Genomic DNA, 250183 nt, shown 5'->3' with positions numbered 1-250183 from the left:
TATAGCAATTGCAGTAATTTTCAAATGTGCCGAAAAAAGAGAAAAAATTGGAGCACACACCTGTTTGACTTGCTTGAAGTGGTTTATTTCAGTAGATTCTGATCCGACATCCCGACACCCCTAGACCAAACAGAGCTGGAGCGGCAGGAGCTATTCACCTGGACGACCGCACAGTTTCACGCTGACGGGCGTTTCTTCAGGTCCACGGTCTTGACTCATGATTTTTTGGTTGAGAGTTTGGGGTTGGTTTGATTGTGGTGTGGAATGAGCGTTCTGCTCCTCACTGCACCTGGCTCCGACGTCATGGAAGGGGGCAGGCGGGGGAGAATATTGATGAGGCAGGGGAACTGTGCGAGTTGGCTCCCCGCTTTCAATGAGCTCTGGGGCGCAATGACAAAGAGCTTCTAACTATATAACCCAATATATTGGGTTAAGTGTGGGTGAAATAGCTGTCAGATTCTCTTTAACCCATACTAGGGCTGCAGGCAGTTTCACATATAATATACTTTGATACACTGTCCTAAAGTCAGTATCATACATAATGGACTGCAGGCAGTATCACACATATTATGCTTAGATACACAGCTGAGAGTTGTGCAGTCATGCTCCCTGTGTAGAGGAAAAGTGGTGCAGTTGCCCATAGCAACCAACCAGATCACTTTTTTCACAGGCCTCTTTAAAAAGAAAAGAAGCAATCTGATTGGTTGCTATGGGCAACTGCACCATTCTTCCTCTACACAGGTTCTGATCAATCTTCCACATTATGCTTTAGATACACAGCTGAAAGCTGTGCATTCGTGCTTCCTACGCTGCTTCGTATCAAAGCAGGTTATAAAATCAGGTGCATGTATATGGTCAAGTCCATAACTTTTCCCCCAAAAATGAACATAAAGCTTAAAGGTATTATCCACCATAAAGTGATTTTAGTACGTACCTGGCAGACAGTAATGGACATGCTTAGGAAGGATCTGCACTTGTCTTGGGGCTAAATGTCATGAGATTACCATAACATTGTGGCTAGCTTTTTGTGAACTTGTATTTCCTGTTTGACTTTTCTTTTTTTGACTACAAATCCCAAAATTCCATTTTACTCCCTCCCACACCTCAGCCACCTCACCCATTGAAACAAAAGACCTGTGGTTTTCAATCAGGGTACCTACAGCTGTTGCATTAGTTCCAGTTTGATCCCTCCACCCATTGAAGCAGACAGGCTCCCTGTCATCAGCTGACTATTGAGTCAGGTCTCGGCCACATTGCAAGCTGGGAAAAATCTGAGACAACAGTCATTTTGTATGCTGGTAAAACTAAATATTGGAGTGAAAATCACAGAAGAATTGTGAGAAAACCGTCACACACAGGTACAGACACTATATTATGTACTACATTAACTTTACAGCCCCTGTAGCATAGTCAAATAAAAAAATTCCTGGAATACCCCTTTAATCCAATTTTTTTTTATTTTTTTTTGGCGCTTCGATTTAATCAGACCATTTAAAGCAGTCCTGTCAAGTGTACTACCAGATGTATGCATCTCTATGCCTTTACTAGAGATGAGCGAACTTACAGTAAATTGGATTCGTCACGAACTTCTCGGCTCGGCGGTTGATGACTTTTCCTGCATAAATTAGTTCAGCTTTCAGGCGCTCCTGTGGGCTGGAAAAGGTGGATACAGTCCTAGGAGACTCTTTCCTAGGACTGTATCCACCTTTTCCAGCCCACCGGAGCACCTGAAGGCTGAACTAATTTACGCAGGATAATTCATCAACTGCCGAGCCGAGAAGTTCGTGACAAATCGAATTTACTGTAAGTTCGCTCATCTCTATGCCTTTACAATTACATAGGTCTGTCATAGTCTTTTTTTTTTTTTGCATGTAGTTGTATTTAAAAAAATTCAGTCTATTCAATACAGTTTGGGCTGATGTATCCCGGCTGAAACATTTATATGTTGGTATATATTTCTAACATATATGGTTAACATTAAATTAGCAAAATAACTATTTTTTTTTTAAGTAACTAAAACATCTGGACATTGGTCATCTAACTCAATGGTATAAAGCAGTGGGTTTAAACTTTGGCCCTTCAGATGTTGCAAAACTTCAACTCCCAGCCGTTGGCTGTCCGGGCATGCTGGGAGTTGAAGTTTTGCAGCATCTGGAGGGCCACAGTTTGAGGACCACTGATATAAAGTCTTTGGCCTCAATAGTAATTGCCTTGTACATTCTATACTGTTGCCTATTTACTAGAAACATTTACTAAACTACTAGAAAAACACAACGACTTAAGACATGAGCATATCCTTTTATTGTTTAGAAGCGCCATCTCACAAAAATCATTACAAAGCTTTTTGTCCTATATACATGTAAAAAAATAATGTTTGATCACTGCATTTTTCCTTTTTTTGCTGCAGCCATCATTATTCTATGTCTTTACATTCAACCTCCACAATGGTTCACAATGTTCCACACATCCAGAGCTTAAACACATTGATTTTCTACTTTCATCCCGCTGTTTTCACTCTGTTTCCAGCAGCGTTTCCACTTTCCGCTTTTTCTTATTTTTATTTTTTTTCCTTTTCTCCCATAGCCTAGCAGTGTACTGTCCAGGAAAGAAATGACTTGTAAGTGGAGTCACTGCCGTATAGTTCATAGCAAACCAAATGTTAGCTGCCAATGGTTTCCTTGTAGATGCCTTATTTACCAATGACGTATATACATACAGATAGGATTTGTGGTTTCTTATAGTGCAGGTTATTATGTTACAAAGCAATAAATAAGGAATTGAAGGATTAAGTTAATAAATTACAAAGAAGACATGCAGCTCTACATCACTTGCTCCTTGGCCTCGTGATTCACGTAATTCCCCTTTCCTCCCTTCACCAAAATCCTTGGATTTTGTATATATTACAAAGACGTACTGTGGACATTCTGCCCTTCTATTAGTAGTAGAAAATATACAGTGAATTGCATATCCCTCTGGCTAGAAGTACAATCTGGTAACTTTAAAGGAGATCTCTGGCAAAAATTTATTCATCCCCTATCCTCTGACCGCTGGGGCCCCCCGCGATCACTGGAACCGGGCGCTCAGTGAGGAGCGTGTGCTGCAGCCGGTACGCACTCCATTCATTTCTATGGGAGTGCCAAAAAGACCCGAGTACAGTTCTAATGGAGCACGTGTGGTCTACCAGTAGACGACACGTGCACCTCACTAAAAGCACTAGGGTCCAGTCCTGGAAATCGTGGGGGCCCCAGCGGTTGGACCCCCCCGCGATCAGCTACTTATCCCCTATCCTGTGGATAGGGAATAAGTAAATTTTCGTCTGAGTACTTCTTTAATGTACTGTCATAACATTCCCCCCCCACCATCATCTACATTCAGAAATTCTGTGCAGTCAGTGACTCCCTACGGTTGCCCCAGTCTACAAACAACATTGTGCTTTTCTTTATCAAAAGGCTACAAAGATATAAGTATGTGAAAAGAAGCCGTAATAAAGCTTTATCTTACACTGTATATTAGTATTCGATTTGTTTATAAAAATGTATGGGAGAGGAAGGGTTAAAGGTGTGCTCTGATTTTAGATTATAGCATATTGCCTATAACATGATTGTGTTGGTCCAACCTCTATGAATAAAGGGACCATGGTCCCTTTAAGGGAACCAATAATTAGATTTTACCATATATAGCATTTGGCAATGCATTATATATGGTAAAATCATTATCGTCACCATCCCTGGAAGACATTTTTGCCCCAGGGATGGTGAAGATATGAAGTTATAAAGTCACCCCTGGCCGCCCCACAAGGGGGGCACTGCCGAAGCGATGGGTGCTGGTAAGTATAAGGACTACTTAAGGGAAGGACTTTGTAACTTCATATCTTCACCATCTTTGGGGGCAAAAATGTCCCCCGGGGATGTTAAAGATACAGATTTTACCATATATAACATGTTGCCAAACATTATATATGGTCAAATCTGATGAATGGTTCCCTTTCAACTTTTCCCCCACATAGTAGTTTACTCCCATTGCAAAATGACAACGATAATATGACCATTGTTAGTAAATGTAGCTATTCACACAGCCATGTGTGCACATCTCCAATATGAAGCATGTTTTATGTGTATCTTCCGAAGATGCAGCACCTTTATATCTGTATTTATATCCATACTTGATTTTTATTCCTAGCTTGAATATGGAGAAACAAAATGTGAGAAAAACTTTGTGACATGATACAGCATAATCAATCAATGTAGGCGGCATGTAGGGGTGTTACTAGGTGCTCGGCGGCCAGACTGTTATCTCACCGCCCCGTGCTGCCTCCGGCACGGGCGGCACTGCCTCCTCCTCACCTGTGTTGCCCTGCAGTCCCCAGCCCGGGGGACACGCTCCCTGACGTTTTCCACACTCCCCTGTCCTCTCTCCATGCCGGCGCGCGCGTGCCGGCTCTCTGAGATTTAGAGGGTTAGAGCACCAACAATTGGGCGCTGACCCTATAAGTAATTCTTGACCCCTGCCGGATCTTTGTTGTCTAAGAGAAAGTGTTATTCCTGTGTCTTGCCTCACCATGTACCTGACCCTTGCTACATATTCTGACCTTGCTCCTGTGCCGCCTGCCTTCTGACCTTCTCACTACGTGACCAGACCTTGCTTCTTGCCGCCTGCCCTGACCTCCTGCCAGTCCTGACTACGTCTGTGCCTCTACCTTCCTGTGCTATGTTATTCCTTGGCTGCTTGTGTGGACGAGTCGTACCTGGGGTAGCAACCTGGGTGCCGCCTGCCGCCACAAGACCATCCCGCTTTGTGCCAGGCTCTGGTGAAAACCAGCGGCACCTTAGACTCCATTCCCTGGTACGGCCCACTCCATCATCTCCACAGGTCAGTGGATCCACCTAACCACAGTCGTTACAAGGGGTACATATAAATGAGCAATCCATGCTCTGGGGGGAACTTATCATTGTCTATGTTAATCAAGTTCTACCTGTTTGCTTGAGCAAACGTCAGGTGTACTCTTCCCAAATTTTTCACATTTATTAAGTTACTTTGCTAAGTGTGGTCGGGGCTGGTGTGGACAATTTTGCACCAATTTAAAAAAGTTGAAGCTGATAAATCACCAACTTCTGCAGAAAGCTAACCGTGCCACGCTACATTTAGGTTATGTACTTGAAGTAGTCTAAATAAATTGTGCAAAAGACTTATGGCTTTGCAAAAATTTTCCAGCAAAACGTTGGCAAAAAAAAAAAACATGGAAAAGCCAACGATGAATTCCTGAACTCTGAGCCTTTATTTATCTCCAGGTCCAATACATTCATAGCACCAGTGATAGATTATTAACCTAATTATTGCTGGTAGAAATATGATCTCACTGTTACATGTTCGTGGCAGTTAACTGTTGGTCGGTGACCGATGTTGCTCTCCAGATCTGCTCTTGTTTGCCATGACAATCACTTCATAATGAAAGACATTTATTACTTGTTTTCTGCAGGAGATAGATCGGGTCATGCTTTTTTTGGTGTCCAGCACTGTCACGCCTATACAAGATAAGTGTGGGTAGTGTGCACTGATACACTTCCAGTCCCTGCCACAAGCATAAGAATAATGGGTGACTGGGGCACAGAATGTGTAACAAAAATATAAAAAAAAGAGACTATGGGAAATTAGCCCTGATTTACTAAGGATTTTGGGTTTTTATTAGTGTGAAATGTTTTTTCAGATTCCACTCTAGTTACTATGGGAATTCACAGGTCAGGAAACTTATGACCAGATTTTTCTTGGTGAAAATATTAGCCATTTATTTACAGGGTTTTCTGTGAATTTCGTGAATAGGTTGGGTTGTGAGAACACATCCCTTTTACGACTGACTAGGCCCCATTTTTCAGTCGGTCATGCCACATTTTGGTGCACAACCTGACAATAGTAAACCAGGGCCATGATGTTTTGTCAGATCCAACAGAGCGAGGTATAAGCTTTTTTAAGCTTTTTAATATCCTGACTAGTGCAGATGCAATCCTTTCTATATGCTGTAAGTTATAAGGCACTGTCCAAATAATAATAAAATAATCTAACACAAGGTTTAGCTCTGATACATAAATACATAAAGGCATGGACATTACGATGGCACATTCAATGAATGAACAGATTAATTTCTCTATTTCTTTTCATCCCATTGTTTGTTTCACATAATCCTGTCTACACACTCCATGTGGTTTATTTTTGGTATATTTCAATAGGTATAATTCAGTAGCTGCAAATGTACAGTATGTGTATTCAAAGTCAGACTCAGCAGATTACTGATCCCCTAATGGACATTGCATTTGCCTCCACACACATTTGTTATTGTTAGAACAGTGTAATACTGATAATTATACATTTAATAAATACGTTTTAGGGCTACTTGTGATGTAAAATGCTGTAGAAACGTATTTCCAAGAAGAAAGCCAGGGTACTCAGGTTACTGTTATGCACATGTAGCTGTCATTCTACTTTAAATTCTTTCAATAGCATCTTCTGTAACCAGCATTGTCAGCTACAAGCTGAATAAAAATAAAATTGAAAGCTATTTGAGGCAATTTTATATAACATTATTTGTGCACAACAAACACAATAAAATGATAAAATGTCTCAGTCTGCAATCTTCAAGTGCTTTTACAATATTGTATTTGATGGATTCTACATCCCTCATAGAGGGCTTATGTTATAAAATACCATTCTGTTACTCCATTATATGTTAATAGATGTCATTGAAGCTGAACATTACATACATTTCTAGTGCGGCTTGATAACGTTTATACTGATGGACATGCAATAGTTTGCCATGATGGAGGAATCATAGTAAAATAACAAAAGAATCCCCCCCCCCCCCATATCTGTCCCTGACTCTTCCTGACTCTAATCCTACTTTTTTTTTTCTAAAACCCCTTTACCTGCCTTAATCAGTCTCTTCTTTCTTGCTGCTCAGTTCCCTGCCGTCTGTGAGAAAGGAAGTGGGAGTAGCCTGGCAGGTGTAACTAATTGAAGCCTGCATGGGCTCGCTTCCGCCCTTCCTCTGCAGGCCAGCTTGTAATCGGGGGGAGGGGGGTCGTCGATTGCTGAGGATGGCTTGTAAGCAGAGCGGAGGGGGGGATGTTTTGTCATTTGTCTTATAATCATGGAGGTGGGGGAGTGGCAGAGTTTTTATGGCTAATTGTAGACCTCGATCAGCATTACTGGAAAGCAGACCTGATCCACTCTTCATGCAGGGCAGCGCTGCACTGAGATTTGGCCAGTGTGCTTCGGCTCTCTAGCTCAGGGGGGCGGAGCCTGATGATCTGGCCGGCCATGTCAGGAGCGTGCCAGACTGTGCTGCGAGCACAGTGCTCACTCCCGCCTGTCTGACTGACAGGCAGGAAGCAGCGCTGAGCTCATCAAGTGTGCCGGCTGCAGTCTCAGATTTCGGACTAGGCCAGTATGATTCCAAAATCTTGCAGAGACTAGCAGCCGGCTTATGTAGAGAGACCTCTAGTGGTGGTTTCTCTAAACATAAATTATACATAAAAGTATGCATTTATTTTTTATAAGATATATTTAGAGACTTGTAAAAAAGGCTTAATGAACATCATATTAAAAGTTTTTTTTGTGACAGGTACAAGTAAGTCAGTGGTCTCCCTCCTTGACATTGCTCCTCCCTCTTAGTTTCACCTGCTATTGCTCCTCTCTCCAACATCTGCCCTATCTGCTGACCCTGTGCACATTTCAGCACTGCTCCTTCTCCCATCAGCAATCGCCCTGTCTCTAGAGGATGTGTGCCTCGGCACTGTCCCCCCATTCACCCCCATCATCTGACCTCTGCTTCTGAAAACAACAATTCACGTTAAGGAGCAACTTTGCACTCCTGTGGCCCTGTTATGGGCCTTAAGGAAAGGGGGAGGAAACAATGACTGTGGAGTCACATGACCTGCAAATGCAAAGAAGGAGAATTGTGCCACTATTGCCATTGACACTTTGACAATTGGCAAAAGCATGACTAGTGGTCGTATCCACTAACCATCGATGATTACATAAAAATGATGGAGCAGCACGTCATGAGTACATGGAGAGTATTGAGTAGACCCTATATGGGGTTCATTTTCTACTATATGGCACGGTTTTAAAATTTCACATATTAAAGTCACAAGCTCAATTTGTAGACCTCAACAATGGGTGCAGGTTTCTAAACTTGTTACAAAAGAACAGGAACAAAGAGTTGTAAAACATAATGGAATGCGATAAACCATGTTAAAGAGAGAACCAAAACAGAGCCCCACCTGTCCATGGGCTGTGTCTAGTATTGCGGCTCAGGCCCATTCACTGTTTCTAATCCTGGACAACACCTCTAATTTTACACACATTTATGTCTGACCTATCGTCATGTAACACTGCGTTTATAAAGTCATGCCATCTAGTATTTGGCACACTGTATGGATTCACACAAACTGTATGTTAATTTGGTTAATGATAATTGTAACTTAGGTGTATACTTGAACTTTGATTTTGGTGTTGCACCAATTTTGCACCAGATCACAATAAATGAGTATTACTATTGTAACACTACCAGCAATAGTTTATAGGTTGTTTGTTAAAGGGGTACTCCCGTGGAAAACTTTTTTTTTTTTTTTAAATCAACTGGTGCCAGAAAGTTAAGCAGATTTGTAAATCACTTCTATTAAAAAATCTTAATCCTTCCAGTACTTTTTAGTGGCTGTATCCTAAAGAGAAATCCGAAAAAGAAATTCATTTCCTCTGATGTCATGACCACAGTGCTCTCTGCTGACCTCTGCTGTCCATTTTAGGAACTGTCCAGAGCAGCATATGTTTGCTATGGGGATTTTCTCCTGCTCTGGACAGTTCCTAAAATGGACAGCAGAGGTCAGCCGAGAGCACTGTGGTCATGACATCAGAGGAAATGCATTTCTTTTTCGGATTTCTCTTTAGGATACAGCCCCTAAAAAGTACTGGAAGGATTAAGATTTTTTAATAGAAGTGATTTACAAATTTGTTTAACTTTCTGGCGCCAGTTGATTTAAATAAAAAAAAAAAGTTTTCCACGGGAGTACCCCTTTAAGTATATCACTGTACTGGGGAGGTAGAAATAAAATGTAGATCATAGAGCTGTAGAAGTAAAGTGCAGTTACCGCATACATTAATTGGAGAAAGGCAATCTTGTAGTATTATCTCATATTTCTAACCATTGGGCTACTTCACTTGCTGAGCTCCCATTGGCAGGGGAAGAGCACTTTGATGTTTAAAGCAAACAGTAATAAAAAATATATATTATTTTACAATAACTTGTACAATAACCACCTGTTTTATATTGTTAGGGGCTTCTATGGTGACAGGTAGAGATGAGCGAACTTACAGTAAATTCGATTCGTCACGAACTTCTCGGCTCGGCACTGCGTAAATTAGTTCAGCCTTCAGGTGCTCCCGTGGGCTGGAAAAGGTGGATACATTCCTAGGAAAGAGTCTCTTAGGACTGTATCCACCTTTTCCAGCCCACGGGAGCACCGGAAAGCTGAACTAATTTATGCAGGATAAGTCATCAACTGCCGAGCCGAGAAGTTCGTGACGAATCGAATTTACTGTAAGTTCGCTCGTCTCTAGTGACAGGTTTGTAGTACAATTCCTATTTTGGAGGATAAATATTACGGTATTCAGAACATTCCATTTCAACTATTACATTATACCGGCGGTCTTCAAACTGTGGCCCTCCAGATGTTTCAAAACTACAACTCCCAGCATGCCCGGACAGCCAACGGCTGTCCGGGCATGCTGGGAATTGTAGTTTTGCAACATCTGGAGGGTCACAGTTTGAAGACCACTGCATTATACCCTTAGTATTCCGTGACATAACAATCCAGTGAACTATAGTACATGGTAACAAAATATACATAAAGTTAGATCTGGCCATTCCAAATTTTTTAAGAATTAAAGCAGCAAATAGTGTTTGGGGGTTGCAAATAATGGCTAGTGCTATAGAAATAAATACAGTGCAATGTGACCTGAAGTGAACAGAACCAGCAAAGACATCAGTACGTGGAACAGTGTTTGCTGCTCTGTCCCATCACTACTAAGATAGATGTATAGGCATTGACTGCTATGTAGTAAGGGTTGAATATATACAGTTTATGTAGACTTTAACCTTTTTGTGCAAATTTCGCTTCTTGCTCCCTCTTTGTGGAATGTGATAGGCTGAGGCAACATTTATTTTTCCCCTTAGAGAGCCTTTTCGAAGACAAGGTCTTACAGTCAGATGAAACAAGATGCAGTAGTTTCATAGAAATAAGGCTTGCTTGGTTGTGGTGACATCTACCAGTGCTTGAACAGTGACGCCCACTTTCACCAGGCCCTTTTCTTCTAGAATGTGATGGGGTAAACATAGTTTCTCCTGCAAAAAGGTAAAAAACAGAATAAACATAAGTAACCACACCAAGATGTCATCATTTCCCCTTAAATACATAACATATTGATAATGTGATCTTATTTGTGAGGTCCAGATAATTTAGTAACACTTTTTACAGCAGTTTTACAGTTCCATTGTACAAGCTTTCAGCAATGCTTACCTGTTATCTTCAGCATTGCCTGATGATTTACAGGGAGCAGCCATAATCTGCTGCTGATCTGTCCTATCTCTGTGCTTTACACTGCAGCTCTGTCTGTTGTAACGGGGCTGGGCGGTATACCGGTTCATACCGAATAGCAACATTTTTGTCCTGCACGATATGAATTTTTCCCCATACCGCAATACCGGCTTGGCCCCTCCCCCTCAGGAATGAAGGAATTAACAGCCCAGCGCTGCGCTGTCCCCACATCGGGGAACTAATCATATGTGACCTGCAGGCACTGTTCTGCCCCCCCCCCCCCCCACCACCACAATTAATTATCAGCCCAACGCTGCGCTGTCCCCATCGGGGTCAATACTCACATGTCACCCACAAGTGTTGCCCTCCTTTTCCTCCTGTTTGTTGCCGGCCGTGATACTCTATACTATACGCTGTATCCCTATGCCCGGGCTGCAAGAGATAAACAAAATAAACGTTCACTCACCTTCCTCGTCGGTCCGGACTTGCTTCCTGGGGAAGGGAACGTCAGACAGCCATCAGCCTATCACCGGCCACAGCGATGTTCCACCTCGACCAGCGATAGGCTGAGCCCACTGTCATGTAAGAAGCTGGCTTCTTACATGACAGTGGATTCAGCCTATCACCGGCTGAGGCGGAAAATCGCTGCGGCCAGTGATAGGCTGACGGCTTTCTCCGACGTTCCCGTCCCCAGGAAGAGCGTAAGGCCGACGTAGGAACGTGCGTTAAAGTTCATTTTGTTTACCTTTTGCAGCCCGGGCATAGGGATACAGCGTATAGTATAGAGTGTCAGCGCCGGTGGCCCGCAACAAACAGGAGGACGAGGAGGGCAGCGCTTGCGGGTTACATGTGAGTAGTACCCCGATGGGGACAGCGCAGCGCTGGGCTGATAATTAATTTGGGGGGGATACCGTGGAACCGCCATAAGTTCCAAAAATACTGTGGTACATATATTTGGTCATACCGCCCAGCCCTAATGGCTACTAAGTAAACCAAACAGATACTAAGAGCAGACAACTGATTTCCGCTACATAGTGGAATCTGAGGTGGATGTCTAACATCATTTCTGACATCTTGATGTTACTTAAATATTATTTGTCGTAGTGGTCTAAATAGTCCCTGTTGTTTTAACAAAATGAACAAGATAATGTTTTAACAAATGAACAAATTAAAACATTTTTCCCTATCCGAAAAAAAAGCCCTTTTCTCTGCCCCCTTTCCTACTCCTCTCTTGAATTCTTTATTCAATCTAAAAATATTCATTGGAAAAAAAATCCATCTCCAAATGGATCAGCTCACTAAAGTTTCGGTTTACAGCTGTGCTTTAAAGTCTATGAAGGAAGAGGGGAGGGGGAGAAGGAGTAATGTCTTCAGAGAGACAGATGGAGATACAGACAGACAATTTCTCACCCTGGTGCTACATTTACAACTTGCCTAGCTCTATAATGTCTTCTTTGCTGCTTGTGCAGGGGTGATATAGAGACACAGGTGAGCAGGATTCCCTCTTTTGTTTTCGTGCAGTTTATGGGAGACATCATAGAGAATAGGCTCCACCTACCAGCTTAGGCAAACAAAAATTTGTGCTCATGGTGCCCAGTCCTGCTGCTTTGTGCTTTCTGGTCTCGGTCTCAGTGGATGATCAGCCAACCACTGGCTGAGGCGAGTCACTGCAGTGATCAGTTATTGGTTGATCAGGCACTTCCTAGTATTGAGACTGGGACCAGGAAGTCCTGAGCAGCGGAAAGCTGGGCACAGTCAAAATTGTGACAGCAATGCATGTGTGTATCTATACCTACAAATTTTTTCATTTTTGTTATAAGTAGTATGATAAAAGACATTACTGGTTATACTGATATTTTCTCTACATTTGTCCTTTTTTCTTTTAATGGCTCAACTTATTTCAGCCAAATATTTCAGATTAATCTACAGTAAGTTGGCATAAAGGGTCCTGAAAGAGGAGAAAAGGAATAGAGCACGATAGGGGTACTGTGTTCAAATTGCCACAGTATTCTATTCCAATAAGGGGTTTAAGTGTTTTGACATAAATACTCTGTAATCTGCAGCACTACTGTTGCCGACCTGTCATACCTGTCAAAGTTCTATTACAGCTGTTGCCCTGCTCCCTGGCACTCCACTTATACCTTCCGTGACAAGAGGAGGCAGGTACCATGTTGCGATCATCATGTTCAGGCAAAACCAAGCCACCATGCCATGTCCAATAGCTGTCCAATATTGACATAACATCAGCAACACCATGCACCACTGCACATGGCGTGTGGGTGTGCTTTTACCTGCACATAATGATTGAGACTTGATACCCACCCCCTTATCTGAAAAGGTATATTTCTGAGACACTGTGGGAAGCAGAAGGTGTAATACCTTCTCCGCTCCCCAGATAACATCTTTAAGAAAGAAATCACAATAGCAGTATATAGTGTTTCAGTTGGATTCTTGTTCTCTTCAAATAAAAGATGAAAAGTTTGTTCTCCTTTTATCTATACATAAATGGTTTCAGAGCTCAGGGAAGTATTTTGAGAGGTGATAATCACCATCTGTACATGGTAAATTGATGTGCTGCACCTTATTGATGACCACCATGAAGGAAGAATGTACGAGAGAGATAAGATTAGTACACAATAAGACAAGCCAGAAACACAGATAGTTATTAGTAATTTTATGAAGTGATATTTCCAGACTTATATTTATATTATGGTAAGTTGCATTAGCAGATATTTTTTTTAGGAATACAGTATAAAATTGCACTAAGGCTTCTTTCACACTGCCGTTAATACACGGTAGTGTGACGGCCGCCGTAAGAGATGAGCAGAATACCGGGAGAAAAATTAAAGGGGTACTCCGGTGAAAACCTTTTTTCTTTTAAATCCACTGGCACCGGAAAGTTAAACAGATTTGTAAATTACTTCTATTAAAAAATCTTAATCCTTGCTGTACTTATTAGCTGCTGAATACTACAGAGGAAATTCTTTTCTTTTTGGAATGCTCTCTGATGACATCACGAGCACAGTGCTCTCTGCTGATGTTATAATAATAACAAGTCTTTATTTATTTATTGTTGTCCTTAGTGGGATTTGAACCTAAGGCCCCAGCACTGCAAGGCAGCAGTGCTAACCACTAAGCCACCATGCTGCCCTTAGCATACATCTGCTATGCACGGTTGCTAAAATGGACAGAGATGTCAGCAGAGAGCACTGTGCTCGTGATGTCATCAGTGTTCCAAAAAGAAAGGAATTTACTCTGTAGCATTCAGCAGCTAATAAGTACTGGAAGTAATTTACAAATATAACAGTCTATCAGAGGGTACTCGGCACCACTTAAGTTAACAGGTTGATGTCCGGATATTAATAGTGTACGGCCCCTTTAACTGCTGTATGAACTCTATGTGCGGTGCTGTCTCGCTGAAGATTAAGAAGATAACACTTTCAACACTGGAGATGAAGAAAAAATGCGGAGCACTCACCAAGCTTCAACTGCAGCTGTAGTTTATTGCAAAACTTACATCATAGGGGTGTATGGACCAGGGAGTTGTGCGGAGGACGCGGGGGTATAATCTCGGTGACGGACCGTTGTGCGCTTCTGCGCTTCGTCAGACCGGGAGTGTCGGGTTCACAGGAAGAGGTGTGCTTAAAACAGGTAAGTGTAGTGATGCTGCAGGTGAATCTGTGCGTCATTGGCTACACCACCGTTACATATAACTCTTAAAAAATCATACAAGTGCAAGTTGAAAGCAAACTCCTTATCTAATGAGACAATTGTATTCAATATGCCAACTTATAACAAAGCACTATACTCTTGTTTGTCATTTAAGCCCATCGGGCCAGTGGCTTCCAGCCGGATAATCCACCTGGCTTCATTTTTCAACAATTGTTGGAATTGTTGCGCTATATTCACTATTTGCTCAATAGCAGCAAAACGCAATCCTTCCGGATTGCTATAGTGGACGTCTCTCATGTGGGTTATGAATCGTGGGGCACCTATACCTGTAACGAGTGATCTCAGGTGTTCTCTGATTCTGTGATATAGTGGGCGAATCGTTTTACCCACCAAAAGGCTGGAACACAAAATAAGCTCACTAGCTGAACATGAGACCCGTCTCTTTTGGAAGATTGAATCACTGCAAGCATATGCAGACAACAACAGAACCCCGAGGGGTCTGAGAGTGTACAAATCACCTTCCCAATTCCTACAAGATGAAAACTTCATTAGAATGTGGAATGAACAACATTTGCAACATTCATTAAAATTGCAACAACTGGTATTGGAGAAAAATAAAAATGAGTATGATTTGGTCACTGAGCAACTTTGCAAAATGAAATGTGAACTCCATACTAGAATTTCGGCAGATGCATATAAGAAATTTATCGTTAACTTGGATCAGAAAATGCCAGCCCTCCAATCTTCTATTAAAGAAATTAAAAGAGACAAATTCCTGAGGGATAAATCTGATTTCGATTCCCATCAGGAATTTACCTGGAATAAGGGGAAACCCAATACCAAGTTCCAACAGGATAAAAAACCTTACAATCGCAAGAGAGAAAATTTCTACCAGCAAAAGAAAAAATTGCCGAAAAAAAGCGATTATTTAACCATAGAATCGGACTCGAGCATATCTGATGAACCTACAACATCTAAGAAAGGAGGCGAAAAGGCATCTAATATCTCCCCTTTAGATCTCGTATCCGAAGGGGGGGCAGAAGGAGGCGGAGGAGGAAGCAAAGCTGTGAAAAGAAAGATAGTAACCTGGAGATAACAACTGAGAACATTGTAGTTAACCTGACTGATGTACCCCTGGATGAGGACTGCCTAAAATTACTAAATAAAGGACTGAATTTTGGTTTGCATGAACACTTCGATTACTGCTCATTTGAGGAGGATATGGCGAAAGCCATAGTCGTTAACTAAACATTTCGCTATTATGAATAAAAGTGGCAAAATCCCTGATACCAAACCACCCAAAGAGGGGGAAACCAGGTGTAAAATTGGCCCCCTAGGGTGATCTCTGGTAATACTGTCCAAGATGAGGAGAATGTGAGATTATTAGCCAGTCTAACAGAGACAGAGGAGGAATTTTTAAGCAGAGAAATTTTGGTGGACGCCCCCTTTCGGGGAGGCAACCCTTTTCGCTTTAACCCCCCAGTTCCTCCAGGCAGCTCTGTGGATTTATTCCACAGAGCTGTCTGTCAGGACGTTAAGGCTTTAATCTATCCCCATGTGGATGGAAATATCACACATGCAGAGGAGAAGACCTCAAATGGTTGTCTGAAAGGGACGATTTAATATTGTCCTGAGCAGACAAAGGAGGGGCTATTGTATTATGGTATAAAAAGGATTACGAAAATGAAACATTAAAACAACTTAACACAGTGGTATACGAAAAATTAAAACAAGATCCAACAAGAAAAATTATTGATAACCTCCGTACCCTTCTATGTAAACATGTTAATGCCAATATCATTACTGAAAAAACAGCCGAGCAGTTACTACCAGACAAGCCATCAAAACCGAAGTGGTACATACTCCCAAAAATCCATAAAGCCATCACTCCAACACCAGGACGCCCCATTATTGCGGGAATTGGTTCACCCACTTCATCCCTATCAAGCTATGTTGATTGGCTGATATCCCCTATGCTCCCACATATCCCCTCATATGTGAGGGATACAGGAGACTTGATATCAGCACTTGATGGGTTTGAAAGGCAAGAAGGTTACGCACTGGCATCAATTGACGTCGAGAGTTTGTATACCTGCATCCCCCAGGATGCGGGGGTGCAGGCTCTCTGTCAATTCTTGACCAGCATTAATTGACTTTATCATAGAAGCAACTTCTTTCATCCTGTCAAATAATTGTTTCCAGTACAATGAGCAGTGGTACAGGCAGTGCCTTGGCACTGCCATGGGCACTCCTGTATCTTGCTCATTTGCAAACATTTATTTAGCAATTTTTGAGTAGAGGTACCCATTCATTCACAACATTAAACTCCTCCTCCGATTCGTCGACGACGTATGGAGACAAGGATAGTTTTGATCAGTTTACACAATATTTAAACAATGTGAATAACATGAATATGAACTTTACATCTGTATTTGGGAAAAATGTTTTGGAATTCCTAGATGTACAAATAGAAATAAAAGATAACAAAATCATTACATCAGGGTTCAGAAAATCTACCTCACGTAACTCCATCTTACACTACAATTAATCCCATCCCACCCACATTAAAAACGGAATTCCTAAAAGCCAACTAATTAGATTGAAAAGGATAAACAACAATGAGATCAAATACAACGAGCAAGCCGATGAGCTGGAAAAAAGGTTATTAAAACGAGTATACCCCCCTGAAATACTCCAGGCAGCACGATCTAAAGTAGATAAAATTCCCAGAGCAGCACTTCTTTCCAATAAAAGGAAACAGGACAACAACCATAGGTTCACATTCACATTTAAAAATACTGCCATGAATGAAGTAATAAGAAAATCCATTAATAAAAACTGGTTTATGATCCAGCAGGATAGTGACTTAGAGAAAATTAATAACAGGTCACCGATAGTAACATACAGAAAAAATATTACAATCCAGGATAAATACAATAAAAATAAAATACAAAAAAAACATACTACTAACTGGTTGAGGGACTCTAAACCAATAGGTAATTTCGCCTGTGGTAATTGCAAGCAATGCAAATACAATGGGAAGTATAAATATTTGCAATTAGGTGGTTACAACATCAAAATAAAACAGTTTTTAAACTGTAAGTCAACCCACGTAGTTTACTGCATAGTCTGCACATGTGGATATTTTTACGTGGGTATAATAATTCGCCCACTATATCACAGAATCAGAGAACACCTGAGATCACTCGTTACAGGTATAGGTGCCCCACGATTCATAACCCATATGAGAGACGTCCACTATAGCAATCCGGAAGGATTGCGTTTTGCTGCTATTGAGCAAATAGTGAATATAGCGCAAGGTCTGAATAAACGCCAACAATTGTTGAAAAATGAAGCCAGGTGGATCATCCGGCTGGATGCCACCGGCCCGATGGGCTTAAATGACAAACAAGAGTATAGTGCTTTGTTATAAGTTGGCATATTGAATACAATTGTCTCATTAGATAAGTGCTGTTAACTTGCACTTGTATAATTTTTAAGAGTTATATGTAACGGTGATGTAGCCAATGACGCACAGATTCACCTGCAGCGTCACTACACTTACCTGTTTTAAGCACACCTCTTCCTGTGAACCCGACACTCCCGGTCTGACGAAGCGCAGAAGCGCACAACGGTCCGTCACCGAGATTATACCCCCGCGTCCCCCGCACAACTCCCTGGTCCGTGCACCCCTATGATGTAAGTTTTGCAATAAACTACAGCTGCAGTTAAAGCTTGGTGAGTGCTCTGCATTTTTTCTTCATCTCCAGTGTTGAAAGTAATTTACAACTATGTTTAACTTTCTGGCACCAGTTGATTTAAAAGAAAAAAGGTTTTCACCGGAGTACCCCTTTAATGCATGTGCCGTCTTTTTCTCCCGCTATTCATAACGGCGCCAAGCGGCCCAAAATAATAGTAAATGAGAGCCACTGGGACCCATTGTTTTCCATTGCTCCCCGTCATGAGAACGGCCGTTAAAGTAAGGAAAAAAAAAAGAAAAAAGAGGCTTTGCTGGCCGTTCTCGACGAGGAGCAAAGGCAGTGTGTAAGGGGCCTAAATATGATAAAATAAAAGAGAGGTCTCCACCTAAATATGTAGTTATAAAAAGCTAATTAATGGGAGGGAGAGAAATATAAAGAGAAAGACTGTCTAGCCAAATTTTGGCTTCTTAAAATATTTAAACAATTAAAAGGTAAATTCTTTTTTCTTTTTTTTTTTTGCAGAAACATATCCAACTTTTCTAATGGCATGGCTTGATATTGCAGCTCATGTCCATTGAAGTGAATGGTGTTGACCTGACCTCATGGGCAAGAGTGGCTTTGTTTCAAAAGAAAAGAAAACTTTAAAAACACAGCAGACCCTTGTTGTCTAATCCCAGATAAGCCCATAAGTGTATCCTTAGCCACTAGTCTCTAACATATTTAAGGCTTTATTGGCACAGAAGATATGGGGAGCAGACGCCTCGCAACACGGTTCTATACCGCACTGCAATCCAGGTACTGTAAAACAGACACCAAAAACTCAATAGGAAATGTCTTACCACATGGTGTTTTTTCAGGTGAAAAAAATTTGTGGCCAGATGGTAGCTGGGAGACAATAGCCAAATATGGTTTTATTTTTATTTTATTTATTTTTTTGGCTCAGTGGCATGTATTTTGCTTGCTAAAATGTTCTCTAAAGTGGTACACCGAAAAAGTACAGAACCAAAATGCTGCGATGGGCTTTAGTCTCAAGATGATTTAAAGAAAAACGGTCATCCTGTTCACCCACACTAAACCCAATACACTGGATTATAGTGTGGGTGAACAGGAGTCCAAGGAGGGGTCCTTTACTTAAATATGTCCAGTAGGTGCTGAGATATGTCCCCCCAGAAGATCCTCTGCTAAATTCAGTGAATTGCAAACAAGTAATGGGGCTTCGCCCACTCAATTAACATATTAATTGTCTGTGACTCCACATCCTAGTGAAGTGGAGTCACAGAAAATGAATATGTAAATTGAGTAGGCGGAGCCCCTTCTATATCCTAGTGAAGCAGAGTCACAGACAATACATATGTACATTGAGTGGGCGGAGCCCCACCCCCTGTGCGCGATTCACTGAATTTAGCAGAGGATCTACTGGGGGACATATCTCAGCACCTACTGGACATATGTAAGTGACCCCTCATTGGACTACTGTTCACCCATACTATAATCCCATGTGCTGGGTTTAGTGTGGGTGAACAATCTATATGATGTGTAGATTGGGATACTACTGTAAAGGAAAGCGCAACAATGTACACCAGCTTGTTGGGTGCCAAAAGAACACTCTTTTGCCATTTGTTGAACCCATTGAGTTTGGACCAATATAGACACTAGCAGCTGAAGGGACTGCCTCCTGTGAATACTTACCCGGGTTCTGGCAGCTTTTTTCAACTATAATTTCTAATAAATGCCCATGCGTTTCAGAGTTCATTCTAGTGTTTTGGGTCTGTGCTTCCTGTACCTGTTTTATGCTGCTGTTGGTTTGGGCAGCATAACACAGGTGACACATTCACGTTAACAAGCAAAACCGCATCAGACCTTGAAGCGTAACCACGAATGGTAGGCTTTCAAATAAATGGTTGTCCATGTAATGGATAAGTGGGACAGGTCTGCCCGACAGGGAGTCCGAGCAGCAGTAAATTCTGTCGATTGTGACTGAAAGATCACAGTTCCAAAAAGGGATACCCCCACTTTTTTTTTTTTTTTTATAAATATGCCATAAAAGAACAGATGTCAGGGGTTGTTTTAAGGAATCAATTTCTTTAGCATATTAACCAATAACAAATAAAAATATCAATAATTATTGTTCATTTATTTGCTGTTTCATATAAAATATAGAGAAAACGACTTTCTTTACTGCCACTGGCACAAGACAGATCTATTTATAGTGTAACATGGTCTCCACCAATTAATAACAGACTGTCACTTATCTCCTGCAGGGAAGAGACTGAAATGTTTAAGTGTCCATGCTAGATGTTCTCTTGGAAATGCCGTATCAGATCTGTGCTGGAAATGTCTCCAATTAATTACATTTCTGTCAGTCTGGAGTGTGGTGAACGCTGTCCGTGTGGTCTGCAGAATTCATTTAAGGGATACATCGCCTTCAAGACATCTGGAGAACAGATCCTTCACAGATGGGGTTATTTTAACTGGATTTTGACATCCCATTCAAACTAGAAAATATATTTGGGAATGTACTGAAAAGTTTAGTGTTTTTTTTTCTAACAATCAAAACAAACAATCCTGACATAAATTTGAGTACACTTAGTGAAACTTTTTGCACTGATCTGCACTATGGTACAAATAAAGGGGTAAAGTTGTCTTTGAGGAAGTGCCAAATTATGTACTAGTCTACTGTGGGAATTATAAGTTTGGTTTCTCAAAGCTTTAGAGAAATTTAGCACTTTTATAATCCTTTTATACAGTGCCGGTGAGATTTGGTTCACAATTCCATTGGCTGCTTCCTTCACTAATGTTTGTAATCTGTATCGACTCTGTATTGCCCTGTATTCAATTCAATGAGACATTTATCATATTCAAAAACTATGTGGTTTAAAATATAACTTTTAATGTACTACAGACTAAAATTAGAAGATGACAATTGAACTAAGGTATGTGCTACTTGTACTAAATAGTGCTAGGGACCCCGGGGGTGTGCAGACCCAAATCTTGAGGATAGATAAGTGAACCACGCCTATAGTAGATATAGATGGATAATCTAAGATAGGAGCGACTAAGTTCCTGTATTAGAAAATGTAAATGTATGATTATTCAACAATGAAATAATTCAAGGATTAGAGAGATGGAGGGATATGTGCCCACTATGATAAATAAACCCATCCCTCTTTCCCTGCCTTTTGAGGGACCCACCTCCTTAACAGGGTGGCCTCAACCACGGTGACGTTCCCTGCTCTCACTAAGTGAGGGGAAAAAAACAACAAAATGAGACAATAGATAGAAGGGGATAGGGCTGCACAACTCAAGGCTCCAAAAACAAAGTGTGTGTGATAACCACAATAGTGCAAAAACAATCAAAAAATAACCCAACTCCAACGCGTTTCACCTGTCAAATTTAAACAGGATCATCAGGGAGAAACGTGGCACCAAACATAAACATTAGTGATAGTGATAGCACCAATTTAAAAGAAGGGCACTTATGATGACCAAGTATTCCCTAAGAGAGCAGCGAACCAGACCCAGATAGTAGCTAAATCCTCCAAATTTGCCCTCCTAGTGTGGGATGTACACTAGGTGCATGAGGTATGCCACATATAATAAATTGTGCCCTATGCAAAGTAGAGGCTATTAATAGCCATGATGTTTACTCATTACAGACATGTACACAAACAACAAAAAAATATAGTTTTTCTTTGCATAATTTGCTAGCATAGATATAGATGCAAAAATATGCATATACCTAAGTACTCTGGATTATTACAGTAGATACAAGTGGTGACGTAATAGACAATATCACCATTAACCATTACCAGAAAATATGCATAGGTACCATGAAGTAGTTGTGATTGGTCAGAGATAAGTCAGGGGGTGACTTAGTGTTAGTGCATTAGTAGATGGGTGCACTACACACAATGATAGCAACGCGATAGGAGCTACCACTAAATAAACATACATACATGAACTGCCTAGCCTGGCAGGTATATTGAGTATAGCCAATAAATCACAGACTGGGACAAAAATGTTGGATGGCTGGCATAGATATTCAAGATATTCAAAGATATAGAGAAAGGCTAGTGGAGTGTAATGGCACCCCAGCAGCAGGTATACTTAGCACCCCCAGACGATGGTACACTTAGGGCATCCGGTCTTACTGGGCTGGCGACATGCTCAGATGTGTTAAACAGAGTGTACCAGCTGATTTTAAATAGTGCGCATCTTACCTGGCGACCAGTCAGAGCCAGTGGCGCATAATGTGACGTCAGACGCCGGGCGCAAGCAGCGCGTCACTGATCTGTAAATGTCAGTGAAGCGGTCACATGCGTTTACGAGGATGCGGCACTATGGCGCATGCGCGGTATAGCCGCGCCTCCAGACAGGAACTGAATACAATCCAGAGACGCATCACGTGACCTACTTAGGTCACGTGAGCGTTCCAAATGCCGGAAATGGGTTCCGGAAGGTATGTGACATGTAAATAAAGCAAATATTAATTCCATAGCCACCCAAATTATGCAATCCTATATTTGGAGCTAATGTTTTGCATAGAGATGGAAAATTGGTGTTGTTATGTGAATGATCGCTGCTATATATGATGTACTTAAAGTACAACAAAAGTTAATAAAAGATAGACTGACCAGACAATGATGTCAGTCAGTAAGTCCCTATTTTTTAGTATGATAGTAGGATAAAAAAAAGGGGGACAATTCTAGATAAGCTGTCAATAATAGTTAATTCTGATGAAATATCAATCTTAAAAATGATAATCCAAGAGGGAGGTCTAGCTATCAGCATATAGTAAATACGTATATATGTATTAATTGATGACCAAAAATAACTAAAGGAATGGGGGATTACTCCCCAATATGAGAAAGAAGGGGGGGCAAATTTTAACCAGATAAAGGGATTGCCATCTGTTCGGGTGTATTATCAAATAAAGGAGGTAAATGACAAATGTTCATTCAGCCCCCCAGGGGATACAGTCCCCAATCTGTAAATCCACTAAGTTTCTTTTTGCAGGAGGCGACGATCAATGTCGCCACCCCTTACATTAGCGTGTACTACCTCCAACACTTGGAAAGAGATAGCACAAGGTGTAGACGCATGTACAGATCTCATATGATTAGAGATGGGTTTGTCTCTCTGATGATTAATGTCTCCTATATGCTCTAATATGCGACGGCGTAGTTCTCTCTTAGTTTTTCCCACGTATACAAGGGGACAGGGGCATAGGCATGCATAGATCACATTAGAGGTTTTGCAATTAGCAAAATCCTGACTAATGAATCTTTGTCCATTATGTGGGCTCTGTAGATATTTTGTCACCTTAATGTACTCGCAGCCTTTGCATTTACCACATCTATACGTTCCTACCACTTTCCGATCAAGCCAGGTCCCTTTGGCTGATGGTGGTGTAAAGTGACTATGTATTAATCTGTCACCTAGGTTTCTACCACGTCGATAGGTGATCTGTGGGCGTTCACCCACCAGACCAGATATCAACGGGTCTGATGTCAAGATAGGCCAAAACTGAGTGATAATGTTACGTATAGATGTGGCTGCTGTATCATACGTCCCAATTATTCGGAGACAATTGTTCTCTTTTTTAGGGCGAGGGATAAGTAACGAACTTCGATTACATTTCCTTACTTCATTATATGCTTTAGTAAGAATACTATTGGGATATCCCCTCTCTCTAAACCTTCGTCTCAACTTATTGGATTCTGTTCTAAAGGATGTATCATTTGAGCAATTTCTCTTCATGCGTAAATATTGAGCCTTAGGGATACCACGTTTTAGAGGCACTGGGTGATGACTGTCCCATTTTAGAAAGTTGTTACCCGCCGTTGGTTTTCTATAAACACATGTATCTATTCTTCCCGAGGGGTTCCTGCTCAACACTACATCAAGAAAACACAGACTGTCTTTGTGTATTTCATAAGTGAAATGGAGGCCTATCTGATTTACATTAAGTTCGTGTACAAAAGAGATAAAATCCTCTCTCTGTCCTGACCAGATGATAATAATATCGTCAATATACCTTCCCCAGAAGGATATTGACGGCTGATATTTTTCAAGGGTGTCACCAAATACAATAAGACTCTCCCACCAACCCAGATAGATGTTAGCATAGGTGGGCGCTGCTGCACTGCCCATGGCAGTCCCTCTGAGTTGGTGGTAGATCTTGGTGTTGAAAGTAAAGAAATTTCTGGTCAGGACAAAGTTGAGGAGTTGTAGAACGAATTCATTATGTTCTTTTAGATGAATACTTCTACTGGACAGGAATGATCTAACAGCCTCAATACCACAGTTATGTGGTATGGAGCTATAAAGGGCCTCCACATCGATGGAGCAGAGCCAGGAATCATTATCCAGTGAGACGTCTTCCAGTTTTAGTAACAAGTCGGTGGTGTCCCTAATATAGGAAGGGAGCGATAATACAAAAGGACATAGTATTTGATCAAGGTAGACCCCCGCATTTTGCGTGAGGTTATTAATGCCTGATACAATTGGGCGGCATTTCAGGGGTGAAAGCCCCTTGTGTATTTTGGGCAATCCGTAGAACGTTGCCATAGTGGGATACATAGGGTAAATGAAATCATATTCTTTTTTATCAATGAGATTGGAGAGTAGAGCTTTGTCGACAATGGCCTTAAGTTCTTTCTGAAAAATCATGGTAGGATCCCTATCCAGAATCCGATAGCCTGTTCTGTCTTTGAGTGCGTTTAGGCACATAGTGACATAGTCCCCTTGATCCATAATGACCAGGTTTCCTCCTTTGTCGGAGGATTTAATCACTATGGTTTTATCCTCCTCCAGGATTTTTAGGGACTGTAGTTCATCCTTTGTTAGATTGGTGACCTGGTGATGATCATTTCTCACCGTGTCCTCTATGGCTCGGATGACTACTCTTAGGAATGTATTAATACTATCCTCTTCATTAATTGGAGGCATTCTAGTGCTACGGAGATGGCATGAAGAGAATGGACCCTTCCCTGGGTCTCTTTCGCTATCATCCAAGAGAGACACCAGCAATTGTGCATCGGTGAATTCATCAGGAGATAGGCCATGTTCCATACCAAGTCTCAAATCACGCATTTTGAAGAATTTTTTCCAACGTAAGGATCTGGCAAAAAGATGGAGATCACGTACCCATCCAAAAGAGTCAGGTCGATTTGTGGGTATAAATGATACGCCTTTATTAAGAAGAGAGATTTCAGATTCAGAAAAAATTCTTTTAGATAGGTTTATAATTCGTTTATTGTCTGATGAGGGGGAAAACAGCGGGTCATTTGATATCGATGCTAGCCCTAACTCTGGGTCAGCATCGGACCCTACTCCAAAAAAGATGATGTGGGGGCGGAATGTATTGGCACATTGGCCTGTGACGAGGAAGAGGCAGAGGACAATCCATATTGTGGAGGTCCATATGATTGATTTCTGTTTCTGCCTCTTCCCTTGCCTCTGCCTCTGGGGGCGTAGTTGTTGTACCGCTTCACTGACATTTACAGATCAGTGACGCGCTGCTTGCGCCCGGCGTCTGACGTCACATTATGCGCCACTGGCTCTGACTGGTCGCCAGGTAAGATGCACACTATTTAAAATCAGCTGGTACACTCTGTTTAACACATCTGAGCATGTCGCCAGCCCAGTAAGACCGGATGCCCTAAGTGTACCATCGTCTGGGGGTGCTAAGTATACCTGCTGCTGGGGTGCCATTACACTCCACTAGCCTTTCTCTATATCTTTGAATATCTTGAATATCTATGCCAGCCATCCAACATTTTTGTCCCAGTCTGTGATTTATTGGCTATACTCAATATACCTGCCAGGCTAGGCAGTTCATGTATGTATGTTTATTTAGTGGTAGCTCCTATCGCGTTGCTATCATTGTGTGTAGTGCACCCATCTACTAATGCACTAACACTAAGTCACCCCCTGACTTATCTCTGACCAATCACAACTACTTCATGGTACCTATGCATATTTTCTGGTAATGGTTAATGGTGATATTGTCTATTACGTCACCACTTGTATCTACTGTAATAATCCAGAGTACTTAGGTATATGCATATTTTTGCATCTATATCTATGCTAGCAAATTATGCAAAGAAAAACTATATTTTTTTGTTGTTTGTGTACATGTCTGTAATGAGTAAACATCATGGCTATTAATAGCCTCTACTTTGCATAGGGCACAATTTATTATATGTGGCATACCTCATGCACCTAGTGTACATCCCACACTAGGAGGGCAAATTTGGAGGAATTAGCTACTATCTGGGTCTGGTTCGCTGCGCTCTTAGGGAATACTTGGTCATCATAAGTGCCCTTCTTTTAAATTGGTGCTATCACTATCACTAATGTTTATGTTTGGTGCCACGTTTCTCCCTGATGATCCTGTTTAAATTTGACAGGTGAAACGCGTTGGAGTTGGGTTATTTTTTGATTGTTTTTGCACTATTGTGGTTATCACACACACTTTGTTTTTGGAGCCTTGAGTTGTGCAGCCCTATCCCCTTCTATCTATTGTCTCATTTTGTTGTTTTTTTCCCCTCAGTGAGAGCAGGGAACGTCACCGTGGTTGAGGCCACCCTGTTAAGGAGGTGGGTCCCTCAAAAGGCAGGGAAAGAGGGATGGGTTTATTTATCATAGTGGGCACATATCCCTCCATCTCTCTAATCCTTGAATTATTTCATTGTTGAATAATCATACATTTACATTTTCTAATACAGGAACTTAGTCGCTCCTATCTTAGATTATCCATCTATATCTACTATAGGCGTGGTTCACTTATCTATCCTCAAGATTTGGGTCTGCACACCCCCGGGGTCCCTAGCACTATTTAGTACAAGTAGCACATACCTTAGTTCAATTGTCATCTTCTAATTTTAGTCTGTAGTACATTAAAAGTTATATTTTAAACCACATAGTTTTTGAATATGATAAATGTCTCATTGAATTGAATACAGGGCAATACAGAGTCGATACAGATTACAAACATTAGTGAAGGAAGCAGCCAATGGAATTGTGAACCAAATCTCACCGGCACTGTATAAAAGGATTATAAAAGTGCTAAATTTCTCTAAAGCTTTGAGAAACCAAACTTATAATTCCCACAGTAGACTAGTACATAATTTGGCACTTCCTCAAAGACAACTTTACCCCTTTATTTGTACCATAGTGCAGATCAGTGCAAAAAGTTTCACTAAGTGTACTCAAATTTATGTCAGGATAACTTAGTCGCTCCTATCTTAGATTATCCATCTATATCTACTATAGGCGTGGTTCACTTATCTATCCTCAAGATTTGGGTCTGCACACCCCCGGGGTCCCTAGCACTATTTAGTACAAGTAGCACTTACCTTAGTTCAATTGTCATCTTCTAATTTTAGTCTGTAGTACATTAAAAGTTATATTTTAAACAATATTTTGTATTGATCATGAGGACGACTACTCGGTGACTTTTCTTGCTTAGATCCTCTTGACATCTATCATTACGATAACATAGGATCACATAACTATGTAAGTGATTTCCTAGTCGGTGATAATCAAAAACTATGTGAAACTAAATTGACACACATTTTGTGTCCCAAAGGTAAAAAGCTTATAGCTCCTTACCTTATGACATTTCCTTCTTCCTACTTTTCCTTATTTGGCCATTTGGTTCCAACCTCTTTAAAGGGGTAATCCAGTGGTGAAAAACTGCTGGGGCTCTCTGTACTGGGCCCAGGCTCTCCGGCCAGATAGCGGGTGTCGACCTCCGCACGAAGCAGCGGCCGACACGACCCCTCAATACAACTCTATGGCAGAGCCGGAGATTGCCGAAGGCAGCGCTTCGGCTCTGCCATAGAGTTGTATTGAGGGGGCGTATCAGCTGCCGCTTCACGCAGTGGTCAACACGCCCACTTCCCGTGGGCTGTCGGGGCCCCGTACAGGAGATCGTGGGGGACCACAGCGGTCAGACCCCCCGCGATCTGAAACTTATCCCCTATCCTTAGGATAGGGGATACGTTTTTCACCACTGGACTACTCTTTTAAGGAACTACCAGCACTAAATCCTACAATGACTGGGATAAAAAATGCAAAGTACTTTAACTACTATCTTAGAAAATGTGCTGTAATTATATTATAGTTATTTTATTTAACGTGTTCCTGTCCCTGACCTATAAATAAATACGGGTAGTAGATGCAAGCTACTAAATGGGCTCCATTGACTTGAGCTGAAGCTATCTAGTGCAGCTATTCAGTGATCATGGCCAGCCAAAGATGAAGAAAGCCACTGCATTCTTCACCTGGTGATATCAAGAGATAGGTCTGGGTGAACACCCTAACAAAAGTTTTGTTAAATGACAGGAGACACTTTAATAACATAAGAAACAAATGCATGAATTAAAAGCTATGGACACCTTTAAAAAGTATTTTCTTAAATTCTTGGTTAGTTTTTGTCTTACTTGTCTCAATTTGTCTTCTTTAACCTCTACAGTTTGCTGTAGGAGCTCTGCTTTTTCTCTACACTTGTACACAGCCCATGTGAATCTCCTTTGTAACTACCTTGTATCTGCATTCCTTTCTATGTACAGCCGGTGTACAATGTCCTCCATGGATACTCTCCCCACTGTCCACAATGTCAGCTGGTGTGTAACCCCCCACCCCAGCTGTTATCTGTAACACTGAGAGACTATTTAGAAAGTTGTTTAAATTTGCATTTAGGAAACAAATTAACAAAAAAAAAAAAAAGTGCAATAGTGCAAAACTTTGATAAGGGTATTCTCATGATCCATTCCCCTTTCTAAAATAGAAGCCCACCCAGCGTTCACCGGAACACCACCAGTCCATGTTCATAAGCTGTGTCTGGACAAATGAATTGCATATCATTTAATATATCGATGGCTGGGTGCATCATAGTGAAAAGTAATCTGACTGCACTTTTTCACAAGAGATTACAAACTCTGTTGAAAATGGGAAACTTTAGTTCTCCCACAGAAACATAAATGTATATACACAAATAGAGGTTTTTGTGATCTGAAAATATGAAAAGTACTAGTTTACTCCTATCTCATAATTGTTACAACATGCATTTTAGGTTGTTGTTTATAACATTATTCATTAAAGGGGTATTCCAGGAAAAAACTTTTTTTTTTTTTTTTAATATCAACTGGCTCCAGAAAGTTAAACAGATTTTTAAATTACTTCTATTAAAAAATCTTAATCTTTTCAGTACTTATGAGCTGTTGAAGTTGAGTTGTTCTTTTCTGTCTAAGTGCTCTCTGATGACATCTGACTCGGGAACTTTGCTCTTTCTGAGTGTTGCTGTGTAAGAGGGGGCGTGAAAGAGGAGTTTCAAAAACTGTGATTATCTGTTGTGCGGAGTGAATCTGTGGAGTGGGTGCGACTGCCTATGGCCCACATTCATATTTTGGGTAAGTTTTTCTCTTTTGCACATAGTGGGATAACTGTTAGAGTTTAAACACCCTTTTTTTTTTTTTCTCTGTTCCACCTCTAGGGGGAGGAGGAGTAGATTGGGCACAGGTGTATAAATCTTAGCTTGGGACTCTTATTGAGAGCTTGCTCTTTCTGAGTGTTGTTGTGTAAGAGGGGGCGTGAAAGAGGAGTTTCAAAAACTGGAGTTTGAAAGCAGGAGGTTGAGATCGCTGTGAGTGTTAATTTCTGAACGCACAAGGTCTACAAAAAATTTTTAAGTGTAATTTTGACTGTCTGTTTTTTCCTATACATTTGTGAAATCCCCATTACTAGATGGCCTCCATGTTGGAAAATGCAGTCCAATGTACATCCTGTTCAATGTATGCAATCCTTGAACAACAGTTTGAGGGTGTATATTGTTGTGCGAGATGTGTGCTAGTTGTCCGTTTGGAAGCCCAGATCCTGCATCTAGAGGGGCGACTGGCAACAATGAGAAGCATAAACAACATGGAGAGGAGTCTCCTGCTCACTGAGCAGGCACTCTCGGGAGTAGAGGTGGGGGAGGACAGTGGGACGGAGTTGCAGGACAGTCAGGCAGTTAGCTGGGTTACAGTGAGAAAGAGGGGTAGGGGAAAAGTGTCAGGGAGGCTAGTCCTGAACTGGCACACCCCAACAAGTTTGCCCGCTTGGCAGATGAGGGGGATGCCATTACAGAGCTAGGAGAACTGCAGCAGGATACCACCTCTGACCGCCAGGGGGGTGTCTGCTCCAGTAAGGAGGGAGGGAGGAGTACAGGGCAGGCCAGACAGGTGCTAGTGGTGGGGGACTCAATTATTAGGGGGACAGACAGGGCAATCTGTCACAAAGACCGGGATCGCCGAACAGTGTGTTGTCTGCCTGGCGCACGAGTTCGGCACATCGCGGATCGGGTTGACAGGTTGTTGGGCGGGGCTGGAGAGGACCCAGCAGTCATGGTACATATTGGCACCAATGACAAAGTAAGAGGTAGGTGGAGTGTCCTTAAAAATGATTTCAGGGACTTAGGCCGCAAGCTTAAGGCAAGGACCTCCAAGGTAGTCTTTTCTGAAATACTACCAGTACCACGAGCCGCACCAGAGAGGCAGCGGGAGATCAGGGAGGTAAACAAGTGGCTCAGAAGCTGGTGTAGGAAGGAAGGGTTTGGGTTCATGGAGAACTGGGCTGACTTCGCTGTCGGTTACCGGCTCTACCGTAGGGACGGGCTGCACCTCAATGGGGAGGGTGCAGCTTTGCTTGGGGAGAAGATGGCTAGAAGGGTGGAGGAGTGTTTAAACTAGGGACTTGGGGGGAGGGAACCTACAGCAAAGAGGGGGAAGATAGTGTAGATAGAGAGGTGGGAATTATAAATGTACCTGGGGGTGGAGCGGAGGGAGGGGTTAGAATAGTTAATAGGAATAAGCTTCATAGGAAAATAAAACTTACACCCTTGAATCCCATTAACCCCAATAACATAAAGGATGGAAATGTAAAGTGTATGTTCACAAATGCCAGAAGCCTAGCAAATAAACTGGGGGAGCTTGAGGCCTTGATACTGGAGGAACATATTGATATAGTTGGGGTCACTGAGACATGGCTGGACTCCTCGCATGACTGGGCTGTCAATCTGCAGGGGTTTACATTGTTTCGCAAGGATAGAATGAACAGAAAAGGTGGTGGAGTCTGTCTGTATGTAAGAAGTGGTATGAAAGTCAGTGTGAACGATGCCATAGTGTGTGATGATTCTGAGGATGTGGAATCATTGTGGGTAGAATTACAAAAGGAGGGAAATACTGAAAAAATTGTATTTGGTGTAATCTACAGACCCCCTAATATGACTGAAGAGATAGAAGTTCAGCTTCATAAACAAATAGAGAGGGCCGCCCGGGCAGGTACAGTGGTAATAATGGGAGATTTTAACTATCCAGATATAGATTGGGGTCCGGGGTTGGCTAAAACTACAAAGGGGCGACAATTCCTAAATTTATTGCAGGATAATTTTATGGGCCAGTTTGTGGAGGACCCAACAAGAAGTGATGCCTTGTTGGATCTGATCATTTCCAACAACGCAGAGCTGGTTGGGAATGTAACTGTGCGGGAAAACCTTGGGAATAGCGACCACAATATAGTTACTTTTGACTTAAAATGTAGAAAACAAAGACAGGCGGGGAAGGCAAAAACATATAACTTTAAAAAGGCAAATTTCCCTGGGCTGAGATCTGCACTACAGGACATAGACTGGGGGGAGGTGTTCTCAAATACTGATACAGAAGGTAAATGGGACATCTTTAAATCAACTCTAAATAACTATACAGCTAAATATATACCAAAGGGGAACAAATATAAACGATTAAAACTAAATCCTACATGGCTGACACATGATGTTAAAAGAGCAATAAACAACAAAAAAATAGCCTTCAAAAAATACAAATCTGATGGGTCAGCTATAACATTTAAACAGTACAAGGAGCTTAATAAAATCTGTAAAAATGTAATAAAAACAGCAAAAATTCAAAATGAGAGACAGGTGGCCAAAGAAAGCAAAACTAATCCTAAATATTTTTTTAGACATATAAATGCAAAAAAACCAAGGACAGAGCATGTAGGACCCCTTAATAATGATAATGGGGAGGTTGTCACAGGCGATCAAGAGAAGGCGGAGCTACTGAATGGGTTCTTTAGTTCTGTATACACTATGGAAGAAGGAGCTGACATTGGCCAGGTCGGTGCTGGTAACACATCATGTAATGTACTGAACTGGCTTAATGTAGAGATGGTACAAGGTAAGTTAAGTGATATAAATGTAAGCAAATCCCCAGGACCGGATGGACTACACCCAAGAGTTCTTAGAGAGGCAAGTTCAGTAATATCTGTACCCCTGTTCATGATATTTAGAGATTCTCTGGTGTCTGGTATTGTGCCAAGGGACTGGCGCAAGGCGAATGTGGTGCCAATCTTCAAAAAGGGCTCTAGGTCTTCCCCAGGAAACTATAGACCGGTAAGTTTAACGTGCATTGTGGGTAAATTGTTTGAAGGACTTATAAGGGATTACACACAGGAATACATAGGGGATAATTGTATTATAAGTGATAGCCAGCATGGGTTTACTAAGGATAGAAGTTGTCAAACCAATCTAATTTGCTTTTATGAAGAGGTGAGTAGAAGCCTTGACAGAGGAATGGCTGTGGATATAGTGTTTCTGGATTTTGCTAAAGCATTTGATACTGTCCCTCATAGACGTCTGACAGGTAAGTTAAGGTCTTTGGGTTTGGAAATTTTAGTTTGCAACTGGATTGAACACTGGCTCATGGATCGTACCCAGAGAGTGGTGGTCAATGATTCGTACTCTGATTGGTCCCCGGTTATTAGTGGTGTACCCCAAGGTTCAGTACTGGGCCCGCTGTTGTTTAATTTATTTATTAATGATATAGAGGATGGTATTAACAGCTCTGTTTCTATCTTTGCAGATGACACCAAGCTTTGTAGCACAGTACAGTCTATAGAGGATGTGCATAGGTTACAAGATGACTTGGATAGACTAAGTGTCTGGGCATCCACTTGGCAAATGAGGTTCAATGTGGATAAATGTAAAGTTATGCATCTGGGTACTAATAACCTGCATGCATCGTATGTCTTAGGGGGGATTAAACTGGCAGAGTCACTGGTAGAGAAGGATCTGGGTGTACTTGTAGATCACAGACTACAAAATAGCATGCAATGTCAGGCTGCTGCTTCCAAAGCCGGCAGGATATTGTCATGTATCAAAAGAGGCATGGACTCAAGGGACAGGGACATAATACTCCCCCTTTATAAATCATTGGTACGGCCTTACCTGGAATATGCTGTTCAGTTTTGGGCACCTGTCCATAAAAGGGACACTGCGGAGTTGGAAAGGGTGCAGAGACGCGCGACTAAACTAATATGGGGAATGGAACATCTTAGCTATGAGGAGCGATTAAAGGAGTTACAATTGTTTAGTCTTGAGAAGAGACGTTTAAGGGGGGATATGATAAACGTATATAAGTATATTAATGGCCCATACAAAAAATATGGAGAAAAACTGTTCCAGGTTAAACCCCCCCAAAGGATGAGGGGGCACTCCCTCCGTCTGGAGAGGAAAAAGTTTAGTCTCAAGGGGCGACACGCCTTCTTTACCATGAGAACTGTGAACTTATGGAACAGTCTACCTCAGGAACTGGTCACAGCAGGAACAATTAACAGCTTTAAAACAGGATTAGATACATTCCTGGAACAAAATAAGATTAATGCTTATGAAGAAATATAAAATCTCATCCCTTCCCCAATATCGCGCCACACCCCTACCCCTTAATTCCCTGGTTGAACTTGATGGACATATGTCTTTTTTCGACCGTACTAACTATGTAACTATGTAACTATGTAACTGCCCAGAGTGGAAGCAAATCCCCATAGCAAACCTTTTCTACTCTGTGCAGTTCCCGAGACAAGCAGAGATGTCAGCAGAGAGCACTGTTGCCAGACAGAAAGGAACAACTCAACTTCAGCAGCTGATAATTATTGGAAGGATTAAGATTTTTTTAATAGAAGTAATTTACAAATCTGTTTAACTTTCTGGAACCATTTGATATAAAAAAATAAAAATTCCTGGAATACCCCTTTAAATGGGGTACTCCGCTGCCCCAGCATTCAGAACATTTTGTTTGGAACACTTAGAGCAGGCAGCTGAGGTCGTGATGTCACGGCTATGCCCTCATGATGTCGAGTCATGCCCCCTCAATATAATTCTATGAGAGGGGGTGTGAAGATGTCACTCCCCCTTCCATATACTTGCATTTAGGGGGCATGGTCGTGACGTCATGATGCCCGCATCCTGACTACCGCGATCAGACATTTTGTCCTCTATCCTTTCGATAGGGGATAAGATGTCTAGGGCCAGAGTACCCCTTTAAGGTGTATATCCTAAGACAATGCAAAAAAAAAAAGAACTCTAAATCAGATGACCCTTTGCAAGAAAATATGCATACAATACTTTCTGCCACTGCTTACTATTACGGGTAAGTGTCAGCTTCTCCAAAGCAAATAATGATTATATCTTTCTATTGAAGTGTGCCTTTTGTTAGTTCCTTGATCTTGTATTAAAGGCTTTATTGTTAATTAAAAGCCCACGGCAGTAATCACATCATAAGTAGTGAAGTATTTGCAACTAAGGCGGCCGAATAACAGCGGAACCATGACCTATCTGTCATCTTTTCTGCCATATGAAAAGGGCACGTGTCCCTAAAGTGCTCTCCCAGGGGTTTGGAAACACCAATGTGGCATTTACACAACTGAAAATGCATTACACATGAGATCGAAACCTACAGAATATGTAGGCGTTGTATTAGGCGAGAGCAAGATATATAGGGAAAAGGATGTGTAACAAGAAGATGCTATATATTGAATGCAGAGCTCCAGTTAATAAGAGAATAGCTAAATATAAAGACCTTTTCTAAATCTGCAATATAAAAGGGGTACTCCCCTCATTGCTTTGCCATGTTGTTCTGAAGCCCTCCTGACCCGCTGGGTAAGTCTAACAACCTCTTTCTTACGAACCTAGTAGTCTTCCTCGTTCCCATTCCCTTCTGTCCCTTTGGAACCCCTTCCTGTCTCTTCTTCCTCCTTCTTTCTGTCCTCATCTCCTCTTCTTCCCATATGTTGCTTACACCAACCACATTGTTGTTGATTGTACCTACCCTGATCACATAGAAGCTTGGACCATGTACCTTGAGTTGACTAGTTGATGTTTGAATTGTCATGTCTTTAACTATTCACTTTAATGTATTCAACATCCTGTCTTGTTACTGAATACCTGAATTTATATAGTGATGGTACGCATCATATGTGTGTACCCTATCGACAACCGCGTTTCCTACGATGCATGTTTATTGATGGTGTTTTTGTAATTTACTTGGACTTTGTACTTTTAATAAAACGTTAATGTAAAAAAAAAAAAAGGGGTACTCCAGAGGAGGGGGGGGGGGGATGTATTCAAATCATTTGGTGCTAGAATGTTATACAGATTTGTAAATTAATTATATTTAAAAATGTTAAGCCTTCCAGGATTTATCAGCTGCTGTATGCTTCAGAGGAAGTTGTGTAGTTCTGACCACAGTGCTCTCTGCTGACACCTCTGTCCATTTCAGGTATTTGCTCCTGCTCTGGACAGTTCCTGACAGGGACAGAGGTGTCAACAGAGAGCACTGTGGTTAGACTGTGGTTACATAACATCCACTTTAATATACAGCAGCTGCTAAGTACTGGAAGGATTAAGATGGACGTAAATGTTGGCACCCCTGAAATTTCAAGAAAATGAAGTATTTCTCACAGAAAAGTATTGCAGTAACACATATTTTGCTATACACATGTTTATTCCCTTTGTGTGTATTGGAACTAAACCAAAAAAAGGGAGTAAAAAAAGCAAATTGGACATAATGTCACACCGAACTCCAAAAATGGGCTGGACAAAATTATTGTCACCGTTTTAAAACTGTGGAAAAATAAGATTGTTTCAAGCATGTGATGCTCCTTTAAACTCACCTGGGGCAAGTAACAGGTGTGGGCAATATAAAAAATCACACCTAAAAGCAGATAAAAAGGAGACACACAAAGACTCAGTCATTGTGTGTCTCTGTGTGCCAAACTAAGCATGGACAACAGAAAGAGGAGAAGAGAACTGTCTGAGGACTTGAGAACCAAAAGTATGGAAAAATATCAACAATCCCAAGGTTACAAGTCCATCTCCGGAGATCTAGATTTGCCTTTGTCCACAGTGCACAACATTACCGAGAAGTTTGCAACTCATGTCACTGTAGCTAATCTCCCTGGGTTCAGACGGAAGAGAAAAATTGATGAAAGGTATCAACGCAGGATATTCCGGATGGTGGATAAGCAGCCCCAAACAAGTTCTAAAAGATATTCAAGCCGTCCTGCAGGCTCAGGGAGCATCAGTGTCAGCGGGAACTATCCGTTGACATTTAAATGAAATTAAAGAATATGGCAGGAGACCCAGGAGGACCCCACTGCTGACACAGAGACATAAAAAAGCAAGACTACATTTTGCCAAAATGAACTTGAGTAAGCCAAAATTCTTCTGGGAAAACGTCTTTTGGACAGATGAGACCAAAATAGAGCTTTTTGGTAAAGCACATCATTCTACTGTTTACCAAAAACGAAATGAGGCTTACAGAGAAAAGAACACAGTACCTACAGTGAAATATGGTGGAGGTTCAATGATTTTTTGGGGTGGTTTTGCTGCCTCTGGAACTGGGTGCCTTGAATATGTACAAGGCATCATGAAATCTGAGGATTACCAATGGAGTTTGGGTCGCACTGTACAGCCCAGTGTCAGAAAGCTGGGTTTGCGACCTTGGGTCTTCCAGCAGGACAATGACCCTAAACATACGTCAAAAAGCACTCAGAAATGGATGGCAACAAAGCGCTGAAAAGTTCTGAAGTGGCCAGCAATGAGTCCAGATCTAAATCCCATTGAACACCTGTGGAGAGATCTTAAAATTGCTGTTAGGAAAAGGCATCCTTCCAATAAGAGCGACCTGGAGCAGTTTGCAAAGGAAGAGTGGTCCAACATTCCGGCTGAGAGGTGTAAGAAGCTTATTGATGGTTATAGGAAGCAACTGATTTCAGTTATTTTTTCCAGGGTGTGAAGTCCATTTTTGGAGTTTGGTGTGACATTATGTCCAATTTGCTTTGGGACTATAGATTTGCATTGAGACATCACGAGCGGGCGTGGCCCCGAATCACCAGTCATCCGGCATGGAGTGAAGTTTGCTCCTTGCACCGGATGTCTGGGGTGCAGTAGCTGATATTGCGGGGGTCTCCAGCAGCGGGATCCCGCGATCAGTCATCTTATCCCCTATGCTTTGGATAGGAGATAAGATATCTAGGGGCGGAGTACCTTTTAAAGGGAATAAGAATAGGAGTAGCACTTGTCATAGGTGTAAGTGAGTAAAAATTTTTTCTAAGCAACTGATCTGTCAGTCTGTGAACTGGATAAAGGGGGTACTACCGTGCTGACAACTTATCCCCTATCTAAAGGATAGGGGATAAGTTGCCTGATCGCGAGGGGTCCCGCCGCTGGCGACCCCCCTGATCTCGCACGCAGCACCCCGCTCTCATCAGGCCCCGGAGCGAACATCCGCTCTGGGTCTGATGACGGGGCCGGTGATCGTGACGTCACAGCTCCGCCTCCCTGTGACGTCACGCTCCTCCCCCTAAATGCAAGTCTATGGCAGGCACGAGACAGCTGTCTCGCCCCCTGCCATAGACTTACATTGAGGGGGCGGAGCGTGACGTCACATGGGGCGGAGCCGTGACGTCACGATACTCCTGCCCCGTGATCGGCAGTCATCAGACCCGGAGCGATGTTCGCTCCGGTGCCTGGTGAGAGCGGGGTGCTGCGTGGGGGGACCAGCGGGGGGACCCCGCACGATTAGGCAACTTATCCCCTATCCTTTAGATAGGGGATAAGTTGTCAGCACGGTAGTACCCCTTTAACATGCTACCCATATGTCATGGTTTAAAAAAAGAATTCCCATCTTGTATTGTTTTTAACTACAGCATGCTTGTCATAATTATTAGATGGATTCAAAACTATATAACTATTAAGCATATGTCCAGGATTCAAAACCCCTGGTCCTGGCCTAGCACTTATGCTCTATGCTACAGTGTTGCTTTTAGAAAAAAATAATCCCAAAGGCAATTTCATGAGTAGGTGCCTTTAAAGGGGTATTGTGGGGGTACTTTTTTTTTTTTTTTTTTACAGTATCAGGCTTAGGCTAGGTTACACCACATTAGTGCCATTAATCATCTCTGTCAGCATCCCACTGAAAACAGGAAGCCAAGTATACCGTAAACATGCGGACCCTATTGATTTTAATGGATGTACGGTAGGCAATATTTTAACCAGACTCTAAAGTACAACAGTCCATGCTTTTGAGTCCACTCAAAATAGCTCATATGTTTCAAAAAGCAGAATGCCAATAGATACGACTAACGGGAGCGCTGACACAGTGTAAACCTAGCCAGCGTGTCGGTCCCTGCTGCTCAGCACTTCCTTGTATGATGTTGGCACACGGACCTGACAATCAGTGGCTGAGGTGGGACACCAGTATATGTTCATTTTCTATTTTGCAAGAGCCTAATTCTTTATTTATTTAAAAAAACATTATCTGCAATACCCAGAAACAATTTTCAGGAGATTGAGGGTTTCTTTTTTTGTAAAGTAATGTACATAAAAATAATTAATAATTATAAATGCTTTAGTAAAGAAGAGAAGCCAGTGGTTGATAGTCAGTGTTTCCCAACCAGGGTGCCTCCAGCTGTTGCAAAACTACAACTCCTAGCATGCCCGGACAGCCTTCGGCTGTCCGGGCATACTGGGAGTTGTAGTTTAGCAACAGCATGAGGCCTTCGGCTGTCTGGGCATACTGAGAGTTGTAGTTTATCAACATCTGGAGGTCTTGGTCTGTCCGGGCATACTGGGAGTTGTAGATTTGCAACAGCGTGAGGCCTTTGGCTGTCCGGGCATACTGGGAGTTGTAGTTTAGCAACAGCGTGAGGCCTTCGGCTGTCCGGGCATACTGGGAGTTGTAGTTTAGCAACAGCATGAGGCCTTCGGCTGTCTGGGCATACTGGGAGTTGTAGTTTATCAACATCTGGAGGTCTTGGTCTGTCCGGGCATACTGGGAGTTGTAGATTTGCAACAGCTGGAGGCACCCTGCTTGGAAAACACAGGCCTGAGTAGTTCTGAAGGAGAGAGGCTTGGCTGTAACTATCACAGGGTCTGAGCAGCACTAGTGTCTATCACACAGTGTGACCAATGCCGGAGGGGAGCCGCTCGGCTGTGACATGGTGTAAGAAGAGCTAATGGAAAGATAAGCTGCTTGTGCTTTAGAATCAGCTGGTGCACTGTGCACACACTCTGTGCAGTAAAAACAGTGCTACTGTACATGTACTGTCTTAATACACAGAACGAGGACAGTAGTATAAGAAATAGCTATAGATGAATAGGAAAAAAAAAAAAACTACAGCAGGACGTCTCTCTCAGCAACCAAGTAGAAACAAACTCTGATCATAAGGGGTTTGAGGGGTTAAAACCTTGTTACTAGATACCCTTTTTTGGCTCAAAAAAACTATATAAAAAAAAAATGTGCCTATGAAACCACTCAATGCTTTTTTCTTTCCGTAAAAAAAAAAAAAAAAAAAAAAACAACTAACCTTAAAATCCTAGTCTTTGGTTTAACGTAAGTGTCATATAGTTGTGATTTTGTGACCATGTTACCTCTGCAAATCCCAGCCTAGCCAAATGTTTATGACTTAAAGGGGTACTCCGGTGAAAACCTTTTTTCTTTTAAATCAACTGGTGGCAGAAAGTTAAACATATTTGTAAATTACTTCTATTAAAAAATCTTAATCCTTCCAGTACTTATTAGCTGCTGAATTCTACAGAGGAAATTCCTTTCTTTTTGGAACACTGATGACGTCACGAGCACAGTGCTCTCTGCTGACATCTCTGTCCATTTTAGCAACCATGCATAGCAGATGTATGCTAAGGGCAGCATGGCGGCTCAGTGGTTAGCACTGCTGCCTTGCAGTGCTGGGGACTTGGGTTCAAATCCCACTAAGAACAACAATAAATAAAGCGTTATTCTTATTATAATAATGTCAGTAGAGAGCACTGTGCTCGTGATGTCATCAGAGAGCATTCCAAAAAGAAAAGAATTTCCTCTGTAGTATTCAGCAGCTAATAAGTACAGGAAGGATTAAGATTTTTTAATAGAAGTAATTTACAAATATTGTAGCGTATAGATGAGTAGTTCGGCACTGCTAATTTCTGAACCTGAAAGCGGGTGGACACTAAGTCACTGTAGCGGAGTGGGGGTACGGTGGTGCTCGGACTCATGTAGAATATACCATCAGTGCATGAGAAGACAAAGAAAAGTCGGCACTCACCGGGTTTCCAATTCAGCAGATTTTATTGCACGTTGCTCACAGCCGTAGTACAATTCTCGGGGAGACGACGGATGGTACAAGGGGGGTACCACAGAGAGCCTCTCTGTGGTACCCCCCTTGTACCATCCGTCGTCTCCCCGAGAATTGTACTACGGCTGTGAGCAACGTGCAATAAAATCTGCTGAATTGGAAACCCGGTGAGTGCCGACTTTTCTTTGTCTTCTCATGCACTAATTTACAAATATGTTTAACTTTCTGCCACCAGTTGATTTAAAAGAAAAAAGGTTTTCACCGGAGTACCCCTTTAAACTGACAGCTGTATTATACTAGTGTAAAACCGGCATAAGGGTACGTTTACACATCGGAAAATGTACTAATGTATCTTACTGTATGAGCGCATTTTTATCTGTAATCGACAAAAAAATGGCTTTAAAAAAAGGGACTGTTTTACTGTTGATTATGTACAAAAATGTACGCGTAAAATAAAATATGCTGGTAAATTTTCCAATGTGTGAACTCAGCCTTAGTAAAAAATAGCATTTATTTCAATATTTTCTTTACATTATATTTACATATTCGTTTTGAATGCTGCATATTGCATACCTATAGCTGGTAGCATTTAAAGTGATGTTATCTTTACATCCCAAATGATCTTGAAATTCTCTTCTTATGGATGAATTGAATCTTTATTCATAAAGATCTGAATCCCTCTTGCTGCTTATTAAGGCAGCCATGCATTGCTTGCAACAGGGGGATTCAAATGTTTACTTACTTCATTTACATAATGCTTAATATGCTCAGAAAAAGGTCATTGTAACAATTAATGCAAATACAAGATTCTAGACATTTTTTGCAATAATATTATTAAATGAATGTCATGCTATGCGTCAATAGCATGGCACTAGTTTGCCGCATGCACAGAGTATTAATGACCAGCATGGGAAGGTGATTATGGTTGCCAGACAGACAGCATGCTGCCATGCTCATCCTCATCTGCAGGAGCTGAATGCAGTTCATGCTGTGCCCAAGCCACAAACAGCACAGGAGAACCTTGGCGTTTTACATGGCTTACACCTGTAATGGAGTTACTTGCTTATTTATTATAAAGAAAGAAACAAATAAAATAAAAATAACTAATGCAATGTATCGTTCATAGTTTAAAGGGGTTATCCAGGAAAAAACTTTTTTTTATATATCAACTGGCTCCAGAAAGTTAAACAGATTTGTAAATTACTTCTATTAAAAAATCTTAATCCTTTCAGTACTTGTGAGCTGCTGAAGTTGAGCTGTTCTTTTCTGTCTAACTGCTCTCTGATGACACGTGTCTCGGGAACTGTCCAGAGTAGAAGCAAATCCCCATAGCAAACCTCTTCTACTCTGTGCAGTTCCCGAGACAAGCAAAGATGTCAGCAGAGAGCACTGTTGCCAGACAGAAAAGAACAACTCAACTTCAGCAGCTGATAATTATTGGAAGGATTAAGATTTTTTAATAGAAGTAAAAAAAAAAATATATATATATAAATAAATAAATATATATATATATATATATATATATAAATACATAAAAGTTTTTTCCTGGAATACCCCTTTAACTATACAAATATATTACATTTTAGTGCTAAAAAAAAATGCCAAGAAAGACTTCTTACCAAAATGAATAAAAACAAAAATTTTGTCATTTCTGTCTCTATAGATTTAAGATATTGTTTTAAAAATTGAAGATAAAAGTAAAATGTTGTTTTTGATGTTTACAAAATGTCTGATGTTCATTGAAGCCAAATAATATAAAACAAAATAAAACATGTAAAGGTCTGCTGATACACTTTCTAAGTTTCAGTTTCCTAACAATCTGACGGGTATATGGCAATCTGCCACTGGGACTTAGGAATAAGGAACATTCATGGGGCTTGCTTTTGCTCCCCTTGAGTACATTTGCAATAGCTATGCTATTAGTGCAGGGTTTTCAATTCTGTGGTTTTCATCATTTAAGTCAATAGGGAAGTCTGCATCAAAATGAGCCGCCAATGGGGCATGCTGCATTTTTTAAATAACCCACCAAGTGGTGGGGACGGCATGTTGTATACTTCCATAGACCGCAATGTAACATCTGGTCACTGCACTAAGCCAAAGCCTGAAGTTTTCAATTTTCTCTACAGGCTAAGAATGTTAATCTGCTGAAGGGCCCGATGTGCCGTTCCTGGTAACTTTACAGAAATTGTGACAGTAAAATATACACAATGCACAATGCTGCATCTATAAGAGCCAGTGAAGCCACAAAAAGTGCCTTAAAAGCGTGAGCTAAAGGAGAATAAGACGTGTACCTTTAAAGATCCCGAGCTACAGATGCAAGTGTGCACATGCAAATAGGTTATGCCGACACTGCATTCCAATGATAACTTAGATACATGAATACAAAGAGGAGTATGTGCAAGAGAAAAAAGCCTATCAGGTCCCAGGAGAAAGGGAAAGTAGATGAAGGTGGGATTTTCTCTCCCATGGCCAGAAGAGCATCAACAGTCTTTTGAGTGTGACGAATATTCAACTGCAGGATGTCATTTGGAGAGCAGAGGTCGGCCTATCCGAAGGGCAGCCATCAGAACAGAAGAAAACAGGGCACAACATTAAAAAGACAACACACATAGAGAATATTTAATATCCTAGGGGGTTAAGATTATAGAAGGTCTGCTATATGTGATTTCCACAACAGCAGAAGCCTCTAAGCCAGTAAATTACTAGAGCACAAATGATGAAGTAGGAGCCCACAGGCAAAGTCTTTAGAAAATGTCTATATATGTGTGTGCCAAGTACATACAGAATGGATGGAGTACATTCATAGCATCCATGTGTTGCTGGGAATAAGCGGATACTGGTGGGTGGCTATGCTGACAAAAAAAATCATACTTATCGCCACAATAAAGGACTGCATAAATGACACACAGCAATAAGCGTAATGATGGGACATGAACAGAGATGGGATGACACAGCCGAGAGATGATGTGTTTCTTTACAGTCCATGTCCCCCAGCTACGTTTTATGATTTATCGCTTCACAAATGGTCTTCTGGTTAAAAGACGTTTAAATATATGAGCGAAGAACACAGATACTTGTATTATCAGACTGGGACTGCTACTGCTGGAGGCTGCGGGGACACATTATACTCAATGACAGCCTACAAGGGGTATATCCTCATCACATCCAGCCCGTAAGAGACCTGCTAACATGTATGGTTTACCGCAGCTTCCTCGTGGCATGACAACTACTACTCAGGGGGTTTCGATGGCTGCTCTGTCACACCACTATGATGATATCTGGGGGGCAGATAACACAGGACCACACCGTTAACAAGAAGTGATGGACACATCCCACCCCACCCCTCCATACATCAATAGGTTTTGACTGATTTTATCTATGTCTAGGCGGCTGCTATAAGGCAAATCTCAGCAAGATAGCTGCCTCAAAATCAAATTAAAAAAATATATCAAATCAGATAGTAAAAACTAAATGTACAAATATACAGTGGTCCCTCAAGTTACAATATTAATTGGTTCCAAGACGACCATTGTATGTTGAAACCATTGTATGTTGAGACCAGAACTCTATGGAAACCTGGTAATTGGTTCTGAAGGCACAAAATGTCATCCAAAAATAGGAAAAAGTGAGGATTAAAGATAAATAAGTAGATAACTAATATAGATAAAGCAAATCCTTACATATAAAAGTAATAAAGATCTGCTGGGAGCTGTAAATCACTGTCTATGTCATTGTTTCCCAACCAGAGTGCCTCCAACTGTTGCAAAACTACAACTCCCAGCATGCCTTCGGCTGTCCGGGCATGCTGGGAGTTGTAGTTTTGCAACAGCTGGAGGCACCCTCTTTGGGAAACACTGGTCTATGTAGAGGACAGAAGCTTCTTTAGGGTCCTGTACAGAACACACAGTGTCCTAAAAAAAGGAAAATGGAGCCGCCCTCACCTGGTGTCCAAAGGAGCAGCTAACCCTGGCAGAGGTAAAGAGTACAGAACATGTAATACCTCCCTGTACTGTAGGGGGCGCTACCAGACACCAGTCAGTGCATGCACTTTACGATTACACGGGTTTTACCAGTGAATGCCCATTCTGATTGGTCGGTTCTTCCAGTCATTGACACGTTTCGCCGATTCCATAGCATTGTATGTTGAGTCTGGTTTCAAGTTACAATGGTCCAGAAAAGACCATTGTATGTTGAAACTATTGTATGTTGAGGCCATTGTAAGTTAAGGGATCACTGTATTCAGTATATATAAAAGGGGATATTTATCAAAACCTGTGCAGAGGAAAGGTTGCCCAGTTGCCCATAGCAACCAATCTGATTGCTTTTTCAAAATATGAAAGAAGTGATCTGATTGGTTGCTATGGGCAACTCTGCAACTTCTCCTCTGGACAGGTTTTGATAAATCTCCCCCAAAGTTCTTATATTCCTTTATTGATTATCATACTGACTAACAGCTCATATTAGAGATATAAAAAAAACATTATCAGGCTTCAAAAAATGGACGGCTCAATAACACCTGTAACGTAACATTAAGATGCATTACAGATCATTATGCAGAAAACCTTAGCATTCAATAGAATAAGCTATTTCAGGGTATGTTTACATGGCCAGACCTTCTGCGGGTTTCCTTCATAGAAGATGCAGCCCTATGGACGTACCCCCGGGTAGGCTCACATGTGCGTAATTTGCTGCTAATTTTCTGCAGCTGAATTTCCTACCCATTGAGGTCAATGGGAAAGAAAATCATCAGCAGCAAAATACAACATGTGAACATATTCCTTAAGGTACGTTAACAAGGGCGGCGCTTCCGGTGAGATATACGATTCGGAAAAGATGTGGGATTAGCAGCAGACTTTATTGACTTCAATGGGATCTGCTGCAGATTTTCCACTTTGGAGATTCCACCGCAGACGCGGCTTAAACCTTCAGTGGGAAACTTACTGTAGATGGGAGCATTCACACATGCATATTTAGCTGCAGATTTTCCACAACAAATTTTGATACCCCTTGTAGCAAAATCAGTTGCAGAAAACCTGTAGCAAAATATGCAGCGGGATGGGGCTTCTGGCAAATCCATATCCTCATTGCTTTAGCAGCCGGCAAGTCTGGGGCTGCAAAGTTGCCAGGATATTTGAAGGTGTCCCACGCCCCCCTCCCATAGATATTGCATTGCGGGTGCGGGCTGGGATGTCACGAGGGGGCGGGGCATGCACCCAGCATTCGTTTAGAGCGGCGGGTGCAGCGCTGGAGGCTCGTGACATCACGGCCAAGCCCCGCTGGTGACATCACAGCCACGCCCCTTCAATGCAAGTCTATGGGAGGGGGGGTGACAGCCAGCACGCCCCATCCCATAGACTTGCATTGAGGGGGAGTGGCCATGACATCACGAGCGAGGCGTGACTGTGACGTCATGAGGCTCTGCCCCGCATCGCCAGTCATGTGGCACAGAGTGAAGTTCGCTCCGTGCACCGGATGTCTGGGGTGCTGCAGCTTAGATCACAGGGGTCTCCAGCGGTGGGACCCCAGCAATCGGACATCTTATCCCTTATCCTTTGGATAGGGGATAAGATGTCTGGGGGCCGAGTACCCCTTTAAACAGGTATCCTGTCGCCAGATGAATATCAAAATTATTATTTCAATCTCAGTTTAACGTTTGCAGCTTTATGGTCTCTCAGGCGTTAAATGTAAAGTTTGTTACATCTGTGAGCCCCCTTAGCCAGGAGATTTCAAGTAGTTATACAGAGATGGAGTCGTCTGGTGATGACTGCATCTTTCATTTAGATAAGAATCTTATTTTCTTAGTGTGAACCCAGCCATAAAGAACAACTAATGTTTTTGTTGTTTACTTCTTGTGCTCTCTAAAAACAATTTACTGAGAACATCTATGGAAACACAATAAGATCTATTGTGGACTTTATTGGTGGGTTCACTGCACCTCCTTGTGGATATGGTTGGCAATGCAAAGCAGTTCAATTATTTAATCTAAGAAAACATCAGCTAGTGAGCTAGGCCATTTTGTTCACTACAGATCATAACATTTCATTGTAGTCGTAAGTAAATGTAACTATTAGGTTTCTTAGATCAGCACTCACTTAGGGGGCCTATTACATGAACAGACTATTGTGCAAGCAGGGCCGCAAGGATGATCGTAGGTTGTTCATGCACCACTTTGCTTCCATTATTTATCTCCAATTTAATAGGACGTCTACCAATTAATAGGATTTTTTTTACCTCTCAAAACAATGCGTTAAGCTGCCGGCTGACCAATGTCTTGAGAGGTAAAAAGAATTGTCACACAGACTGTTTTATGGACATTTTTCCAGCGTTTTTTAAAATACACTACAAACAATGCTTTGTTTGTGTCTTTTTCTTTCCAGTTTGTTTTTCCTGTAGACCTTCATTTGTTTATACCTAAAAAACACGTGTATGATATTTATTTATTTTTTGGTGCATTTCTTGTGCTGAGTTTTCATGCCCTTAAAGGGGTATCTCTGTGAAGCACTCAGCGTTCGTTAAGAATGCTGTGTGAGAGCGGCAAGAGTCGTGACGTCATGGCCACTCCCCTTGTGACGTCACACCACGCCCCTTCAATGCAAGTCTATGGGAGGGGGCGTGGTGGACGTCACATCCCCTACCATAGACTTGCATTGAAGGGGCGTGGCTGTGACATCATGACCCCCCGCCGCCCGCACCCAGCGTTGTATGCAGTGTATTTCATGCTACGCAGCAGGAAATACACTGCGTATTCTCCAATGAGCATACACACAGGGCCTCCTGAGGAAGAATACGAAACACGCGTTGAGGCGGCGACGGGGGCATAGTGATCTTGCAGGACCCAGTATGACTACCTTAGGTAATGACACATGACCACATTATTTTCTTTGACCTTGTATTTTTGTGATTCTTTCATGTATGCTAGGATCTAGAGATGAGCTATCCCCTGTCTATTTTTGTGGGGTTCATTTTTAAGGGTGGGTTGTTTTAATTGGGTGGGTCCCATATAGTGTATATTGAAATGTTCTAAATAAAGTATTTTCATTTTTTGACTTTATATTTCTGGATTCTTATTGGGTGCTAGTTGTAGGTTTATATATATATATATACACACAGGGCTTCCAGTAGGTGTGCGGACCTGCCTTTAAACCTCAATGAACACACAGGGCTGCTGCCGGATAGCCTTGTGTGTATGCTCTTCGGAGAATATGCAGCGTATTTCCTGCTGCGAAACAGATTTTGCACAGTGTGACATACGTTGGACTGAACTCTCAAAATAAATCTTTGAATTACATAATGAAGGAATGAAATGATTTGAAATGGGAAAAACACAGGAGAAAGCACAAGCAAAAACACAGCTACCAAAACACACTATTTTGAAAAATACCACAAAAAGTATCATTATCATTTTAAGCCATATATAAACATATACAGTATATGGTGCATGTGAAAGTATTCACCCAACTGGACACCAAGTTTTATTGTATAATAACACTGAATTACTGGGGAATTTAAAAACATTTTCCACACTCACAAAAAAAATACTTTTTAATGCTTAAATGAACAAAGACATCTATAAAGAGAGTTCATGCACTTAAGTTGTTTTACCAGTGAAATGTATGATGAAATTATAGTAACCTGAGGCCATTGATTCTTACGTCCCATGCAAGTCTATAGGACTAACGGCACATCCACCTCCAGATCACAATAGTATCTGGGCAAGTCTCGGGCTCAAAAGCTGCAGTGTATTGTAAACACATATCCTGCCGTCAGAGGTACACTTTAGCACAGATAACAATAATTGTAGACGTGGTATGTATTTATTTTGTAGAGTACATTTTATTTATATAAAGTGTTTACTCAAGCAAGCACAATGTTGAACATCTGAGCAGTGTTGCTTATAGTCACTGTTTAAAAGGGTTCTCTGGTGGGAACTATTTTTTTCATATCAACTGGTGGCAGAAAGCTAAACAAATTTGTAAATTACTTCTATTTAAAAATCTTAAAGGGGTATTCCAGGCAAAAACATCTTATCCCCTATCGAAAGGATAGGGGATAAGATGTCTGATCGTGGGGGGGCCCGCTGCTGGGACCCCCTGCGATCTCCCTGCAGCAGCCCGCATTCTATGCGTAGCTGTATATGAAGTTTCGGAAACCGTCGGGCTTCCGAGACGGGGACGTGAAGTCACGCTACGCCCCCTCCATTCATTCCTATAGGAGGGGGCGTAACGGATAAGATGTTTTTGCCCAGAATACCCCTTTAAGATTTTTAAATAGAAGTAATTTACAAATCTGTTTAGCTTTCTGTCACCAGTTGATATGAAAAAAAATAACAGTACTTATCAGCTGCTGAATACTACAGAGGAAGTTGTGTAGGTCTTTTATGTCTGACCACAGTGCTCTCTGCTGACACCTCTCTTCGTGTCAGGAACTGTCAAGATCAGGAGAGGTTTGCTATGAGGATTTGCTCCTACTCCGGACAGTTCCTGACATGGACAGAGGTGTCAGCAGAGAGCACTGTGGTCAGACTGAAAAGAACATCCCAACTTCCTGTGGAGCATACAGCAGCTGATAAGTACTGGAAGGATTAAGATTTTTAAATAGAAGTATACAAATGCCGATGTTATTCTATTCTCTACTGCATTGAAGATTGATACCTTGCTGAAACGTCAGAGCACCACCATATCTCTATCGGTTTATCCAAGTCACACGCCCGCCGTACAATCCAGCCTAGCCAATAGGAGCAGTGCCAAATATCACATCTTCTCTTTGCTAATTTACAAATCTGTTTAACTTTTTGGCACCAGTTGATTAAAAAATACGAAAACTTGTTTTCCACTGGAGTACCCCTGTAATTCAAAGTTGAGTAAAGGTGGTTGCATGAATAAATTATTAAAGCGTACCTCAAATAAGGCTTCTGTCGGCAGGATATTTGTTTAAAATTTGCACCAACTTCTGAGCCCCAGACTTCCAGAAAATCTTTCTCTCAAGAAGCATAGTAACTATTTTCAGTGTGCACTACCTATATTACATTTATGGGTAAAGGCTAAACATTGCATGGTCTCTGTCCTAGAGAGGCAATTTAGACACTTGTGGTATATACAATTTTGCAAATGTTAATAAATAATTTTATATTGTTTTATTTAGGATATAAGATTCAACAGCATGTCAAGAAAACTGTATCCATAAGGTTGTCTGCTTTCAGAAAATATACAAAGCTAGGGGTACACTCACTTTCATGCTGTATAATCCCTGTAATTTATAAATTGTTTAATTTTTTATTCTTATTACTTTTTGTGGTCCCTTCAATTTATGTGCATATAAACAGATGCATACGCATGATATGTACATATTTTGAACTTTTATTTTCTGCTGGGGTCACACTTTTAGCTGCACACATGGATTTTATTTGACGCATTTTTCCAAAAAGTTACAACACAGAACTGCATGAAGGCATCTGTGGTAATAAAGTTGTGTGTGGATCTTTGACACTGTGCCAGTTTTATTGGTTTACTATGATTTATTTATAATTTAGTATTAATCATTAATCAAAAGGGGTAAATATGCTCCTGGTTACCAGAAAACTTCGCTCCATGTCAAATCGTAATCGCATTAACTAATAACTACACGAAAGGTGAAAAACAAGAGTATTCATTGTTATTTTATGTACCTGTTGGCTAATTTCACAGTTCATCAGTTCACAAAACAAAATGGTCTTGCACAAAGCCACCATACAGCATTACTCATAAGTAATTTGTAGTACAATGCCATTACAGGGGTTGTTTTATGAAGACATACCCTGTCCATATGTCTGTCCATATGTACTGTATAGACATCACTCTGGACCCTTCTATATCAGTCAGAACAGACAAATGTAAATATGGCACCCATTAGAACCATTATGTACGGTGATGTATTGGCACTTTGAGTGTGTGATGTTACTTTCTGTACATTGTATTGCTGCTATGTTTTGTATTGTGTGAACTTATAAGGACGGTTCTAATGGGTGCCATATTTACATTTGTGTGTAGGCAATTTGTGACACTGGAGTGACACTTTATTTGTCTTTTTTTCACCCCTCTGGAGAAGAGTTCCTCCACTTTTAAATTAGGTTTTAATAAAGATTATTCATTATTTCTTATTTTTTTACTCTAACTTGGAATATTATTGAAATGCATCCAGGCCTCTTTTGAACTCTTTTATTAGGTTCACAATAACCACTCTCTGGCAGAGTTCCCTAGTCTTACTGCTTTTACAGTAAAGAATCCTCATCTGTACTTATGTATAAACTTTTTTCCTTTAGGCATAGAGAATGCCCTATTGTAATAAATGCATTATCATTGTACATTATCATTGTACTTGTATTATACAGACTGAATGGCCACCATGTAATAGTACTGCTCCCCTGCAGTGGGCACTGCAGAGAAATTGCCTGGTTATCTGTTCACTGGAGGTGTCGGGAGCACCAGTTGATTGCCTCATTTTTAAATGGCTTGCCTATGATGAGATATACCCTTTAAAACGTTAGTCACTAAAAATACTTTTGACATGCCACAGAGATGTTTCAAAAGTTTTGATCGGAAGTTCAGACCCCCATCAATCGCTATATAGAGCTGGGAGAAGTGCACAGCTGAGTGCTTCGCTCCCCAGCTCGGTGCTCTACCTTACTCATTGCAGTAGATAGGTTCTATAGTAAGTCAATAGAGCTTGCCTCCTGTACTGCGTAGGATAGAGCAGTGCTAGATAGTATTACTTCGGTAAATCCCTTTCACTCTGCTATCCACCCACCCACTGCAGCATAGCCATGCTCCTGTAATTTCCATTTATTTGTTTTTGTATTTTTCAGTTTATGTGTGTATTCACACACTAGGATGTTCAGAGCAGTTTGCTATTCTCCCTGGATAGGGAATAGTTTAAGGGGTATTCCATTATTTTTTTTTTATTTGACTATGCTACGACTATTTAAATTTAGTGTAGTTCATAAGTGTGTTTAGTGTAGTTAGTCTGTACCTGTGTGTGACGGTTTTCTCACAATTCTTCTGTGATTTTCACCCCAATATTTATTTTTAACAGCATACAAAATGGCTGTTGTCTCAGATTTTTCCCAGGTTGCAATGTGGCCGAGACCTGACTCACTAGTCAGCTGATGACAGGGAGCCTGTCTGCTTCAATGGGTGGAGGGATCGCTTGGTGGGAGAGGGATCTAACTAATGCAACAGCTGTTGGCACCCTGATTGAAAGCCACAGGGCTTTTGAATGGATGCAGCTCTTTTATGTTTCAATGGTTGATGTGTGGGAAGGAGGAAAATGGAATTATGGTATTTGTAGGCAAAAAAGAAAAACTCAAACAGGAAATACCAGTTCACAAAAAACTAGCCACAATGTTATGGTAATCTCACAACATAGCCATTTAGCCCCAAGACCAGCACAGATCCTTCCTAAGCATGTCCATTACTGTCTGGCAGGTACGTACTAAAATGACCTTATGGTGAATAATCCATTTAATGCTCTGAACGAATGAGAACTCGGGTGGGGTTATTTAACCAGAGTTCTCTTGCATTCTGGCACTGGTTATTGTGCAATACACTTCCAAGTCTCCTTTAACATGGACCTTGTATTTATCCTGTGATATATCTTGGTTTCAGCCATGGTTAAATAGTCTTGTTTATTGTAGATTTTACTCTGTGTTACTTTTGTCTGTTTTAGGATTAGTATGTCCGTTCTGCTTAGTCTGTGTTCACACTGTGTTTGTCTAGTGTTACTTGTGCTCTGTATGTAATTATTGCTGTTTGGTATCCTGGAATTTATTTTTACTTATCTGGTTCTAGTCCTGTGTTTTGTGTTTTTATATTTCTGTTTCCTACTGTGTCAGCATCCTGATCAAACGGTGGAGTGTGCCTGCTGGCCAGTAGTCTATTTGGCTTTGTGGCGTGGGGTGTCCAGTTTGTTTGTCCTGTGTCCCAGTGTGAAAAGTGTCCTATGTTACCTGATCAGTTTAGTGTTTTAGCTCTCAGTTCTTCCGTTCATCCCCTGCATTTCTTGGATTCTGCTGTATACCTGTTCCATACCTAGACTGGTTCATTTAATCTTGTCTGCTGTTTATCTGGATTCCAGTTTGTGAACTGTTTCTTTATACACTATATTCTGCCCTGTTAGTATTTGTATCCTGTCTAGTAAATCTGGTTGTCTGGTAGTTTTACGTTTCTGTTTCTGGCCTGTGACCGACTATGTATATTATTATATTGCACTGATCCGTGTATAACACAGTTGTATGGAAAATATTCTCACTCGAAATTTTAGTAAGCACTGATGAAGCAGTGAGATAATAATAAAACGTCACTTTTATTTCTCCATTTTTTTAAAAATTATTGACGAAAAAATGATGCAAAAAGAAGAAAAAATATATGTATATATTCACTCAAAGCGATTAACCTGTGGTGACTAACAAAAGTGTGCACAAAATAATGTCTTTTAAACACAATACAAATTCGGCCACCAACTGCTGTAAGTTGTAGCCCACTGATTGTGGTTTAAACATATCCCGCTGAGCAACACCTATAGCGTGGGCAGGAGAGGGATACCTCAGGTGTAGATTTCACTTTGGCAATCATATATTGTTTCACACCAGAGTACACAGGTTTTTCCATAAAAAGGCAAAATGTATCACTTGCAACTGCTGAGAATAATAAAGTGCCGACCTGCAAGGTGTCTTATGCTAGTGTTCACACAGTCCGGTATCGCAGTGTATCGCAATTCACACCCAGGTAGTTTTTTAGCAGCAGAAAGTCATCATAAAAGTCACAGTCTATCTCGAGCAGTGATAAGATATATAAGATGAAAGATTAAACCTGGTATCCCAACCTTGCTTGGTACGGATACGGAGTCTCGTTCGTTATCGGAATTAACCAGACAAATCGCTCCACCAACTAAGAATGGCCATGCACCACTCCTCCATGCTAACTAGTTACGTGACCCCCGGCGAATCTGCAACAGAATTTGCATCATCTATAACCAACTGCATGGACTGTATGCCTACAGAATTGATGTCCAGAAACAAAGCATCTTAATACGCTGAGCACACCGGCAAGATTCGATACGGACCTCTGAACCACCGTAAGGACTGCAATCCACTCGGAGGAAACACTGCTCTTAATGAGCCGGAGGACATATGCGTACGAAGCAAGCTCGGGATACCAGGTTTAAACTTTCATCTTATATATCTTATCACTGCTCGAGATAGACTGTGACTTTTATGATGACTTTCTGCTGCTAAAAAATTACCTGGGTCTGAATTGTGATACACTGCGGTACCGGACTGTGTGAACACCAGCATAAAACACCTTGCAGGTCGGCACTTTATTATTCTCAGCAGTTGCAAGTGATACATTTTGCCTTTTTATGGAAAAACCTGTGTACTCTGGTGTGAAACAATATATGATTGCCAAAGTGAAATCTACACCTGAGGTATCCCTCTCCTGGTGTTGCTCAGCGGGATATGTTTCAACCACAATCAGTGGGCTACAACTTACAGCAGTTGGCGGCCGAATTTTTATTGTGTTTAAAAGACATTATTTTGTGCACACTTTTGTTATTCACCATTGGTTGATCGCTTTGTGTGAATATATACATATATTTTTTTCTTCTTTTTGCATCATTTTTTCGTCAATCATTTTTTTTTAAAATGGAGAAATAAAGGTGACGTTTTATTATTATCTCACTGCTTCATCAGTGCTTTCTATGTATATTATTAGTTTTTACGCCTCTGCACTGTAGTGCAGGGAGGGACCGGCTCCAAGTTGTCGATTCACCACTTAGGGTGTTTGGGCGAGTAGGCAGGGAGAGTGTTTTTTATGGTCAGTTTAGGGCTCACTCTCCCTGTCCCCCGGTCCGTCATGTCAGCTCCACTGGAGAACATGTGACTTATGATATAGTATTTCTGGCTGAAGAAACTAATTCTAAAATCCCAATTTAAATGGGCACTGTCATGAAATAAAAAAATTGATATGTTGTAGTACTTAAGTACTACAACATATCTCTAATATACTTTAATTACAAAAAGTGATTTTAAAACAGTTTAAAATCACTTTTAAATTCGGCCACTAGGGGTCGCCCTCCTAGTGGCCGAATGCATTCGGCAGTGACGTCACTAATGAATTTCGACTCGTTGAAGCCTGGCAACGAGTAGGAATTCATTCACTGCGGTGCTCGCTCCTGCCTGTCAATCAGACAGGCGGGAGCGAGCGCTTTGAAGGAAGAGGACGCGTGCAGGCTCCCTGGCCTCGCACGCCGGCCCTGGTGACAGGTAAAATAATGACTGTTCTCAATGCTTATGCTTTTGCGGGGGGAGGGATGGTAGTGGGTTTAGCGGCACAGCGGGGCCAGGGGGGTTGCGGGCTGCGCGGCGGGAGCAGGATGTGCGGCCATCACGGTGTTCACCTATACAGTATGCCTCCAGTTGTTTCCCCACTACAACTGCCAGCATGCGCTGACAGCCAATAGATGTCAGGGCAAGCTGGGAGTTGTAGTGGGGAAACAGCTGGAGGGACACTGAATAGGTGAACTAAGGGGGAGGGGGAGTGAGTTGAGCGGCGCGACAGGGGCGGGGGGTTGCGGGCTGCGCGGCGGGGAGCGGGATGTGCGGCCATCACGGTGTTCACCTATACAGTATGCCTCCAGTTGTTTCCCTACTACAACTCCCAGCATGCCCTGACAGCCAATAGATGTCAGGGCAAGCTTGGAGTTCCAGTGGGGAAACAGCTGGAGGCGCCCTGTATAGGTGAACTACGGGCGGAAGTGTCAGCCCCAGCAGGCATCAGTGACGTGGTGCCTGCTGGGGAAGTCTGCCTGGTAGTGAGCACACTACCAGGCATAGAAAAAGGCATTTTTAATATGTAAAAAAAAAATTAAAGGCAGGGAGGGGGTTAGGGATAGATGGGTAATAGGCAGGGACAGAAAAAAGTGATGGTGGGAGCTACCCTTTAGGGTACATTCCCACACAGCGTATTTGCTGCGTATTTGCTGCTGCGTATTTTATTTTCCCTGTTGAAGTCAATGGGTAGGAAAATACGCAGCACCAAATACGCAGCAAATACGCAGCAAAATACGCCGTGTGGGAATGCACCCTTAATGTTTTATGTTAAATCCTTTTTACAAGTAGAGATACACATCACAATGCAATCATATTTATGTTTATCTAACAGAATATCACTACTTATACTTTACCACAATCCAAGAAAAAAACCATGAAAAGGCTCCATAAATATATAAATATATATATATATATATATATATATATATATATATATATATATAGATAGATAGGTGACAGTACAAATTATGGGTATGGTGACTGTTTATGTCTGGTCTTATTGTAATGATATAACATGCATGGACTAAGCTAGGTGTTGAAAAATTAAAATTAATAAAGGATATTCAAGCTAATTATTTATTTTGTAATGTCTAAGAAGCAAGGTTAAAAAAAAGTGTACCTTTCCATTTCTGGTGTTCCATACTGACAATGCAGAAATAGTTATCCCCTTCAGGACCAGGACAATTTTGGCCTTAAAGGGGTGCTCAGGTGGAATTTTTGTTATTTTATTTTTTAATCAAGTGGTGCCAGAAAGTTAAACAGATTTGAAAATTACTTTTGTTTAAAAAACCCAACCCTTCCAGTACTTATCAGCTGCTGTATACTACAGAAGAAGTTATTTTCTTTTTGAATTTATTTCCAGTCTGACCACAGTGCTTTCTGCAGGCACCTCTGTCCATGTCAGGAACTGTCCAGAGCAGGAGCAAATCCCTATAACAAACCTCTCCTGCTCTGGACAGTTCCTGACATGGACAGAGGTGTCTGCAGAAAGCACTGTGGTCAGACTGGAAATAAATTCAAAAAGAAAATAACTTCTTCTATAGTATACAGCAGCTGATAAGTACTGGAAGGATTACATTTTTTAAATAGAAGTCATTTACAAATCTGTTTAACTTTCTGGCACCAGTTGATTTAAAAAAAAATTGCTTTCCACCAGAGTACCCCGTTAAGGACTGAGATCCATATTTAAACTCAGACCTGTCTCACTTCATGTGGTTATAACCTTGGGATACCTAATATTCTCCAAGGGATTCTTAAATTATAATTTTTCTAAATTTGAAATTGTTTGCTTGTAAAAAAAAAAAAAATAGTCATGCCACAAAATTGGTTACTAATTCATATTTATGATATGTCTACTTTATGTTGCCATTATTTGGTGAATGCTTTTTTTACATTTTTAGGACATTAGAGGGTTTAGATGTTTAGCAGCAATTTTCGAGTTTTCAGTATACAGTATATTTAACCCATTCCCACCCTATAAGATATAGTTACGTAATTTTGCGTTAATCATCTGGCATACATTTTTTAGATCCCGGGATCAAAGTTGATCCCAGGATCTAAAAGGTAAAACTGCTGGTGCTGGTGGGATGACAGCCAGATGTCACTAACCCACGTCTGGGCTTTCTGACCGTCACTCCAAAAATTCAAGAAGCCTGTAGTAAGTGGAGCACCAATAACACTGATCAATGCATTGAATAATGTATGCAATCAAACGATTGCATGAAATAGTCATCCTGGTAAAAAATTCTAATCACCCAACATTTCCGATATTTTAAATAAAATAATGTAAATAAAAATAAGTATAAACATATGTAATATCACCATGTGCATAAATGTCTAACCTATTAAATTATAGCATAAATTAACCCACACAGTCAATGGCGTAAACATGAAAAACTTTCTTAAATAAAGTTCAAATTTTTTTTTAAGTAAAAAAACAAACAAAACCTATATAATTTGGGAGGCAAGATTAACAAAAAGCAATCATTTTTGAATTTATATTTTCATGTTGCTTTACTGTGCAGGTTGAAGAGATACTCCGGTGGGAAATTTTTCTTTTTTAAATCAACTGGTGCCAGAAAGTTAAACAGATTTGTAAATTACTTCTATTAAAAAATCTTAATCATTCCAGTACTTATCAGCTGCTGAATACTACAGAGGAAATGATTTTCTTTTTGGAACACAGAGCTCTCTGCTGACATCATGAGCACAGTGCTCTCTGCTGAAATCTCTGTCCATTTTAAGAACTGTCCAGAGTAGGAGAAAATCCCCATAGAAAACATATGCTGCTTTGGACAGTTCCTAAAATGGACAGAGATATCAGCAGAGAGCACTGTGTTCGTGATGTCAGCAGAGAGCTCTGTGTTCCAAAAAGAAAATAATTTCCTCTGTAGTATTCAGCAGCTGATAAGTACTGGAAGGATTAATATTTTTTAATAGCAGTAATATACAAATCTGCTTAACTTTCTGGCACCAGTTGGTTTAAAAAAAAAAGTTTTCCACCGGAGTACCCAAATAATGTGATGGTTTTATAGCCCAAGCTGTTAATTACGCAGCAATAGCACATTTTTTATAAACAAATATTGAAAAAGATCCTGTGAGTAAAAGGGGCTGTGTATTTTTACTTTGGTTTAATTAGTGTTTACTTTATTTTTCCTTTTTTATTGTCTCACTAGGGGATCTGACTGGGCAATCTGTTGATCACAGATTTGTACTGCAGTACCTAGCCTGTCAGTTTTACACTGTGATGCATAGCTGATCAGACTATGCATCAGACAGAGCCTGATCAGCTTCCATATCCAGCAGATCAGAGGCCGTTCTCAGGCCTCTGGTTGCCATGGTTACCACTGTCACCCTGCAACTGCTAAAGGGTAACACAGGGAGCCCCCCCTCCCTCTGTCACCCTGTTAGATGCTGCGGTATTACTGATCGCAGCATCTAATAGGTTTATTGTCAGAATTGGAGCATAGCTTTGCTCCTGGTAGTTGCCGCAGGATCCTAGCAATACGTTGTAGCTGGCTTGTGATGCTAATGACACAGCTGCTCTGCCGGTATCAACAATGGATTTGACTGTACGTCCAGAAGTGGGAACACACTGCAAATATGAATGTACCGGTATGTTCATTTGTGGGAACAGGTTAACATATTACAACTGGGGAGCATAAGAAAATTTATCTGAAAAAGCTCCAACCTTATGTGAATGCGATACCTATTTCAGGTCACTTTCACATGCCAATATTTTGGTGAATATAATACATCAGTATTTGTAAGCCAAAATCGGAAATCGGTCCAAAAAGAAAAGGTGACAATTTCTTTCATTCAGATGTAAAATACTGACCCAAATGCTGCTGTGTGAAAGTTGCCTAAAGCTAAATCTGTTTATTAACAGTGGCCTTCAAACTCCATACACTGATAATTTAATAAACTTTAATAGAATTTTACAAAATCTTAAAGGGGTATTCTGGGGGCTATCAGCCCAAATTATATAATTACGAATATAATGTTATCACAAATTGTACTGGCTGAAGCATGTTTTTGCATGATTCAACCCTGACAGAAAGTTGTCTAGTCATTTAAATTTCAGCAGGGTGTTGTCTCAGCAGCACGCCGGATACTTCCTCTTGTCTCAGGCCACCCCCTGAGTGATGTCACCACCTCTGACCAGCCCCTAAGTCTGCAATGTGCTGAACAATGACACAGACAGAGGAGTAGACAGGAAATGATTGCAGCAAGTGCTGCAGATTTACTGACTGCAGAGCAATATTCAGCTATTTCCTGAAATTTCTGCAACAGCTCTGGGCACAGGGAACTAACAGGAGTGCTGTGAAAAGGCAGGGTGGGAGGGCTGTGATGAAAAGCTGAGGAAAACAGTGCATTTTGATAAATGTTGTATTCCGCAACCAGAAAGTAGTGAGAACACATGGTAGTAGAGATGACTATTTACCCACCAAACAAATGGATTTTAGAACTGGAACTGACAGCTAAGCAATGCTTTATGCTTCTGCATTCTGTTTAGTTTTTTTTACCTTGTGTCGAAATACCTCTTTAAAATAGTAAAATATAGTAGAAATGATTTGTTATGGCAAAAAGACATGGTTTGATGCACAAGCCATGAGCATGATAAGTGGCCAATACAGCATATGATTTACAAATATTTTTCCAGTTTTGGCTATATATATAAAAATTGACTAAATGATGCAAAATTTACCTCAGGTACTCCCATTTTTCTACATGCTTCTAAAAAGTTTTCAACATTTCTTCTGCATTTGGCCATGCTAAGCCTAGGCTGAAAAATAAAGCATATCACAGATGTAACAAATATAAACCTCTTATTGAGAATATATATGTTATCAGAAGTAAGTCTGATGCTACTTTCACACTGTCATTGTGACCCGCCCCTAACGCTCTTTTTTTTTTGGCCTTTATGGGAACAGGTCATAATGGGCACCACCGAATCACAATGATTCCCATTGATTATAATAGGGTCCGTTGTTTTAGAGGAGTATAGCAGGGTAAAAAAAGACTTTTTCTCCCACTATAAACCTGTCGTTTTACAATGGCAGGTGTACTGCTGGGTCATAACGGCAGTGTGAAAGTAGCCTTTGCCTTAGAACAAAAACAGATGCTAAACTGAAATTCAGCACAGTCTGTATTAAGAGGTGTTAATGTATCTTTGTATTATGACATGAAATTCTATTTTCCAAAGAATTTCGTTTTGCTGCTAAAAGAAGTGTTTGGATTTTGATACTTTTGTAGAAAACAAATCTCATCATAGCCAAAAAAGGAGGGTGTTTGCACTTTAGACAACCAACATTGCTTGAGTATCTTATCGTTCTAGAGTTTCATGTAACCGTAAAGAGGTTTTCCAAGATTTCAATAAGAGTCACTGGGAAAGGCCATCAATATCAGATCAGTGCCCAATTCCCACCACCCCAACACTGAATGGGCCATAATACTCATGTGTATGAGGCACAGCAGCATATATTTTCAAGCGGTTGTGCCTGGAACTGCAGCTCAGTTCCATTCCTCTATGGATAGTCAATTAATATAAAGTTCCCGAAAATCTCTGTTTCAGTATCTGTAAACGTCTTGTACATATCTAGAGTACATGCAGTAACCACATAAGATTGAACTTACAACAGCTGGAGAGGGCACATGGATACTCCCTACTGACCGAGGGCGGATTTGATTAATTAAATGACATAGGACAACTCCATCCATCAAAGCACATCCTAGGTCTTCAGGGAGGCAGATCTTTAATCTTATTTCAATATTCTGAAACAAACAACATTTTATATAATTAGCCAAACAAACTAAATCTAAGTTAAATAGCTTGGTTTCCAATCACTTATTACTTGTATACACCAGGCCTAGGCTTAATTCAACCAATAGGCCAGACAGAGTATCAAAAGTACAGGTTGGGTTGCCACCTAGGAAACTGTAACCACAGCATAAAAAAACTGGCATACACACAGTACAATACTTTTATTACGTGTTTTAGGCTAGGTTCACATCAGCGTTGTTCAAATCCATTACGAAATGTCCTTTACTGACACATAAGGGAGGTCATTCATAATGGATATGAAACTGATGTTAACAGAAGAGAAATTGTAAAAGATTTTGTAAAATGTGCATATAAAATAACAGACCATTACCATCCATTGTATCTCTGTTAATTTGTGTTATTTTTTCACCCTTATTTAATTTTTTCTGAGCATGCTCAGTAGCGGATGAAATAAAGGACAAAAATAACGGAATATGCCGGAGTTACTTACGTCACCATAGATTTCAATGTTAAATTTCTACATCCGTTCTTACATCTGTTACTTTTGATGGAAAAAAATCCTATATGCCCATTTTTTTTTCTGCTCCAAAAAAAAAAGCACATTCAATGCAGCAGACAGTAACTGGGTATAGCAGAGATTTGAAAAAAAAAAAAGCCTATTGACATGAATGGGATGCATTATCTTTTTCATTTCCATTGCTCAATTCTATAACTGATTAGCAACGGAGATGCAAAACGCTAATGTGAACCCAGCTGTCATGACTGACTGGGTAGATAGGGAGAGTGAGCCCTAAGCTGGCCCTAGTAACACTCTCCCTGCCTACTTGCTCATACACCCTAAGCATTGAATCAACGACTTGGAGCCGGTCCCTCCCTACAGTGAAGTGGCGTAAAAACAAATAATATACATTGTCGGTCACAGGCCAGAAACAGAACGGGAATACACAAACCAGAACAGATAGACCAGACAGGATACAAATACTAACAGGGCAGAATATATTGTATTAACAAACAATTCACAAACCGAAATCCAGATCAACGGCAGACATGATAAAATGAACAAAACTAGGTATGGAGCAGGTATACAGCAGAATCCAAGAAATGCAAGGGATGAGCGGAAGAACTGAGAGCTAAAACACTAAACTGATCAGGTAACATAGGACACTGTTCACACTGGGACACAGAACAAACAAACTGGAAAACCCACTCCACAAAAGGAGTAGATGGAATAATAAAGCCAAATAGAGTACTAGCCAGCGGGGCGCACACCAGAAAGCTGAACTAGTAGGAAACAGAAATATAAAAACACAAAACACAGGATTAGAACCGGATGAATCAAAATAGACTCCTGGATACCAAACATGAATTATAACATACAGACCACAGGTAACAAGCAAGACTAAAACCGGATGAGTCTGAACAGACTCCAAGATACCAACAGGAATAATTACATACAGAGCACAGCTAACACTAGACTAACACAGTGTGAACACATACTAAGCAGAACGGACATACTATTCCTAAAACCGACAAATGTAACACAGACTAAAATCTACAAGACTATTTAACCATGGCTAAAACTAGATAAAATCACAAGATAAATACAAGGTAAATGTTCAAGCAGACATAGTCAGAGTATTGCACAAACAGACATTATAGTAGCAATATTGCACAAAATAACTAGCAGAGAATACAGGAGAACTCTGGATAAAATAGACACACCCAAGATCTCATTGGTTCTTAGCATTAACCATTCCCAATCCAAGGAGAATAGCAGACTGCTCAGAACAACCAGTGTGTGAATACACACCTAAACAGAAAAATACAAAAACAAATAAACGGACATTACACCAGCCTTGGACACTTTCTCCAGGATGTCCGACAGCAAGGCTGTGGCTCCTGTAAAAAGGGCACATTTGGGCAAAAAGGTATCTGGATTATAATGTGACACCGTGTGCTATAATTGAGCCAGAATTCAACTAATAGGTGGATTAAACTCAGACTAGACAGTCTAAGAGTTTGTTCACATATACCGTTTACGCAGCGGATTTTATGCTTTGTTCAACTATTTATACTGATTTACATAGCATAAAATCTGCCACATATAAAGTACACTGTAGACTTCCAGCTTTAGTAAATCTATACTTATTTTCTTAGATATTAAATGGGACATTTTTTTTTTTAAAGAATCCTTAACCTTTGGTTAAATAAAACTGTAAGAAAAGCAATAAACTCTAGGTCACGTGTTTAAAATACTGAAATAAGAAAGTAGCCATTGAGCATTAAGAAAAATATAAAGAGAATAATAAAAAAGAAAAAGACAAATAGTATACAAGTAAAAATAAATTAAAACGGTGAAGCCCTCTAACTCTGAAATGTCTGTATAACTAAACTCTACAATTTCTTTCTCAGGGATATGATACTGAGTGTCAAAATGAACTGTTACCTCCCGAAGACTATCCATCAGTTCCTTTTCCTCTCTTATCTGTTCCATTTTTCTTCTCATTGTAAACTGGGGATCTATTGCCTCCAAGTTCCTCTGTGGTCTAATGAAAACTAGAAAGTGATAAAAGAAAATGAATAGGTGAAGATTTCCATTCTGACATCCATAAATAATAAACTTACTGACAACCTTATGAAGAGCACAGACTTAGACATGAGCACAGAGACGTGGTAATGATGTACTGATGGATACATATTGCATACAATGACTTAAGTGGCATAGGTTTGCCATACTTTCAGCATGCACACCTCATGGAAAATTGTTTACAAAGTGACACATATAAAAATAAAACCAGAATATCATAGAAAAAGAAATGTTAAAGGGGCCATGCTTAATCATGCTGAAGAGGTATAAAAACAACATTGTTATATATATATATATATATATATATATATATATATATATATATATATATATATTACATAACAACGTAATACGAGTCATTGGTTGAAGTAGATATGATGGGGTCAACACCATGGAAAGCTAAATTACATTTATACATACTTTTACATGTATAAGGTACTGTATCTGTATTCTGTTAGCCTGCAATTACTTAGGAGCCTATCCACATTCAATTTAATTTCAGAGATGTAGGGTCTCAATGATAGATACCGTGTTTCCCCGAAAATAAACCCTACCCCGAAAGTAAGCCCTAGCAGGTTTATGGGGTAGGGCTGCAATATAAACCCTACCCCGAAAATAAGACCTAGTCCAGGGGTAATCTGCTGGCGGACCGCGGTCCAGATCCGGACCACGGCCGCCAGTAATGCCCGCAGACTTCATAGCCCCCCCCCCCGGCCGCCACAGTAATGCCCGCAGACCCGACACCACGCCCGGCCACCACAGTGCGGTAATGCCCGCAGATTCCACATCCCCCCCGACCACCCGCGTAATGCCCGCAGACCCCACAGCCCCCCTCGGCCAACCCCCCCCCCCCGCCTCCTTTGGCTGGTCCCGCGGCTTACCGTAATTCAGCCGGGGCAGGGACGCTGACATTCTATAACGTCGGCGCGTATGCACGGCCGACGTCACGGACGTGTCCCTGCCCCCGGCTGCTACGGTAAGCTATAGGAGAAGATCTCGCCGCAGGGTACGGTAAGAAAGTGAAATGAGTACCGGTACCCAAGTTTATTATGGCAGAGGGGTGGGGGGCACTGTAGGGCAGTGTTTCCCAACCAGTGTGCCTCCAGCTGTTGCAAAACTACAACTCCCAGCATGCCCGGACAGCCAAAGGCTGTCCGGGCATGCTGGGAGTTGTAGTTTTGCAACAGCTGGAGGACATTGGTTGGGAAATACTGCTGTAGGGTATGGTAGGAGTGTGGAGGACAACAGGGGAAGGGGAGGATGGGGGGCTGAAGGAGTATGCAGGGCTGCAGGAGTGTGGAGGATGCCCCCTATCCTCCACACTCCTGCAGCCCCCTATCCTCCACACTAATGCAGCCCCCTATCCTCCACACTCCTGCAGCCCCCCCATCCTCCACACTAATGCAGCCCCCTATCCTCCACACTCCTGCAGCCCCCCCCATCCTCCACACTCCTGCAGCCCCCCATCCTCCACACTGCTGCAGCCCCACATCCTCTACACTCCTGCAGCCCCCCATCCTCCACACTCCTGCAGCCCCCTATCCTCCACACTCCTGCAGCCCCCCCATCCTCCACACTCCTGCAGCCCCCCATCCTCCACACTCCTGCAGCCCCCCATCCTTCACACTCCTGCAGCCCCCCATCCTTCACACTCCTGCAGCCCCCATCCTCCACACTCCTGCAGCCTCCCATCCTCCACACTGAAGCCCCCCCCGTAAATAAATAAGCCCTACCCTGAAAATAAGCCCTAGTGTGTTTTTTGTGAGAAACACGGTATTCATTACTTTTTATGGCCTAAACTGCAACAAAAGCTTACCATACATAAGAGACTAAAGGAGGATTTATCAAAACCTGTGCAAAGGAATAGTTGCCCAGTTGTCCATAACAACCAATCAGATCGCTTCTTTCATTTTCCAGAGGCCTTGTTAATAATGAAAGAAGTCAGCGGATTGGTTGCTAGGGGCAACTGGGCAACGGACCATGATCATTTTTCACATGGCTGCAGGGAATTGTCTCATTGTTTCAGGGTGCTTCAATGGCTGGGGTGGCTGGTGTGTGGGAGGGAGTAAAGTGACCTCACATTTACAAACAAGGGATCCTGGGACTTGTAGTTGGAGGAAGGAAAGTCCCAGCAGGAATCGACATTTCACAAAAATAAATCAAAAGCATTATGGTGGACTCACAACACAGCCAGTTAGCACCAAGACAAGCACGGATACTTCCTAACCATGTCCATTACAGTCTGGCAGGTAAGTACTAAAATAACATTATGGTGGATAACCTCTTTAGGATTAAGTAGCTCTGTAGTAGTTTTCATCCCTTCAATATCAGCAGTGACCCATCCAGAAGAAATATTCCTTGGATGACATGCAATGTTGAAAAGAATTTGATGAAAACGTACAACTTCTTTAACTCCTTAAAGGGGAACTCCAGTGGAAAAAAAAATGTCAAATCAACTGGTGCAAGAAAGTTAAACAGATTTGTAAATTATTTCTATTTAAAAATGTTAACCCTTCTAGTACTTATCAGCTGATATAACTTAAAGATATACTACAGAGAAATGTGTGAAGTTCTTTCCAGCCTGACAACAGTGCTCTCTGCTGACACCTCTGTCCATGTCAGGAACTGTCCAGAGCAGGAGAGGTTTTCTATGGGGATATGATTCTAATCTGGACAGTTCCTGATACAGACAGAGGTGTCAGCAGGGAGCACTGTTGTCAGACAGAAAATAAATTCACAAATTCCTCTGTTTTATACAGAAGCTAGTAAGTACTGGAAGTATTAAGATTTTTTTAATAGAAGTAATTTACAAATCTGTTTAAAGGGGTATTCCAGGATTTTTTTTTTATTTGACTATGCTACAGGGGCTGTAAAGTTAGTGTAGCTCATAATATAGTGTCTGTACCTGTGTGTGACTATTTTCTTATAATTCTTCTGTGATTTTCACCCCAATATTTATTTTTAACAGCATACAACATTACTGTTGTCTCAGATTTTTCCCGGGTTGCAATGCGGCCGAGACCTGACTCACTAGTCAGCTGATGACAGGGAGCCTGGCTGCTTCAATGGGTGGAGGGATCGCTTGGTGGGAGAGACATCAATCTGCAACTAATGCAAGAGCAGTAGGCACCCTGATTGAAAACCACAGGTCTTTTGAATGGATGCAGTTAATTTAAGTTTCACTGGGTGGGGTGGCTTATGTGTTGGAGGGAGGAAAATGGAATTTGTAGACAAAGAAAAAAACTCAAAAAGGAGATACCAGTTCACAAAAAGCTAGCAACGGTGTTATGGTAATCTTAAAACATAGCCATTTAGCCCCAATACAAGTGCGGATCCTAAGCATGTCCATTACTGTCTGAAAGGTACGTACTAAAATCACCTTATGGTGGATAACCCCTTTAACTTTCAGGCACCAGTTGATTTGAAGACATTTGTTTCCTACTTGTTTCCACCGGAGTTCCCCTTTAACTTCCCACAGTTGTCTTATGGGTCCTCAGTCTGAAGGAAAATCTGCAACTCTCCCTCTACTGCGGATTTTCTGCTGACCCATTGAAGTCAATGGTAGCAAAATCCGCAGCAGATTTTCCGTTGCAAATACGGTGCAGAAATTCCACAGGTAATCCGCCCGTGTGAACGGACTCTTAGGGTGCAATCACACACACCGGATTCACTGAGGCTTTGAAGTTGCAATCAAAAATCCATAAGAATCGCCTTGTAAAATCCACAGCAGATCTGCAACTGTGGATCTTACAAATACGGATCAGCAACTTCAAATCTGCAGCGGATCTGATGTGTGTGAATAGTACTTTAAACATTTTTAAAAATAGTAACTAAAATACTATGGGACTTTTGGAAAATCCATAGATTAAATGTCACAGTCTCGCTCAAAATTGTAACATATATCCTGCTACCTAAGCTATTACTAAAGTGACACGTTAAAATCCACACTACATGTCAATTTGAACTTGGGTTTTCTGTTGCATTTCTTAGTGTGTAACAAGATTTATGCAAGTTTTATTCATTTATTTCTTCTGTAATACTTCTGTGATTTTCTGCAGAAACAGACCCTTTATTTTGAAATAGAATTTACTGTTAATTATTTCTATGGTACTTTAAAGGAGTAGTCCAGTGGTGAACCCAGTGGTGAACAACTTATCCCCTATCCTAAGGATAGGGGATAAGTTTGAGATCGTGGGGGGTCCGACCGCTGGGGCCCCCTGTGATCTCCTGCACGGAGCCCCGACAGCCCGCGGGGCTTAAGATAGGGGATAAGTTTTTCACCACTGGACTACCCCTTTAAATTTGTGACTATTCAAGTAGGAATAACTAGTGGCATATGTACTGGAAGATTTACTCTTCATATTTTCTCTCTTGTTTGGGAGTATTTAAATGAAACAGTTTTTTTTTTTATAATGACAGGGCTTGAAAAGTTTTATTGAGACTATTTTAGTTTTAAAGTTGTCCGTAACTATAAATGAAATCACTTTGCATTGTTATTCAAGTGTAGTAAGGCCTTGTAACCACTTGGGGGAAGTATAAGGCAAGTTTACTTTCCTGGATCAGCACACTAGTATTCACATCAGTGGTCTTCAAACTGTGGCCCTCCAGATGTTGCAAAACTACAATTCCCCGCATGCCCGGACAGCCGTTGGCTGTCCGAGCATGCTGGGAGTTGTAGTTTTGCAACAGCTGGAGGGCCACAGTTTGAAGACCACTGATTTACATCATTTATTTTATCTTCAAGAGAGAAAACTAATAATAAAGATATACTATGGCAGCCTTGTTTGTGTATGCTTATAGCAAATCTGTGCATTCATAAAATTCTTGTATAAAATAAACTGAGCAGAGAGCCCTATTACAGTACAATATTATATGAAATAATATAAACTGGAGGATTATGAAGTGAACACTTTAATGTGATCTGACATTAATCTGATAAGGGAATCCATAATTGGTTTTAAGCTCTTTTTTTGGTGTTAAATAGTAAAGCAGTAAATTGCACAAAAATATTGGTCCTTTTTAGAGATGAGCGAATTTACAGTAAATTCGATTCGTCACGAACTTCTCGGCTCGGCAGTTGATGACTTATCCTACATAAATTAGTTCAGCTTTCAGGTGCTCCGGTGGGCTGGAAAAGGTGGATACAGTCCTAGGAAAGAGTCTCCTAGGACTGTATCCACCTTTTCCAGCCCACGGGAGCACCTGAAAGCTGAACTAATTTATGCAGGAAAAGCCATCAACTGCCGAGCCGAGAAGTTCGTGACGAATCAAATTTACAGTAAATTCGCTCATCTCTAGTCCTTTTAAACGTATCTTCTTTTTCAATAAGTAGTGAGGTTAAAGTAAAATACTTTCCCATTTGCAGTGGTGGCTGATTTATCATATAACCAACAAAAAATCCCAAGGATTTCAGGGCAGAAATCCAACAACAACCTTTAGGGGTCACAAGCCATAAACTAGAAATCCCCCCCCCCTTAAAATCTATCTTTATTGTGATCTCTTAAAACATTGATAACTTATCTACTTAACCATTTACTATGGTTGCTGTGGATGTCTATTATGTTTGTTCCAAGTGGCTGCTGCTAAAATGGTGTCTGGTGGGATGGCTAACTGAGACACGATTTTAGCAGCAGCCACTGGGATGTCAATATATGAACAAACATAATAGACATCCCCAGCAACCATAGTATAAGGGGTGCTAAGAGAATACTATTGAACACTGGCTGTGTTTTTAAGTGACACTCCCGCTCAGTAGATAAGATATCAATGTTTTAAGAGATCGCAATAGAGATTGATTTTAGGGGGGATTTCTAGTTTAGGGCTTGCCCTTTGGGGGTGGACCCCTAAAGGTTGTTGTTGGATTTATCAAATAAGACATTTTAAAATTGTCTTACATTTTTGCGTAATCACTCACATATAAATAATAATATAATAATTACAATAATAATATTTATGAATATAGCACCAACAAATTACGCAGCACTTTACAAATTTTGAGGGTACAAATAAGAAGACATTACAAGAGGGTTGAGCGTCCTGCTCGTGAGATCTTACAGTCTATAAGGGATGGAGTTGAGGCAAAAGGATGCGAGGTTGCGTATTTTGGCCAAAATATCAACTAATACCTCGTGTTTATCATGTCTAGTGTATATTTTTTCATGATGTGGTCTGGCCTTGTGATGCTGGGGGGACCAGAGTGCCAGTGCTTTGTGGGGTGCACATATAAGTGCTGGTGCACTACATGCTATCATGTAACAGTGCAAGTTTATGCTTTACAGTAGGGTAAAAAGGTGAGTGGTGTTTGTTAATTAAATTGTGAAACTTAAATAAATACTTAAAAAAAAAAAGAATATACAAAGCACTTGCTCAACCCCATAAAATCACAGAAAAGAGGCCATACTTACTGGTTACTGGTACAAGGGCAGGATAGTCACCTATTCCCACTAGGATGCAGATAAGCCACAATGCTATATAAGGGGAGGTCGCACAGGTGCAAAATACTGAAACAACCACTCACATGCCTACTATTCATGAGGGGGGTAGCTGCTTAGTATAATGGTTGCACACAGATACAGTGGGGCAAAAAAGTATTTAGTCAGCCACCAATTGTGCAAGTTCTCCTACTTAAAAAGATGAGAGAGACCTGTAATTTTCATCATAGGTATACTTCAACTATGTTGACTATGTAAAAAAAAAATCCATAAAATCACATTGTCTGATTTTTAAAGAATCTATTTGCAAATTATGGTGGAAAATAAGTATTTTGTCACCTACAAACAAGCAAGATTTCTGACTCTCACAGACCTGTAACTTCTTCTTTAACCTCTTCAGAACCAGGCACGTATGAGTACATCCCTGCACCCTGGGTCTTAAGGACCAGGCACATACTCATACATCCGTGGGAATTTCGGTCCCCGCCGTGCGTCGGTCGGGGACCGGACCGGGGTGACTGCTGATATCTATCAGCAGGCACCCCGCGCAAATGCCCAGGGGGGTCATCAGACCCCCCCATGTCGGCGATCGGCGCAAATCGCAAGTGAATTCACACTTGCGATTTGCGCGATTCCGGGTCATTACGAGTCTATGGTGACCCGGAATATAAGGGGGATAGCGGGTGTCTAAGACACCCACAATCCCCCTGAAGAGATAGGCGTGAGGTGGCAGGGGTGCCACCCCTCCTATCCCTGCTATTGGTGGTCTAGACGCGACCACCAATAGCAGATCGGGGGCAGGGGGGTTAACTTTCGTTTTACCGACAGATGACCGTGCCGGAGTCCACTTACCGATCTGTATGGAAAAAACTACCCTAGGGTAGTAAGGGGCCAAAGTCAGACTCAATAACTAAACCCCAAGGCCGAAGCCCGGGGTGTAAACCCCTATTGCTTAACCCTTAAAAGTTAACTTTTATTAATATTGGTTAAAAAATAATTCCCACAACAAAACGATTAAAACTGACAACCATGTGATCCAAATATATCAGTGGGTGCATCTATAGGATCAATGTCCTCTCAGGTACTAGGTAGCCCTGCAGTGGCTGCCTGTTCAGGGGATCACTCTGGTGTCGCTTAAAAAGATACACACAATTGCCGCCTCTACATGTTTCGCCGCCTCCGCGGCTTTCTCAAGAGGCAATGGTGGCAATGGCAGCTGCCAAAATGGCGGAGGGGGTATATATAACCCATCCCTCAGATGTCATCAATGTGGGCCCAGTCATGTTCTCCAATGTAGTCCATTGTAACAAACATTGCCACTAGGGCAACCAATAAAATGTAACTTGTAATCAGCACCATCTGTGTGCGAAAATCATTCACCAATGCGGGACCTGAATTACCTAATCCGACGATCCCACGTCATACTCCGTCATCAATTGATGTCAGCACTTACTACCAACATCATTAAGATGCGCGGCGCATGTCAGAAGCCGTCTACGGAGAACTTCAAACATCCGCCGGCCTGCTGGAATCAGCTGCGCCTGCGCTAATGTCTCCACAGATATTCTCAAATAGAGGCCGCGCATGCGCTAAAACTTAGAAAAAAACAGTGACTTAATGCTCTCTCATAGTTAGCAAATACATAATTCTAAATGCCCTCAATCTAACCCTTAGCCTTATATATAAAATACATAACGACCAGCTCTTTAAGGTAACAGTATATAGCTGTCAAGAAAAAAAGAAGAAAAGAAAAAAGGGGGAGGAAGGGGGGCATATAGTCATTTATCTTATCGGTTAGTAACCTTGTTATAATATTCCCATTCAAAAAATAATAGATATAAGACAAATGGGATGAATTAACAGAGTACAACGGGGTTGGTGAAAAAAGAGAAATAGAGGAGTGGGGTATATAGTCATTTCACATTAGGCATATAGCCTCCTTATAATGTGCCAACTTGGAACACAATAAGCAGCACAATAAAGATTCCAACTATTCCTCAAGGTATATGGACTAACATCTAAAAAAGGGGATCATGACGGGACTGCCGATACAAAATAAAATAAAATTATTAATATTAGGTCAGTTGCCAACCGGCTGCTACCAAAAAAATAGTAAATATAACTTGGGGAAAATGATAATATGCACTTATTAGAAAATATTTATAGGAAAGCTGCGAAAGAAAAGCCTTCATTCAGGCCCAACGGTGACTGACTACGTAGTCGCCAAATCCATCTCGCCTCTTCTTGTAAGAGGCGAGTATCTATGTTTCCTTTTCGGGGTCCTAATTTCAATTGGCAAAGCCCAGCAAATTTTAGATCCTCCAATCTCCCATTATGGGTTGCGAGCATATGCCTCGCCAGGGGAGTATCCTTACCCGTTCTAATATTGCTTAAGTGTTGTGAGATCCTCTTCCTTAGTTCTTGGGTTGTTTTTCCCACATAGATTTTGGGACATGTGCATTTGGCCACATAGATGACATTATGTGAGCTACAGTTGATGAACTGCCTAATTTGATATGTACGGCCATCCACCGGATTAGTTATTTCTTTAGTCTTTTGAACATGACGGCATAGGTTACAGTGGCCACAAGTATACATACCCACTGTCCTAGTTTGTAGCCAACTTTCCTTATTGGCTGTGGTTCTGAGATGACTATGTACCAATTGATCTTTGAGGTTAGGACCTTTGCGGAATGTCACGCTCGGGGTCTTGCCTATGACTGGCAAGAGATCCATGTCTCTTGCCAGTAAATGCCAATGTCGTTTAAGGACAGCCATAACTTGATCTGTATGGCCATCGTAAGTACCAATGCATCTGACTTTTTTTGAGGTATCGACTACCCTTGTTTCTGTTAGTAGTCGATTCCTTTCTGAGTGACAAGCTCTGTAATAGGCTCTCTTCAGATGCTTACGGGGATAACCCCTCTGTCTGAATCGATTAAACAGGTTCGAACTCTCCTGTTGGAAACTGGTTTCTTCAGAACAGTTCCTCCTTGCCCTGAGGCAGCGGGCGACGATCGGCGTCGGAGATCGTCGGGCGGCGATGTCGTGCAGCAGGCTCCCTGGATCCGACGGAAGCCGGTAAGTTGCCAAGCAACATCTGGAGGGCTGCAGTCCGAGACCACTATATAGTGGTCTCTATACTGTAGCACTCCAGATGTTGCAAAACTACAACTCCCAGCATGCCCAGACAGCTGTTTGGGCATGCTGGGAGTTGTAGTCTTGCAACAGCTGGAGGGCTACACTTTGAGACCACTATATGGTAGTCTCTGAACTATAGCTCTCCAGATCTTGCAAAACTACAACTCCTAGCATGCCCACACAACTATTTGCAGCATCTGGAGGGCCACTGTTTGCAGTGGTCTCTATACTGTAGCTCTCCAGATGTTGCAAAACTGCAAATCCCAGCATGCTGGGAGTTGTAGTTGCGATCCCTCCAGCTGTTGCATAACTACATCTCCCAGCATGCTCTTCGGTGATCAGTACATGCTGGGAGTTGTAGTTTTGCAACAGCTGGAGGCACACTGGTTGGAAAATATTGAGTTAGATAACAGAACCTAACTGAAGGTTTTCCAACCAGTGTGCCTCCAGCTGTTGCAAAAGTACAACTCCCAGCCTGCATGGTCTGTCAGTACATGCTGGGAGTTGTAGTTTTGAAACAGCTGGAGATTTGCCCCCCCATGTGAACGTACAGGGTACATTCACACGGGCAGGCTTACAGTAAGTTTTCTGCTTCAAGTATGAGCTGCGGCAAATTTTTTTTTAAACGTATTGTACGGCAGTGTTTCCAAAGCGGAGCCTCCAACTGTTGCAAAACAACAACTCCCAGCATTTCTGGACAGCCACTGACTGTCCAGGCATGCTGGGAGTTTAGCAACAGCTTGAGGCACCCTGTTTGGGAATCACTGGCGTAGAATACCCCTATGTCCACCCCTATGCAATCCCCAATTTAGTCCTCAAATGCGCATGGCGCTCTCTCACTTCGGAGCCCTGTCGTATTTCAAGGAAACAGTTTAGAGCCACATATGAGGTATCTCCGTACTCGGGAGAAATTACACTACAAATTTGGGGGGCTTTTACTCCTCTTACCCCTTATGAAAAGGAAAAGTTGGGGTCTACACCAGCCTGTTAGTGTAAAAAAAATATTTTTTACACTAACATGCTGGTATTGCCCTTTACTTTTTATTTTCACAAGAGGTAAAAGGAAAAAAAGACCCCCAAAATTTGTAACACAATTTCTCCTGAGTACGGAAATACCCAAGATGTGGGCGTAAAATGATCTGCGGGCGCATAACATGGCTCAAGAGTGAGAGCGCACCATGTACATTTGAAGCCTAAATTGGTGATTTGCACAGGTTCTGACATAAACGGAAAAAAAAAAATACTGACATGTGACCCCATTTTGGAAACTACACCCCTCACGGAATGTAACAAGGGGTATAGCGAGCCTTAAAGAGTACCTGTCATCAACAAAAACTTTTAATATGTTGTTCATAATCATTAATGAAGACATATTGTAATATATCTTCATTAAAAAATATTAATATTTATACCAGTTTTTTCATTTTATACTTTTGGCCACTAGGGGTCTCTCTTCTATGCCTGGTCTGCAGGCAGCTTCCTATGCTTTTCATAGTAAGTGTACAGCTTTTAGGACTAATGCTGAAAGGGCACTGGTCCTTCCACAGGAAGTTCAGTACTCTCAGCTCACTGTGAGCTACAAGCCTGCACATGCCTCTCATATAACAGAGGCAGTCACCTCCCCCCTGCTCTGTGTTCTCCCTGCCCCTCACCACACGTTATCTTATACATTGTATTATCTCACTGCACTCCCTGCTCTGTGCCCCCCCCCCCCCCCCCTGACATTCATCTTAATTACTGCCTCTGTAATTGCTCCCACCGTCCCTGGTTCTCAGTGTTTCCCAACCAGGGTGCCTCCAGCTGTTGAAAAACTACAACTCCCAGCATGTCCGGACAGCTGTTGGCTGTCTGGGCATGCTGGGAGTTGTAGTTTTGCAACAGCTGGATGTACCCTGGTTGGGAAACACTGCTGCAGAGGGAGAGCAGCATACAGGAAGGCTGGCAGAAGCAGAGTCCCGGCCAGGCTTCATGTGACATCATGCCTGCCGGGACACGCCTCCTTCCACCCCTCAGAAAGACAGTGCTCCTGAGCTAATGAAGAGGGATAAAAAAAGGTATTTCCACAGCGTTTTAAACCTCAATAAACACAGGGATAGGCATAGTTAGAGTAATGGACAGATGGGGAGGGGGATCAGGGAAAGTTTAGTTGATGACAGGTACTCTTTAACACCCCACAGGTGTCTGACAAATTTTCGTTAAAGTTGCATGGGAAAATAAAAAAAATAAAAAATTTCACTAAAATGCTGGTGTTACCCTAAATTTTTCATTTTCACAAGGGAAAATAGGAAAAATGCGCCCCAAAATTTGTAACCCCATTTCTTCTGAGTAAGAAAATACCCCAAATGTGGATGTAAAGTGCTCGACGGGCGAACTATAATGCTCAGAAGAGAGGGAGCGCCATTGGGATTTTGAAGAGAAAATGTGTCCGGAATTGAAGGCCACGTGTGTTTACAAAGCCCCCATAGTGCCAGAACAATGGACCCCCCAACATGTGACCCTATTTTGGAAACTACACCCCTCACGTAATGTAATAAGGGGTACAGTGAGCATTTAGACCCCACAGGTGTCTGACAGCTTTTTGGAACAGTGATCCGTGAAAATGAAAAAGGTAATTTTTCATTTGCTCAGCCCACTGTTCCAAAGATCTGTCAAATGCCAGTGGGGTGTAAATACTCACTGCACCCCTTATTAAATTCTGTGAGGGGTGTAGTTTCCAAAATGGGGCCACATGTTGGGGGGTCCACTGTTCTGGCACCACGGGGGGGCTTTGTAAACGCACATGGCCCCTGACTACCATTCCAAACAAATTCACTCTTCAAAAGCTCAATGGCGCTCCTCCTCTTCTGAGCATTGTAGTTCGACCGCAGGGCACTTGATGTCCACACATGGGGTATTTCCATACACATTTTGGGGGGTATTTTCTGCTATTAACCCTTGCAAAAATGTGAAATTTGGGGGGAAACACATTTTAGTGACATTATTTTTTTTTTTTTTTGACATATGCAAAAGTCGTGAAACCCCTGTGGGGTATTAAGGCTCACTTTATTCCTTGTTACGTTCCCCAAGGGGTCTAGTTTCCAAAATAGTATGCCATGTGTTTTGTTTTTTTTGCTGTTCTGGCACCATAGGGGCTTCCTAAATGCGACATGCCCCCCGAGCAAAATTTGCTCTCAAAAAGCCAAATATGACTCCTTCTCTTCTGAGCATTGTAGTTCGCCCGTAGTGCACTTCAGGTCAACTTATGGGGTACCTCCATGCTCAGAAGAGATGTGGTTACAAATTTTGGGGGGTATTTTCTGCTATTAACCCTTGCAAAAATGTGAAATTTGGGGGGGAAACACATTTTAGTGAAAAATAATTTATTTTTTACATATGCAAAAGTCATGAAACCCCTGTGGGGTATTAAGGCTCAATTTATTCCTTGTTACGTTCCTCAAGGGGTCTAGTTTCCAAAATGGTATGCCATGTGTTTTTTTTTTTGCTGTTCTGGCACCATAGGGGCTTCCTAAATGCGACATGCCCCCCGAGCAAAATTTGCTCTCAAAAAGCCAAATATGACTCCTTCTCTTCTGAGCATTGTAGTTCGCCCGTAGTGCACTTCAGGTCAACTTATGTGGTACCTCCATACTCAGAAGAGATGGAGTTACAAATTTTGGGGGGTATTTTCTGCTATTAACCCTTGCAAAAATGTGAAATTTGGGGGGGAAACACATTTTAGTGATTTTTTTTTTATTTTTTACATATGCAAAAGTCATGAAACCCCTGTGGGGTATTAAGGCTCACTTTATTCCTTGTTACGTTCCTCAAGGGGTCTAGTTTCCAAAATGGTATGCCATGTGTTTTTTTTTTTTGCTGTTCTGGCACCATAGGGGCTTCCTAAATGCGACATGCCCCCCCGAGCAAAATTTGCTCTCAAAAAGCCAAATATGACTCCTTCTCTTCTGAGCATTGTAGTTCGCCCGTAGTGCACTTCAGGTCAACTTATGGGGTACCTCCATACTCAGAAGAGATGGGGTTACAAATTTTGGGGGGTATTTTCTGCTATTAACCCTTGCAAAAATTTGAAATTTGGGGGGGAAACACACATTTTAGTGAAATATTTTTTTTTTTTTTACATATGCAAAAGTCATGAAACCCCTGTGGGGCATTAAGGCTCACTTTATTCCTTGCTACGTTCCTCAAGGGGTCTAGTTTCCAAAATAGTATGCCATGTGTTTTTTTTTTGCTGTTCTGGCACCATATGGGCTTCCTAAATGCAACATGCCCCCCAAAAACCATTCCATGAAAAACGTACTCTCCAAAATCCCCTTGTCGCTCCTTCGCTTCTGAGTCCTCTACTGCGCCCGCCGAACACTTTACATAGACATATGAGGTATGTGCTTACTCGAGAGGAATTGGACTACAAAAACAAGTTTCTCCTTTTGCCCCTTGTAAAAATTCAAAAATTGGGTCTACAAGAACATGCAAGTGTAAAAAATGAAGATTGTGAATTTTCTCCTTCACTTTGCTGCTATTCCTGTGAAACACCTAAAGGGTTAAAACGCTGACTGAATGTCATTTTGAATACTTTGGGGGGGGGTGCAGTTTTTATAATGGGGTCATTTGTGGGGTATTTCTAATATGAAGACCCTTCAAATCCACTTCAAACCTGAACTGGTCCCTGAAAAATAGTGAGTTTGAAAATTTTGTGGAAAATTGCTGCTGAACTTTGTAGCCCTCTGGTGTCTTCTAAAAGTAAAAACTTGTCAATTTTATGATGCAAACATAAAGTAAATATATTGTATATGTGAATAAAAAAATTATTTGGAATATCCATTTTCCTTACAAGCAGAGAGCTTCAAAGTTAGAAAAATGCTATTTTTTCAATTTTTTCATCAAATTTTGGGATTTTTCACCAAGAAAGGATGCAAGTTACCACAAAAATTTACCACCATGTTAAAGTAGAATATGTCACGAAAAAACAATCTCGGAATCAGAATGATAACTAAAAGCATTCCAGAGTTATTAATGTTTAAAGTGACAGTGGTCAGATGTTCAAAAAACGCTCTGGTCCTAAGGTGTAAAATGGCCTAGTCCTTAAGGGGTTACAGGGGTACTCCCGTGGAAAACTTTTTTTTTTAAATCAACTGGTACCAGAAAGTTAAACAGATTTTTAAATCCCTTCTATTAAAAAAACGTAATCCTTCCAGTACTTTTTTAGGGGCTGTATACTAAAGAGAAATCCAAAAAAGAAATGCATTTCCTCTGATGTCATGACCACAGTGCTCTCTGCTGATCTGTGCTGTCCATTTTAGGAACTGTCCAGAGCAGGAGAAAATCGCCATAGCAAACATATGCTGCTCTGGACAGTTCCTAAAATGAACAGCAGAGGCCAGCAGAGAGCACTGTGGTCATGACATCAGAGGAAATGCATTTCTTTTTTGGATTTCTCTTTAGTATAAAGCCCCTAAAAAGTACTGGAAGGATTAAGATTTTTTATTAGAAGTGATTTACAAATCTGTTTAACTTTGGCACCAGTTGATTTAAAAAAAAAAAAAAGTATTTCACGGGAGTACCCCTTTAAGAGTCTCCTCTGTCCTCCACTCGTTACCTGTATTAATGGCACCTGTTTGAACTTGTTATCTGTCCACAACCTCAAACAGTCACACTCCAAACTCCACTATGGCCAAGACCAAAGAGCTGTCGAAGGACACCAGAAACAAAATTTTAGACCTGCACCAGGCTGGAAAGACTGAATCTGCAATAGGCAAGAAGCTTGGTGTGAAGCAATCAACTTTCGGAGCAATTATTAGAAAATGGAAGACATACAAGACCACTGAATCTCCCTCGATCTGAGGCTCCACGCAAGATCTCACCTGTGGGGTCATAATGATCACAAGAATGGTAAGAAAAAAATCCCAGAACCACACGAGGGGACCTAGTGAGTGACCTGCAGGAGCTGGGACCAAAGTAACAAAGGCCACCATCAGTAACACACTATGCTGCCAGGGACTCAAATCATGCAAAGCCAGATGTGTCCCCCTGCATAAGCCAGTACATGTCCAGGCCTGTCTGAAGTTTGCTAGAGAGCATTTGGCACATGCTGAGTTGCATCCAAATAACACAAATACCTACTGTGAAGCATGGGGGTGGAAACTTCAAGTTTTGGGGCAGTTTTTCTGCTAAGGGACCAGGATGACTGATCCGTGTAAAGGAAAGAATGAATGGGGCCATTTATCGTGAGATTTTGAGTTAAAACCTCCTTCCATCAGCAAGGGCATTGAAGATGAAATGTCGCTGGATCTTTCAGCATGACAATGATCCCAAACAATCCCAACGAAGGAATGGCTTAGTAAGAAGCATTTCAAGGTCCTTGAGTGGCCTAGCCCGTCTCCAGATCTCAACCCATTTTGTGGCGTTTCACAAAATCTAGACATAATGCCCTTTTAAACTTAGAATTAAGCCCCCAAACATTCCAACTAACCACCTTCAGGGTCCCCATAATGAAAGATGACACTGCATATGCCCAGGAAAACCCACAGGAGGACTAGGACAGAGGTGGGCAGAGCACCGGGACCACACATACCACACGCAACCAACATAAAGACAAACAGGGCACAGACACAAAACATATAGACAAAGGCAACAAAGCAGAACCAAAATATTCCCAAAAATACCCTGTCTAACACTAAACGTGACATAGTAAACATCTAGTCCCAAACACAGTGTAGATCTAGACCCTAAATACTACTGCTACGAGGCGTTAAAAGAACACCAGGTAAGTCTTAACTAATAGTACAGAAAACTCCCTCCAGCCACCCCACCATAAACTTAAGATCACAAACGACCTCACCCTTGAGCCGCACTGACCGTAGAATAGCATCTCTGTCCCTGAAGTGGAGAAGTTTGGCCAGGAAGGGACGTGGAGGGCCGCCAGGAAGAGGAGGCTGAGCCAGAACTCGGTGGGCCCCACTCCACGGAGAAATAAGGAGAGAATGTGTCCGCAGGAAGAATCTCATTCAGCCATGTTTCCAGGAACAACAAAGGGTCATTCACTTCCACCTTCTCAGGGAGGCCCACTAAGCGTATATTGTTGCGCCTCAGGCAGTTCTCCATGTCATCCATGCAGCTCAGAACTCCCGTAAGCTGACGCTGAAGGAATTAACCCACTCACGCAGAGGGTGTATAGTATGTTCCACTGTTCCACTTCCTCAGTGCGCTCACGTATCTTTTGGGTCTCATGTCGCAAATTAACAAATTCCTGCCGCAGTTCATAAACTTTAGTCACCATAATTGACAGGAGGTAAAGGCAGCGAAGAGCTTCGAGAACCAATGGTCCATAGCTGTAGCGTCATAGACAGGCCTTTTAGGGAACTGTTGCTGCTGGGGAGTCGGAGACCCCTTCAAACTGTGACGGAGGCGGATCATCACCCCCCCAGGACGGTCCTGAGGTCTGGAGAACTGGCTCAGCGCCTTCTCCGCCTGCACAGATACTTTGGTAGCAAACGGGGTCTGAGCACCAGGATCTCGATGATAAGGGCCACATGAACGGGTGAACACATCATCAGAGGAGGCTTCCTCATCAGAGGCTGGCCGCAAGGCTTCATCATATTGTTTGGATTTCTTACTCCTGTGACTACCATGGGGGCCACCCATCATTGACAGTGCCACACACAGAGCAGGCAGAAAGGCACCAGAAACACAGTCCAATGAGTGCAGGTCACCTCTATAAAGATGTCAGGCCAGAAGCACCAAAAGTCCCAGCAGTTCAGGGCCACACAGAGAGCAGGTAGAAAGGCACTAGGTAGATAGATCAGGCCAGAGGGGGACCCCAGTGGATGAGGCAGTCCACAGAAGGCAGCAGAAGCAACAAAAGTCCCAACAAACCAGGGCCACACAGAGAGCAGGTAGAGGCACTAGATTGATATTGCAGGCAGGAGCTGGCTTTCCAGAAGAAGAGGCAGTCCACAGGAGATTGCAGAAGCACCACAAGTCCCAGCAGGCTTGGGCCTCATAGAGAGCAGGCAGAGAGGCTCTAGGTGTATATGGCCAACAGTAGGGGTTCAACAGAGGGCCAGGCAGTCCACATAAAGCAGAAATAGCACCACAAATCCCAGCAAACCAGGGCCCACAGAGAGCAGCTAGAAAGTTACTAGGCAATATTGCAGGCAATGAGGGGTATTGTAGGGAGACCCCAAAGGCCAGTGCAGGCACCACAAGTCCCTGCAAGCACTCTCAGCCATTGCCCAGATGTACTTACTCAGCAACACATAGCAGCCAGGAGCAGAGAAGGGTATCAGGCTCCAGCCCGGTCTTACAGCGTGACATCAGCAGCTGCATTTTCCCTCCAGCGGGGGCTGCTATGGCCACCAGGAAAGAAGGCACCGTCCACGAAGGCCAAAAATGGCGCCCTGTCTTCAGGATGGCCGAGGGTCCAGAAGGGTAGAAGATCCAGGGGAGGCCCCCACAGCTCACCACCTGGCCACAGAGGATCACCTGCTCCATCTCGCACCGGCTCCAGACCTCCACCTTACTCCTCTGTCCAGCGCCACAGGCCACAGTCACCGGAAGCCACCCGCACCACTCAGAGCCAGATCACCAGCAGCACCCCGTTCTCCTGCACTTGAAGGGACCAAAGGCAAGAAGACCATCATCGACAGGGTAAGATTTCAGGGGTATATAATGGCAGGGCAGCAGGAGCTCCTAGAGCGCACGTCCGCTCACTCCAGCATCCAGGCAACGCCCCCCAGTGCTTTGTATATTCAATGGTCCAGCCCTGTTTAATTAATATAATAAACTATATAAAGGAGGGTGAACCAGTCACCAGCCAATCTCTGAGTGTTTAAAGTGCACAGACAATAGGGAGACACTGCAGAATAATTGGAAGACCAATTAGAGAATGTTACATGCCTGCTTGAAGAGATGTGTCTTCGGGGCATGTTTAAAACTGTGGGTGTTGGCTATAAGTCTGAGTGAGGGTTCTGGCTATTGTATTTTGGTGCAACACAAGCAAAATCTTGGAGACTGGAGTGAGAGGTTCAGATTATAGAAGATGTTAGTATTAGACCATTAGCAGAGCGGAGAGCATGTGAAGGATAGCAAACAAAGATGAGGGAGGAGATGTATAGCGGTGCAGTACTGTGGAGAGCTTTGTGGGCGAAAGTGAGGAGTTTATACTTTATTCTAGACTGAATAGGTAACCAGTGTAGTGACTGACACAGGGGAGAGGCATCGGTACAACCTTTGGAGAGGAAAATGACTTTGGTTGTGGCATTTAGGATGGAAAGGGGAGAGTTTGGAGAATGAAAGGCCTATTTGTTACAGCCATCAAGCGAGAATGAATCAGAGCAACAACTGTTTCAACGGTGAGAAATGGGCAGAGTCTGAAGGTGACAAGAATGTAAGATGGATTGAATACATGGAGTGAAAGATAGATCAGACTCTAGCATAACTCAAAAAAAATTGCGCAATCTCACTCCAGCCCAGACCACACTTTAAAACTTTCTAAGTTCTAGGCTATATATGAAGAATGTGCACCTTTATGATAAATTTGGCACAAGTGCACATGATGTATGCATAGGAAAATGGCAGGAAAAGTAACCTCTTTTACACAGACAATGATAAATCCCTGCTATGAATGCAGACATTGTTGTGTACCTCAAAAGGGTGTATTTTAGATACTCACGAGGTTATGAATTTAGGTGCTTAATAGAAATAATAAGGTATTCCTCTATATAACAATACGGTGGATGGCTTTTCATACTTGTAAAGCAAAGTCAATAATCTAACCTAGCTGGTCCATTTTCTCTGTTGTCCACCTGTGCAGTTTGTTGTGCTGTAACAATGAACCTTCTTTCACTACGGAAAATCTTTTCTTAAACAATGACCTCATCCTATTTCTAGGTAAATATTGTTCCTCTGTTCTATCATGTGAACTTTACCTTTGTGTGTAAAGCTGCAAAAAATCGGTAACCAATCCACCATATAATAGGTCTGTAGCCAGATTAATTGGATAATAAAAACTATAGATTTTATTTTGGCTAGAAGAATGAAATTAAAGGAGTATACAGCCCCCTCACATAAAAAAAAAAAAAAAAAAAAAAAACACCTGAAAACACCTTTAGCTAATTTATGTTGAAAGAGAGCTAAAACATTAATCTCTGCCACTAAGTGAATAGGGAATCAAACTTAGGGTCCCCGCACACAGGTGTAGTATGGCTAAAGTCTTAGAAGGGTCTCTCAGTTCGGATCACCGTGGTCAGGCAAGGACTTGCAGACGTAATACAAAAATAAAAATATGGCTAATATACTGTATTTTGACACTAAGACAGTGTTTTTCAAACAGTGTGTTTTCAGCTGTTGCAAAACTACAACTTCCAACATGCCCGGACAGCCTTTGGCTGTTCGGGCATGCTGGGAAATATAGTTTAGCAACAGCTGAAGACACGCTGTTTGGAAAACACTGCCCTAAGGCAACAAAATATTTTTTTTATCTATTAGTTAAAGTAGTACTCCGGTGCAGGAACACTTATCCCGTATCCAAAGGCTAGGGTATAAGTGTCTGATCGTGGGGGGTCTGACTGCTGGGACCCACCACGATTTCCTGTATGGCACCATGGCAGTCCCCAGGAACTGGTTGTGTCAAGCCCCGCACAAAGCGGAGGCCAACATGCCTCCTCCATGTATCTCTATGGGAGAGCCGGAGATACAGTGTTCGGGTATCTCCAGCTCTCCCGTAGAGATATATGGAGGGGGAGGGGGTGTTGGCCGCCACTTCGTGCAGTCAGCATGCCCCATTCCTGGGGACTGCCACGGTGCAGATCAGACACTTATTCTCATCCAAAGGATAGGGGATAAGTGTTCCTGCACCAGAGTACTCCTTCAATAGGAATCATTTCACTTTAAGCAAAGCGTTAAAGAGTTTACCAAATACAACAATTGAATTATGAAGATACATGAAGCAAAATCTCTATTCACACAACATTTGACCAGAGCCATCGTATGTACACTGTAGAAGTATGCATACATTTGCCATTGACTCCCTTTGTAAATAAATAAATTAAATAAATGTATACCATGTGGCATTTGAGTTGTCTTATACATCCAGTTATATTAAATGTGAACACAGAACCTGGTCTAGTACAATGTACAAAAACAAAACATACAGTTGTAGAATTTGTACGAATCACTTCACTATATACACCATATACAATGAACAAAATGTGTGATGTAATAATAGAACAAAGAGATATGAATGTGTATCATGGATGGAGTGAGTTACAGTGGAACAGGTTCCTTCCTTTGAACATGCAGTTGACGTTCCATATGCAACTTCTCTGCACCTACCATTGTCAATGTCTCCGGCTGACATGTCCAAGTTATAATTGTCCATATTTTGTGCCTGTGTAAGTTTGTTGAAGGAGATAGGAGGAAGAGTGAGGGACGGGTCTGTAGGAGGGGGTGTCAGAGGAGGTCCGTATAAAGCAAAAGAGGACCAGAATAAATCACAGGTACAGCAAGAGCATCTTAGAGCACTGAGCAAAACATACTGTCAGTCTGCAAAGCAAAAATCTGGATGAATGGTTGGACATGAAAAGCTAGCGCTAAATAGCATTTTACTTTCGGCTGTTTTTATCTTATCTGAGATATATTCATTTTATATTATGAACTACATTTAAAACACTGCTAATGGACCTAATGGAGTTATAAATCACAGTAAATCCCATATAAATGGCCAACCTACTACTCCTTCATGCTGGATAATTGAGTAGGAAGCCATAATTAAAGGGGAACTCTGGTACTTGGACCCCCAGGATCTTCTGCCTGGCTCCCGGCTCTCCTCATGCATGGAGCTGTGGTCGACACGGCACCATCATGCATCTCTATTTATCTCTGGCTTTCCAATAGAGATGGATGGAGGGGGCGTGTTGACGACCGCTCCGTGTGGTGGTCGATATTGCTCAATGCACGGAGCGGTGACAGCTTTGTGCAAGAGAAGAGCCAGGGTGCCAGCCAGATCAAGAGGAGTCCGACCGCTGGAACCCCCCACGATCAAACACTTATCCTATAACTGGTGCATAGGGCATAAAACATTAAAGGGGTACTCCCGTGGAAAACTTCTATTTTTTTTTTTTAAATCAACTGGTGCCAGAAAGTTAAACAGATTTGTAAATCACTTGTATTTTAAAATCTTAATCCTTCCAGTACTTTTTAGGGGCTGTATACTAAAGAGAAATCCAAAAAGAAATGCATTTCCTGTGATGTCCTGACCACAGTGCTCTCTGCTGACCTCTGCTGTCCATTTTGGGAACTGTCCAGAACAGGAGAAAATCCCCATAGCAAACATATGGTGCTCTGGACAGTTCCTAAAATGGACAGCAGAGGTCAGCAGAGAGCACTGTGGTCAGGACATCACAAGAAATGCATTTCTTTTTTGTATTTCTCTTTAGTATACAGCCTCTAAAAAGTACTGGAAGGATTAAGATTTTTTTAATAGAAGTGATTTACAAATCTGTTTAACTTTCTGGCATCAGTTGATTTAAAAAAAAAAAAGTTTTCCACGGGAGTACCCCTTTAAGTATTGAAGTTCCCCTTTGACAGCTAAACCAAGCTGACTAGGCTCTAGTTAGGACCTACTTTACTATTCCAAACAGGTCAACTTGACCAGCGTAAAGAGGGAGGGAGTAAGGTAAGTGTGTGTTCTTTTTTTAATTAACCCCTTCCTCGGCATATATGAAAAGACACTCTGGCCAGAAAGCCCCAATAAGTCTAAGTTTTAGTGATCTGAAAAGTCACCATGACCTTCTTTTACATTATCCAGTATGTCTTAAGCTGGAGGTTTCAGTCTCATCTGTCAGGAGCATGTACCCACCATCTATTTAATATCTGGCGGCACACAGGAATCTACATATCAGTGTGCATACAAATCCTTGCTTTGCCTCAGACATTTTGGTTCAGTTTTTATTTCTCAGCTGTGGTTTTGATAGTTCTGTGATTAGTAGTGATAAGTTCTGCAGCAATAACCTGTTATCGTCTGTGTTTCTTAACATACCAACAGCAATGTGTTTTTTAATGAAATAATTTCTATGGATAAATGGATTTTATTGTTAACCAGCATTTATTACTATCTACGTATTTGACAGCATTATTGTCGTTTCTAAAAACTTTTGGCATGTCATGCAGACACATCAAACACTCTTTGCAGTTGAGGTCTTAATACTGAGACTCCCACGATCCCTAGATATGGCCGGGAGCAGCGTGTTTCACTCTCAGGCTCAGCGCATGCTTCAACTCAATGCAAGAGGCTGACTCTATATACCAGTGGTCTCCAACCTGGCAGGTATAAAAAAGTTCCTATCCCAAGATTCAGGAATTTGTGAGTCCCCCACTTATTTGTAATAAGAGAGCCCCAAATCTTAAAGGGGTACTGCGGTAAAAACCTTTTTTTCTTTTAAATCAACTGGTGGCAGAAAGTTAAACATATTTGTAAATTACTTCTTTTAAAAAATCTTAATCCTTCCAGTACTTATTAGCTGCTGAATGCTACAGAGGAAATTCCTTTATTTTTGGAACACTGATGACATCATGAGTACAGTGCTGACATCTCTGTCCATTTTAGCAACCATGCATAGCAGATGCATAGCAGATGTATGCTGAGGGCTGCATGGTGGCTCAGTGGTTAGTACTGCTGCCTTGCAGTGCTGGGGACTTGGGTTCAAATCCCACTAAGGACAACAATGAATAAAGTGTTATTATTATTATTATAATAACGTCGTGATGTCATCAGAAATGCTCCGTTCTTTTAGTTTTCCTAGAAGGGAAAAGTTAGCGCAATATTTAGCACCAAATAAAAGTGTATGGCAGGGGCAGCCACTAAGGAATACTTTAAAGGGGTACTCTGGTGAAAACCTTTTTTCTTTTAAATCAACTGGTGGCAGAAAGTTAAACATATTTTTTAATTACTTCTATTAACAAATCTTAATCCTTCCATTACTTATTAGCTGCTGAATGCTACAGAGGAAATTCCTTTCTTTTTGGAACACTGATGACATCACGAGCACAGTGCTCTCTGCTGACATCTCTGTCCATTTTAGCAACCATGCATAGCAGATGCATAGCAGATGTATAGCAGATGTATGCTAAGGGCAGCATGGTGGCTCAATGGTTAGCACTGCTGCCTTGCAGTGCTGGGGACTTGGGTTCAAATCCCACTAAGGACAACAATAAATAAAGCATTATTATTATAATGACAGCAGAGAGAACTGTGCTCGTGATATCATCAGAGAGCATTCCAAAAAGAAAATAATTTCCTCTGTAGTGTTCAGCAGCTAATAAGTACAGGAAGGATTAAGATTTTTTTAATAGAAGTAATTTACAAATATGTTTAACTTTCTGCCACCAGTTGATTTAAAAGAAAAAAGGTTTTCACTGGAGTACCCCTTTAAGGACAAATTGGTCCGGGCTGATGTGGGGTCACAGAAGACTGAATTAAAACAGACGGTCCTGAGAACACAACGTAAGGGCACTTATCCGTGCCTACACTGTGCGCAGTGTAGTAACGTAATCAAGAGTGACAGATTATTACACCCACACTCTGGAGAGGTCATTAAACTTAAACATTTTAGTACTTGCGACTCAAGGAATGTGATTTATACCATGAAATGTCCGTACGGTCTCCTATACGTTGGGGAAACTCAATAGACATAAATCATCTATTAGATGCAAGAATTTGTTATATCCAATACCATCACATTTTGAGAAAATGGGCCATAATGTGTCACAATTAAGGTATCAGGTCATTGACCATGTACAATGCCCAAGGAGGGGAGGTGGCATTAAATCCTTATTGAGGAATAGAGAGAGAGGCATACTGGATCCACCGCCTGTCCCCCTTAGAACCTAGAGGTTTGAATAGGGATTATGGGGGAGATTTATCAAAACCTGTGCAAAGGAAAAGTTGTCCAGTTGCCCATAGCAACCAATCAGCTTGCTTCTTTCATTTTTTACAAGGCCTATGCAAAATGAAAGAAGGCATCTGATTGGTTGCTATGGGCAACTGGGCAACTTTTCCTTTGCACAGGTTTTGATGAATCTCCCCCTATGAGTTTTCTTTTTTGTAATTTTTGTAATTTTTTACTGTAAATTATGGTATGTTTTTAATCTTTTGTATTTTTCTTGTTATATCTCAGATCCGACAGTGAGGGGATGAACTGTATCAGAAACATGCAAGACTTATAAGATCAGTATATACATTTATATATTTTGTTTATTTACAATTTATGCTCTGCATTATAGACACCATGTGACATGTGATGTTTGTAAACTATTTGGTAACCATGCCAACCTCTAATTACCAGAAGTAGGATGGGCTTCCACGTGTATATATATCGTGATTACGTTCAGAGTTTGTATGCCGGTCTGATAAAGGCTTTGGCCGAAACGCGTCAACTTGTACTTGCATTGTGTTTTAATAAACACATAACACTTGGCAGAAGACATAGTGAGTGCCGGGATTTCTTTTTCAACCTGCGGACCTCCAGATGTTGCAAAGCTACAACTCCCAGCATGCCCGGACAGCCAACGGCTGTCCGGGCATGCTGGGAGTTCTAGTTTTGCAACATCTGAAGGTCCGCAGGTTGAAGACCGCTGCTATATACTATAATGAAGCCTGTCTCCAAGATAGTTAGTGCCAAGTTTGGGAGTGAGGCACACTATGGCTATACCTAGGAATCGGTGGGAGGTTAAGAACTGAAACCTTGACTGATAAAAACTTGCCTGCATGACATATGAAAAGTTTTTAGAAATTACGGTAATGTCTTAAGGCTCTATTCACATATATATCCACCATTTGAGAGACGTCATATTCCTCAATGTAAACCTTAAAAAGAAGACTGTTATACATGCACTGTGATTTATACTGTCGTAAAAGAACACTGCAAAAAAATGCTGAAAAATTGAGAAAAACTACATTCACGAATGGCAAATTGTGAGCTAAGCCTTATTCTATTCTCATAAAAATTGTTTGTAGAAATTACAAGACAAGTAAAAAGTATAATATCTTTGGAAAATGTGCAACTAAACACTTTGCACTGCCAGCAGTGAAACCTACCAGATCGAGGTTTTAAACCAAAGGCTGTGCTGCTGTGTACTGGGGACAAGGTAGGGGAGCCATCTTCTGCCTGGGATGGGAGGAAAATACCAAATACTTCAGTATTATACCAGCTCATATTCAATACATCATAAACCAGATGCCATTACAGCTAAAGGGAATTTGCCTATAAGTGTGGCTCCTGTTCTAAAACATCGCATTCACACATTACATGGACATCAAGTAATAATATATTTCCCTAGCTGTGGTCACTGCAGAAAATATCTGTGTCCACATGGGGCTTCTCCTGGCAATAATAACTGATCACCAGTGGTAAATGAAGCCCCGACTTCTATTTAAAGAGGGATTGTCTTCATAAAAAGAGCTCTTTAAATGGGTACTCCTGTGGAAAAAAAATTTTTTTTTATCAACTGTTGCCAGAAAGTTATACAGATCTGTAAATTACTTCTATAAAAAATTTTTTTAATCCTTCCAGTACTTATCAGCGGCTGTATACTGCAGAGGAAATTCTTTTCTGTTTTGATTTATTTTCTGTCTGACCCAGGGCCGGCATTGGGGTGGGGCAAACCAGGCAATTGCCTAGGGCCCCCATCCCCCAGGGGGCCCCCTGCCAGCTGATCAGCATAGGCGTACGCATGGGGTGTGCCGGGTGTGCCTGGGCACACCCTAATCAAGCCCAGGGGGGGATCCGCGGTCGCCACTGAGGGGGCCCCCATCACATTCTGGACATCCCTATGTCCCGAAAGATCTTTTCAGAACACAAGGATGTCTTGGTTACCTTTCTGCGGCGGCCCCCGCGTTAACTTTAAAAACGCAGGGGCCGAAGGTTAACGCATGCAGGGACGTCACTGACATCCCGTGCGTGCGCCCATAGCAATGTAGGAGCGGATAATCGACGAGAAGGACGCGCACCGGCCAGCATGGTAAGTCACCAGCACTAGCTGGCAGCACGTCATCTTCGGTGTTCCAACCACCGATCCTCCGGTCCTGGGACCTACTGTTATGGTCTATAGGCCATGGCAGTAGATCGTGACCCCAGACCGGAGGAGCGGTGGTCGGAACACTGAAGTGGGGCAGTACACAGACATACAGCCTCCAGCCATACACTGTATATGGCTGAAGGCTGTATGTCTGTGGGGGAACTATACTGCACCTAATGTGGGGAACTATGCTGCACATAATGTGGGGAGCTATACTGCACCTAATGTGGAGAACTTTACTGCACCTAATGTGGAGGAACTATACTGCACCTAATGTGGGGAGCTATACTGCCCCTAATGTGGAGAACTGTACTGCACCTAATGTGGGGGGAACTGTACTGCACCTAATGTGGGGGAACTATACTGCCTACCTAATGTGGGGGAACTGTACTGCACCTAATGTGGGGGGAACTGTACTGCACCAAATGTGGGGGAACTATACTGTCTACCTAATTTGGGGGAACTATACTGCCAACCTAATGTGGGGGAACTATACTGCCAACCTAATGTGGGGGAACTATACTCTCTACCTAATGTGGGGGAACTATGCTGCCTACCTAATGTGGGGGAACAGACTGCCTACCTAATGTGGGGGAACTATACTGCCTACCTAATATGGGGGAACTGTACTGCACCTAATGTGGGGGAACTGTACTGCACCTAATGTGGGGGAACTGTACTGCACCTAATGTGGGGGAACTGTACTGCACCTAATGTGCAGGGAACTGTACTGCACCTAATGTGGGGGGAACTGTACTGCACCAAATGTGGGGGAACTATACTGTCTACCTAATTTGGGGGAACTATACTGCCAACCTAATGTGGGGGAACTATACTGCCAACCTAATGTGGGGGAACTATACTCTCTACCTAATGTGGGGGAACTATGCTGCCTACCTAATGTGGGGGAACAGACTGCCTACCTAATGTGGGGGAACTATACTGCCTACCTAATATGGGGGAACTGTACTGCACCTAATGTGGGGGAACTGTACTGCACCTAATGTGGGGGAACTGTACTGCACCTAATGTGGGGGAACTGTACTGCACCTAATGTGCAGGGAACTGTACTGCACCTAATGTGGAGGGAACTGTACTGCACCTAATGTGGAGGGAACTGTGGTGCACCTAATGTGGGGGGGAACTGTACTGCCAATCTAATGTGGGGGAACTATACTGCCAACCTAATGTGGGGGAACTATACTGTCTACCTAATGTGGGGGAACTATACTGCCAACCTTATGTTAGGGAACTATACTGCCTACCTAATGTGGGGGAACATACTGCCTACCTAATGTGGGGGAACTATACTGTCTATCTAATGTGGGGGAACTATACTGTCTACCTAATATGGGGGAACTATACTGTCTACCTAATGTGGGGGAACTATACTGCCAACCTAATGTGGGGGAACTACAACCTAATGTGGGGGAACTATACTGCCAACCTAATCTTGGGAAGCTATACTGGCAACCTATTGTGGGGGAACTATACAGCCAACCGAATGTGGGGGAACTATACTGCCAACCTAATGTGGGGGGAACTATACTGCCAACCTAATGTGGGGGGACTATACAGCCAACCAAATGTGTGGGAACTATACTGCCAACCTAATGTGGGGGAACTATACAAAAATATAAAATTATACTATTCTGATCCCTATAATTTTTATTTTTCTGTATATGGGGATGTATGAGGGTTGTTTTTTGCGCTTTGATTTGTATTTTTGATCTGTACCATTTTTGTTTTGATGGGACTTTTCAATTGCTTTTTAGATATTTTTTATGGTATTTGAAGTGACCAAAAATGTGCAAATCTGGTTAGTGCACTATTATGACTTTTGGGGCCCCTCTTTTGATTTTGCCTAGGGCCACACTAAGCCTAAAACCGGCACTGGTCTGACCACAGTGCTCTCTGCTGACACCTCTGTCAATGTCAGGAACTGTCCAGAGCAGGAGAAAATCCCCATAGCAAACCTATCCTGCTCTGGACAGTTCCTAAAATGGACAGCGGTGTCAGCAGAGAGCACTGTGGTCAGACAGAAAAGAAATTCAAAAAGAAAAGAATTTCCTCTGCAGTATACAGCAGCTAATAAGTATTGTAAGGATTAGGAATTTTTTTTATAGAAGTACGGTAAGGTACAAATCTGTTTAACTTTCTGGCATCAGTTGATTTAAAAAAAAAGTTTTCCACCAGAATACCCCTTTAAGTAGAATCAATTTTTTTTTTCTATGAACAGGAAATAGGTGAAGAATGAAGTGGAGTTAGTTCTTGTGTATTTAAATGTGTATTCCAGACCTTCAGCAGTTCTACTGTACTTACAGCACCATAGATCCCTTTAGAGTTGTATGTTTTCAGTACAACCTAGTTGTTAAATTAGAAGTGTGGAAGGAGAACACTATGCTAGACAGGATATTTTAAAACTTTACCAGTAAAATATGTAAAGAAACCATGTGTAGCATTTGATGTTAAAGGATGAAGTAAACATTTTGATTCTGTAAATGTAGCAATGTACGCAACCCACCTCTTCCTGGGAATTATAACAAGCTTCAGTCTCATTCATCTCATTCTGCACATTAAAAAAAAGGTTACTGAGTAAGTACATTAGAAACAGAAGCTGTCACACAATCCTATAGTCTCCTGCAGAAATAAAGGTGATTTGGAAATACAAGTGTTTCTGAAGAAGCAGACACTTTTATTCTTATGTTAAACATAACACTTTATGGCCAAAAGGATGTGGACACCTAAATATTCCACCTATATACATTTTCAGGACATCTAACTTTAACACCATGGGGGAGATTTATCAAAACCTGTGCAGAGGAAGAGTGGTGCAGTTGCCCATAGCAACCAATCAGATTGCATCTTTCATTTTCCACAGGCCTCTTTAGAGGCCTGTGGAAAATGAAAGAAGCAATCTGATTGGTTGCTATGGACAACTGCACCACTCTTCCTCTGCACAGGTTTTGATAAATCTCCCCCCATGAGTAGTGATATGGAGTCGCCATCCTGTTTGAAGCCTTGGAAGCATCTGCTCTTCTGGAAAGGCTTTCCTCAGAATTCTGGATTGTGTCTGTGAGAATTAGTGCAGATTCAGCCAAGAATATGTGTGAGGTTAGGTTTATAGCCACTCGAGTTCCGTCATCACCAATATAATGCAGCAGGAAAGGGCCTTTACCAGACGGGTCCACAAAACTGGAAACTACAACTGTATGAAATGTTGGGATCGACCGATTATTGGTTTGGCCAATATTCACGATTCTGGACATTATCGGTATCGGCAATTACCTTGTCGATATGCCGATAATGCCTCGACCCCAACCCCCAAGCCCCCCCCCCCCCCCCCCCGCCTCGCCTCCCCGGCCAGAGACCGCGGCCGCCGCTGCCCCATTGCCTCCTCCATCCCCGGTTTTATAAATAGCCGATAACTTATACCGGAATATCGGTATAAGTTATCGGCTATCGTCCTGAAAGGTCACAGATTATTGGTATCGGCCCTAAAAAATCAATATCGGTCCAGCCCTAATAAAATGGCTTTGTTTTCTATAATATTAAAGGGGTATTCCACAATTTATTTTATTTGACTGTGCTACAGTGTAGTTCATAATATAATGTCTGTACCTGTGTGACGGTTTTCTCACAATTCTTATGTGATCTTTGCCACAATGTTTATTTTTAACAGCATACAAAATGTGGCCCGAGACATTACATCACTAGTCAGGCGATGACAGGGAGCCTGTCTGCTTTACTGGGTGGAGCAACCACTGGGTGGGAAGAAGATCATTCTGCAGTAAATTTTAGTTTTGCAACAGCTGGGGGGCACCCTGGTTAAAAACCACTGGTCTATTGCATGGAAGGCAGCACACTTGTGCTTCAATGGGTGGGGTGGCTGATGTGTGGGAGGGAGAAAAATGACCTCACACATACAAACAAGATATTATGGGACTTGTGCCATGAGCCACAGCATTATGGTGGATTCACAGCACAGCCATTTAGCCCTAAGACAAGCATGGATCCTTCCTAAGCATGTCCATTACTGTCTGGCAGGTAAGTACTAAATTCACCTTATGGTAGATAACCACTTTTAAGGTTACACTCACTAAAAATAAGGGGCCTAGCCTAATCCCTGAAAAACCACCCAATACCATAATAACTCTTCCACCAAATTGTATATAAGTGCTGTGAAAATCTGGTCTGTGACATATTATAGGTATCTGCCAAACCAATATTCATCCATCAGATTTCCAGTAAACTGTGATTCATGACATTTGCCTGGTCTACCACTTTGCAGCTGAGCTTCTGTTACTTCTAGACACTTACAGGGGAATTCATGGAGCATTTTAATCATCTTTTGTTGTGTAAAAAAGTCGCAAATTTATTGCATCATTATTTTTGAGACTTTTTTTTTAGCATTTCCAGTCTTGAAGTTAATGTTGCTAAACTTGCTTAGGCATCGTTCACTTTGCCGTTGGACTCCTTCGGCAATTCCGTCAGGACGGGAGTTTAGCAGGAAAAAAATACTGCATGCACTATATTTGTTCTCCGCTAAACTCGGGCGACCCGGGTCTGTTCTACTCATGAAAACATTTTTTTTTTAATAAAAAAGCCAAACGGACCGAGCGGGACGGAAAACAACGTCAGTGTGAACCTAGCCTTACTAGAACAATTTTGCTCTTTGACTTTGTAGTGGTTGTGAACTATGCTGGGGATCGCCCTTAGCAACGGTTCACAAGAGCAGGACCTCCGCCCCAGCAAAGGTGCACAACTGCACTTGGGGTTGAGTTTTCATGCTATAACCATGTTCATGCAAATATAAGCCGACATGTCTTTGCTTAAGGCTTATACTAATGCACCCTTTTATCTTGCTGGGTAGCATTAGGGTTTCACCTGTGAGGCCTGCTACAAATGAACCAACCAGGGGTGGGGCTTGTAGTTTGTCTACTCCCTCCCATTGTATGTGTGCTTAGATTCATACTGGAGGTGACTGAGGAGCAATCTGCAAGTCAGGCCTATGGCTGCCGTATATCGGTTCCTGGTTTTATTTATCTGGCCAGGTAGGTTAGTTGATAGGACCCGCATCACTTGAGAAACCTTGGCGTGGTATGCGGGCTCAAGTGTGTCCTTCATATAAGGATATACTGGCTAATGTCTCAATTTTACATCAGTTTTGAGGTATAGCTAATGTCATTGTTTACATTAACCACAGCAGTGAAACCACATTGTGATCCATAGGTGCGGGTCCTCCACTCCAACGTAGGTGCACAACTGCACTTGGGGTTGGGCACCTTGTATCAACCTTGGATCACATCAATTTCTGTGATTGTTGTGAACTAATCATGTTCAATTTTCTCAACATCCATTTACAAAGCTTGCCTACAACATCCCAGAAGCCGACACAAGTACACGCGCGACAATTTTACCATACTCTGTGCAACCTTTTCATAAATTTGTGGAAGGCACACATAGCTTCAACACTGAAAGAGGACAAACACAGCTTGTGACTACCAACACAAGCAATGATAAAGCTTCCACTTCACAAACCATCTTAAGCCAATATCCTTTAAAGGGGTACTCCGGTGGAAAACTTTTTTTTAAATGAACTGGTGCCAGAAAGTTGAACAGATCTGTAAATTACTTCTATAAAAAAAAATCTTTACCTTTCCAGTACTTTTTAGCAGCTCTATGCTACAGAGGAAATTCTTTTATTTTTTTTAATTTATGTTTTGTCTTGTTCACAGTGCTCTCTGCTGACACCTCTGTCCGTGTCAGGAACTGTCCAGAGCAGCATAAGTTTGCTATGGGGATGGATTATCTCCTGCTATGGACAGTTCCTGATACGGGCATCAGGTGTCAGCAGAGAGCACTGTTACAGAAAAGAAATTAAAAAAGAAAAAAATTTCAGCATACAGCTGCTAATAAGTACTGGAAGGACAAATATTTTTTAACTAGAAGTTATTTACATATCTGTTTAACTGTTTGGCACCAGTTGATTAAAAAAAAAAATGTTTTCCACCGGAGTACCCCTTTAACCCCTTCCAATTGTAACAGTTTTTAGTAGAATTTATTTATTTATTTATTTTATTACCACTTTCTAAAAGCCATAACTTTTTAGCATTATGATATCACATGATTGCTTTTTTTTGCAAGCAACTTGTATTTTTTAAGGGTTTTATTGATCATACTGTATAATATAATAAATTGCACAGTATGTTATCTTTATAGATTTGATAATATTGTTGTAACTGTATTGACCTACAGAATACAGTTTTTGTTATGTTTTACTACTGTAGCAAAAAAGATGGCATCCACCATGTATGAATATCTATACAAGACCCATGCTACTACCCCTGTTTACCTATGGAGAACGCATGGCTGTGCACTTGATTTAGTGAATGTGATTAATAACTAGCTGAGAGGGGTGACCACATACATTTGGCTATACAGTGTGTGTGTATATATTTTTATAGATCGTATGATTTTAAAGCTGTTTTTGACAATGGCACATAGAGCAAGGCTACTGTAGTGAACCAAACTGATATCTGGGAGATTTTGGCTATTTAAAGGAAATCTGTTATCGGTGTCACCTGCACTAACCTGTCGGTACAGACAGGTAGTGCAGAGGACACTGATGACAACCATACTTACCTAATCTTGTTCCATGCTCCGGTTCTTCCGCTATCTTCTTTGGTATCTTCCGTGCGGAGCCGACTTGGAGCATGGGCAGACCTGACACCGCTGCAGCAGGACCCAGCAGAGAAGCAGCAGCAGTGACGTCAGGAAGCTCCCTGCCCATGCTTCAAGTCGGCCCTGGAACAGAAGATACTTAAGAAGATAGCAGAAGAACTGGAGCACGAAATGGGATCAGGTAAGTATTGGTATCATCAGTGTCATCTGCACTACCTGTCTGTACTAACAGGTTAGTGCCGGTGAAACTGATGACAGATTTCCTTTAAGGACCTATGGGGAGATTTATCAAAACCTGTGCAGAGGAAAAGTTGACCAGTTGCCCATAGCAACCAATGAGATACCTTCTTTCATTTTTCAGAGACCCTTTTCAAAATAAAAGAAGCAATCCGATTGGTTGCTATGGGCAACTGGTCAACTTTTCCTCTGCACAGGTTTTAATCTCCCCACTATTCTTTACAACAGCAAAGGTGATTAGTCTCCACTTGTAACACATATTAGTAATTTTGTAGGGTAAAGTAGTGTTCAAGTAGGGTTTTTCTGTGCTGAAAACGCTGCGGCCAGATGTTAGCTGGAAGTTAATAGGGAAAAATAAAATGCCAAACCCACTGTAATGTCTGTTTTTCTGTGTTTTGCTATTTTCTGTTTTAGGGCCTGGTCTGGCATGCAGTTCATGTTTGAACAATTTCTGTGAATGCTCTCTGGTTATGGGAGAGTTAATGCTTCCAGCCTATGGGATCCCGGGTGGGATTATTTAGATCCTAGCTCTACTGGTATTCCTTGCTGGTAATTACACCTGTTTCTCTGACCATGTTTCTTTATTCTCCTTTGTCAGGCTAAGTTTCCACTTGTTTTTTTTCCCTGCATTTTTTGTGTGAAAAAAGCGCCAGAAAAAACACCAATGCAATTTCTTGCGTCTGACTTTTTTTTTTCTCGCATTTTTTCTGGTGTTTCTGCATTTAAGTGGAAATTGCATTTTTGCCCCTTTGGCGTTTTTTTTTCTTCTAAATTTGTTGCGTACCAAAAAAAAAAGAAAAAAGGATGCAGTAGTGATGGAAAAATTTATTTAACAAAATTTATATTTTTTATAACGAAATTTTAATTTAAAACAACAACCAAGTTCTGCGTCACGGATCAGCTAGGACAATGTTGAAGATAAGATAAAAGATGAAGAAATATCCAGCGCAGTAGCTCAAATGCAGGAATATATATTTCAGTGCAGCAACACACATGGACCAGGACAGCATTTCATTTTTAAACAGGGATCAATTTATGTGGGGGGGCAGGGCACTATAAATGTAGCCAACCATAATAAAAAATGTAGTGTTTGTGTTTTTTAATTTTTTAGGTAGCACTACTACTCCCAGCATGGAACATACTGTTCCATGATGGGAGTAGTAGTTCCTGTACTAACAGACAGATCGCCCCGGGTGTCACTCCTGACACCCGATGTGATTTTCCATAATATAGCAGAGATGCGGAGCAGCTCTATACAGCGCCCGCATCTCTGCACTATACTCTGGGCCAGCCAGCGATGTGAATAAAAATTCACATCACTCATTTATATTTTCCGCACAGAGTGGGGATTGGCCGGATGGTGGCAGCCAATCCCCGCTCTCAGCAGGAAATATGAATGGTGAGTGGCCGGCCGGAGTACAGAGCAGAGATGCGAGGACAGGAGAAAGCCGCTCCACATCTCAGGGAAGAAGGATGATGGCAGCGGGTATCAGGAGTGACACCCACAGTGATCTGTCCTTAACTGCAGCTACTACTGCTCCCAACATGGAGCATACTCTGCTCCATGCTGGGAGCTGTAGTACCTGACTTAATAGACAGATAGCACTCCTGACACCCGCTGTGATCCTCCTGTATAATGCATAGATGCTGGCGGCCGGCCGCTCTGCACTGACGTATATATACACCTATTCATATTTCCCACAGGGAGTTGTGATTGGCTGGAACCATCAGGCCAATCACAGCTCGCTGCAGGAAATATAAATAGGTGTATATATACGGCAGTGCAGGGGACCAGAGAAGAGCGGCCGGCCGCCTGCATCTATACATTATACAGGAGGATGACAGCGGGTGCCAGAAGTGACGCGGGTGATCTGCCAATTAGTACAGTTACTACTACTCCCATCACAGTGTGTTCCATGCTGGGAGTAGTAGTACTACCTAAAAAATAAAAAAAAAATAAAAAAAAGTTAAAAACACACACACACTACATTTGAATTATTGTCGGCTACCTTTTTAGTGCCCTGCCTGCCCGCATTAATTGTTTAAAAATGTATTAAAATTTTGTTATAATAAAGATAAATAAAAAAAATTCCATCACTACTGTATCTTTTTTAATATTTTTTTAATGGTACCCTACGAAATTTTATTAAAAAAGGTATCTCCATCACTTTTTTGGATCGCTTAAGTCCAAAAAAGAATAAAAACCGCCTGAAAAATGCCAAAGTTAAAACCCACATGTCGTTTTTCTTGGCTTGTTTTTTTTTAGAAGACTATGGGAGAAAAATGCCACAATTTAAGGGGAAAAAACGCCATAGGATCAACATGCTGCGACTTTTGCAAAGCCGCCAAGGAGCTGAAATACGCCAAAAAAGAGTAAAAAAAAAACAGCAAAAGGATTAAAAAAAACGCCAAACTAAAAAACGCACAGTGGAAAAAGAATTTAGAGATTTCTCATTGATTTACAGCTAATATCTGACCGCAGTGTTTTTTGGCCGAAAAAATGGCATGCAGCAGAATTGGCGTTTTTCTTGGTGTTAAGTTTACACTAGTTTTTTTTGGGGGGGCGGGGGGGGGGGTCCCCTCCCAAAAAAAAAAGGCTAGTGGAAACTTAGCCTTAGCTCCATGTCCTATAGATTTTGATATCTGTATTTTAGCTTGCCTTGTTGAAGTATCTTGTTGGGTTTTAGTATTCTTCTATTGCATTTATTTAGTGTTCCTTGTTTAGACCCGTGTTCAGATTGTAATCTGTTTTGTGAATCTTAGTCCGTTTTCACATTATGCCTTTGTATCAGTCCTGTTTGACCTTGTTGGATCCTGGATCTCCTAGGATAGAATCCTGTCCCAAGCTTTGTGCTAATCTGTCTATCTAGGAGTATGTTGGAGTCTTTGCCGATGTTTCATATACTTTTATATATGTATCCTCCTTGGCTGGTATCCGTTCCACACTGTTGAGTGTTCCACTAGCATGGAGTCCATTTGGAGTTATTATTGCAGTCCACTCCTTTTATGGAATGGGGTGTCTTTTTGTCTAGTGTGAATTGTGCTCTTGTTATCCTGTCCCGTTTTAGTTTGCTATATACTGCCGTGTATTATCTGTTTGATGCTTTGTAGCATTCCTGTTATGTTCCTGACTTGTTCCCCTACATGTGCTGTTTCGTTTGTTTTGTTTTACTTGACGTCCATGCAGTTTAGCGCAGTATAGGGACTCTCCTCGTGGTTGTCGATCCTTCGCATAGGGCCAATGGGCAATAGGAAGTGTCAGCGGTTTTAGGGACAGTTAGTGCTCACTAACTCCCTGCCGCCCCCTTTCATGACACCCACTGCTCTGGGTATGGCGAGTTGTTGTTTTTTATTTTTTAAGAAATGGTGGTGTTTTTCTCCCATAGGTGGATAAAAAATGGCAGCAAAAAATATTTAAGCATTTTGCCCCAAATCCTTCAGTACATAACCTCGAGTCACATGAAGAAAAAATCACATGACTTGTAGTGAGAATGAGGGGAAAAAAACGTCAATTAAAAAATGCCTATAATAATATACATTATGGAGAAGAAAAAATGGGAGTCAGCTATTTGTGGCCCAAGAACATTTTTTGTAAGGTGCTATTCAGCATTTAATATGAATGGCGAATCCCTATGGCAGAGGGGTACAGCTCTTTGAAGAGCAGCCTGTTTAATGTTATATTCATTTGTATATTGTAATATGTATTTTTATGCCATTATCCATGCAGGATAAATAAAGTGATATTTTTTACAACTAAAAAAAACATGTTTAGTTCCTTTGATAATATAAAGCCACATAAAACTAATACCGCAATTTTTATTAAAAACACTTGCTATGAACATTGACTGACATGTTCAATTCTTACCTGCAGAATTGGAGACATCTGTAATTCTACTTGGCCACTGGAAAAAATAAATAAAATGTCAGTAACTCTGGATAGAATAAAGCCCTCAAATTAATATACTTTACAATAAGAAATAAACACACTTTACTGTAGACCTATTCACATTAGATGGGGTAGTCTGTAAACTGTACAGCTCTGTACTATCTTCAATTTCCATTCTTAGCCTGCAAGAAATAAAAATAATAATAAAAGGTTAAAATTATTGTATCATGAAAATGCATTACAGCAAATAAATGTTCTGGACAATAAAGCTGTTTACACTTGAGTTGAAAGCTTTAACACTGTTCAATCTAAAGAAAAGAATAGTAGTGTATCCTATCAAAACAAATTATGGTAAAACCGTAAAGTTTTTGCAGCGATTTAGGAAAATTATGAAAAAAATGAAAAACCAATCCCCAATGTGTGAACACAGCCTAGCTTATTGACTGGTTGTAAAACATAACTGGTATTAGGTGTTTAAAGAGTACTGGTCAGAAAATCATATTTTCTAAACTAACTCAGTTTATATTCCCTTACTACTCCTAACACCCCTCCTCCTGCAAAAATGTTTCAGAGCTTTAAAAAGCTCTTTTTCATACCTTTCCCCTTGTTCACATTGTGTGAGCTCCCGGCAGGAGAAAGTGGGTGTTCCCCAGCAGGAACAATGTCACTGAAGCCTGTGCTGTGAAAGCTGTGCCTCACCATGCCTCGCACACACTTCCTGAATTTGGTCTCCTGCTAGGCCGGGAGGAGACCAAACTAACTGTTTGACCTAGTGGACGTTTTTTCAATCACATTAAAAACATAAAGGTTAAAGGGGTATTCCAGGCAAAAACTTTTTTTTTATATATATATATCAACTGGCTCCGGAAAGTTAAACAGATTTGTAAATTACTTCTATTAAAAAATCTTAATCCTTTCAATAGTTATTAGCTTCTGAAGTTTTCTGTCTAACTGCTCAATGATGATGTCACGTCTCGGGAGCTGTGCATGATGGGAGAATATCCCCATAGGAGCTACACAGCTCCCGGGACGTGAGTCATCAGAAAGCAGTTAGACAGAAAACAACAACTCAACTTCAGAAGCTAATAACTATTGCAAGGATTAAGATTTTTTAATCGAAGTAATTTACAAATCTGTTTAACTTTCCGGAGCCAGTTGATATATAAAAAAAAGTTTTGGCCTGGAATACCCCTTTAAGAATTTTAACAGCAAGAAAGTAGCAAAGTATCTTTGCTATATTAAAAGTTTATTTGGTGACAGGTACTCTTTAATTATTAATATATAAGGAAAAATACTGATCGTGTGTGCTTTACTATATTGAGTACACACAGTATTTCGGTGAGTATTTTTAACCAACACTAAAAAAACATATGACCTATGTAAGAGGATACAATAGCTTTAGATGATCAAGCCTTTACATATATTTGTCACAATAGCCTGCCTTAAATATTTTTATTTAAAGGGGTACTCCGCCCCTAGACATCTTATCTCCTATCCTTTGGATAGGGGACAAGATGTCTAGGGGCAGCGTACCCCTTTAATTATTGCATTGTACTTATTATGGAGCCAAAACATAGGACTTGATACTATAAGTCACTCTTTTTGTTTGTTTTCTGGAGTCTGCACATTCTCACATACATATGTAGCCAACTTGATCCCCGACGCAATAAGAAATTTTACTGCACTCCTGAAATTGACGTAAATTATTCTAAGGGTATGTTCACACTACGGAATTCCCATGCAAACTTAACATTAGTATGAATGGGTCTCCGCGAGACCTGTACACACTGTGGAATTTCAGCGGCAGACAATTCCGCCACTGAAATTGTTCCGCGCAAAGAAAGAACATGTTCATTCTTTGCGCGGAAGTCCACGAGCACTGCATAGCCGTCAATGGTGACGGCTCAGTGCCGCGCGGTCCTACCGCCACCGGCGGCTGCCAGTCTGAATCTCCGCTCGCTGATTCCGTTCAGACACTGTAGTGTGAACATACCCTAACACCTAACTTTAACATTACTCCTCAATAACTGGTACCAACAGTGCTATATAACTAAACAATAATAACAATACTAAAATAGTAATAATCTCTGGTGCATTAGGATACCGCAGAATGTTAGGGTAACACAGTGTGTTTAACAAGTTAAAGATTACAATGGCTACATCTGTATAGTGCAGGCTGCTTCTTGTAAGTTGATGAAGGGTTAGTGTATTCAACAAATTATTATTATAATTTGTTTTACCTTGTAGGGTCTTGTAGCATATCAACTGCTTCTCTTAACTGGTCTATCATTCCTGAATTGATTTCTTTAATTTCTGAACTAGTATTGCTGCAAATCAAAAGGAATTTAACATGACAATTGAAATACTGAAGGTAATAATAGCTCATATCCTATAAGTTAATGATCTAAAAAACTGCCTACGGAAAAGAACATGATGATAAACATGACAGGGACAGGGAACATAGCTGGGACAGAGCTCCATGTAAGGCTGGGTTCACACTACGTTTTCTCCCATATGGGAGCGCATACGGCAGGGGGGAGCTAAAACCTCGCGCTCCCGTATGCCTTCGTATGTGCTCCCGTATGTCATTCATTTCAATGAGCCGGCCGGAGTGAAACGTTCGGTCCGGTCGGCTCATTTTTGCGCCGTATGCGCTTTTACAACCGGACCTAAAACTGTGGTCAACCACGGTTTGAGGTCCGGTTGTAAAAGCGCATACGGCGCAAAAATGAGCCGACCGGACCGAACGTTTCACTGCACAGATTTGAGTAAATAAAGAAAATATTGCACCTTTAATTAATTTGTATCCTTTCTCTATACACTTTACTATAATTGTGGGTAATGTTCCACTAGAAACATTATACGAAGAAAAAAAAAGACATAATCATATTTCAAGAGGATAGTTACATCTCTGTGCGATTGCTTTATAATTGTGAAGATCAATAACTTAATGTTGATTACATAAAATACTGCATGGCAGATGATACAAGCAAAGAATATGCTGTATTGTAAGATTTTAAGCTCAATGACATACTTGCTGTCCAGGCTATAAAGACTTAGAGGTGATTTATTAGAAAGCAAATTGATCAATAGATATAGTGTACATAACAGCAAGCCATAAAATCTGAATTTATCAAAAGGGAAACTGATATTACCACACTAATCTGTACATGCTTATAATGCGGGTGACACAGATTACAATGGTTTTAATTTTATTTTGTTTTTCTTACACATTGCTGAGGTGCACTGTTACCGCTGCCTAGCTGGTTCTTGGATAACACCCCCTTAATAAATATTCATCACTCTGCCCATATGCAGGTAGTCCCTACATTCTGGAGATCTCACTGTGCACGCAGGATCTTGCAGCGCATAGAGGTTATGTGCTTATGTGCAAAATTATGAGTATTTATTAAGGAGGTTTTGCCCAAGTGCAACAAATGAGCTAATTTACATATTATCATTTTGGGCCATATTTCAGGAAAGGAGAAACTTATATATTAATGGTAAAGATCAATGCGATCAGTGCCACCTGCACTATTCACTTGCACCGGACAGAGATGGTCGGGAAAGCCGAAAGCATAGTTATTTGCGTAACTCCTATTGACTTTATTGGGAGTTACAAATGAGGTAGCTCAAGAGTTACGTAAACAGAGTATCTCGCTGGGCTATGCCATTTGTGCAATTCCCATCAAAGTGTATAGGAGTTGCGCAAATTGTATATCTTCCCCGCTTTGGTTGCTTTTGGATTTTCCGGCCACCTCCAGAGCTACAAACAGGCCGGAGGAGCGAAGAGAGCCAGAAGGAGCAATCTGGGACAATCCTTTTAAAGCTAATATGTAGGGTCATTACTTTGTGAAATACTCACTAATATACTCACTTATGGTGTATAGACCATGTTGTGTCTTCCTGTATTTGCAAAGGTTCATCGAAATCAGCTGTTTCATCCTACAACAAAACCATTAAAGATAAATGAAGTCATATTTCTTGGTTGTTACATTACAGGTGTGGCATTTTGTCATAGCTTGCCACAGACAATATTAACTTATGCTATTGAACTAAATGAGCAGTCACCATTGCATACATCCATAGTATATCATTTCTCCCTCTTAAAATCATCTGAATTTAATGCTAGATTTCCCGCTGTAGATATGCAATTTACGTTACCTGGTTGTAGCTTATAAATTCAGTGAGGTTGGCATCTGCATCTATTTTGTACTGACACTTTTCTGACTCGACAGGAGCGTTCAAGACATAATTCTGATGACTTTCCCCTAAATGGGAATCAAGGAAAATATGTTAAAAGTAAGAAGAATATTTCAAATGATTTAGAGAATTTATGTTATGCTTTATCTGTAAAGTTAGATCACTAATTCCAATACAGTGGTCTCTCAACATACGATGGTAATCCGTTCCAAACGGACCATCGTTTGTTGAAACCATCGTATGTTGAGGGATCCGTGCAATGTAAAGTATAGGACAGTGGTCTACAACCTGCGGACCTCCAGATGTTGCAAAAATACAACACCCAGCAAGCCCGGACAGCCAACGGCTGTCCGGGCATGCTGGGAGTTGTAGTTTTGCAACATCTGGAGGCCCGTAGGTTGAAAACATCTGGTATTGGAGGTTATACTCACCTTTCCCCACCGCTCCGGACAGTCACCGCTAGTCGCCACTGCCCTGGATGTCGCCTTCCATCGCTGTCGCCCCCGTCCCCGGGTGCCCCCGACGCTCCGGACGTCTCTGCTTCCCCGGCATCCTCGCTCTCCGTCACCGCCATCACGTCACTACGCACGCCGCTCCTATTGAATGACGGGACGGCGTGTGCAGCGACGTGATGACGACGAGGGAGAGCGCCGACGAGGGCAGGGGATCCCAAAGAGGACGCTCCGGAGCCCCGAGGACAGGTAAGTGATCGTCAGCGGACCACACGGGGCACCGTAAACGGCTATCCGGTGGCAGCTGAAGCAGTCTGCGCTGCCGGATAGCCGTTTATGCGATGGCCCCGACATACAAAAGCATCGTAGGTTGATGCTGCCTTCAACATGCGATGACCTCTGAGAGGCCATCGTATATTGAAATGATCGTATGTCGGGGCCATCGTAGGTTGGAGGGTCACTGTACTTGGATTAATTTAAACAAATTTCTGTCACCAAAGCTTAAAGAAATTCATCAACGATCTACAGCATATGGGGCCCTGGCTCTACTCAAGGAAGTGACATTTCGCACCTTGCACGTCAGCGAGATGAATGGAGGGGGCCTGTTTCCATCAGCTGATGTGCTGAACGTTACTTCCTTGAGCAGAGTCGGGGCCGAGCCGGGGCCCCGTATTGGAGATCGCGGATGTCCCAGCGGTCAGACCCTCTGCGATAGGACATCTATCCTCTATCCTGCAGACAGGGGATGCATTTCTTATTGCTGGACATCGTCTTTCAGCTTTGGTGACAGAAATTTGGGTAGATTAATCCCTGTAATCATTTGTCAGGTTACTCAAAACCCTAGTTCAGTGTATTCCAACCAGTGTGCCTCCAGCTGTTGCAAAACTACAACTTCCAGCATTAGCTGGAGGCACACTGGTTGAGAAACACTGCCCTACTTGGATATAAAAATAAAGTAATAAACCAAAACTTGCTTGAAAGCCAACAATTGTGTGCTTTAGATAGCATATGGCCCATTTCATATTGGGTCAACATGTCAAAGGAAGCAGGGAGCAGAGGTGACTGGCGCTATTGGAACAGCAGAGGGGGGAGGGGAACTGGGGCAGGTGAGTATGCTTAGTTTGATTTTTTTTTTTAAATTGAGGTGTTGTTGTTTTATTGTATTTGATGTATTTAGCTATATTTTACTGCAGTAACAATATGTAGTGAATGGGATTCTTAGTCTATGTTTACACAGTGAATTTTATTAAATTAAAAAAGAAAAGAAGAAACATTAAAAAAAGAAGAAAAATTGCTGAAAATTTTCTGCATCTGTTTTTGCAAAATCAATGTGTTTAATGTGGATCTATGGGAAAGCGGTTGTCTATGCACACACTATGTAAAAAATTGGCATATTATTTTGCATCCATTAAAATAAGTGACCTTACAGACATATGTAGATTTATCAAAACACGTGCAGTTGACCACTTGCCCGTAACCAATCAGATTGCTTCATTCATTTTTTAAAAGGCCTCTGAAAAATGAAAGAAGTGATCTGATTGGTTGCTATAGGCAACTGATCAAATTTTCCTCTGCACAGGTTTTGACAAATCTCCCCAATTTTGTTTATCAAAATAAGCCTGAAAATACACTGTGTGAACATAGCGTTAGGGTGAAAAACAATCAGGTTGAATTGTAGTAGCATTGCGGTTTATAAGATACCCTATATACTCGAGTATAAGCCGAGTTTTTCAGCACGATTTTTTGTGCTGAAAACGCCCCCCTCGGCTTATACTCGAGTGAACTCTCCGCCTGTCAGTGGTCTTCAACCTGCGGACCTCCAGATGTTGCAAAACTACAACTCCCAGCATGCCCGGACAGCCAAGGTTGAAGACCACTGCGGCCTTCGTCCTCATCCAGACACCCACTTTAGTTTTCTACTCACCTCCCCTCTGTGGGAAGGAAGGGTGAGCTGTTCCGGGCCATCTATGCTGCAGGGACCGTCCAGTGGGGAGGGTTAGTCGTTCCAGGCTGTCCATTTTCACCGGGGGGGCCCTGCAGCATGGATGGCCCGGCATGCTGGGAGTTGTAGTTTTGCAACATCTAGAGGTCCGCAGGTTGAAGACCACTGATGAAGGGATTGACAGGCAGTGATGATGAAGGGGGGGGGATGATGATTGGGGGTCTGGATGATTACGAAGGCCGCAGTGGTCTTCAACCTGGCTGTCCGGGCATGCTGGGAGTTGTAGTTTTGCAACATCTGGAGGCCCGCAGGTTGAAGACCACTGGTGAAGGGATTGACAGGCGTTGATGATGAAGGGGGGGGGTGATGGCGGGGGTCTGGATGATGACATGGGGGGATGATGTATTTCCCACCCTAGGCTTATGCGTTTTTGGGGTGAAATTAGGGGCCTCGGCTTATATTCGGGTCGGCTTATACTCGAGTATATACGGTATGTGTTTCACCTTTATGGTATGTGCACACTCACTATATATATGCTGCAGATTTCATGTTGCAAATTTTCTGCTGCAGATCTGCAGCAGAAATTCCGCAGTTTGTACGGTATGTTTGAACATACAATAATATACAGAATTGTAGAATCTGTGAATATATGAATTCGTAGAGCAATTAAATAAAATGTAATATCTTGAGCAAACTTACCTATGTTTTTACTTAGCAATAACTAGGAAAAAACAGTTACCAAACTATATACATGTGTGCTGTGTAGCACATGTGCACGCTAACAATATGGGTGGTGTGGGTGTGTTATCATCTATTTATTCACTATAGAAATAACTGATATATTGGGCTACACCCTTTACCTTTTACTGAATTACTAAACTGCTGATCTAAATCTTCTTTGGCAAAATTTTCTTCCTCCAAAATATCAGACATTGGCACACTCGGACTGGTAGAGTCTTCATCGCAAGGCTGTGACAAAGATAGACACAGAAGTTTGTTAAGTGATCCAAAAAAGACTGATAATACTGTAGGATAAGCCACTTCCGAGAACCATGCAACAAAACCACGGTTTACTGGGAAATGGTAATGCAAGTACTGGTAAAATACATATAAACCATGGGGGGTGATTTATTATTCTGCATGAGCGGTGCAGACTGCAAAACTTTGCATAATTTTGGACAAACCCCCTGTTTTGCCCAATTATTTCGCAACTTTCTGCACCACTTATGCCAAGGGGGCAGGACGATGGGGGGGGGGGCGGCTTTGCATGGAGTGGCCGTTGCTTCAGCACATGCAACTTTAGGTACAATTTGTGCCAGCAAACAAACGTAAACTGTCACAAAAATCCACGCCAGCTCAGAGCTAGCTAAGATTTCTATCCCTGGGTCCTAACTACAGGGGCAAGATAACTACAGGGGGTGCCAACTACAGGGGCAAGATATCTACAGGGAGTCCAAACTACAGAAGCAAAATAACTACAGGGGGTCCAAACTACAGAAGCAAAATAACTACAGGGGTCCTAACTACAGGGGCAAGATAACTACAGGGGGTCCTAACTACAGAAGCAAAATAACTACAGGGGGTCCTAACTACAGGGGCAAGATAACTACAGGGGGTCCTAACTACAGAAGCAAAATAACTACAGGGTGTCCAAACTACAGAAGCAAAATAACTACAGGGTGTCCAAACTACAGAAGCAAAATAACTACAGGGGGTCCAAACTACAAAAGCAAAATAACTACAGGGGGTCCTAACTACAGGGGTAAGATAACTACAGGGGGTCCAAACTACAGAAGCAAAATAACTACAGGGGGGTCCTAACTACAGAAGCAAAATAACTACAGGGGGTCCAAACTACAGAAGCAAAATAACTACAGGGGGGTCCTAACTACAGGGGCAAGATAACTACAGGGGGTCCAAACTACAGAAGCAAAATAACTACAGGGGTCCTAACTACAGGGGCAAGATACCAGGGGTCCTTACTACATGGGTGAGATAGCTACAGGGGTACTAACTACAGGGGCAAGATAACTACAGGGGCGAGATAACTACAGGGGGTCCTAACTACAGGGGTAAGATAACTACAGGGGCGAGATAACTACAGGGGGTCCTAACTACAGGGGCAAGATAACTACAGGGGGTCCTAACTACAGAAGCAAAATAACTACAGGGGATCCAAACTACAGAAGCAAAATAACTACAGGGGGTCCAAACTACAGAAGCAAAATAACTACAGGGGGTCCAAACTACAGAAGCAAAATAACTACAGGGGGTCCTAACTACAGGAGCAAAATAACTACAGGGGGTCCAAACTACAGAAGCAAAATAACTACACGGGGGTCCAAACTACAGGGGCGAGATAACTACAGGGGGTCCTAACTACAGAAGCAAAATAACTACAGGGGTCCTAACTACAGAAGCAAAATAACTACAGGGGTCCTAACTACAGAAGCAAAATAACTACAGGGGGTCCTAACTACAGGGGCAAGATAACTACAGGGGGTCCAAACTACAAAACTACAGAAGCAAAATATCTACAGGGGGTCCTAACTACAGGGGCAAGATACCAGGGGTCCTTACTACATGGGTGAGATAGCTACAGGGGTGAGATAACTACAGGGGTTCTAACTACAAGAGCAAAATAACTACAGGGGGTCCAAACTACAGGGGCAAGATAATTACAGGGACGAGATAACTCTATGTGATCATAATAGTCATACAGTCCTTTAGAACAAGCTGAAAGTTAACCATTGAAATATTATTTTATGTATAAACAATCAGTTTTTGCAAAAAATAAACATTTTTGATCAGACAGTTATCATAAAAGTCTGGATCCTGATCTCCATGAGTAAGTGGCCCTGATACTTATCTGCTTTTTTATTTCAATACAACTCTATTTTAGGAAAAGAAAACAATCCATTATTGTTGTTATATAACTACTGTCAAAGAAGTGGATTTCTAGCTGGAAACAAGACTGGGAGAACTCTTGGTTACAGTCTTGGAGATGCGGTTTATATAACAAAACATGAGTTACTGATTTCAAAACATGAGTTACTGAATAAATGAGCTTCTGCTTGCAAAAAAAATAGCACAAATATAGTGAGCCAAGATTAAGTCTTTGCTTCCTACACAATGAGAAACTTTTATGTATAAACAGCAAATAAAGCAAAAATCTGAGCACAAGTACCGAAATAATAACCCTTAACCATTGATGTGGTAAAGTAGGAGCGGCAGGCCTTTTATCTGACACTGTGGCTTGGCAGTACACTCTTTTATCCAGATGTTTCCTAGCAGGGTAACCAACTTGGCTAATGTACTTTAGCTTAGTGATAAAGGTTATTTCATAGGTGAAACCTACTCAGTGGTTTCCTGCAGCTGGTGCTCTATTTATAACAGTCCAGGATGGGGACATTTGATTTCACCAGCAATGACCACAGACAAAAAAATTATTCAGATTTTCATTAAAGACAGAAAAGTAATGGAAAACATCCATATGGGAGAGCAAAAAGAACAACCAGTTTAAAGTCATAACAAAACAAAAAAAAGAAAGAAAAGAAATGAAAGGAGTACTGTGGTGTAGGAACAGCGTTCGGGTATCTCATGGAGATACATGGAGGGGGCGTGTTGGTCGACACGCTCTGTTCCTGTTCCTTCTTTTGAGGACTAAAGATTCTTCAGTGTTTTTCAATAAGACAATGGGGGAATTTAGTAATAGGGTGAAAACTTAAGACATTCTTCAAACGTGCCAGAATTATCCGAGTGTATCAGGCTGTTTGATAAATCTGGTGCATCTGTAGACTGTCTAGTCTAAGTTTAGAACAACTATTACTATTATTTTATGCCAGATTTGTGCATCAAAATTTTGGTGTTTTTTTGGTGGGTGCACATAGGCCATGCTATTTCAAGCCTCACTCCTCTCCTAATAAGCCTCGTCCCTTATTGGACAGGATGAAAAAGTGTTTAAAACTCCATAAATGTGGCACAAGACATGTACGTTTTTGGATTTTTTTTTTAGTTATAGTAAATCTGCCCCAATGTTTTCTGGCTTATGAAACCTATTTAAGTATTTTTAAATGAGACTGAATACTAGTTTATGGTGCGTTCACACACTATTAACTAGCAGCGAGTTTCCCGCTGTGGGAAACCCGTTGGGAGTTACGCTACCATTGATTTAAATGGGTTCGCGGACAGTCCGCGAATCTGACACTATTGCGGACTGTCTGTGGACCCATTCAAATCAATGGTAGTGTAACTCACAGCAGGTTTCCCGCAGCATGAAACCCACTGCTAGTAATAGCGTGTGAACACACACCCTTATACTATTTACATAAATGTAATATAATCCTGTTGAACAAAAAATCCTGTTAGATGCATTGAAAACACCAATAGTAACATACAAATAGATACAGTAAAAGATGACCAAAGTTTTGTGCAATACAGTACTCAGTGGTGAATACTAAACATTGTCCTCTCATAAATACAGGGGTCTACACTTTGCAAAATTTTTAGTCATTCGTAGAGATTAATAAATGTATAATGGGTTACATAAACCATATACCACATAGATAATGTTATATAATAATAATATAGCCTAATAACATGACATTGTTATTAGTAGTGCTGGTGGTATACTGGTACATACCAAATACCGAATTTTTTTTCCTGCACGAAATGGATTTTTCCCATACTGCAATACTGCCCCCCCCCCCCCAAATGAATGAATTATCAGCCGCAGCGCGCAACTAATCATATGTGACCCGCGAGTGCTGTTCTGCTTCTCACCCCCCCCCCCCCCCCAATGAATTATCAGCCCAGCGCTGCGCTGTACTGTACTAACCTGTGCCCGGGCTTCAGAAGTAAACAAAATAAACTTTAACTCACCTTCCTACGTTCCCCTGTTAACGGCCTCACGCTTCAGCGATGCGAGCCTCATGCTGCTTCCTGGGGATGGGAACGTCACAGAGCCGTCAGCCTATCACCGGCCGCAGCTTTGTCCCGCCTCGGCCGGTGAGCCGGCCGGCTCCTTACATGACAACGCGCTCAGCCTATCACCGGCCAAGGCAGGAAATCGCTGCGGCCGGTGATAGGCTGACGGCTCTGTGACGTTCCTATCCCTAGGAAGCAGCATGAGGCTCGCATCGCTGAACCGTGAGTTGAGTTAAAGTTTATTTTGTTTATTTCTGAAGCCCGGGCAAAGGATAGTACAGTACAGCGCAGCGGATGATAATTATTTGGTGGGGGGGGAAGAGAAGCAGCGCTCGCGGGTCACATATGATTAGTTCCCCGATGTGGGGGACATCGCATCACTGGGCTGATAAACCAGGGGGGGGGGGGGAGAGAAGCAGCGAAGCAGCGCCCACGGGTCACATGACGATGGGGATTAAATACCATTAAATACTGTGGAACCGCCATAATTCACAAAAATACAGTGATTACACATTTTTGGTCATACCGCCCAGCTCTAGTTATTAGCCTAATAGTGGTATATAGTTTTTTGACAAAAGTGATCTACAACTTGTTCTATCGAGTCTGAAATAATATATATAACTATTATATATATATATACCTATTATAGTTGACCATAATATATATCGTATAATCATCTCTAACAAGAATGAGAATGATACATTGAATATATAATGTAATACCAGGAAAAGAGTTCAGGAATAAATGGAAAGTTACCTCAATGGCTGATAAACGCTTTTCTCCACTGTCACTGCCCACACCAGAATCAGAGTCCTTCTTTATTGGGAAAATGTCTTCAATGCTAGATAAGCACCATAAAAACCAATCAATTATGCAAACATGGCATATATAGCATATAAACTAGGATGATCATGAAATGAACATGCAATTTGGATGATCATACTAACTAAAAGAATCCTGAAGATCTCTACACAGGCACACTCCATCCAAATAGAATATGTAGCACATATAAAACCTGACAGACCATGGTGGGACCTCACTATACAGCCTCATTCATGTCTTAATGCTTCCTACATTAGGCTTCATACATTCTGATTCAATTATATAATACTTTCATTTCAGTTTTCTTTTTTTTACCATTTCTTTCTCATAAAGTACTAAATGTTAAACAGATAGCCAGTACATTTCACCTGGCTGTAACCCGCGGTCACAGCAGGTTTCAGGAGTCAGACCTGTGATCTAAACTTTTGACATTTCTGGGCAACATGTCAAAAGTTTTTTTAATGACATTGATACTTAAAGGGGTACTCCGCTGCTCAGCATTTGGAACAAACTGTTCCGAGCGCTGGAGACGGCATTGTGAGCGCGTGATGTCAAAACCCCGCCCCCACATGACATCACGCCGCACCCCCTCAATGCAAGTCTATGGGAGGGTGCGGGGCTATGACGTCACAAGCACTTGTCGCCGGCTCCAGCATTCAGAACAGTTTGTTCCATATGCTGAGCAGCGGAGTACCCCTTTAAGGGTGCATTCACACGTGCATATTTTCTACTGCAGATCTGCTTCAGCAGATTTTGCTGCCCGCTGACTCCAATGGGCCGCAAAATCTGCAGCAGCAAATCTGCAGCAAAAATATGTACGTGTGAACGTACCCTTAAAGGGGTACTCCGGCGCTTAGACATCTTATCCCCTATCCAAAGGATAGGATGCCTGAATGTGGGGGTCCCGCAGCTGATCTTGCACGCCGCACCCCGTTAGAATCAGTCCCTGGAGCGTGTTTGCTCTGGGTCTGATTACTGTCGATCAAGGGGACGGAGCATTGTGACATCACAGCTCCGCCCCCTGTGTGACGTCACGCCCCCTCCCATAGGCTTGTATTGAGGGGGCGGAGCGTGACGTCACAATGCTCCGTCCCCGTGATCGACAGTAATCAGACCCGGAGCGAACATGCTCCAGGGACTGATTCTAATGGGATGCGGCGTGCAAGATCACAGGGGTCCCCAGCGGCAGGACCCCCACGATCAGGCATATTATCCCCTATCCTTTGGATAGGGGATCAGATGTCGGAGCGCCGGAGTACCCCTTTAAAGAGGTTATTAAGCAGCAGTTTTTTTTTTTCAAATGTATTCCCATTGTGAGGTATATAACGAAATAAAACTAAGCAGCAGTGTGACACACTGGGTTTGATTCCCAGGCCCAGCACGTCATACTGCAGCTTATGAAATCAATCATTGTGGGGGACCAGAGCAGGACACCGGAGGCACCGCAGGAGTGTTGGAGGAAAGTAAAGGTTTGTTTTGTTATATACTACACAATGGGCATACTTTTGGGGGGGAAATTGTTGCTGAACCCATTTAAGTTATTATTCCAAAAGGCTCTATTTCCATTTAAATTCATAGGAAAGAAATCTTATACAAATTCCCCTAAAACCCCAAATGCTACGAAAAACAAGTGAATGGGAACTTAGAAAAACTGAAAAGTGTCCGAAAAGTGTCTAAACCCACAGCCAACTCTCTGTCCAGGAATGAGGCCATTATTTTCTGTATTAGTTGAGTTACCTGAGGTTGGATCCCAGGTTATTAAAGGGGTATTCCAGGAAAAAAATTATTTTTTAAGATCAACTGGCTCCAGAAAGTTAAACAGATTTGTAAATTAATTATATTAAAAAATCTTAATCCTTCCAATAATTATCAGCTGCTGAAGTTAAGTTGTTCTGTGCTCTCTGCTGACATCTCTGCTTGTCTCGGGAACTGCACAGAGTAGAAGAGGTTTGCTATGGGGATTTGCCTCTACTCTGGACAGTTCCCGAGACAGGTGTCATCAGAGAGCACTTAGACAGAAAAGAACAACTCAACATGAGCAGCTCTTAAGTACTGAAATGATTAAGATTTTTTAATAGAAGTAATTTACAAGGGCCCTGTGAGAGTGGAATATAAGATATTATAACAAATTTTTTATAAATTATTGGAATAATTGAAGCACGGTCTTATTGCAACATTATTACTATTTAAACACTAACCTTGAGGTGGGGGATACTGTTTTTCTGTTCTTTTGATATATTTAACACACCGTGGTATAGGTGTGTACCCCATATCACCTCGGTAAGTGTATAATTGTGAGCTGCACCAACAAATTTTCTCTAATTTACAAATCTGTTTAACTTTCTGGAGCCAGTTGATATATAGAAAAAAAACATTTTTTCCTGGAATACCCCTTTAAAGTAAGAGAAAATGATTGTTGTCCCAAAATGACTGTACACTGTACACTGCTATCATTGTAAATGTATCATGCAGATTTACCTTTCCTCTGCATGTTGCTGCAGAATAGGCCTCTCAATGGCATGAAGATAAAACGCATCTCCTGTCTTTTCAATTTGACAAGCTTGTATACTTAAATATTTGAATATATGTATTTTGCCTTTAATACAAATCTAGAAAAAAGATAAAATGTTTTTAACAAGACTTTAAAATACCACAGGTAAAATGCCTCTACAATAATAATAATTAAAAAAAAGATAATAAAAAAAAAAAATAATTATAATTAAAAAATATATTTGCAAATTTGGTACCAAAAAGTATCTGTTGCCCCTGAATAAATAATGCAGGAACCAGAAACCATACCTTTTTTAAAAGGTTGCAAGGCAGCCCATGGAAGTAAGCAGAGTGGTGGCAAAGTATTTCAGATTCACATAGTATTTTGGCCAGTATTTTTAGCCAAAACCAGGAGTGGAAGCGGCACAGAGAAAAACTAAAATGAAAACCATTTACCCACACCTGGTTTTGGCTAAAATACTGACCAAAAAGTAAACAAATTCTTACAAGTGAATCAATTCTAAGGCTATGTTTACACATTGTATTTTTAGGTGCAGTTTAACCCCTTAAGGACCAAGCCCAAATATACCTTAAGGACCCGGCCATTTTTTGAACATTTGACCACTGTCACTTCAAGCATTAATAACTCTGGGATGCTTTTACCTTTCATTCTGATTCCGAGATTGTTTTTTCGTGACATATTCTACTTTATGATAGTGGTAAAATTTTGTCGATACTTGTATAATTTCTTGGTGAAAAATTCCAAAATTTTATGAAAAAATTGAAAATTTTGCATTTTTTTACTTGGAAGCTCTCTGCTTATAAGGAAAATGGATATTCCAAATAAATTATATATTGATTCACATATACAATATGTCTACTTTATATTTGCATCATAAAGTTTACATGTTTTTACTTTTGAAAGACATCAGAGGGCTTCAATTTTCACATTTTTCACAAAATTTTTCGGAATTTTTCAGGGACCAGTTCAGTTTTGAAGTGGATTTGAAGGGCCTTCATATTAGAAATACCTCACAAATGACCCAATTATAAAAACTGCACCCCTCAAAGTATTCAAAATGACATTCAGTAAGTTTGTTAACCCTTTAGGTGTTTCACAGGAATAGCAGCAAAGTGAAGGAGAAAATTCAAAATCTTCATTTTTTACACTCGCATGTTCTTGTAGACCCAGTTTTTGAATTTTTACAAATGGTAATAGGAGAAAAAGCCCCCAAAATTTGTAACCCAATTTCTCTCGAGTAAGGAAATACCTTATATGTGTATGTCAAGTGTTTGGCGGTCGCAGTAGAGGGCTCAGAAGGGAAGGAGCGACAATGGGATTTTGGAGAGTGAATTTTTCTGAAATGGTTTTTGGGGGGCATGTCACATTTAGAAAGCCCCTATGATGCCAGAACAGCAGAAAACCCCACATGGCATACCATTTTGGAAACTACACCCCTCCAGGCACTTAACAAGGGTTCCAGTGAGCCTTAACACCCCACAAGTGTTTGATAACTTTTTGTTAAAATCGGATGTGTAAATGGAAAAAAAAAATTCACACTAAAGTGCAGTTTTTACCCCAAATTTACCATTTTTACAAAGGGTAATGGGAGAAAATGCCCCCCCCCCCAAATTTGTAACCCCATCTATTCTGAGTATGGAAATACCCCATGTTAGGAAGTAAAATGCTTTTCGGGCGAACTACAATGCTCAGAAGAGGAGTCACATTTGGCTTTTTGAAAGCAACTTTAGCTGAAATGTTTTTTTGGGGGCATGTCGCATTTAGGAAGCCCCTGTGGTGCCAGAACAGCAAAAAATACCCACATGGCATACTATTTTGGAAACTAAACCCATCAAGGAAAGTAACAAGGGGTCCGCTGAGCCTTAACACCCCACAGGTGTTTGACGACTTTTCGTTAAAGTTGGATGTGTAAATGAGAGAAAAATTTTTTTTTTACTAAAATGCAGTTTTTCCCCTAAATTTTACATTTTTTCAAGGGGTAATAGGAGAAAATGACCCCCAAAATTTGTAACCCCATTTCTTCTGAGTATGGAAATACCCCATGTTAGGACGTAAAATGCTCTGCTGGCGAACTACAATGCTCAGAAGAGGAGGAGCGCCATTGAGCTTTTGGAAAGAGAATTCGTTTGGAATGGTAGTCAGGGGCCATGTGTGTTTACAAAGCCCCCCGTGGTGCCAGAACAGTGGACCCCCCACATGTGACCCCATTTTGGAAACTACACCCCTCACAGAATTTAATAAGGGGTGCAGTGAGTATTTACGGACCACTGTTCCAAAAATCTGTCAGACACCTGTGGGGCGTAAATGCTCACTGTACCCCTTATTACATTACGTGAGGGGTGTAGTTTCTAAAATGGGGTCACATGTGTCGGGGGTCCATTGTTCTGGCACTATGGGGGCTTTGTAAACACATGTGGCCTTCAATTCCGGACAAATTTTCTCTTCAAAATCCCAATGGCGCTCCTTCCCTTCTGAGCATTGTAGTTCGTCCGCAGAGTGGGGTTACAAATTTGGGGGGGCTTTTTCCTATTTTCCCTTGTGAAAATGAAAAATTTAGGGTAACACCAGCATTTTAGTGAAAACATTTTTTTTTTTCATTTTCCCATCCAACTTTAATGAAAATTCGTCAAACACCTGTGGGGTGTTAAGGCTCACTATACCCCTTGTCACATTCCGTGAGGGGTGTAGTTTCCAAAATGGGGTCACATGTGGGTATTTTTTTTTTTTGCGTTTGTCAGAACCGCTGTAAAATCAGCCACCCCTGTGCAAATCACCAATTTAGGCCTCAAATGTACATTGTGCGCTCTCATTCCTGAGCCTTGTTGTGCGCCCGCAGAGCATTTTACGCTTACATATGGGGTATTTCCGTACTCAGGAGAAATTGCGTTACAAATTTTGGGGGTCTTTTTTTCCTTTTACCGCTTGTGAAAATAAAAAGTATGGGGCAACACCAGCATGTTAGAGTAAAATGTTTTATTTTTTTACACTAACAGGCTGGTGTAGCCCCGAACTTTTCCTTTTCACAAGCAGTAAAAGGAAAAAAAGACCCCCAAAATTTGTAGTGCAATTTCTCCTGAGTACGGAAATATCCCATATGTGGCCCTAAACTGTTTCCTTGAAATACGACAGGGCTCCGAAGTGAGAGAGCGCCATGCGCATTTGAGGACTAAATTAGGGATTGCATAGGGGTATTCTACACCAGTGATTCCCAAACAGGGTGCCTTCAGCTGTTGCTAAACTCCCAGCATGCCTGGACACTCAGTGGCTGTCCAGAAATGCTGGGAGTTGTTGTTTTGCAACAGCTGGAGGCTCCGTTTTGGAAACACTGCCGTACAAGACGTTTTTAATTTTTATTGGGGGGGGGCAGTGTAAGGGGGTGTATATGTAGTGTTTTACCCTTTATTATATGTTAGTGTAGTGTTTTTAGGGTACATTCGCACTGTCTGGGTACGGTGAGTTTCCCGCTAAGAGTTTGCGCTGCGGCGAAAAATTTGCCGCAGCCCAAACTTGAAGCAGGAAATTTACTGTAAACCTGTCCGTGTGAATGTACCCTGTACATTCACATTGGAGGGGGGGGGGGGGGCAAACCTCCAACTGTTTCAAAACTACAACTCCCAGCATGTACTGAAAGACCGTGCATGCTAGGAGTTGTACTTTTGCAACAGCTGGAGGCACACTGTTTGGAAAACCTTCAGTTAGGTTCTGTTACCTAACTCCGTATTTTCCAACCAGTGTGCCTCCAGCTGTTGCAAAACTACAACTCCCAGCATGTACTAATCACCGAAGGGCATGCTGGGAGATGTAGTTATGCAACAGCTGGAGGTACCCAACTACAACTCCCAGCATGCCGAGACAACTGTTTGCTGTCTGGGCATGCTGGGATTTGCAGTTTTGCAACATCTGGAGGGCTACAGTTTTTAGACCAGTGCCCAGTTATCTCCAAACTGTGGACCTCCAGATGTTGCAAAACTACAACTCCCAGCATGCCCAGACAACAAACAGCTATGTGGGCATGCTAGGAGTTGTAGTTTTGCAAGATCTGGAGGGACATAGTTTAGAGACCACTGTATAGTGGTCTCAAACTGCAGCCCTCCAGCTGTTGAAAAACTACAACTCCCAGCATGCCCAAACAGCTGTCTGGGCATGCTGGGAGTTGTAGTTTTGCAACATCTGGAGGGCTATAGTTTAGAGACCACAGTCTCAAACTGTAGCCCTCCAGATCAACTTACCGGCTTCCGTCGGATCCAGGGAGCCGTCCTCTTCTGACGCACGTCACGCCGCCCGCCGATCACCGTAGCCTCCGGATCGGTAAGTGGACGTCGGCGTTCGGTCCCCGTCGTTTCCCCGTTCTGCCCCGCCTATTGTGGGTGGGCAGGACGGGGAAAACTAAAGTTAACCCCCCCGGTCTGCTATTGGTCGTCGCCTCTGACGATCAATAGCAGACCAATAGCAGGGGTAGGAGGGGTGGCACCCCTGCCACCTCACTCCTAAGCCTACAGGGGGATCGTGGGTGTCTTAGACAACCGCGATCCCCCTTATATTCCGGGTCACCATAGACCCGTATGACCCGGAATCCGCGCAAATCGCAAGTGTGAATTCAAACGCGCCGACGGTAGGGGAGGGGGTCATTTGCGCGGGGGGGGGGGGGGGCATTTGCGCGGGGACGTCAAGTACCAGGACGTCAAGGCGTATCCATACGCCCTAGGTCCTTAAGTGGTTGTCTGTTCACACAGTATGTAAAAAAAAAGTGCATTTTTTATAAAAAATAAAAATAAAACACCTGAAATTACACTGTGTGTACATAGCCTTAGGGTTATATTAGGATTATAAACAATACCCTACATGTCTACAAACTGGATTTACACAGAATTGTTCAAAATGATCCTGCCAAAAATTGATGCTGTGAGAAGAATTACTATGTGAAAGGCCATCCTTACCCACATGTCAGCTTTGGAGTAGAAAACCAATATCTACAAACTCTTCTTCCATGTGACATTTTTCTTACTTTAAGGGGTATCGAATAAACAATATTTCTATGTGGATAATCCTCCATCCACAGAAAATAATGTAATAAAAGAAACTATCATTTCCAACAACACAAAAACCGAAAACATCCAAGCCTTGTTACTTTTTTTTTTATTTGGGATTACTTATTTTAGGAACATAAAAAGCTTCTTCTGTATCCAGTACAATTCTCTGCTTGCTTACAATCCCACTCACTTAAGACTTTAAGCTTTCTTCCTGTTTTTTCTATTCACCAGGGGGATTGGATTTTTTTTTTTTTGCTTTGATCTAAAGGTTCTAGTTTCTTAATCTCATTTGTTCTGAAACAAGAATACATGTTTTTTTTTGTGGAATAACAGTTTTCTAGTTCTCTCGACAATTCACCAGTACAGGACGGCACTAAATTAAAATGACTGCTAACAAACCCGCTTAGTACTGGAAATGAAAACCCTAATAAAGCTATAAAAAACACATATATAATTAAACTATACTATAGGAGGAATTTACAAACATTGGGCACTGGTGCGTCCTAGTGATGTTATGGATTACAACTGGTCGATGGGCATAACAATAAGTTGACCTATCAGTGCTAGGATAGGCCATCATTTTATGATCAGTGCGTCTGAGGACCCCCTCTGATCATGAGATAAATTAGACTACCTATAATTCCCTGCACAACTAGATGGCTGGGAGCACTGCGGTGCAGAGAAAACCTATAGAAGGGCACATTGCTAAATTTGTGCTGCTCCCTCTTCATTCTCAGGATTTGTGGGGGTCCCAGAGGTTGTACATCCACTGATTGAAAAATGATGGCATATCCTAGTAACTAGTCGTCATGGAAAGGAGAATAGACATCAGGGTAAAAAGTGGACAAGATGTATGATGACATCTTGTTCTACAAGGAGGAGAATAAGAGAAATAACCATGTGTATAGAGACATGTCAGCAGCAGACAGGACAACAGTAAGCAATCTATCATACTATATTTAAATAACTTGGTCACTATTTAGAAAAATCAGAAAACCGGAAAAGCATTTTTTTCGAAGACCTACTAAAAATCTGTGATAGTCCAAGGTCAGACGTCACAATACAGAACTTTTTAAGAAAGATAATTTCTTAGATGCTATTTCTAAAGTGCATCACAAGGTGCTACTACTGTGTTGATTTAAAGTATCAGTTCTATGCAATTTAAAGTGCTCCTCTGCTTGAGTCTCCAGGTTCTCTGTTGGCCTACAGCCCCACAATCATAATATTGGTTTCCCTAAAGTGCAACCTGTATTTGTTGATTGTTTGCAGAACAACTACAGGAAATATTCCACTTTTCACTTTTAAGTAAAAACTTCAGCTAAGTGTCAGAAAGCCAACAACGAATTAACATCAAATAATTGTGATAATTCAGAATAAAAGATGAACATACTAATATAAAAATCAGGTTATAATCGAAACACTCACCTGTGCAGGAGGTGACTGTAGTGGGTTATTCTCAAGTACTAATACTTGTAATTGCACCATTTTTCTAAAACAAAGTGGTAGTATCAGGATCTTATTGCAGGAGAAATCTAATTTTACCAAGGGAAGATCTACTATTTCTGTAAACAGAATAGATATTTAGTTAGTATAAGACATGAGAGAGCCATACAAGGTCACAAGTCTATCAATTACACTGCTTGAAGACCAGCATTAAAGCTTACTTCCTGGATTAAATGTTGTTGTCCTGTAATAATTAAGCCTAATATAATAATTATTATTTATTGTAGTCTGGGGCCTCCGCTCATCAGCAAAGGAAAGTTTGTGGCTCATAGGTACGAGCAAATGGGGAGGAAAGGAGGAATGCAATAAAGTTAGGCTTAAAGGGTTATTCTTGTCTCATGATGTTATAACAAGTTGATTGGTGCTGGTCTGACTACTGGGACCCCCAATGAACCCGAGAACGGGGACAAAAGTTTCCCTTGATGTATGAAGTGTACCATTCGTTTTGGGAACAGTTTTGTCCCGGTCCTTAAAGGGGTAGTCCAGTGGTGAAAAACGTATCCCCTATCCTAAGGATAGGGGATAAGTTTGAGATCACGGGGGGTCCGACCGCTGGGGCTCCCTGCAATCTCTCTGTACGGGGGCCAGACTCTCCGGCCACATAGCGGGTGTCGACCACCGCACGAAGCGGCGGCCGACACGCCCCCTCAAGACATCTCTATGGCAGAGCCGGAGATTGCCGAAGGCAGCGCTTCGGCTCTGCCATAGAGTTGTATTGAGGGGGCGTGTCGGCCGCCGCTTCGTGCGGAGGTCAACACGCCCCCTTCCTGCGGGCTGTCGGGGCTCCATACAGGAGATCGCAGGGGGCCCCAGCGGTCGGACCCCCCGTGATCTGCAACTTATCCCCTATCCTTATCCCCTGTCCTGTCAGAGAGAGGAGACATCAGGCAATGCTGGAGCCTGGAAAGGTGTGTAAACCAACGATCAACAGGAATTAGAGTGTCCCTTTTAACATGTCAGACAGACATGTCAAAAGTTTTGATAGCTGGGGGTCCGAGGATTACCCCGACCAATCTCTAGGTATCACCTGCAAATGCGTGCTACGGAATATCCTCTGTAGAAATATAATGGAGCTCATCCAAAGCAGCTGGCCACAAGTTGCGACCAGCTGGAGAGTGAAGTACGCTACCACATGTTTATTGGGTGATATCTAGAGATTGGTCAGGGTCTGAACACTTAGACCCCGAGTGGTCAAAGGTTTTTTAAATGACATTTAAATGACAATTAATTAAATGACAGGGATACTTTAACTTCTCCACTAGACTAGAGCAAAAAGGAAAACATATGATAACCCTACTTACATTGACCACAAATCTGGCATTTAAAGGGTTACTCCTCTCCCCAGCATCCGGAACATTGAGTTTCTGAACGTTGTGTGCGGGCGTCCATGTTCACGCCCGCCCCCTCGTGAGGTCACGCCCCGTCATGTGACATCACGTCCCCCTTACCATAGACTTTCATTGATGGGGCGGGCCTGAACACGGAAGACTGCACACAGCGTCCAGGAACTCAATATTCCGGTGTGAGATTGGTATTCCCATCTCATTATTTTAGTTTTGCATACCTCACGAGCCACACTCTTTATGTAACACAGCTACATAAACAGCATAGCAGTGTTTGTTATATATTGATAAATAAACATAAAACTAAGCATGCTTTTATTGACGTATGTCTTGGCATTGTGATTAACTCTACAAAGATATAAAAGCCTATTTTAAAATAATACAATTATGGCAGCTCCAAGTTTATAGATTCTGAGACTGAACTGTAAATAAAAGAAGTTTCTAAAAAGTGATCTTACACACAACAAGAAATATATATAACTAACATTTTACTATTATTTACGCTATAAAATACACTATCAGTCCAGGTCAAACTTTAGATTTCTTATACTGATATGACTGTTCCAAGAATAACACGGGAATTAATTTATTAAAACATTATACAGCTTTAATTTCATTTTGTAAACCTACCAACTAAATGTTGTATGATCTAAAAATCCCAACTCCATTTCTTTTTATCATTGTAGAAATGTATAACAAAAAATATAATGCATATGTAATTCCCATTATGATTCATTTATAACCATAGATATTTTATCCACAACATTTACCTTAATATTTGCATTCTTAAGAGACAAATTTCTCCAATTTTTGCGGTCAATTTTTGTGGTCAATTTTTGCATTTGGTAAATTTTTTCAGCTATTTACTGCTCAAAAAAGGCCATAAGTACTGGGTGTAAAAACGGAAATCGTGGGGGTCCAAGCCCCCCGTGATCAGACATCTCATCCCCAGATGTCTAGGGGTGGAGTACCCCTTTAAACTTATGTTCTGCAAAAATTTAATTTGACATATTTATATTATACTAAATAAAATGGGGGTTTCTAATCCAAAATGTCTAATAAAAAAAACAAAATTTGATTACTTACCATTAAAATTCCCAGTCACTTCTCTACAAATTATTCTGAGGTCTTCAGCCTATAATATTTACTAGGGCTAAGTTCACACTTTGAAAGTGGTCTATGTTTATTTCCAAACGTATACTGTTAATTTTGTGGGACTCCAAAGAGGCTGTGCTTTTGAGTGCTGCAAAATAACAGTACACATCCTGAAATGGTCCAAACACACTCACTATGTTTGGCCCACTGGAACAAATCTGCACAGCTTTCTGCCTGGTTTTGGCTTAAGGGAACTGATGCAAAATTCTGACCAGAAACTGGCCAAAATGATTTATTACTAGTGTGAAGCTATGAAATATACAATACACCCTTAAACACTTACCCTGAGGTAGAACTTTCAGATAGTTTCTTCTTACATTTAATTCGCGCAGAGACTTAAGTAGACCTATTTGTTGTGGCAAAGATGTTATTTCATTGCAACTGATATCCTGTAGTAATAAAAAACAATGCTTGAATTTTATAGAACTTCTAGAAACTAAACCCTACAATAAAAGACTTCAATACATACATACATACATCAAATACATCATCTATGTAAGACTTGGTTCACACCGGCTTATAAAATATTATAAGGAATAATGTACTCACTACTATTAAAGGAAATCTGCAGTGTATAACACTTGTACAGTGTTATACGGACCGCTGAGACCCCCCCCCAGTGATCTCCCGTACGGGGAGCCAGCGTGCGCGTGTCGTCGACATCACTGAGGTTGACGGCACGCCCCCCCCCCCCCCATACAGCTTTATGGGAGAGGCGTTGATGCACGAACGCTGCATCTCCACCTCTCCCATAGAGATACATGGAGGGGGCTAGATGGCACACGCTCCATTCATTACTATGGGACCGCCGATGATGCCCAAGTGCTGGACTCTGGTGTCTTCGAAGCTCCCATAAAAATCAATGAAGCGCATGCCTTCTAGCGTACGTGCTCCTCACTCAGAGCCGGGTCCCACTTCGGAGATTGCGGGGGGGGGCTTGCCAGCATTCGGACCCCCCGCGATCAGCTACTTATCCCCTATCCTGTGGATAGGTGATAACTTAATTTTGGCTGTAGACCCCCTTTAATCAGCTGATTGGCGGCCAAGCAGAGAGTCTGTCCCTGATCCTTCGGATAGTGACGATTACAAAATCCTATAAAATTCCTTTAAAGGGGTACTTTGCCCCAAGACATCTTATCCCTATCCAAAGGAAAGGGGATAAGATGTCTGATCGCGGGGGTCCAGCCACTGGGACCCCTTGCAATGTCCGGCCCAGCAAACTGAGCAGGTATGGTCACCTATTATATGATAACAAACACTGTGATTATAAATGATGTTGATATTCAACATGAAAACTGCTAAGATAAAGTTCACATGTCTTGACCTTTAATAAAAGTAAATAACAATTTAATCAATCAGGGAGAGGGCTAAGTAATCCTCCCCTAGTATTTCATGACTTAAAGCCAGCTTTCAATTATGGTCATGTAAAATGCGTAGCTGTGTTTTCTCACTGACTGATTTTACTTGGCACATGTACAATAGATGAATAGCATTGCACGTTTTATATTTCACTATTTGTGTAAACTAAACTCTATTAGAGTAAAAAAAAAACTTCAGCAATTTTTAAAGCAGAGCACACATAACTATGCTGTTTATGTAACATTGCTACATAAAAAAGCGTAGCAGTGTTTGTAATATTGATTTTAATATTAATACATATACAGTCATAGGCGTAAATGTTGGCACCCTGAAGGTTTTCTAGAAAATTAAGCATTTCTCACAGAAAAGGATTGCAGTAACACATGTTTTGCTATACACATGTTTATTCCCTTTATGTGTATTGGAACTAATCTAAAAAAAAGGGAGGAAAAAAAGCAAATTGGACATAATGTCACACCAAACTCCAAAAATAGGCTGGACAAATTATTGGCATCCTTTCAAAATTGTGGAAAAATAAGATTGTTTCAAGCATGTGATGCTCCTTTAAACTCATATGTGGCAAGTAACAGGTGTGGTCAATATGAAAATCACACCTGAAAGCAGATTAAAAAAAAAAAGGAGAGAACTTTACTTAGTCTTTGCATTGTGTGTCTGTGTGTGCCACAGTAAGCATGGACAACAGAAAGAGGGGAAAATAACTGTCTGAGGACTTGAGAACCAAAATTGTGGAAAAATATCAACAATCTCAAGGATACAACTCCTTCTCCAGAGATCTAGATGGTGGATAAGCAGCCCCAAACAAGTTCCAAAGATATTCAAGATGTCCTGCAGGCTCAGAGAGCATCAGTGTCAGCGCAAACTATCCGTCGACATTTAAATGAAATGTAACGCTATGGCAGGAGACCCAGGAGGACCCCACTGCTGACACAGAGACATAAAAAAGCAAGACTACATTTTGTCAAAATGAACTTGAGTAAGCCAAAATCCTTCTGGGATAACGTCTTGTGGACAAGATAGAGCTTTTTGGTAAAGCACATCATTCTAATGTTTACCGAAAACGGAATGAGGCCTAAAAAGAAAAGAACACAGTACCTACAGTGAAATATGGTGGAGGTTCAATGATGTTTTGGGGTTGTTTTGCTGCCTCTGGTACTGGGTGCCTTGAATGTGTGCATCATCATGAAATCTGAGGATTACCAATGGATTTTGGGTCGCGCTGTACAACCCAGTGTCAGAAAGCTGGGTTTGTGTCCGAGATCTTGGGTCATCCAGCAGGACAATGACCCCAAACATACGTCAAAAAGCACCCAGAAATGGATGACAACAAAGTGCTGGAGAGTTCTAAAGTGGCCAGCAATGAGTCCAGATCTAAATCCCATTGAACACCTGTGGAGAGATCTTAAAATTGCTGTTGGGAAAAGGCGCCCTTCCAATAAGAGAGACCTGGAGCAGTTTGCAAAGGAAGAGTGGTCCAACATTCCGGCTGAGAGGTGTAAGAAGCTAATTGATAGTTATAGGAAGTGACTGATTTCAGTTATTTTTTTCCAAAGGGTGTGCAACCAAATATTAAGTTAAGGGTGCCAATAATTTTGTCCAGCCCATTTTTGTAGTTTGGTGTGACATTATGTCCAATTTGCTTTTTTCCCTCCCTTTTTGGTTTAATTCCAATACACACAAAGGGAATAAACATGTGTACAGCAAAACATGTGTTACTGCAATTCTTTTCTGTGAGAAATACTTAATTTTCTAGAAAAATGCCAGGGGTGCCAACATTTACGTCATTGACTGTAGATATTGATAGATAAATGTTTAGAGCTAAGCAAGCCAAACCCCCCCGGACGCAAATTCGATCTGAACTTCGGGGGATTCGTGGCTAGCAGGTTGCCAGGTTCAGTACGCGGCTGAGCTGTGGCAGCTCACAGCAGCTAACAGCCTCGAGTACAACTCAGCACAGCAAGGAAGGAGTTAATTAACTGCTTGGGGGTGTATACATTATACAGGAATCTATATGGCTGTATAATATATAGAGAATATAGATTATGTATACAGTGAAGAGAGTGATACTTAACATCTTGTCACTGGCTCAGGCCTCTTCTTGTGTAACTCTGCCCCTAGTGACATCATCGACAGAGGTAGGACTACACAGGAAGAGGTAAGTATCATTCTCTTCACAGTATACATTACACAGCCATATAGATGACTGTATAATGTATATACTACCCCCCCCTTAGAAGTTAAAGGGGTATTCCAGGCAAAACCTTTTTTTTATATATCAACTGGCTCCGGAAAGTTAAACAGATTTGTAAATTACTTCTATTAAAAAATCTTAATCCTTCCAATAGTTATTAGCTTCTGAAGTTGAGTTGTTGTTTTCTGTCTAACTGCTCTCTGATGACTCACGTCCCGGGAGCTGTGCAGTTCCTAAGGGGATATTCTCCCATCATGCACAGCTCCCGGGACATGACATCATCATTGAGCAGTTAGACAGAAAACTTCAGAAGCTAATAACTATTGAAAGGATTAAGATTTTTTAATAGAAGTAATTTACAAATCTGTTTAACTTTCCGGAGCCAGTTGATATATATAAAAAAAGGTTTTGCCTGGAATACCCCTTTAACTAGCACTGATCAGCGCCAATTAACACTTTCCTTGCTGACCAGAGCATAGCGCTTAACCCTGCAAGTTGTTAGAGTAAACAAGCTGATTCACTGGTTTACTGTCACAAAAGAGTTAAGTTGTGCTGCCCTTAAAGTTGAACAGTTTCGCTCAACTCTAATTATATTTCTAAACACTGAAGTTGTATGGCCTAAAAAAAAGCCATAGTGATGCAGTGTAGTAACACAACATTTGTGTCATATTATGCAATTGGTGTGCAGAATAAAAATGAAATATAAACATGGGTGTATGTACCTATATACAGCTTTAGTTGGCAAGAAAATTATCAGGATTACGCGGCTATATTAAGACACATCATCATGCCTGTTGTTCCATCAATAAGACCAAGAACACTGGCACAGCGGGGTGCATCCTACATGATTACTATGTGCTGCTGGTCTTGCAATGCTGTTTTTCAGTTCTACCATTGTAGAAATTTGTAACACATTCACCGCTGTCACTTCAGCCTTTCCATTTTATACATTTGTTTCACTAAGTGATTTTCTAAAGGTCTTTTTAGCTACTTCCAGCCAGATTTCTGTTTTCTTTCATAAGAACGTACCAATTTTCAAGTCATTAGATAAAGTTCACATTCTCCCGAAGGGTTTGACAAATTTGGCTTACCTTAGATTCCACACATCAGCTTTAGGTTACAACTCCCCTAAAAATGCAAGTGAGGTATAAAATATCATATTCAGTGACATACCAGCTCCATTAACTGCTGTAGCTGACCTATTTCCTCTGGCAGAAATCCAAGCTTATTATTACTTGCAATTAAGACTTTTAGAGGAAGACCACATACACAGGCTGGCAATGAGGAGAGTTGATTTCGACTGGAAAAAAAAACAAAAAAACAGAAAATGTAGGTATTCTTCGCCGAGCTATAATTTTATTAAGTGATTCATAAAGACATTTACAAAAAAGAGCTACAAGCTCCCTTGTGTTTTCAGAAGTACAGCTGAACTGCGTCCAAAAGCATTATGTGAAGAGTGTTTCACAGCCAGATCTCTATATACAGTGAAAATTTAGTGCGTGGGTGGAAGAAAAGGCCTACGAGAGAGAAGGCATGGAAAACTTGCACGAGGCTTCTCATGAGCATATATATATATATATATATATATATATATATATATATATATATATATATATATATATATATATATATATATATATATATACATACTGTATGTTAGATATCACTTTCATATTTTTGTTGTAACAAACTGAAATTGATTATAATCATACTTTATGCCAATATGAAAAGACATATCATATTAAAAAAATGATGAAAGGAAAACACATAACAAAAAAGTGCTCTAGTGAGTTAAAAACCCACGTCCACCGACGCGTTTCGAACAAATATGTTCTTAATCATGGCATATTACAAAACATGTATAGGCAGTCCTTCAACATTTACTTTTGAATCTTTAGGCCAGGGCTTCACAGCAACTTTGGTCACACTGTGACAATGCATGGAATGATTCTCAATGGGGTCACAATGTGATATGATGGAACCACAACTGGACATTTCCACAAAATCATAAACGTTGCATGAAACAGATTTCTGGTTGCATGTCACACGTGATCAACTCACATGCAACTGCCCCCTGATTCTACTATTAATTGTGATTCAGCAATTTTTCACTGCCAAATTACAACTGTTATAAAGTAGTGCAACGGCAAATCACAAACAAGTTACACAAATATTTAGGTCGTGCAACTAAGATGCGCTTTGCTGTCGCGCAACACATGTTGCCATGTAGCCCTAGCCTAAAAAAGGTTTGAAAGATAAAACCTATTGATGGGAGTACAGAGTGCAGTCAATCAGCGGCCTCTGTACTCAAATTTGTGGGGTGCTGACACATTGCAGCCCCTACCACCGATTAGCTGTTTGATCAAGTTGCAACACAAAGAATATACACAAAGAATGAAACCAGAAGCAAGCAGCTCCATACATTCTTTAGTGGTTGTGCTGGGTTACTGCAGCTTATCTCCCATTAAAGTCAAGTGGTGGAAAAAATGCCAGTCAACTTTCACTTTCAACACTTTTAGGGTAGAGTTAAACACATTGAATAAGAAGCTTAAAGAGTACCTCTCATGATCTTGTTAATTCTTCCCAGTTCTCTGCCCGCATCATGATAAACCACCCCCTGCCTTTATTTTTATAATTTTTTAGTTTGATATTGCTCTGTATTTTCTGACATCATCTGAAGCCATACAGAGGAGAACTTCCTCCCTCATGCAGTTCAGTGTGAGCAGTGTTGTGTGTGTCCCTTTTTGAGCTCCATAGACTTCCAGCAGAGCAGGTGTTCCATCAGCCTTTCCCAGGAGTGTGGCAGCCTTCTGGGAAGGGCTTTTCTGCATGGAGCCCAGGGAGTCCCAGACCTCCACCTCCCGTTCTTCCAGGCTTGCTGGGGGTGGAGAGCAAACAGCAACAGCCATTATTCCGGCCGGAGGGAGTAGATCTAGCAGAGTCTGCAGCAATGCAGGCTCTGCTCTCCAGGCGACGGGTGACAGCCAGAGTTCTACCAGTGGAAGGAAGGTGAGGAGAAAAAGCGTGGAGATGTGGGCTGAAAGAGGGCCCAAGGAGTCCGGTTCCACCTATTGCTCCCGCATGGCCGTACGGTTTGCAGAATACGACCAGTGCGGCATGGAGCTGAGGATGGCCAGAGAGGATCTACGTGTTGCTCAGAATCTGGCGAACACGGGGTCCAAAAAAGAACAGGCCAGAGCTAAAAAAGAGGATTACGGCCCCGAAAAGTGAGATTGCAAAGCTGGAGGAGAGGAGAGATACTGGAGGGGAGCGGTCTCTTTAAGGAGCAGCTGGCGAATGAAGACCGGTTTGCCGCCATGAAATCCCCAGGTAAGGTGAAGGTGGAGGTGGATGATGGGGAGAGTAGTGGTGGTGAGGAAAGTGAGGATGGCTGTGATGGTGTAAAGTAGGAGGAGAGGATGGAGGAAGAAGATGTTGTGCCTGTACCTCCATGTGACACCAAGACCACCCAGGACAGCTACATTGAGTCGGCCCAGGTGGCGCTACCGCTAAGTGATAGCGAAGAGGAGGATGTGGAGAGTGAGGCTGGGGGATTGCTGAGGGCTATAGTGATGCAGGAGTCCCCAGCCCACCTCCAGCATTTTACTTTTGGAGATGACCTGTGTGAGGATGTGGCAGTAAAGCGCAAGTCAAAGAGGCAGATGACCCAAGAATCTTTACAATATGTGTTTTGTCCTTTCCAGCAGTCTGGGACAGCTGTGAAGTTAGTTCAGGTTGCTGGGCCCCCCAGACTGCCAGACCGCGTTTCTGTGGTAGAACGGAGCCAGCATGGAGAGTACAGCATGGCGTCAGAAAAGGCTGCGGAGGCAATAGATGTGAAGCCCACCCATCCTGCCGATAGGGAGGGACAGGATAGGCTAATGGTGGGCAGCTCTGACACTACAGGATCGCCCCAGGGTGGCATGTCCAAGTGCCAGAGGGGAGTTATGCCGCCGTGTGCTCGGGGGCGGTTCCCCGAGTGCTGTGGGCATTACTGGCGCTGCGGGGCACTCCACTGTGAGGGGGGGGGGTGTCCAGGCTCCGGGATCATCTACAGGTGCTGGCACTGTGGGAGGAGCTGGGTGTGCCCGATGGGGCAGCCCCAGACTCAGGTAGTAACCTCAGCCATGCAGGAAAAGCAATCTGCGTCGACCCCAGCAACAGCTAAGCCAGCACAAAAGACTTTACTGAAGCCAGCTGTACTACAAGTCCCAGCCAGCCCAGAATCTATTAGTCAGAGTGTAGGATGTGAGATTTATGGGTGTATTAGTGTTATGGATGAGTGTATGTGGGAGTGTCAGTGGATTGAATGTTTGTGGGAGTGGGAGTGGTATGAATGGGAAGCCTAGTGTGGATGGAAATAAAGATGATGATGAAAGTAGTGGTGTGAATGGTGTTCTTAGTGGTTCTGGGTCTGGATTTGGTCCGGCTGCCCCCCTGGTAGTGACTGCTCCTAGGAGTTATGCCAATGCTGCTGCCGGGGTTCGGGGGGGCTCTGGAGGCTCTGCATAGGGGCAACAGGTCGATCCAGGTAGAGGGAAGGGGTGAGGTCGACCTGTCTTTCTGGATAGAGAGGCATGGTTTGGGGGCTTTCTGAGAGAGGAATGGGGAGGTGGTCTGGTCCTTCCCAACAACCGGGGAGGACAATAACCGTAGGAATGTGGTCCGTCTGAATTGGAGGGGCTAAAGTGGTTGAGCTCCTCCTTCAGATGGAATTCAGGGTGAGTGACACCTTTGCCCTGATTCACCCCTACGGTCCGTCTGAGTTTCATGTCAGTTTCGTTCGGCCAGAGGGTCTTGAACTCTTCTGGTCGAACTACGAAGTGGCAAAGAACGAGCCTGGCTGGTGGGATTTCGTCGTAAAAGCGATTTCCCGTCAGAACTTGGTCAAGAAATTGACCATTTTGACCCGTAACAAGTCACTTTCTTGTTATGACATTATGACCTGGCTCGGATGGTATGGGGATGTGACGGACATGCCCAAGAAAAATTTGGATGAGCATAGGATCTGGTCCAGAGCCTGGATGTTTTCCGTCAAACTCAAGCGTTCAGGGAGTGCGGTTGCCCACATTCCGTCAGCTAACTTCCTTGGACGTGATAGGATCCAGGTCTTCTACCAGGGGCAGCCTAAGGTCTGTCACAGTTGTGGCAGCCCCACCCATTTTAGCGACGCCTGTACTGTTCAGGTCTGTGCTTTGTGTGGTTGGGTGGGTCATCTGGCCGCATCCTGTAGGCAGATCTGGTGCCACCTCTGTGGTGCCCTCGGGCACCCTTTTAGCCTTTGTCCTAGCGCCTTCACCCGTGCAGCGGATGCTCCGGCTTAGGATAGCTGTGAAGTTGCCTCAGCAGGGGAGGGTACGGGCAGGGATGGGGGCGCAATAGGGTTAGTGAGGAGGAAAAAGGGCCCTGCCAAACTAAGGCGGGAGGAAAATTGTAGAAGGAGTAGGGAGCTGGAGAGTGCCCAGGTGATGTGGGTAGCTCCGGCCCCTGCTCCTGAAGCTGGCCCTGTAACCACTGAAGCCCTGGAGGAGAACATGCTGAATGAGGAGATCAGGAGGCTTCAGAGAGAGGAAGGCAATATGGCCGACCCTTCCGATTCCTTCCACCATGAATGAGGAGAGCGGGGAGAGGCCCAAAAAGACAGACAAGGGCAAAAGGAAGGGGAGAAAGAAGAGGTCAGAGCCCTCTGTTCCTTGTACTTTGGGCCCGGCCCAAAACAGAAGCCTGACTGCCCCCCTCTGATTGATCTGTCAAACCGGTACCTCGTTCTCGATACCATCTCCTACCCTCAGAGGGGGATGGTGAGGGCAAAGTGCCTAGGGAGATGGAACCTCTTCGGGGAACTGGGCCCTGTCCTGTCGAGGCACTTTCCTCGGAGGGCAGGGCTAGACCGGGGCTGGATGGAGACGGGGATCATATGGATCAATCGGAGTAAAAAAAAGATCTAAAAGTGGTCCTACCCTCTCGTCTTCTTCGGGGGATGAGGGGGCTAAAAAGAAAGGAAAGCAAAAGTAAAGGGTGTGGCTGTCTAATTTAATCACTCTGTATGGCGGCACTCACCCCATAGATGCTGGCATCTATTAACTGTGCCAGTATAAAGTCAGATACGGCTAGATTTGCAGCCTTTAATTTTCTCGGTCGTGTTGAAGCCGACATTTTCTTTTTACAGGAGACCACGTTGTCAGATCCAGCCTCTCTGGTTAAAGCCAGAAGAGAGTAGAGGCATGGTCCCTCCCACTGGTCTCTTGCGGCTGGGCCATATAATGGGGTGGCTCCTGTTGAATGCCAACGGGTTATTGAATTAGAAATGGAGATGTGCCTGATCTTAGATGTCTTCATGAAGGGACAAGAGCTTCGGCTCATTAACATCTATGCCCACAAATCAGGTGGGGTCATAAAGATCTCTTTATGAAGATTAAGCCCTTTCTTCTTAGGAGTTGGCAAGTGATTTTTGGAGGGGACTTCAATAATGTCACGAGGTCCCAAGATAGGAAAGGTTCCAATAATCAGCTGGCTTATGACTGTGTGGCCCTCAATAATATAGTTGACAATATTAATAATATAGTTGATAATATAATAATATATTTGAAGGAGGAAGCCATCTCTTCCGCAGTCTTTTCCGATCACTGTATGATTTTGTTTTCCCTGAATGTTATTGGAAGCTGAATTCGTCCCTCCTGGAGGAAGCGGAGGTAAGAGTCAGGTACCTTTACTGGGCCTATGTAGTAGTAAGTCAGAGTGGTGAGAGATATTCAAGAAGCAGGTTGCAGGGTTCTTCCGCCAGCTCTCGAGCCTCAGGTCCCTGAACAGGTATCGCCTGTATCAGGGTCTGAGGAGGAAACTCAAGCTTCTTGTCTCGACTGGAGGTAGCCGTGAGGATATCTCCAGAGTGAAGTCCTTGCTGATGAGGTGTCAGTACAATACGCACGCATCTTTGGATCTTGAGAGGGATTACGGGAGGTACCGCTCGCTCGAACCTTACAGAAACTGCAAGATGTCAGTGAGTAGTAAAGTAATTTCAGGACTGATTGATTGTACGGGATCTTTGAATCGGTCCAGATCAGGGATCTTGGATGTCGTCAGATCCTTCTACTCGCACCTCTTGGGAAGGAAGGATCTGGATCGGGACATGATGTCAGGTTTCCTGGCTGAAACCATTCCTGAGCTAGGGGTAGACCCCTCTTTTGGCATTTTGGCAGAAGAGATCAGGGAAGAGGAAGTGAGAGACTGGCGAGCGAGGGGCCTGCCCCTAAGTAGTCGTCAGGTCTGCATGGCTTAACACCCGAGTGGTACAGGACCTTTAAGGAGTCTTTAGCTTCCCACTTGACTGAGGTACTCAACAAGTGTCTCTCCTCGGGCACTCTGCCAATGTCTATGAGGAGGTCAGCCCTGATTTTTCTCTCAAAGGGTAAAGATCCGAGCCCATAGCTCTTCTCAATATGGACAGGAAGCTTCTGGCCAAGATACTGTTTAATCGGCTGGTGAAGTTTGTACCCTGGCTCGTTTCGGAGGCCCATCACTGCACTGTTCCAGGCCGAAGCACCTTAGTGTCAGGGAGGCAGTGGAGCGGAGTAATGGAGGTCTCTGGAAGTGGTACTTGCTGTCCCTGGATCAGGCCAAATCATTTGATCGGGTGAACCACGAGTACCTCTGGTCTGTTCTCCTGAAATATGTGAATTCAAGTAGAGAAAACAGGCATGGTCGCATATCCACAATTTGTATTTTGATCTGCTTGCTTCTCAGCATAAATTCAAAAACTAACAGGTTGTTAGTATACATTTTGATCAAAAAGTACGAGCCCACTCGCCACGTCAAGGCCACCTATTTAGAGTGGTTCCCTAACATCCCTAGCATAAAATGGTGCAGCACTGGGTGGCGACCACCACCACCGCAACACCAGTGCCCACAGAGGGAAAGACCCACCGGCAGAGCAGCTCCAATGCCCCTCAGACCAGTCCCAGGACCGCGCCTCCCCATAGACATGGGGCCACAGCAGCAACGGACGCCGCACAGCACCACACCAGTGTGAACAAGTTGTAAAAGCTCAATTACCATGTGCTCCCAGTCAGACTGGGAGGCTGCCAGAAAGGCTTACTGAGTACTTTTGTTAATTGACTTAAGGGGCAGAGAGTTTCCCGCTGGTGAACTGGGTGGTCTGGCCACTCTTTTGAGGTGGGGTCTAGAGTCCGTCAGGGTTGTCCTTTGAGCCCGCTCTTATATGTGTTCGCAATCGATCCCTTCCTTAAGAGAGTGAGTTGCGGACCATTGGCGGGAGTTGGGATGAGTCGGGTAGAGCCGGGTGTCACCCAGGGAGTGGTGGCGTACGCTGACGATGTGGTGGCATACGCTGAGAGAGAGAGGTCGATGTGGTTATGTCGGAGGTGGACCGCTACTCGGAGGCATCCGGGTCTAAGATCAACATAAGTGTGGGAGTCTCTGGGAGGGGGGATCCCACGTTTGATCTCCCGGACACCCTTCCAGGGCCCCAAGAATCAACAAAAGTCTTAGGCATCACATTCGGCCAGGATGATTATCCCACCAAAAACTGGCATGGTAAGCTCCAGGATGCCAATCAAAGAGTGAAACAGTGGAAGGGTTGGTCTTTGACTCTCAGGGAAAGGGTACATCTGATCAAATCATACCTGCTTCCCGTGTTTATCTATCTGGGCAGTGTATGTATCTTGTCAGAAGCTTTCTACACTAGGATCTACAGCCTGTTTTTCCAACTGTTATGGGGGAACAGGTTGAACCTAGTCAAGAGGGAGGTTACGTACCGTACGAGGAGAATAGTGGGTCTATCTATGGTGAACCCAGTGGTGTTCTTTATGAACACCTTCTTGAAAGCTAACATTGCAAACCTCTGGAAAGAGAGGGCTCCTCCGTGGGTACTCTCCTGCAGGGTATGGTTTCGGCCTTTCTTCCAGGAATGGGAGAGAGGAGGGCGAGTGAGGGACCGCCGTACGCCCTATGGATAACTTCCGGCTTACACTACCCCGACTCTGAAGGTGATACGTCGGTGGGGTCTGGGCGAGTGGGACATCAGGACCCAGTCAAGGCAGTTCCTTGACAAACAGGTTCTGTTGACCCACTTCCAGAAGCCTCTGGCGCTCAGGGACTTCCCAGGTCGGGATCTGAGGGTGGGGTTGTAACTTTTGAACATCAAAAGGATCCCCCAGTAGCTTTGGGACTTGGCCTGGTGCTGCTTTCAGGGGAAGCTATATGTGAGGGACAATCTGAAGTACAGGAACTCTGATGACCGGGGATGTCCCCGAGAAGAGTGCGGGGACACGCTGGAAAGCATGGACCACTTCCTGCTTCATTGTCCTTTTAATATAGGGATCTAAAACCGGGTGGGTGCTTCCATCGGCTGGAGTCATCATGCTGGCCTCACCTATCCTGAGTGGGCTTATTGACGAACCTGGGTGGCCGAGACTGGGGCACTTTATTCTTAGTTAGCTTAATGGTTAGGTACTACACGTGGAATGCACAGTGTTTAGTGTTGACCCAACAGAAAATACTGTCCGAGGTGGAGGTCTGTAGGAATATCACCGGTGACCTCGGGAAGATCAGTTCTTTGGAGTATGGCAGTCTTGGTACCAGTAGGGCTTCTCTCCTATGGAGAGGGTTTTCTTTTGATGTGCCCTAGGTGCTAGACCCTTAAGGGATAGTACCTTAATTTTGGCCAGGGATAGTGTATATAGGTTAGGGTGAGTATAGGGTCAGTTTCATGAAGGGATAGCGATAGGGATAGAGGTTGATAGGGAAAGAAATTTAAATTTAATTTTATCAGGATTGACATTCTTCTTCCTGGTGGGGGGGCTATGCATGTCACCTTAGCCTTTTGTTTTGTTTTCTGTGGATAGATTGTAAAGGGCTTCGAGGCAACCAAATTTGGGCCTTGTGGGGGTTTTGGTGTACTGTATTGTTGATATTGTTTTGTTGTAGAGTATGTATATATTGTTCTGTTTATAATTAGGTGGGTAAAGGTGTATTTTAGATTGGGTGGGGGTTTTGGGGGGTGGGGTGGTCTGGTATGGGTCAGTTATGGACAAAAAGTGGACAAACTCTGATCTATGGACTTTGACCCATGTCCAGAGGGGGTGATGGGATAGTTTAGTTTAAGTTGTTAGGTTGTTATTTTTGTTATATAGTTATATTGTTATATAGTTTTTTTTATAACAATGCTATGGGCTTGTGACATTAGGCAGTACAATGTTATGGGTTTGTGACACTAGGCAGTTGGACCAGTTTTCTGTTATATTTCCAAAAAGAGTAATTTTTAGTTATGGCAGTTAGCCATATTTTTTCTTTTATTATTTATATGAGAGGAAAGAAAAAATTTTAAATTTAAAAAAATTTTAAAAAAATTCATGGCAGTTGGTCATATTTTTCTTTTGTTGTTTAACAAAAAAAAAAAAAAAAAGAGAAAAAACTAAAAAAGCTATTTATGTTTTTAAGGAATGTTTGTGTGTATTGGACTGTTTGGTAATAAGAGATTATAGGTAGGTCATTATTTGTTATTATTTATTATAACATGGGCTGGCCGGTTAGGAAAGTTTCAGTTTTTATTTTTAGATGGAAAGTTTGTATTTATGTTCAGTTTTGTTTATTTTTGCTAGTCAATTGAAGGTTTTTTAATTTTATAATATAATAGTTTCAGTATGTGAGATGAGCTATGATTGGCTAAGGCTGCACACACCCCTCAGCACTCCAGACTGTAGTTCCTGCTTTTGGACTTCTGCCAGGCCAGCAGGAGTCCAAGGTCTGTGCAAGAGATGGGGGAAATGTGCTCTGGACAAGTAGGGAGACACCTAGTGGCAGCTTTTTTAAACACAAATAAAACATAGAAAACTATTTTTCTTAAACAAAGTACATTAGAATTTTTTTTTATTTGTCATAAGGAGTGCAATGGCAACAATTAGTTTTAAAGGGAGAGTGCCCATTTAATTCATGTTGCGAGAAATCTACCGGACAATGGGAAATACGATGCCTATGCTATATAAACAGACACACAGGACTTTCCCCGCCACAGCCCTGAGTGTGCCGTAAGGTTCTGAGGTGGCCTGAGCGCAAGAACATAACTGTGATGGCAGCCCGTCTCCAAACCTTACTGCACACACAGGGCTGTGGCAGGGAAAGCCCTGAGTGTCTGTTTTATAACGCATATGCATCATATTTCCCACTGCCTCGCAGATTTCTCGCAATATCAAATATGCTCTGTATGTAACTCTTCCCTTAATACGTGTTTCTAGAGTTCGAAAGTTCTGCAAGCTGAATTTACCCCAACGTTTTGAGCAAGACTGAGTTTGCCAGGCTCGGCTCACTCATCTATAATAATGAGTATATCAAAGCTTTATATTAAAGATCAAGTGATCGCATTGTAAAGTGATGTAGTGGATATTGAGGTTACAGGGACATAGATATGTGTTTGCTCATGTACAGACAGAAAAGGTGGTAGTTTACATGTTTCAGGCTTCAATAGAGCCCTTAGACATATGGATTATTAAGGAATTTATTAAAGCTTCATGCTTTATAGGGACATAGGACATCCTGTTATTTGCACTATTAATTATACAATATATAATTTACGCCATTTATTTTAGAAATGCATGGCACCAATTATTTCCTCTTCCTGCTGCATTTTGCCTTTATTTTATTATAGATAATCAGGTGCTACTTGTATAACAGCGGTGACCAGTATATACTGTATATCCCACACATCACACTCCGCTCTCATTTAGCAGCTCTGTGAGATTTCCTCTTTTCTTAAAACTAAAAAGTCAGGGATCTATTTCCTTGTTGGACTCTATGTACCCCAGCTGAACTCTGGTGGAAAGCCTTTGAGAACTATAAACAGAGTCTATAGGAATGTTCTATGAGTTTTCTTCTATGGTGTGTATATTCATACACAAAAAATATATATTCATATTAACATATATAAATATTGTAAATATGCTACCTTAGGTGCAGACATCTCAAAAATGTGTGGGTTTTATTTAGAAGTGTTGAAATAAAACTTCACATGTACAAGAATGTATCCATTCTATGCATTAAATAAACTCTTCCGTTAAATACAGTCATGCGATACCACAAAACACATATCACGGTTATTTGAAAAAATACAAATAGATTGTAGATTGCAAATACCTTTTTGCAAACCATATACATTCCATACAGACTATCACAGGCATTTTCTCTTAAAAACTGGAATTTACGTACAAAAAAAATACAGACATTTAGTATTTAGAATACATTACATGTTATTTAACGTTAAGTCCATTATGTCACTGAAATTACTGTGCCTACAGGTTCAAGGGCAGGTTAAAATAAAAATATGCAGAAGTATGCCGGTTTTAAAGGGGTACTACTGTGGAAAACTTTTTTTTTTCTCAACTGGTGCCAGAAAGTTAAACAGATTTGTAAATTACCTCTATTAAAAAGTCTTAATCCTTCCAGTACTTATTAGCGGCTGTATACTACAAAGGAAGTTCTTTTCTTTTTGGATTTCTTTTCTGTCACGACCACAGTGCTCTCTGCTGACACCTCTGTCCATGTAAGGAACTGTCCAGAGCAGGAGAAAATCCCCATAGCAAACATATGCTGCTCTGGACAGTTCCTAAAATCCAAGTTACTAATTCCCATTCAGGCTTGTGCCCTCCTGGGACTAATTTCCCAAACTAGGGAACCCTATCCAATTAAAACCTTTCTTTATTAATTCATATTTAAAAACTTATCAAGTGTGAGCAAAACAAAATATGATGTGTATTAAAAACACAGCAATTGGATCAGTTTATAATGGAGTTTACACTCCTATTTCTATCTCTTACTAGCTGAGTACCCAGCATTGCCCAGTTTTTCCTTCCTAATCCTTGTTGGGGGGGAAAATAAACAAAGGAGGAAGCTTTTGACGTCATATCCCGTCCTCATATATTGTTGTCATATCCCGACCTCCTATCCCGTCATCATATCCCGACCTCCTATCCCGTCCTCCTTTCCCGTCCTCCTTTCCCATCCTCCTATCCCGTCCTCCTATCCCATCCTCCTTTCCCGTCCTCCTTTCCCGTCCTCCTTTCCCGTCCTCCTTTCCCGTGCTCCTATCCCGACCTCCTATCCCGACCTCCTATCCCGACCTCCTATCCCGACCTCCTATCCCGGTCCTCCTATCCTGTCCTCCTATCCCGACCTCCTATGTCGACCTCCTATCCCGACCCGTAATATGTGTACCAGTTATTGAAATATCTCCAGCCATATCTCCAGGAAGTTATGTGGGAACATACATTTCCCATTGATTTGCATGGGACTTTAACCCCTTAAGGACGCAGGACGTAAATGTACGTCCTGGTGCGGTGGTACTTAACGCACCAGGACGTACATTTACATCCTGTGCATAACCGCGGGCATCGGAGCGATGCCCGTGTCATGCGCGGCTGATCCCGGCTGCTGATCGCAGCCAGGGACCCGCCGGCAATGGCCGACGCCCGCGATCTCGCGGGCGTCCGCCATTAACCCCTCAGGTGACGGGATCAATACAGATCCCGGCATCTGCGGCAGTGCGCGATTTGAATGAATGATCGGATCGCCCGCAGCGCTGCTGCGGGGATCCGATCATTCAGAACGCCGCACGGAGGTCCCCTCTCCTTCCTCCGTCCGGCTCCCGGCGTCTCCTGCTCTGGTCTGTGATCGAGCAGACCAGAACAGAAGATAGCCGATAACACTGATCTGTTCTATGTCTTATACATAGAACAGATCAGTATTAGCAATCATGGTATTGCTATGAATAGTCCCCTATGGGGACTATTCAAGTGTAAAAAATTTTTTTAAAAAATGTAAAAGTAAAAAAAAAGTGAAAAATCCCCTCCCCCAATAAAAAAGTAAAACGTCCGTTTTCTCCTATTTTACCCCCAAAAAGCGTAAACATTTTTTTTTATAGACATATTTGGTATCGCCGCGTGCGTAAATGTCCGAACTATTAAAATAAAATGTTAATGATCCCGTACGTTGAACGGCGTGAACGAAAAAAAAAAAAGTCCAAAATTCCTACTTTTTTAATACATTTTATTAAAAAAAATTATAAAAAATTTATTAAAAGTTTTTTATATGCAAATGTGGTATCAAAAAAAAGTACAGATCATGGCGCAAAAAATGAGCCCCCATACCGCCGCTTATACGGAAAAATAAAAAAGTTAGAGGTCATCAAAATAAAGGGATTATAAACGTACTAATTTGGTTAAAAAGTTTGTGATTTTTTTTAAGCGCAACAATAATAGAAAAGTATGTAATAATGGGTATCATTTTAATCGTATTGACCCTCAGAATAAAGAACACACGTCATTTTTACCGTAAATTGTACGGCGTGAAAACGAAACCTTCCAAAATGAGCAAAATTGCGTTTTTCGTTTTAATTTCCCCACAAAAAGTGTTTTTTGGTTGCGCCATACATTTTATGATATAATGAGTTATGTCATTACAAAGGACAACTGGTCGCCCAAAAAACAAGCCCTCATACTAGTCTGTGGATGAAAATATAAAAGAGTTATGATTTTTAGAAGGCGAGGAGGAAAAAATGAAAACGTAAAAATAAAATTGTCTGAGTCCTTAAGGCCAAAATGGGCTGAGTCCTTAAGGGGTTAAACAAAAACCCTGACCCTCACAAATGGGGGTAGTTAAGGGTTAAATTAACTATCCTATATTTTAAGTGGACATATAAGTAACATGTGACCAAGTATTATCAAAATATCTCCAGCCGTTTGGAAGTTATGCAGTAACATATATTTCCCATTGACTTGTATGGGACATTAAACATAAACCCCACCCCTGGCAAATGGGGGTGAGTAAGGGTTAAATCACCTAACCTATGTTTGTTGTAGACATATAAGTAACATGTGTGCCAAGTTTCATGATAATATCTTTAGCCGTTTGGACCTGATGCTGGAACATACACACATACACACATACATACATACACACACACACGTTGAGTTTTATATATATAGATAGTTGGTATATACGCTCCCAACTGGGATGCTTCCTTATATCTTTCAGGAATTTTTCCTAATGATACCAACTATTTTCAGTATATAGTGCTCTGATCCATAAGCTGCTTATTAAAACATCAAATGCTGACACCCCCCATGCTGACACCCCCCCCCCCCCCCCCAGAGCTGGAGATAGGGGATAAACTTTTCTAAGCTGGATAACCCCTTTAACCACTATTGTTAATACAGTACTAACAAAATTAGTTTCAATTCAGTTTAAGAACAATGAAACTTACCTTATATTCAAATAAGTCAGCATTTTTAAATTTGCTAAAGTGTCAGGGATAACTTTGATACAGTTTTGGTATAGGTTAAGAGCTTCAAGTGACACAAAATGACAAACTTCTACTGGAACTTCTGTCAGTCTATTCTTGGAAAAATCTATGTGGAAGAAAAAAATTATTAGCATTTTATTATAAATAGACATATGAAAGATAGTTAAAAATATAAAAAAAAAAATCATATGGCAGAAATACAGCAGAAATCACAGGTTTAAACAAACGTCTTAGTTCAGACAGGACCAAGAAGTGGCGATCAACAGGGACCTGTAAAAAGTTGGAAGAGCTGCAGTGGGAGACTGGGTAAGAAAAAAAAAAAAACAAGAGCCATTTAAAAAAAGAAAATAATGGATAACCTATTTAAAGGGGTTATCCAGCAATAGAAAAACAGAACTACCGGTAATTTATTTTTAAAACAGCTCCACGTCTGTCCCCAGGTTGGGTGTGGTATTACAACTTGGCTCCATTCCCTTCAATGGAACTGAGTTGCAGAACCACATCCAACCTGGGGAAAGACGGGTTGGATGTGGATCTATTCCTGGATCTATTCCTGGATAACCCCTTTAATATGCTCCACCTATGTCTACATTTGGCAATTTTTTTTACCATCATTATCTTAATTTGGTGGACAGTTGATTACAGCATACTGTTTTTTTGTAAGTGGCCAGATCAACCAAGGGATATTTAGTAGTCTTCAGTGGAATTACGGTGAGAAAAATGTTTATCCTCTTAAATAAAACTTTATTTTGCATTTTTCAAAAAAAATCCCTGAAAAATCTAATAATGACATTTAAACTCTGGTTGGCTAATACTTGGACCATACCCAGTTTTGTTGCCGGACTGAAACCCGTGGTCTGCCATGCTTTCTAAACCGGCAATAAAACTGATATGGTCCAAAAATGAGCTGACCTATCTGACTCAGTTTGGCTCATTCAAATGAATGGGATGCTGCCTGGGTCCAGCAGGGAAACAGCAGCGACCGGTTTTCAGACTTCTCTGCCCACATTCTCACAAACATGGTGTGAATGCACCCTTAAGGCAGGTGATTTTTTAGGGTTCAGTGTTCCTTTAAGTGAACCTGCCAAAGTTGTTTATAGTACATATCTTCCTTTAGTGACGCCTCAGCTGAATCTAACTTGAACGCATGTTATGGAAGAAGCATCTGTAAAGGCTGAGACATAAAATATGAGCTGCAACAACAGATGCAGTGAGTTTACCATTTATGGCCAAGGTAACATGCACAAAAAGGCACTGGGAAAAATCCCCAAGTGAAGCTGGAGAAACGGCTAACTTAATGTGCATATTTCAGAGAGAACAACAACACAAAATGTAGAAAATAAAGCTGAGAATATATATATATATATTATATAAATATTATATAAATTCTCTACTAACTGCTTATACTCAAGGGAGTGAAAAGAAGTTGCTACTCAATTAAACTTTTAAAGAAAACAAAAGCTGCTTACTTCTTGGTAAAATATTTGTACAGCTATGGAGAATCTACTGTATGCCTCAATATAGTATAAAAAACAAGAAACACCTAATAACACAGCATTTTTTGTGGTGCAGTTCTTTTTTTCCCATTTTCCCAGGACAAGAAAACCTTTAGAAAATGTAATGTTACAACTATAAATGATCACAGTACAAACAACCAAAAACACAGAAATTGGTGATAAACCCCAAGCAATTATAAGGAAAGAATTGGTAGTCAACAGACAGGATTTGGCCCAGAAGCTGATACCCATGCCAGGGCAAATTGCAGAAGTCTTAAAAGGGTACACACTGTAAATATTTAATCTTTGCAAAAATGTGATGTATTTTTCAATAAAAGTCTAAAAACTTATGAAAGGTTTCTAATTGTTAATCAATAACCAAAGAAACATCTAACATTAAAGCAACAAACTTTGTAAAAATTAAAATGTGTCAGTCTAAAGAATTTTGTCCACGAAAGTGCCTTGATGGCTCAAAGCTGTTTTAGTAGCACGAGAAGGACCTACAAAACAACATAACATATTAGGCAGGTGGTTTGAAAGGTATAACTTGTTGCTATAAAGTTTCTAATAGTGTTCAAATATAGATATACCCTTAAAGGGGTTATCCAGGAATAGAAAAAGATAAATAGATAGATAAACACAGCTACTTTCTTTCAAAAACAGCTCCCTGTTTGTCTTCAGGTTGGGTGTGGTTCTGCAGCCCAGTTACAGTGAAGTGAATGGAGCCAAGTTGTACAACCACACCCAACCTGGAGACAGACAGGGAGATGTTTTTGAAAGAAAGCTGTGTTTATCTATTCCTGGATAACCCCTTTAACACTAACAAATGTACAAACATTCTAGGCCATGACAGAATAAATCTTTTAACCCCTTGCCGCAAAATGCCATTTATAAATGGTGCTGCGCCACGGCAGGGTTATGAAGCGAGCTCAAGAGCTGAGCTCGCATCAAACCCGCAAGGTCAAGGCTGCTATCAGCAGCCAGGACCCGTGGCTAATGCCGGACATCGCTGTTCAGGCAGATGTCTGGCATTAACTCTTTAGACGCAGCAATCAAATTTGATCGCCGCGTCTAAAGTGAAAGCTTCCCGGCAGCTCAGTCGGGCTGATCGGGACCACCGCGGTGACAGTGCAGTGTCCAAATCAGCTAGAACGCACGAGGAGGGTCCCTTACCTGCCTCTTCAGCGTCCGATCGCCGAATGACTGCTCCGTGCCTGAGATCCAGGCAGGAGCAGTCAAGCGGCGACAACACTGATCAATGGTATGCAATGGCACAGCATTGAACAGTGTAAGAGATCAGTGTAATACATGTTATAGTCCCCTATGGGGGCTATAACATTGCAAAAAAAAAAGTGAGAAAAATAAGTTAATAAAGATGATTTAACACCTTCCCTAATAAAAGTTTTAATCACCCTTTTATTATAAAAAAAAAACTGTGTAAATAAAAATGAACATGCGTGGTATCGCCGCGTGCGTAAATGTCCGAACTATAAAAATATATCGTTAATTAAACGCCATGTCAATGGCGTACGCGCAAAAAAATTCCAAAATAGCGTATGTTTGGTCATTTTTTATATCATTTAAAAATTAATAAAAAGCGATCAAAAAGTCCCATCAAAACAAAAAGTGTACCGATTAAAACTTTAGATCACGTGCAAAGAATGAGCCCACATACCGCCTCGTATGCGGAAAAATAAACAAGTTACAAGGGTCAGAAGATGACAATTTTAAACGTATAAATTTTCGTGCATGTAGTTATGAATTTTTCCAGAAGTAAGTTAAAATTAAACCTATATAAGTAGGGTATCATTTTAATTGTATGGACCTACAGAATAAAGAAAAGGTGTCATTTTTACCAAAAAATTCACTGCATAGAAATGGAAGCCCCCAAAATTTACAAAATGGCATTATTTCTTCAATTTTGTCGCACAATTTTTTTTTTGTTTTGCAGTTGATTTTTGAGTAAAATGACTGATGTTATTACAAGGTAGAATTGGTAATGCAAAAAAATAAGCCATCATATGGATTTTTAGGTGCAAAATTTAAAGGGTTCTGATTTTTAAAAGGTAAGGAGGAAGAAAAAAAACAAAAGTTTGTCCTAAAGGGGTTAATCTGGTTTCTAATAAAAACAAAAAATTATAATAATATTAATTCTGATGTAAACCAAGGTCGTACAATTCAAACAAAAAAGGAAGAGTATAGTAACTGCTCAGCCATTACCAACAAGAATGCCTTATTGCACTTACATATGTACATGATAGAAACCTTTATTTATTTAACATAATTTTTCTAGTACAGTGAGTACAACACATTGATATTTGTGACCAATTAGTCCTTACCTACAGCTAGTTCCACCTCCCTGTATACAGGCTAGATTCTGTATACAGTCCAACATTTCCCACACTGCTATAACTGATGTACTTTACCAGAGATACATATTCACAAACACAACACAAACCTCTCATCAAATAATTCATTATAACAAGGTCATTAGAACAGAGGATACATACAGAGGGTAAAAGGGCTGATAACAGATGTTTTATGTGAATAAAATGAGTACTTGCTTCACAGCTGTAGTATGTTCATAGTTATAAGTGCTAGAGCTTACTCTAGGGTTAAGAACTATATGAAATAAATGCAGTCTTTAAATAGTCACAAAGACCACAGGAAGAGCCAGAATATAAAATTCACACTCATTTTAACCCCTTAAATCGTTACTGTCATTAGCAAGAAAATTTTACAAAATGCTTAACCCCTTCAGGACTGAGCCCATTTTGGCCTTAAGGACCGGAGCGTTTTTTGCACATCTGACCACTGTCACTTTAAACATTAATAACTCTGGAATGCTTTTAGTTATCATTCTGATTCCGAGATTGTTTTTTCGTGACATATTCTACTTTAACATAGTGGTAAATTTTTGTCGATACTTGCATCCTTTCTTGGTGAAAAATCCGTAAATTTGATGAAAAATTTGAAAATTTAGCATTTTTCTAACTTTGAAGCTCTCTGCTTGTAAGGAAAATGGATATTACGAATACATTTTTTTTTGGTTCACATATACAATATGTCTACTTTATGTTTACATCATAAAATTGACGTGTTTTTACTTTTGGAAGACACCAGAGGGCTTCAACGGTCAGCAGCAATTTTCCGATTTTTCACAAAATTTTCAAACTCAGTATTTTTCAGGGACCAGTTCAGGTTTGAAGTGGATTTGAAGGGTCTTCATATTAGAAATACCCCATAAATGACCCCATTATAAAAACTACACCCCCCAAAGTATTCAAAATGACATTCAGTCAGCGTTTTAACCCTTTAGGTGTTTCACACGAATAGCAGCAAAGTGAAGGAGAAAATTCACAATCTTCATTTTTTACACTCACATGTTCTTATAGACCCAATTTTTGAATTTTTACAAGGGGTAAAAGGACAAAATTTTTACTTGTATTTGTAGCCCAATTTCTCTCGAGTAAGCACATATCTCATATGTCTATGTAAAGTGTTCGGCGGGCGCAGTAGAGGGCTCAGAAGGGAAGGAGCGACAAGGGGATTTTGGAGAGTACATTTTTCTGAAATGGTTTTTGGGGGGCATGTTACCTTTAGGAAGCCCTTATGGTTCCAGAAGAGCAAAAAAAAAAAACATGGCATACCATTTTGGAAACTAGACCCCTCGGGGAATGTAACATGGGATAAAGTGAACCTTAATACCCCACAGGTGTTTCACGACTTTTGCAAATGTAAAAAAAAAAAAAAAAATTTTACCTAAAATGCTTGTTTTCCCCCAAAAAATTTATTTTTAAAAAGGGTAATAGCAGAAAATACCCCTAAAAATTTGAAGCCCAATTTCTCCCGATTCAGAAAACACCCCATATGGGGGTGAAAAGTGCTCTGCTGGCGCACTACAGGTCTCGGAAGAGAAGGAGTCACATTTGGCTTTTTGAAGGCAAATTTTTCTCTGGGGGCATGCCGCATTTAGGAAGCCCCTATGGTGCCAGGATAGCAAAAAAAAAACACATGGCATACCATTTTGGAAACTAGACCCCTCGGGGAACGTAACAAGGGGTTAAGTGAACCTTTATACCCCACAGGTGTTTCACGACTTTTGCATATGTAAAAAAAAAATTTTTTTTTTACCTAAAATGCTTGTTTTCCCAAAAATTTTACATTTTTAAAAAGGGTAAAAGCAGAAAATACCCCCCAAAATTTGTAACACAATTTCTCCCGAGTACGGCGATACCCCATATGTGACCCTAAACTGTTGCCTTGAAGTACGACAGGGCTCCAAAGTGAGAGCGCCATGCGCATTTGAGGCCTAAATTAGGGATTGCATAGGGGTGGACATAGGGGTATTCTACGCCAGTGATTCCCAAACAGGGTGCCTCCAGCTGTTGCAAAACTCCCAGCATGCCTGGACAGTCAACGGCTGTCCGACAATACTGGGAGTTGTTTTGCAACAGCTGGAGGCTCCGTTCTGGAAACAGTGGCGTACCAGACGTTTTTCATTTTTATTGGGGAGGGGAGGGGGGCTGTGTAGGGGTATGTGTATATGTAGTGTTTTTTACTTTTTATTTTATTTTTTGTGGTAGTGTAGTGTTTTTAGGGTACAGTCACACGGGCGGGGGTTCACAGTAGTTTCTCGCTGGCAATTTGAGCTGCAGCAGAAAGTTTGCGGCAGCTCAAATTTGCAGCCAGATACTTACTGTAATCCTCCGCCCATGTGAGTGTACCCTGTACGTTCACATGGGGGGGGGGGGGGGGAGGGACATCCAGCTGTTGCATAACTACAACTCCCAGCATGCCCGTTGGCTGTCGGTGACTGCTGAGAGTTGCAGTTTTGTAACAACTGTAGGCACACTGGTTATGTATCACTGAGTTTGTGACCTAACTCAGTGTTTCACAACCAGTGTGCCTCCAGCTGTTGCAAAACTACAACTCCCAGCATGTACGGTGCATGGTGTACGGTGACTGCTGAGAGTTGTAGTTTGTAACAGCTGGAGGCACACCGGTCGTGAAACACTGAGTTAGGTAAAAAAAAACTCTGAGTTTCACAACCAGTGTGCCTTCAGCTGTTGCAAAACTACAACTCTCAGCAGTCACCGACAGCCAACGGGCATGCTGGGAGTTGTAGTTATGCAACCACCAGATGCACCACTACAACTCCCAGCATGCACTTTAGCTGATTGTGCAAGCTGGGAGTTGTAGTTACACAACAGCTGAAGGTACACTTTTCCATAGAAAGAATGTGCCTCCAGCTGTTGCAAAACTACAAGTCCCAGCATGCCCATAAGGGCATGCTGGGAGTTGTGGTGGTCTGCCTCCTGCTGTTGCATAACTACAGCTCCAGCATGCCCTTTTTGCATGCTGGGAGCTGTTGCTAAGCAACAGCAGGAGGCTGTCACTCACCTCCAACGATCCAGACGCTGCAGGTCAGTCCCGCCGCCGCAGCTGCTCCTGGGGCCCCGATCCCAACAGGGGCGCCGGGGATCGGGGTCCCCAGCACCCGGGGTGCACGTCCCGCACCCGCTCACGTCCTCCAGAAGAGGGGCGGAGCGGGTGCGGGAGTGACACCCGCAGCAGGCGCCCTGATTGGTCGGCCGGTAATCCGGCCGACAAATCAGGGCGATCGTGAGGTGGCACCAGTGCCACCTCACCCCTGCAGGCTCTGGCTGTTCGGGGCCATCAGAGACGGCCCCGAACAGCCAGTAATTCCGGGTCACCGGGTCACTGGAGACCCGATTGACCCGGAATCGCCGCAGATCGCTGGACTGAATTGTCCAGCGATCTGCGGCGATCGCCGACATGGGGGGACATAATGACCCCCCTGGGCGATATGCCGGGATGCCTGCTGAACGATTTCAGCAGGCATCCGGCTCCGGTCCCCAACCGGCTAGCGGTGGGGGCCGGAATTCCCACGGGCGTATGGATACGCCCTCGGTCCTTAAGGACTCGGGATGCAGGGCGTATCCATACGCCCTATGTCCTGAAGAGGTTAAATCAATGTAGTAGTGTGCCCTAAGACCTGTACGCATAATAATATGCATGTGTTAATATGTAAAATACCTTTTGATCTATGTATACCTTTTGATCTATGTATATCAGTCTTCTGAATTCTTCTCAGAGGCTGGGGGCATTTCCCCTAGAGTATGATGAGCTCCTCTCCTCCCTCCTCACCTCAGCCCATTGTCATTAGGTCTGCACAAACATTTTTACTATGCGCCTCAATGCATGCGATATATAACTCTAATGCATCCATGCATGCTCTATATAACTCTAATGTAGCCATGTGAAACTATATGGTGCAAGGGCAGAAGACAAACCTACATTTTGTGTGAATAAATAAAGATTTTTACACAGCTTTGTGACCAAAATGCATGCTTTTTATAACCCTAAAGCAGCCATGTGGAACCTATATAATGCAAATACACAAGAAATAAGTTCATAAAATGACCAAAGAGAAACCATTTTGCATAAAAATAATAGTTCAGCACTTTGTATTGCTTGTCACTGTACATGTGAATGCTTCTCCTGAAGAGGCTTCAATCTGTTTGCATCTTGCAGGTGTTCTCCTCACACAGTTGAAAGTTGGAAGTTGGATTATACACTGTATTGTGTGAGCAGAGGAGAGAGAAAATCACACCCCCACTCCCTTCAGAATTTCGGTCCTTTTCAATAACCAGGACCAAAGAGCCCAAGATACCAAGGTTCATTTTCAAAATTAAGGAGACAGAGATCCCTAGTGCTCATGTCTTTAAACATTTATTTTGCATCTTTAGCAATAACATTTTTCAATAAAGTATTTTAGGAAACATTAAATGGAAAAAAGTTGTTTCTAACAACAGTAATGCTTTAAAGGTAAACTGTCAGCCTGTTCACCCATACTAAACCCAATACACTGGGTTATAGTATGGGTGAACAGGAGTCCAATGAGGGGTCACTTACTAAAATACGCCCAGTAGGTCCAGTCATGTTTCATGTTGGCACCCTGAAAATTTTCAGTAAAATAAAGTATTTCTCACAGAAAAGGATTGCAGTAACACATGTTTTGCTATACACGTTTATTCCCTTTGTGTGTATTGGAACTAAACCAAAAAAGAGAGGAAAAAAACGTAATTGGACATAATGTCACACCAAACTCTAAAAATGGTCTGGACAAAATTATTGGCACCCTTTCAAAATTGTGGAAAAATAAGATTGTTTCAAGCATGTGATGCGTGTGGGCAATATAAAAAATCACACGTGAAAGGAGAAAAGTTCACTTAGTCTTTGCATTGTGTGTCTGTGTGTACCACACTAAGCATTGACAACAGAAAGAGGAGAAGAGAACTGTCTGGGGACTTGAGAACCAAAATTGTGGAAAAATATCAACAATCTCAAGGTTACATGTCCATCTCCAGATTCTAGATATGCCTTTGTCCACAGTGCCCAACATTATCAAGAAGTTTGCAACCCATGGCATTGTAGCTAATCTCCCTGGGCGTGGATGGAAGATAAAAATTGATGAAAGGTGTCAACGCATGATAATCAGCCCCTAACAAGTTCCAAAGATATTCAAGCTGTCCTGCAGGCTCAGGGAGCATCAGTGTAAGTGCGAACTATCGAACACATGGAGAAGGAAAAATGTCGGCACTGCCGCACTCACGATTCTGCAGGAGTATACTGGATCACTGCACCTTCAGGTCCAGTGGACCGTGAATCGCTGGTTGCGTGGACCAGCGATCCCGAATAAAACTTCTTGCTGTTTCCGTGAGTGCCGTCTGCGATCTCTTCTTTCAAGTTTTGTAAGTGCGAACTATCCATCAACATTTAAATGAAATGAAACGCTATGGCAGGAGACCCAGGAGGGCCCCACTGCTGGCACAGAGACATAAAAAAAAGTTTGGACACACCTTCTCATTCAGAGTTTTCTTTATTTTCATGACTATGAAAATTGTAGATTCACAATGAAGGCATCAAAACTATGAATTAACACACGTGGAATTATATACATAACAAAAAAGTGTGAAACTGAAAATATGTCATATTCTAGGTTCTTCAAAGTAGTCACCTTTTGCTTTGATTACTGCTTTGCACACTCTTGGCATTCTCTTGTTGAGCTTCAAGAGGTAGTCACCTGAAATGGTTTTCACTTCACAGGTGTGCTGGTGTGGAGGAAGAGGTGTGATGGTGTGGGGGTGCTTTGCTGGTGACACTGTTGGGGATTTATTCAAAATTGAAGGCATACTGAACCAGCATGTCTACCACAGCATCTTGCAGCGGCATGCTATTCCATCCGGTTTGCGTTTAGTTGGACCATCATTTATTTTTCAACAGGACAATGACCCTAAACACACCTCCAGGCTGTGTAAGGGCTATTTGACCAAGAAGGAGAGTAATAGGGTGCTGTGCCAGATGACCTGGCTTCCACAGTCACCGGACCTGAACCCAATCGAGATGGTTTGGGGTGAGCTGGACCGCAGAGTGAAGGCAAAAATGGCCAACAAGTGCTAAGCATCTCGGGGAACTTCCTCAAGTCTGTTGGAAGACCATTTCAGGTAACTACCTCTTGAAGCTCATCAAGAGAATGAGTGTGCAAAGCAGTAATCAAAGCAAAAGGTGGCTACTTTGAAGAACCTAGAATATGACGTATTTTCAGTTGTTTCACACTTTTTTGTTATGTCTATAATTCCACATGTGTTAATTCATAGTTTTGATGCCTTCAGTGTGAATCTACAATTTTCATAGTCATGAAAATAAAGAGAACTCTGAATGAGAAGGTGTTTCCAAACTTTTGGTCTGTACTGTATAGGGATCGACCGATTATCGGTTTGGTCGATATTATCGGCCGATAATCACGATTTTGGGCATTATCGATATCGGCAATTACCTTGATAAGCCGATAATGCCTCACCCCCCATACTGAGACCGCACCCCCCCCCCCGACCCGCTGCACCGCGTCGCACCCCCCACTGCACTGCATTGCCTCCCCCATCCCCGGTTTTATAATTACCTGTTCCCGGGGTCCACGCTACTTCTGGCTGGGACCACGTTTTTGCCTGCGGTCGGGAAACCGCATACGGCCGAAAAACCAGCCAACCGAAGGCTGCGGTTCACTCCGGTCGGCTCATAGACATACATTAACTACGGTTCCCGAATACGGCTGAGTGCGGGTGCCGCGATTAAGCCCCGCCCATCCCTCCTCCCAGCCGTATACGGGAACCGTAGTTCAAATCGTAGTGTGAACCCAGCCTATTAAAGATTTGTTCAAACTTTGCTGTTGATATTCCACTTGTGTTGGGCCACTTCTGGTTTGGGACAGCCATTAAATGAGTGGACTTGGAGGACCCTGTTTAGTATATAAAGGTGAGCGCATATGCTACTGTTCTGTGTTATTACCTACAGACCTGTGCTGACTATGAAGTGCCACTGCTTGTATATATATTTTTGAAGTTATAATTTTACAATTGGGCTGATGCTAAATTTGCATGTTAAAAGCAGTGGACGTCTAAATGAAGCATTGGTGTTCTACGACGTTTATCAATTCAGGTGACAAATATATTCACGTTAGGTAAATAATGATATTCAAACAATGCAAGTTTACTTATTGCTTACTGAAACCGTGAAATATGTCTGCCAGACATCTGCTGCTGAGTGATTTATATAGACACGCCAGGACAAACCATAAGAAAACAGGTTTTTAGTCTATGAATAAACATGTTAAGAACCTTAATGCTATGTTCTCTTTAGAGCTGAACAACTTCCAATTCCTTCATTGCCAAGATGCCAAAGTGACCCACTGGCATAATTACAGTCTATATACTCAATATTCTTTTTCTTCAAAGTGTGAGAGATTGTTAGACTCCTAACTAAATCTTTACTGTGCAATAATAAAATATTGTAGGCATTTATGGGCATGGTCCTCTTCCCCTCCTTGTCAGTAGGGAAGTTAATCTGTGTAACATTCATTGTTCCTACGTTAGTGTTATATACTTTTACCCTTACCATATGTATATGCCCTGGAATCAGAGGCCATCGCATGTCGATGTCAGCATCGACATACGATGCTTTTATATGTCGGGGCCATCGCATTAACTGCTATCCGACAGCGCAAAATGCTTAAGCTGCTGTCGGATAGCAGTTTAAGCATCCTGGACAGGTTCACTTACCTATCCCCGCTGTCCACTTCGAGATCCTCTGGCGTCTTTTGCATCTCCTCCAGGGTCCGGGCCTCGCTTTCCGGCGCCGTTATTACATCGCTACGCATGCCGTGCCGGCGCTGCAACGTAATAACGTCACCAGAAAGCAAGGCCCGGACCCTGGGGAAGATGCGGAAGAAGCTGGAGGATACCGAAGAAGACTCCGGAGCAGCAGGACAGCATCGGGAGCCCCTGGGACAGCATCGGGAGCGGTGAGGACGCGGTCTGGAGCGGCGGGGACAGGTGAGAATAACTTCCTATACTTAACATTGCACGAATCCCTCAACATACGATGGATTCGACAAACGATGGGTTGTTTGGAACGAATTACCATCGTATGTTGAGGGACCACTGTAATATTGTTTTCTAACAACATAAATAGAGTTAAAGGAGTACTCCGAGATATAAATATTTACCCCCTATCCTAAAAATAGGGAATAAGTGTCAGATCGCGGGGGATCTGACAGCTGGAATCCCCACAATCTCCTGTAAGGGGCCCCGACTCTACTTCTAAATGCAGCATGTTGACCACCGCACTAAGCTGTGGCCGACATGCCCTCTTTATGCAGCTCTATGGGAGAGCTAGAGATTTCCGAGTGCAGCGCTTCGGCCTCTTCATGAAAATAGGCCCAGCCAGCCACCACAAAAAATAAAAATGAAAAAAAACAATAAAAACAAAATAGATGAAATATAGGAGTCGTGGCTTCGGAGAGGTGTGTGGTCTATACAGAAGGAGCGTGGCTTGTGATGCGGGTCACCTTGCTAAGGTCAGTCAAGTTAAAGTTCAACATGCTAGGAGTTGTTGTTTAGGGTGAGCTGCAGAGCCATAGGCTGTATCAGAGCATGCTGGGAGTTGTAGTTAAGTACTAACTGCAACTTCCAGCATGCTCTAACAGTGCATGGTTCTACAGCTGACCTAAAACTACATCTCCCAGCACGTTGCACCATAACCTATAATTTTACTAAGTAGTGCAACATGCTGTGAGTTGTAGTTTTGTATAGGTCAGCTGCAGAGCCATGTCAGGGCATGCTGGTAGTTGCAGTTATTTACAAACTACAACTCCCAGAATGCCCTGATACAGCCTATGGCTCTGTAGCTGTCTCAAAACAAAACTACAACTTCCAGCATGTTGCACAATCACATATACTATTCCACAATAAAATGCAGCAATGCTATAGGCTATATCAGAAATGTAAAACAGAGAAAAATGAGGTGGAGACAGGTATGGCGCTTGACAGTGCTGGGTCAAGGAAATGAGAATACACAGATTTATTGAGGGCTTACCTTCTAAGCTGTGCTTGCAGCTGCAGTGCAAGAGGTGTTTACTGCTGGTTAGGCATATATCTGGAAGCAGCTGGCCGTCACGCCCCCTCCCATAGACTTTCATTGAATGGGCGAGGTGTGATGTCACGAGGGGGCGGAGCCATAACTTCACGATACCCCAACCCTCGTATTGTGAGTCACCAGCCACGAAGCAAACTTAGCTCCATACAGCTGATGACTAGGTGGGCTGCAGGAGAGATCGTGGGGGTTCCCAGCGGCGGGACACCCGCCATCAGACATCTTATCCCAATGTCCTGGCAAGAAGTCCTGAGGAGAAAATCCAACTTGCAGTGCTTTTCCAATAATTAATTTCCCAATACCCTGTATTTGACCACTAACAGTACAATGGTAATATGCATTGTGATAATAATCCCCTTGTAAACTGGTATTAGTGGTAATATTGGTCTCAGTATTTAGAATTTGGTCAGTAACGGTATGATTGTAATATGTATGGTGATAATATTTCCTCCTTGTACACTGATATTATTGGTAATATTGGCCTCAGTATACAGGATTTGGTCAGTAACAGTATGATGGTAATTTGTATGGTGATAATATTCCTCCTTGTATACTAGTATTATTGGTAATATTGGTCTCTGTACAGGATTTGGTCAGTAACAGTATGATGGTAATATGTATGGTGATAATATTTCTTCTTGTATACTGGTATTATTGGTAATATTGGTCAGTATATAGGATTTGGTCAGTAACAGTATGATCGAAATATGTATGGTGATAATATTCCTACTTGTATACTGGTATTATTGTTAATATTGGTCTCAGTATACAGGATTTGGTCAATAACAGTATGATGGTAATATGTATGATTATAATAGTCCTCCTTGTATATTGGTATTATTGGTAATATTGGTCAGTAAACAGAATTTGGTCAATAACAATATGATGGTAATATGTATGGCAATAATATTCCTCCTTGTAACCTGGTATTATTGGTCATGGAAAATTATCTTAAAGGGGTACTCCGCCCCTAGATATCTTATCCCCTATGCAAAGGACTCCCACGATCTCTGGCACAGCACCCAGAAATCCGCTGACAAATTCTGCTCCGTGCTGGATAACTGGCGACCACAGCTGTCATGACCGCTCCATTCATGCTTATGGGAGGGGGTGTGATGGCTGTGCACTACTCCTTTGGATGGGGATTAAAATGTCTGGGGCAGAGTTACCCTTTAACTATGTAAATGTTACATATATATATATATATATATATATATATATATATATATATATATAGTCCGGGGGTGTTGGCAGTCCACTTAATGCTATAAAATCATAGGGACATTTTGTTTGATGTATTTTATATCTAGCTACATATCTACCTGGCTACCTACCTACCTACCTAACAACCTACCTACTTACCTGGCTACTCACCTATCTCACACTGTATGTATCGTGTTGTGTTGTACATAATTTAAGTAAATTATATTGCACTGTGACCCACAAATGGGCGCAATACAGCTGATGGGTCATGGCCACTTTTAGGCCTATCAAAATCCTCAGCACAAGTCTCATGATGCTCTTAATCTGTCCCTGGGTGCAGGTATAGAATTGGTAAAGTGAACACGTTATTATTTTCATATTTTCGGAAGTTTCAAAATCTGGGCATAGTTGACAACATTTTACAGGATTCACAAGAACAAGTCCAAACTTGGCTTTATTTAGTCTAAAATAAACTATAGCAGCAAAGGTATGTAGGCCCTTTTCTGAATATAACACATGCAAGAAAACAGAACATTAATACCTGCCTGTCTGGGCTTCAACTAAACATAAGAAGGTGTTCACGTCTACCTATTACATACTTTTTGTGCCTCCGGTAAAGCTCAACAACTACATCTAAACTAACTATACAGAAAGACTTTACTGGAAGGAAAGGTAATGGCAAGCCCACTTCAACCTTCTCATCATTCCTTATATAAAAAAATCCATATGTCATATATCCATCTTAAAGGGGTATTTCCATATGTCCATTTATGGTATATATATACATTATGTCCCACCCCTGAGACATGCACCTCTCTTGGAATTGAAGCCCCCCACCCCAGTGCTCTCTGGCCTGCTTGTGTTCTGACGGAGGTGGTCAGGAAGTATACCTGCTGTTGACTTCAATGGCAATAGAATAAAGAGCTTAGCACTGTGAGCGATGCTGAAACGTAACTTGGCATTCATGGTGGCAGCAAAGCTTGAGGAGCTATGCTGTTTACTCAACTTCCATTAAAGTCAATGGGAGTCTCACAAAATATGTAAAATAGATAATTCAGCTGTTTTGGGCTTTCAAGCAACCTCAAGCAGCTGCCAGCAGGAAAATAAATCCAAGGTGCCCTCAGTCTCAAGATAGGGATATATTCTGTGTATATGACATAAATGTTAAGAAGAGAATACTCCATCTAGAATCTGGATGAGAAATATACTAACCCCAGAATTTTGCCTGCAGCGGGCTCACGGAACATATACTGATGCACTGATACTCAGGAAAATAAAGCACTTAGTAAGTAATGTTTTATCACTTAAATCAAAGAAGCTTTCTAACTATGACTATCCTTCAACCCATGCATGCTACATCCATAAAGAACGAAAAGTTTTATGATGTGTGTGGCCTTTATAGTGGAAATCGAAGAGGGCAGAACACAGCATGAAAGCCATGGTCACCTCACATAGAAGGGCACTTTCACAGGGGATTAGATTTATACAGCTTATTATAGCAGGTATTTATTATACTAAAAATAAGAGTGAAAATACTTCTGCTAAAGTAGAAAAGCAAGGTTTATTTTTGTTCAACATTCACTCTGTCTGAGATTCGGCACCTGCTTGTCAAGATACAGGAGAAATGAGGCCTTCTATCCATCACCACTGCTTAAAAATTATAACAAATGCCAATAGCTGGCAGTAAAAACATTCAATAAATTAATAATTTTCCAAGTTCAGGTCGGTTATAATGCAGAGACTCAATATTGATGTGTGAAGATACTCAAACAATTTACACATCAATTAAGAGTAATGCAAACAGTTATTCTTAAGTACAGGTTTATATGTAGAAATGAGAGAATCCACTTTCTAAGTGTTCTGATTGCCAAGAGTCTGGTGTTAAACAGTCCTAGGAGATCACATAGTCTTATACCAGACATTTTCATGGGATTGGAGTACTTGGAAAGCAGAATGACTTTTTTCAAGACAAAACATATCAACAGCCAATTCTTCAGATTCAGATTTAGTGAATTTACTGTGGATTCGCTCATGTTCCGTATGAATAAAATTATTATTTAAGAAAACCGTGCATGGTGAGTGCTCTCATTTTTCATCTCTTACTGCCTAATAAAGCTGATTATATGTATATACACTGATCAGCCATAACATGTCAGCCATACATTTTAATACAAGCCAGTGAAACCCATTAGGAGACCAAAATTGTAGCACTTTTAAAGGGGTACTCCAGTGGAAAACTATTTTTTTCATATTAACTGGTTCCAGAAAGTTAAACAGATTTGTAAATTACTTCTGTTAATCCTTCCAGTACTTATCAGTTGCTGTATACTACAGAGGAAGTTGAGTTGGTCTTCTCTGTCTGACCACAGTGCTCTCTGCTGACACCTCTGTTTAAAATTAGTTTTTATTGAAAGTTTCATTAAATTACATTTATATAATAACAATGAAAGTAAGGCTATAACAATTTTACATATGTAGTAATAATTCCAGAAATGTAAATGTCTGTTTTCGTAGTAATTGGCAATATGTTGCTTTACATACTGTCAATAAAGTATCATTCTTTCATAATAACTTTTTCGAGAAAAGGATTTGTAACAGGTACAATAAAAAATAAAATAAAAAATCATAATCACATAACAACGAATGAAGTTTTTCTGCTGACACCTCTGTCCGTGTCAGGAACTTTCCAGAGTAGGCGCAAATCCCCATAGTAAACCTCTCCTGCTCCAGACAGTTCCTGACATGGACAGAGGTGTCAGCAGAGAGCACTGTGGTCAGACAGAAAAGAACAACTCAACTTCCTCTGTAGTATACAGCAGCTGATATTGGAAGGATTAAGATTTTTTAATAGAAGTAATTTACAAATCTGTTTAACTTCCTGGCACCAGTTGATTTGGGAAAAAAAAAAAGTTTTTCACTGGAGTACCCCAGCCCCACTTTATCTCTGCACAATTACCTCAGCAGAGATCACAAAGAATTAGGGAACGACCGATTATCGGTTTGGCCGATATTCACGATTTTGGACATTATCGGTATCTGCAATTACCTTGCCTGATATGCCGAAAATGCCCCGTCTCCCCGGCCAGAGACCACCGCCGCTGCCCTATTGCCTCCCCCATCCCTGGTTTCATAATTACCTATTCCCGGGTCCCAGGGTCCGCGCTACTTCTGGCTCCTGTGACGTCCTGCGACGTCCTGCGCACTACGCAGCGCAATGACGAGTGACGTCCTCAACGCGACGTCACCGTCAGTGCGTACAGTGACAGCTCAGGACGCCACCAGAGCCAGAAGTAGCGTGGACACCGGGAACAGGTCAATATAAAACCGGGTATGGGGGAGGCAATGGGGCAGCGGCGGTGGTTGGACTAGGGAGGACCCCAGGACAGGCAGGGGGAGAGAAGCGGGCAGCGGCGGTCTCTGGCCCCGCAAAAGCCGCTGCAGTTCATTGATTTCAAGTGCCAGCTTTAAATCATTAATCTGCAGCGGCTTCTGCGGGGCTGGGTGGGGAAAATAGCCGATAATTTATACCGGAATATCGGTATAAGTTATCGGCTATCGGCCTGAAAGGTCACAGATTATCAGTATCGGCCCTAAAAAATCGATATCGGTCGATCCCTACAAAGAATACCTAGAAAACTCTCACATGGAATGGAATAGGGTCAGTTCCAGACTATTCTGCCTATGGAGCCTATGTCCATGGGGCTTGCTGTAAAGCATATCTCTAAATTCTGTTAAAAACAGCTCAGAAAAGATGGGTGCCCTCATAATATTGAATACAAATTTAATTAAAAAGTTAAATCAGTAAATAAAAACAAATTAGATCTAGATGTAAACAGTAAAAAAAAATCTAAGTGATATATTTCCTTCAGGTCACCTCTGAGGTGCAGGATACATGAACATAAATGACAAAAAGGCCAGAAATTTCTAAAAGACACTCTGAATTGTGATTCCTTTACAGATTATAATTGTCTGAGGAGAAGGGCTCCCAGCAAGATGCAGTCCAAAATCCCCTAGTCTGAACAGGACTAATATTATGAGATGGGCTTGTCTGCGGTGATGCTCGCATCTACCTGAAAATAATGTTTTCCTTGTAAATACATATGAACCATTTTATTTTGGATAGTAGTTGATAAGCAGCCGTGCAGAAAACAGATGAATTTGCTGCACGTTTTACAGACAGGGTTATTCATCCCTTCAATCAAACAGTGCCACTGCGGTGTGCTCTATAACCTTGCTTATCCTCCTCTGCAGTAATTCTCAGCAAATTGCCTGGCACATATTCACCCGCCTTGTCCTGCCACACTTTGCTGCCTTTGCTAGTCGTGTGATTAATCTACTGTTTTCCTCTATACGGCAGAGGCTGTGCCAGCCTTACATGGCCTATTTAAAACAGTGAGTGCAACTCTGAAAGGACTGTAATAGTTAAGATCTGTAGATGTTTTCAATAAACAAATTTCATGTCACACCAGACACAATGTTCTACATCTGTTTGTTTGATTCATCGAATAAAAACAAATCGTGAATAAGCATTCAGAATGCTAAAGAGACCAGAATACCATTCCTATCCAAGCAAAATATCTCCAGGCGTAAGGCTCTGTTCACATATTTTTTTCCTTTGAATTCTCTGGTTTTATTGATGGTCGCCTTTACACGTAATGCATTCTGTCAGGATTTGTCATTTTCTGTTCGAGAACAGGCTGTTGTGGCCCTTGAGGCCAAAGGATATGTAGAGAAGATGCGGCTGTTGAGGCCAAAGGAAGATGCAAGGATGAACTCCAAGGCTCCGGCAAGAGAGGACACTTTACTGGTGCTACCTGCAACCACCAACCTATTCTCACTTTTGATGGACCTGAGGAAGAGGGAGGTTGTACCCATGAAACGTGTTGTCCAATTGTATTCCAAATAAATTACTTTTTTACTTTGAAAGAAAATATTAAATAAATTATTTCACCAATTTAATAAATTTGAAGGAAAATGGTCATCCTGTTCACCCAAACTAAATCCAATACATCAGGTTATAGTGTGGGTGAACAGGAGACTGATGCGGGGTCTCTGACTAATATACATACCTTCTGTCCGGTGCCCGATCCCTCTGAAGATCCTCTTTTATCTACTCTGAACTGCACCCTGGAGGCGAGTCTGCCGGCTTAATCTGAATATTCATAGTCGCTGGTCACGTGAGCGCTCAGTAGGCACAAGCGCTCACGTGACCAGCGAACATGAATATTAAAATTCAGCCGGAGGGCCCGCCTCTAGCACGCAATTCCGCAAAGATAGAAGAGATACTTCAGAGGGTCCGGGCGCCGGACAGAAGGTATGTATACTAGTCAGATATATGCTGTTGTCCTGTTCACCTGCACTATAACCCAGTGTATTGGGTTTAGTGTGAGTAAATAGGATGACCGTTTTCCTTTAACTCGTTTCTGGTAAAATCATACGAAGCTAACTACGATGGCCTATCACTTTCATTTAACTGGAATTGGCTTGGAATGAAATAGCAAAAGTAACTGCCTCAAATATGCATGCAAACATCTTAGTCACTTTTAGAATGAAACATATTTGAACCATGGGGAGTGGAGATAAATGAGGGCAAGATTTAGGACATTAATGACATGAAAGATAATACTATTAGAGGCTATGTTAATATCAGAAAACTACCCTATGCTTGTGGTATATATTTTACAAAATCAAACTGTTTGATTTTCTAAAATATATACCACAAGCATAGGGTAGTTTTCTGATATTAACATAGCCTCTAATAGTATTATCTTTCATGTCATTAATGTCCTAAATCTTGCCCTTATTTATCTCCATGTACCACAGCTTAAAGCGTACCCGTCAGATCCAACAAAAAAAACATTTTTTTAAAATATATCACTCAGTACCTAATCCTGACCATATACATCTAATTTTATGTGTCTAGCACCTTTATTTCTTTTTTTATTACACTTTTAATTTAGCTCACTAGTCTGAATTCCTCTCAAAGGGAGGGGGGGTGGCCTCACTGTGCAGGTCTCCGCCCCCTCCCTCAGTATGCTGTCTGCTCACATCTCCCCTAGCATTAGCAAAACTACAACTCTCAGCTTGTCCTCACTGACAGTAGCGGGACACAAGCTGACAGAGGTTTTTTTCTCCAGCTGTGAGCCCTGCGCTCACAGCTGTCAATCAAGGAAGTGTGTCCATGACATAGGTGATGATGCATGGACACAGCAGGACTAGTATGTGTCCAAGCAGGCAGGGGGGGGGGGGGCAGTTGTTTGACTGGCTTTCATTATGAAATACTGAAAATTTTCTAATGAAAGCAATTGCAAAACCTATTGGTTTTGCATGCTTTACAACATATCAAAAGTTTTTGTATCTGACAGTGCCCATTTAAGGGCCAGTTCCATTGATTTCATTGGACCACATGCAGTCTAACAGTGTTTGGAACATTTGTATAAAGTTTTTGTGGTATATTTAGCATTATAGTACATGGAGTAATCTGAATCTATTATTCATTCACTTGATTTGACATTAAACAGAACCCCTTTAAGGCTAAGTTTCCACTTGTTTTTTTTTTTCTGGCAGTTTTTGGAAAACTGCCACTGCAGTTTTTGAGCCAAAGCCAGAAGTGTATTCAAAAGGAATAGGACATATAAAGGAAGGACTTAAACTTCTCCTACCTTATGGATCTACTTCTGACTTTGGCTCAAAAACTGCAGTGGCAGTTTTCCAAAAACTGCCAGAAAAAAAACCAAGTGGAAACTTAGGCTATCTGTGTCAGTTTAATGGAGATCCGCAGCCACCTTGACACTTTCCATTTACTTGAAGTCTACTGAAGTATTTTTTTTCCAACAAGCTAGTAAAAATGTAGGAGCCACATTTAGGGCCAGTTCAGGGTTCACAAGTTCGCAATGATTTAGAGTTGGCTTCAAAAAGGGCAGAGGATTAGAGAAGGAAGAATTGAGTATGACCCACACCATGCCGATGGTGAACATTGTGGAGATTCGGCCTTGAATAAAAGAGGAACACAGTTGACTTGCTGTTGATGATTAGTCTGCGAAGGCTGTCATCAAGGATATAAATGAAAATAAATTTTTCTTCATCTGTAAGGTTGGATTCACACTACGTTTTTAGTAATACGGGATCGTATACGGCTGGGGGGGAGCGAAAACCGGGCGCTCCTGTATCCTAGCCATATCTGGACCGTATGTAATGCATTTGTATGAGACGACCGAAGTCAAACGCTGACTCCGTTCAGCTCATTTTTGCCCTGTATACGGTTTTCCCACCAGACCTAAAACCGTGGTATACCACGGTTTTAGGTCCGGTAAGAAAACCATATACAGGCCAAAAATGAGCCGACTCTGGTCAGCTCATTGAAATATATTACATATGGGCCGGATATGGCTGGGATACGGGAGCGCCCGGTTTTCACTCCCCCGAGCCATATACAGTCCCCTATTGCTAAAAACGTAGTGTGATCCCAGCCTAACTCTGGATAAGTGACACAAAGATCACAAGGTCGCACTGCAACATCACAAGTAATGTTTGTAAGAGTGGTTGCTTTACTACACGTGATAGAATACAACCATAACACGACTAATGTAAAAAATCCAAATCTGCTGGGTTTGAGGTTGGAGACTGCTGGTAACCTCTTAAATTTTATGGCGTCTAATACAGTGGTCTCAAATGTTGGCCCTCCAGATTTTGCAAAACTTCAACTCCCAGCATGCCTGGAAGTTGAAGTTTTGCAACATCTGGAGGGCCACAGTTTGAGACCACTCATCTAATGGATTCTGCAAATTCTAACTTTCATTTATATAGTGGACTAAATTATTAGTTTCATAATGCAACAGCAAGTAACAAACAACACACATGACTTTATGTTGTGTAACCAAAGTGTCCATGTATCCCTCGGCATACATGGAGAGGGCAGCTACTCCAGGAGTACAGACCAAATAAGACATGACCAATATTTGCATGTTTGATAAAGTGCATTGCACAAAAATGCCAAAAGCTAAGTAAAAAATATAAATCTATAAGTTAGTTAAATCTTTAAGTTGTTAAATACATATTACAGAACACTAATGCAGCACGTACACTAGTTGTTCACCATTGGCAATCCCTTGTTTCCCATAAATAAAATTTAATAGAAAGCAATCTGGTGGCTTCAATAAATGCATATTCCAAAAATAAGAGAGTTTTTATGATCACAATGAACTGTATCAATGCTTTTACTAAATTCCAACTTAAGGCTTACCATGCCCATAAAGAGTGGCTGACCATGCCCATAAAGAGTGGCTGACCATGCCCATAAAGAGTGGCTGACCATGCCCATAAAGAGTGGCTGACCATGCCCATAAAGAATGGCTGACCATGCCCATAAAGAGTGGCTGACCATGCCCATAAAGAGTGGCTGACCATGCCCATAAAGAGTGGCTGACCATGCCCATAAAGAATGGCTGACCATGCCCATAAAGAATGGCTGACCATGCCCATAAAGAGTGGCTGACCATGCCCATAAAGAGTGGCTGACCATGCCCATAAAGAATGGCTAACCATGCCCATGAAGAGTGGCTGGCCATGCCCAAAATGAATGGCTTACCATGCCCACAAAGAAAGGCTTACCATGCCCATATAGAATGGCTGACCATGCTCATAAAGAATGGCTGATCACGCCCATAAAGAAAGGCTTACCATGCCCATAAAGAAAGGCTTACCATGCCCATAAACAGTGGCTGACCATGCCCATAAAAAATGTCTGACCATACCCTTAAACAGTGGCTGACCATGCCCATAAGGAAAACTCAATACGCTTACAATTAGACTAAGCATAGCAAGCATCACTTTTAGGGTTCATTCGGTTCAATGAAGGCAATGGATCCAGTGGAGGTAAGCTGTGGTATACGTCAGCACCCTGTTCTCCCGACTTGCCAACATAAACCACATACTCCTCAGGTCAAATGTGAATCCAGACTTAGAAAGAATTTATTGGTCTCCACTTCCACTAAGAAAAACATGGTAACCAGTGAATAAAAACATACAAATACTTCCTTCTGCAGACAGTTATTATTAACATAACATCTGTGTGTCCATAATGAAAGTTACTAGAGGGTAAATGCTAGCTACAATCTGGCATGATTTTCTACTATTTGTCCTGGTGAAAAAAAAGTGTAAACTGCTGCATCTTGCCCACAGATTACTGTACATAGATGTTAAATGAATACTCCAAAGGACAAAACATGTTTTTTTAAATCAACTGGTGGCAGAAAGTTATGCAGATTTGTCATTTTTTTCTATTTAAAAAAATCTTAATCCTTCCAGTATTTATCAGCAGCTGTATGCTTCAGAGGAAGTTGTGTAGTTCTTTCCAGTCTGACTGCAGTGCTCTCTGCTGTCACCTCTGTCCAAGTCAGTACCTGTCCAAACAGGAGAGGATTGCTATGGGAATTTGTTCATGCTCTAGACTGTTCCTGACATGGAAAGAGGTGTCAGCAATGAGCATTGTGGTAAGACTGGAAAGATCTACACAACTTCCTCTGGAGCATACAGCAGCTGATAAGTACTGGAAGGCTTAAGAATTTTAACTATAAGTAATTTACAATCTGCAAAATTCTTTCTCCCTAGTACCCCTTTAACCCCTTAAAGGGGTACTCCGGTGGAAAACTTTTTTTTTTAATCATCTGGTGCCAGAAAGTTAAACAGACTTGTTAATTACTTCTATTAAAAATCTTAATCCTTCCAGTACTTATTAGCTGCTGAATACTACAGAGGAAATTATTTTCTTTTTGGAACACAGAGCTCTCTGCTGACATCATGAGCACAGTGCTCTCTGCTGACAACTCTGTCCATTTAAGGAATTGTCCAGAACAGCATATGTTTGCTATGGGGATTTTCTTCTACTCTGGACAGTTCCTAAAATGGAGATGTCAGCAGAGAGCACTGTGCTTGTGATGTCAGCAGAGAGCTCTGTGTTCCAAAAAGAAAAGAATTTCCTCTGTAGTATTTTCGCTGAAGTCTGATGTGTAAATGAAAAAAAAAAATTTCACTAAAATGCTGGTTTTTCCCCAAAGTTTAAACTTTTACAAGGGGTAATAGGAGAAAATGCCACCCAAAATTTGGAACCCCATTTCTTCTGAGTTCCCCATGTGTGGATGTCAAGTGCTCTGCTGGCGCACTACAATGCTCAGAAGAGAAGGAGCGCCATTGAGCTTTTGGAGAGAGAATTTGGTTGGAACAGAAGTTGTGAACCTTGTGCGTTTACAAAGCTCCCTGTGGTGCCAAACAGTGGACCCCCCACATGTGACCCCATTTTGGAAACTAGACACCTTATAGAATTTAATAAGGGGTGCAGTGAGCATTTACACCCCATTGGCATTTGACAGGTCTTTGGAATAGTGGGCTGAGCATATGAAAAATTAAATTTTTCATTTTCACAGACCACTGTTCCAATCTGTCAGACACATGTGGGGCGTAAATGCTCACTGTGACCCTTATAACATTCCGTAAGGGGTTAAGTTTCCAAAATGGGGTCACATGTGGGGGGGGGGGCATTTTTCTGGCACTATAAGGGCTTTGTAAACACACGTGGCGTTCAATTCCGGACAAATTTTCTCGCCAAAAGCCCAATAACACTCTTATGAGCATTGTAGTTCGCCCACAGAGCACTTTACATCCACATATGGGGCATGTTCTTACTCAGAAGAAATGGGGTTACAAATTTTGGGGGGCTTTTTTTTCCTATTTTCCCTTGTGAAAATTTCAAATGAAGGGTAACACCAGCATTTTAGTTAAAAAAATTTTTTTTCACTTTCCCATCCAACTTTAACGAAATTCGTCAAACACCTGTGGGGTGTTAAGGCTCACTATACCCCTTGTTACGTTCCGTGAGGGGTGTAGTTTCCAAAATGGGGTCACATATGGGTATTTATTTTTTTGCGTTTATGTCAGAACCGCTGTAAAATCGGCCACCCCTGTGCAAATCACCAATTTAGGCCTCAAATGTACATGGAGTTCTCTCACTCCTGAGGCATGTTGTGCGCCCGCAGAGCATTTTACGCCCACATATGAGGTATTTCCGTACGAAATTGCGTTACAAATTTTGAGGGTCTTTTTTTCCTTTTATTTCTTGTGAAAATGAAAAGTATGGGGTAACACCAGCATGTTAGTGTACATTTTTTTACACTAACAGGCTGGTGTAGCCCCCAACTTTTCCTTTTCATAAGGGGTAAAAGGAGAAAAAGCCCCCCAAAATTTGTAACACAATTTCTCTCAAGTACGGAAATACCCCATATGTGGCCCTAAAATTTTTCCTTTGAAATACGACAGGGCTCTGAAGTGAGAGAGCGCCATGCGCATTTGAGGACTAAATTAGGGATTGCATAGGGGTGGACATAATGGTATTCTACGCCTGTGATTCCCAAACAGGGTGCCTCCAGCTGTTGCTAAACTCCAAGCATGCCTGAACAGTCAGTGGATGTCCGTAAATGCTGGGAGTTGTTGTTTTGCAACAGCTGGATGCTCTGTTTTGGAAACACTGTTGTATGATACGTTTTTCATTTTTATTGGTGGGGGGGACAGTGCAAGGGGGTGTATATGTAGTGTTTTACCCTTTATTATGTGTAGTGTAGTATTTTTAGGGTACATTCACACGGGCGGTGGCTAGGAGTTTGCACTGCAGCTGAAAATTTGTCGCAACTCAAACTTGAAGCAGGAAACTCACTGTAAACCCGCCCATGTGAATGTACCCTGTACATTCACATGGGCGGGGGGCAAACCTCCAGCTGTTGCAAAACTAAAACTCCCAACATGCACTCACAGACCATACATGCTGGGAGTTGTAGTTTTGCAACAGCTGGAGGCACATTGGTTGGAAAACCTTCAGTTAAGTTCTGTTATCTAACTCAGTATTTTCCAACCAGTGTGCCTCCAGCTGTTGGAAAACTACAACTCCCAGCATGTACTGATCGCCAAAGGGCATGCTGGGAGATGTAGTTATACAACAGCTGGAAGTACGCAACTACAACTCCCAGCATGCCGAGACAGCCGTTTGCTGTTCGTGCATGCTGGGAGTTGTAGTTTTGCAAGATTTAGAGGGCCACGGATTAGAAACCACCGCACAGTGATCTCCAAACTGTAGCCCTCCAGATGTTGCAAAACTACAAATCCCAGCATGCCCAAACAGCAAACAGCTGTCTGAGCATGCCGAGATTTGTAGTTTTGCAACATCTGGAGGGCTACAGTTTAGAGACCACTATATAGTGGTCTCCAAACTGTAGCTCTCCAGATGTTGCTAGGCAACTCACCGGCTTCCGTAGTCTGCACCAGGGCGCAAGCCGCACATCATCGCCGCCCGCTGTCGATCGTCGCCTCAGCTGATGGTAAGTGGACCTCCGGCGCCGCTCACAGGACAGTTCCCCCGTTCTGCATACACTACTGTGGGTGGGCAGAACGGGGGAACTGAACTTTAACACCCCCCCCCCCCCCCCCCCCGCCAGGGGTGGCACCCTTGCCACCTCACTCCTATCCCTTCAGGGGGATCGTGGGTGTCCACCATAAGGTGATTTTAGTACTTACCTGTCAGACAGTAATGGACATGCTTAGGAAGTATCTGTGCTTGTCTTGGGGTTAAATGGCTATGTTGTAAGATTACCTGTGGCTATCTTTGTGTAATTGCTATTTCCTGTTGGATTTTGTTCTCAAGCGACAAATCCCATAGTTCCTTGTTTTTAAGTTTAAGATCACTTTCCTCCCTCCCACACATCAGCCACCCCACCCATTGAAACACAAATGAGTTGCATTCCATTCACAAGACCAGTGCTTTCTAACCAGGGTGCCCACAACTGTTGCAAAATGATCTCTCTCCCACTCAGCGGTCACTCCACCCATTGTAGCAAACAGGCTCCCTGTGTTTCCACCAAAACTGACACACCGTGGACTGCATTTTTCTAAAATGTCAAACATTTTAATGCTACTGTAAATGCTATGGGGAATCCATAGAAAATACACAATGTGTGATCATTACCGTAAAGCTAAATAAAAATATTTCTTTTGAAGGTTAATGTTAATCACTTTTGAGGGTTTTATTGTACTCACAAAATTTCCCCCATAATTCTTATTGCACTGAATTTGAAAATAGAAATGAGAGAGAGTCCAGTGTGAGCGGCAACCCCCACACCGATGACTTTGATAGGGTTATTGGCTCATGATATGTTTAAATGGGCACTGTCACCAACTTTATTTTTTGATATGTTGTATGTACTACAACATATCTCTAATATACTTTTATTATTATATTTTTTGTTAAAATGCTTTAATTTACATTTGAAAACCGGCCACTAGGGGTCTCCTTCCTAGTGGCCGGCTGCAGCCTGGCGTGACGTCACGCCTGAAAAAGGACTGATGCGGCCGGGCATCGGTCCTTTTTCATTCAGCCTGCGCTCGCTCCCTGCCTGTCAATCAGACGGGCAGGGAGCGAGCGTATTGGCTCCCCGGCCACTCCTCCCACACATCGCCGTCGCCGCCTCCGCTGTCCCTGCACGCCCACTGCCGGACTCTGCAATAAGTGTAATGAGGGAACGGGGTATGCGGGAGGGGGGTTTGTGATGGAGGGAACGGGGTATGGCGCGGGGGGAGGGAGACGGAGGGGACGGGCTAGCGCCGCATGCAACTAACTAATAGCTTATCTACACAGGGTGCCTCCAGCTGTTTCAATACTACAACTCCCAGCATGCCCTGACAGCCAATAGATGTCAGGGCAAGCTGGGAGTTGTAGTGGTGAAACAGCTGGAGGCACCCTGTGTAGATGAACTAAGGGCGGAAGTCCCCCCCAGCAGGCATCAGTGACGTGGTGCCTGCTGGGGAAGTCTGCCTGATAGTGAGCACACTGCCAGGCAGACAAAAGGCATTTTTAATTTAGTAAAAATAAAAAGCAGGGAGGGGGTTAGGGATAGATTGGCAATAGGCAGGGACAGAAAAAAAAATAGGATGGTGGGAGCTACTCTTTAAAGTGTTACTGTTAGCTGTGAAAACTTTTGACACGTCATCCAAACACGTCAAAAGTTTAGATTGCATCAGGTCTCAGTCCTGAGATGTGCTGCATTGTCAAGTTATAATGTGGTGAAGTGTAAGGCAGTTTGTGCTTCCCTCCCCAGCTGTCAATCATTCCCCATAGACTTTCAAAGTGAATTAGGCGAACAGGGCAGCACGCCAGGCAGTAAAGTGCCTGGCATGCCAAACCATATATATATAATTCTATTTCCAAGTCTTCTACGACCCCTGAAACACAGCCTTAGAGGATTCTTGTGCAGAACATATTTTCTCATTTACAAGACTACGTTGTCAAATAAACAGAACTTAATATAGCTTGTTTAAAAACAAGAAGCATCTAGAGTCCTGAGAGAATGTGGGAAGTGATGTCCGTATTATTAATTAGAAATAAGTGTGGGCAGTGACATGTGGCTGCTATCTACTTAGGTGAAGAGTAAAGACTAAACACTGGATTCATGATGACATTTGGGAGACTTGAAGGAGTGAAATTTCCCTGAAAGTAGCATGTGACTATAGATTATGTCTTCATAATAATGACCTAGTACAGTGGTCTTCAACCTGCGGACCTCCAGATGTTGCAAAACTACAACTCCCAGCATGCCCGGACAGCCAACGGCTGTCCGGGCATGCTGGGAGTTGTAGTTTTGCAACATCTGGAGGTCCGCAGGTTGAGGACCACTGGCCTAGTAGGTTCCACTGAATATATTCTCAGGCCAGTTTCTCATGATATGGCTGCTGAATGCAAGCAAGACCGCACACATGCAGTGGCCAATGGCTGCACAACTTCGCAAGTAAAACAATTCCGCATTTGTGGAATCCGCAACTGTGGATTTTACAAGGCCATTCTTATGTAATTTTGACTGCCTCTTACAATACGCAGCTGCAAATTTTACAAGTCTGAATCCACAATTGCGGTTCAGCAACTTTAAAGGAATAGAAAAACACAGCTAATTTCTCTCCAAAACACGTCTCCACGTCTGTCTCCAGGTTGGGTTTGGTTTTACAACTTTGCTCAATTCACTTCAATGGAACTGAGCTGCAGAACCACACCCAACCTGGAGACAGACGGAGAGCGGTTTTTGAAAGAAAGCAGCTGTTTTTCTATTCCTGGATGACCCCTTTAAATCAGCAGCAGATCTGGTGTGTGTGAATACACGCTAAGGGTCTATTCACATGGCAGAAATTCCGCTTGCGGAATTCCACCTCAAATTAAAGCCCATAGACTTCTATGGGAATCCGCACTCCCATTCACACTTCTGAATTACCGCAAGCGGAAATTCTACTGTGTGAACAGTCCCTAAAGGTAGGGTCACATGTGCCGTATTCTGCTGCATATTTTCCTACCCATTAAAGTCAATAGGTAGCAAAATCAGCTGCAGAAAATACACAGCAAAATACGCCAGGTGTGACCCTACCCATAAAGGGGTACTCCGGTGAAAAACTTAATTTTTTTTTTAAAATCAACTGGTGGCAGAAAGTTAAACAGATTTGTAAATCATTTCTATTAGAAAATCTTAACCCTTCCTGTACTTATTAGCTGCTGAATACTACAGTGGAAATCCTTTTCCGTTTGAAACACAGAGCTGTCTGCTGACATCATGAGCACAGTGCTCTCTGCTGACATCTCTGTCCATTTTGGGAATTGTCCAGGGTAAAAAGAAATCCCCATAGCAAACATATGCTGTTCTGGACAGTTCCTAAAATGGACAGAGATGTCAGCAGAGAGCACTGTGCTCGTGATGTCAGCAGACAGCTCTGTAGTATTCAGCAGCTAATAAGTACAGGAAGGATTAAGATTTTTTAATAGAAGTAATTTACAAATCTGTTTAACTTTCTGGCACCAGTTGATTTAAAAAAAATAAAGTTTTTTTACTGAAGTACCCCTTTAACAACGCAGGACGTATATTTACTCTCGCTGCGACCCCGCATCACATCGCGCCGGTCCCGGCGCTCATCAACGACCGGGACCCGCGGCTAATACCACACATCGCCGATCGCGGCGATGTGCGGTATTAACCCTTTAGAGGCGGCGGTCAAAGCTGACCGCCGCTTCTAAAGCGAAAGTGAAAGTATCCCGGCTAGTCAGTCGGGCTGTTCGGGACCGCCGCGGTGAAATCGCGGCGTCCCGAACAGCTTGCAGGACACCGGAAGGGCCCTTACCTGCCTCCTCGGTGTCCGATCGACGAATGACTGCTCCGTGCCTGAGATCCAGGCAGGAGCAGTCAAGCGCCGATAACACAGATCACAGGCGTGTTAATACACGCCTGTGATCTGTGTAGAGGATCAGTGTGTGCAGTGTTATAGGTCCCTATGGGACCTATAACACTGCAAAAAAAAATGTAAAAAAAAAGTGTTAATAAAGGTCATTTAACCCCTTCCCTAATAAAAGTTTGAATCACCCCCCTTTTCCCATAAAAAAAATAAAACAGTGTAAATAAAAATAAACATATGTGGTATCGCCGCGTGCGTAAATGTCCGAACTATAAAAATATATCATTAATTAAACCACACGGTCAATGGCGTACGCGCAAAAAATTCCAAAGTTCAAAAAAGCGTATTTTGGTCACTTTTTATACCATTAAAAAATTAATAAAAAGTGATCAAAAAGTCTGATCAAAACAAAAATCATACCGATAAAACTTCAGATCACGGCGCAAAAAATGAGTCCTCATACCACCCCGTACGTGGAAAAATAAAAAAGTTATAGGGGTCAGAAGATGACATTTTTAAACGTATAAATTTTCCTGCATGTAGTTATGATTTTTTCCAGAAGTATGACAAAATCAAACCTACGGTATATAAGTAGGGTATCATTTTAACCGTATGGACCTACAGAATAATGATAAGGTGTCATTTTTACCGAAATATGCATTGCGTAGAAACGGAAGCCCCCAAAAGTTACAAAATGGCGTTTTTTCTTCGATTTTGTCGCACAATGATTTTTTTTTCCGTTTCGTTGTGAATTTTTGGGTAAAATGACTGATGTCACTGCAAAGTAGAATTGGTGACGCAAAAAATAAGCCATAATATGGATTTTTAGGTGGAAAATTGAAAGGGTTATGATTTTTAAAAGGTAAGGAGGAAAAAACGAAAGTGCAAAAACGGAAAAACCCTGAGTCCTTAAGGGGTTAAGAGTCTTTTTTTTTTTTTTTCCAGTTTGATCTTGGGAACAACAAGCCAATGGATAGTGTGAATGAATATAGTGAAGAGTAGTAAATAAGGTTCTTTCTATTATTAAACTTCTCCATGTACAACATTCACAGTCTCTGTTCTCTGTGGGCTGTATGCAGGTCTCCTCCTGACCAGTACAGCATTACAAATAGTCCAAACTGAAAGATAAATGAAACATCCCTTCCTGGCTTGGACGTGATCAGACAATCGGTATCCTGTAGTGCCAGTGCCACAGGACCCGTCTGAGGCTTCAGATTGTGACATCACCCAACAGCGGGCGGCATTTTATAAACCAGTATTTAAGGCAAAGAAGGGAATGTTCTGGACCCAGAATGCATAATTGCACTGCAATTCTGCCTTTCTAACATTACACTAGTTCTTAGGGACCAATTGTTGTAAGGCAGATAATTATATTTAGAGAAGAAACCACATCTATACATAACACGCTGTTTGCTTGTTCTTACAGCCGTACAAGTCTTTGAATTACTACCTGCAGAAATCCATGCAGACAGCATAGTAGGGCTCAAAGGTTCTTTTCTTACACTTAACAATGCATTAGAAATATTAACATAGCACGACGGGAAAAATCATTGAACATGTGCCTTGACAAGCGGAGATGGAGAAACAGTATGTTGCATATGAATTACACTTTTGGATCTGGAGATAAAAGTGGCAGAATCCTCTATACCAGTGGTCTTCAACCTGCGGACCTTCAGATGTTGCAAAACTACAACTCCCAGCATGCCCGGACAGCCGTTGGCTGTCCGGGCATGCTGGGAGTTGTAGTTTTGCAACATCTGGAGGTCCGCAGGTTGGAGACCACTGATCTATACAAATATAAATATTTATTATATTGTGAACAATTTAGAACAGAACTCTACCACAGTTTATGAGACTATAAAAAAAATATATATAATGTAATAAAACACCATCCAATAAATAATGAAATACTTTTTAATAGGAATACACAAGGCACTGAAAAAACTAAGTAGCCTGTAACATTTTGAATTTAGGGACTATGAAGTGGCATTGTCTTACACATGTTCTAAATGACAATGTGTCAGAAAGGATATATGGGGAGATTTATCAAAACCTGTGGAGTGGAAAAGTTGACCAGCTGCCTATAGCAACCAATCAGATCAGACCACCCCCTTATCCAGACCAGATTTTGCGTGACAGGTTTTCAGTCTAAAGTACATTAAAGAGGTACTCTGGTGCCAGAAAGTTAAACAGATTTGTAAATTACTTCTATTAAAAAATCTTTATCCTTCCAGTAATTATTAGCTGCTATACACTACAGAGAAAGTTCTTTTCTTTTTGGATTTCTATTTTACTTTTATTTTTTTCTAACCACAGTGCTCTCTGCTGACACCTCTGTCAGTATCAGGAACTGCCAAGAACAGGAGCAAATACCCATAGCAAACCTATGCTGCTCTGGACAGTTACTGATAGAGACAGAGGTGTCAGCAGAGAGCACTGTGGACAGAAAAAAAAAGAAATCCAAAAACAAAAGTGCTTTCTCTGTAATATAAAGCTGATAAGTACTGGAAGGATAAAGATTTTTTAATAGAAGTCATTTACAAATCTGTTTAACTTTCTGGCACCAGTTGATTAAAAAAAAAAAAAAATTCCACCGGAGTACCCCTTTAAGGGTACCTTCACACATACAGGAGCTGCTGCATATTTTGTGCAGCTGATTTTGCTACCCATTAACTTAACTGTCTAGCAAAGTCATCTCCAGAAAATATGCAGCAAAAGAATATGCAGCAGATCCTGTGCCAGGACTATTTGATTGATGAGGTATCTACAGGATGAGAACCATGAAGACAGAAGGGATCCAGCTCACAGGAATAAAGATAGTAGTTAAAACATAGCTTTTACTGGCTCATGTTAAAAACATGATGAGCAAACACAAAAAAAGGGAAGGGGGGGGAAGCACCCCTACACATAAAAACAGTACGTCAACGCATTTCGAGCTACCAGAGAGCTCTTAGTCATTGCTACTTTGCACTGTTCAGACAAGGTTTACCACTTGACCACTGTTACTAAGGGATACCACAGCACTTGATTCGATTCGTGCTGGGTATCCCAATTAGGTCTTTCCACGTGTGAGCCAGGATTATCCGGATATGTTGTCACACGCTGGAAATTCCAGCCCGGTGCCTTGCGGGCCAAACCACGTGCAACTACTCATTAATTCCCATCACCAGCACATATAAACCGTGTCTCAACAGTGCACAGTAGCCATGACTAAGAGCTCTCTGGTAGCTCGAAACGCGTCAGTGTACTGTTTTTATGTGTAGGGGTGCATCCCCCCCCTTTTTTGAGTTTGCTCATTATGTTTTTAATATGAGCCAGTAAAAGCTATGTTTTAACTACTATCTTTATTCCTGTGAGCTGGATCCCTTCTGTCTTCGTGGTTTTCATCTACGGGAAGCAGACCGTATTCATCCGAGCTCCAGGTGCTCCAACCCAGCCAAAGTCTCCATAATATGCTACGAGTGGATGGTGAGCTGAGCATAAATAATTTTTTTTGTTTATCTACAGGATGGACCATCAACTGCTGATTGGCAGGGTGCTGTATTTGACATCTCCATGATCAGCTGTTCATCGCCCCGCACTGCACAATGAATGGGGCCGGGTGCCCTGTGCCAATTATTGTACAGTGGTGGAGTCGGGAAGCTACAGCTAAGCTCAACAGTCCTTAAAAATGCACTTCAATTACGGATCATGTTGCTCTTTGCAAATCTATAAAATTTTGAGCCTAGCCGGAAAAATTACTTTTGGCTATTTGGTTTTTACAGTATGAATTCATTTTGTTACACTATGAGCAATATTCTGATCAGCTTTGGTTTGGTAACAACTTGCTATAAATATGTGATGAAATGGACAAGAAAAGATCATGTTCCAAGAGAGATCATCACACAATCTGTAGCCTCAGGATAGTCCGTCTCTTCCAGGACTGATAGGTTGTGATTGTTTTATATCAGAATTCAGAGGAAGTGAGGTAAGTAAATGTATGGAGGAAATATAAGCACATTGGGGGAGATTTATCAAAACATGTCCAGAGGAAAAGTTGCTGAGTTGCCCACAGCAACCAATCAGATCGCTTCTTTCATTTTTGAAAAGGCCTCTGCAAAATGAAAGAAGGGATCTGATTGGTTGCTATGGGCAATTCAGCAACTTTTCCTCTGGACAAGTTTTGATAAATCTCCTCCATTGAGATGAAATGGTCGCTTTAGATGATGGAATATATGAGAATACAATGGAATATTATAATATTTAATAATAACATTAATAAATATTAATAAAGCACGAACAACATTCTACACTAGCTTTCACAAATCAGGAGAACTCATGTCTACAATGCTGTTCCTAGGACTCATTCCAACAATAGTATTCACATATTCTCAGGCTCTATTCACATTACACTTGGACCATAAAGTGATTATCCCAATAGTAAAAGTTATCTCCTATCCACATGCTAGGTGATAACTAGCTGATTAATAGAGCAGCAGCACGCGTGTCGGCCATGTTTCAGCCTTTCTTTATGCTTTTTTTTTATAGTACATTGTGCAAACTTAAAGGGGATCTGCCACCAGCAACCCCTGCATTAATCTGCTGGTACAGGGTAATAGTACTGGTGACACTGATTCCAACATTCTTTTTTTTTTTTTCCTATGTGGTCCTGTTCCGGAATTATGCCCAAAAAATGTATACAAGCAAATGAAGTGATTTGGTGCACTAGGGGGTCTTCCCAGCTCCTTGGTGCACTTTTCTGCCCACCCACTTCTGTTACATGATGATTATTATTACAGGTCCTTCAGCCACGTTCTCTGCTTCGCCCCCATATGTAGTGGTCACATGATAGGACATTGTTACAGATCCTACACCTCTAGTATGTGCAGATACAGAGCAGGTCCTGGTTGGGGCATTTTCATTCTTTCAGCGAAATCCACTCAGAAAAGTCAATTTTGCTGATTTCAGGCAGTAATTTATAGGTGTACTGGCTACTACTGGACCTAGGATTTGTCCAGCCATGTCATAAGCATATCTTGTAAAACTGAAAATAATACAATATCTTAATATATAGGCAATACTTTGGTATTGATATTAAAGGAGAACTATGGGATTTAACATTTTATTCCCTATCCTAAGGATAGGGGATAAGTTTCAGATTGCGGGGGGTCCGACCACTGGGGCCCCCAGCGCTCTCCCGTACGGGGCCGCGGCTCTCTGCATAGAGAGCGCGTGTCGACCACCGCACGAGGCGGCGGCTAACACGCGCTCTCCATTTACTGCTATGGGAGAGCCGAAGCGCTGCCTTCGGCAATTTCCGGTTCTCCCATAGCAGTGTATGGAGGGGGCGGGTCGGCCGCTGCTTCGTGCGGTGGTCAACACACCCTCTCTAACCAGAGAGGCGGGGCCCCGTACAGGAGATCGCGGGGGGCCCCAGCAGTCGGACCCCCCGCGATATGAAACTTACCCCCTATCCTTAGGATGGGGGGATATATTTTTCAATCCCGTAGTTCTTCTTTAAACGAAAAAGGTTATAAAAAAATATGCTCCCCTCTCTGACTTCAGAAATATATTGGGGGAAATTTATAAATGCTTCACACCAGAAAAGTAGCATACAAAAATTGCTAATTTTTGAGCAAGCTTTATTTCTGCTTCGGGAAAATGTGCAATTGTGATCATAGGAGGTAAATATTGCGATTTCAATATGCGACTGCGATATAGTAAACAAATGGTGAAATCCCTTAATTTCTTGTCCAATCTTCCCCATTTCATGTCTAATCCACATCATTTAATTTATTTTCTGCAACTTCACATTCTCCCACATTTCAGTCTATTCTCCATTTCAATTCTATCCCCCATTTCACGACTGTCCCCACATATCATGTCAATCCCCCAATGTCACATCCTTCATGTCACATCTCCCCCCCCTTGTCACATTCCCTCCCATGTCACATCTCCCCCCTCCCCTGTCACATCCCCCCATGTCACATCCCTCCTCCCTTGTCACATCTCCCCCTCCTCTGTCACATCCCTCCCCCCTTGTCACATCTCCCCCTCCTCTGTCACATCCCTCCCCCTTGTCACATCTCCCCCTCCCCTGTCACATCCCTCCCCCCTTGTCACATCTCCTCCTCCCCTGTCACATCCCCCCATGTCACATCCCTCCCCCCTCGTCACATGTCCCCCATTTCATGTCCACACGCGCACGTCACATCTCCCCAGTAATGTTGTGGCGTGTTGAGCACAGAGGAAACTGTTTGCTCACCTAGCCCCGATCCTCCGTAGGTCTGCAGCAGCTCCCATTCACATGCAGTCAGGGGGTCTTGTGGGACTTACAGAACCTTCCTGCTCAGCCAATCACTGACCTGACACATAACACAGCTGCGGTCACTAATTGGCTGAGCGGGAAAGGTCCGGGAACCAGTTGGTTGTCGGGTGCAAAGAGAAGGTTTCGTGACCACACGGAGGAGAACGGGATACGTGGCAGGTGTACGGGGACCAGGGCTAGGTGAGCAACAGGTTTTTATGTTTTCCCCAGCACCCCAATTACTACGTAGGACAGTGTTTCCCAACCAGGGTGCATCCAGCTGTTGCAAAACTACAACTCCCATCATGCAAGCTGGGAGTTGTAGTTTTGCAACACATGGAGGCACTCTGTTTTGGAAACATTGACTTAGCATTTGAATTTTGATGGTGGCCCAGCACCAGACCTTGCGCATGTGTGTGTGTTATGGTGCCGGGGACATATCGCAATTCACAAAAATCGTGATGCAATTGTGATATATCATGCAGCCCTAGTGTCAAGCGTGGATAAATTCCCCTATTGTGTTTAATAAGCAATAAAATTCTACAAGGGTAAATTGCCCAATAAGTAGTTTCTGAATATGTATAAAGCCACAACCACAATACTCTAAGGCTAGGTTTACACTGCGGAATCTCCGGGCAGAAAATTTCTGCCTGGAGATTCCGAGTGCAGCTGAATCAGTCGGCGCTAGGAACGCGTGGACACTGCAGTCTCCAATAGACTGCAATGTGTTCCGTGAGTATTTCCGCCTGAAGAATGAGCAACGCCATTCTTCAGGTGGAAATTTCCAAGCGGATTTTCCGTTCACAAATTCCAAAGTGTGAATTTGTGAACGGAAACCAATTCACAATAATATACATTTTAGTAAGCGGAATTTCTGTCTGAAATTTAAAAGCAGAATTGCAGGCGGAAATTCCGTAGTGTGAACCTAGCCTAAGAGCTTCATGTGATTCCCAGCTACTATTTAGAATGCCAATGGTCGCTGCTGCTATTACAAGATAAGATGTCACAGAGGACAGTGTATGAAGTCCAGCTGCCTTTACAGTGGTCCCTCAACATATGATATTAATTGGTTCCAGGAGAACCATCATATGTTGAAACCATCATATGTCGAGTACATATGTCTATGTAAAAATGGTAATTGGTTCTGGGGCCTCGTATCCATTGTATGTTGAATACATATCTCTATGGGAAACTGCTAATTGGTTCTGGGATGACCATTGTATGTGGAGTGTATGGGGAGTGTTTAACAAACCAGGGTGCCTCCAGCTGTTGCACAACTACAACTCCCAGCATGCATGTACAGCCATTGACTGTCTGGGCATGCTGGGAGTTATAGTTTTGCAACAGCTGGAGGTACACTGATAGGGAAACATTGATGTATGGGGTGTATAGTGTGTATATGTATTGTATGTGATGTGTGACATCGCATACAGTACTGTACAGTTCTTTAAATACCTTCAGGGGGGACAGAATGTCCTCCATTACGATCCTGCAGACTACAGCTCTATAGGAAAGGAAGGGGAGGGCAGCCAGCAGCTCATTGGATGCCTGAAGCAAGATGCTGCAGGCTATTGGCTATGGATGCACTGGGGGGGGCGGGGCTTATACGGAGCTCACAGTGGAAGCCTGCGTGAGTTAGCAGGACAGCATGTGAGGAACAGGAGGCAGAACGGGGCACATTAAACAACTGTCTGTCAGTTGCTGAAGTTGTCAGCGCTGTCAGATAGCTGTTTGTACGATGGCCCCGACACACAGCAGCATCATATGTCGAGGCTGCCTTCAACATACGATGGGCTCTGAGAGGCCATCATATGTTGAAATGATCATATGTCGGGGCCATCATAAGTCGGGGGGTCACTGTACTCTATCACCCCAGCTCCCAGCAACAAGCCAGTAATATTACTGACGAATTAGAAGAAGTCGAGCTCCTGCCTATGTATCGCTCATTGTTTCACATCCAGTGATAAATTGTCCCTTTGTGTGAACAAACTGAAGTAAGTGCCATTTAATTTGAGAAATGTAGGCCCTCGGGAACCACATCAAGTGTCAGCCACTGTGCAAACATCTACCTCCGTCCTCGACAAGTCAGTGTAATAAAGAGAACATTCATGCGGCTTATACTGGATTACATCTATAATGAGTGTCACTATTTAGTGTTATCTCACTCATTTGCAATTAAGAAATTGGAAAGAATGAGGCTTTGCCTGCTGAGCTGTGTTCACAGATATCGTATCCAGCTACACTGAATGTTTCCCACTGGTTGGAATTTGTTTGGTTCACACTATGTTTAGATATATTCAGTAAATAATATATTTATATTTTTCCAACTGAAAATAATTATTTTGGGCTGGAAGCACTTGGCTCCATTCAATGTGCAGTTGCCATACCTGGGTACTGCAGCTCAGGTTCCATTGAAGTAACTGGAAGCTGAACAGTATTAACCAGACTGTTACGCCGAGCGCTCCGGGTCCCCGCTCCTCCCCGGAGCGCTCGCTTCACTCTCCCCGCGGCAGCGCTCCGGTCACGTCCTCTGACCCGGGGCGCTGCGATTCCGCTGCCAGCCGGGATGCGATTCGCGATGCGGGTAGCGCCCGCTCGCGATGCGCACCCCGGCTCCCCTACCTGACTCGCTCTCCGTCTGTTCTGTCCCGGCGCGCGCGGCCCCGCTCCCTAGGGCGCGCGCGCGCCGGGTCTCTGCGATTTAAAGGGCCACTGCGCCGCTGATTGGCGCAGTGGTTCCAATTAGTGTGTTCACCTGTGCACTTCCCTATATCACCTCACTTCCCCTGCACTCCCTTGCCGGATCTTGTTGCCTTAGTGCCAGTGAAAGCGTTCCTTGTGTGTTCCTTGCCTGTGTTTCCAGACCTTCTGCCGTTGCCCCTGACTACGATCCTTGCTGCCTGCCCCGACCTTCTGCTACGTCCGACCTTGCTTTTGCCTACTCCCTTGTACCGCGCCTATCTTCAGCAGCCAGAGAGGTGAGCCGTTGCTAGTGGATACGACCTGGTCACTACCGCCGCAGCAAGACCATCCCGCTTTGCGGCGGGCTCTGGTGAAAACCAGTAGTGGCTTAGAACCGGTCCACTAGCACGGTCCACGCCAATCCCTCTCTGGCACAGAGGATCCACTACCTGCCAGCCGGCATCGTGACAGTAGATCCGGCCATGGATCCCGCTGAAGTTCCTCTGCCAGTTGTCGCTGACCTCACCACGGTGGTCGCCCAGCAGTCACAACAGATAGCGCAACAAGGCCAACAGCTGTCTCAACTGACCGTTATGCTACAACAGTTACTACCACAGCTTCAGCAGTCATCTCCTCCGCCAGCTCCTGCACCCCCTCCGCAGCGAGTGGCCGCTCCTGGGATACGCTTATCCTTGCCGGATAAATTTGATGGGGACTCTAAGTTTTGCCGTGGCTTTCTTTCCCAATGTTCCCTGCATCTGGAGATGATGTCGGACCTGTTTCCCACTGAAAGGTCTAAGGTGGCTTTCGTAGTCAGCCTTCTGTCCGGAAAAGCCCTGTCATGGGCCACACCGCTCTGGGACCGCAATGACCCCGTCACTGCCTCTGTACACTCCTTCTTCTCGGAAATCCGAAGTGTCTTTGAGGAACCTGCCCGAGCCTCTTCTGCTGAGACTGCCCTGTTGAACCTGGTCCAGGGTAATTCTTCCGTTGGCGAGTATGCCGTACAATTCCGTACTCTTGCTTCAGAATTGTCCTGGAATAATGAGGCCCTCTGCGCGACCTTCAAAAAAGGCCTATCCAGCAACATTAAAGATGTTCTGGCCGCACGAGAAATTCCTGCTAATCTACATGAACTTATTCACCTAGCCACTCGCATTGACATGCGTTTTTCCGAAAGGCGTCAGGAACTCCGCCAAGATATGGACTCTGTTCGCACGAGGCGTTTCTTCTCCTCGGCTCCTCTCTCCTCTGGTCCCCTGCAATCTGTTCCTGTGCCTCCCGCCGTGGAGGCTATGCAGGTCGACCGGTCTCGCCTGACACCTCAAGAGAGGACACGACGCCGTATGGAGAACCTCTGCCTGTACTGTGCTAGTACCGAACACTTCCTGAGAGATTGTCCTATCCGTCCTCCCCGCCTGGAAAGACGTACGCTGACTCCGCACAAAGGTGAGACAGTCCTTGATGTCTACTCTGCTTCTCCACGTCTTACTGTGCCTGTGCGGATGTCTGCCTCTGCCTTCTCCTTCTCTACAGTGGCCTTCTTGGACTCTGGATCTGCAGGAAATTTTATTTTGGCCTCTCTCGTCAACAGGTTCAACATCCCGGTGACCAGTCTCGCCAGACCCCTCTACATCAATTGTGTAAATAATGAAAGATTGGACTGTACCATACGTTTCCGCACGGAGCCCCTTCTTATGAGCATCGGATCTCATCATGAGAGGATTGAACTTTTGGTCCTCCCCAATTGCACCTCGGAAATTCTCCTTGGACTTCCCTGGCTTCAACTTCATTCCCCTACCCTGGATTGGTCCACTGGGGAGATCAAGAGTTGGGGGTCCTCTTGTTCCAAGAACTGTCTAAAACCGGTTCCCAGTAACCCTTGCCGTAACTCTGTGGTCCCTCCAGTAACCGGTCTCCCTAAGGCCTATATGGACTTCGCGGATGTTTTCTGCAAAAAACAAGCTGAGACTCTACCTCCTCACAGGCCTTATGATTGCCCTATCGACCTCCTCCCGGGCACTACTCCACCCCGGGGCAGAATTTATCCTCTCTCTGCCCCAGAGACTCTTGCCATGTCCGAATACGTCCAGGAGAATCTAAAAAAGGGCTTTATCCGTAAATCCTCCTCTCCTGCCGGAGCCGGATTTTTCTTTGTGTCCAAAAAAGATGGCTCCCTACGTCCTTGCATTGACTACCGCGGTCTTAATAAAATCACGGTTAAGAACCGCTACCCCTTACCCCTCATCTCTGAACTCTTTGATCGCCTCCAAGGTGCCCACATCTTCACTAAATTGGACTTAAGAGGCGCCTATAACCTCATCCGCATCAGAGAGGGGGACGAGTGGAAAACGGCATTTAACACCAGAGATGGACACTTTGAGTACCTGGTCATGCCCTTTGGACTGTGCAACGCCCCTGCCGTCTTCCAAGACTTTGTCAATGAAATTTTTCGTGATCTGTTATACTCCTGTGTTGTTGTATATCTGGACGATATCCTAATTTTTTCTGCCAATCTAGAAGAACACCGCCAGCATGTCCGTATGGTTCTTCAGAGACTTCGTGACAACCAACTCTATGCCAAAATTGAGAAATGTCTGTTTGAATGCCAATCTCTTCCTTTTCTAGGATATTTGGTCTCTGGCCAGGGACTACAGATGGATCCAGACAAACTCTCTGCCGTCTTAGATTGGCCACGCCCCTCCGGACTCCGTGCTATCCAACGCTTTTTGGGGTTCGCCAATTATTACAGGCAATTTATTCCACATTTTTCTACCATTGTGGCTCCTATCGTGGCTTTAACCAAAAAAAATGCTGATCCCAAGTCCTGGCCTCCTCAAGCAGAAGACGCCTTTAAACGACTCAAGTCTGCCTTTTCTTCGGCTCCCGTCCTCTCCAGACCTGACCCTTCCAAACCCTTCCTATTGGAGGTTGATGCCTCCTCAGTGGGAGCTGGAGCTGTTCTTCTACAAAAAAATTCTTCCGGGCATGCTGTCACTTGTGGTTTTTTCTCTAGGACCTTCTCTCCAGCGGAGAGGAACTACTCCATCGGGGATCGAGAGCTTCTAGCCATTAAATTAGCACTTGAGGAATGGAGGCATCTGCTGGAGGGATCAAGTTCTCCTGTTATTATCTACACCGACCACAAGAACCTCTCCTACCTCCAGTCTGCCCAACGGCTGAATCCTCGCCAGGCCCGGTGGTCTCTGTTCTTTGCACGATTTAATTTTGAGATTCACTTTCGTCCTGCCGATAAGAACATTAGGGCCGATGCTCTCTCTCGTTCCTCGGATGCCTCAGAAGTTGAACTCTCTCCGCAACACATCATTCCACCTGACTGCCTGATCTCCACTTCTCCTGCCTCCATTAGGCAGACTCCTCCAGGAAAGACCTTTGTTTCTCCTCGCCAACGCCTCGGAATCCTCAAATGGGGTCACTCCTCCCATCTCGCAGGTCATGCGGGTATCAAGAAATCTGTGCAACTCATCTCCCGCTTCTATTGGTGGCCGACTCTGGAGACGGATGTTGTGGACTTTGTGCGAGCCTGCACTATCTGTGCCCGGGATAAGACTCCTCGCCAGAAGCCCGCTGGTTTTCTTCATCCTCTGCCTGTCCCCGAACAGCCTTGGTCTCTGATTGGTATGGATTTTATTACTGATTTACCCCCTTCCCGTGGCAACACTGTTATTTGGGTGGTCGTTGATCGATTCTCCAAAATGGCACATTTCATCCCTCTTCCTGGTCTTCCTTCTGCGCCTCAGTTGGCTAAACAATTTTTTGTACACATTTTTCGTCTTCACGGGTTGCCTACGCAGATTGTCTCGGATAGAGGCGTCCAATTCGTGTCTAAATTCTGGAGGGCTCTCTGTAAACAACTCAAGATTAAATTAAATTTTTCTTCTGCATATCATCCCCAGTCCAATGGACAAGTAGAAAGGATTAACCAGATCTTGGGTGATTATTTGCGACATTTTGTTTCCTCCCGCCAGGATGACTGGGCAGATCTCCTCCCATGGGCCGAATTCTCGTATAACTTCAGGGTCTCTGAGTCTTCCTCCAAATCCCCATTTTTCGTGGTGTACGGCCGTCACCCTCTTCCCCCCCTCCCTACTCCCTTGCCCTCTGGTCTGCCCGCTGTGGATGAAATTTCTCGTGACCTTTCCATCATATGGAGAGAGACCCAAAATTCTCTCTTACAGGCTTCATCACGCATGAAGAAGTTCGCGGATAAGAAAAGAAGAGCTCCCCCCGTTTTTTCCCCTGGAGACAAGGTATGGCTCTCCGCTAAATATGTCCGCTTCCGTGTCCCTAGCTACAAGTTGGGACCACGCTATCTTGGTCCTTTCAAAATTTTGTCTCAAATTAATCCTGTCTCTTATAAACTTCTTCTTCCTCCCTCTCTTCGTATCCCTAATGCCTTTCACGTCTCTCTTCTCAAACCACTCATCCTCAACCGTTTTTCTCCCAAATCTGTTCCTCCCACTCCTGTTTCCGGCTCCTCGGACATCTTCTCGGTCAAAGAAATTTTAGCTGCCAAAAAGGTCAGAGGGAAAAAATTTTTTTTAGTGGACTGGGAGGGTTGTGGTCCTGAAGAGAGATCCTGGGAACCTGAGGACAACATCCTAGACAAAAGTCTGCTCCTCAGGTTCTCAGGCTCTAAGAAGAGGGGGAGACCCAAGGGGGGGGGTACTGTTACGCCGAGCGCTCCGGGTCCCCGCTCCTCCCCGGAGCGCTCGCTTCACTCTCCCCGCGGCAGCGCTCCGGTCACGTCCTCTGACCCGGGGCGCTGCGATTCCGCTGCCAGCCGGGATGCGATTCGCGATGCGGGTAGCGCCCGCTCGCGATGCGCACCCCGGCTCCCCTACCTGACTCGCTCTCCGTCTGTTCTGTCCCGGCGCGCGCGGCCCCGCTCCCTAGGGCGCGCGCGCGCCGGGTCTCTGCGATTTAAAGGGCCACTGCGCCGCTGATTGGCGCAGTGGTTCCAATTAGTGTGTTCACCTGTGCACTTCCCTATATCACCTCACTTCCCCTGCACTCCCTTGCCGGATCTTGTTGCCTTAGTGCCAGTGAAAGCGTTCCTTGTGTGTTCCTTGCCTGTGTTTCCAGACCTTCTGCCGTTGCCCCTGACTACGATCCTTGCTGCCTGCCCCGACCTTCTGCTACGTCCGACCTTGCTTTTGCCTACTCCCTTGTACCGCGCCTATCTTCAGCAGCCAGAGAGGTGAGCCGTTGCTAGTGGATACGACCTGGTCACTACCGCCGCAGCAAGACCATCCCGCTTTGCGGCGGGCTCTGGTGAAAACCAGTAGTGGCTTAGAACCGGTCCACTAGCACGGTCCACGCCAATCCCTCTCTGGCACAGAGGATCCACTACCTGCCAGCCGGCATCGTGACACAGACAAAGTCACTACACAGTGAAAGGAACCAACTTCTTCCGGCACCATTCACCATATAGATCTGGCTGAGGCAGACCTGCTGAGCAGCTGATCAGTAGGGGTCTATCGGGTGTAAGCACCCTGATCAGCAATTGATGGCCTATCTTCAGGACAAAACACGGGGCGTGGACTCCCTCTAAATAGCAACTCTGGGTAAAAGTGTGTGTTCATGAATACACCCCTTATAACAAGTCCATATAACAAAGAAAATCTATACTAGGGCTCACTAATGGAGAAATCTATACTAGGGCCCACTTCCCTGCGCCATGCACTCCTGAAATCGGCATTGATTAAATCTTCCCATGACACGTACTGTCCTACCATTCAAGCGAGTCTGTCTATTTGGGAGCACGCTCTATCTGTGGGTCTTCTAAGCCCCATTTCTTACTCATCTACTCCTCTGCTTAGCCTAAAAACTTTACTACCAACTGTTGATTTTTCAACATGGGTAAGAGCCGGCGCAATTTGCCTACAAGATGTGAGTGATGGTAACTCACTTCTATCTTTTCAGGAGATTAGGACTAAATATCCTATTCCCTCATGTGACTTTTTCAAATATCTACAATTGAGGCATTTTTTAACATCTGTTACCTGGCCAATCCCACCTCGTTCTCCAGGTTAAAGGGATAAAAAAAAAAAAAAAAAAGGATATCTAAAACATATCTTTATTTTATGGAAATAAGTCCCCAAATGCAAAAATCCTTTAAAGATAAATGGGAAAACGATTTGGGTATACAAATATCAGACGACCAACGGTCATCATTATATAGTCTACCATTCAATTATCTAGATGTGTTAATCATTGGGAATCTTCGGGTAAATTAATGTACAGATGGTATCAAACCCCCAATTTAGTATCATTTATTTATCCGCAGTCATCGCCGTTATGTTAGAGATGTGGCTTAGATACAGGTGCTTTTCTACACATATGGTGGGGATGCACTCTTATTAAACCATTTTGGACGTGAATTTATGATTTTCTGCAAACCACCTTTTCATTTTATTTTCCATGGGGGCCAGGATTGCCATTACTATCTTTGGAAATGGCTAAAATTCATTATCTTTCATGTTTTAACCAATGTTCGTATTCAAATAGCATCATTATGGAGGTCGAAAGACATTCCAGATGTTTCTACTGTTGTATCCAGAACTTACCACGCTTACACAATCAAAGGTCTAATAGCAAGGCGAGAGGGTACAAGGAATAGGTTTGAAAGGGCATGGCAGAGATGGAAATATTAGGGGGAAAAAATGCAATATATCATGTTATTATATATATATATATATATATATATATATATATATATATATATATATATGGAACAGTATATCTAGGTATTTATTAACTAGAAAGGATACATTTTTTGTTGTCTATTTCTATATTTAATGTTTATTAATTAATAATGTTCTTTTTTCAGCTTTCTTTTTTTTTCTTTTTTTAACACTTTCTTTTTGGGATCTCTTATTTTCTAACATTTTAATGTACTTTATTATTTTTGTATAATTTGCAAAACTAATAAAAAAAAGAAAGAAAATGTGTTCACACTCACCCATATTGCTCAAAATTTGCAAAAAACTTTAGTGGCCTCATTAATTAAGCTTTGCACCTAGGAACTTGGAGATCATATGTGCCATTCACCTTGTGGAGTCGGCACTGAGACATGTAGCAGCAACTTGCCTCAATGCTGGGTCCACGAGGTGAATGGCGCCTATAATCTTTGAGGTCCCGATCGTAGAGCAGAATGGATGAGTAGTCGCTGAAGTTTTTGATAAGGACTGTGTTTTTGTCTGAAAAAAAACCTTTAGAGCAAGTACTGACACACTTTTACATGTTATGGCCCATACTGACAGGTGTCAATTCGGTCCAATGCTTTCAAGCATACAACAGATGCATACAACAGATGTAGATAGTGTGTATGTACAGATATATATATATATATATATATATACACAAACACGCAGCATGTGTCTATTTCTAAAAAAATTCTTGAGGGCGAGCTTGAGGGCGAACTGTAAAATTAGATTTTTTTTTACTGCATGTATGTTATAACGTGGGGATCAAAAGTTTGGGCACCCCAGATAAAAATTTGTATTAATGTGCATAAAGAAGCCATGGAAAGATGGAAAAATCTCCAAAAGGCATCAAATTACAGATTAGACATTCTTATAATATGTCAACAAAAGTTAAATTTTATTTCTATCATTTACACATTCAAAATAACAGAAAACAAAAAAATGGCATCTTCAAAAGTTTGGGAACCCTGCAGAATTTATAGCATGCACTGCCCGCTTTGCAAAGCTGATACCTGCCAGTGTCATGGATTGTTCTCAATCATCATCTGGGAAGACCAGGTGATGTCAATCTCAAAGGTTTTAAATGTCCAGACTCATATGACCTTGCCCCAACAATCAGCACCATGGGTTCTTCTAAGCAGTTGTTTAGAAATCTGAAACTGAAAATAGTTGACAAAGCTGGAGAAGGCTATACGAAGATACCAAAACGTTTTCAGATGTCAATATCCTCTTTTCGGAATGTGATTAAGAAATGGCAGTCATCAGGAACAGTGGAAGTTAAAGCAAGATCTGGAAGACCAATGAAAATATCAGACAGAACAGCTCGCAGGATTGTGAGAAAAACAATTCAAAACCCACATTTGACTGCACAATCCCTCCAGAAAGATCTGGCATACACTGGAGTTGTGGTACACTATTCCACTATAAAGAGATACTTGTACAAATATGGTCTTCATGGAAGAGTCATCATAAGAAAACCTCTTCTACGTCCTCACCACAAAAATCAGCGTTTGAACTTTGCAAATTAAAATATAGACAAGCCTGATGCTTTTTGGCCGAAATGAGCAAAGGTACGTTTGGAGAAGAAGGGGAACAGAATTTTATGAAAAGAACCTCTGTCCAACTGTTAAGCATGGGGGTGGATCAATCATGCTTTGGGGTTGTATTGCAGCCAGTGGCACAGGGAACATCTCACGAGTAGAAGGAAAAATGGATTCAATAAAATTTCAGAAAATTTTGGATGCTAACTTGATGCCATCTGTGAAAAAGCTGAAGTTAAAGAGAGGATGGCTTCTACAAATGGATAATGATCCTAAACACACCTCGAAATCCACGGGGATTACATCAAGAGGTGTAAACTGAAAGTTTTGCCATGGCCTTCACAATCTCCTGACCTCAACATAATTTAAAATCTCTTTCCATCTTTCCTTGGCTTCTTTATGCACATGAATAAAAATTTTTACCTGGGGTGCCCAAACTTTTGATCCCCACTGTAACACAGAGAAATAAATGTATGACAGTGGTATGAATATTTCACATTGCCAAAAAAAAAAAAAAAAAAAAAAACAAGCACGCAACATCCCCACGCACAAACATAAAAAGTAGAATAGGCTATATTAAACAATCCAGTTACATGAAAAATGGTTATAGATATCTTAGCTAAACTCAGCGCTGCAGCATTCAATGATATTTTACAGAACTGGGTGTATCTAAAATTTTCTGTTCTAGTTATTTTATCATTTGGTATAAAAGAACTCAGCTGCGAACCAATCAAACACCATGGAAGGACCTAAAATATGGACGGAGCTAAACCTTATCAACCAACACCAGCTCCAAAAAGTCCTTAGTGCTCTGCTCTTTTACTTTTAAAATCATATCTAGGACAAATAAGGTCAAAAGCACAAAAAACAGACACATAGGGGTCCCACATCCGTCATCAGAAGTTTGATATTTTCCATACCTCTGAGTTCTTCGTATACACATAGTAAGTGTAAAAGTACACATACAGATTCAATAGCTGTCAGGTGAAGGAACAGATATCTCCCCTGTTCATGTGTTGTGAATGGGGAGACATGAGGTATATTTTGGGGCTGCACCTGTATTTGCCACTGCTAAAAGCGTTACCTTCATTTGAGTAAACTTTTGACATGTTGTCCAGACATACCTAACAATTACGTAACACTGAGCATTAAATAACAAAATTGGAACACTGAAAGCAAATAAACTGATAATATATAATGAGTACAAAAATATATTTAGATTTATTTATTAAAAAAAAAATTAACATTAAGTGGCATTTAACCCCTTAAGGACTCAACCCATTTTGGCCTTAAGGACTCAGACAATTTACCGTATTTATCAGCGTATAACACGCACTTTTTAGGCTAAAATTTTTAGCCTAAAGTCTATGTGCGTGTTATACGCCGATACACCCCCAGGAAAGGCAGGGGGAGAGAGGCCGTCGCTGCCCGCTTCTCTCCCCCTGCCTTTCCTGGGGTCTAGAGCGCTGCTGTCGGGCCTTCTCACCCCCTGGCTATCGGCGCCGCTGCCCGTTCTGTCCCCCTGACTATCGGTACCGGCGCCCCATTGCCGGCGCCGATAGCCAGGGGGAGAGAAGCGGCGCCGACAGCCAGGGGGAGAGAAGGGGCAGCGGCACCCATTGCCGGGGCCGCTGCCCCGTTGCCTCCCCCCATCCCCGGTGGCATAATTACCTGAGTCGGGTTCGCGCTGCTCCAGGCCTCCGGCGTGCGTCCCCGGCGTCGTTTCTATGCGCTGAACGGCGCGGCGCATGACGTCAGTGCGCCGCGCCGTGCATAGCAACGACGTAGGGGACGCACGCCGGAGGCCTGCAGCAGCGCGGACCCGACTCAGGTAATTATGCCACCGGGGATGGGGGGAGGCAACAGGGCAGCGGCGCCGGCAATGGGTGCCGCTGCCCCTTCTCTCCCCGATAGCTAGGGGGTGAGAAGGGCCGACAGCAGCGCTCTAGACCCCAGGAAAGGCAGGGGGAGAGAAGCGGGCAGCGACGGCCTCTCTCCCCCTGCCTTTCCTGGGGGTGTATCGGGGTACACACGCACCCTCATTTTACCATGGATATTTGGGTAAAAAACTTTTTTTACCCAAATATCCTTGTAAAATGAGGGTGCGTGTTATAGGCCGGTGCGTGGTATACCCCGATAAATACGGTAATTTTTACGTTTTCATTTTTTCCTCCTCGCCTTCTAAAAATCATAACTCTTTTATATTTTCATCCACAGACTAGTATGAGGGCTTGTTTTTTGCGTGACCAGTTTTCCTTTGTAATGACATAACTCATTATATCATAAAATGTATGGCGCAACCAAAAAACACTATTTTTGTGGGGAAATTAAAACGAAAAACGCAATTTTGCTAATTTTGGAAGGTTTCGTTTTCACGCTGTACAATTTATGGCAAAAATGACATGTGTTCTTTATTCTGAGGGTCAATACGATTAAAATGATACCCATTATTACATACTTTTATATTATTGTTGTGCTTAAAAAAATCACAAACTTTTTAACCAAATTAGTACGTTTATAATCCCTTTATTTTGATGACCTCTAACTTTTTTATTTTTCCGTATAAGCGGCGATATGGGGGCTCATTTTTTGCGCCATGATCTGTACTTTTTTTTGATACCACATTTGCATATAAAAAACTTTTAATACATTTTTTATAATTTTTTTTTAATAAAATGTATTTAAAAAGTAGGAATTTTGGACTTTTTTTTTTTCCGTTCACGCCGTTCACCATACGGGATCATTAACATTTTATTTTAATAGTTCGGACATTTACGCACGCGGCAATACCAAATATGTCTCTAAAAAATTTTTTTACGCTTTTTGGGGGTAAAATAGGAAAAAACGGACGTTTTACTTTTTTATTGGGGGAGGGGATTTTTCACTTTTTTTTTTACTTTGACTTTTACATTTTTTTTTACACTTGAATAGTCCCCATAGGGGACTATTCATAGCAATACCATGATTGCTAATACTGATCTGTTCTATGTATAGGACATAGAACAGATCAGTATTATCGGTCATCTTCTGCTCTGGTCTGCTCGATCACAGACCAGAGCAGGAGACGCCGGGAGCCGGACGGAGGAAGGAGAGGGGACCTCCGTGCGGCGCTCTGAATTATCGGATCCCCGCAGCAGCGCTGCGGGCGATCTGTTCATTCATTCAAATCGCGCACTGCCGCAGATGCCGGGATCTGTATTGATCCCGGCACCTGAGGGCTTAATGGCGGACGCCCGCGAGATCGTGGGCGTCGGCCATTGCCGGCGGGTCCCTGGCTGCGATCAGCAGCTGGGATCAGCCGCGCATGACACGGGCATCGCTCCGATGCCCGCGGTTATGCACAGGACGTAAATGTACGTCCTGGTGCGTTAAGTACCACCGCACCAGGACGTACATTTACGTCCTGCGTCCTTAAGGGGTTAAAGACACGTCAGGAACTGTCCAGAGCAGGAGCAAATCCCCATAGCAAACCTATCTTGCTCTGGACAGTTTCTGACATGGACAGAGGTGGCAGCAGAGAGCACTGTGGTAAGACAGAAAAGAAATTCAAAAAGAAAAGAACTTCCTCTGGAGCATATAGCAGCTGATAAGTACTGGAAGGATTAAAGAGGTACTCCGCCCCTAGCATCTTATCCCCTATCCAAAGGATAGGGGATAAGATGTCAGATTGCGGGAGTCCCGCTGCTGGGGACGCCCGAGATCTCTGCTGCGGCACCCCGCTATCATTACTGCACAAAGCAAACTCACTCTGTGCTTAATGACCGGCGATACAGGGGCCGTAGCATCATGACGTCACTGCCCTGCCCCCCATGTGATGTCACGTCCCGCCCCCTCAATACAAGTCTATGGGAGGGGGCGTGACGGCCATTACACCCCCTCCCATAGACTTGTATTAAGGGGGCGGGCCTTGACGACACAAGGGGGCGGAGCCGTGATGCCACGATGCTCCGGCCCCTGTATCGCCGGTCATTAAGCACAGACCGAGTTTGCTCTGTGCAGTAATGATAGTGGGGTGCTGCAGCGGAGATCTCGGGGGTCCCCAACGGCGGGACCCCCTGCGATCTGACATCTTATCCCCTATCCTTTGGATAGGGGATAAGATGCTAGGGGCGGAGTACCCCTTTAAGATTTTTAAATAGAAGTAATTTACAAATCTAGCATACAACAAGAGATTGTCCAGCGAAGGAATAGTGCCAAAAACTCTTCTTTATTGTTAAAAGCCAGCAAACAGGAACAAATGTGAAGCGTTTCAGGAGTCCATATGCACCCTTAGTCATACCCTTATTGGTACGACTAAGGGTGCATATGGACTCCTGAAACGCATCACATTTGTTCCTGTTTGCTGGCTTTTAACAATAAAAAAGAGTTTTTTGCACTATTCCTTCGCGGGACAATCTCTTCTTGTATGCTATATTGCATCGTGTGCCTGCCATAGCACAGTCCGAGCGAGGGGCGACTACACGGTGAGCTGGATATTGTCTACTATTCCTAATTTCCAAATCTGTTTAACTTTCTGGCACAAGTTGATTTAAAGAAATTTGTTTTCAACCGGAGTACCCCTATAAGGTAGTACGCAGAAAGCACGCAGTGTTCCTACTACCATGATGACAAATGATAATGCAATAATGTGACAATAATGTAACAAAATTACAGCACCTGAATCAAAAAGTAAGGAAACACTGCAAACACCATAGGAAATGGATAACACAAAATATGTATTGTACAGAGCAGACCATGCTATATTTCCCCCAACACGTGTTTCCTGTATTGCTGTGTCCAAGGTGGACAAAGCATTGTTGGTCGGCCATACATCACCCTGTTGAAAACTGTAGTGTACTTTTATACAAATCTGCCATGTGTGGATTTACCCTAGGGGTAGGGTCACAGGTGTCATATTTTGCTGCATATGTGCTGCTGCATATTTTTGTACCCATTGAAGTAAATGAGTAGCAAAATACAGAGCTGATCTTGCAACCCATTACATGAGTAGGAAAATACCCAGCAGCAAAAATACAACACGTCTGACCCAACCCTATAAGGGAGAAAAAAATGCCCATACTAAGGAACTGAAAGTTTTGTGAATCATCGTCCCCAGCAGGATACTTGAATTTCCATTTGTGTCTGAAGATACTGAAAAACAATGACATCAGTGCACAGAATATAACTCTTCTCATTCTTCCACTGCTAAGTCATGCACTCTGGGATTTTTTACCAGAGCATTAACAAATCAAAGGTGCTTTATTTTTCTTAGCTTGGCTTGTCTATGCAGCTGCAACTTAGGCTACATTTAACAGCATGGCCCAGAATGTTCATTAAATCCTGCCAGGAAAGGAAATAACAGTACTATTAACTTCTAGTGCCGATATAAAAATAGCAAACAAAGACACTTTCTTAGCTGACATGTAAAGTTGGCAGCAGAACATTTTCAGAAGGATAATTAATCCGTGAGTTTGTTCAGTGTTACTGCAAAGTTAATGATGGTAAGAGGGAAAAACATGGCAAAGAATGCAGAAAAACATACATTGAATTACTGTTACTCAAACAACACATGACTTTAGGCTGCCAATACACATGAGCCGTCAACTCTCACTTCATTTCAATGGGGAGACGAGAACAAACCACTGCTAAACTTCTGTTTGTAAAAGGTTATCTTCTGCGAAACCTTATAATTGGTTACTTTTCCTCAACATTTGCCAAAAGACAACACATAAATATTTGTCACGTGGACTTTGAGTAAATCATGTTGTTCCAAGAAGTTTTCACAGCATTCTAGGAAATCACCTTGAGTGTTACTCAAAGATTCACCAATGCCATGCACTATGCTGCACCTAAAACCATTACATAAATGGCTAAGGGTCTTGTTACCTGAAACGCGTAGGCTTACGCTCTGTCCTGTTCACGTATCTGTTTTTATGCCAATAAACACTATTGCAACGGACATCGAGTGCTGGACGTTCTCTTCTGTTTACATAAATCAACAGTACAAAGAAATATAAATTCTGAAACATCTTATCAGAAAAAAAGCTCTTTCTCAAATGATCAACCAACATTCCTATCCTACATTCAGCCTAAACTCATCCTTTACTCTGAAAAACTGCTAAAGCCCATCTTAAGAAAGCATAAGGACTCATCTCACTTACAGATCAAGTTATATACTGCTCATAGAATTATATGGAGAAAAGAGGTAGAAGAAAAGGGTAGAGTGACTGGAGAGAACCCAAAGCAGACTGAGACTGCAAAGGGAATACAGAAGCTAATTTGAATATATCTCATCCCACTGTTTGATTTACAGCTTAGATTGCTCACTACTGCTCTATCATGTCCTCCATACTGCTCCTGCAGCTGAGGGTGTGATATAGATAGTGGAGCAGGATTCATTCTTCTGTGTGTGTGTGTGTGTGTGTTTGTGTGTGTGTGTTTGTGTGTGCACAGTGTATAGAAGACATCATAGAGGCTTAGATTCATCCATTAGCTCAGATACAACTAAAAATTAGAGATGAAGCCTGCAGAGCATAAATCTGATGAAAAATGTTAAATACACATTACATAAAGACAGAAATAGTACACATGTAAACATGAAAAAGTACACATGTAAACATATAATATAGTCCTCATGTACACACATACCAGCTTATTTAGAAAACCCCATAGATTAATATGACATGCTAGTTTATAGTAAGAATTGTGTGATATGGAAGGGAAAGAGTTTAAACTGTAGTCTGAGAATTGTTGTAGCGCTTTGGGTATCTATGTTTGTCTTCTACTGGGAAGAAACCCAATATATAATGCATTACAGAAAAACAGCACTGGTCAAACAAAAACATCCTGTTAGAAGAGACCAAACTATGGAGATCCTGAGTCAGACAGGGAATGAGCCATGTTGTTTTAGGAAATAGAAACATGCTTTGTTGGTACACTGACAAATTCTTTATCATTTTAACCAAGTCATCAAATGCAATTCATTCACCAAACACAATGGAAACAGAATCTGCTTTTCCATGCTGGTTTCTCAAACTTTGTTTACAATAGTTATCATGGTCCGGGAAGAGAATCTTAAAGGGGCTTCTTAAGCTAAATTCATTGTTGACCTATGCTCAGGATAGGTGTCCATACTCGTTGTTAGCCAAAGCTGCAAAGCTTCCTTATACCGAGTACAGAGCTAGAAGCTGGTGGCCATTCTAGGTGGCAGCTTATGTTTATTACAATGGAAGATAAGTAGCAGTAACTCAGCATGGCCACTACACAATGTATGGAGCTGTAAGCTATGCCTCTGTTTGACATAATGTAAGCAGCAGTTTTTGTGGAGTTGGTGCAGCAAAGGCTTTTCTCAAGCTTGTCTACCATGCGGTTCACACAGTAAAACAACAGTAAAATAGGTTTAAAAAAAGCAGTAGTATTTTTTCATGTAATAATGTGTTCTATTTAAGTCTATGGAAAAGCATTTGAATGTGTTTTCGAATTACTGTTGTTTTTTGTTTGTTTGTTTTTGTTTTTTAAACAATGTGTGCCCCGTGTCTGGTATCACAGCCCATCCTACAGTTAAGTGTTATGAGATGAAACAACATATACATGGTACAATCAAAAGTGAAATAAACCAAAGGCAAGGAGTCCCCTTCGTTTGGATGATCAGTGGGGTTCCCAGCAGTTAGACCATTGTCACACTGACGATAGCATACCCTAACCAACAGCAGACGGTAAGGGGGCTAGGTAATACTGAAAACTCCTTAAAGTGTTCCTGTTATTTAATAAAACTTGTCGAGATGTCAAGAGTTTTGATTAATCTGGGTCTAGTTTTTTAGAACAAGGAGTGGGGAGAAGCATGTGGCTGTGTGTTTAACTCCCTGGCTCGCTGCGATCTGGCCGGAGATGGCCTGCACCTAGTAGGGGTTTGAATCCTCAAACTCTGACTGATCAAAACTTTTGACATATCTCTATGACATGTCAAAAACCTTATAAATGGGTAATGTCATAAAAAAAATTGATTTGTCGTAGAGACATATGAAAAGTTTTAATTAGTCAGAGTCTGAGCGTTCAGACCGCAGCTGATCCTTAGATCTGGGAGAAGTATGCCGTAAGCACGCTTTATCCCAACTAAAAACCATGCGACTAAGACGGTCTCATAATGCATAGACAGAAAGAAAGAAGAAAAGTGCTTACCACTTGTACTGGTGATGGGTCTAAACATTCAGATACCCACCGATTAAATCTCCTTAGATGTCCTTAGAACATGTTAAAAGTTTTTTAAACAACAGGTGCCCTTTGAATGACGGAAATACTTTAAAGGGGTTATCCAGGGAAAAAAAATTTTTTTAAATATCAACTGGCTCCAGAAAGTTAAACAGATTTGTAAATTATTTCTATTAAAAAATCTTCATCCTTTCAGTACTTATGAGCTGCTGAAGTTGAGTTGTTCTTTTCTGTCTAAGTGCTCTCTGATGGCACGTGTCTCGGGAACCGCCCAGTTTAGAAGCAAATCCCCATAGCAAATCTATTCTACTTTGTGCAGTTCCAGAGACAAGCAGAGATGTCAGCAGAGAGCACTGTTGCCAGACAGAAAACAACAACTCAACTTCAGCAGCTGATAATTATTGAAAGGATTAAGATTTTTTTTATATAATTTACAAATCTGTTTAACTTTCTGGAGCCAGTTGATATATAAAAAAAAGTTTTTCCCTGGAATACCCCTTTTAACCTGTTAAGGACCCGGGACGTATGGGTGCGTCCTAGCTCCCGGTCCTGCGATATAACGCGGTGTCACACGGTGACCCCGCATCATATCGTGGCGGGCCCGGCGTCATAGTGAAGCCGGGACCCGCCACTAATAGCGCACGGCACTGATCGCGGTGCCGCTTGCTATTAACCCTTTAGCCGCGCGCTATTAACCCTTTAGCTGAGCCTTGCGGCTAAAAACGAAAGTGAAAGTTGCCGGTTAGCTCAGGGAGCTGTTCGGGATCACCGCGGTATAATTGCGGCTTCCCGAACAGCTGTAGCACAGGAGGAGGTCTTCTTACCTTCTCCTGTGCTGTCCGATCGCCGAATGAATGCTTCTAGCCTGAGATCCAGGCTTGAACATTCAATCGCCGAAAACACTGATTGATCTATTCCTATGGAGATGCATCAATCAGTGTTAAAGATCAGTACATGCAATGTTATAGCCCCCCCTATAGGAGCTATAATATTGCATAAGAAAAGTGTAAAAAAAATCATTAAGCCTTTCAATTATCCCTTCCCCTAATAAAAGTTTGAATCCCCCGGCATTTCCAAGAATAAAAAAAAAAACAGTGTAAATAAACATATGTGGTATCGCCGCGTGCGGAAATGTCCAATTGATAAAAATATACCGCTTTTTAAACCGCACGTTCAATGGCGTACGCACTAAAAAATTCCAAAGTTCAAGATAGCGCATTTTTTATCACTTTTTATACCACATAAAAGTGAATAAAAAGTGATCAAAAAGTCTGATCAGAACAAAAATGATACCACTAAAAACTTCAGATCACTGCGCAAAAAATGAGCCCTCATAGCGCCCTGAAAGACAGAAAAATAAAAAAGTTATAGGGCTCAGAATATGACAATTTTAAACGTATATATTTTCCTGCAAGTATTCATGATTTTTTTCTGAAGTCATACAAAATCAAACCTATACAAGTAGGGTATCCTTTTAACCGTATGGACCTACAGAATAAAGATAAGGTGTCATTTTTGCCGAAAAATGTACTGCGTAAAAACGGAAGCCCCCAAAACGTATAAAATAGTGTTTTTTCATCAATGTTGTAGCACATTGATTTTTTTTTCCCGTTTCACTGTAGATTTTTGGGCAAAATGACTAAAGTCATTACAAAGTAGAATTAGTGACGCAAAAAATAAGCCATCATATAGAATATTAGGTGAAAATTTTAAAGAGTTAGGATTTTTTAAAGTTAAGGAGGAAAAATTGAAAATGAAAAAACTGAAAAAGCCCGGGTCCTTAAGAGGTTAAATATCACCAACTATATGTACCATGTATTAGGTTAACCAGGTTTTATTTTATTTAATTTTGATAAATTATAAAATTTTAAGATAATACTTGATTTTTCTTTTTTTAACTTCTTGTAGTTTGTGATCTAACCAAGAAGCAGGAGTTAAGTTTGCAAAACCGCCCACAATATAGCCTGCAGCAAGCGCTGTCAATTCCATAGAGGCAGTCATGACATATTAATGACCCTGGCTTTACTTTATTCATTTATTTGTTTGCCAGGAAAGCACTTTATATCTGCTGATAAATACCAGTCCTTCCATTTTTATCTATGGTAATCCAAATCTATTACAACATGCTTATGTAAACTCTGGAGAGTTTAGCATTCCAGAAGGTACAAAGCAATTCTGTGGACAGATTTACATCTTAAACACGAATGTTTAGGTATCCGACCAAAATATAACTTGCCAGCATGTACAGAGGTATTCTAGGTATCGGTATTTGATTCAAAATACATTTATGAAAAGTGTCATTTTACCAAAAGTATTCTCGCACAGAAGATGAAAAGCCATATTGCAGAAACATATTTGGTAGAATATACAATATGTAGGGCTGGGCGGTATACCGTTTCATACCGAATACCGAAATTTTTGGGCTGCACGATATAAATTTTTCCCATACCGCAATATCGATTTGGCCCCTACCCCTTGGGAATGAATGAATTATCAGCCCAGTGCAGCACTGTCCCCACATCGGGGAGCTAATCCTATGTTACCTGTGAGCGCTGTTCTGCCCCCCCCCCCCCCAATTAATTATCAGCACAGCGCCGCGCTGTCCCCATCTGGGTACTACTCACATGTCATCCGCATGTGCTACCCTCCTCGTCCTGTTTGTTGCGGCCGCCGGCACTGACACTTTATACCAGTGGTCTCCGACCTGCGGACCTCCAGATGTTGCAAAACTACAACTCCCAGCATGCTGGGAGTTGTAGTTTTGCAACATCTGGAGGTCCGCAGTTTGGAGACCACTGCTGTATACTGTGCAGTATCCCTATGCCCGGGTTGCAAATAATAAACAAAATAAACGTTAACTCACCTCCCGTTGGTTCGGTACCGGCCTCACTTGTTTCCTGGGGACGGGAATGTTGGACAGCCATCAGCCTATCACAAGGCCGCAGCGATGTTCCGCCTCGGCCGATGATAGGCTGAGCCCACTGTCATGTAAGAAGCAGGCTCCTTACACGACAGTGGGCTCAGCCTATCACCGGCCGAGGCAGAACATCGCTGCGGCCTTGTGATAGGCTGACGGCTGTCCGAAGTTCCCGTCCCCTCCGTAAGGCCGACGTAGGTGCGTTAAAGTTTATTTTGTTTACCTTCTGCAGCCCGGGCATAGGGATACTGCACAGTATAGAGTGTCAACACCGGCGGCCGCAACAAACAGGATGAGGAGGGTAGCGCTTGCCGGTGACATGTGAGTATTTACCCCAATGGGGATGTGGGCTGATAATTAATATGGGGGGGTGGGGCTAGGAAATACCATTATATACCGTGGAACCGCTAAAAGTTTAAAAAATACCGTGATACACACATTTGGTCATACCGCCCAGCCCTAACAATATGTGACCCATTTATACAGTTATTTACATACTAATGGTCTAAATGGGTCACATGCTTATGGCTTACATTAATATCTTCAGGAGTCCCAGCCCTGGGATGGTCATAGATGGAAAAAAATAAATAAAAATAAATAAATAAATGAATATATATTTATAAATGTTAGGCAAGAAAAAAAGCCATGCCTCTCTCCACATCACTGTCGCTGCCTTTTGATTGACTCACCGGGATACCTGGCTGCCAGCAGCCCTGTGTGAGCAGTCTGCGCCAGCACCAGCGATCTCTCTAATCTGCCTCTACTGGATGTGGTGTACGGATCAAAGCTTCTCTGAGCGTGCGCCAGAAACCACGGTACTTGCACAGGCACGGCCTGCATACACACAGCTGCCAGGTAGTGACGTTTAAAAGGCAGTGATGTTGTGGAGAGGGGTGTGGATCAGTATGGCGGCAGTGTGGACCTGCTGGCCCCGCATCTGGGACCCTCTTAAACCAATATCAGACTACATAAAAAGGTATGTTAGGAAAGAGGACATAAAGGACTAAAGATGATTTTTAAACTCCTCATGAGATGCATATGGTTTCTATGAAATTTCACAAACTTTTCCTTCAAGCATTTTCTTACTGCTTTTGAGGCTGCCCTGCTGTGGGCCCACTAGGACCTTTCCAACCCAATAGCAATGACATTTTTTATCTACTTTTTGGTGACCAAACTACATAAAAAGGTATGTTAGATAAGGGGACATAAATGGTCCATGGGGAGAGTTTATATAGGTCAATTTACATGACAAAATGTAAAGGTAAAGTCTTGCCCATCAACTCTTATATGATCATGTGTTAAGCTTTTGTATAAAAATGCTATTTAATATAGAAATAAATTGGTGACCTCTAAGATTATCAATACATAGGCTTTTGATAGAGGTGTAGATGGTTGTCAAGTCTTAAAAATATGTTATTAGATTACATAAAAAAAAGGTTTCATGTTCAGGCAATTAATGAATGTCCTCGAAAAAGAATAGAGAATGTACCACCATTAACCTTTAGCATGCAACCATCTAAAACAGTGGTTCTTAACCTTGTTGGAGGTACTGAACCCCACCAGTTTCATATGCGCATTCACCGAACCCTTCTTAATTGGAAAAATAAAATATGATTTTTTCAAATTCAAAACATAGGTATATATTTAACCCCTTAAGGACTGGGGGTTTTTCCGTTTTTGCATTTTCATTTTTTGCTCCTTGCCTTTAAAAAATCATAACTCTTTCAAATTTACACCTAAAAATCCATATGATGGCTTATGTTTTGCGCCACCAATTCTACTTTGTAATGACGTCAGTCATTTTGCCCAAAAATCTATGGTGAAGCGGGAAAAAAAATCATTGTGCGACAAAATACAAAAAAAAACGCTGTTTTGTAACTTTTGGGGGCTTCCGTTTCTAGGTAGTACATTTTTTGGTAAAAATGACACCTGATATGTATTCTGTAGGTCCATACGATTAAAATGATACCCTACTTATATAGGTTTGATTTTGTCGGACTTCTGGAAAAAATCATAACTACATGCAGGAAAATTAATACGTTTAAAATTGTCATCTTCTGACCCCTATAACTTTTTTATTTTTCCGTGTATGGGGCGGTATGAGGGCTCATTTTTTTGCGCCGTGATCTGAAGTTTTTAACGGTACCATTTTTGCATTGATAGGACCTATTGATCACTTTTTATTCATTTTTAAATGATATAAAAAGTGACCAAAAATGCACTATTTTGGACTTTTGAATTTTTTTGCGCGCACGCCATTGACCGAGCGGTTTAATTAATGATATATTTTTATAATTCGGACATTTCCGCACGCGGTGATACCATATATGTTTATTTTTATTTTTATTTACACTGTGTTTTTTTTTTTTATTGGAAAAGGGGGGTGATTCAAACTTTTAATAGGGGAGGAGTTAAATGATCTTTATTCACTTTTTTTTTTCCACTTTTTTTTTGCAGTGTTATAGGTCCCATAGGGACCTATAACACTGCACACACTGATCTCCTATGCTGATCACTGGTTTCTCATAAGAAACCAGTGATCAACGATTCTGCCGCATGACTGCTCATGCCTGGATCTCAGGCACTGAGCAGTCATTCAGCGATCGGACAGCGAGGAGGCAGGAAGGGGCCCTCCCGCTGTCCTGTCAGCTGTTCGGGATGCCGCGATTAGCCGCGGCTATCCCGAACAGCACGACTGAGCTAGTCGGGAACTTTCACTTTCACTTTTAGCCGCGCGGCTCAGCTCTGAGCGCGCGGCTAAAGGGTTAATAGCGCGCGGCGCCGCGATCGGCGCTGCGCGCTATTAGAGGCGTGTCCCGGCTTCACTATGACGCCGGGCCCGCCATGATATGACGCGGGGTTACTGTGTAACCCCGCGTTATATCAGAAGAGCAGGACCAAGGACGTACCGGTACGTCCTTGGTCCTTAAGGGGTTAAGTATATATTTATACATAGGAGCACAAAATGAACAAAACCATTAAGAACTAAGAACAAAACCATAAACATGATTTTCACACAAACATAATGAATATTTACTGTAAATCAGTGTGACTTCTGTTGTTGTCTTTCAGAGACCAGTTCAGAAATGCGCAGCTTTACCTTGGCAAGTGCCACTCATGTCACTTTCGCAACAATCGCAGAGTTCCCCCACATTAGGTAGGCCAGTGGTCTTCAACCTGCGGACCTCCAGATGTTGCAAAACTACAACACCCAGCATGCCCGGACAGCCAACGGCTGTCCGGGCAAGCTGGGAGTTGTAGTTTTGGAACATCTGGAGGTCCACAGGTTGAAGACCACTGATGTAGGCAGTGTTCCCCCCACAGACATACAGCCTCCAGCCGTATAGTGTTTGGCTGGAGGCTGTATACTTCCCACTTCAGTGCTCCGACCACCGCTCCGGCTATAGCAGTAGGTCTCGGGACCGGTGTTCAGAGCACCGAAGATGACGTGCCGCTGGTCACTTACCAAGTTGGCCAGCGCGTGTCTTCCTCCTTCTCTATCCTCCGGTCCTCGGCGCCTTCGTTTCCATGGGTGCACGCACGGGACATCAGTGACGTCCCGGCAGCCCTGCGTTTTTAAACTTAACGCGGGGCCGCAGCGAGTGAATAGTGATGGGGGGAATTGCCCCGTCGCTACAGGACGGGCAAACACCGGCTCTGCTCGGGGCCCTGGGCCAGCCCTGGGCCACCAATTGCTTGGTTTGCCTGCCCTGTTGCGACTTCCCCCGCCGAATCCCTGGGACTGACTCACTGAACCCCTGGGGTTCGATCGAACCCAGGTTAAGAACCACTGATCTAAAAGAACAGGGTTTCCGATGCAGGTATTATCACTGTAGTTCAAACCTTTTTCAGAAATCTATAAGCCCCCAATTTCTATCCTCTGTGTCTATCACACAAAACTGTCCATTCTGTAATACCACAACACATGACATATGATACACTTACACAAAGTAAAATATATATTTCATAAACAAAAAATGATTTAGCATTGATTTTCCAAACCACAGAAATAAGCAGCCGGACATCAAAATAAAACATCATTCTTTTCACGCTACTTCATGGCCTTAATAATTGATATGATCAGAAGAAACACTAAGGGGGAGATTTATCAAAACCTGTCTAGAGGAAAAGTTGCTAAGTTCCCCAACCAATCAGATCGCTTCTTTTATTTCTGAAAAGGCCTCTGAAAAATGAAAGAAGCGATCTGATTGGTTGCTATGGGGGACTCAGCAACTTTTCCTCTGGACAGGTTTTGATAAATCTCCCCCTAAGTGTCCATTACCGCTGGAACAGACATTGATGTAACAGATGTTGGTACATATTGCAGCATATGTTCTCCCTACTTATCAAAGGGAGTGGATCGAACTACTCTAATTTCTATTGATTTCTCAAGAGAGAATCATAGTACTTGAAAGAAAGGCATGCAGACTCCTGGGAGAGCGGGTATATCCTTGAGAATATGGAAGTAACTGAATACACTCATTTATATCAAGCACCACGATGTCACAGAGGGGCTTGGAATTCCCAGTAACATACGACATTATCAAATATTAGGGGCATGTCTGGCCCTATAGAAAATAAAGATGCAAATAACAAATACAAATCATCCCTTAGGGAAACACACGTCACCTGTGACCTAGAGTAATGGTACAGGGTGCTCTTCAGTCCCTTATACACAGGTCAAGGAACATTCCCGATAATTGTCCCATTTACGGCTGTTCACAGTTAATTTAAATGGATAATTTAAATATGCCAACAGCTGATCACTGGCCCTTTTAGGATAAGTTCACAGTCTGTGGCTAACTAGCAATACCACAACTAAATACCTCATGTATTTTATGCACTGTTTTACCAAAAATGACTGAAACCGTGGTAAAAAAAAAAAAAAAAGGTGTGTTTTACTGCAATTTGCATAAATGCTGTAAAACATGTAATTGTTTCCTCAATTTTGGGGTAATTAGTTGATGTACCGCTACTTAGCCGCGACGTGTGAACACAGCCTAAAAGAGTCTTCGATCAGCCAACAAAGGAGGTGGTTCGTTGGCTGATTGGATCTTATGTTTGGTCATTTAAATTATCAATATCGGCCACACATTGCCTTGTGTAAACAGGGGATGTGCAGCGATTAATGGTAAATGACGACTGATTGAACCTTGTGAAAGCTCAGCATATGAGATCAGCGAGATTTGTGATCAGCAAGACGAGAGCTCAGCGAGAACAGCCTTTCGTCAACCAACTAGATTGCAGTTCCACAGTACAGCTACCAGCTGATTCCATACAATTATTGAACAAACACAGATTACTCGAGGTTGCTTTTACGCAGTGCCGCTTTGCTCAGGTTTTATGATGCATATGTGTTTTTTTTCTTGGTGCTACATCACTGTTTGTGCATAAATGTATGTCAAGGGTACATTCCCACACAGCGTATTTGCTGCGTATTTGCTGCTGTGTATTTTATTTTCTCTGTTGAAGTCAATGGGTAGGAAAATACACAGCACCAAATACGCAGCAAATACGCAGCAAAATACGCCGTGTGGGAACGTACCCTAAATGTACACAACAAACCTGAGTAAATAGTTAATCAAACTAGTTAACCCATAGTATTTTGGTCAGTGTTTTAATCATAACCAGGAGCGGGCCCAAACACTGAAAAAGCGGCAAATCTAATCTTTCCATTATAGTTTTCTCTGTCTTTTTTAACCACTCCTGCTTTTGGTTAAAAAGATCAACACAGGAGTCACATCTTGCCCATCAGAGGTATATGTCAAAAACCTGTAAAAAATGCTGAAGTATACAACCAATGACTACCTCTCATTTATGTCCAATACGTCCATGTTAGTCTATTTTGGTATGCTGCACTTTTGAGTCCTACAAAATAAACGCACGGACGGGAACAATATTTATGGGGAATAGATCACGTAGTTACTAGGTGACTGTGTTTTGGCCCCTCAAACTCAATGGGGGTATATGTTATACATTGGCGTTCTTTTTTGGCAGGCTGCTAATGTTTACCTGCAACTTACTAGGAAAACGAAATGTGAACCACATCTAATATACAAAATGCTACCAGATGAGTCTTCTTAAAGGGCACCTGTCACTAGTTTCATGAACCGCGGACAGCATGAAACACTGACCAGCTTCTTTATCACAGTCATATATGCTTCCCTCATAATGGCTGTGCCATTTCAATATAATGGTGAATGGGAACCCGAGTTATTGGGAAAGTCCACTGGCCATGACTGACAGATCTCAGACAGGCTAAGTAGTCATGTGGGCAGTCCTACTCAGTGACTGACAGCTATCGTTGTATAATCACCACCCACTTGACTACTTAACGAAGAATACACAAAGGTTTAAATAAATAAATGACAAATTACCATAGAGATTTTCCCTACAAGACTATATGTCAGTCTGTTTAGCTCCTCCTCCTCCATACATGCAGATTAGACAGCATTGTCAATGTGACAGATTGGGCCTCATTTACTAAGCTTAAACCGACCAGTTATTGTCTGGTTATTTTGGTGCAGAATGTCTGTGACATGTCTGCGCCAGTCTGTAACAGTGTGGAAAACCCAGCAAACCCGATATTGCACCGTAAAAAGCAAAAAAGGGACATGGCCTGCAACAAAGGGGCATGGTCGACCCCCAAAAGGGGGCGTGGTTTCATGACCCGACCTATTTACCATTGAATTCACAGGAAATCCTGTGGATGAATGGCTGGAAATTTCTACCTAGAAAACGCTGGTCAGAAAATGTTCCCGACTTTTCCCAATAGTAAATAGAGAGGAATCCTGCAAGTATGAAACAACATTTCCCACTAGTAAAAACCCGACACTCTTAGTAAATGAGGCCCATTGTCGTTAGATGTATATTTCCACAACTAAAAGAGATTTCAAAAGACGTTGACACTCATTGAGGCTTTATGCTAAATCATTTCTAGTAGAAAATAATATTACAAATCCTATGCTCTAAGCTACTGTATGAGCAAATAATTGTTTGTGTATGGCACCCACAAGGAAGCACTTGGCTGCATAACTCGAATGCTTGTAAGAGAAATGTCAATTGCTGTTGCAATGCCATCATAAAGATATTCAGCGAACGGCAACATGCTGACATTCCAGAAGAGATGAATTCAGTCTGCAGCAGGGCCAAGGAAATGCTTGCCAGCTCCTACAAACAAACAGGTCATATCTGATTTAAACAGTGTTTTCCAAACAGTGTGCCTCCAGCTGTTGTGAAGCTACAACTCCCAGCATGCCGGGACAGCCTTCTGCTGTCCAGGCATGCTGGAAATTGTAGTTTTGCAACAGCTGGTGGCACACTGTTTGCAAAAAACACTGGATAAAAGTATCCCTAATAGAAAAAAATCAGGTATTGCTACTCCTTTTCCATTTAAAATAAATTTTTCCACATTTCTAGAAATTTTAAATCTAAATGTATGAAATGTAGAACCATCATGCACCGCAGCAGTTCAGTACAGATGTAGATCATGTTTTGATTTTCACTTCCAAAAACATGCTTTTTCATCTCCCATTGATTTCAATGTGAGAAGCGTCCATTGACCTGTCAAATGCCAGTGGGGTATGAATGCTTACTGCACCCCTTATTACATTCTGTGAGGGGTGTAATTTCTAAAATGGGCTCACATGTGGGGGGGGGTTTGTAAACGCACAAGGCCCGCGACTTCTATTCCAACCAAATTCTCTCTCCAAAAGCTCAATGGCGCTCCTTCTCTTAAGAGCATTGTAGTGCGCAAGCAGAGCACTTGACGTCCACACAGTGGGGTATCCACACATTTTTCTCCTATTACCCCTTGTAAAAATAAAACATTTGTGGGAAAAAACTGCAATTTGGTGAAAAAAAATGTCATTTACACATCCGACTTTAACAAAAAGTCGACAAACACCTGTGACTCCTCTTCTGAGCATTGTAGTACGCCCGCAGTGCACTTGACGTCCACACATGGGGTATTTCCTTACTCTGAAGAGATGGGGTTACAAATTTTGGAGGACATTTTCTCCTATTACCCCCTGTAAAAATTTAAAATTTGGGGAAAAGCCAGCATTTTAGTGAAAAAAAATAAATTAATTTACACATTCAACTTTAACAAAAAGTCGTCAAACACCTGTGGGGTGTTTAGGCTCACTGGACACCTTGTTACGTTCCTTGAGGGGTGTCGTTTCCAAAATAGTATACCATGTGGTTTTTTTTGTTTTTTTTTTTGCTGTTCTGGCACATTCCTAAATTTGACATGCCCCCAAAAACCATTTAAGAAAAATTCACTCAAATCCCCCCAAAATCCCATTGTCGCTCTTTCCCTTCTGAGCCCTCTAGTGCACCCACAAAGCTCTTGACATACAGACACTTGACATATGAGATATTTCCTTACTCGAGAGAAATTGGGTTACAAATTTTAGGGTGATTTCTCTCCTTATACCCCTTGTAAAAATTCAAAAACTGGGTCTGCAAGAACATGCGAGTGTAAAAAATGAAGAGTTAGAATTTTCTGCTTTGCTGCTATTCCTGTGAAACACCTAAAGGGTTAACACACTTACTGAATGTCATTTTGAATACTTCGAGGGGTGCAGTTTTCATAATGGGGTCATTTATGGGGTATTTCAAATATGAAGGCCCCTCAATTCCACTTAAAAACTGAACTGGTCCCTGAAAAATTACAATTTTGAAAATTTTGTGAAAAATTGGAAAATTGCTGCTGAAATTTGAAGTCCTCTGATGTCTTCCAAAAGTAAAAACATGTCAACTTTATGATGCAATCATAAAGCAGACATATTGGGGGAGATTTATCAAAGTTGTCTATGTCCCGCATCAATATAGACCAACTAGGCTGGTCTATTGTGCGCCTAATTTATCAAAAGTCGCACGCCTCTTGATAAATTCTGCGCACAGACTTCAGTATCTATGCTTTAGACAGTATTTAAACCTGCTTCAGCATGGTCTGACATTTCAGCGTACTTTCAGCCGATGCGACTTGTCGCTGAAAAGTTGCTTTTGATAAATTCAGCACCAATGCATTTTCCGTCTAAAATAGACTAGAATGGACAGTTTTGTTGCTGGGAGGCCCTTATGACCTACCTTTCCTCTTTCTTTCATCCTCACATCTGATTTTCTCTATTCTTCTCCTCTCCCTTCTTGTGTCTTCCTATTGGTTTTATCCCCATGGCTGTTCATAGTTCCCTTGTCAACCTTCCCGCCCCCTTCCTTCTTCCATCCCCCTTCCTCCCCTCCCCCCTTTATACCTTGTCTTGTGTTCCTAATTTTGGATTACAGCATGTTGCTATATTGTGCCAGGGATCTGTGCACCGAGGACGAGCGGGGCTCTGTGCACTGAGGACAAGCAGGGCTCTGTGCACTGAGGACAAGCAGGGCTCTGTGCACTGAGGCTATGTGAAACGCTCCTGGCTCACACAGCAGGATGATTAAATGGTTACAAATACACATATAAAGTTATTATCTACATTATATAAAACATTTTTGTAAGTGATAGTGCCCATTTAGGGTAGGATCACACATGTCATATTTTGCTGCGTATTTGCTGCTGCATAAATTCCTACCTAATGAGGTCAGTGCCGAATGCTATCAGTGGTATTAAATGTTAAAAAATGCTACCAACTATAATTTTTCCCACCCTTTTCCTATTTTTAAAGTACAGAAATTTTTCAATGACAAAAAAATTGACACGATTGGAATTTCCTCCTGCTGTTAACACCGCTGTGTTAAGACTTTTTGGTCACCTCACAGCCTGGAAACATGGTTTGAAAAGTAATCAAAAAGTCTCAAAAAGCTCCATTACCATTAAAGATATTTAAGGTAGCTGTGTGAAGCACTGCGCCAGTTTTCTTTGTGCCACAGGCAGCACAGGGAGGGACTAGCCTAGAAACTATTACCGACTTCAATGGAAGCTTCAGCCCTGAAATTCTTTTGCACATTTCCCCAGCCTCTGTTGAAGTCAGTAGGGCTTTTCAAACATGACAATGCGCTGTTTTTGAAGTAGAAATCGGTGTATCATTTGAACATGCCCTTAGCCAAACTAATTAACCAAAATTAATATTTGTGAGTAATTTTGGTTAATAGGGTTATGGACTTTACATAAGGCAACACAGACTGACGGCAGATCTGCTCAAAGATGGCCTACCATTCTCAGTAATTGTCAGCCGAGCAACAGTTATCTATCCAAAACTCCTTATACACATGAATATTCATCATGGCTTACATTAATATGTTTATTATGAAAGGGAAGGAGTAAGATTCAACCAGACAGCACTGGTGTCAGCATATACTCTTCAGAACATAGTAAAAACCAAACACACCCAATCCTTCTTTCCACTGATATTATCTGACACTGGAGAGTCAGTAGGCCACCATAAACCTTAGACAGTGAGTTGAACACTTTAGCATAAGGTGTATGGGCACCTTAAAATTATTAAATTTATTTATTTGCCGTATTTATTGGCATATAAAATGCACTTCTTAAACTAAAATGTGCAGCTGAAACCCTACCTGCGTGTTATATGCCAATAAATCCATGTGCTTGGCAGTGCTTTCTGTTTTTTGCACACTCCCCGGGGGAGGTACAATACGGTATCCAGCCTAAGGAGTCTGGGTGTCACGTCTGCCGGCAGCTGATGCTGATTACTGTTTTAAGGTGGTCGCGGCTGGTCTGCTGATCTTGAACAAACAACCAGTGCCGCAGCCACTTTAAATAAGTGACCTGTGTGCTGCAAGGACTGATGTGTGACGTCCCTGACGTCACGCTGAGCTGCACAGAGGATGTCACTCGTCAGTGCTTCACAGCTTAAAGGAGAACTCCGGAATATAAAAATTGTCGCCCATACTGCTGGCAGTAGAAAAATAAAGATGTACATACCTTCCTCTGCTCCCCCGGGGCCTCCGGTAACCGGCTCCGGTCTCCGCCATGATCAACTTCCTGGTTGCCGGTGGTCGGATGAATCATACTGCGCTCAGCCAATCACCAGCCGCAGCGAAGTCAGACTCGGCCGGCGATAGGCAGTGTGAAAACGCTTCAGGACACAAAATCCTTCACTACACCTGCTGCCGGGGCCGAAAACGTCACACTGCCGCTCAGCCTATCGCCGGCTGAGTCGGGACTTCACTGCGGCCCGTGATTGGCTGAGCGCAGTAAGACTCTCCGACCCCCGGCAACCAGGAAGTGGATCACGGCTGAGGCCGGAGCCGGTTACCGAAGGCCCCGGGGGAGCGGAGGAAGGTATGCACATCTTTATTTTTTTAATGCCGGCAGTATGGGCGACAATTTTTATGTTCTGGAGTTCTCCTTAAAGACCCCTGAACCTGCACCTGCAAAGTTGCATGAAAGGTTGAACAAGAAAGGGGGAAAAACTTCATATATTACTATAGAGACGTAATGATCACAGATATGATGCTCATTGGCTTACATCATTTTTACTATTTTGTTCTGCAAAAGTTGAGCAGTCACTCCACTATCTCCTCTGTATGACCTACAATAACACTATGGCTTATTCACTTCCCTTAGCTAACAACTGATAGTTTACTCCCGAAGAGAGATTCTGCCAAGTGTACAATTTATTCTAATGCAAAGAACACACAGGGCAAAGTGCACAAACTGAGGGCAAGATGCTTTATCTGAATGGCTTTAAAATCTGTGCATACTTTCAAAGTCAGATGTGTATAAACACTGAGACATCAGAAAAATGCCTTCTGTAAACCATCCTCACTTAACCAGGCACCTTTCCAAAAAATGTCTGCCTTCTCTTACAACATGTCAGCTGTATGCTGGTAAAACTTTCCAGAACTATTTTAATCTTCCAATAAATTCTAAAGATGAAGTGAACAAGTAATGATGCTTTAGACAATTCCGTCTGTTTGTCTTTAATATTGATAAACTGGATGAGCTGACGCTTTTGGCAAAATATTTTTGGGAGTTTTAATTTGACATTAAAGAACATAAAGAGGGTGACATCCTGTGGGGTAACATAAGAAGCCAAGAATGTTGATGATGAAATACAAGCATTGTGATTACATGTTTACTATAAAATACTCAAGACGCTGAAGGCGTTTCAGACCACCATGTCCATATACTCTATAGTAGTAGGACATTTGGATATAATGTAAGTTGAGTACACCTCTTGGGGGTCCCCTGTATAAGCCAAAGAGGAGAGCTGCTCCAAAATGGGTCTTACTTACCATTGTAATGGCTAAATTATAGTTCATGTAGTGGGAGCTGGTGAAGTAGTTCAACATTTGCTGGATGGAACAGAGATACTGGATAGATCAGATAAAGAAACGCATACTGCTCAATATACGGTACTTTTTTTTAACATGGCAGTCTATGTATAACAGTTGCCACTAAGTGGCATCCGTCATAGATATATGGTAGAGGTATATGTCAGGGAGATCCCAATGTATATCCTCAACAGGATCTGCAAAAATAAAGTGTAAAAAGTGCATTACTGGAAGGCATTTTGTGCCCATTACCCCTCTTTAAAGTGCATCTGTCACTTTGGCCCTGTGTAGATTTCCCGCACGTTCACAAATAACACCAATCACTAGAGGCAACAGGCCACGACTCTCTAAAGAATTAAGGGTTGCTGAAATAAAGCCACTAAATATAAATACAAAGGAATGCCTTGTATGTGACTATTAACCCCCTACTACATTGTGTGGCCGGCTTAACGGGGTACTCCGGTGCTTAAACATCTTATCCCCTATCCAAAGGATAGGGGATAAGATGCCTGATCGCGGGAGTTCAGCCGCTGGGGAACCCCGGGATCATGCACGCGGCACCCCATTTGTAATCAGTCCCCGGAGTGTGTTCGCTCTGGGACTGATTACCGGCGATCGCAGGCGCGGCGGCGTGTGACGTCACGCCTCCGCGTGATGTCACGCTCCGCCCCTCAATGCAAGCCTACGGTTGGGGGCGTGATAGCTATCACACCCCCTCCCGTAGGCTTGCATTGAGGGGCGACCATAATCAGAGCCGGAGCGAACACGCTCCGGGTCTGATTGCAAACGGGTTACTGCGTGCATGATCCCGGAGGTCCCCAGCTGCGGGACTCCCGCGATCAGGCATCTTATCCCCTATCCTTTGGATAGGGGATAAGATGTTTAAGCACCGGAGTACCCCTTTAACCATTGCAGATCTAGTGACAAATGCATTTAAAATTTGACCATTTGACCAATGTTAAAAATACTTTTGAGATGTCATACAGACATGTCACAAATGTTGATCGGTCAGGGTCTGGGTGCTTTCTTTCCCAGTGTCCCGCTTCAGAAGACAGGATCATAGAATTTCCATAGAATCCTGTAGCAAGGAGGGCGATGGAGAGAGAAGAGCTCAGCTGAGCACTTCTCCTCGCATATTGTAGCAATCAATGGGGGTCTCAGGAACCAGACCCTGTATGACAAAAATGTATTAAATAACAGTTACTCTACCTCTACCTTATCGTTTTTGGATTGATTTTAAATGCTACCCATGGAACGTCTTGTCACCTAATAAACATGTTTACTGGCTCAAAATCTCCTCAAATCTATAATATTTTGATGTAGATAGATTGATTTGCAAGATATCATTATTATTTTCTTGGAGATTATTGTTATTCATTACATCATGGTAGATGAGACTTATCTGTGCCTTCTAAAGATTTTAGGCTGCCATTACATATTTTTGTTCACAAGGTTGAGTTTCCACCATGTGCTGGGCAAAACAGAGCTGCATTCTACGCTATTTTGTCTTGGACGGAATATGTGATGAATGCAAATTGCCTTCCACTACCAGAATAAATTTATACCACACAATACAAACGCACATTAACAAACAGAGCAAGCCTCTAAAACTGGTTGGCTATTAGTGCAGTACACGATTCTCTTGTTACATTGCCAACAAAAACCAAAGCCGGGTCTGGAGGAAACAGCTTCAGATGCAGACTTTAGGTGAATTAAAAACCAGAACTAGTGTTGACTCAGCAATCCCAAAGTCATTATCGAGTTAGCTGAGCAGACTCCTCAAAGTCACAATTCTTCCCTTCAATAAACTGGTCCCAAGGGACTCGGGCAGACTCCGAATGCACTGAGCAGCTGTACTGTATTGTAGTGCTCACATTATCTACAGCATTCCTTCTCTGTGCTGCCTTACAAGAAAGATTATTTGAGGTAGCGCATTATAGTATTACAGCAATACATCTACAATCGAACGATGGCACGAAACATCCCCGCCCTCATTTCTTATTGTTTAACACTTTCAGCTTCATATTTTTATAGCAATGTTGCATCATAGAAGACCAAAGCATTTTGGTTTGACAGATTAATACTAGAACAACTATGTTTTTCAGCACAACTTAAAAAGTATACCATTCAGTCTAGAGCTCTTTTTTCTTTAACCCTTTAAGGACATAGCCCATGTGAGCCTTGAGGACAAAGCCAAGGTAAAAGGGGTACTCTGGAGAAAATAAAATTCATCTCCTATCCACAGGATAGGGGATACATTTCTGATCGCAGGGGTCCGACCACTGGGGGTTGGCTACACACTCCTGTCCTCCGCATCCTCCAGTTCCAACCCTCAGAGACAGACTTTAGTGACAGCCTGCTTAGCAAATCCCGGGCCCAGCCGATCTGTCACTAAAGCCTGTATTCGAGTAGCCGAAAGAGTAAAGTAAAAGAGATTGCAAGGGGAGCGCCTAGTGGTTGACCCCTGTGATCAAAAACTTGTATAAGTTATATACGTTTTTATTTCCTGGAGTACCCCTTTAAATTTTTTTTTTTTTTTCATTTTTCCTACTCGCCCTTTAAGAGCTATAACTCTTGGCTTGTTTTTTTGTTTGACCATTTGTACTTTGTCATGACACCTTTCACTTTACAATAAAATGTAAGGCACAAAGAAATAGCAAAGAAAGAAATAGAAGGGAATAGCAATTTTTCAAGTTATAGAGCGTTCCATTTTAATGCAGTGCTCTTTACAGTAAAACTGTCATTTTCTCTTTATTCTGTGGGTCAATACGATTAATACGATACCCATGGTTACATGTTTGTCTGCTTAAAATTGCCATATTCTGACCTCTATAACTTCCTTATTTTCTCAGAAAGTCATTTTTTTGTGCAGGGATTTATAGACTCATCTTTTTATCACTTTTGCGTATATGCGACTTTTTGATCATTTTTTTATTCCTTTTTATGATGTGACACGTTTCAAATACAGACTGAATACTCTAGGGCAGTGTTTCTCAATCAAGGAGCCTTCAGCTGTTGCAAAGCTACAACTCATAGCATGCCCGGACAGCCTTTGGCTACTCGGCCTTCTGGTCACTATATAGATCTAAGAAAGTTTACAGTCATGGCCGAAAGTTATGAGACTGAAATATTGGTTTTCACAAAGTTTACTGCTAGGTGACCAATTTTTCTACACCTTCGTTTTTGCGGTGGTAATGTGTACGTGCGCCAAATTTATTCAATGACTGCACGGCATGTGATAAATATGGGGCTAGTTTACTTTTTTAGGGAAATTACACTTCTCAGCGACTTTTTAACCTGTTGCAACAATTTGTGCAACTTTTTACTAATTCTGTCCACAGCCAGTTTTGTAAGCGAGGTCATGGCTGGTGTAGATCGTGAGAGAAACTGAGACTTTTTTTGCAACTTTTCACCAAAAGTCGCACATGATAAATTTATGACTACTGCAGAAAAACAACTTGATTTTGACATACCTTGAAAAGTAGACTGCGACAAATTTAGAGACAAATTCAGAGCAAAGAAAATAGTCTACATACAATGATAAATTCTCACTTCAATACTTATAGTGTTGATCCTTCTTTCTCAAGACTTCTCCAATTGCCCTGGCATGTTGGATATCATTTTCTGAGCCAAATCCTGACTGGTGACAACCCATTCTTGCCTAATCAGTTCTTGGAGTTTATCATAATTAGGCTATGTTCACATGTTAGGATGTTCGCACGGAACATTCTGCAGACTGCGGGCGTCGGCAACTTGGCAATGCGTTGCCTTATAGATGGCAATGCATTTTGTGTGGAGTCTGCAGGAAGAATGGACATGTCTATTAAGTTTTCCACCATAGAAATTCTGCTACCTGCCCAGCAAAATCGCTTTGAAATCAGTGGGACTCAATGTTGCGGAATCTCTGTGCGGAATTTCAATGCGGAATTCCGCACTGAAATTCTGGTGTGTGAACATAGCATTTCTGTGCCTTCATTTGCCTATACACTTTTTGAGGATTGACCACAAATTGCATTTGGGATTGAGATCTGGGAGTTTTCTGGCCATTGACCAAAATATTAATATTTTGTTAACTGCCAGTTAGTTATCACTTTTGCTTTGTGACGGGGTGCTCTATCGTTGTTTGTCACCAAATTGTTTAACTTTTAATACTGAAACCATAATAGTTCTTTAAGATCCAGGATTGTGCCATGAGCTAACAATTGCGTTTTTATCTTGTTCTTTAAAAAAAAAAAAAAATTAAAAAAATAAGACAGACATACTTTATATCTATGCATTGTCAGGATAGAATTTAAAGATTCCACCAAGCACCTTGGCTTGTTCTAGAAATTGTATAAAAATATTAAGCACAATTCAATAATATTACTTACGTATCTAACCATCTTTGTTGCCCAAATATGATCTCACCTATAAATAATGTGTTATTAAGATGAGCAGAAAATTGTATCAGATGCGCAGAGAAAGAAAACACATAATATCTGCTTGTGGCATCTGCCAACAGCGATCACTCTAAATGAGACAACTTGTATTACAATAAAGGGAGGAAAGGTACCAAGAGGGAATTAATAAGAAAAACATGCAATTCTGTCGCTGGCTCGAGAGTCTCTGGTTCTGTCCAAGTCCCTTTCATTTCTATAGTTCAATTTTATTAAATTTGAGCAGACCTAGCCAAGAGAAATAAAGAACCGGAAAAACATAATTTACATGTACAAAAATTCAGCAGTATGACATAGATAAAAGAAGAAGAAAAAAAGGAAAATTTCAGCAAGCGAAAGGTTTGTTTTAAGAACAGACAATGCATAATGGAATAATAATCAACATATAGAAGACAAAACTAGACAAAGTGGAAAACAGCAGCCTAAAAATGAGAATCAGTGTGAATTTTTTCACCCATCAAGTGATAGCTACATTTTGAGATCTTTATCAAGCATCCAGTGGACCAAACGTCATCTACTGGTGGCCACTAAAATCAACAGAGCCAGCACAGCCATGCCACAGTGAGTTCACGTGGTGGAATATCTGTGCTTCCGCTCAGATTCAATTCTGGCAATCCCCATTGAACAAAAAAGGAAGTCATTAACTAAAGTCATCCCGACAGTTTTTTCTGGGGTTTTGCACCCACACAGAGTCACATGCTTCGTACGCCAGAATTTGGGAGCAAAAAATCAAACCAACCCTGACAAACTCTACATTTTACTCAGAAAACCTGAAAAAGGGGCATGCCTTTGGGGGGAAAGGGGCATTTCACCAACATTTTCATTTAAACCTTACATATTTACTAACGTTCCCACATAACATGTGGTGGATTTGAGCTCTGTAAAACCGCTCAGAGCAGTTGTTAAAAAAAGGGGAAAACGTAGGGAAAAATAATTGTTGCAAAAAAAAAACATGCAGAAAACTACACTTCACTCTTAGTAAATCAGGGCCAATCTGCAGTAAAGTTTGCAGAATTTCCAAGCAAAATTTTTCCAAGGAATTCTGCTTGGAAATTCCAACATGTGAACATAGCCTAATACAGTAAGGGTACGTTCACACAAGTGGATCCCCAGCGCGGATACGATGCTGAAGGACCACTTTATGCTGCCTTTACAGGTGCCTGCTTGGAGCGGCAATACGCCGCTACGAGCAGACACACTGCTATGTGCGAGTTGCCGTGCGCATGCGCAGTATACTCGCACATCGCGGAAGCTCTCGGCCTAGCTCATGGAGCAGGGGAGGCAGCCATGACTCACACATCGCTTCAGTGTGTCTGCTCATAGCTGCGTATTGACGCTCCGAACAGGCACCTGTAAAGGCAGCATACAGCGGTCCTTCAGCTGCGGATCCGCAGCGTAATACGCTCTTTGGATCCGCTCGTGTGAACGTACCCCAATACTATTCTGCCAGCATGTTGACATATATTCCAAACATAGGCTACTTAATAGATGTAAAACCAGCCTGAGGGTATCTTCGCACTAAGGAATTGGTAAGGAATCATTTCAGTCAGGGAATTTTCATATCTGCTATCTTCTGCTTGGAGCGGAATTGGAGTGGAATTGGTGCACAATTTGAAGAGGCATTTGATGCAGGACTTTTAAAAGGAAATCTGGAGGAGGGTCAGTACAACCACCATTGGGCTGGCTCTCAGTTCTCCTTTAACAAATTCAGCATGAAAATTCTGCTTAAATTCCGCTCCAAACTCATTTTGACAGGAAAAATAAAGCCCCCATTAACTTCAAATGGCTTTTGCACGCAAATTCTGCCAGAAGAACGGACATGTTCAAACCTCTGACAGAACAGAATTCAGTGTCGGAATTCAGTTTTGCGGAAATTCCTTAGTGAGAACAAAGCGGCGGAGAGATCTTTGAATCAATGGTGCTTTCATTCAAGGCATAATTTGAGCAGAATAAGAGAGCGGAATTACTGGAGTAAACTCCTTAGTGTGAATATACCCTAAGGGCACATTCACATGGGAGAGCATCCGCAGCGTATTTGAAGTTGCGCTGCCGACACACACAGAGTTACAGCAGAGTGTGCTCCCTGCTGCTGCTGTAGCTCTGTACGTCCACTCATGACTGTGGATTTCCCGTCGGCAGTCAGAAACGGGCACACAGAGCTATGGCATCAGCAGGGAGCTCGCTCTGCTGTAACTCTGTGTGTGCTGGCAGCGCATCCGCAGCATCAAATAAACTGCGGATGCATGCCCGTGTGAACGAACTCAAAGGCTGAATCTTTGTCCAAAGATATTCTGGGCATAGATTCTGTCTGGAGTGGGCGCCGCCAAAGTTAACAGCGGTAGAATCGTGCAGACATTGCCATCTCCATAGGTGGACGTCCGTTCTGCCAGTAGAATTCTGCAGTGTGCACAGAGCAGCAGAATCCTATGAAGGTAAACATGTGATATGTGTTGGAAGTAAAAACAACTTTACAACACATAAATAGGTAGAAAATACATAGCAGATATGTAAGCGTTTGGTTTGTTAAGCGCCATTATTATTATATGTCATAACAAATGTCTACGGAAAATACACATGGCTAAATAATTGTGTAAGGTATGTCTGGGATAGGGATTCGAAAACTCATCACAGGAAACTACACTAACATCCTAAGGATGAGCGAAGCGTCGCAGTAAAACAGCCCCACCCACGTCTAATGACATGTTTACACTGGATACAATGCACAGCCAAGGTTGTCTGTACACAATGCTCACCCAATAATATGGTCACAACGTGTCTAGTCACAACAGAGCAGACGGCGAAGGGGCTGATTGTGATGCTGTAACAGTACTACACAAAAGAAAACCAAACTCCTATTAAACTCAACAAACTATGTCTGCAAACAGTCCATGGTGAAAATGCAACAAAAAGACACACAAATGTTGATGCATTGAGAAGCATTTGATGCAGTTTTTGATTGTCTAAAGCAGTGTTTTCTAAACAGTGTGTCTCCAGCTGTTGCAAAACTACAACTCTCAGCATGCACGGACAGCCGAAGGCTGTCCGGGCATGCTGGGAGTTGTAGTTTTGCAAAATCTGGAGACGCACTGTTTGGAAAACACTGGTGTAAAGGCTATGCAGACCATTGCAACTAAATTCTCCAAACATGATTCTTAAGGGTAGGGACAGAAATTGAATTTACAAAGCGTATTTTGACACACATGGCTACCCGCGGCGTGGTTGCTGTGGGAAAGCCCTATTGTGTCTGCTCATAGGAGAATATGCAACGTATTGCAGAAGATTTTTCACAGCGTAAAATACGCTGCGTATACGCAATGTGTGACCCTAGCATGAAAATTCATAGGCAAACGAAGGAGCTGTTTACATTACTGCTAGAAAAATACATGATCACTACATTCAATAACAGCTTCAAGTTTCTATGACACAAGACTGATGCATCCAATGACTGCAGCAGAAAAACAGTACAGTGCTGTTTCCGTCTGCACAGGTTTTGATTCTGCAGGGAGGTTGCTCCAAACATCCTGGAGAGGTAACAACAGTTATCCAATGTAAATTTGGTGAAATCCTTTTGTCTCTTTATGTTATTCCAGTTGCCAACACTTGAGCGAGGACAGGTAAGTACCTGAACATAAGTATGGCTTTTTGCCCACAATTCTTCCATGAAGTCCACTTCTGGCCACAGTAGGTGGGTGTACCTGGGTCCCACTGGTTTCTGCCAGTTTTGAGCTGAGGGCCCAGTTTGAAATCTTCCAGGTTGAAAGGGAAAGTAACCATGATGTGTGATTTATCTTCAGCATTACACTTCCTTGGCCAACCAATGTGTCTACGTTACTCAATGTTACCTGTTTCTTCTGCTTCTCCTTAAAACAGCACATCTTGAAACTTGATAGTGTATAACTACCTTATGTCTTGTTGCTGTGCTCAGTCTTGCCATAGTGTATGACCGGCCGAGACAGGATATGGCTCATCACCGGCAGCAGCGACGTACCGATTCAGCGGGTGATAGGCTTAGCAGCAATATGTTGTAACAGGCACGGGCACCGAGAAGAAGGCCAAGCCCGGGCCCATTGGACAACACTGCTGCTCTGCCTATCACCTGCCGAGGTAGTACAGCCGGCTATTACCGGACCTGAGAGTTATGTGTCTTGCATAAAAGAGAAAATCTCCAGCACTCAGGTGTAAAATCCTCAATGCTAAGGCTTTATTAGAGACAGTATTCTTCCAACATATAAACGACACAGATACAGCCCTTTAACGCGTTTCACAGACCCCCAAATCAGTAAAGAATGGGAGAGTAATATTAGCGGCACTGGGGAATGAAGATAACTTTAGGTTTATTATTTTAATGGTGGTAGCTCAGGAATATAGGGGGAGATTTATCAATATGTGTCTGTGTGCAGCCACTTTGCAGCCTTTTTTTTTTTTTTTTTGCTGTTTTTTGACTTATGTGCGCCAAACTTATAAAAATAGCGCAAGACTTTGATACATTTTGCACAAATGAAAAATCAACTCAGAACTTACTGTAGGATGTCACAAACAAGACAGTTTGTGCAATATTTTTGCGCCTTTTTAAAAAGACACAGGCCGACATTTATCATTGTCTTTAGACAGTTTTTTTGTGTCTACGAAAGGCGCAAAAAAGGCGCAAGCAGGGTTTACTTGCGCCTTTTGGTTTACACATTTCTGCTGATTTTGAGCTGTAATCCACTGATTTTGGCAATACACATGATATGGAAAGGTTTTATGAACTGTGACTTTTTGTGAAAAGACGCAAAAAAGGGGCAAAACCATTGAAAAGTCTCTAAAACTACACCAGCCCAGACTTAGCTTAGCTTTTTGCCGTATGTGAAGAGAGAAATTTCAGAAAATGTGACCTGCAAAAAATGTATCAAATGCTCTGTGACCATTTAATAAATTAGGTTATCCTACACATTACCAGCACACAAAAAAAGGTGCAGAAAAATGCTTCACTTACACCTACAATGATAAATGCTTCACTTACACCTACAATGATAAATGCTTCACTTACACCTACAATGATAAATGCTTCACTTACACCTACAATGATAAATGCTTCACTTACACCTACAATGATAAATGCTTCACTTACACCTACAATGATAAATGCTTCACTTACACCTACAATGATAAATGCTTCACTTACACCTACAATGATAAATGCTTCACTTACACCTACAATGATAAATGCTTCACTTACACCTACAATGATAAATGCTGGCCACAGTTAATAAATCTCGTCCACTGCATAGTCAAGAATGAAGCACTGCATTTCACAGTCACTTTTGGCAAAATAATCTATTTTGAAATTGAGCAAAAATTTTGCGGAAAAATTTGGCGCCACATTTCAGCCAATAAAATGTCAGGAAGGCAATGACAAATCTCCCCCACAGGATTTAGAAAAATGTAGCTGGAGTACCCCATTTAAGCATCCTACACAGCCGTTTCTAATTCAGTTAATGTCTGTGTTTCAAACTACCGTATATACTCGAGTATAAGCCGAGTTTTTCAGCACGATTTTTCGTGCTGAAAACACCCCCCTCGGCTTATACTCGAGTGAACTCCCCCACCCGCAGTGGTCTTCAACCTGCGGACTTCCAGAGGTTTCAAAACTACAACTCCCAGCAAGCCAGGGCAGCCATCGGCTGTCCGGGCTTGCTGGGAGTTGTAGTTTTGAAACCTCCGGAGGTCCGCAGGTTGAAGACCACTGCGGCCTTCAACATCATCCAGCCCCCTCTCACCCCCTTTAGTTCTGAGTACTCACCTCCACTCGGCGCTGGTCCGGTCCTGCAGGGCTGTCCGGTGAGGAGGTCGTCCGGTGGGATAGTGGTTCCGGGCTGCTATCTTCACCGGGGAGGCCTCTTCTAAGCGCTTCGGGCCCGGCCTCAGAATAGTCACGTTGCCTTGACAACGACGCAGATGCGTCGTTGTCAAGGCAACGGCTCTATTCCGGGCCGGAAGCGCGGAGAAGAGGCGCCCCCGGTGAAGATAGCAGCCCGGACCACCTCCTCACCGGACCACCTCCTTACCGGACAGCCCTGCAGGACCGGACCAGCGCCGAGCGGAGGTGAGTACTCAGAACTAAAGGGGGTGAGAGGGGGCTGGATGATGTTGAAGGCCGCAGTGGTCTTCAACCTGCGGACCTCCGGAGGTTTCAAAACTACAACTCCCAGCAAGCCCGGACAGCCGATGGCTGCCCGGGCTTGCTGGGAGTTGTAGTTTTGAAACCTCTGGAGGTCCGCAGGTTGAAGACCACTGAGGGCGAATGATGAGAAGAGGATGATGAAGGGGGGGGGGGTGTGGGGATGATGAAGGGGGGTGGGGATGATGAAGGGGGGGGTGTGGGATGATTACAAGGGGATGATGAAGGGGGGATGTGTGGGATGATAAGGGGATGTGTGGGATGATGACAAGGGGATGATGAAGGGGGGATGTGTGGGATGATAAGGGGATGTGTGGGATGATGACAAGGGGATGATGAAGGGGGGATGTGTGGGATGATGACAAGGGGATGATGAAGGGGGGATGTGTGGGATGATAAGGGGATGTGTGGGATGATGACAAGGGGATGATGAAGGGGGGATGTGTGGGATGATGACAAGGGGATGATGAAGGGGGGATGTGTGGGATGATAAGGGGATGTGTGGGATGATGACAAGGGGATGATGAAGGGGGGATGTGTGGGATGATAAGGGGATGTGTGGGATGATGACAAGGGGATGATGAAGGGGGGATGTGTGGGATGATGACAAGGGGATGATGAGGATGTTAATGACGGGTCTGGATGATGACAGGGGGGGATGAGGTATTTCCCACCCTAGGCTTATACTCGAGTCAATAACTTTTCCTGGGATTTTGGGTTGAAATTAGGGGTCTCGGCTTATACTCGGGTCGGCTTATACTCGAGTATATACGGTACATCTAAAATGATGATCCTTATAATCTGTTCGATATAATTGATAAATCATTTACCTATATTCTATACAAATATAATCCTAAAAAATTCCTGACTGTGAAAGCGTACCTAGAATTGAAGTGTTTTGATGGCAAAGGGTGGTCAGGCCAAATCACTTCTATTTTTGAAAGCATTCTTACTTTGCAGCATTTTTCCTTATCTGTCTAAATCTTTTGCACAGTACTGTATATCCCTCAGACACATCATGGCTGCAGTGAACAGTAAACATCTACCTGCTTCAAGCACTTGGAATAAACATTGTTTTATTTCCTTACTGAAACTCACTCATGTCTGCTTGTGTGTCCTGCTCTTCAGACCAAAGGGCCCTAGTTCTACTACAAAATCCTATAAATTGTTTACATTCTTTCTAAATGCTTTTATCACACAAGACTATTACCAGACTAGCAATTATGGGATTTATTTAATACTCCTAAAACCTTTTGTTCACTATAAGATATTTTTACTGAACCACTGCAATGAAATATCTAACCTCCCTTATCGATGCCCAAAAAATTGAGAAGTGCAGCTGCTTTATATGGAAGCACAAGCCACTGGCATAAAGCTCAATTTAATCTTAAGGGGGTACTCCGCCGCACACATCTTATCCCCTATCCAAAGGATAGGGGATAGGAAGTTAGATTGCGGGGGTCCCGCCGCTGGGGACCCACACGATCTCCGGGCCGGCACCCCTGTCCTTTGGGTCACGGAGTGAACTCTGTACTATAGACATAAACAGAGCGGGCATGGCGTGATGTCCCGAACGTGGAAGCTGCAAGTGTTCCGGATGCCGCAGCTGCTGGCTCGGAGATCCTGGGGGTCCCTAGCAGCGGGACCCCCACGATCTAACATCTTATTCCCTATCCTTTGGATAGGGGATAAGATGTGTGTGGCAGAGTACCCCTTTAACATTCAAATATGACTCAGGGGTCCAATAGAACAAATATAATCTGCTTGTGGCCATGTGAGGGTAACAGTGGTATATGCTTCATTTGCAGGACACAAAGGAGTGGTAGACTACACTTTTGTGTCCCACAAACAAAATGAATATCAATGTGAAAGGAGTCACAAGTAGACTACTTTTGGTCGATTTATCTGTATACATTGGAATACATACTCTGACCCTAGAGTCTTATTGATTTCAATGGGATTCTGCTGCAATGTGCACACGGCAGAATTTCCGCAGCAGATATTTCTGCCACGGAAATCCCAACTGCGGCGTCCGCAGAAAAAAATAGATTTTCTAGACTAATCTTTCTGTGGATTCCGTTAGGAAAGGCATTGCTGTCTACCGCAAGTATTTGTGTTGGGTTCTCGGAATCCCAATCCTGATGCAAGGCTCTACTAGGGACTAAGAAGTGAGATCCAGTACTTTTGCCCATATAGTGTATGACTCACAGCTTAACCCCTTAAGGACACATGACGTTCTCATACGTCTCCATTTCCGAGTCCTTAAGGACACATGACGTATGAGAACGTCATGTGTTTTACCGGCCCCCCGCAACCATCTGGAGCGGAGCCGGTCCCCGATGCCTGCTGAAATCGTTCAGCAGGCATCGGGGCATATCGCCCAGGAGGGTCATTATGATGTACAATTCAGTCCAGCGATCTGCGGCGGATTCCGGGTCAATCGGGTCTCCAGTGACCTGGTGACCCGGAATTATTGGCTGATCGGGGCCGTCAGAGACGGCCCCGATCAGCCAGAGCCAGCAGGGGTGATGTGGCACTGGTGCCACCTCACGATCGCCCAGATTCGTCGGCCGGATTACCGGCCGACCAATCAGGGCGCCTGCTGCGGGTGTCACTCCCGCAACCCGCTCCGCCCCTCTTCCGGAGGACGTGAGCGGGTGCGGGACGTGCACCCCGGGTGCTGGGGACCCCGATCCCCGGCGCCCCTGTTGGGATCGGGGCCCCAGGAGCAGCGGCGGCGGCGGATTCGACGAGGGACTGACCTGTGCGGCTGGATCGTTGGAGGTGAGTGACAGCCTCCTGCTGTTGCTTAGCAACAGCTCCCAGCATGCAACAAGGGCATGCTGGGAGCTGTAGTTATGCAACATCAGGAGGCAGACCACCACAACTCCCAGCATGCCCTTATGGGCATGCTGGGACTTGTAGTTTTGCAACAGCTGGAGGCACATTCTTTCTATGGAAAAGTGTACCTTCAGCTGTTGTGCAACTACAACTCCCAGCTTGCACAATCAGCTAAAGTGCATGCTGGGAGTTGTAGTGGTGCATCTGCTGGTTGCATAACTACAACTCCCAGCATGCCCGTTGGCTGTCGGTGACTGCTGAGAGTTGTAGTTTTGCAACAGCTGAAGGCACACTGAGTTAAGTAGCAAACCAGTGTGTCTCCAGCTGTTGCATAACTACAATCCCCAGCATCCCCAGCCAAAGTAGTATGCCTCCAGCTGTTGCATAACTACAACACCCAGCATGCCCTTCCGCTGTCCGTACATGCTGGGGGTTGTAGCTTTTGCAATAGCTGAAGGCACACTGGTTGCAAAACACTGAGTTTGTTACCAAACTCGGTGTTTCACAACCAGTGTGCCTCCAACTGTTGCAAAACTACAACTCCCAGCATGCACTGATAGACCGTACATGCTGGGAGTTGTAGTTTTGCAACAGCTGGATGTCCCCCCCCCCCAATGTGAACGTACAGGGTACACTCACATGGGCGGAGGATTACAGTAAGTATCCGGCTGCAAATTTGAGGTGCGGCAAAATTTCTGCCGCAGCTCAAACTGCCAGCGAGAAACTACTGTGAACCCCCGCCCGTGCGACTGTACCCTAAAAACACTACACTACACTAACACAATATAAAATAAAAAGTAAAAAACACTACATATACACATACCCCTACACAGCCCCCCTCCCCAATAAAAATGAAAAACGTCTGGTACGCCACTGTTTCCAAAACGGAGCCTCCAGCGGTTGCAAAACTACAACTCCCAGCATGCACTGATAGACCGTACATGCTGGGAGTTGTAGTTTTGCAACAGCTGGATGTTCCCCCCCCCCCCAATGTGAACGTACAGGGTACACTCACATGGGCGGAGGATTACAGTAAGTATCCGGCTGCAAGTTTGAGCTGCGTCAAATTTTCTGCCGTAGCTCAAACTGCCAGCGAGAAACTACTGTGAACCCCCGCCCGTGCGACTGTACCCTAAAAACACTACACTACACTAACACAAAATAAAAAGTAAAAAACACTACATATACACATACCCCTACACAGCCCCCCTCCCCAATAAAAATGAAAAACGTCTGGTACGCCACTGTTTCCAAAACGGAGCCTCCAGCTGTTGCAAAACAACTACTCCCAGTATTGCCAGATAGCCGTTGACTGTCCAGGCATGCTGGGAGTTTTACAACAGCTGGAGGCACCCTGTTTGGGAATAACTGGCGTAGAATACCCCTATGTTCACCCCTATGCAAGTCCCTAATTTAGGCCTCAAATGCGCATGGCGCTCTCACTTTGAAGCCCTGTCGTATTTCAAGGCAACAGTTTAGGGCCACATATGGGGTATCGCCGTACTCGGGAGAAATTGGGCTTCAAATTTTGGGGGGTATTTTCTGCTATTACCCTTTTAAAAAATGTTAAATTTTTGGGAAAACAAGCATTTTAGGTAAAAAAAATATATTTTATTTTACATATGCAAAAGTTGTGAAACACCTGTAGGGTATTAAGGTTCAAATTATCCCTTGTTACGTTCCCCGAGGGGTCTAGTTTCCAAAATGGTATGCCATGTGTTTTTTTTTTGCTGTCCTGGCACCATAGGGGCTTCCTAAATGCGGCATGCCCCCAGAGCAAAATTCGCTTTCAAAAAGCCAAATGTGACTCCTTCTCTTCTGAGACCTGTAGTGCGCCAGCAGAGCACTTTTCACACCCATATGGGGTGTTTTCTGAATCGGGAGAAATTGGGCTTCAAATTTTGGGGGGTATTTTCTGCTATTACCCTTATTAAAATTGTAAAAATTTTGGGAAACCAAGCATTTTAGGTAAAAAAAATATATATTTTTTTACATATGCAAAAGTCGTGAAACACCTGTAGGGCATTAAGGTTCACGTTACCCCTTGTTACGTTCCCCGAGGGGTCTAGTTTCCAAAATGGTATGCCATGTGTTTTTTTTTTGCTGTTCTGGCACCATAGGGGCTTCCTAAATGCGGCATGCCCCCAGAGCAAAATTTGCTTTCAAAAAGCCAAATGTGACTCCTTCTCTTCTGAGACCTGTAGTGCACCAGCAGAGCACTTTTCACGCCCATGCGAGGTGTTTTCTGTATCGGGAGAAATTGGGCTTCAAATTTTGGGGGGTATTTTCTGCTATTACCCTTTTTAAAAATGTAAAATTTTTGGGAAACCAAGCATTTTAGGTAAAAAAAATATATATTTTTTTTACATATGCAAAAGTCGTGAATCACCTGTAGGGTATTAAGGTTCACTTTACCCCTTGTTACGTTCCCGGAGGGGTCTAGTTTCCAAAATGGTATGCCATGTGTTTTTTTTTGCTGTCCTGGCACCATAGGGGCTTCCTAAATGCGGCATGCCCCCCAAAAACCATTTGTCGCTCCTTCCCTTCTGAGCCCTCTACTGCGCCCGCCGAACAATTAACATAGACATATGAGGTATGTGCTTACTCGAGAGAAATTGGGTTTCAAATACAAGTAAAAATTTTCTCCTTTTTATCCCTTGCAAAAATTCAAAAATTGGGTCTACAAGAACATGCGAGTGTAAAAAATGAAGATTTTGAATTTTCTCCTTCACTTTTGCTGCTATTCCTGTGAAACACCTAAAGGGTTAATACACTTACTGAATGTTTTTTTTAATACTTTAGGGGGTGTAGTTTTTATAATGGGGTCTTTTATGGGGTATTTCTAATATGAAGACCCTTCAAATCCACTTCAAAACTGAACTGGTCCCTGAAAAATAGTGAGTTTGAAAATTTTGTGAAAAATTTCAAAATTGCTACTGAACTTTGAAGCCCTCTGGTGTCTTCCAAAAGTAAAAACTCATAAATTTTATGATGCAAACATAAAGTAGACATATTGTATATGTGAACCCAAAAAAAATATATTTTGAATATCCATTTTCCTTACAAGCAGAGAGCTTCAAAGTTAGAAAAATGCAAAATTTTCATTTTTTTCATCAAATTTGGGGATTTTTCACCAAGAAAGGATGCAAGTTACCATAAAATTTTACCACTAAGTTAAAGTAGAATATGTCACGAAAAAACAATCTCGGAATCAGAATGATAACTAAAAGCATTCCAGAGTTATTAATGTTTAAAGTGACAGTGGTCAGAATTGCAAAAAACACTCCGGTCCATAAGGTATAAAATGGCCTGGTCCTTAAGGGGTTAAAGGATTTCTGCAGAAAATAAAAAAAAATGCAATACAGACAAATATAAGTCATTTAGATTTTTAATTTTTTTTTTTTATTATAAACGTAAAGTTAAAGGGGTTATCCAGGAAAAAACTTTTTTTTTTATATATCAACTGGCTAAACAGATTAAACAGATTTGTAAATTACTTCAATTAAAAAATCTTAATCTTTTCAGTACTTATGAGCTGCTGAAATTCAGTTGCTCTTTTCTGTCTAAGTGCTCTCTGATGACACCTGTCTCGGGAACTGTCCAGAGTAGAAGCAAATAAATCCCCATAGCAAACCTCTCCTACTCCTGCAGTTCCCGAGACAAGCAGAGATGTCAACAGAGAGCACTGTTGCCAGACAGGAAAGAACAACTCAACTTCAGCAGCTGATAATTATTGGAAGGATTAAGATTTTTTAATAGAAGTAATTTACAAATTTGTTTAACTTTCTGGAGCCAGTTGATATAAAAAAAAAATATATATATATATATTTTTTTTTTTCCTGGATAACCCCTTTAACCCCTTAAGGACCAAGGACGTACCGATACGTCCTTGGTCCTGCTCTTCTGATATAACGCGGGGTTACACAGTAACCCCGCGTCATATCATGGCGGGCCCGGCGTCATAGTGAAGCCGGGATCCGCCTCTAATAGCGCGCAGCGCCGATCGCGGCGCCGCGCGCTATTAACCCTTTAGCCGCGCGCTCAGAGCTGAGCCGCGCGGCTAAAAGTGAAAGTGAAAGTTCCCGGCTAGCTCAGTCGGGCTGTTCGGGATAGCCGCGGCTAATCGCGGCATCCCGAACAGCTGACAGGACAGCGGGAGGGCCCCTACCTGCCTCCTCGCTGTCCGATCGCCGAATGACTGCTCAGTGCCTGAGATCCAGGCATGAGCAGTCATGCGGCAGAATCGTTGATCACTGGTTTCTTATGAGAAACCAGTGATCAATGATGAAGATCAGTGTGTGCAGTGTTATAGGTCCCTATGGGAGCTATAACACTGCAAAAAAAAAGAGAATAAAGATCATTTAACTCCTCCCCTATTAAAAGTTTGAATCACCCCCCTTTTCCAATAAAAAAAAAACACAGTGTAAATAAAAATAAAAATAAACATATGTGGTATCACCGCGTGCGGAAATGTTCGAATTATAAAAATATATCATTAATTAAACCGCTCGGTCAATGGCGTGCGCGCAAAAAAATTCCAAAGTCCAAAATAGTGCATTTTTGGTCACTTTTTATATCATTTAAAAATGAATAAAAAGTGATCAATAAGTCCTATCAATGCAAAAATGGTACAGTTAAAAACTTCAGATCACGGCGCAAAAAATGAGCCCTCATACCGCCCCATACACGGAAAAATAAAAAAGTTATAGGGGTCAGAAGATGACAATTTTAAACGTATTAATTTTCCTGCATGTAGTTATGATTTTTTCCAGAAGTCCGACAAAATCAAACCTATATAAGTAGGGTATCATTTTAATCGTATGGACCTACAGAATACATATCAGGTGTCATTTTTACCGAAAAATGTACTACCTAGAAACGGAAGCCCCCAAATGTTACAAAACAGCGTTTTTTTTTCAATTTTGTCGCACAATGATTTTTTTTCCCGCTTCACCATAGATTTTTGGGCAAAATGACTGATGTCATTACAAAGTAGAATTGGTGGCGCAAAAAATAAGCCATCATATGGATTTTTAGGTGTAAATTTGAAAGAGTTATGATTTTTTAAAGGCAAGGAGCAAAAAACGAAAATGCAAAAACGGAAAAACCTCCGGTCCTTAAGGGGTTAAAATCATATTAACAATAACCACTTAATTTTTTACTGTACATGTAAATATAGTTCCCTTTCAAGCTTTAACAGGAGAAAACTGATATAACTTCACAGGAGGTTTTTCTGTTTAATTCAGGGAGTTTTCCAGTTGCAGTTCAAAAACAATCCCAAGCGTTTCCTACATGCATGAAGTCTCTTTCATACAGTGTGAAGGAATCAGAATCCACCCACAGCTCTGTTATAAAAGGATGCTCAGCTCTGGTCTTGGAAGGAAATCAAGGCCTGCTGGAATTTCACAGCTGAACAACTATGTGGTGATTTATGGACAGAACACACAAAAACATCCTCTGGATTATAAATCAGAACATAAAACAGCATCAGAACCAAAACATACACTTCTGTGAGTACAGACCCCCCCGTTGTGCAGGGTGTGAGTGGCAACACAACATTTTTCACTTTTCCATTTTACAAGTCCTTAAGGTTTTTTTTTTTCTAAACTCTGTTGATCCAGAGGAAGGCAATAATAAATCTTTTACAAGGTAGATGCTTATTTGCTGTAACTTTAAAGTTTATAAGAACGTACATGAAAAAGCATTCTCATTAGACCAAAAATGAGCCATAAGGCTAGGTTCACACTGCGGAATATCTGGGCAGAAATCGTCTGCAGAAACAATAGACTTGCAGTCTCCAATAGGCTGCAATGTGTTCCGCCAGTATTTCCACCTGAAGAATGAGCAACGCCATTCTTCAGGCGGAAATTTCCAAGCGGATTTTCCATTCACAAATTCTGAAGTGTGACTTTTTGAACGGAAACCCATTCGCTATACAGTACATTTTAGCAAGCGGAATTTCTGCCTGCAATTTCAAAGCGGAATTGCAGGCGGAAATTCTGGCCTAAGGCTAGGTTCACACTGTGGAATTTCTGGGCAGAATTTCTGCCGGAGACCAAACCGGCGGCACTAGGACCGCGTGGACTGCATTGCCATCTCCATAGATGTCAATGCATTTCTACTCAGATCTCCCAAAAGATCTACCCAAAAATGCATTGCTGTCTGGGGGGACGGCAATGCAGTCTGTGCTGCCCTAGTACCGCCAGCCAAATCTCCGGCAGAAATTCTACCCAGAAATTCCACAGTGTGAACCTAGCCTAAGGCTAGGTTCAGACTACGGAATTTCTGCCGGAATTTTCGCTTTGAAATTTCCGGCAGAAATTCCGCTTACTATAATGCATAGTGTAGTGAATGGTTTTCCGTTCACAAATTCACACTTCGGAATTTGTGAAGCGGAAAATCCGGATGAGAAATCCGCTAGAAAATTTCCGCCTGAAGAAAGGGGTTGCTCTTTCTTTAGGCGGAAATCCTAGGGGAACACATAGCAGTCTATAGGAGACTGCAGTGTACGCGCGGTCCTAGCGCCGACTAATTCAGTCGGGGCAGGCGGGACTCGGAATCTCCGGGCGCAAATTTTCTGCCCGGAGATTCCGTAGTCTGAACCTAGCCTAAGGGTCTATTCACAAGGCAGAATTTCCTCTTGCGGAATGGTGCCTCAAATTAAAGCCCATAGGATTTAGAAATGTGAATGGGAGTGTGGAATCCCATAGAAGTCTATGGGCTTTAATTTGAGGCGGAATTCAGCAAGTGGAAATTCTACCATGTGAATAGACCCTTATACAGAAGAGGATATAAGAGGATCACTATCTCCAATATTCCCCCAAATGACTATAGTAGCAAAGTGATCCACAGTCACCCAATAATTGTGTGCTGATGAAACATATTCAGGCCTCTGTTTAGCAAATGTCACCAAGTCTGTGGAAAATTCATTGTCATTTCCACTCTGAATATAGGGTCATTTTAGGAGAATAACATACAGGCTGGTAAAGATAAGCATCCGAAATGTATATCTTGTACATGGCATTATCATCTTGTGATAATATAATGTTCATTATGCCAATATACAGAGACTGGATTTGGATAATCGTAAAGAAATATGTTCTGACATACTTTAAGCATATGACATACCCCTGGTCCTAGATAAGGCTGAATTATGAGCAGATAGTCCAATGAAATTTTTACTTCTGAATGACGTCAAAACTTTTACAAATGAGAGTGAAGGTTATCAGACACTTATTTCCTATCCACAGTCTAGGGCAGTGGTCTTCAACCTGCGGACCTCCAGATGTTGCAAAACTACCACTCCCAGCATGCCCGGACAGCCAACGGCTGTCCGGACATGCTGGGAGTTGTAGTTTTGCAACATCTGGAGGTCCGCAGGTTGAAGACCACTGGTCTAGGGGATAAGTGTCTCATTGCAGAGGGTCCGACTGCTGGGACCCCCGTAATCTTCTGTACGGGACCCTGGCTACTTACATGTCATCATCGCACTCCAGCCCCTACCTTCCTGGACAACCACAAGTGACATTCCGCTCAGCCAATCACTGCCTGAGGCGGGACATCACTGCTGCTGCTCATTCATTCATCCTGGGTCTCGTACAGAAGATCAAGGGGGTCCCACCTATCAGACCCCCCACTTATTCCTCTAGCCTATAAACCGGGGATAAGTATCGAAAAAGTTTTGTTCCCTAGACTACTTCTTTAATGTTATGGCTGATTGCAAGATATTCGACCACCATTGTAAAATAACCAATAATATAGGCTAACTATTATTTTATTATTTAGTTTTAGTCTGAATTATTATAGTACAAGGTAAGGTTAATACATGTATACTGTGCCCCAAGGCCCCATTTTATTAAACATGTGGTGTGGATCATTATGCCCTGTGATTCACCATTATACCACTAATGATCATCTCATGCCCTTTAAAATGACAGTGTCTATACTATGAGCAATCTTGTATTATGGGAGCTAAGAGTAAAATTATGATTAAATGTAGTGCAATAAAAGGGACTAACCATTCATCAAGTGACATACACGGCTGTCCTTTGCCATATTGGGATGCTAAAAAACACAAAGGGGGAGATTTATCAAAACCTGTCCAGAGGAAAAGTTGTCCAGTTGCCCATAGCAACCAATCAGCTCACTACTTTCATTTTTGACAAGGCCTCTGCAAAATGAAAGAAGCGATCTGATTGGTTGCTATGGGCAACTCAGCAACTTTTCCTTTGGACAGGTTTTGATAAATCTCCCCCAAAATGTTTTAACCATAGACTGACAGCAATGATGGAAATGTAAGCTGTAACAAACTTTCATGTCGTGAGAAATTTTATGCTACTTTTTTATATACCAAACATTTGGTATATAAGAATAATGGCATAGTAAGGGCAGCTATCGAAAGACACAAGTGTGCACTGAGCCAATCACTGGCTGAGACAGGTCCCCACTGTAGTCAGTGACTGGCTGAGTTTGTATTTCCTGTTTGTTCAGAGGGCGGGGGGGGGGGGGGGGGGTGCAGGAATTGGAGACCAGAAGAGACCTGGAAATCTTAAAGGAAATGTCTTTCATCAGTGTAAGTAAAGACAGATAGTGCAGGTGACACTGATGATAACAATACTTACCTTTGCCCATTCCATGCTCTGGTTCTCCAGCAATCTTCCGCCATATCTTCTGTTTTGGGGCCAACTTGGAGCATGGACGGAGCTTCCTGATGTGATCACAGCTGTTTGCTAGCAGCAGGACCAAGCAGAAAAGCAGCAGCATTGACGTCACGAAGCTCCACCCAAGCTCCAAGTCGGCCCCGGAACGGAAGATACAGCGGAAAGATTGCAGGAGAACCAGAGCATGGAAAAGCGCAAGGTAAGTATCACTGTCATGAGTGTCACCTGCACTACCTGTCTGTACCGACAGGTTAATGAAGGTGAAACTGATGACATCTTTCCTTTCAGAGTAGCAGTGGTGGATATTAGTCAAGGGGCAATCCCTTTAAATTGAGATGAGCTACTGATTGCATTTAAACTTACCATACAGCCCTCACTGTGCCATGTGGCTACCAATGAAACCCAAATCCAAGAGACCTCATCAAAGTATATGAGCCCATTAACTGATTGGGACTGAAAGGGGAGGGTTTCCTGTTCAAGAGACAGCCAAAAAGAGCAAGGAGTCTCGTAGGCCATGCAATGCTCTACAAGAAAAAAATATGCAAAGTAGCTCTTCTCCAGAATCTATTGGAGGTAGCATTGCTTAGCCCATTAAAGTGCTAAATCCAGAATCTCCTCCCAAAAAGGAGTTATGCATTTGTAGACTGATCATTCAAGGTTTTTGCTTGGCTGGGAAGGCTGGGTAGCAGATGTTTGTTCATGTCCAGGCAGTGAGAAGCTGCATGTCCTATTTCCATACAATATAATTATAGTGTATACATCGCTGTTATGGCCACTTTTACATCCTGATTCTGTTCATATCAACACAAGTATAACCACAAGTATAAACAGTATCCTGGACACTCGGCTAGATCTCAAGTAACAAAGTTATTAGAACCCCTAAAATAGAATAGAATGAGAACAGCTACATTCTGCTAGATGGGCAATTGTGGAGGCACATTAATGTAACACACCCAGCAGCTGACATCCATCCATACAGAGGCAAGATCTCAACTTTATTTCTCATGTCTTCTAAAAATACCTCCAGGGTAGAACAGAAAGAGGGATTGGCGGTTTGGATGGGAATACACTACATTCTGCTTACATCTTGTTTTTATAGGGAATCTGTCACCAGGTTTATTCTGTCTCATCTAGGAGCAAAATAAAGTATTGACATAGACCCTGATCATAGAGCTATGGCGTTTACTTGTCAGTATGCGGTAGTAAAAAAAATAAATTAATCATATTTAAGGGGTGAAAACACACACAAGTTTTCTGTCATATGTGGCTAAAATGTGTCAGCAAATTACTGCACGAATTTGCAGAGCTTGGCTGCCCCATTCCGGCCGCAGGGTCAGCCAAGCATTGTATGTGCTCTGATGGTTTATGAGCAGAGCACTAACCCCATCCTTCAGCTGCTTTTTGATGTTTTTAAGTCATAAAATAGATGTTTTAAATTTTTTTTTTTAAAGCCCCATATATACCATATATACTCAAGTATAAGCCGACCCGAATATAAGCCGAGGCCCCTAATTTCACCCCAAAAACCCAGGAAAAGTTATTGACTCGACTATAAGCCTAGGGTGGGAAATACATCAATGCTAGTGACGTTGCCTTGACGACGACGCACAGGGACATTCATGCACGTCTCTGTGCGTCGTCGTCAAGGTAACGTCACTAGTCTGGGTCCTGGAGAGCGGAGAAGAGGGCCCCCCGGGTGAAAATGGACAGCCAGGAACGACTAACCCTCCCCACCAGATGGTCCCTGTAGCATAGATGGCCTGGACCAGCTCACCCTTCCTTCCCACCAAGGGGAGGTGAGTAGAAAACTAAAGGGGGTGTCTGGATGATGACGAAGGCCCAAGCAGTGGTCTTCAACCTCCACATCTTTCAAAACTACAACGCCCAGCATGCCCGGACAGCCGAAGGCTGTCTGGGCATGCTGGGAGTTGTAGTTTTGCAACATTTGGAGGTCCGCAGGTTGAAGACCACTGAGAAGGGATTGACAGGCGGAGAGTTCACTTGTGTATAAGCCGAGGGGGGGGGGGGCGTTTTCAGCACGAAAAATAGTGCTGAAGAACGCGGCTTATACTCGAGTATATAATGTCCTTACTAATGTGCACAGGGAGATGGTGGCTTGACAGGAGGAGCCACTGCCCATGAATACTGAGGTCTCCATTGTATAAGTCCAGCTAGAAGACTTCACTGCACTGCAAGTCTTGTCACTAGACAAGCACTGCAGTCTTGTAACTATTTATATGTGTTCATACCAGCACATGCCTTACTTTTCATGTGAGGTATTACAGCTATCTCCTATTTATGGTTGGACAAAAAGTAAGACATGTGCAAGTACAAACCAATGTAAGCCTCTTCAAACACCTGTGCCAAGAGCTGGACACCGATCTATTATTGATAACTAATCCTGAGAACACACCAGCAATATAAAAACCTGTATAAGAGTAGGGATGAACGTGTAGAGGAAAAAGGACCTTATAAGGCGCTGCTGGTTCCAAAGAGGAATAAACCAAAACCAAGGATGTAGTAGTACAAAGCACTGGTAGGTTTATTAGCAAGAAGAAGTTATACAAGGATTACGTGTTTCGGGGGGAGCCTCCCCCTTCTTCAGATCAGTATGAAAGACATAGGTGCATACAGAGTTTATATATGTACAAAAAAGGCGCCCAAACCCGAGTGGGAGGGGCCCAAATAGAATCACATCACATGGTACTTCAAACGGAGTATGAGAAACAATTCAACAAGCATATAGTACACAGAAAACAGTTCTTGCTAATAAATCTACCAGTGCTTTGTACTACTACATCCTTGGTTTTGGTTTATTCCTCTCCATCTGGAACCAGCAGCGCCTTTTCAGGTCCTTTTTCCTCTACACGTTCATCGCTTCTACCAGGATTGGGTTCCCTTCTCCTGGGACCTCAGGCCAGCAGTAGTTCCTCCACCATACTTAACCCCTTACATGGGTTGATACGTAAGTTTTCACTTGCTCCAAGGTGAGCGGCCACTACCTCAAGGGCTTAATCTGCCCCATGTTTTATTCTCTCCAATAGCCTAAGTGATAATACACGAGGTGCCCTTGAGTTGGTCTCTACCCTTTTTGTTTTCCATATACCGAGAGATGTATAAGAGTAGGGTCACACATACCGTATCCACAGCGTATTTTGATATCCTGTTACAAGCATGTGTCCCCTAAAATCCACTGTGGAAGTAAACTTTGACCCCGTCAGCTGGCCCGCACGTCACAGTCACTAGGGGCAGAAGGCACACTCTAGTGACTAATGTCGGAGCGCTGAGACCACCCTCCAAACCTTACTGTACACACAGGGCTGTGGCTGGCTAGCTCTGTGTGTCAATCAAAAGCCAAGAAAAGTGAGTCATGACAGCGGATTTTAGGTGACAGATACTCGTAGTAAAATCCGCAGCGGATTCCCCACAGTGTAAAGTATGCTCCGGATACGGTATGTGTGACCCTTCCTTAAAGGGGAACTCCGGTGGAAACAAGTAGAAAACAAAGGTTTTCAAATCAACTGGTGCCTGAAAGTCAAAAAGATGTAAATTACTTCTATTAAAAATATCTTAATCCTTCCAGTAGTTATTAGCTGCTGTATAAAACAGAGAAATGTGTGAATTTATTTTCTGTCTCACAACATTGCTCTCTGCTGACACCTCTGTCCGTATCAGGAACTGTCCAGATTAGAATCATATCCCCATAGCAAACCTCTCCTGCTCTGGACAGTTCCTAACACGGACAGAGGTGTCAGCAGAGAGCACTGTGGTCAGACTAGAAAGAACTTCACAAATTTCTCTGTAGTATACAGCAGCTGATAAGTACTGGATTAGGATCAGGATTTTTAAATAGAAGTAATTTAGAAATCTGTTGATTTGAAAAATAATTTTTCCACCAGAGTTCCCCTTTAAGTCTTTTAATAGAAGCTGCTCAATAAGAAGATGGTATACACAACAAAATAATGGTATACACAACAAAACCACAAAAAGCCATATTAAGCATTTATGATAAAAAGCTGAACCCGCCATCGTTAATTAAATACATTATTGATCATAACTTCGCCAAGAAGAGACCCAGAAAACATTGATTTATAATGGAGCTCTAGGAATAAAGTCTTAGTATAAAAGTGCCTGGCAGGAAAGGCTCAGTGAATGGGAAAATGAATGAAAGAGATCACCGCTTTCTATACTGAGCACTAAACATACTCCACAGGGGCTGCCACGTGATGCACATTACTAGTGCTACTTCAGGTGTCAAATGGGATTTACTATTGATTTAGATCTTGTTGAGAGTCAAGTGTGATGGCCGCATTGATCTGCACACACTAGAGATCATGGGGGGGGGGAATTTATCAAAACTTGTCCAGAGGAAAAGTGGTTCAGTTGCCCATAGCAACCAATCAGATCGCTTCTTTCATTTTTTAAAGGGGTACTCCGGTGCTAAGACAACTTATCCCCTACCCAAAGGATAGGGGATAAGATGCCTGATCGCGGGGGTCCCGCCGCTGGGGACCCCTCGTGATCTTCCATGCTGCACTCCGTTAGAATCAGCCCCCAGAGCTGTCACGCCCTCTCCATAGGCTTGCATTGAGGGGGCGCAGCGTGACGTCACACGGGGGCGGAGCAGTGACATCACTATGCTCCGTCCCCGTGATTGACAGTAATCAGACCCGGAACGAGCACGCTCCGGGGGCTGATTCTAACGGGGTGCGGCGTGGAAGATCACGGGGGTCCCCAGCGGCGGGACCCCTGCGATCAGGCATCTTATCCCCTAGGGGATAAGATGTCTTAGCGCCGGAGTATCCCTTAAAGGCCTCTGAAAATGAAAAAAAAATCTGATTGGTTGCTATGGGCAACTGCTCAACTTTTTCTCTGCACCGGTTTTAATAAATACCCCCCCCCCCCCCCCATATGTATGTGTGCACCTGCATCATGTAGTTTAGGTCTTATGGGGTAATGAAACAGCCAAAAATAAGACGTCCAGGGAGGCATTTTGGACATACTGGATGTGTACATTTGTTGTGAGGTACACTGAACATTCTGATTTTGTATTTTCTGTCATGATGTCTACATCTTCGGGTTACGGAGTACAGGATCATATACTTCAATGCATATACTGGAGAGCTTGGAGTCGCAGTTCTGCAGCAACTAAGGAGCTACAGGTCATATTACATTGATTTACTGTATCTGTATGGCAGTGTTTTCCAAACGGTGCATCACCAGCTGTTGCAAAACTACAACTCCCAGCATGCCCGGACAGCCTTTGGCTGTCCGGGCATGCTGGGAGTTGTAGTTTTGCAACAGCTAGAGACACACTGTTGAATTAAGTTGTTTTTCAACCTTATCTAAATACTCTTTCTAAATACTAAATGCTTTCACTTTCTACATCTCATGCCAAAAAAAGACATATCATGGTGGGAAACATTTACACAAATGATGTCCGTATCAGGAATTGTCCAGAGCAGGAGAAAATCCCCATAGCAAACCTATGCTGCTCTGGACAGTTCCTGACACGGACAAGGGTGTCAGCAGAGAGCACTGTGGACTAGACAAAAAAGAAATTCAAAAAGAAAAGAATTTCCTCTGTAGCATGCAGTTGCTAAAAAGTACTGGAAAGGTAAATATTTTTTCAGTCAACTGGTGCCAGAAAGTTAAACAGATTTGTAAATGACTTCTATTAAAAAATCTTTACCCTTTCAGTACTTTTTAGCAGCTGCATGCTGCAGAGGACATTCTTTTCTTTTTTAATTTCTTTTTTGTCTAGTCCACAGTGCTCTCTGCTGACACCCTTGTCCGTGTCAGGAACTGTCCAGAGCAGCATAGGTTTGCTATGGAGATTTTCTCCTGTTCTGGACCGTTCCTGATACGGACAGAGGTGTCAGCAGAAAGCACTGTGGACAAGACAAAAAATAAATTTAAAAAGCAAAGAATTTCCTCTGTAGCATACAGCTGCTAAAAAGTACTGAAGATTAAAGATTTTTTAATAGAAGTAATTTACAAATCTGTTTAACTTTCTGGCACCAGTTGATTTAAAGAAATTGTTTACCACCGGAGTGTACCCCTTTAATCGTGTCTGAAAAACTTCAAAGGCGTCCACCAATGTGTAGTAGACAACGTTGAGCGACATCTAAGGTATGCGGCGTCCATACAGCCGTGCCGGGGGGGACACACACATTTTAATTACCCCATAATTGTAAGCGCTGTGGAATCTGTAGGCGCTATATAAATAAATAAATAAAATAATCAAAAAGTGCGCTAAGAGCCTCCATTTTTTTGACCTAGAGTGCTGTTGCAACTTTCTTATTTGTCCATAAAGCCGTGTTGATATGGTAATGCGCCGAATATCTTACAATGTGCTTTGGCTTCCAATAGTACACCATTGTTTTCGCAAAGATATAGGAAAAATGGACAATTTCAATAATATCGAGTTCAGGACACCAGCTACATTCTGCAATTGGCATTCTGTGCCATTCACTCTTCTGCATTGCAGACTGGGCTGGCAGAGAATGGGTTACACATCTATAACCTCAGCTAACACATCAGTGATAGCTGTATACTGTGTATATGTTGCTATAGTATTTTCATGCAGCTTATCAGGAAATGACTAGTACATTGTGGAGCTATCGCTGCAGGCGATGTGAGGCGGACTGCAGAGATCTGTCAATGAACAAGTTCCAGGGCACCCTGTCATTGAGCCATGCTTATCCACTCTGTACTGTATACATTATTGTATCAGGGTGTCTCTATGTATATACCAACCCATCTACATACACGCATGTCATAAGGTGAATTATTAAAGGTAAATGCGCACTAGTCAGAATTGCTGCAGATTTTCCACGTGGAATGTTTGCATGAAAAACCCACATCAGAAATTTTCCTTATTAAAAATCTATATTGTTGGGGAAAGTTGGTGCGTTTTATATGGCGAATACATACCTATCGGGTCGGTCCATGCGGCCATCAACGGCCGGGACCCGTGGCTTATACAGGACATCACCGATCGCGGTGCTTATACAGGACATCACCGATCGCGGTGCTTATACAGGACATAACCGATCGCGGTGCTTATACAGGACATAACCGATCGCGGTGCTTATACAGGACATCACCGATCAAAGCTGACCGCCGCGTCTGAAGGGAAAGTGACACTAACCCGGCTGCTCAGTCAGGACAGGACACCGGGAGGGACCTTACCTGCCTCCCCGGTGTCTGCTCCGTGCCGGGATCTCCTGCATGGCGGCGCTCTCCTTCGACGTCATCACGTCGTCGCGCACGCCGTCCCGTCATCCAATAGGAGCGACGTGATGACGGCGCGTTGGGGACACCCCAGGGACGCGGCGACAGCGATGGAGCGACATCCAGGGCAGCGGTGACGGGTCCGGAGCGGCGGGGACATGTGAGTATTACCTCCTATCCAGTGGTCTTCAACCTGCGGACCTCCAGATGTTGCAAAACTACAACTCCCAGCATGCCCGGACAGCCAACGGCTGTCCGGGCATGCTGGGAGTTGTAGTTTCGCAACATCTGGAGGTCTGCGGGTTGAAGATCACTGTTGGGTGCAGAATCTTTTTTTTCTCGATTTTGCACCTTTAAAATTAGGTGCGTCTTATATGCCGGTGCGTCCTATAGGGCGAAAAATATTGTATGTTGCAGATTGTCGCAGAATTCCGTATTAATATCTATGGGGATGGTAAAAAACTGTTCCAACTTTGCAGCAAATCTGCACCAGACGCGAAGGAAGCGGCGAGTAAAAATTGGTAGAAATGTAATATATCAATGGGTGTCCTAATAATACACGGTCATGTCTACACCCCGATGCAAAAGCTACACCCACTTCAACATGGCGTAACTTGAAGGTGCTGGGCCCAAGTGCAAGATCGGTAACCGGAATCGAATGTTTCATTTATAGCACTGGTCTCCTTATACAGAGAAGAGAGACGGTAAGGGCACCCCTAAAGTTACACTACCGTCTGTGTGTCCTAATAAAAAGTCTATACACCCTATAATGCTACTGACTCATCTAATCTGAAAAGCTCACAGATGGAAATGTATCCAACTAACTGAGGGAGCCACCACAAGACTGGTGGAATATGCAGCTCAAGTTTTTTTTAGATCCTTTAAAAGTCTATTTGGGGCAGCCACCTCACCCACTTTAGGCTATGTTTACAAAGCAATATTTCTGGGTGGAATTGTGCTGCAGCAGAGTCCCATTGATCTCAAGGAGATTCTGCTGCACTGTGCACACAGCGGAATACCAATTCCGGGGTCTGCAAAAAGAATAGTCATGTCTATTCCTCCTGTGGATAATGCTCAGAAATGCGTTGTCTATAAGATGGCGTATTCCGTGGTGGTCCTAGTGCACGTCGGAACATTCAAATCTGAGTAATGTCCATCCGTGTTTCTCGGGGCAAACATTCCGCACTAAATACACCGTGTGAACATAGCCTTAGACTTTGCTTACACTCGCTTTGGGGGCTCCATCGAAGATTGTTCTAATTGTTTCTCAGGATCTGTTGGTCCATCATGCAGGGGAAAGTCCAGCTCTATGTATTCCTCTCATGGTCTCTTCATACTTCAGTATCACCAGGTTGTTCTATGTACTGCAGTAGTACAGCCTGCAGTGTTAGTACCGTATGGGCTCAAGATGGTGCTAAGACTGCAGACTGTACTAGTGCATTGAACAGCCCAGCAGCACTGACCTCTCCTGGATTGCAACTATCAAGTGTCCCATCGCCGTCCCATGAAGGGAGGAACCTTGGCCCAGAACATCCAAAGAGCCCAGAAAACATCTGCACCCAGTATGTAGGGTGTTTTATTGGGGCATGACAGCCGCTACTGTAGGATTCTGGTGAAGACTAAGGCTAGGTTCACATCAGCGTTGTGTTCCATTCAGAGGAGCTCCGCTAGTCCTTTAAAACTATGGGACTAGAGTGGAGAAATAAACTACTGCAAGCAGCACTCCTGCGCCACAACGGACATCTGACGGAAACCCGACGGACCCCATTCAAAGTCAATGTGACCCATCAGGACTTGGTGGTGTCCGTTGTGTCTGTTCGGACCTCAAATGGAGCATAGCACAACGCTGATGTGAACCTAGCCCAAAAATGTTCAATCTTCCATCAGAATCCAATTCATCTTGTGGTGCAAGTCGGAATTCCGCGTGGATTTTCCGTAATATGAACAGGGCCTTACACTAAGTCTGAGATGGAGCCTCCAGATGAGAACCTGGCCTTACCTGTGTTACTGATATATGAAGAGGACAAGGTGACATGCTTCTCAAGGTTGTACCTAACCAGAGACTGACGTCTTGGCACTCACCATGGATAGGTCTTCTTAAAGGGGGTTTCCACCCACAGACGTCCTCTATCCCGGGCACAGTGACATGTAGAGGCAGAGTTCCTCCTTATATCCCCAGTCTACAGCAGGGTGCACACAGAATGATAACACACCAAGCGGCAACTTTGCCCAGGGGGCTAATAGCGCCCGACTACTTACCTGCCTGCACGGTGTCGGACAAGTCATGGTTGCCCGAAGTCCTGGGGAATTCCTTCAGCTTCCTGGCACTGAGGTTGAGGATGCCGGAGTTTGCCGCCTCCTCCAGTGCCCTCTCCAGCCCCCGGTTGACGGGCAGACTGAGGCTGAAGTTGGTGACTCCGGTGATAGGTCCGTGGTGGTGATGGTGCGGCGGGTACTGGGGCTGGAGCAGGGCGCTGGCGGGGAGCTGGCTGGAGAACGGCTGAGAGTCACTGCTGCTTCCCAGCGTCGCCATCTTCCCTCCCGCTCCCGTACAGTCTGGATATACGTACGGTGTGGACGAGACACAAGAGTCAGGCGGCTGCGGCAGCACCGAGCTCTTTCCTGTAGGTTTCCTGCCTGCTGGAGTGAGGAGGCAAAGGGCGCATGTCCTCCCCCTGCTGTATATCCTGCACTGAGGTACCAGAGATTCCTCCTCACAAGCCTGCTTCCTGCCTCTCCAAACTTCTTCACTGGGAAGAACTCCTCAGGAGGGTGCGCCCTGTGCTGCCCTTTCTAGACATGCCACTCACGTCTGAGCATCAGTGCAGGAGGAGAAGTGTCATGGCTGGGGGGGCATGGCAGTGCCCATACTACTTAAAGGGGTACTCCACTGGAAAACATTTTTTTTTTTTAAATCAACTGGTGCCAGAAAGTTAAACAGATTTGTAAATGACTTCTATTAAAAAATCTTAATCCTTCCAATACTTATCAGCTGCTGTATGATCCACAGGAAGTTCTTTTCTTTTTGAATTTCCTTTCTGCCTGACCACAGTGCTTTCTGCTGACACCTCTGTCCATTTTAGGAACTGCAAATTCCCATAGCAAACCTCTCCTACTCTGGACAGTTCCTATAATGGACAGAGATGTCAGCAGGTCAGGCAGAAAGGAAATTCAAAAAGAAAAGAACTTCCCGTGGATCATAACAGTAGCTGATAAGTACTGGAAGGATTAAGATTGTTTTAATCAAAGTAATTTACAAATCTGTTTAACTTTCTGGCACCAGTTTACTTATAAAGACTTTAAAAAAATGTTTTCCACTGGAGTACCCCTTTAATCTCCATTACAGTGTGAACCAACTTGGGCTCCGGCTGTCAGGGCATGATGGGTGTCATTGTTTTTGTCACAGCTGGAGAACCATAGTTGTGGGAATTCAGGAGGAGAAGTGTCATGGCTGGGGTGCATGGCAGTGCCCATACTACTTAACCTCTTATTGCAGTGTGACCCAACTTGGGCTCCTCCAGCTGTGGCAAAAACGACAACTCTTATCATGCCCTGACAGCCATGATGGGAGTCGTTGTTTTTGCCACAGCTGGAGAACCATAGTTGTGGGAAATTCAGGAGGAGAAGCGTCAGGGCTGGGGTGCATGGCAGTGCCCATACTACTTAACCTATTGCAGTGTGACCCAACTTGGGCTCCTCCAGCTGTGGCAAAAGCGACAACTCCCATCATGCCCTGACAGCCATGATGGGAGTCGTTGTTTTTGCCACAGCTGGAGAACCCATAGCAAACCTCTCCTACTCTGGATAGTTCCTATAATGGACAGAGATGTCAGCAGAGAGCACTGTGGTCAGGCAGAAAGGAAATTCAAAAAGAAAAGAACTTCCCGTGGATCATAACAGTAGCTGATAAGTACTGGGAGGATTAAGATTGTTTTAATCGAAGTAATTTACAAATCTGTTTAACTTTCTGGCACCAGTTCACTTATAAAGACTTTAAAAAAATGTTTTCCACTGGAGTACCCCTTTAATCTCCATTATAGTGTGACCCAACTTGGGCTCCGGCTGTCAGGGCATGATGGGAGTCGTTGTTTTTGTCACAGCTGGAGAACCATAGTTGTGGGAATTCAGGAGGAGAAGTGTCATGGCTAAGGTGCATGGCAGTGCCCATACTACTTAATTCCTATTGCAGTGTGACCCAACTTGGGCTCCTCCAGCTGTGGCAAAAACAACGACTCCCATCAGGCCCTGACAGCCGAAGGCTGTCAGGGCATGATGGGAGTCGTTGTTTTTGCCACAGCTGGAGAACCATAGTTGTGGGAATTCAGGAGGAGAAGTGTCATAGCTGGGGTGCATGGCAGTGCCCATACTACTTAACCTCCTATTGCAGTGTGACCCAACTTGGGCTCCTCCAGCTGTGGCAAAAACAACAACTCCCATCATGCCCTGACAGCCATGATGGGAGTCGTTGTTTTTGCCACAGCTGGAGAACTATAGTTGTGGGAATTCAGGAGGAGAAGTGTCATGGCTGGGGTGCATGGCAGTGCCCATACTACTTAACCTCCTATTGCAGTGTGACCCAACTTGGGCTCCTCCAGCTGTGGCAAAAATGACAACTCCCATCATGCCCTGACAGCCATGATGGGAGTCGTTGTTTTTGCCACAGCTGGAGAACCAAAGTTGTGGGAATGCAGGAAGAGAAATGTCATGGCTGGGGTGCATGGCAGTGCCCATACTACTTAACCTCCTATTGCAGTGTGACCCAACTTGGGCTCCTCCAGCTGTGGCAAAATCAACGACTCCCATCATGCCCTGACAGCCAAAGCTGGCAAAAACAATGACTCCCATCATGCCCTGACAACCTTCGGCTATGTAACTGGGTGTGGGGGTTTGTATGACAGTTTTTACTTTTGCAATTCATTGCATTCCTATGGGGCACCAAAGTTGTCCTCTAGCCTCAGCGTAACACGGCCAATTGCAATATGGAGAGGTTGCGCAATTACTTGAGACTTCTTGTTAAAAATAAGGAATGTACAAGAATAAAAACACGCCGTGTCTGCATTCCCCAAACTATGGTTCTGATGGGAGTAGTCGTTTTTGACACAGCTGGAGAACCATAGTTTGGGGAATGCAGGAGAAGTATCATGGCTGGGGTGTATGGCAGTGCCCATACTACTTAATCTCCTATTGCAGTGTTCCCCAACTTGGGCTTCTCCAGCTGTGGCAAAAACGACGACTCCCATCATGCCCTGACAGCGCATGATAGGAGTTGTCATTTTTTGCCACAGCTGGAGAACCATAGTTTGGGGAATGCTGACACAGCATTTTTTATACTTGTACATTCCTTATTTGTCTCAAATAATTGTGCAACCTCTCCATATTGCAAAAAAATAAATAAAAAGCCCCTCTGGCCGTGTTATGCTGAGCTAGAGGACAACTTTGGCTCCCCATAGGAATGCAATCAATTGCAATAGTACAAACTGTCATACAAACCCCCACACCCAGTTACATAGTAACATACACTGCTCAAAAAAATAAAGGGAACACAATGTAACTCCAAGTCAATGACACTTCTGTGAAATCACACTGTCCACTCAGGAAGCAACAATGATTGACAATCAATTTCACATGCTGTAGTGCAAATGGAACAGACAACAGGTGGAAATTATAGGCAATTAGCAAGACACCCCCAATAAAGGAGTGGTTCTGCAGGTGGTGACCACAGACCACTTCTCAGTTCCTATGCTTCCTGGCTGATGTTTTGGTCACTTTTGAATGCTGGCGGTGCTTTCACTCTAGTGATAGCATGAGACAGAGTCTACAACCCACACAAGTGGCTCAGGTAGTGCAGCTCCTCCAGGATGGCACATCAATGCGAGCTGTGGCAAGAAGGTTTGCTGTTTCTGTCAGCGTAGTGTCCAGAGCATGAAGGCGCTACCAGGAGACAGGCCAGTACATCAGGAGATGTGGAGGAGGCCGTAGAAGGGCAACAACCCAGCAGCGGGACCGCTACCTCTGTCTTTGTGCAAGGAGGAGCACTGCCAGAGCCCTGCAAAATGACCTCCAGCAGGCTACAAATGTGCATGTGTCGCCTCAAACGGTCATAAACAGACTCCATGATGGTGGTATGAGGGCCCAACGTCCACAGGTGGGGGTTGTGCTTACAGCCCAACACCGTGCAGGACGTTGGGCATTTGCCAGAGAACACCAAGATTGGCAAATTCGCCACTGGCGCCCTGTGCTTTTCACAGCAGGTTCACATGTGACAGATGTGACAGAGTATGGAGACGCCGTGGAGAACATTTTGCTGCCTGCAACATCCTCCAGCATGACCGGTTTAAGGTGGGTCAGTAATGGTGTGGGGTGGCATTTCTTTGGGGGCAGCACAGCCCTCCATGTGCTTGCCAGAGGTAGCCTGACTGCCATTAGGTACCGAGATGAGATTCTCAGACCCCTTGTG

General features: G+C 42.5%; 1 protein-coding gene across 3 annotated transcripts; it reads right to left on the bottom strand.

Moving 5' to 3' along the window:
• Positions 1–9538: 9538 nt before the first annotated feature.
• On the bottom strand, positions 9539–246423 carry LRCH1 (leucine rich repeats and calponin homology domain containing 1). 3 transcript variants are annotated; one of them, XM_056562089.1, is made up of 21 exons: positions 245986–246423; positions 143319–143463; positions 129221–129347; positions 124763–124868; positions 121904–122040; positions 115415–115545; positions 112871–112955; positions 108049–108157; positions 104756–104862; positions 104469–104536; positions 102832–102918; positions 100693–100773; positions 100571–100607; positions 92309–92353; positions 88805–88874; positions 84043–84144; positions 63005–63114; positions 60411–60548; positions 59482–59559; positions 42703–42956; positions 10256–10393 (listed from the first exon to the last, which is right to left on the bottom strand). In XM_056562089.1, the coding sequence occupies exons 1-20, from the start codon at positions 246257–246259 to the stop codon at positions 42750–42752; spliced, it is 2244 nt and encodes a 747-aa protein (XP_056418064.1). In that variant the 5' UTR covers positions 246260–246423; the 3' UTR covers positions 10256–10393; positions 42703–42749. The 3 variants fall into 3 exon arrangements, with proteins under 3 accessions (XP_056418063.1, XP_056418064.1, XP_056418062.1); XM_056562087.1 differs by lacking the exon at positions 84043–84144 and having other exon boundaries at positions 245986–246394; XM_056562088.1 differs by lacking the exons at positions 42703–42956; positions 84043–84144 and having other exon boundaries at positions 9539–10393; positions 245986–246394.
• Positions 246424–250183: the final 3760 nt, after the last annotated feature.

The sequence above is a fragment of the Hyla sarda genome, chromosome 2 (genome assembly GCF_029499605.1).
Source record: "Hyla sarda isolate aHylSar1 chromosome 2, aHylSar1.hap1, whole genome shotgun sequence".
Classification (NCBI taxonomy): Eukaryota; Metazoa; Chordata; class Amphibia; order Anura; family Hylidae; genus Hyla; species Hyla sarda.
This window is presented reverse-complemented; position numbering and strand designations above follow the sequence as displayed.

Coding starts and splice junctions, on each gene's coding strand:
- LRCH1 (XM_056562089.1), bottom strand. CDS start 246,259: ATGGCGACGCTGGGAAGCAGCAGTGACTCTCAGCCGTTCTCCAGCCAG. Junction 112,956..115,414: donor CAGCAACATGCAGAGGAAAG/GTAAATCTGCAT, acceptor GTGCTTATCTAG/CATTGAAGACATTTTCCCAA. Junction 59,560..60,410: donor ATGTGCCCTCTCCAGCTGTT/GTAAGTTCAATC, acceptor TTTATTTTTCAG/CCTAGGCTTAGCATGGCCAA.